This window comes from Haliotis rubra, unplaced genomic scaffold (assembly GCF_003918875.1).
Source record: "Haliotis rubra isolate DU_JTF1 unplaced genomic scaffold, ASM391887v1 Scf868, whole genome shotgun sequence".
Taxonomy (NCBI): domain Eukaryota; kingdom Metazoa; phylum Mollusca; class Gastropoda; order Lepetellida; family Haliotidae; genus Haliotis; species Haliotis rubra.
The window spans coordinates 135255-353258 of NW_025767599.1; the positions used below are offsets into that span (position 1 = coordinate 135255).

Sequence of the window (218004 nt, forward strand, 5' to 3'; positions counted from 1 at the left end):
AAAGGTATCATGTAATTTATAAAATTTATACGCTTCTGGAAGTTCTATCAGTCAGAAACGCTGTCATTTTTAGATGTTTATTATGTCAGTCACTTGATTGTCTGGTCCAAACTCGATTATATACAGATCGATGTCAAATAGCTGGAATATTGCTGAGTGAGACGAAAAACAAAAGACCACAATGATTGAGGAGTGAGGAGATCCTCCGAGACGTCATGCTCCACAAAATACAGAAGTTGACATCCATGAAGTTAAAGAGTTTGCCATGTGCAAGGATACATTTCTCTGTGTACAGTGCTACGATGGGATGAGTTGGCAAAAAATATATCCCACTTTCAACAGAACAAAGTATATATTCTAAGTTATAATGAACCTTTGTTGCCCTTGATCCACATTATTTTCCCGACTGCCTAGCCCTCCTTGCAATGCTGAAGCCCCAAATGAAGCAAGTCTAGATTTCCTCAGGTTCTGAATCTCCCGTCTCACTGGGGCTCCTTTTCAATTTGAATTATTATATGTTTATTTGTTACTATCACAATTATGTAATATATTCAGAGTCTAGCGTTAGTCTAATTTCCGGGTTAATGAATGGTTCACTTTAAGTAGTTCGGGTCCATGACCTATGACCATGATGGTCTGGTCGCTTCAGTGACGTCTTGAGGGGAGACATTAGAAGGAAAACATTATGTCATTCAAAGTTTGAAAAAATCATAGCGTGTTTGTTGCATAACAAGGATCGGCAAGCCGATATTTGTCGTGTATTAGGGATGAAATATTGTTTGTCTGTAAACAAAATCGAGATTCCTTTCTGGAGAAATAACACTATAGCCGGATACTTTAATTCTTCTTGACTGGCAATATGTCTTTCGAATCAAAATGTTTACGTTTGTGATAAAAAAATAAAATAAACAGACTATTTGACTTTTCCTTTTTAAAAAAAATAATGTTGATCCCATCTCCACTCCTGAAAAAGGCTAACATTATATTTCGTGCCCGCGTCGCCAATGAAATTTTTTTTTTTTTCAGATCTCGATGCGAATAAAATGTTATTAGAGACGAAAAGTCCATATTATCACAATCTAATGTAAACAATCTTTATTAAACAACTGTCTCTCAACGTAGAAACAAATCCCAAATGACCTCCCTTAAACATCTCAGGTAATTGCTTCTGTTACCTTTAAGAAGTATTAGTCATCATATGACAAATCTTTGATTGACATTTTTTCGCGGGAGACGCCACGAAATCCACATCCGAAGTCAACAGCGCTGGGTGCCTGAGTCGACACGGGGGTTTGTGTTGAATCTTGTGGAATGTTAACCCCAATGTTGTCTCACCCCTTCCTCAAGCCCGGGAAAGGTCGTACCGAGCTCAGGAGGGGTGAGGGGGGACGCCGTGGCCTGGGAACGTTGTAAATTTCACGTATTTCGGGGTTGGAGATTTACCGTTAGTAAAGACCACAGTGGTTTGTTAAGATGGTTACAAGTAACAAATCGCTTTGCAATAACCACTAATACCTCGGTAGTGTGCTTGTAAACTTGTAGTTAAAGTGGATTTGTTTGGAGTATTAGACGGCTTATAAAGGGATCGGACGTCACAGGTTGATGGTAGAAGTCGTTCTTAGGTTGGTTTAAAGAAGAAGAAATAAATTTTATTTACGTGTCACATGCTCAATAAAATATAGATATAAAACAGCATCCGGCCCTCAGGCCTACGAGACATAGATATACATACAATATAAATAGCACACACCTTTACACAGTTTTAAGTGGATTCGATCTCGTATTTTTGACGCTTGGCAAAGCTTTGACCGCTGGGCTAATATACATCCAGAGGAGATAAGTGATGTTATTTTATTACAATATATATATATGCTAAATCAATATCAGTGAGTGAGTGAGTAAGTGAGAGAGTGAGTGAGTGAATATGGTTTAACGCCGCTTTTAGCAATATTCCAGCAATATCACGGCGGGGGACACCAGAAATGGGCTTCACACATTGTACCAATGTGGGGAATCGAACCTGGGCCTTCGGCGTGACGAGCCAAGAGTGAGTCGGTGAGTGAGCTTTTAACAATACAAATGCTAAACATCTACCAGTAAATAAGTGAGTCGGTGAGTGGGTGGGTGTGTGAGTGAGTAAGTGAGTGAGTGAGTGAGTGAGATGAGTTTTATACAGCTTTTAGACATTTCCAGGGGAATGACATGAACACTGGCCCTTGACATTGCCACGAGACTACCCCTTAAATATGTATGTACATCCCTACACAAATGATTCAGTTGACAGTCGTACAAGCTGACAAGCATGTGATAACGACGTGTGTTTCATTTGAGCCATGTTCGGATACTTCCCAGGGAGCTGAGATTGAATTTTAGAGGCAAACTGACCCATTCACGGGGGTTATATAAACAGCCAAGCAAAACAAAGTATATACCAAAGATGGATGGTGCTAGAACTGAAGCAAGCAGAAAACGGTTATTGGATAGTCATTACGGGTGTCATAGATGGGGGTTTCTTTAACCTTACGTTTGCATAAATGCTAACTATAAAACCGTCTTTAATCAAACAAACATTTCTTGAGGTAAAAACCATAAAAACTGCTTGCTCTTAATCCCTTTGATCCCTTCGACAGTTTGGGCTAGTCCATTATTGCTGTAGGTATAGCAGTAATTAACCCCCAACATGACTGTGTAACAGCTGGCAATATCAGACTGACTGACTGAGTTTTAGCAATATTCCAGCAATATCACGGCGGGGGACACCAGAAATGGGCTTCACTCATTGTACTCATGTGGGGATTCGAACCCGGGTCTTCGGCGTGACGAGCGAACGCTTTAACCACTAGACTACCCAACCGCCCCGGCAATATCAGAGTGTGTAACAACTGGCATGTGTAAAAAATGGGAGACAACCTTTAATACTGTTTCCTTGGAACGTTTGATCGTGTTTGTAATTTCTGAACAAATCCAGTTTCAAACGCATGTTTTCTCTTTACCGACAGGTTATTATGACAGACGCCTATGTAGTTATTTGTATGTAGTGCCACCACAGTAATTCATCTCGAGATTGAAGTATGGTGCGCTATATGTTGGCCTAACAGCCCAAGCCGCTACTATTGAAAACCCATAATGAACCTTTCGTTTATGACAAACTTTTGTATTTTCCCATTAAATCCCTCACTCCATCCCTCCCCTCACACACCCAGCCTCCCAAATACCACCTACTTACTCACTCACTCACTCACTCACAGATCCTTTAGCAACGCAAAATGAGATCTACACGAGCACAAATATATTCCACAAACGAATAAATATCATGTTCCCAAAACCATGCAAAAATCACGCCTTATCCACCGGGCCCGGAGCAATGTATCTCTTAACATGAACAAATGCTGAAAACGGACATCGAATGTACCGTTAGTCACGTAAACTAGAACGAAACAGTAGAAGAAATAACCGTAAAAACTGACAAATACCAGTGCGGCTGTAAACAATTTGTCAGATATCTACAAAACAATTAATCTATTCGCTAATCTTTTCAGAATATACTGAGATACACATGTATAAAAATCTGACACATTTATTACAACAGTGGAACATGCAGAACCGTTACATCGCAGTCGTTGTTACAGAGACGTTCCTGGCGCTGCACTTAACCTGGCACCGGTGCCAAATTCGCGCTCACTCCAAAGAAACGTTTCCATTCTTGAGTGGATAATTTTGTATAAACAATCATTTCTCGATACAGGGGTTTCTTCATTGCTGTAAAACAGGGAGAGGTTCCTGTGCCAAATTGGCAAAGACATTGCCACATTTCTTGTTTATATGATATTTCCTGCGATTATTCATTTTCAAATCTTGTTTACATCTCATAATTCGTTTATAAACAGGAATATTAATACGGCACCGCGGTGTGAGGCTCAGTTGACAAAGGAGTGTGAAGTACTCGATACCAACTTGGGACCTTCCGTGCTTGGGGTTTCATTACGTTCATTAGAAGCATCTTTTTTTATCTGTTGGCATCTGGCCAATCAGCTGTTTATATATAGAGACACACGCTAAGGTTTTTGACTGCAACATTTAACTTTGTAATAAACATTCTCCAACACAACCACATTAAATGTTGAGCCGGCGTGTTGGTAATTCGCTTACATCGATTTATTTTTCCGTCGGTTTTTTGGGGTAGCCTAGAGGTTGAAGTGCTCGTTCGTCACGCCAAATGGTCCGGTTCGATTCTTTGATCGGGCGATGTGTGATGTCAATTTCATGTGTTCCCCATCGTGATATTGCTGCAATATTGCAGAAAACGGTCATACTCAGTCAATCCCTCTTGACTACGTCGGTGCGTTGGGGTAGCCTAGTGGTTGAAGCGTTCGCCCGTCACGCCAAAGACCTGAGTTCGATTCCCAACATGATACAATATGTGAAACCATTTCCCTTCTCACTGGGGCTCCTTTTCAGTTGAAAGGGGTATGTTTGTTCGTTTCAAAATTACATTAACAGAGTCTTGTTAACCTCATGGTTTAAGCATTCGCTCGATCGTCACACCAAAGACCCGAGTTCGATTCCCCATATGGGTACAATTTGTGAAGCCCATTTCTGGTGTCCCCTGCCGTGATATTGTAGGACTATTGCCAAGAGCAGCGTAAACCCAAACTCAGTTAATTACGTCAGTTGTGTTACCACCCCTCAAACGCCATAAATTTTAAGTTATTTGCTATTGTACATTGTTTGACGGATCAAGCTTTGCATGATCTTGTAGAGCCGACGCTTTTATTGCTTTCACTGAATTTAAAAAGGATGAATGAACGGGATTTGAAGAGCACGCGGCGTGAGTCACAGCGATGCGACATCTCCGTCATTGTTCCCCATGATGAAGATGCCGTCACTTCCTGTCACTGCTTCCCACCGGAAGTCGACTGCTATTGTGACACTCAAGTTTAAAACGTGTGTATCGACGCCCTTTGTTGAGTATGTTAGTTTATTTTGAATAATGTAGACACACTTCCTGGTTTATTATTTTTCAGAAAAACAAGAGATGCCGTTTCGACTGCAAATTGTGTGCATTCTCAAAATTATCATGGAAATAAATATTATTCTCTGCATCTGTTTAGACAAATTATACTTTTCGATAATATTACAACTACGTTTTTATTTCACCTACCTTTCAACAAATTCCCCCAAAGGGCACTGATATATATCACTACAGGCTTGCCTGTCGAAGTTATCAATGGGAATAAGGGGAGATAACTCCGGGCGTTGACGAGAAAGGCCCACAAACCATACGCCGACCTCGTCAAAAGGTCATCACGTGACCTTGGCATCAATGGAACCGCAGGTGGAACTCTGTTGTGGAAGCTGGGCGTTGGCATTCCCAGACTTCAAGAACACAAGAGTGTAGGAAGATAGGCCACACTTGTGTCTGTCGCTGCCATCAGGAAGGTTCAAGAACCTGACTCAGTTGCCCATCTTCCATAGATGTTGATGAACACATTGTTTGTTTTCGCGTTTGCCCGAGTTGTATCGTATGAAGAACATCTCAAGGGCTGTTATGTACCGCTGGATGCTATTCAGTGAAAAACATCTTTCTTCAACGGGTGTCTTGAATGCTTCGTTTATTTTCACAGCCATTCTGTAAAGCAGAAGAACTGTAAACCGACATTTTGCCTCTTTCAAACCGGTATTTTGGGAGCGAGGGGGATGTTTATGGATATAGACAATATACAATATTTTTCTGACCTGATTAAAAAACTGTTTTCAAGCTCACTCGTATGTTCGCGACGGAAGTGACTCGGTCGCCTCAGGCGCAAGGTTTCGCTGTGTAGAGTTACCTCCCTTATTTGCACCAGAATCCCAGATTATGTTTTTAGGTTTCCTGCACCATACCCGTGCTCGTGTATCTTGTATCTCCAATATTAGTGGTGGTGGGATAGCCTAGTGGTTAAAGCTTACGCTTGTGTTACGCCGAAGACTCGGTTTCGATTCCCCACATGGGTACAGTGTTTGAAGCCCTTTTTGGGTATCCCTTAACGTGATAATAGAATATTGCTAAAAGCGGCTTAAAACTATACTCACTCACTCACTCTGTCAAGCCGATACGGCGTGATATTACTGAAATTTTAAAGCGGCACAAAATCCCATTCACTCACTCACTCGTGATCCCTATCTAACCACCTCATACTCAAACAAGTATACATGGGCACTAATATTGCTTAGTTACATAAACTCTTCAAGGTAAAACCTACTAAACACAAGCCAGCAACTCTAAGGTTTAGAGTTTAGAATGTTTTGGGTTTTTTCAAAATATTATCATGGTTCGTTCACCGAATTCAATTGTAAAATTAAAATATTGTGTTTAGTTATATTCATATTAATTTTTCGCATCACTAAGGACATATTATTCACTAACAACACCTCACAATTTAATACTGGAAAGCCGTTTGTCCAGAAACTCCAGAAACTGGCAAATGATTTTACAAAATTCAACATGTCATTGCCATGGATGCTGATATAGAGGATGTAAAAACGTGAAGATGTTTCGAAAACTCAAAATGTTAAATATTTTCATTTACTCAAAACTTAATATGTTTTGTCTTGAATACACTATGTCTAAATAATAAACTGAGGAGATAATGAAATAACATTACCTCTCAGCAGATTTTATCCATTTGATTATTAGTTGAAAATATTTTAAATATTTTAAAATATATTTATAATTTGATTTTAAACTTTTAAATTTAAAAATAAAACAGAATTTCAAGCAATGCCCAACAGTTGATGGGTATCGTAGCCATCTGATCTGTGAAAATCAATATATTTTTTATTTGTAAATATTTATTTAAAACATGGTAGGGCTCATGTGGTCCCAAATACATGTCTTATCCATGTCGTTTTTTGTACAGAGGAATAAAGCGTTTCAAGAATGTGCAGGTTGAGAATTCACAGAATAACTCACACATCCATAAGATTTCAGGAAGACACATTTTTTTTAAAGATAATGATGAATTTATTTTCTTATATTGCGCTTCAGTTAAACAATAATTAGCATAGCAAAACGTCCTTACATCTACACGCCCATACATGCACATCCTTCAGTAGAGGATTGTCAGATGATTGAGCAAGATCTGTAAACACTCCTGGCCATGTAACGAAAATGATTCTGGACTGAATCCAAAACGGGTGCATTTCCAGGCAAATACAAGACACCTGCAGAATGTGTGTCCAAGAAAGAAGGATCCTGTGATCTGTGTTGGAGTGATGATTGGTGTCCGGTGCCATCATGTCATGGGCATCCACTTCCATAAGATCTTCTGTATATATTTTGTGTGTCCTATCTCCTAGCCTAAACTGACCCCGCTCTAAATCATTTTTGTTATATAATCACTCCAATTGTCTGCTTAAATATTTATCAACCCGCATGCTTTTGTTTTAAAAGAATTTCCGGTTTCATTAAAAAATGAACAAAAGTGTGTCTTGCTGCTCTTGTTTGTTTTGGCTTGGAAGGTTTAACTGTCTTCATCTCTCAATACTGATGTAAAAACTGTTATACCTCCAGTCGGGCATTATATCACAACGTGCATCTTGTTTTTTAAACAAAGTTTTAAAGCTTTGTCCAGTTTTGAAATCGTTTTGTCAAGACATCAGAGTAGGTCAGCGAGTGACTTCAGTTTTACGCCGCTTTTAGCGCTGTTCCAGCAATATCACGACGGGGGACACCAGAAATGGGCTTCACACATTGTACCCATGTGTGGAATCGAACCCGGGTCTTTGGCGTGACGAGCGAACCACTAGGCGACCCCACCGCTCCACATCAGATAAGGAAACATGTTCCCCAGTGTTTACCAGATTGAAAAATATTACTTGTAATCATTCTATTTACATCTATCTATGTTTCCTCCAACCGGCTGACACAATTACAATAATGGACGGGGTTTTAAGATTGGTTTGGAAACGGCGATTTAAGAAGTTTTTAATGTTCCGCGGTGTACTATTTAATTATTTAAGAACGACGTGTGACGCCAAATTGTGGTCCCCCTGTGATATTGCTTGAATCTTGCTGAAAGCGGAGTAAAATTAACTCACTCTCTCACTCACTTAAGAACGCTAAGAGATGTTCATTTATGTACAATGAAATAATTTAGAATGTCCAATATTGTTATTAAAATAACTATTAGTGTTTTCCAGTCTGCTTTTGAAAACATCCCCCTCATCTGTTTGTTCATTCTGCCAATAAAAAACCAGTCGACTAACAATATACTATAATAGTCAATACTCCTCAAACGCTCAACCTTATTTTTTTACTAATAACCATCTCCGACGTCAGTTTGTGAATTATGTTATGGCCGTAATATGTTAAAGATACATCAGCTGTGTATGTTTGAACCCAAGTGTGTTTAATGAGAGACATGGGTCTCATAATCTTCAGGGTTTAGTACAGTATTGGACTTCATAAGCGATCCAGGTGCACAATATGTTTCTGGTTTAATGGAGCTACTGCTAACATAACTCCCTGATCTGGTGTGAGCTCGGTTTCTCAATTATCTATGTTACAGGCTGTAAATATTCTCAGATCAGTTTCGTAGATTGATTAGTTTCATATCTGTTTCATTGTTTTTGTCTGAACATCGAGACTTGTGAATGCCATTGTTCAGTTGGGTTTTGTGGTAACTTCAGTGATTTTCTACACAGAAAATGCATGAGAAATTAAATGTATTTAGAAATGTTAGTTCATTAAAATAAGGACTCCAAGACCCCACACCCACACCCACACCCACACCCACACCCACACCCACACCCCCAGGGCCGGGTTCAAATCATTGCAGGGATACACTGTTCGGATCCCATTTCTGGTGTCCTGATATTGCTGAAATATTGCCCAAAGCGGCGTAAAACCATATTCCTTCACGGTCATCATTTATATCGGATATGTCCTTGGACGAATTTAAAGTCAGTTGAGAATTGTTTGTTTGTTTACAAAAACACCCAAAGAAGCTATAAATGTCTTGTTTAATTGCGGTAAGAGGGCCAAACCTTGCATCCGGTCTGTGTGATTGATGACGGGAAACATTTGGTTTAAGTAACTCGACGCATCAACGTGAGTAACGACACCCTGATACACACACCCATTATTATCGGAAAGGTCACACCCTCACAATGCCAGTGCATTGATACCTTCCGCCTGCAGCAACCGATATCACCGACAACACATCATCGCCCATAGGTGTAACACGCGTGTTGTCGAGGTGTACTTCATCCTCCCAGAGCTACTTGGACACATGGCTGTACCTGGTGCGGACTCTCCCTGTACGTGAGTGAGAGAGTGGCTGGGTGGGTGAGTGAGTGGATGGTTGAGTGAGTGAGTGAGTGAGTGAGTGGATGGTTGAGTGAGTGAGTGAGTGAGTGGTTGGGTGCGCAGGTGAGTGAGTGGGTGAGTGAGTTGGTGGGCGGGTGAGTGAGTGAGTGAGTGGATGGTTTAGTGAGTGAGTGAGTGAGTGAGCGAGCGAGCGAGCGGGTGGGCGGACGGGCGAGCGAATGAGTGAGTGAGTGGGTTAATGATTGGGTGGGTAGAGTGAGTGAGGTGTAACACGCGTGCTGTCATGGTGTAGCTTACCTTCCCGAGAACCACCTGGACACTCTGTATCTCTGGTGTTCCAGTTTAAGGTCACCATAGGTCAAGTGATAACAAACAACATTCATGTAGTGCCTTTAAAGATTATGTTTACTGTCAATTATACGTGGTACCTATTATCATAGCATGGATATATATAGTATGTATCCTTATATATAGTATCTCTCTCTCTCTCTCTCTCTCTCTCTCTCTCTCTCTCTCTCTCTCTCTCTCTCTCTCTTCCATGCTCCCCTTCTCTCTTTCCGATCCTTCTCACTATCTCTCTCTGTCTCTGGTGACTCCCTACCACTGACTCTCTCTGAGTGTCTGTGAACCTGTGTGTTGAGGGGCGGCGGGTAGCCTAGTGGTTAAAGCGTTCGCTCGCCACGCCGAAGACTCGAGTTCCATTCCCCTCATGGGTACAATGTGTGAAGCCCATTTCTAGTGTCCCCCGCCTGGAATATTGCTAAATGCGGCGTAAAACCATACTCACTCACCTGTGTGTTGATGTTAAGTGTCGTTCACCTTTACGTCAGGTCAATGTATCTCCCCAAAGTTGTTTTCTAACCTATCTTGACGTTTCAAAAGTGTTCTGGCGTGACCACGAGAACCTCAACAATCGCTTCTCTAGACAAGACTTTGGAAATGGCAACCAACGCCGCCTCATACTCCCCACGGTACTGTTATCAAATATGCATTAATTAATTAAGATAGTCATCCTCGCCCATGTCCCTATAAAATGTTCAACCTAATGTTATGTGTGGTTTGATTGTATCCTCCCCAGGGAGTTGAGAATGACATTTGAGTGCACACTGATCCGAATACCTAGGTATTAATAATTAAACACCATGGACATTCACTTGGTGTGTGGAATAATTCTGATTCATTATGAACTGAAATGCAATTTCGGCCAATAATTATTTTTTGTATTCATATAATGTTAAAATGGCATATGTCACATTCAACACTTTGCAGAAAAAAAGTTTTCTAAAAAAATATATTAATCCAATTTTATCAAGCCTGATATTTTTTTTAAATTCCTTGTGTACAAGCTATATATTTATCCAGACATGGATCTATTAACTATAGTGGCCTACTGGTTAAAGTGTTCGCCCGAAAGTTAGAAAACACGTGTTCGATTCCCCGCTCGTGTGCAATGTATTTGTGTCCCCCGTGGTGTCACTGCTCAGATGTTGCTTAAATCGGACTAAGGAATGGTGGTGTTGCCTAGTGGTTAAAGCGTTCGCTTGTCACGCCGTGGACCCGAGTTCGATTCCCCACATGGGTGCAATGTGTGAAGCCCATTTCTGGTGTCCCCCGCCGTGATATTGCTGGAATATTGCTAAAAGCGGCGTAAAACTAACATCACTCACTCACTTAAGCGTACTAAAACGATACTCCCTCACTGTTAAATACAGCAGAATGCGATTTCATTCATTGTTAAACTAAAACTGGACAGTGTGCTTTCTATTTACCCGGGAACGCGTGCACTGAAATGATTACCTTATGATAATATGCGAGAGAATACCGGAATATATCAATCATATCGCCATGCCTCTATCAAAATGTCAGCAAAACGCATCATGAATAACAGCCCGAAGCGAAGGTCAAGGCATATCCAGTTCGGATGCGCTGCACGTGCATGACATGTTTTCTTCATCCAACAGTGATCTATTCAATATGAACTAATTCAGCTCAGCAGAGATTACACAATCCCAATACACCATATCTTCACATCTCACCACAAATCCACATCGGAAACACTAGGCCGACCAGATGGTGAGCACCTTTCTTTATTTGTTGCTATAGTAACGGAGCGCCGATCTCAGGTAACAATCAAGTCGCTCTCGAAAAGGGCGACGACTTTCATAAATTCTGACACAAATGAAAACGTAATGTCCACTTAGCTGGACGAGGAAACTTTAATTGACCATATGCCGCACTCGGACGTTCACAATCCTGTGGACATGTATTCCGATAACGAACGATCTCTCGATGGGACTTCAAAGTGCGGCTCCAAGATTAATTAGCTCGGTGGAGAGAATTGAAAAGCGCCAGCCATAGGAGCGTAGAGATTAATATTTGATGATAGAAAGTTGAGGGTCTGTTATTTATCACAAGTTGCTCTTTCGGTTAAATCCCATTCTACTGCAAAGGTATTTTAATCAGAAGATGTATAACCCATTTAATTTGATTTTCACAAGCGTTTTAATAAACCGAAAGTTTGATCGGTACACACAACGCTGTATTGTTCTACATCCCAGTTGAGCTGTTTCTGTAGTCTGTATGCATGCAGGCTTCGTTTCTATAGAAATTGTGGTTAGTCCAAACAAAAAGTTGATTTAATTTCCGTCGTGGAAGCAATATCGAAATATAATTATATGTTGTACATAACATAACATAATAGCCCGCGGCGCTAACACAAACCAGCTGTTTTATGGTGGACCAAGCGGCACTAATCAGAACTAGAACTAAGAACTAATACATCATAGCTAAATCTGTTCTGATAAAAATACTTTTAAAGTCAAGAATATTCTGGGAGATTGCGAGTCGAAATTAGCTGTTACTAAAACGTGACTCGATTATGTGTTTTTAAAAAATGTCATATAAATTTGCGTGACAATACGGAATTCCTTTAGGGGCGTCGAACTTTGTCTCATTTCATTTGTGTTGTCGTGCTAAATTTAGAAGATTTAGTTAATCTTGTTTGGATGTGTGCATCATGGAATGGTAGCTACCTGGACTCGAAACGGAGTGCTATTTTGGTACGTTATTACGAAGGTAACAACATAATAGCAACCAAAAATCACTAATCATCACGGGAACGCCATTATACAATTTATGCTATATCATAACGACGTGTTTATGAATTGCAATCAAAAGTGATGACACCAGGTTTTCGCGAAAGCCACCCGTGCCAAACACATGAAAAGGCTAGTCAATCGTTCATCTGAAAATAGCACGAAACAAAGAGTTCAAAGAGGGGAATAGCATACGATTGTAATATTTGTCGCTGATGGGTCAAATGTGGTAATATTCTCCACATACATGCCACAAAACATTTTGTAAACTTTGCTGTGGTTTTGAATGTTGTAACTTTGACCAAACAGCTTTTCAAGAAGAGTCGTATGACTCTCTTGTAAATCGTAAATAGATAACGCCGTATTAAATATTTCCACTTTCAACACTGTACACATTACGTTTAATGGCACCCGTATTTACATTCAAATATTTGAACATAGCAAACATCATGTACAGGTTCAATTTTACACCTTTCCACGATAGAACAGTCAATTTGATTTCAAGAAAAGTAAACGGTTATAACAAACAAAGGGACCCCTAATTCTAGTTCGTAACAACCGTAGTTCGTTATATCGTCAGTTCGCATTAAGCGTGTCCGTTATAAGGGTAGTTTACTGCTGTGTTCCCAGACACATAGTTGATGAAAGCAGCTCTTGAATTAAGTGCACCGAAAGAAACGATGAGGTAGACGCCTAATTGATGAAAGCAGCTCTTGAATTAAGTGCACCGAAAGAAACGATGAGATAGACGCCTAATTGATGAAAGCAGCTCTTGAATTAAGTGCACCGAAAGAAACGATGAGGTAGACACATAATTTATGAAAGCAGATCTTAAATTAAGTGCACCCTGCACCCCCCTCTGGATCCGCCTATGGTTCCTGATATCTCACATTTGAAGGCTGTGCAGCTGATCCAACACCACGCGGAAGAAGACAACGATGAGCAGACTAACCCGCCGGCTGGGCTGGAGTATGTCTCACAGTCCCTGAACCACATTATTTCCCCTTCCGCCCAGCCCTTTCTCTAGTGCTAATGTCCTAAAAGAACCATGTCCGATTTCCTCAGGTTCTGAACCTGCCTTCTCACTGGGGCTTCTTTTCAATTTAAAAGGAAATGGTTTGTTTCTATCAAAATATCATATAGTCAGAGGCTAAGCGTTAGTTAAGTTGGGCGGCGGTGTAGTCTTGTGGTTAAATCGTTCGCTCCCCACGCCGAAGATCCGGGTTCGATTCATCATTTTTGTCAGTGACACGATAATTTGTTAATATCCTCCATATACCTACAATCAAACATTTGTAAGCTTTGTGGAGTTTTGACCTGGGTTCGATTCCCCAGATGGGTACGATGTGTGAAGCCCATTCCTGGTGTCCCCCGCTCTGATATTGCTGGGACCGCCTCCGTGGTGTAGTGGTTAGAGCGTCCGCCCGGAGAGCGGAAGGTCACGGGTTCGATCCCCGACCGCGTCATACCAAAAGACGTTAAAATATGGTACTTGTTGGTCCCTGCCTGGCGCTCGGCATTAATGGGTACAACAAGGACTGGTCGACTCGGAGTCAGTATAATGTATCTGAGTGGGGTATCCATGCTTCACTGCGGCATGGCATCTCAGTGGGCTAGCACTATAAAACCAGCTTAAGTCTGGGCTAGTACAAGCAGCCGCACATACACATACACACGCATGCACGTCGTTATATGAGCGAAATATTCTCAAGCACGACGTTAAACCCAATTTCACCTCACCTCACCTCTGATATTGCTGGAACATTGCGAAAAGAGGCGTAAAACTAAAACTCACTCACTCACGTTAGTCTAGCTGCATGGGTGGGTGGGTTGTGTTTCCCATCAACGTGACTTACAACCAACACAAGTACATGTATGGATGTCTGTACCGATACGTTGTAGGAATTTGGTATTGTCAGTTTTTCCTTATCAAAAATCATATTCGTCTTACCCGTGAAGGTCCGGGTTAGAATGAGCCTTCAGTAACCCATGCTTATCGTAAGAGGCGACTAACCGGATCGGGTGGTCAGGCTCGCTGACTTGGTTGACACATGTCATCGGTTCCCAATTGTGCAGATCGATGCTCATGCTGTTGATCACTGGATTGTCTGGTCCAGACTCGATTATTTACAGACCGCCACAATATAGCTTGAATATTGCTGAGTGCGGCGTAAAACTAAACTCACTCACTCACTCATATTGGTCTTCCATCAAAAGCTGCATTTGGCAGATTCATTCTGTTCGCAACACTGTCGTGGCGGTTAGGTACAAGTGCGCGTTCGTGTTAAGTCATTTCACGATTAGTTGTAACTCTTTTAGAGTATCCTGCTGCACTGAGGTCATTTAAAAAGAACCTGCAACATCTGAATGTAATTTGTCTAGAATCTTCCACATTGAGGTTATTATTTATGTGTAGGAATTTACTGCAATGTGTGTTTCACTTGGACTGTACATTCCCCGTGTTTTTTCGGATGAATAATTGACTTGTATTTGCATGTGTTTATGACGGGTTACACGGTGGTACAGGACACGCGCACCTTTTCACGAACACCTAGTAAAAAACAATATTTGATAGTGATTCATAAACACATGCTCATGATATAGTCAGTATTGTACAATAGCCTCTGCTTTCATGAGAGCTTTTTTATACAAAAGGGAAAGTTGTTTTTGTCGTTTATAATTTACAGTACAGCTTTATATTTAAAATCCTACTGCTCTGCGTTAAAGTTCAACTTTGTCTACAGATCCCGACTGCATTGATGATAAAGTACAGTAAGTATATGTAACCCCCGAACTGAAATTACATTGAAGTACAACTATATTTTAACACACGCACGCACACACACACACACAAACACACACACCGTTGACGTTAAAGTACAATTCTATAATACAGACTCCAACTGCATTATCTTGGAAGGTCTAGTGTACCGGCGTTTAAGTACAACACAATTATAAAAACCTAACACACTGACGGTAGAGGATGTTAAAAAGGTTTTGTCGTATTTATTCATTAGAGTACATCTGTATATCTAGACCAACACTACGCTGCATTAAAGTACAACTTTGCCCATAGAAGCCTTCTGCATTGACGTACACTGGATATTAAAGTACAATTTTATATATAAACCCCTCCCTAATTGTTTTTAAAGGAAAATGTGGAACCTCCTGCATAAACTTTAAAGGACATCGTTATCTATAGAAGTCTACTGTTTTAAAGATTATGTGGTACCCTGGTAGTTAAAGCCTTTGCTCGTCACATCGAAGGTCCGGGTTCGATTCCCCACATGGGTACAATGTGTGAAGTCCATTTCTGGTGTCCCTCGCCGTGGTGTTGCTGGAATATTGCTAAAAGCGGCGTAAACCGACACTTGGAATTAGTCTTCAGCAATCCATGTTTGTCGTAAGAGGCGACTAACAGGATCGGGTGGTCAGGCTCGCTGACATCGTTGATACATGTCATCGTTTCCCAATTGCGTAGATCGATGTTTTTGATGTCAATCACTGTATTGTCTGGTCCACACTCGATTATGCCCAGGTCGGCGTCATATAGCTGTAACTTTGCCATACAGCAAGAGTGCGGCCGTTAACAGCAAACAAACTGAACACAGGAATAGTGCAAAATCACTTATACTTATATACTTTATATGTGAAAGAACATCCGATTCTTCCATGACAGATTAAGTTACAAGAATATACAAGAATTCGTTAACTTCTTTTCACCAGCGTATCACACCAGTGGTTCACAGTGAGATCAAATTTGACCTGACCAGAAACCAATCACACGAACTCAGTTTAGTCTTAATATATCGATTTGTCTTCTGACATGATAAAGTAGTTATGGATCTGCCCAAATTGTCCTGGGTTAAACCTTTGAGACACAAGCACAGATAGCTTATAAGCTCACACCCCTTCTTTCCCATGAGGGCTGCTTTGACGGAATGCGAGCAAACAAGCTTTCGCAATCGAAGGGTCCGGAGCGAGGCTGGTCGAGTCGTTAGTGTTATCAAAGCTGAGATCGAGAGAAGGCCAGGGGTTTGGATGTTAAATAACAACCAAACAAGGCAACACATGAAAGTCGTTTTCGGTTTGCTGTGCTTAAACCGAGTGCTACAGCTTGAGACTCTGATCCAGGAGGCTTGTTTTCATAGTCCCGTGACTTTCACAAAAACTGGACTACAGACTAACGGCGTCATCTCCTTCGAGTTAACTTCATCCTAAACCGTAAGTTATCGTTTAGACATAACACCTTTCTGACATGTTTAGATGCATGTATTTATGACCCATTCACATTATTGCCACCAATATTTTATATTTTTAAAAATGTTTAAAATATGTATTTAAATTAAATGCTATTTTGGCAGTTATTCGAATAGGTATTGATTTGAGATATCATGTCTAGTTTTAGACTTTTTAGAACGATCGGGCAGGACATGCTTAACCATTTGACGAACACCTGGTGTCACAACTGATTTTCAGTGATCCAGTCATCTATTTCCATCACTCATCTTTGTTCAATGAAATCTGTTTGAGCAGAAAATGAAGCCTTTGTTATTCTCTGACGTTGTTGTAGGACGTTCGCTCGTCAAGCGGAAGACCGGGTTCGATTCCCGCATGGGTACTTGGGTATATATGTTAAGTCCATGTCTGGTGTCCCCTGCCGTAATATTGGTGGAATATTGCTAAAAGCGGCGTAAAACTAAACTCACTCACTCTAACGTTGCCGTTTTTAAATTTACCCCATAGGTAAAACCGCTTTGGGTTTTCTGGTGGGTTGTGTCTGTGGAGTACATTATATCACACATATATGCGTGAGTGAGTGAGGGGGGGTCAGTGAGTGAGTGAATGACAGGATTAGAGGTATATTTACCTCGACAGTATTGTTGAAATTGTGTTTGAGTACTTATTGTGAGAGAAAGATCTTATGCGTGTTTTGTGACAACAAGAGAGCGGAACTAGGATTCCCACCTACTGTCAGCGAATCCCCGCACAACTAAGGGACGTAACTTTGCCCAACGTTGACGTAATGGTACATCCATGTTATCACACGTTTGGTGGGGCGGTGGGGTAGCCTAGTGGTTAAAGCGTTTGCTCGTTTTCACGCTAAAGACCCGGGTTCGATTCGCCGCATGGGTACAATGTGTGAAGCCCATTTTTTGTGTCTCACGCTTTGATATTGCTAGAATACTGCAAAAGGCGGCGTAACGCCATACTCACTCACTACCAAACGGTTGACCTTAGTACTGTAATCACTTATCTCACTGAAGATCCAAGTTTAGTCTCTCTCTGCAGTGTTGCCAAATAAGGTCTTAGACTCTATTCACCCATTTATACTAGTCTGTTTGCCAGATCCTTGAAAAATTATAACACAGGCGTTCTACTCAAGCAGAGAGTGATTTGGCTTCTATTGTGTCTCGGCCTCATGCTGTTCTCAGATATATAATAATAACTACGATATTTCTTTCTGGGACTATATGGCAGTCTATCATTTATACTTGTAGTTCCTTAAGGCATGCCGAGGGACGGTGAGGTAGTGTAGTGGTTCAAGAATCCTCTCGTCACGCGGAAGACCAGGGTGCCGTTATACAAAACAACCTAAACACTGAGACTACCTTAAGTCTATGTTAAGGTATGGGAGTTACGGCCACCTTAGCGCTAAGATCTCTTTGTACAACGGTACCCAGGGTTCGATTCCCCACTTGGGTATAATGTGTGAAGCCCATTTCTGGTGTCCCGTGCCGTGATATTGCTGGAATATTGCAAACAGCGGCATAAAACCATACTCACCCTCACTCACTTAGGCGTGCAAGAGACCTATGGTCGTGGGTTCGTGGTTAATGACCAGATGGTGGCCACATGTATACGTGCAAACACCTAGTTGCGGGTACAGCAACGTGCAGTGAATTTGGACAAAGTACTGTGACTATGTGTTCCAGCCCACCCAGCTGTGAATGGGTACCTCGTTAGGATGACAAAGCCACAATAACTCGGTGCGCCTAGTGGCTGCAAGAGTTGTATTCTCCCCAGGGAGTTCAGATTGATAATACGATGTGCCGTTGAGACTGACATCCAATGATCGAGGGAAAGAATACCAGCGCCTTGAGCATGCACTAGTTGCCTGGATATGTGCGCTATATAAATATCATACAATAACAACAATAACATGCGTTACCGACACTTTGTCCTACTTCGCCTAACGAGGTACAGTGTTTGCTCGCTACGCCAATTACCCGAGTTCCATTCCCAATACAGGTACTCTATGTAAATACATATTAAGTATACACTTGAATTAATTTGATTAAAAGATACAACCATAATCTAAGCGTAATTAGGCTGACAAATGTCTCCCAATAGCCCTAAACGTGTACACATGTCACATTCATGATCAAAGAGCCATTTCTTGTTGAAACATCTTTGTTTATATTACAAACCAATAAGGCGATCGGAATGTTTGGAAGGTAACGGCTGTTTGGTAAATATTTGATTGTCTAACATTGTCAGAGTGAATAAAGGCAGTGACTCAATTAATACGTGGAATAACCGATGAAGGTGTTTGAACAAAACGTCTGTTATGACAAAAAAAGGAAAATTCGTTTGTCTTAAACGCACAGCTCCCGATTATATATCAATATTTCTTATCCTAATTATTTGTTGTCGATCTCGGTTCTCGCTTTAAATTTTAAAACCTGGTACAGCTCGTTGACCAAGGATTGACTGATGTTTATTGAACATGTTTGTACATTCTTAATGATTAACGTCTAGCTTAGGATGACGTGAGCTGCTCATGACAATTACAATTGTACTGATGTTGTACTCGGGGAGTTTTGGTTTGTTTTGTTGTTTAACGCCGCACACAGCAATATTCCAGCAACATGGCGGCTTTCTGTAAGTAATCGAGTAAGGACCAGATAATCTAGTGATCAACGGCATGAGCATCGATCAACGCAATTGGAGTGAGTTTAGTTTTACGCCGCACTCCGCACGTCGCAATATTCTAGCTATAAGGCGGCCAACGCAATTGAGATACGATGACATGTGTCAACCAAGTCAGCGAGCCTGACACACCGATCCCATTAGTCGCCTCTTACGACTAGCACGGATTGCTGAAGACCAATTCTAACCAGAACCTTCACGGCTCAAAGTAAAAGCGAATTAGTTTTATTGCGTCAGATTGATTCAACCATGAACAAATTTAAAGCATTTGGATAAATATCATTAACTATCGCCATTACGTATCGTAATTATGTAACAGAATCCGGAAAATATGCATACACTTGGAAAGTGGATTTGATAAAATTTGTTATCGAAAGGTTACAGGACTACACATTGTATTAAAATGGCAATAAACTACGGTTTTAACGAACTCAAGGGGACCACTATATAATACTTCGTTATAACCGTAGTTCATAATATGCATTGGGCTAAAACATACAGCTCGAGGTAAAAGGGACCAAAATAGTTTCGTTATAACCGTAGTTCATTATATGCATTGGGCTAAAACATGCAGCTCGAGGTAAAAGGGACCAAAATAGTTCGTTATAACCGTAGTTCATTATATTGCATTGGGCTAAAACATACAGCTCGAGGTAAAAGGGACCAAAATAGTTCGTTATAACCGTAGTTCATTATAAACGTAGTTTTCCGTACTGCCAAGTTAAAGTCAAAACCAAACTACGATTCTCATATCAAATACATAAATACAGCCCGGTAGTTGTTTTTAGTCAGCCCTCCGTGTTTTCTTCGCCAAAACATTACAATTTAAATATTTATTTATTTATTCACGTTAGATGCCAACTTGTATTAGCGCCACTTAAAAGATCCCAAAATGCCTTTGACTAAATCCGTGTTTTCTCAGTCAGTTATATTTCCCAGCCGTGATATTGCTGGAATATTGCTAAAAGCGGCATAAAACCATATTCATTCACTCTTACTTATAATGAAATATAACTGTACTCATGCATATGCAGCTCTCCTACTGCGCATGCTCCATGCTTCATTACACAACGGCATTAGTCAAGTTCCATTGAAGCTAAATCAGGTTTTTACTGAAGCCGACGTTTACATGTACTTCAACACGACTGGTTCTGACAGTTATTTTTGTAGAAGTGTATTTGGCGAAACAACAGTGATGGAAGCTGATTTCATCCTAAGTTAATGCTGATTTCATTCGTAATCAATACGCGATAAAATATCAAGCCCGTTACAAACCCTAAACAAGCAGTCTTTCACGTTCGGGATATGCGTGGCTTGGACGACAAATATGCCCGCTCTTGGTCTCTCAGTCTCCCCTCCCTACAAACACATGTGCGCGCACACATACAAACAAATAAACACATACACGCAGTGTGTCTCAATCTCTGTGACTCTATCCCTTTCTGTCTCTTCTCTTTTGCTCTCTTTTCTCTTTTCTCTCTCTCTCCTTTGCTCTGAAGTAACTGGTCTGCATTAACACCCGTTCCTCAAGACCTCGTTAATCGGCACACCCCATGAAACCGGTCATCGTTGGCAACACTTCCCTTACTAATAACATGACCATAATTCGTTTATCAGAAAGTGTGTCTGTCCACCGTGAGTTGTTTATCAGAAAGTGTGTCTATCCACCGTGACTTGTTTATCAGAAAGTGTGTCTGTCCATCGTGACTTGTTTATCAGAAAGTGTGTCTATCCATCGTGACTTGTTTATCAGAAGTGTGTCTATCCATCGTGACTTGTTTATCAGAAAGTGTGTCTATCCATCGTGACTTGTTTATCAGATAGTGTGTCTGTCCACCGTGACTTCTTTATCAGAAAGTGTGTCTGTCCATCGTGACTTGTTTATCAGAAAGTGTGTCTATCCATCGTGACTTGTTTATCAGAAAGTGTGTCTATCCATCGTGACTTGTTTATCAAAAAGTGTGTCTATCCACCGTGACTTAAACTTGTTTATCAAAAAGTGTGTCTATCTACCGTGACTTGTTAATCAGAAAGCGTGTTAATCCGGACCCTTTCTTTCGGAACGCTGTCGTCCAGAATAAAGAGGTTTTGCTCTCTTATTCAAAGTAACGTTACATCAAACTCACTGTATGTGAGATCAGCCTCTGTGTACCGACAATCCCCACTCTGATACATCTATAACAGCCGGTCCCATAGACTCTTATTTCTACTTACTCTCATCCCCCACTGTGCAACTGACGATGAATGAGAGTTTTATTAGTTTCATACGCTTACAAGAATGGTGTATCACTTACATCATTATGTTCAATTATACCAGAGGCCCGAGGAGCGTTGTTTGTCTATGGGATTAACTAGTGAGTCTTGCAGCACCAAGGTCTAAAGTTGTTGGTGCGCTTTTACATATTACCTATTACCAGGGAGACTCTATAAGTATCCCTGCTATTACATACGTACAGCTTGTTCAGCTTGACCTGATCAAGTGAATACTAATGCATTGCGTGACCATGTCACTACTGGTTGGGTCTATTATTGTGAAGGGGTGCACCTTTGTCAGTTGATTGTCAACATGTCCAAACAGCCGAGACAAGGTTGCGTTTAACATCTCAGTGTCGAGAAATCGTCAGCAATGTCCTAAATTTCTTTAAAAAAGAAGCTACAGATGGTTTAAAGTTTCCGATGTATGCATGCTCCGCACAAACACAACATCAAAACATTCTCTGCTCCCCTATTTGATGAAGTTAACTCGACCTGCCGTTTGTGCCGTTTGACCTCCCGGGCCATGCAGATGTAGAGTAGCTCAGGTCAAGCTGAACAAGCTGTTGTCTCTTCCACTAGGGGTGGGTATTGCAGAGAATTTTCATATTGCGATATATTGCGATGCGGAAGCATATATTGCGATATGTATTGCAATATATTGCACGGATTATTTTTTTAACAAAAACTACTTATAATCGAGTTAATGCTTGATTATAAAGCAAAAACACAACAATCACTATGAAGATTAACCGTTTTTAAAAACTTTTAATCATGACAAAATAAAAATGTAAGTAACATTTGGCACTAGTGAAACAGGGAAAAGAACAATTCTAAAAACGGAAATATCCGAAGATTTCCGAGTGTTACGAAGTTTTCCGAATGCATGTCAAAATACCGGTTTTCGATCAGCGTATCGCAATACGTATCGTTTTCATGTCCGAACCGGTAAATACCGGTAAACCGGTTATATTGCGCAGCCCTATCTTCCACAGAGGTATTGCCCCAATATCCGCACCCCAGCAGCATTTTATCCAAATAAGAGTCGGAGTCGGAGACCTACATTACCATGGACGCCTTCGAAAATCAGGCTGGCATGCCATGACGTCACAGAAGTACTGTTCAGATTCCCTTAACTATTGTGTGCCGGCGATTAGGTGCATTACGATGAGAACGTAAGTTCGAACCCCGTATGGAACTCAAACAAAAAAAAGTACTAGAATATGTACTTTAACAAGGAAGTGTAATTCCCAAACACAACACGTCACGTATGAGCACTTTCTAAAATACATTGTGTGTTCATCCCTTCAAACTTCCTTCTTCAAGAAGATCGTATTCAAATTTCGCCATCGTTGACATTCTTTTGTTTATAAAATCTCGCAGGCATTCTGTGATAGAACCAAGCCCAGAAATTAACGCTTGTGGCAAATGCCTACACATGCACATGCAAATTTGCTTTGATATGTAAAATATGCACACTTGTGTCTTGTACACGTGTTCAAATTTGCACTTTGAGCAAATTTACATCAAGCCAAGGGGTTGTGAAGGTAAATTTACTCACGTGCAGTTTGCACAGTGAAATATTCTCAGCACATTTGGATACTTCAGAGCTCTGGCATGAAACAAGCCTACCGATGTCTCCAAGTGGCACAGAAAGAGGAGAATGGGGACTCCTCTGGCCTCAGGTCACCCACCACTCAGGAATCTCACCCCATTCATATCAAGAGAAGATTTTTTTTGTTTTAGTAATTATTGTTTATCGCACCAATCAACAAATCAGCAATATTTCAGCTATAAGGAGGCGGTCTGTAAATAGGTCTGGACCAGACAATCCAGTGATCAACAGCATGAGCATCGATCTACGCAATTGGGATACGATGACATGTGTCAACCTGACCGCCCGATCCGATCCGGTCACCTATTACGACAAGCATTGGTTGCTGAAGATCAATTCTAACCCGGATCTTCACAGGGGTCTGTGTTTGTACCTCATATTTCGAGGTCCTCGGCTCGCAAAGATCCTCTATTATATATGAATACAAACCCTAGCGATTTAGATAATCTCTTCATGCCTCTCTTTGTCCAATTATAGGCAAATGAGGTCCGTCCGATCGATCTGGAAGTCCATTTGCCTCGCAGCCTTTAATGACCTCTGCCAGACGGGCTTCACATGTCAAGGGGACATGTTCGTCCATGAGATGTTTACTAAAATATCTACATTCATGGACACTATTGAACACTGTATTTAACCACCGCGCGCAGAACTGGTTAACCACAATTCCGGATTCCGCTGTTGCTGCCAACCTAGTCCTTTCTGGCTTTGCTTCTCTTAACCAGTTGTCACAAGGTTCCAAGAGCTCCCTGACCTTCTCAGAGACTTGGAAAAACAACGTTTTTTGTATACGGCAATTACCATATCATCCATGGCCAATACAATTATGGTATATATTCTCTTACAAAGGCGTCTCTCACTTAATCCTCCATACAGATCTGTCTTTATATAAGTCAGCCATTAGTGTCAAGCTAATCTGGGAAGGAAATTGTCTCTTCAATTCTCTCTGATTTGAAATACGTCTTTCAAGGTTGAATCCGTGCCATGAGGAGAAGATAGTGTTTCCTTTGATTTTAGTGCCTCGCTATACAACATCTGACTAAAGCATTGCGAACAAACATACTGCATAAAAGTGCATGAGAATTTGACTAAGATGGAGTCGTACGTATGTCAAAAGCTCAGTGACTTGGTGTCGTCGCACCCCTACGACGTAAGAGGTCGTCACCGAGGCGGTGGGTTAGCCTAGTGGTCGCGATTCCTGGGTTGATTCCCCACATGGGTACAGTGTGTGAAGCGGCTTTCTGGTGTCCCCTGCCGTATATTGCTGGAATGTTGCTAAATGCGTCGTAAAACTACAGTCATTCACTCACTCATAACATCAACCACTAGTTTGTATTGCTCAGCCTGTTCACAACCCTCCATGATGTAGACTGACGGGAGCTAACTGCCGCGTTGAACACCATTAACTCGCTTGGTCATACGAGCATCTTTGCCACTATGCGCATTCCAACCTAAACGGTTATAACAAACAAAGGGACCCCTAATTCTAGTTCGTAACAACCGTAGTTCGTTATATCGTCAGTTCGTCTTAAGCGTGTCCGTTATAAGGGTAGTTTACTGCTGTGTTCCCAGACACATAGTTGATGAAAGCAGCTCTTGAATTAAGTGCACCGAAAGAAACGATGAGGTAGACGCCAAGTTGATGAAGGCAGCTCTTAAATTAAGTACACCGAAAGAAACGATGAGGTAAACGCCTAATTAATGAAAGCAGCTCTTAAATTAAGTACACCCTCTGGATCCGCCTATGGTTCCGGATATCTCACATTTGAAGGCTGTGCAGCTGATCCAACACCACGCGGAAGAAGACAACGACGAGCAGACTAACCCGCTGGTCGGGCTGGAGTATGTCTCACAGTCCCTCAACCACATTATTCCCCTACTGTCTCACCCTCCCTGCAATGCTAAAGCCATAAATGAAGCAAGTCTAGATTTCCCCAGGTTCTGACCGCTGAATTGCCTAACTCGGCTCCATTTCGATATAAATTAGTTTAATTGTTCCTATCAAAATTCATAGGTTCAGGGACTAAGTCCGTTTGGCTCAAAAGCGGACCGATAATTGCAATCTAACTCGAAAACTAATAAACAGAAAATACTCAATGAAACACTGATCATAATCAAAACATCATACCAACTCTGTGATTTGTTTACAGAATTTATGTCCTAAAAATAAAAAAGTTGTTTAACAAACTATCATTAAAATATTGACACAATTCACTATTTGTTACGAGGAAGGAGGGCAGAGAAAGGGACAGCCAGGTGTTCGAGAAAGGATGGAGACACCACAGCACAGGTTGATGAATCAATAACTTTGTCGCTACTTGTGCACGTGCTTCTCTAACACCAGGCTGTCCCTTTCTCTGCACTCCTCCCCTCGTAACAAATAGTGAACTGTGTCAATATTTTAAGGATGTTTGTTAAACAACTTTTTATTTTTTAGGACATAAATTCTGCAAAAAAATCACAGAGTTGGTCTGATGTTTTGATAATGATCAGCGTTTCATTGAGTATTATATGTTTATTAGTTTTCGAGTTAGATTGCAATTCATCGGTCCGCTTTTGAGCCAAACGGACTATAAGCGTTAGTCTAACCGCAATCCCAATGTGGGAGTATTGTACATCCTCATGGTCGGGTTCATAACACTGCCTGCCTGTGTTTTATCACAGTCCTCGACTGTGTATACAGGCAAACGTTAAGTATGCAATGATATACCGCCACTGTCAACCCGGCTTCTCAATACAGACAATACGAGGAAGAACCGCTATCTGAATAATTCCTAAACATTGCCCTTGAGTTTCGTGTACCACTTTCAACTGATGTATGACTCCAGATCACCAGCCTTGGCTCGGGGCAAGAGGAACGTTCACTACGGTGACGGGTGTTAGGTCGACATTGTTTGAGATTTAGATCCGTGTTCCTTGTCATCCTTGGACGACCTCTAGAGATACATTCAGGCTAATGACTCCAGGATATTGTGGTATCTGGGTAGGTGTCAAGACGTTCATGAGAAATACCAGCATCTTCAAGCAGTGTTGTCCAGAGAAATATAAAACTTGAGACACTTCTGTGTCCACGGATGTGATTTACGTGTGGTATTGTGATGAAGTGGGTGAGTGTACAATACAAGTTTGAAGGGAATTGGTCGGAGTGTGTGTGGAATGAATGATTGAATGAATGAATGAATGGGTGACAGGACGTATGAATGAATATATGACTGCTGCCAAGACAAGTGACACCAACATCTGGTTTTTGTAGCTTACGAGGCTTCCTCTATGGCCTGTCAGTTGTGTAATATCCAAGTTACGTGAACACAGTGGGTGGTTAGTTACGTTAAATTTGCGTTACGATAAAATAGTGAGTCGTTAGTTACGTTACGTTAAGTTAGCACAGTGGGCTGTTAGTCATGTTAACACAGTAGGCCGTTAGTTACGTCAAATCTTAATTACGTTAACGCAATGGGTCGTTAAGCTACATTACTCAAAAGGTACGTTTGGGTCGTTAGTTACGTTACGTTGCATGTGATTTACGTTAACGCAGAGAGTCGTTAGTTACGTTACATGAGTTACGTTAACACAATGGGTCGTTAGTTTCCTTAAATCTGGGCTACGTTAACATATTGGGTCGTTAGTTACGTTACATATGAGTTACGTTAACGCGGTGATTTGTTCGTTTCGTTACATATGAGATACGTTAACACAGTGAGTCGTTCGTTACGTTACATATGAGATACGTCAACACTATGGGTCGTTAGTTACGTTACATATGAGTTACGTTAACACAGTGGATCGTTTGTTACGTTACATATGAGGTACGTGAACACAGGGAGCCGTTAGATACGTTACACATGAGTTACGCTAACAAAGTGAGTCGTTAGTTGCGTTAAATCTGAATTACGTAAACACAGTGGGTCGTTACTTACGTTAAATTTGCGTTACGTTAACACAGTGTGTCGTAAATTGCATTACGTATGAGTTACGTTAACACAGTTGGTTGTTTATTACGTTGCATATGAGTTAAGTTAACAAAATGGGTCGTTAGTTACGTTACATATGAATTACGCTAACGCAGGGAGTCGTTAGTTACGTTACGTTACGTTAATACAACGAGGCGTTGGATACGCAAACACAGTGGGTCGTTAGTTACGTTAAATTTGAGTTACGTTAACACTGTGTGCCGTTAGTTACATTACGTATGAGTTACGTTAACACAGTGTGCCGTTAGTTACATTACGTATGAGTTACGTTAACACAGTGTGTCGTTGGTTACATTACATATGAGTTAGTTACGTTAGTTACGTTACGTTACAGTTAATGAGGCGTTAGATACGTTAACACAATGGGGCGTTAGTAACGGTAAACGTTTAGTTCAATATTTTGCTGTCAGAAATGCAAACCTACTCACATTCAGAACAAAGAACGCTGTCCTAACATGTTCCTTTAGAAACATTCATGATTGATCAGTATAGAGAAGACTAAAACGTGACCGAAGTAACCGTTAAGATAGATATATTCATGAAATGTAATTATTTATGTTGTTGACATTATATAACTCTATAGGACCTCCACCACTCGACCCAGGAACTGGAAATACGAGCGCCATTAATCAGTGAGTTTGACAGGCACTAAACTCGACCAACTGTCAAACATATTATAACCGAGGCTAAAGGAGAAACAACAGTTAGAGCCAGCGTCAGTAATTATAAGAGCCAACTATTCTAGCAGCTGGTTAACTATTGTGGTGAGTGAGTGAGTGGGTTTGGGTGACTGAGTGAGTGAGTGGTTGGGTGGTTGGGTGGGTGAGTGAGTGAGTGGGTGGGTTTGCGTGCGTGTGTGAGTGGGTTTGCGTGCGAGAGTGAGTGCGTTTGCGTGCGTGAGTGAGTGGGTTTGTGGGTGGGTGAGTGAGTCGGCGAAGAGGTTTGCGTGTGTGCGTGCGAGCGTGCGTGCGTGAGTGAGTGAGGGGGTGGATGAGTGGGTTTGCATGAGTGCGAGCGTGCATGCATGCGTGCGTCCTTGCGTGCGTTAGTGAGTGAGTATTCCCGATGGTTGGAAATACAGTGCCCATTTAATTCCTAGGAACGTACGTCTATGATGTCCGGTGTCCGTGCGTTTAACAATTCGGACATTTACTATTCCTTAGCTGGCGAGTGTGGTTTTCTCTACTTTTAGCAATAGTAGCGGCCAGGGAAATCAGAAATGGCTTCACACATTGGAATTCAACTCGGATCTCCAGCGTAAAAACCTATGGCTACCCAGCCGCCATTTAATTTGGGGTTTGCGCAGCGCAATGACATTCAAATTGGGAGTCTGATTCATCTGCATCATATAGTGTTAAACATGGGTTTACTATGGAATCTGAGAAGGGACATTGTCGCGTTGTTGTATTGTCGCACTTTGGTTTATTGTGACACATTTTGCTTGTGCTTAGAAGAGAGACAGTGTCCCTTCGAGGATTCCATAGCTTAGTGTTGGGACTCCTGCACCAGGAGGCAGCATGATGCATGTCACGTGACACGGTCGTGAAAATAGCTAACCTTTAGAAGTGAGTTAATAGAGTAATCATCATTATGCGACTAAATATATTAGCCTTGATGCAATTTTGTCACATTTACGAATTATGTTTTTGACCGCGAGACCTCCTGGCATATTCATCAGTCTGGCTCCGTCATTACTGTACCTGACATATAAACATACTTGTTATGATGGTATCTTGTCACACTGAGTCATGTTTCTATCAAATAATTAGCTATAGAGGGGTACCAGTAAGTTGTGCTGATGACGTTGGCCATCCACATTCTTAGATGACATTACCGAAGCGACACGTGTTCCATGGTCTTGTGGATTGAGTGTATACCGGAAGAGAACGGTGGTTAGATCCCCAGGATTCACCTCACAACCCGTTACTTTTTGTTTGTGTTTTGGTGGCATTTTCTTTTCAACGCGGCACTCAGCAACATTCAGTCTGTAAATAATGGAGTCTTGACCAGACAATCCAGTGATCAACAGCATGAGCATCGATCTACGCAACTCAGATACGGTGACATGTGTCGCCTCATACGACAAGCATGTTTTGCTCTGAACACAAACGTAATGCACACTATTGTCACCAGTAACATTAGTCATCTCAAATCTCCATTTTTCGTTGTGTATAAAGCAAATTATTCATGCATCTAAGAGGGCGGTGGGTAAGCCAGTGGTTTAAGCGTTCGCTCGTCACACCGAAGCGCCGGGTTCGATTCCCTACATGGGTAAACTCACTCACCCTTGCATCTGAGTTTGCTAGATAGGTATTTTAGGTATTAACACTACTACTTATGGGTACGTTAAGTTTAGTCATATAAACTGTCAGGTAAAGAAAATATACACTTGAAAAACTTAACAAAAACATAGCAAACCTTATCAAAACGTTACTCGACTGAAGGGAGTCGCCGAAACAATGCAAACCAAATGACCATAAGACAACAACGATCCCCGAGTCAAATACATCACCATTATACATTTCTAGTTGGTTTTACTTTTATCTACCATCAAACATAGGTATATGCATTGGCTGGCCCGGGGGTTTATGCGCTAAAATATTTAAAAACTGTTCTCATCTCCTTAGAGGTTGCACCATGCGTATCCTTGTTTCCATCCTCCATGATATATTTTTCATAGGAAGCCTATTTATCGAACTAACCCACTTATGTTAATTCCCAACGGGACATTTTTCAAGTGCAAATCGGTTTTCTGTAAATTTGATTGATTAGAACAGACCATGGGGTTGCCCGGTGACTTTTCTCTACCGCTAATATATTCCGGGCACGTCCTGGCGGTGGACTTGGCTGAAGTGTATGCGTGGTGTATTGATGTATTGATGTACGATCGTTGTGTACTCAACTCTAACATTATATACGACCTGTGACATAAGTGTTGTGTTTCCTGGAGGGTGGCAGATGTCCACCTCATGTTCAGTATATAAACAGTATTGGGTATAAAGCATAATAATAATGATAATAATTGTGAATTTATAATACACCTTTTCCATGTACAAGGCACATGCTCAAAGCGCTAATACACAATCTGATTATTATTACCCCGGATAACCCAAGCTGAATGTGAAGCGCAAGAAGGTAAACAGTCACGAGACTTATCCCACCGGGTACCCATTTTCTGCTGGGTGAACAGAGGCAAGTTTCAACAAACTCACTTGCCTAAGGTGAGACCTCATGTACCACATATGTGCTTCGTTGTTGGGCAGGACTTAAGTCCTAGAAACTCTCAGGAGTCAAGCTGCCAAACACGGTCACCCATCCAAGGACTCTCCGCGCCCAACGTTGCTCAGCTTCAACTGATTTGTGACCTGAGCTCTATGCACACAGGACCACACACCACTACATATCCTGTGTCAAATGCGTTTTATAGGTTGAAAATATGTATGATGTAGATGGTATGGTTTTAATTTATTTGTTTGTTGTTTAACGCCGTACTCAGCAATAGTCAAGCTATATGACGGCAGCTGGTAAATAATCGAGTCTGGACCAGACAATCAAGTGATTGGCATCATGAGCTTCGATCTACACAATTGGGATACGATGACATGTGTCAACCAGGTCAGCGAGTCTGACAACCGGATCCCGTTAGTTGCCTCTTTTGACAAGCATGGGCTGGTGAAGACTATCCCACCCGGATCTGTACGGGTACCAATAAATGCCGGTCTCAGTATTAAGTGAGGAGGGGAATCCAAGTCGGGTGTCATGACCACCCGCATCGTTGTAGTCACGGTCAATCCTGATTTTAAATGAACTGATGATTGATGGCTAGTAACATGATTGAACATAAACTTGAATGTGAGTGAATGCTGTGCTTTAATGTCTGTATTCGTATCTTATATGGCTGAGCAGCCAGGAGGCCTTAAAACAAACAGACACCAATCAAACTGAACATGTCAGTGTGCCCTGCTCTGCCAGTAGCCCACGCCACTAACTATTTGCATGCAAATTGCTCACGGAGACGTATTTACGAGAGAGAGAGAGAGAGAGAGAGAGAGAGAGAGAGAGAGAGAGAGAGACAGAGAGAAGTACACGAGATAGATAAAAAGAAAGGAGATAGAAACACACACAGAGACAGACAGGGGGAGGGAGATAGACAGAGTGATAGATAGAGTGAGAGAGACATAGACAAGGAGAGACAGAGAGCGAAGTACACACACAGAGAAGTACACAGAGAGAGATAGACAGAGGGTGGGAGATAGACAGCCACAGAGAGAAAGACAAAGAGAGAGAAAAAATTAGAAAGAGTACAGGTGTGAGATAAAAAGAGATAGGGAGAGTAAAGTAATTTATACAGCAAACTATATCCGGCAATTTGCTGTATATTTTAATCTAAGCGATTATACCGAACCACGTCTACAACGAACTAAAATTCGCGATCCCTTTAATTCGTTGTCAGGTAGTTGGCTGTATTGATATACTGAAAGAAAATAATAATGCTCACTTAACATTCAGTCCATGAAGATTATTTTTGTTAAAACAATATCAACTTATGTAAATACACACTCGATTTCCTGTACAGGGACGCTTCCAGCCTGACCCTCACAACAGGTTGTCCCTCAAAACGTGAACAGAATAATAGTTACGCCTTATATCCGCTCCCCTCCAGTTGTATGGGACACAGCTCCACACACTGTTTCCTCTATGTGCTCCACACAACGCTTCCTCCATCTCCATGTGTCATGCAAGCAACAACCACACCGCTCTCAACGTCTCGGATGATTGTGGCTCTGGTATATATACTGAGGGAAAGAAATAAGTGATCACATGAAAGTACAAGTGTTCCCTTATTTTTTCCAGGTTTGTTCACAAGCTTTGTATTCCATAGCTTGTGAAGAAACCAGGAAAAAAATAAGGGAACACTTGTACTTTCATGTGATCCCTTATTTTTTCCCCTCAGTATATTAGGCCTACCGTAGTTCGTGTGTGTTTCTCACATCTAACCAGTTAGAGAGCGGGCTGGCAAAAATTATGCACAAATATACAAAATGATTTTCATTTATGTGACTTATTTTTAAGATGTGAACAATTCAGATCACTTGCTAATGAGTATTAGAATATGTATATTAGGATGTAAATCAAGTCACTTTTCCTCGGAAACCATTTTTAAAACTTTAGATAAGGAAGAAACAAATTGCCCTGAATTTCTATGAGTGTTCTCGGAAAGAGCATTCCACTGAATTTCTATGAGTGTTCTCGGAAAGAGCATTCCACTGAATTTCCACAGTGGCGTGAAACTGGGAAAAGGAAGCTTATTATTTCACATCGGAAAATCGTCGGAGATGAGAAACAGAGAAAAAATTCAGACAGCCTTACAATAAAGCTGTAAATAGATTAATCAGAAAGTGTGCTCAACTATACTGATAGCGCGAGTATAACATTGCCTTTTTCACGGTACAAAATAGAAATAATTCAGCACTATGTTTAATAATGTTTCAACTTTGACATGTAATCTCAAACAGGAATTCAGGCAGCGATGTACCGTTATAGCTGAGACGAGGCAGTCAGATGAGATCTAATAAAGGCTAAAAATATTAGTCAACCATGTTCGTTTAATTGCATATAGAGCATTTAACATGATAACACGATAATCAGAAACCGGTGATAACAATGTCTTTATAATGGTTCGCGGTAATAACTAATATCCATTTATTCAGAATTAGGGCCCTAGTCCGCACTGAACCGCATTATATCTCATCCAAATCATACCAAAGCGATGTGTTCATTATATCTCATAAATCCATTTAAAATTGATTTACTCTGGTACGAAGTCTTGGACGCACTTTATTCGCAAAGTTCAAATATCGACTCAAACAAATATTAGTGGACATTTTGTTCTCTGGAACATCAAAAGGAGCATATTGATTCTAAAACTTGAAATGTTCTCGGTACAAACGAAAACACACTTTACATAATATGTGGAACGTGGTTATTCAAAGTTGTGTTAGTGTAAACATGTTTTATAGGGTTTTATGAGAAATATTGCCTTACCATTATTCAAGTTTTGCAAACAATGACACTTAAGCGAGGAAATCAATACATATCACTTATACACGGCTTTATACGCCCCTGTTGTACGCTATTTCCTATAACCGTTACTCCTTGGTGAATAATGCAAGAACAATATACCCTGTTTGTTGTCTAAATGGATATTTATTACCAAATTAGGACAAAAATGCCAGCCTCACTTGAAAATGTGATTATTTTGAAAGCCTTTCATTTCCGTATCTGCATAACCTCCTTGTCAATATATACTTTACTTATATCGACATACATATCCCGTCAGTTTGGCGAAAGTCAGGTCACTTTGTTTAATATCCCAAGAGTCGATAAAGAAACCACCGAAGCTGCATGCGTTTTCATTGGTTGATTGCTAAACGGCTTTGTTCGGTTGGTGTCTACTCTGACGTCCGCGCGCGTCGTAAAAAGAGGGTCTTTTTTTTTAAAAAACGCGGATATCGAGAGAAGACAAGCGTTGTAAGTTGGGAAAAACCAGTGTACTTCACTTTCATAGTAAACATGTACGTATAGCAACGTAAATATCTAAAAAGGATATGTCATACTGGAGGTGTTACATAGTTTCGTATAATTTTCGCATAACCTCTTTCAGATTTATTAGAAATATAACCATTGAAATAGCCCTGTTTTGATTATATGACTACATTCGTTGGAATGTGTTCAAAATCTTAGCGATCTGAATCAAATGAGGTACCGTATTTCTGGCAAACTTGTTGACAAGGTTCAAAAGAGTTTAACAGTTTTAATCAAGGATAACCTGAAACAGAGAGCATCAATGACACCTTGGACATATCAAATGGCCGATAGCAGCAGACACGCTACAACCTGATGAATTATTACCTAACGATAAAACAAAACTTTCAGAGTTTAAATTAAAAAAACGTCAGTACAAAACAATAAAGTTACGCAGTTCGGCTAACTGTACTCAGAAACATTCCTTTTGACGAAAAGGAAAAACAACTATAAATATCATACTAATGGATCACTGAAATCTGTGAAGACACTTCCAAAAAGGTAAGCCTGTCTGCCCGACTAGTAGCGCCCGTCATTCACAAATGTAAGTGACCCGTGAAGATCCGGGGTAGAATAGGTCTTCAGCAACCCATGCTTGCCACAAAAGGCGACTATGCTTGTCGTAAGAGGCGACTAACGGGATCGGGTGGTCAGGCTCGCTGACTTGGTTGACACATGTCATCGGTTTCCAATTGCGCAGATCGATGCTCATGCTGTTGATCACTGGATTTTCTGGTCAAGATTCGATTATTTACCGACCGCCGCCATTTCGCTGGAGTATTGTTGAGTGCGGCGTAAAACTAAACTCACTCACAAATGTAAGTCATTTTGGCCTGCTTGAATTGTATTCAAGTGAATGTGGGCATTGACCTTTTCGATGTATTTAATTTTTAATGCATGTACAACAACAAGAAAACTCCATATAACGATTAAAACACTCCGGTTCAGAATCAATATCCTTCATGACTGATTCTAACGAAGAAATACAAGAATCGAAAGTGAAATTTCCCTGATATCAGAATACACACACAGTCGGGCAAAAGAAAGTAATCACGTAAAAACTTTATTTAACCAAACATTACAGGTGTTCGCAAAGCGTTACTAGGCTACAGCACTCTTTGAAACACTAAACATTAGGCCCTAACTAAAACTAGGATAGCTGTATACAATGAATCACCGTCGGATAACCATTTCTTGTTTATGCCTTTCTCAGCCACCACAAACATGGGTGTATACGTTTTGGCTTACGGTTTGTATAGTATATATACCTACTAGTGAATATACTCAGTACAATATCCGTTTGTTCATGAGGGCATCAATCAGTAAAATTAAAGCTGTAAGCTTTCTCATTATACTCTGTGAGTGAGTGAGTGACTTTGGTTTTACGTCGCTTTTAGCAATATTCCAGCAATAACACGGCGGGGGACACCATAAATGGGCTTCACACATTGTACCCATTATACTCTGTATTGTACAATAAACCACGGTTATAACGAATCCAACGTGACTAATATTTTCAGTTCGACATAACCGTAGTTCGTTATACGTTTTTTTTTAATAAAGACAATTCAATTATGCCAATAAGCTTTAACGATGACGTCATTTGGAGACATCTGGCATGTGACCCACAATGCATTGGCTCTGCTCTGGACACTCGAATTATGACGTCAGCCAGTTAACATGTGGCAACAGTTAACATGTACTTTGGTCAACCTCCATAAACTTAAAATGAATCATTTTGATAATCAAATAGGAGCCACGCGTGTTGTGACTAACGGATTTTCTCTCACAGTCGTAATAGACTTAGAGACGTTGTCATGAGCGGCCTCATTGGTCGTCATCGTCTTGTTCATACAACCTCATCGGCGATTCCACTCAGTAATCGGGCCACTAGCGTTGTTCACTCTGACAATATTAGACAATCAAATATTTACGAAACAGCCGTTAACGTCCAAACATCGTCCACCTCACAGTCACCAGATTAGTTTGTAATCAAAACAAGGACGCCTCGGTCTGCGTGGAAGTCGTTCACGACGCTGCTGTTGTGTGCTGGTGTCCTGGTCCGCCGACAGGTAAGTTTAATCAGCGGCAGATCAAAGCTTCCCCGTCAAGGTTTACCGGCTTAGGACAGTTTGTCTACCTGGATAAAACTTGTTTACGTCTTAACGCGCTGTACGTGTAAGTGGATGTGCCTCGTGACGTAATTGTAGTTTAGCGAAGCTTTTGCATTTATTTCACTTTGTCGAGTGGATGCATGAGGTTTTCTACTTGTTTTATTATCACTAGTAGCATTGACAGTAGCTGAAGTAACATTAGTAGTCGCGGTGGTAGTAGAGGTAGTCGTAGTGTTGGTGGGTGTAGTTGCACTAGCAGTAGCATGAGCAGTAGTGATGGTGGTGGTGGTGCTAGTAGTCGTAGTCGTAGAAGTAGTTGTAGTAGTAGTAGTAGTAGTAATAGTAGCAGTAGTTGTGGTTGTGGCAGCAGTAGTAGTGGCAGCAGTAGTAGTAGTAGTAGTAGTAGTAGTAGTAGTAGTAGTAGTAGCAGTAAAAGCAGTAGCAGCAGCAATAGCAGTGGCAGCAGCAGTAGTAGTAGTAGTAGTAACATAGTAGTAGTAGTAGTAGTAGTAGCACTAGTAGTAGTAGTAGTAGTAGTAGTAGTAGCACTACTAGTAGTAGTAGCAGTCTGTAGCGGTACCAGTAAATTGACCTTACGTGATATAATCTGTTTAAAAATACAATATACGTAGAATAATCACCATTTGTGTTCATGACAGTTAGACAAACCACCCCACCACATTCATCATCATCATCATCATCATCATCATCATCATCATCACATTTACCTACACAGCGTCATGCCCCATCAGTCTAGTTACATACTTATAACGTCCACGTGTCCAGTTGATTCACTGACCCCTCACATTAATCACAGATAGGCCTGCAGGGACTGGTCAGCGTTGTCCACTTCAGTCTGGCGCGTGGGGTCATCTCGGGTCAGCCCTTTCATGTCCAAGTGTCTTGCAAGCACCTGTCCTAGCCGTAAGCATCAAAATGTAATATAACTAAGATGGATGGAGGGACATTGATTTGAGAGGTGATATCTGTGTTTACCTCCACCGACGTAAACAACGTAATAATGTAAACAGTAATTGTGGTAAACGTATGGTTTTAACAAACTCGTTCAAGGATGACTTTTTAAAGTTTTACAACATCCAACTGATGTAAAATTTGCAACATCTTCATCCCAAGTGGCAATGAAGGTAAGTACTTTACACAGCAGGGAAGAGTACTGATTAATAGATTATGTCTCCATGGATGTAAATCTTAAGCAGGAAATGTTTTTGAAAATGGAAACAGTGTGTGCCTTACCTTTACATATGATAATAAATTACAGCCTTGGCCCTCCCTTCTTGCAAGTTATAGCAGGGACCCTCGGTACGCATGACATACTGGCGTCAGCTGGACGTCATACGTCCCACGTGACACTCCCGTCATTGTTATTTTAATATCTGGATTGGCTGTCAACGTGAAGCTATTATCAGTATAAATCGGATTTTAATACTTGTGTATGGCTTATTTGAAACACATTGAAACAGTCACACCCAACACTTTATGCCTGACGCCTCCTTCAGTGTCATTTTGTAAAATATATTTTGTCATTCTGGTCCTCTCTCTATCCTTCTCTGCATGTGTGTGTGTGTGTGTGTGTGTGTGTCTACTGCTGTGCTCTCTCTTTCTGACCCCTCTCTCTGTGTCTCTTATTCTCATGAAGGCGGTGGGGTAGGCTAGTGGTTAAAGCTCTCTCTCTCTCTCTCTCTCTCTCTCTCTCTCTCTCTCTCTCTCTCTCTCTCTCTCTCTCTCTCTCTCTCTCTCTCTCTCTCTCTCTCTCTCTCTCTCTCTCTCTCTCTCTCTCTCTCTCTCTCTCTCTCTCTCTCTCTCTCTCTCTCTCTCATGTGTACATCATGTTGTGTCAGCATCTTGCTACACAATCAGCGCCATAGCTCACAAGCCGGTGTCAGTTGCAAAGCGGGATGCTTCTCCTTCTTACTCACAAATGATCTCATATTTTGTCAGAGATGTATGTGTTCATCGACCATTCTCACGTACCGTTGTTTGTTTTACAAGCTTTGGCACAGGGCAGCGTTTCCGTCTGTGGAGGCTACGGAACTGTATCAACTAGATCAGCGTGTTTTGTAACGATCTGTGATGGTTCAAGGAGAAACAATATGAATCATACATATTTTATTACCTAGTTATTCCTCCCACGAGGGAAAAAGATAAGATACTTTCAATTAAAACCGCGCCTTTTCACAGTTAAACTGCTGTCTAATTTCTTCGTTATCACCGTCTCTGTCACAATGGTTTACAGAAAAGCGTTTTGTAAACACGGAAAGTGCTTTTAACTTTTTCTTAAGATTAATGTCAGGCGCACCTGTAGAGACGACTAGAATGACTTCCTGTCTACGACGTGCGCATGTCAGGCAGGCGACCCTCCTGGAGAGCCTCGTTGTGGTGTATCAGACTGTGACGTAGTAAGGTAGGCCCGCGCTCGCTCTGCCGATGACAAACAGTCTAATGTAGAGCTGAGAGCGTAGCACGGATTATGCTTTACGCCTGGACTATTTCTTGTGAAACATTGCGCTAACAGGTCAGTTGATATTTCCGTGCATTTATCAAGTACCTAGGTTCATTCTTAACATGTGAATTATTACACTGAAGATGAATTTATGGTTTGTGTATGATAATAATGTCAACATTAAATATGATTTCAAAGTTCATTCATTGACTCGTAAAGCTTCATTCTCTGATTCACAGATAACTTAAAAATGACTTTTTATTAATGGAGATTGTAAGTACATCTTCCTTAAGATAAGGGTTATAGTAAATATGTTAATCAGTTTATGATTTGAATAAATATTGTGTTGAGATTATTATTTTATAGAACTGAATGAATCCATTCTAAAGACTGGGAAAAATAGATTCTCCTTTACAACTCACAAGAATTGTATCATGGCTATATAGATCATAAAAGGTTAATATTTATTTTTAAATTTGATTTACTTATCTAATGGCAAAGAAAGTGCCGTTTATAAAACATTGCATACAGTTTCAAACTGGACACAGACTTTACGATTCGTTATAATGTTAAACAGAGACATCCCGTCACGTAGAGTATCGGATTATTTCTGGTTTTGTCCTTGGCAATTGCTTAATTTATCTATTTAATTGAAATCTACAGTGTAAGACACTCAGCGTCCTTTTCCTGACACATTATCCAGCATCGTTGTGACGACACACACTCAAACAGGCGTCCTGTACAAGTATTTGCATTAGAAGGAAACTGTTTCCATAGTTTTCCAACTTGAAAGCTTTAAGAGACTTACATAAGCGAGCCAGTTACCTTGAACGAGGAGCGTCGCTGTGTTCGATGGATCTGCTTGCATCCGCTGTGGAGGATACCTGGTTGTGTTGCTGATGCTATTCACAGCATTACTGTGAAGTGTTTACATATGTAAGTCAGGAAATCTCCATGGGCTCAATTGGAATATATTTGCATATTTGTAGCGTCGATAGGCTAACGATCCTTTTGGGATAATAGTCGCGAGGTCTGTCATCGTATTTGTGAATTTATGCTTTCTTTTTCCCCAATTATGTTTTCAAAGTATTCTTCAACATGTCATCATATCCCTTGTGTATTTGGCAGTGTGTCCATGATGTGTGAAATATAACTCCTAAGGGTCGATGTTGTGAGCATATATGCACTCGTTACGGGTACAATGACACAACAGCGCAACCAGCCAACGTTACTGAATTATTAAAGGGATAATGTAATCTTTTCTCGAATGACGTCAAATTAAACATAGATAATGAACAGACCAGCCAACTGTTTCACATTGTCTCTGAAAAATTACTATAATGCAGACAATTATACATAGTATAGTGCCTTACAATATAATCTATTTTTCATAGGTTTAAATGAGGATAACACTTCCAATGTGGTAAATACAAAAACATTATTGTTATAACGAAACCAATGTGAAAACGGATTAATTTCATTTCCTCTTTTTGAAATTTCCATTTCCGCATTAACCAGAATAAATAAACACATCTTTCTCAAGCCTGGAAGACACCTGTTGAGTTAAGATAGATTTACTTGCTATCACAAGGCAACGTTCCCTTGTTATTGCAACAAAATGCTTTAAGATGTTACACAAATTAGTATACTATTCTAAAGAAGATTCCTTCCTATTATTACAGGTAATCTGTCTGGCTTTGAAGTATTAATGAAAGAACAGGGTGTTCTTAACTTTCTGCGAGTAGGGTAGAAAGATAATATGAAAGTTAGAGAGAGCAGTGTTTAAATATATATGTTTCTCTATTTCTTATTTTGTGGAATTTAACCGTACATATTTGTAAAATTTTCAGCGATCAAAGTTGATCTGTGCCAATAGACTTTCCAATAAATTAACCCTGTTTACACTAAGTCAGCCCGTTTGAGAGCTGATTTACAATTAATATCTCCAATAGAAGCATCATCTTTGCTAAAGCGTAACACCCACGTCACTACAGTCAACTTTAAGTAGGAATCCATTATTTCGAAATTGATAGAAGTTTTCAATGTTTTCATGACTCTAAATTAGTCCCACGCGATTTCAGATGTATGTGTTTTATGTGAAAAGTGAAATTAACTGTTGATGCGTGGGACTATCTCGTCGTATCAATACGACTACAGCAGCAGCATCTGATGCGATGGCTCTGTAGCATCGTCAGCACTCACATCATCCCAATAATTACTCCAAGATTCATCAAGTGCAGTACGTTACTGACAACACCACGCCGTGTCATTTATGTGAGTCCCACTGTTGCGTTGGGAATTTTAGCACACCTTAAACCACACAGCGAAGTGAATGACAATTGGAAATGATGTAACGAAAAAAAATCGATATTTTTATTCGAGGACCTGTTTGATGTTAACTGCTATCTTTGATAAGTACAGTCACAAAAAAGATATAAACTAGCAATACGAACATATCGATTAGTACTTGGTAATAATCGAACTGGGAAACGAGACACGGTTTGGTTAAAGAGTGACCTATATCCCAGGGTGTTTACGGATATTTGATTTTTTTTATTAATTTGGAGAAAATAACATTGCAATAATTACTTCCTTAAACGCACCTTCAGTTAATTGTATTCACAACTGTATTTACCTGTTTTCGCCTTATGCAGGAGTGTCTTTGAAACAGGTAACACTGGGAGAAAACACGCATTAATAGGTATTGTGAAATGCTGTCTCCCTGGCGAACACCGAGCGCTGAGACAGCACGGTTTATTGTATGCTTAAGTAGCAAAAACAGTCCCACCCGGCCACATAAGGGTAGGGCGTCCACGACTCATACGGAATGTGAACTTTCCACTGCTGAGATACCCGGGCGTTTCGTCCACGAAAACAGTTCAACCTCTTAAAGGAAAATATTTGTCGTATATGTCACAAAAGCACTCCAGCCTACAGCGCGTGGTTGATCTGTACGGAGCGTTATCTCCCGGTTTCCACGTTAATACAATGTTATCAATATTAACTGTATGTTTATTGCGTTCAGTCTTGTCATTTACTTAACCTCTGACGTGTAAATTGCCGAACCTATTTTAAACAAATCCAGCAAAAAAAGACGTCCCATGTTTTAGCGAGTCAGAAACAGAACCATCTGAACTGAATGAAATGTAACGACATGCGCGATGTAAACATCAACATGGCCTTTGAGAGAATGCGAGGCGGTCGTGTTTACCTGACGAGGAAAAACGTGTGTATATTCGCATGCCAAAGCATGTATGTTTCTAAAAAAAGAAATGAAAAAGAGACGAAAAAGACACATCAAGTGCTACATCTTCTTGGTGTTCTAAGCCAGCATCTGTGCATCAGATGCTCGAGTATTTTCCATGTAAATGGTCCATGCTTGTAGTAGATACAGCAATGTTGTTGCTTTTTCAAGATGAAGACAGACTTCATTGACACTGAGATGTTTTCGTGGGTGATGGTTTTGTGTATGGTCTCATTGTATGTATGGAGAGATTTTTAGTTCGTGAAGAATATAAATCAGATAATTATCTTCAGAAACGAAACGAAGCTGCCAGCGAAAATACTTCTTTGCAGAATTTGGCAGATAAATGTGTATTTCGAGATATAGTAATGTTAACTTTCAACCGTTTTTGACAATAAATCTGAACAATGTGGCATGTACCACCCAAAATAATATTTATGTTAAGGGCTGTTTAAAAACCAAAATGCTTTTAGGTGTCAAGTGACATAAGGTCATGTTTTGTTGGGAAGTGTGCCATACGCCGAATGGGGAATCTTCAATGGACCTCAACCATTGGTTCCGTGTTGGAATCGAACCCGGTGCAACAGCCAAACGCTTTAACCACTGAGCTAACCTGCCTGCGTTAAACGATTGACAAAGATATCACTGGCATTTCAGAAAAGGCGCAAGGACGTCTTGGCGTTCGTCGTTCTCTTTTAATGTCAATCACTGCATTGTATCTATTGTATATTTACAATGTTTGCAAGTAACTTTCATATTGCTGAGGGTTTCTTTTCACTAAATTATCCGAATGATAATGTATCAATTAATCCTACGGAAAGTAAAAATATTCAAACTCTCATAATCCTAGAACAACCAATATCTTATTCACATAAAGTCACTACTAACTGCGTATGTAAGGGCACATTTCACGAAGAAGGCATTTGCTGCAGAGCTTACGATTCCACCGTTTATATTCACTTGATTAACGAGAATCCCAAACACCAGTCTCCGTGTACTTAAGTGGGGCGTCCTTGCTCGCCCACAGCAGTCAGGAAGTACACACATGTCAGGAAAACCTTAGTTACCTCGTCCAGGAATTTTGGAACAGGTTCACTCTATCTGGATGTCAGTGTATCCAACAAAGTTCACTAACTATAGACTTTACGTCACTGTATGATGATAGTCACGGCATATTTATCACAGTGTCGGCATAACCGCCCACGAGGCCACCGTGGTTTGACGTTTAAGGAGCTAGCGAGACCATTAATATCTACCTTGTAAATAACTGAAGACAACGTTTATGTAAATATTTTCTAGTATACAAGGAGGTAATTGGGTTCTGCCTCATGACACATAGTACAATATGGTTCAGATAAACGAGGGCATCCTGAGGTCACGTGTCTTTTTGTGAAGATCCGGGTTAGAATTGGTCTTCAGTAACCCATGCTTGTGAAAGGCAACTAACGGGATCGGGAGGTCAGGCTCGCTGACATTGCTGACACATTGTTTGGTCAAATCCTGTTTCCAATTCAATTTTTCTTTCGTCCGACATTTTAGTGTGGTTCTGATCACTGGAACAAGAATACGAAACTTTATCATAATGTCACGAACTTATTCAGTTTGTTAGATATGTGAAACTGTTTTTGGGTTCCATGACGTCCAATAAAACGGCCTACTTTCGTTTTCTTCTCTATGTTGTCATGTACCTCATCAACATCAGACATAGAGGGCATGACGTCATATTGTAAATGAGCGGGAGTGCGTTCTGCAGTCTGATTGGTTAACAAACGTTGTTAAATGCGCATGACAACTTATCTACCTTTTCCGAATCACACATTTGAAATAAAAACGGCAAAACTATATTTATTAAGAAAAGCTGCTTAAAGCGGAGTCCTTTTTACTGTTCCCACTGCATCATAAACATATGTTTGTGAATCGTTTTTAAATAGTGTGATTCTGGGTGTCCGCGAAAAGTTTAACGTATCCTGCTCAACGATCACAAACACATGCAAAGGCAGTAATTATGTTTGACGAAATGGATTTTAGGTAAACTTACATCACTATGACCAGTCATTACAACCAACTGAAAGTTAAATTGTGAATTTATGCACAAAATTTTACACGTGAAATTTGTTGAACACATTGCCAGTCACAACACAACAACATTCCGACGGTGTCATAGTATATACTTAATGGATATATACAGAAGAGCTATGTATACTTTCTTACTAATGTATTGATCATGGCTGACACACTAGCGACACCTGTCGCTAGATGTCACATGACTGGTCATGTGATTACAGACCACATTCACTCAACAGTAAGTTCGACAAGAACATCCCATATCTCTAATACCGACCGTAAATATGTATAAATGTTTTACCCTTAAAGGTCACATGCAACCAAAAGAACAAACATAATTAAAACACAATTATCACTTATTCATGACATATAATATACATTGCTGATTATGAAAAAACAAATAAAATTATAAGCGTACAATCGCAAATCAAAAGTGCAATATTTTGTACTTAGGTTTACTTCCCTCGAAACGAAGCAGCCGGGATACCGAACCCAAACAGAGCGGGTGGGAGTGCACTTAAGTGTAACGAAGCCTTTCATTGGCTGGTTCATTTGCCGATAATCTCAGGGCTCTTTGTGTGTGTATAGAGATGTTGGGTTTTCTAAATACATGCTCATTTTGTGTATAACATTTTGCAGTCAACAGACATCATAACATGTCATGTGTACAAGAATCACACCTGCCTGTCTGTGTAATTACATAATGTGACAGAGACAGAACTCGGGCGCACGAGCCATAAATCAATGCGTTTTGTTTATGGTGTTTTGCTTGATAGGTGTTCAAATTGCATGTGGTCAGGGATCCAAGTTGCACAGTGATGGAACTATAAAAAAAACGCCAGAGAATAACCACTCTCGATTGCCTTGCAAAAGTAGTTTCAATATATTTGTGGTGAAAATTATTTTATTAAGTAACTGAACATATCCCAATGACACCAGGTGTTTGCGAAAAGAAAGCCATCCACTGTCACAGCGGTGTCTTACCGGTTGTGCGAGTCTGTTGACAAACATCACGCTGCAAACTGAGGCCTTGTCTCTGAATATATACGTGAGTGAGTTTAGTTTTACGACGCACTCAGCAATATTCCAGCTATATGGCGGCGGTCTGTAAATAATCGAGTCTGGACCGGACAACCCACTGATCAATAGCATGAGCATCGATCTGCGCAATTGGGAACCGATGTTGACATGTGTCAACAAGTCAGCGAGCCTGACCACCCGATGCCGTTAGTCGCCTCTTACGACAAGCATGGGTTACTGAAGATCAATATTCTAAGCCGGACCTTCACGGGTCCTGAATATATACAATTTTGATAAAAACAAATAACGCCATTGAGATTGGAACCTGAGGAAATCTAGACTTGCTTCATTTAATGCTTTAGCATTGCAAGAAGGCGTGGGCAGTAAGGGAATTAATGCGGTTCAGGGACTGTGAGACAGACTAGCTTCAACAATGAGTGTCAAAGACAAGTCAGGATGTTAGCCGATATATATACCATTCAAAAAAAGGTAGGGGATATTGGATTTACAAGATTGATAAAATGCAAATGGTGAAAACTGATGATGAAGAGAAATTAAGGGAAAATGTGACAATTTATTCCATTTCTTTTGAAATGTTTCATCTGTATGGATATATATTACTTTTTCTCATATGCATTGGCATTGGCTAGTGGTATGCTCGCAAAATGGAATATCGCCTACCATTTTTGAATGGTATACTTTGACCGCGCAGTAAGAAAGCTAAAAGCCATTTCCATTGTTATTGATTTGAAACGCTACAAAACATTCCCTTCAACATCTGTGAAAAAAGGTAAAAGTATGATGTAACTCGCGATTGAAAGTAGAAACTTATCTTTTTTGGTACCTTGAAGAGATAATGATAGATTTACATGTGTTTTAACTAAATGTCCCATAGAATGTTCGGAACTATGATGAACTACGACATGACCAACGTATGGAGTGTGAGGTAATGTGCTTGTTGCTGTTTATTGGAAGTGAAGGCATACATGCTCTGGCACAAAATGTCAAAACTCATTCCACTTAACCAGCTTGAAACGGTTATTCTGTTCTAAACTCCGCGTTTCAAGTATATCGCACTGAAGAGAGACGGCATATTGCGCTGTAGAGAGAAAGCATATTGCACTGAAGAGAGAAGGTATATTGCACTGAAGAGAGAAAGTATATTGCACTGAAGAGAGAAAGCATATTTTACTGAAGAGAGAAAGCATATTGCACTGAAGAGAGAAGGTATATTGCACTGAAGAGAATAAGCATATTGCACTGAAGAGAGAAAGCATATTGCACTGAAGAGAGAAGGTATATTGCACTGAAGAGAGAAAGCATATTGCACTGAAAAGAGAAGGTATGTTGCACTGAAGAGAGAAAGCATATTTCACTGAAGAGAGAAGGTATATTGCACTGAAGAGAGAAAGCATATTGCACTGAAGAGAGAAAGTATATTGCACTGAAGAGAGAAAGCATATTTTACTGAAGAGAGAAAGCATATTGCACTGAAGAGAGAAGGTATATTGCACTGAAGAGAGAAAGCATATTGCACTGAAGAGAGAAGGTATATTGCACTGAAGAGAGAAAGCATATTTTACTGAAGAGAGAAAGCATATTGCACTGAAGTGAGAAGGTATGTTGCACTGAAGAGAGAAAGTATATTGCACTGAAGAGAAGGCATATTTCACTGAAGTCTACAGGAGTGTGCTTATGTGTTTTGTGGCCATCGTTCCCCCGTTCCGTCGGTAAGTGAAGGCATCCTTTGGTCAGAGGGCTGTACAAACATTACATGCATAGCCCATTACTGGTGCCGTGTAAGTTGATGATCATCCGCTGCCACTTGTGTCTGGGACGGTTTAGTAGGAAACACAGCCCCAGACCTAGCTGTACTGATGGAGCATATGCCAAGCATACACCACGTGCATTCATGCGTCTGTTGAGGGCTATTTCCACGTGTCTGTTATGGCGTTCCCTTCACGTGTCTGTTAGGGAGATACCTTCATGTGTCTGCTGTGGTGTTACATCCTCGTGTCTGTTGTAGAATTCTTGCCCCACGTGTCTGTTATGGTGGTACCTTCACGTGTCTGATCAACAGTTACCTTCACGTGTCTGTCAGCGAGGTACCTTCCAGTGTCTGTTATTGTGTTATCTTCACGTGTCTGTTGTGATGTCACATTTACGGGTCTGTTGGGGAGTTGCCTCTACGTGTCGGGTAGTTAACTCCAGGAATCTATCCAAGCCTCATTTGAGGGTAACCTTCTCTTGTGTCTTGGGTGACGGTCTCCACGTGTTTGTTTCACAAAGTATTTTCTTTACTGCAGGCTTTAACAAACATGAACAACCTTATTTAAAAAAAGATCTGCCTAATAAAATTAATTAGCTAGTCATTACCCAGGTATCCATGGAAACCTGCCGCATCTTGAATTCAGACAGGGAGAATGTGTCTCTGCAGCAGCGCCAAGGACTGCACGTGCACCACTCCGTGTTTGCACTGTGCACAATGTTTAAACTTCGTTTTGTCATATTTATTTACAGACAAGGCTCTGGCCCTGATCTTACAGTGCAGGGATAGAAAGGCATGTTGACTAGGGAAACCAAACTTCAGCAATTACTTGCCAATGCATATTTTACTTCATGCTGTCTCCGCAAACGCTGATTTCTGATAGTTTATACATAGGGTGGCTCACTCGGCTAAGGCTCCGCAATTCACTGAGTTGTCTGCCTTGAGGTACCAGGATGCTGTGATCATGGGTCAGAATTCTACATTTGCTGCGATTATGCTTGTAGATTAGTCTTCAGTTTTGCAGTTTGTCTGCTGCTGTTGTAGATGTATAAAAACTGTATTATTGAAATACTGTTCAAAGGCGCGTTGAGCCACACTTCCTCACTTAAACACAATTAATCAATCAATTAATCAACCAACCAATCAATCAGTCAATCGACCTACTACCACTGTCATGTTCAAGTGGCGTTATTTAAGAACTGAATGTTCTAACGACACGTTGGGGCGATGGGGTAGCCTAGTGGTTAAAGCGTTCGCTCGTCACGCCGAAGACCCGGGTTCTATTTCCACATGAGTACAATGTGTGAAGTCGATTTCGGGTGTAAATACTGCAATATTGCTAAACGCGGCGTAAAACCATACTCACTCACTTAACTGACACGTAACCTCAGAATCATTCCAGTCGTACACCTCTAACGCTGAAAACATATTTTGAAAAAGCACCGTACGAAATTAAAACAATATATTAATTTTATACTGACACTGCATCTTATTACAGACCCATTTAGTAGCGTGATGACCCACCCACCAAACAGGAGGCTGCCATATGCCACACATACGTAAACACCACAAATATTATATCCCCCAGCGATCCAAACAAACGGAACATTACCAAACAATGGCACCAAAACCACTCTCAGAAAAGGCACCAATACTCCAGTTCATTCCAAACAAGACTGCGTTTATTCCATTTCTTTTATCGACATTTACCAAAATATCAAAGAACTCTCACCGTTCCATCTCCATGGATCTGTAACTCGTCTGAATGTAATGGTCAACTAGGGACGCCCGTAGACTTTATCTGCCGAGTTGAGCGTTATGAGTTGAGGTTGTCTCAACGAGTCTCTCCACCACGGACTTTTATTGCTGTTGGGAATACAACTCGACGATGCATCGCGAACTGGTTCAGTGTCTGGAGAAGCGATAACCACGACCAAACCCGCTTCAATGTCTACATTTTGTAATCGGTTTATCAGATAAGCTGTGTAGTAGTTAATCATTGTCTGGCGAATACTCCGTTTGAACGCTAAACTGGTTAACGTTTGAAAAATACGCTTTGGAATAGGCCTTAATTACGTCTTTTTGTTTATTAACTGCCGGGAAAAGACTATTCATGCATGTTAGATGGCTCCAAGAATCAAACAAGAAATGGTTATTCGATATTGATGTATTTAAAGCATTTGTATGATGTTACTGAATCCGTTTTCTCTGGAGGCGGTTGGGTAGCCCAATGGTAAAAGCGTCCGCTCGTCACGCTGAGGAACCGGGTTCGATTCCACACATGGGTACAATGTATAAAGCCAATTTCTGGTGTGCCACACCGTGATGATGCTGGAATATTGCGTAAACCCACACTCACTCGCTCCGTGTTCTCTGTTGGATTACAACACAGTATTGCCAGAACGTTGTAGCCTTGTATCGCCACTCGCGATTGTGCTGGAACTTTAAATAGTTTCACTGCATGTATTGTTACGTTATATTTTACTGCGTGGCCTTATCGTTGTACTACATAGTGTTATGACTATAATCGTAACAATGTAACAATATATCGTCACATTCCGTAACATACATTGTCACACACAAGTACTCTATCGTTGAATTATTACATAGTATTGTGTACTGTAATCCGTAACGGTATATTATTATCACACTCTGCAACAATGTATCGTCACACACAAGTACTCTATCGTTGAATTATTACATAGTTTTGTGTACTGTAATCCGTAATGATCTATGCTCACATTCCGTAACATACATTGTCACACACAAGTAGTCTATCGTTGAATTATTACATAGCATTGTGTACTGTAATCCGTAACGGTATATTATTATCACACTCTGTAACAATGTATCGTCACACACAAGTCCTCTATCGTTGAATTATTACATAGTATTGTGTACTGTAATCCGTAACGGTATATTATTATCACACTCTGCAACAATGTATCCTCACACACAAGTACTCTATCGTTGAATTATTACATAGTATTGTGTACTGTAATCCGTAACGGTATATTATTATCACACTCTGTAACAATGTATCGTCACACACAAGTACTCTATCGTTGAATTATTACATAGCATTCTGTTTACGGTTAATTATCACACTCTGTAACGGTACATTATTATCACACTCTGTAACAATGTATCGTCACATTCAAGTACTCTATCGTTGAATTATTACATAGTATTGTGTACTGTAATCCGTAACGGTATATTATTATCACACTCTGCAACAATGTATCGTCACACACAAGTACTCTATCGTTGAATTATTGCATGGTATTGTGTACTGTAATCTGTAACGGTATATTATTATCACACTCTCTAACACTATATCGTCACACACAAGTACTCTATCGTTGAATTATTACATAGTATTGTGTACTGTAATCCGTAACAACATGTCCTCACACTATGTAACAATATTACACAGGTTCTGTATCATTTCATTACATTGTATTGTGTACTGTAATCCGTAACAAGATACCGTAAACGTCATATTTTATTCTAACCATTCAGTTTCTCTGTACTGTTCTGTAACATTGCACACAATCGCTGCATTTTACACTATGTTAAACCTCAGTGTTACTGCAATATTGTATCATTGTACTGTGGCATTGTATCAGAGCACTGTTTTATTTCGAATGATATTTCTGCGCTGTACGTTTCTATTCAGATTTTCGTCAAAATGAACAACACTGTAAAATTGTATCACATCATTGCATTATACTTTAGATCGCTACACTGAACACATACGTTTTTGCCATACATGATATCGTTAATCCATGAACAAAACAAGATGGAAGCGGTCTGTCGTGATCCTGCCCCTGTTTAAAGTGACGGATCATCGATCTCATCGATCAAGAACCCCCTGTTCAATTATTTAAGTCAGGGATGTTATATTTAACAGGATGTACCAGTAAATTAGATCCCTGTGACGGATGATTGTCTCACGCACACATGCCCTCGTCATCTATAACGGTACTTCTAACGGTATTCAAGTTTACGAATAACGTGTGCTGTACATAAATCACTCTGACAAGATGCATTGATGCCGATAGTTATCTGTTATTACATCTAGCATGCAGCTTTTATCTTTTCCTCAACCGTAAACTAACCATTTTACAAAATTAAAAGCCTCTGACGAACCAAATGCGAATGTTATGACCAATTGTTAGGTGTTGTACTTGATTAATAGGCTCTGAAATTACATTGTGTTTGAAATTAGGTGGTTACATCTTGTCCATCTGATGGTGCTGGTTTTGCGAAAGATGAAGATAGGGATGAAGATAGGGATGAAAAAGCCCTGAAGCATTGTAGAGTTCAAGTGCCGGTCTTGTTCTATGATCTAACGCGAAGCATTAATCAGAAACTGCCTGTCATTGTTTCCGAACCAACATCGCCTCATTAACTATTTAAGACTTCCGTGGGCAGATGATGAGATAAGATGAAGATGCTGATTTCAGATGTTGATGAGGGTGGAGTCGGGAAGGGTGAGACGTAGCTGTTGACTGGGAGGGGCGTCGACGTCAACGGTAAACAACAACGTCATTCCACGCTTATCTTCCGCTGTGCAAATTAAGATGGAATACTTTCTCCCTGTGTCAGACAATCGACAGAGTTGGGATATGTACAGGGTCCTGATAGTACGCTACGACTGTATATTGTAATTGTGTGGTGAAGAATATGTTGAGACGATCGTTCCGCTTAGATCAGTCTGTGGAACGATAGTACTTAACATCCCTCTGTACATCAATAGATTATCGGAATATTTGATTAAGTAAGCGAGTGAATGGTGGTTTGTGCCGGTTTAGTAACATAACCGCTAATATCGGACCATTTTATTAAGTAAGAAAGTGAATATTGTTTTATGTCATTTTACTAAAATACCCGCCGATATCGGACCATTTGATTAAGTAAGATAGTGAATAGTACTAGTGTTTTATGCCGTTTAGTAAAATACCCCCCTATCTCAAAATTGGACCCCAGGGATCACAGTCTGTGCTAGAAATGTCTTCAAACCCGTCCAATTTGTGGTGCAGAGTCTCCGTAGCTAGTTTTGTCACGAAAATTGTTTGTTCAATGTAAAGTTCCCATTTTCCATTGCCTTGCTCAAAGTCGACGGTTAACCTGACACAAGAATTGCTTTTAATCAAAGACGTATAAATAATGTAATCACCTCGCAAATCTCTAAGACAGTTCTGATAGCGCCAACAAAACAACAACAGGCAAGCAGTTTGTGATTAGAAAAAAGTCATTCTTACTACACTGCCGAGCGAAAATAAATACACACCAATATTTCATGGTGGCTGATAATGAAACGAACGAGGAATGGTCATTCGATGGTGATAGATATTCGATATTTGATACGAGTTGCGTGTTGACTTAGTGTATCGGAGACATTTTTAAGTTAGTTGCGTTTGAATAAATTTGAAATTTGTTGATCAAAACCAGTTTTCAGGGGTATAATTTCTTTTGTCAAGCATTTTAATTGGATGTTTGGTTTCTCCCATTGTGCCCGTACTATTGTAGTCGTTCTATAGAAAGCCACAGGGTGATTTACTGCAGAGAGGAATCTCTGATAACGTTGGGACTAACGACCCCATCTTCAGTATATTTAAACAGTCTATATCTACACGAGCAGATAATCCAGAGACGCTTGTATCAACAATTTCTTCTGTGCGGCGATCATTAGGCATCTTCAAAACCTTCCAGGAATACGTAGACCCGTTTTGATGGCGTCACGTCAATTTGTGGACGTTTTTGATGTCACTGGAACGTCCATAATGCGTTTTCCGTTGTTCAGAGGAACAAAGAACATCTGTTGAAGATTCAGCAGCAGCGAGGGGGTAAGCGCAGTAGATGGAACAGTGAAACAAATGCACGTGCGGTACGTGATGAGCGTTAACTTAAACCAACACTACTTGTTCTCGGTGTTTCATTTAAAGTGCATACCCCCTTGTAATACAAAATAATAAGAGCGATTTGAAACTATGATCGTTTGTTAAACAACGTTTATCCTAAGCTGAATAAAATTCTGAGATTTGAATGTTCAATTGGCAAGGTAAAATTATGAGGATTCGCAATCTTAATTTCACTTTATTTGATTTACCTTGTCGTTAAGAGTGAAATTCATCGGTACGTTTTCACTGCGAACAGACTATATAGCTCAGAATGAACTAAGCTATTTTGTTATAGTTTGTTTTTTTGTTCAACGCACTTAGCAATATTCCACTATATGGCGACGGTAAATAAACGAGTTTATAGCAGACGATCCAATGATCAACATCATGAGCATAAATCTACTCAATTGGATCACGATGACATGTGTCAACCAAGTCAGCAACCTGACCACCCGATCCCGTTAATCGCCTCTTACGACAAGCATGGGTTGCTGAAGACCAACTCTGACCCGGGTCTTCAGGGGTCGTTATGTTACAAGTACATTTTCCCACAGGATAAGCGATAACACGAAAATGCTAAGTGAATATTTATTTTTATATTTTTGTTTTATTTCAGAAAATAATTCTGAAAATATATATTATGACCACTGAAAATCATTAAGACCATGATACCATGGCATCCACCTAACTTATAATATCTCTGTATAGTTCGTAATCTAAAAAATATATTTTTACCTTTTTCAGTTTTTACGAATGTATGTGGCACTATAAAGAATATTAATACCTTATGATCATATATAATCTCTCATTATATATATATAATCTTTATTAATTCAGTTAGTCATTATCTTATATGACGACAGCTTGTACGTCATAGGTATGGAAGAAAATGCTAAAATCCGACCTACTGAACGCTTTATCCGGTGACTCATTAAGCCCAAACAAATTCCTTTCAAATGTGACCCTTTTGAAATAGTTGCGCTTGTAAAATTAATGTTTCATAAACAGCTCCGTGCTGTTGTACCACACTTAAGGTACGTATTGACATTGTGATAGGCAACCGCCCATACCATGAGCTTCTATAAATATCTCGTTACTTTTCAATATCAGCTGATAGTCGGGTACATTTATAACCCACGTTCAGATGAAGGATATTTAAAAACTGTCCTAGGTGAGGTACTAGAAATGGACAACACGGTCAATATTGACGATAGGTACATTAACACCTTCTTGACGTACGGACTTGATTGAAAAATATGGACACGCGGAATATATCAACGGAATATCTTCTATACGCAACATAAATTGTGTCAACATATACACAGCGGAATTCGTTAATATATACGCACCGATGTGTGTCAATGTGTACGCACCCATGAAGATTCGGGTTAGAATTGATCTTTAGTAAACCATGCTTGTCGTAAGAGGCGATTAACGGGATCGGGTGGTCAGGCTCGCTGACTTGGTTGACGCATGTCATCGTATCCCAATTGCGTAGATCGATGCTCATGCTGCTGATCACCGGATTGTCTGGTCCAGACTCGATTAGTGACAGACCGCCGCCATATAGCTGGAATACTGCTGAGTGCGGCGTAAACCTAAACTCACTCACTCAAGGAGTTTGTTAATATATATGCTGCGATATTTGTCAATATATACGAAGGCGGAATTTGTCTATGTCTAAGAGGAATGTGTCTACATGTATGTATACGCACGACATTTGTTAACATAAACCCAGTTGGATTTGTTAATATATACCCAGCGAAATCTGTTAATATTTCAGGGGCGTTGGGGTAGCCTAGTGGTTAAGGCGTTCGCTCGTCACGTCGAGAACCCGGGTACGATTCCCCACATGGGTACATGTATATGTGCAGGGATGTATGTTGATATATACAGAGGGAATTTGTGAAAATGAATACATAATAAGCTTCTGTGTAAAAACAACATATACTGGACAAAAATAGTTCGGGATATATGTAAATTATGAAATTATGAATAATGATCTATTTATTCATTGACACACTAATAAAATATCAATCATAAAAATACCAATATCCCTAACTTATTCTGTCCAGTATATTTAACTCAAGTAAAACGCGTTTCAATGTCTAACACAACTAAAATCGGTTTAATATTTATGTTGTCACAATGCATCACGTATTAGGGTAAATGAACTGTCAGAAAAAAATCTTGGTGAATATGCAAATATATAAGTGAAATAAACATTTCTTTGTCTCTTTGGCTTTAGTGTTGAGGTAACGGCAAACCGCCTCTCGCTCAGCTGCACGATGACCTTTCATACTGTTATTTGATCTTCAATGTAAACCGTTTCGTTTGAAAGTCAGTTTATCTTATCATTCGTTGTTGTGTAATGTGTCATCTCGGCCTAAGTGTCATTTCCAATTATTTGAAAGCAAAACATTTATAGACATGAAAGATAACCACTCATTGTTTTTATTTGCAGTGTTTTTGTCTCTTCCGTTGCTAATAGACATTTAATACATGATAGAAATATGTTTACTCTGTGTCTTCCTTTGACATTTGCATTCACGTGGAATAAAGTATTATCATCAGATAACAGATATTTCAACGCCAAAATGGCTATAAAGCACGAATTTAAAAATCAACATTGCATATATTTTGCATTTGAAAAGTGAAAACTTGAAATGTGTTAACTCAGTGTTTACTTTTGACATTTGAATCTACGAGGAAAACCGTATTATTACCAGTCATAGACATTTCAACACGAACACGGATGAATAAAAAACCACATTGGATGTATTTTACATTTTTAACACATCTCTTTGTTTGGCTGAATGGCAAACATACCAGGCCATGTCGTGTATAAATCCAGCGTGTCAAGCTAGATATACAATGGGCGTTTGTCCACATTCCTCATATTGTTCGCAGTATCTAAACCCCGAATATACGCCGATAGTACAGCACCACTGGGGCACGCTGTCTCCTCGGTACCGACAACGTCTGAAAACAGCTGGACTAAGAGCATCTCCTTGGCTAATTACCCTAACAGCTTATTTAAAACGACACGCCTTATTTGTGCCTTCGTTTAAGGGAAGGTTTGGTCACGTTCAACCTATTCCTATGATCACCTGGTCATGAACCGTAAGGTCCCAGGACTGGAGTGTTTGTTTTGAATATGAAACCTTCTTAAGGACATAAAAATGTATGTGTAAATTGATCTCCGAAGTCTGCCTAAGTGGTACATGTTTTGGCTCTAACATCTAGTGAGCACCAGCATTTATCTTCACATTCTAAAGTATGGGTCTTAATTTACGTAGTAAGATAAATTACGATATTCGTGATCTGAACTGAGTAATTTCGTTATTCAGGTTCTAAAAATACCGTCCGGATAAACTATTATCCCGAGTAAAGATACACAGCTTATCAAAGTATTTCTGAAGCATTCAGAGTGGTGATTTGATATAGTGGAATCTCATTATTCTGACAGGTTCAGTTTCCGTCAATACCGCTCGGATTAACATGGTTCCAGTCTAAAGAAGCCAAGTTTATCAATGAATTTGTGAGTTGTTTTGTTTCCGTCCTACCGGTGATATTTGCTGTCTAGTGTAGTGAAACTGTAGCAGTGTGAGTAGATGTACCAAGCGATAACGCACCCATCTCGTTCTGGCAGACACTGGGGATTAGTTTTGACTGTCAGAGACACACGTCAAACCAGTTGCCTCCTTTCAACGGGAACACAGAAATAATTACGAGTTTATTAGTAGGTGTTTGTATGCCAGAGTCCATAGGCAAGTAGATCGCTGAACGCGGGCTATGTTGTTTCTCCAGTCTGTGCGTGAAGTATGCCTTCACGTGTGAGTGAGAGATGAGGTAACGTTATGCAGGATTGATACAGTGTGAGACGTGTGCCCTAAGTGCAGGACCTGGTGCTGTGCACTCAGTACAGTTGTAACTAACATCTTGGTCTGATGTAGACTTCACATGTCTTCTCTTGATTGCACATGGCGAGTCATCACCTGATTATATACATGGCTTCTGATATAAACGTTACAGCATCACTTGATAATGCATGACATGTGTAGAAACGTCAAAACATTATGTTGTTACAGATGGCGTGTGGTAACCATACATGTGTAACATCAAGTGTTCAGACTGCAGCACAAGCAGGGAGTGTAGCGTGCAGTGTTGTGACTGGAGTACAAACAGGACATTGTTGTAACTGTAGCACAACCACGAAATGTGTAGCATGCAGTGGGGTGACTGTAGCACAACCAGTGTTGTATACCATGCAGTGTAGTGAATGTAGCATTACCCGGACAGCTAGTCTGTCTCACAGTCCCTGAACCACATTATTTTCCCTACATCCTAGCCCTCCCTGCAATGCTAAAGCCCTAAATAAAGCAAGTCTAGATTTCCCCAGGTTCAGGATCTCTGGTCTCCCCGGGGCTCCTTTTCAATTTAAATGGGTTTATTTCTAACAATCAAAATTGTATGCATTCAGAGACTAAGCGTTAGTCTACCCGGACAGTGGAAACTGGAGCAATAGTATACAGACTAAGTTTCGACTCAAGCTGATAGTAAAGTGATGTCTTTAAATAGTACCTTGCAGTAAAAACACGTTAGTCATTACCAGAAGCGCTCACATGTGCACACGAAGCTTCTGGCAGACACGTTGGCACTTGTGTATAGTATTAGAATATGGCTTAAGTGTATAACTTTGGTGAAGGACTAAAGGATGTAACACCTCAGTGCATGTATATTAGTGTACGACTTCAGGTAATGGCTTCACTTTGACTTTGGGTTAGGGTCCCAGTACCTGGTTATTTTGGCTCCGATGGTGACTTCAGTGTATGGCTTGTATTTGTTTTAACTTTTAACTTCAATGTTTGGCTTCTGTGTATGACTTCAGGTTATGGCGTCAGTGAAACTTTCGAATTATGGCTTCATTGTATGGGTATGGCTTCGGTGAGACTTCCAAAGTATGGCTTCCTTGTATGGCTTGAAGGTATGGCTTCCGTGAGGCTTCAAAAGTATGGCTTCATTGTATGGCTTGAAGGTATGGCTTCCGTGAGGCTTCAAAAGTATGGCTTCATTGTATGACTTTACGGTATGACTTCTATGAGACTTCAAAAGTATGGCTTCATTGTATGAATTCGAATGTATGGCTTCATTTTGTGACTTCAAGGTATGGCTACAGTGAGACTTCAAAAGTATGACTTCATTGTATGACTTCAGGCTATGGCTTCAGTAAGCGTTTCAAATTATGGCTTCATTATATGAAATTGTGTATACCACAACTAATTGTGTAATTGATCTTCTGAGTTTAGTGTTTTTGTTGTTGTTTTGTTGTTGTTGTTGTTGTTGTTGTTTCATGTGTATCATTTCTACATGCCGTTCAAAGACTCGATCTTCTGAGTTGAACATAACTTAAAACTTGTAAATAGGACATTATGCTGTTCTTATGGATCCATGTAATACCATTCCCAATGCAAGTTCCAAGAAAGGCTTCCCAATGCAAGTTCCAACCGCAGCACAGGCATTCCTCCATCATTATGACCTTTCTCTATCATAGCGACTTGTGTTGCCATTTAACATCGCTAGCGAAGCAGTCAACGCATTTACGTGCATCGTAGATCCCGTTACTCCACAGCCTTTCAAACCAACGCTGCCCCTCTTTCCCCCACACCCCCCTTCTTCTCACATGCTATCTTCATCCCAGTCTCAATCAAGGTTCGTGATGGGTTTACTGGCTGTGATGTGGAAGGTAACAGGTCTTTGGTCTGACTGCATCTTACCCGACCTATACGAGTGTGTGATCGCCGACGGTTGCAACGTGTAACGAGCCATTAGAGACGAGGAGTGTGTTTAGACGTGTAGTGCTGAGTAGATCTACCAACGATTTATGTAACACATAACATATGAAAACAAAATAAACTGCTCGTAATATGCTCACAAAAAATCAATGCATGCGTATAATCGGATACGGGAAACGCTAGTAATTTCATGATTTAACGTTACTAGAGTAACTGTTTAAAAAATGTTTTTGGTTTTCAATTTTTGGTTGGGTTCTTTTTGTTCATTTGTTTTGTTCCATTGGGATAGTCTGGTAGTTTTGTCTTGTGTTTTTGTTCTTTGCGTTTTGTGTGTGTTTTGATTTTTTCATTTACTTTTTTTTCGTTTTGCTTGTTTTCAAAGGTGTTTGGGAAGGGGTTGAAGTAATTCGATTATGGTTATGACTAAGGTTAGCGTTGAGAAAATATATCTTTGGTTTCTATATTTTGTTGTTTTGCTGTTTTTGTTTTGTACTCTTTGATTTGTTTGTTGGGTTTGTTTCGGGGTGGTTTTTTGTGTGTTTGTTTTGTTGTTGTTTGTGTGTGTGTGTTTCTTTGTTGTTGTTGTTGTTTGTTTGTTTGTTTGTTTGTTTTTTTTTTGTTGTTTTTTGGAGGGGGTTGTAGTGGGCTGTGTGTGTGTTTTCATTTGCTTTGGTTTTGCTTTGCTTTTTTGCAAGAGGATGGCAAGGTGTTGGTTTCAGGGGGTTGAGAAATACCATTATGCTTTACTCTGCAAGTCTCACAGAAAGGATAAGAAATCAACGGTTGCCTTTATATACGTTTTACAAAACATCTAGATGAATTGTTTAAGGTCTGTGCTCCCAACTACATGGAATCTAACAATTGATTTAAAATCATGTCATAAAATACCCAAATGTTTTAGATGTAGACATGGGCACCTGATATATAGCCATGGTTCTGGGTGTATGTAGATATCACGGCCTTCAGTATTGATGCTCTGTCGCGTGATGATACACTGCCCCCGTGTACATTGATCTGTTGTTTACGACCAACTTTTCGGCATCGCCGGGATACCAGATGGTGTGGGTGGTTTGATAGGGGAATGTGTTAGGTATATCATTTATTCAGATAGATATACCTTACCTTATTAACGCGGTTGCCATTAGAACGCGTTGAGGATTATCAAGAAGCTTCGAGGAATTATCTGTCCTGTAATGCCAAGCTCTTGGGCCAAGGACTTTCAGCATTCATTGGCGAGTCAGTGTGTGTTCTGTGCTGGGGTGTTACTGAAAAAGAAGAAATTCATAAATACGTCAATTCTACAACTCAAGTCTCTAAACATTGTTCAGATGACGTCATTTAATCACTTTATGACGTCGTAGACATTACTAGACAATCAATGAAGCCAAATCGTATGTGACGTAACAGAGGTCTGACGGTTTCGGTTGATCTATCAGCATTGAGAATCACTAAACTGCACGTATAACCCGTGAACATCCGGGGTAGCAATGGTGTTCAGTAACCCATGCTTGTCGTAAGAGGCGACTAACGGGATCGGGTGGTCAGGCTGGCTGACTTGGTTGACAGATGTCATCGTATCCCAACTGCGTAGATCGAAGCTCATGATGTTGATCACTGGATTGTCTGGTCCAGACTCGATTATTTACAGACCGCCGCTATATAGCTGGAATATTGCTGAGTGCGGCGTAAAACTAAACTCACTCACTCACTCTAACGATAGTTTGATTGGAGAATGGTGTGTTCAAGTTATATCACGGTATAACAGCTTAATGTTAGAGTGATGGTTTTACGCAGGAGAGTGCGGCGTAAAACAACAAACAAACAAAATAAAACACATGTGCAATATCGGAAAGTTCTAATCTTCACTGAGAGAGAGATACATATGTGCATGTATGTCGATTTGTCAGTTCCGCTTCTTTAGAGCCCTTATGATCTCAGTTTGACCGCCTCCGTGGTGTAATGGTTAGAGCGTCCGCCCGGAGAGCGGAAGGTCGCGGGTTCGATCCCCGACCTCGTCAAACCAAAAGACGTTAAAATATGGCACTTGTTGGTCCCTGCCTGGCGCTCGGCATTAATGGGTACAACAAGGACTGGTCGGCTCGGAGTCAGTATAATGTGTCTGAGTGGGGTATTCATGCTTCACTGCGGCATGGTATCTCAGTGGGTTAGCACTATAAAACCAGCTTATATCTGGGGTAGTACAAGCAGCCGCACATACACATACACACGCATGCATATGAGCGAAATATTCTCAAGCACGACGTTAAACCCAATTTCACCTCACCCCACCTCACCTCACCTCAGTTTGCCTCCAAAAATAGCAAGGGACATAACTCTGATGGAATTGTATATGCTATATACGACATACCACAAGACTAACAATTGACAACACACACACCAAACAAGTGCGTTGCAAATAGTTTCAGAAAATTATGCAACTCAGATCATGGGTCTGCGATCACTGATTATCAAGCCATGCGCGTCCTGTTTCAAGTCGTCACTCGGGATAAATGCGAATCCCCAAACATCGATGTTTGTTAATAAACGCTCACTTGATTCCATATTCAGGGAAACAAACATGTTTCCGTTATACCAACAAGACGATGTAATTCTTAGCTGATTAAACATCATTAAAAGTTCCAGCGCATATCCGATTGCTTTTGGTAAGCGCATTCAGCAATTCACCAAAGGCTGTACTAATTCGATCAAGTTTTGAAACTCTCGGAAACTCAAATCGTTACAGAAAATCGATATACATACACTTGTGTCAATTTCATTATTTTTTATTTTGCTCGACTGAAGCTAGGAGATCGGATGTGATGAAGTTATGTAATATCAAGCACCACAGTGGTCCAAACTTAACGACATTCATTGAACGATGGAACAGAACGCATCGATTTTCACATAACCCAACTTCTAAAAGACCGATTCTTTAGCCAAAGTAAGCAAAATTCATCGCATGGGTAGAAATGAATCAGAAATCTTTGAAGCAACTTCGTCAAGAACCATCGATTTTAGGTTTCGGACGGCAAATGGATGATTGGCCTCGGGTCAGCGCTTGTGCTTGGTAAACGAATTTTGTTGTCGAGCTGATGTAAGCGAGCTATTTCTGGGTCTACTTTAAGGTTAAATTAAACCGAGTGTGCAGGTTTATGTTAAAGTATCCCACCATCAAAGAACGAAGTAGACTTTCCCACGACTGACCAGTGGCGATCTATGTGTTAATACCATTGGTCAGTTTGTTCCGGAGTTGTTTCAGCAGTTAAGCCTATTGATAAAAAACAGACAAGTTAATTTTCTCACGAATTGCACTTTTAGCTCACCTCGGAAAATGATGATATAAAATGGTTTATCTGTTAATGAGATACAGGGATGTGTGGGACGAGCATGGGAAGGTTAAATGTTATCTGTATCAAATCTTGATGCCTCTGCAGCCTGTCTGTCTGTATCTTTCTTCATCCTTGTTGTACCCGTCGGGAAACTAATCATCTGAATCTTCGACTTCTCCAAACAAAAGCAGGTCTTGATCTAAACAAGATGTACTCACTCACACTAAACTTTCAACGCACCCATCACACGTTCAATGCAGTTCATCACATATTCAACGCACTTCATATATCAGCGCTCCCGATCACACATTCAGCGCACCCGATCACACATTCAGCGCACCCGATCACACATTCAACGCACACATCACACATTCGACGTACCTATCACACATTCAACAGATCCGATCACACATTCAACGCACCCATCACACATTCAACGCACACATTCGACGTACCTACACATTCAACAAATCCGATCACACATTCAACGCACCCATCACACATTCAACAGACCCTTCACACATTCAACGCATCCGGTCACACATTCGACGTGCCCATCACACATTCAGCGCAAAACAGGCTCAATGCATCTGCACCCGATCACGCATTCAATGTACCCCATCACAGATTCAAAGTCCATATCACACATTCAACGCATCCCATCACACATACAGGGCACCCATCACACATTCACACATCTAACTCAAAGCATGCTCAATGCATCTGCACCCAATCACACATTCAACGCACCAAATCGCACATTCAGCACAAAACATGCTCAATACATCTGCACCGACTACCCTGTTATTCACTGCCTTTGAAGGCCAAACAAATTCCGATTTTTCTTTCACCGCAACTTTCAGCCTTAACCCAAACACCACTCTTTAAGTACAACCCCCAATGCATGCACTTGATCGACCAATAGCAACACGTCAGCGAGTTGTCGGAGGGTTTAGGGACAGTATGCCCAGCGCAGGAGGTCCACAAACGGCGCACAGGCTCGTAAGCCTCTGCTGTTGTTTGTCGTCCCAACCTCGCCACAAACACAACATACCTGTTGAAAGACTAACTCCTGTTGCTCGGAATCTTGACTGGGGTTGAGTCACTGACTGATGGTCGCATCAGCAGGAGCAGACACGGCGAACTTGCAGGGAATCTTCAGGAAAATGTTAACGCAGTGTAACGACTGAAAAACACCTTCTTTTTGTACAACAGCCGTCTTAAAGGATGGCACGTGTTTGATTCAAGCTGCATCTACTCTTGTCTCGCGCGACTACCAGTTCCAACCTGTAATTAAATATCTTTAAAAGTTTTATTACTTAACGATTTGGGTTGATATTTATCAATGAATGTTTTGCTTCAGTACAGTTGGTAAATAACACGACTTTTCAAATTGAAATTAACTCGTTCCTCTTGCCTTGCAGTCAGTGAAAGATGAGGATGAAAGATACGCTGTCTTCGTTGGGGGTCCTCGTGATGCTGCAGATCTCCCAGACAATGGGTATGTGCTTTCAAAATGCTAATATGTTTTTATTCACGTTATATTATTTTCAAAAGCTACATCTTCCAACGCAAGATCACAATGTAAACATAGGGATGCCCTGTACAGTGTTATTATTAAAGAAAGTGATGACTCGGCAAACATCATTGCTGATTCATGCATGTGCAGTTTCCTCGTTATTGTAACTCTTATTGAGGATGTTTGAGCACCTTACTACAATACTGTACAGTGTTTATTTCTAAAGGAAAATGTGTTGATAGACCGGTTAGGCTTCACCATAAACATCTTATGGCTGATGTTTTGTTTTATGTACGCTTTCAAAAGAGAGGAAATAATTCCTGATCACCTTGCAAAATTATTCAAATGAGGAAGGTGACAAGAATATGGTTGAAAGAATGTTTGATTACAAATCCGTTTCTGACTATTGTTAGGGGGACATAATCAGTTGTTTTCGGGCTTTTTTCTTTTATGGTAACTAATAAAGTTGTTTTGTTGTTTTATGATACCTGGTAAAGTTGTTTTGTTGTTTTATGGTAACTGGTAAAGTTGTTTTTTTGTTTTATGGTAACTAGTAAAGTTGTTTTGTTGTTTTATGGTAACTGGTAAAGTTGTTTTGTTGTTTTATGGTAACTGGTAAAGTTGTTTTGTTGTTTTATGGTAACTGGTAAAGTTGTTTTGTTGTTTTATGGTAACTAGTAAAGTTGTTTTGTTGTTTTATGGTAACTAGTAAAGTTGTTTTGTTGTTTTATGGTAACTGGTAAAGTTGTTTTGTTGTTTTATGATAAGTGGTAAAGTTGTTTTGTTGTTTTATTATACCTGGTAAAGTTGTTTTGTTGTTTTATGATAACTGGTAAAGTTGTTTTGTTGTTTTATTATACCTGGTAAAGTTGTTTTGTTGTTTTATGATAACTGGTAAAGTTGTTTTGTTGTTTTATGATAACTGGTAAAGCTGTTTTTTTGTTTTATGATAAGTGGTAAAGTTGTTTTTCCAACACCTGGTGTCATCACTACTTAATAGTGATTCACAACCACATGCATATGATATAATGGAAATCGCTCAGTTGATGTCGTATGAAGATAAAGAGGGTGGTGTCGATTTTATGTGCCTAATACAATGTCATGTCAAATGTTTAATGAAAGTGACGGCACCATCGAACCTCCACAGGTTATATTTTAATACTTCGCAATTTCGGTGACGCGGGCAGCGATATTCACACCCTTGTTAATATAGTTCATATTTTACAGCCTCGTTAATAAAGACAGCGCCATTGTGGATTTCCGATTATATTCGTCGAATGTTTCTTACAGATAAACTGAAATGACCGACCGAGTTTGGTTTTACGCCGCTTTTAGCAATATTCCAGCAATATCACGGCGGGGGACACCAGAAATGGGCTTAACACATTGTGCCCATGTGGGGAATCGAACCCGGGTCTTCGGCGTGGCGAGCCAACGCTTTAACCACTAGGCTACCCCATCGCCCTAAACTGAAATGAAGTTTACTGAGTGTGAACCGCCAATTGTTTGTGTCAGGAGGGGTATTCTGTTAGGTCTTGCTAATATGGATAGGTATGTTCGTTTTAGAGAGCATTTTTTTACAGAAGTCCACAGATTTGGACAAGTTTGTGAAACGGTGATTATACCACCGCCACTGATCCTTATTAACGCCGACATATGCTCTTAAGAAAAAGTAAGGGAACTTATTTTTAATTTATGATTGAAAAATTTTGGAGATATATCTGAGTCAATCAATGTTGATATGATAATAATGAATGTTTTGATAGTGCATCAGCACCCGCACTTCCTTATGACCATAGTTGCTTGTAGAGTAATCGCTCTTGAAAGATGATTGGTGTATGACGTGGAATTTTGCATGTGTACGATTTTCACTTTCAAACAAAAAGCCCGGATAGAAACAAACACTATCAACTGTGTGATGCAAGATGATTGTCCAAATTAATGGTCTACGGTGATTAATCGACCTTCTTGAAAACCGTCAAAATCAAGAATGACACCCCATGCACGTGTATGGGGCTGCTGCGTCGTGCACGGGCATCCCATACGTTGTGTTTAGGGGTGGTGATAAAGAGAAATAGTGGTACGTTTATAAAATGTATGACTTTGAAAAGGTTGTTAACGCTTATACTTCCTATCCAAATTGAAAGGTCAGGTTCTCCTACCCTTTTTAAGAGTATACTGTGAATGTATCTGTGAAATATGTTTATGATATTCGTTCAAAGGTCTTGACAGGCATCTAGAAGTTGGACGAACATGAATAAATGACACGTTTCATGGACAACAACTTCTATTTATACTTTATACGACGTTTCAGAGCTAATTATTGCTTCTTCATCAAGTGAATGCTGAGTCAGTGCACAGAGTTAATGTATATATAGATAGAACATGTTTACACAAAGCAAGGTGGGAGAATGTACAAAAATAGCAATATAATGACAAAACAAGAGGGGGAAGGGGCTTAATATACAAGGATAACAATATTTACGAAGCCAATTAGATGCGTTTAATGTACAAAGGCGAAAACAATGAGATTAAAGGTATAACAGTGTAAGAGGAAGCCATGAATTAGCTCTAGAACGTCGTTTAGAGAAAAAAAGGAAGTTCTTATTCATAGTATTGATATCCCTTCGATTACCATATATCAATAGTTAAGGAACTTCTTTCTCTGTGAATCCGCAGTAAATGTATCTCTACACATGACGTCAATGACGGATGCATATCATCTTAACTGGAAAGATGATTATCATTGAAGAGATAACTGAAAATGATAATTAAAATCATCATATTTTATACCACTGGTGTCTCTCGTGGTATATAAAAGGCCTGCAAATACCAATTAACTGAAACTCCTTTCCCATAAGCACAACACTTATCTTGAATCCACTGTTTAATATTTTTGTTACAGGTTATATCAGAAAACAATCCACGCAATCAATATTGTTGAAGGGTTATTTTCGTGCTTAGACTATATTTTAAAGTAAATATTATTCAAACGGATTTTTCTGTAACGCGAATGGAACTTGTTTAATTTTGTTATGAAAACATTTTGTATTATTTTTCAAAACGATTTTCGATTGTTACAGGTGCTATAGTACTAACGGTATCTCCCTACCCCGCCCGGGTCTACCAGAACGCTCCCCCTGGCACCCCCGTCCTTAACGTCACCGCCTACGACGACGTCACAGGGGCAGCGATGGAGAGGATGTACCTTTCTCCCGGTGTCAATTCAAGTTGCTTCAAAGTGGACGTCTCGACTGGGATACTATCCGTTAACAAGACTGTCCAATGGACAGTGGGAACAGTTTTGACCTTCTTTGTCTACGCAGGTCAAAGAAGCGAGCTGAACTTCAAACACGTGATGATAATCGTGTCGGTCAAGAACCGATATGCTCCAACGTTCACGGCGAGTAAGAATGACTTCAGAATCTACAGGTATGCTGCCGGTAAACGGGTTGGGTCTGTGATGGCCAACGATCGAGATCCAGAACAGTATAACCACATCTTCAAGTATTCTATCCCTGATGAGCGGGCGGACACGTATTTGAAGATTTCAAGCAATGGGGACATAACTCTGAAGTCGCCACCCCCTGCCAGTATACGAGAGTTATCCTTCCCTGTTATTGCTGCCGACGAAGGGTCGCCCCGTCTGACCGGGACATCAATGATTCAGGTGTCTCTCATTGACGTCGAACGTGAGTACTTCCGTCAACCGTCGGAGTGTGATGTGTATGTACTGTACAGTTAACATAAGCCAGATGTATATGTACCGTACAGCTGACATGATCATGATGTATATGACGGTGCAGTTAACATTGGTCTGGTCTATATATACCGTACAATTAACATGATCATTGGTCTGGTCTATATACCGTACAATTAACATGATAATGGGTCTGGTCTATATATAACGTACAATTAACATGATCATTGGTCTGGTCTATATACCGTACAATTAACATGATCATGGGTCTGGTCTATATATAACGTACAATTAACATGATCATTGGTCTGGTCTATATATACCGTACAATTAACATGATCAGCATCTGGTCTATATATAACGTACAATTAACATTGCACCATCCATATCATTGGTAATTAACATCATATATATACCGTACAATTAACATGATCATGGGTCTGATCTATATATACCGTACAATTAACATGATCATGGGTCTGGTCTATATATACCGTACAATTAACATGATCATGATGCATATGTACCGTACAGTTAACATTAGCATCATCCATATGTACCGTACAGTTAACATTAGCATCATCCATATGTACCGTACAGTTAACATTAGCATCATCCATATGTACCGTACAGTTAACATTAACATCATCCATAAGTAACGTACAGTTAACATGATCATGATGTATATGTACCGTACAGTTAACATTAGCATCATCCATATGTACCGTACAGTTAACATTAGCATCATCCATATGTACCGTACAGTTAACATTAGCATCATCCATATGTACCGTACAGTTAACATTAGCATCATCCATATGTACCGTACAGTTAACATTAGCACCATCCATATGTACCGTACAGTTAACATTAGCATCATCCATATGTACCGTACAGTTAACATTAGCATCATCCATATGTACCGTACAGTTAACATTAGCATCATCCATAAGTAACGTACAGTTAACATTAGCATCATCCATATGTACCATACAGTTAACATTAACATCATCCATATGTACCGTACTATTAAAATGAACCTGATGTATATGTATCGTACCGTTATATGACAGTGAGTGAGTATAGTTTTACGCCGCGTTTAGCACTATTCCAGCAATATCATGGCGGGGGACACCAGATATGGGCATCACATGCGGGGAATCGAATACCGTCCTTCGGCGTGACGAGCGAACGCTTTAACCACTAGGCTACCCCGTCGCCCCGAGTTATATAACTTATGTCACTTTGACCTTTGATAAAGGCATCGTGTATGCATGTACTCAGTATTTTACGAAAACGTAATGCTGCCACTTTTGTAGCACAAATATATTTTTCTACTACAATTCTTGTTGCTTCCATTATTTACTTGTTACTTTGAGTATTTTCTCGTTATTTCAATAATTTCCTCGTTACTTCGAGTATCTTTCGAAACTTGAAATTTCGAGCATTTACTCGTTGCTTCGAGTATTTTCTCGTAACCTCAATTATTTTTTCGTTGCTTCGATTAATTTCTCGTTGCTTCAAGTTTCTTTCAAAAACTTGAAATTTAAATATTTTCTCGTTACTTCAAGTCTCTGTCAAAATCTTGAAATTTCGAGTATTTACTCGTTGCTTCCAGTATTTTCTCGTTACTTCATTTATTTTTCGTTGCTTCGAGTATTTTCTCGTTACTTCAATTATTTTCTCGTTGCTTGGTAACATTCAATGGGTATCAGCTTGATATTTGCCATGGAACGCTAAAGACCAAACAAATATGAGAACAGGGATTCATATGACTGTGGTCCGAGGACTTGTGACATGTTGAGAATGAGGCAAAGGGCCCCGCTTCGAGCAACGTGATCGTTCAAATTACTTCAATCTGAGTCTTCATAAAGAGGTTTTAGGTAGATATAACTAGATATATGTACAATTCAGGATACATGTATGATGTTTAAGTTGTTTTTGATGGCCCAGGACAAGTCAGAGACTTAACACTTTTAATAGAGGCTGGATATGTTGGGAAGAAGGAAACGAGCTTCACTTTAAAGGACCAGTTATCCGTACATGTGGCATTTTGTAACATTGAAAATGATATTTAGGTACATATAATACTAGTCTATGGATTTAAACAAAATTCAAGATACATATGTGAGATCTATGCTGCTTTTGACGGCCCGGGACAAACAGAACCGAACAATTGTCACAGTGTGGGGAAAAGATCGTATCATTTATCTGTGGGCATGCTTTAAACACGATGAACAGTGAACTTCTGAGGTAGTGTTTTTAAAAACCTTTCCAGGACGACAGAAATGTATATCGGGATTGACTGAAGTATTTACACGTTTTGAATCCTGTTTCGTTTAACGACTTCTCTTTTAGACGTAACCTTGCTTAGTCACTTTCACAGGCCACTCGTCTTCCTGAGTTTTAAGCGATTTACTCGTAATAGGTTATTATGACACACGTGTGTGGCTTCCTGCTGCCCATATTGTCGTGGGTGTAAGCTGGATTAATTAATTGTAGACATGGTTTTCGATAATCAGTGTAGTAGCCAATTATATACTTGGCCCTCTTTGACCCGGCTCTGGTTTTAGGACGTCCCCTTCTCGTTGTTTCGAGTTTTTTTCAGAAACTTGAAGTAACGAGAAAATACTCGAAGCAACGGGTAAATACTTGAAATTTCAAGTTTTTGAAATATACTTGAAGCAAGGAGAAATTAATCGAAGCAACGAAAAAATAATTGAAATAATGAGAAGATATTCGAAGCAACGAGTCAATTATCGAAATTTCATGTTTTTGAGAGAAACTTGAAGCAACGAGAAATTAATCGAAGCAACGAAAAAATCATTGAAGTAACGAGAAAATACTCGAAACAACAAGTAAATACTCGAAGTTTCAAGTTTTTGACAGAAACTTGAAGTAACGAGAAAAGAACTCGAAGTAACGAGAAAATTATTGAAGTAACGAGAAAATACTCGAAGTAACGAGAGTTGTAGCAGAAAAAAATATTTGTGTTACAAAAGTGGCAGCAATAGGCTTCCGTAGTATTTCGACCATTTCAAAGTAATGAATGAAAACGACATTCTCTCTTCTAAGTCGTGTATTTCTTCTACAGCATTACGTGTATACCGGTATATGATCATTTGAAAAGTTGCAAAAGCGACGTAAATCTACACTCACTAACTCACTCTTCATACTCAGTTCATTGTAGTTTGTGTCAAGTAGACTGAATCAACAGTACATATCCGACTTTTAATCACTATTCCAGATCCTTCGGTGTTCTGCTTCGCGACGGAAGTATCCGACATCACATTGTGCTGGAAGAACCCCATGGTAGGACGACCGGAAGTGACGGGCTTTGAGGTGGAAGTGACGGGTTCGACGAATCAGATGTACCAGGTCCCGGCAAAGGTCACTGATGCGGAAATATGTGACGTGATCACAGATACGCAGATCGGAAAACTCTACTACTTCCGGGTGTCTATTAAAACTACTTCCGGTTCCGGCGGCACCAATTATATGAAGGTCATGATCAACAACACTGGAATAGGTAATATATTCACTTTAATTTAATATTACTGTTATATTGTAATACCAGTATTGACAGATACTTCACAATAGTGGAACATGATATATATAATACAGAAAAAATAAACTGTTTAAAGCAATGTTTTACACAATACTGATATTGGTAAACAACTTGATAAATACTTCACTACTGCAAGGTAAATATACGCATGCCAATAATGGTTGTCACCCCCAATTTTTTTAATTGGAGAGGGGGGGGGGGGTTGGGTGGAGGGGGTGAAAACCATTATTGGCATGAGTATACGATTGAAATCGGTAAATATGTCACTAAAACAAAATAAATATTATGTGTTTGAGTAACTTATAAATACGCTAACCGTTACGTGGTTTTAACAATACAATACTTTTTAACGTTTTACTAATGTTAGAAATTGTTCACTACTGTTCACGTTAAATACTTCACAACGATATAAGGTGATAATACTACTTACAACCTATGAAATAACTATAAAAGGTTAATGCCTTACTACCTCTGTAATGCTTTACTATCTCTGTAAAATGTAATTACTTCACTACGATTTGAAATTATGTATTACTTTAAAGACACATACGTCACTAGGATATGAAATTATCCATTAGGGAAAGGTAATTACTCCACATTTTAATGAAATAAATAATTATACAGTATTGATAAAGGTGAATACTCTATGACCACAGGACAATATGTCATAAAGTTAAAGGAAATTAATCCATACCCATGTGAAATTTTAAAATACCGACAAATGTACATATTCTACTACAAAGTGAAAAACAACAAGTTATATGTACTTCAACACAAGACGCAGGTCATTACAACAAGCTGGACACAATTATCCCGGAAGTTATGAGAATACACGGAAATAAGAACAGTATGGCATTAGCATGTTAATGGATTCAGTTTAACACAGTCTGACGTGATATTATCCAAGTCCTTGGTTAAAGTGTTGAATCCAATAAAATATTGATGAATAAATTATCTATCGTTATATTAATAATAAAAGTATAATAGAAATGAAGAATGCATCCCGTACTACTGTTGTGTATTATTTGAACCGTTATCATTACAAGATTGTTGATTAGGTTTCGCATACTTTATCACTGATTGGATGTTTGTTGAGGGTGGATTATTATCAACTACAAAGTACAACACTAACGCATGAAATTGTTTCTTTTAGTCTATTCAAACGTTTCGCGAAAATCGATTTGATAAAGGCACTCTGTCCACACAATCCTGTCGCACTTGAAGATCCGGGTCGAATTGTTCTCCAGCAACCCATGCTTGACGTAAGGGACTACTAACAGGATCGGGGTGGGGGTTGGGGTGTCAGGCTCGCTAACTTGGTTGACACATGTTATCGTATCTTATTGTGTCAGGCACTGTATTGCCTGGTCCAATCTTGATAATTAGCATGCATGCAGTCGGGATGCTGCTCGGCGCTGATGGTACATCTAACGAATATTTCATGGCGAGAATCTATCTCACGTTTGTTTTTTTCAGGGTTTACTCATCAGTGTCTCCATAACGACTTCGATGCCTGCAAGTATCTGAAGCCATGCCGAAATAGCGCGGTCTGTAGACGTCACGAAGACGGCGCTTTGAACTACCAATGTGATTGTACGAAAGGCTGGCGGGGCAAGAACTGCACCTCCAAGACATGTGCGCTCAAGACCCTTGTCAAAACACAGGAACCTGCAACTTTCTCAGTCACCAACGGTATTCTTGTTCTTGCGTCGACGACTTCTACGGCCCCCGTTGTCAATATTTCAACGCATGCAGTATCCTTCCTTGTCAAAACAACGGCGTTTGCTCCATGGATACAACCGGAAGATACACCTGCGCATGCCCCGACCACTTCACGGGTAAAAACTGTGAACTTAAAGACCCCTGCAATCCATCACCCTGTACAAACGGGGGAACATGTTCTAGGGTCACTGACGACGAGTTTCACTGCGCATGCACCTCTGGTTACTACGGCCACACATGCAGCGAGTTAAATCTTTGTATTTCGCAACAACCTTGCAAAAATAACGGGACTTGTGAACACGTCGGGGACAGCAACTTCCGGTGTCACTGCACGGAGCGATTCATGGGAAAGCAATGTTTGGAGTTCGACCCCTGCTCCCAGTCGCCTTGCCAGAACACAGGTACATGTGTACTGACAGAAACCGGTGCCTACAACTGCGAATGTATTCCTGGTTTCTACGGTGGTGAGTGCCAACACTTCGACACCTGCCATCTCATGGACTGCGGTTCCGGAACCTGCACAGAAAATGCAGACGGTGCGAAATGCATGTGTGACCCTGGTCACTATGGTGACCATTGTGAGTTTTATAACCCATGTGACGGAGAAAATCCCTGCGGATTAAGAGGTACTTGCAGGAACGTATCAAACAGCACGTACGAGTGTGATTGTATAGATGAGTGGTACGGCCTTCAATGCCAATACCTCAACAGCTGCAGACTTGTGAATTGTGAAAACGGAGGATATTGTGAAAATTTTGCTTTTCTAAAGAAAGGAAACTTCACCTGTAAATGCCTCAACGGTTTCTATGGAGACACGTGTTCATTTTACAACCCATGCGTGTCTTCCCCTTGTCGTCATGGTGATTGCACGAATACAACGTCTAATGAATACATCTGCAACTGCGACGACGGATACTACGGTAATGACTGCGAAATTGAAAATCCCTGTAAGGAAGAGACGTGTAAAAATGGAGGAACTTGTCTCAATACAACAGACACGGAGTTCATGTGTTTGTGTACTTCCGGTTTCGTGGGGACCAACTGTGAACTGCCAGACCCGTGTGAAACCCCGTGTGCCAATTCTGGAACGTGTACGGTAGACCCTGGTTCCTTTGGGAAGGTGTGTCACTGTCCGGAGAAGTACACCGGTGCCAACTGCGACGCCGCCATTCCTGAGTGTAGCATGACCGGATGTCAACATGATGGTACATGTGTTGCCAGTGCAGGCGTGTGTGCATGTACAACGGAATACACAGGTAAGGCAGATCGCACCTGGGTAACACGACTGTCAATGCTTTATCAGTGAGTGAGTGAGTGAACGAGAGAGTGAGTGCAGTGAGTGAACGAACTAGCAATAAACGTTTACAAATGAATGGCAATATACATGCTGCTATTTCGGTACAAGTACATCAGAACTGTAGGACGCTATGGCTCTGTGCCACAAAGCGATCTTAGCTGTAAGGGGGCGGTGGGGTAGCCTAGTGGTTAAAGCGTTTGCTCGTCACGCCGAAGACCCAGGTTCGAGTCCCCACATGGGTACAATGTGTGAAGCCCATTTCTGGTGTCCCCGCCGTGATATTGCTGGAATATTGCTAAAAGCGGCGTAAAACCAAACTCACTCACTCACTCTTAGCTGTAAGACGATCGTAACACCTATGCTTAACATAGGCTTACGATAGTGGCGCTAAGAGACTGACAGTTGAACATATTATTAAAACGACGGAGGCTTGTAAAACATGAACAAGTGTTATTTGTGTAGTGTGCATAATTCTTGAAGCCGGAGGCCTATGGTGAGTACATATACTGGGGTGAGTTTCGGCCACAATGTGAAAACGAGCTAGACTTGTTTTGACCTGCTCAAATGATAGAGGAAGGTTTCGTGATGGAATGCTAGAGCGACAAAACGCGAATCGGTGAAACTAAAGGCACAACGCAGAGATGTTTCAAATAGTGATGCTCTAATTTGCTCAAGAACCTGTTCAATGTGACATACGGAAATAATCACACTATAACGTATTGCTGAAGCAGAAGCCTCATTTCACATTGACTGGGATCCGTCTTAGCAATCTTAGCACAACGGGTGATATGACTGGTCACCGTTCCACTGAGCAATATTATCGCTACGACCAACATAACTGGTTATCTTTCCGCAAAGCGGTCTTAATGCTAAGCCTGTCTTAATTACTCACCGTCCCAAAGGGCAACCTTAGCGCTAAGTCTGTCGTAGCTGGTTAGTGTTTCATAAAGCAATCTAATATTTAGTGCTACGAGTGTTTTATCTGGTACCATTCCACAAGGCGTCTTAGTACTACGATTATCCCACGTCAACGCGTATGTTGAAGTAAGGGGAGAACGATCGTATGAACGCTAAGATCGCTTTGTGAAACCAGCTCAAGGACAACATTTCTGGTTTCCAGCCATAATATTGCCTGGATATTGCTAAAAGCGGCGTAAAACTAAACTCACTCACTCCATGACCCCTTCTACAAGACATCTCAGAGCTATCATACGTCTTTGTTAAAGTATGGGTGTTGGATAGTCTTAACGCTAAGATACATTCGCGAAACCGGTCCCTTGTAAATGTGTTGATCCTGAAACTGACACGCTTTTAGTGCCTGCTGTCTGCACCCTGTTAATACAAAAGACGAGATGACAAATACTACTATCAAGCCAACAAATCTGCTTCATCAACATCAGAGCATCCTTGGGTGACCCCAGTGTCTTTACGCGTAACTCATGCCGCCATGCATTCCAGACTCCATATACTCCAGAAGATAAGGTATATGTTATCATACAGTATATGCGTGTATATTGTTTCTGCGATATGAAATACATGGCAGGATATGACGTCACTGCACCTGCTGCTCTGGCACCAGGGACTATTTTTCTGGCGCACCTAACTCCCTTGTTTACATGTTACATAATATCTCTAACAACTAATCTCGAAAACACTTGCTGGCTCATGAAAAAGACATAAGTTTAAGTTGAGCATAAAATGAGTGTTTAACGAATGTAACACCCTTTTGCAAAAAAGCAACCGTTTGAATTAATTACTCAAGACATTATTCACATGATTGGAAGTGATAAACAATTAACCCTACGAACGTGTAACATTTTTTATATGACTAGTTGTTAAACATGTTGTATTACTTTACTGATATTCTGTGCTCTTCCTCAGAGGGGTTGGTGGGTTAGCCTGGTTCGCTCAGTCACGCCGATGACCCGGGTTCGATTCCCCACATGGGTATAATGTGTGAAGCCCATTTCTGGTATGAAATGTGATATTGCTGGAATATTGCTAAAAGCGGCGTAAAACTGAACTCACTCGCTCACTGGAGACTTTTTCAAAAGTCAACAGTTTCGTTTCGTTACAGTATGACATTAGGTTACTGGGTTATTGAGTTTCTTTGTGACTGGATGTTGTTTGACGCCGCAGGGCCAGCGTAGCAGTGATAACAGGAGCGAAGTTTGACGAAAACGATGACGCACAAGGAACCAAATCACAGCGTGTTCATTTCTTTTCTATTCTCTACCTCTTTACTGACAATCGTATCCCTTAAGGCCCAACGTGGGCTGCATTAGTCTGTCTGGATGCAGTCTGTTATTTGGTATATTTCGAAGCGGCTGAGGAGGAAATTATTCCCACAGGACATAATGACAAGTGACATTTCTCAAATAGTAACCAGCCTCGTCCTCGGAGCTAAGCCATGGAGAAAATTACTCCATGAATAATGAATTTAGGGATCCTATTCTACTGCACGTATTAGATTCGCTGCTTATAACAAATGTTCGCGGTGAGTGAGTTTAGTTTTACGCCGCATTTAGCAATATTCCAGCAATATCACGGCGGTGGACACCAGAAATGGGCTTCACATATTGTACCCATGTGAGGAATCGAACCTGGATTTCGGCGAACGCTTTCATAGAATTCAGTTCCACTAAAAACGTTTTTGCAGAATTAAAATTATACAAACATATATGCAGATAACTAGCTTCGGCTAAAACTTCGGCAGGATGCAGCTTTCTATCCCCCATGTTTGTCGGAAGAGCCGACTAACGGGATCGGATGGTCAGGTGTGCTTAAAAAGAAAAGAGACACTATCTCAACTTGTTTATCGACTTCCGACGATGTTTGTACATAAACACGTAATGCCATAAACAAGATGATATCTATTCCTTGAACATTGGCCAGGGATGCGGAATGGCGCAGAGTGTGAGAGACTCGCTTCATTACATTTCTGCTAAACCATGAAGATAAGGTTAGAATTGGTCCTCCGCAACCCATGCTTTGATATAACTGGCAGCAGAGCCCTGAGAGATTGTTCTTGACGTTACTTCAGTATAAGGGGCGGTGGCGTAGCCTAGTGGTTAAAGCGATCGTTCGTCACGCCGAACACCCGGGTTTGATTCCCAAGATGGGTACAATGTATGAAACCCATTATGGTGACAAACACCCCCACCCCACCCCACCGACTCCCCACTGTTGCTGAAATATTGCTAAAACGGCGTAAAACCATACTGACTCACTCACTCACTACTTCAGTATAAAGCCCCTTAAGTGGACTATATGATGCGGAATGATTCAGAGTGTGAGAGACTCCCCTCTAATTATATTTCCGCGTTAGAATCTGTCTTCAGCAACGCTTGCTTGTCGTAAGGCGTTACAAACGAGATCCGGTGGTCAGGCTCGTTGACTTGGTTGACACATGTCATCGTATCCCAATTGCGTGAACTATAAACTTGACCTTAATCACTGGATTGTCTGGTCCAGACTAGATTAATCTCAGATCGCCGTTAACTGAACATTGCTGATTTCGGCGTTGAACAACATACAAAGTGGAAACACAAGTATATTGCTTTCGGGCTTGTTAGTCTGAACTTCGTTAATCCGGATGAGCTTCTCTGCATGATCGAGTTTCTCTATGTACTAATGCGTGTCCTTCTTTGACAGGTTCCCTTTGTGAGATGCGCGTGACGCCCTGCACAAGCAATCCGTGCTCTGATGACAGACGGTGCGTGGAGGTGGGTGACAGTTACACTTGCGTCTGCAAGAACGGCGCCGACAACGACGACTGCATAGAAGGTAACTCCACCGTGCCTGTACGTCATTCACACGAAATTATGGCCTCAGAAATAACTATTTTATGCACACTGCGGCTGGCTGTAATCGTAACTCCAATTACCAAGATTTTATGTCCAGTTCCAAATATAACGCAGGGACGCAAGACAAACCTAGTCTTCTATGTCTGCAAAGTTTCTCCGACTTCACACATTGTACCCATGTGGGGAATCGAGTCCGGGCCTTCCGCGTGACGAGCGAACGCTTTAACCACTAGGCTACCCCACAGCCCCTCCTTCAAACTGCCCACAGTGGATTATAGTAAGGACCTGTGTGAAGTCCATTTCTGTTGTCCCCCGCCGTGATATTGCTTAAATATTGCTAAAAGCGGCGTAAAACTAAAATCACTCACTCCTAAGTATAACGAGTGAGCGAGTGCGTTTAGTTTTACGCCGCTTTTAGCAATATTACAGCAATATCACGGCGGGGGACACCAGAAATGGGCTTCACGCATTGTAACCATGTGGGAATCGAACCCAGATCTTCGGTGTGACGAGCGAACGCGGTAACCACAAGGCTACCCCACCGCCCCTATAGTTCGGACCACATGTATTCATGTCGGATCCAAAGTATGTTCGGTTACCACATAGAGTGGTTTTTTTTAAAACATTTCATTTTTTCTTATATTCTTAATGAAAGAGTTTACCGTTACTATATGATCAATAACTATGTAAAATGATAGGAAGCCGCCACCACACGTGACGAGCGAACGCTTCAACCGCTGGGCTACCTCAATAACACCTTAGGTATTCGTTACTGTGTCCTGGTCTGATTCACCGTAGGTAGCACATCATCTTCACCGGCTGTGGTTATCTAGACTTGCCACATATTCTAGATTTATTATTATTATTATTATATGATATTTATATAGCGCACATATCCAGGCAACTAGTGCTTGCTCAAGGCGCTGGTATTTTTTCCCTCGATCATTGGATGTCAGTCTCAACGGCACATCGTGTTATCAATCTCAACTCCCTGGGGATCATACAACTCTTGCAGCGCACCGAGTTATTGTGGCCTTCTCATCCTAACGAGGCATGGGCCTTCTTCGATATAATTCGTCTGAAAACCAGAGTGTTCTAAGTCCACTTTTGACAAAATTACAGTTAGTATGATCGGGGTAGGTTTTAGAGCATAATCTATTACTCTAGCAACTTTTTACAGTGCTATCTAGCTTTGAAAGTGTTTTTTTCAAACACAAACTCTGTTCTATTTCCATGAAAAATCACATGTTGTTAGTTTTCGAGGGTTTTAAGTTGTCAATTGACCAATTACCAAGCACAATTTGATCACGTGACATTGAGAGTTACCAATTTTGAAGTGATTTTCATCATGGAAATTGAACATTTTAACTCCGTTCTTATTTTGGCTTTAATTCATTAGATATAGTCCATATGAAAGAGGTTTAAACGACAAAATACAACTTGGTAAAAAAGAAATAACACTTTGGTTTTGAGAAAAATTACGATGTCTTTGGTCAAGTTTTCTATCTCCAATCATTTTTCGTGAATTTTTTATATACTTCAATAGATTGAGCATATCATTTGCTATTTTCTTATACTGTTTAATATGTCACATGTATGTGCAAAAATTGAAAGAATTCGATTGAATAGTTTCGAAGATATTGTTGTCCTAAACTTCAAGATCGAATTTCTCGAAAATAGTTTTTTGTGACTTGGTACACTCAGGTCGATATTTGTTTCTGGGTCTGTATGACAGACCGGTCTCTATTTGGAGTGTTATGTTTAAATAAGGTTCTGCAGTTACTGGACTAAATATTAGTCAAGCGTATCACTATGTTGCGTGAGGTAATGGTACAACGGGTTGTATGTTACTAACAAATCTGCTTATAAACACACTCACCAACAGAAGACCGTTGTACCATTATCACGTAAAGTGTAGTCACCATTCTGTTAATATCACCGAACGATATCAAAGGATATCAGTGAACAGGCAGACCAGTTTTATGGTCTCGCGACAAGAACAATAAACACTAGTTGTAACGACATACGTTTCTGTTTGGCGTTATAAAGAGGAGATACGATATAGCCTGGTCTTGATATCTCATAACAGAAAAGCGGCTTCCAGCTCTACCTTCGAGTTTATATTGTGAATCAAGCTTCACTACTACAATCCGACTGCACATGCGCTTTACTGCGATCATGTGGCGTTATAGCGAGGATTTGTAGTTCATGGTACCTCATGAGGTGATGAAGCGCACCCTGTTCAACAGAAGCCATCCGGGTAAGATGAGGTCAACATGATAGAGGAGTAGCAAAATACCTGTGTTCGGCATGTGTGTGAAATGCCACCACAGTTCGGCATATGTCGGGGAAATACCACCAGAGTTCAGCATATGTCAGCAGCTGGGAATACTAGTCCTGTCAAATAATGTGAAATGTACACCTTTGATATGATTGACAGCAGAGCCTCAACAGATTGCTCTTGGTGTTACTTCAGTATAAAGCCCCACCTGGCCTTGTTCCTCGCATCTTAAGTGAACAATAGGGTGGCCCAGTGGTTAAAGCGTTCGCTCATTATCAGAAGACCAGGGTTCGGTTCTATATAGGCGGTAGCTAGTACTTAATGCTGCTGTACTATTGGGAACATCTACATTGCAGTAAATATTTTCACAGAGTTCTATTAAAACGAAACCCGTGAAAATCCGGATTAGAATCGGTCTCCAGCAATCTCTGCTTCTCGTAAGAGGCGACTAACTGGATCGGGTGATCAAACTTACCGACTTGGTTGACACATGTAATCATATCCAATTGCGTAGATCGATGCTCATGATGTCAATCACTGGATTGTCTGGTCCAGACTCGATTACAGGACGCCGTCATATAGCCGGAATATTGCTTAGTGTGGTGTTATACAAGCAAATAAATACACACTACAACCATTTTGTCCTCAATCACGTATAAAACCATACAGCGAAAACCTTTTCACCTACCTTCAAGGAAGGAGCGGTGGGGTAGCCTTGTGGTTAAAGCGTTCGCTCGTCACACCGAAGACCCGGGTTCGATTCCCCACATGGGTATGTGTGAAGCCCCCAGTGTCCCCCGCCGTGATATTGCTGGAATATTGCTGAAAGCGGCGTGAAACCAAACTCACTCACTCAAATGAGTAAATTTTACCTTTAACGTCTTTGCATCCATTATTAATTATTTTTTAAATGAACGCAATTTGCAGCATTGATCCAGTGGGTTTGTCCCACGATCAAAAAATGAAATAGATTTTATATCTCGATGTTAAAATACGTAACGAGTGGAAAGTCATTGTGCTGTTTCATCATCGTTCTGAAGCTCAGATGCTTTGTCATGGTAATGTCAACAAAGTGAATCAATACAGTTGCACAAACAGAAGAATTTTAAACACATACGTTCAAGGTTTACTCGAACGTATACACGTGCTCGGTATTTCATGCAAGGCTTTGACAATCAATCAAAGGTTGGAAACAATTGCTAAGAAATGTGCCGAATCAATTTGCTTTGAACTTGGGTGAAAACACTGCAACGTTTTGAATAAATACCTTCTTATGAAAAATACTTAACGGAACGAAGTAGAGAAACATTTTATTCATTGCGTTACGCACCTCAGACTGACGACGAACATTGATTAAGATTTAAAGATATAACGTTACATTTTCCTATAGGGTGATGATTATGACGATGATGATAGTGTTGATAATGATGGCGATAATGATGATGATGGTGGTGGTGACAATGATGATGATGATGATGATGATGATGATGATGATGGTTGTGGTGATGTGACGATGATGGTGGTGATGGCGACGACGGTAACGGTAACGACGGTGGTTGTGGCGATGATGATGATGATCGTTGTGGTGATGGTGACGACGACGATTGTGCTGGCGATGATGATGATGATGATGATGATGATGATGCCGAATCCACCCACTGTTGCATGTTCACGTCGCCACACGAAAGGGATATTGGTCAGGAAAATATTTGTAGTGGAGCTTGAAGAGATGGGTTTTAAGATGAAGGATGTTTTAGTCTCAGTTTAGGGCGAGACGTGACGAGACTGCGTGTATAATGCTTCTTCAAAGTGAGACGTTTTTGTTTCAAAGACGTCCTGGTCGTCGGAGCGTCTCTGGTGGGTGTAACAGGGGAAGGGTCGGGTGATCTCTGATCATCCTCCCTTGCAAACCTCGATATTAAATCACGATGAGGGTTATTTTGAACTTCTACTAGTCACAGTAAAGCCTCCAGAGCTGATTTGTGCGGAACGTAAAAGTAGTTCTCCGTATATTGAGTCTGTCATCTTATATCTACATGTCTGGCTCGACAATCAGAAAGTGCTATACTCTTCTTTTAAGTAGTGACAGCTTGCTTTGAACATATGAACTGTCTTCTGTTATTGGTTTACATTTACCCCAAACCTTGAATAATTGGGCGGTTCTTTCAGTGACTCATGCAAATTCGGGGCGTTGGGGTAGCCTAATGGTTAAAGCCTCTTCTCGTCACAACGAAGACCCGGGTTCGATTCCCCACATGGGTACAATGTGTGAAGCCTATTTCTGGTGTCCCCCGCCGTGATATTGCTGGAATATTGCTGAAACCGGCGTAAACCCATAATCACTCGTGTAAATTCACTCACTCACTCCGGACAGTGATGCAGAGTTTCGTCCTTCAGACGCACCAGGATCCGCTGGGTTTGTTTTGTACGAGACCAATATGTTCTTTAATGGTGACCCTTGATTTACCAGCACCATACTCTTGCTGGTGGATTTTACAGAATTAGCAGACACTTGCCCCCTTCACACACTCACTCACTCACTCTCCACAGATTGTCCGGAGCAGCTGACTTACGACCGGACTGGACGCTACACCTGGCCGCAGACCAAACGGGGTCAGAAGATACTCGTCTTGTGTGACCATCAGGACGACATTAACAAGCCCAACATGGCCACCAGAGAGTGCCTCGCTCTGGCCAGCAACAGAGCCAGATGGTCAGACGTGGACTCGTCCAAGTGCCCAGAGGTCAGTGATCCTTATAATACCGACAGTGATTCTTGTCAACAATGATTCTTGTTGACCATTACGATCAGAGTGCCATCATGTATAAGTCATGTGAACGTAAACGATGATTGCTATATCAATAAAACCATAAAACCCTTTCTATAAAATATAATCGTAAGAAATCTTTTCCAAAGCACAATAGGTTATAAAGAAGAGAGTTTTTAGGGATGTCATCTCTTTATTATGAGGAACACAACGTTTCGGGGTATATCCTTACTCCTTCATCAGGTTCAAGACCTGACAATCAGTTATGTATCGTAAGCATTATGTTTTCAAACACTTGCAAAGGCAAGGCAATTTTTCATTTTTCAACAAACGAGAAGTCAAGGGATAGCATCAGACATCATTTTTGTCACAAATGCGTCACATTTTGAAATGTGATCCACGTGTGTGCCACAAAACATTTTGAAAGATTCACTGAGGCCTTGGATGTTGTATCCTTGATCAAACAAGTATTTTTAGACTCTTTGTATCGAGAGTTGCATGACGCTGTTTGAAATCTTCGTAAAGAGATTTTTAACGATAACCAGTCTCAGTGTTGTAACGTCCTTCAGTCTTTATAGCCGGAACTATGCGTCACAACTCCTCGTTGCCGACCAGGTATTTCGAGTGTAATTTATTGTTATAGTGACATATTGTTGAGACCGGTTTATCAAATATGCGATTCTTTGCTTGATGTTTTAAGTGTACGTACAATTGTGAATGGAGTATAATACTCATGTCACAAAGAATGTATGTCACCGGTGTTAAATCTTTGTGGGGCGGTGGGGTAGCCTAGTGGTTAAAGCGTTGGCTTGTCACGCCGAAGACCCGGGTTCGAATCCCCACATGGCCATGGGTACAATGTGTGAAGCCTATTTCTGGTGTCCCCCGCCGTGATTTTGCTGGAATATTGCTAAAAGCGGCGTAAAACCAAACTCAGTCAGTCAGTCAGTCAGTTAAATCTTTGTGACATACGGAGGTGAAGTCGAAGTAGTGGAGTCGTTGTACTGTTAGAAGTAGTTGCTGTTGTTGTTGGTTTGTTGTTTAACGCGCACTCAGAAATATTCCAGCTGTATGGCGGTTTTAGAAGTAGTGGTAGGTGTAATAGTTGTAGTAGTCGTATAGGTGGTAATAGTAGTTGTAATGATAGGTTTTTTTATAGTAGGAGCAGCGGTAGTGTTTGTGGTCGTAGTGGTAGTAGTGGTAGTGGTGGTAGTAGTAGTAGTAGCAGTAGTACTGGTAGTAGTAGTAGTAGTAGTAGTAGTAGTAGTAGTAGTAGTAGTAAGTAGAAGTAGTAGTAGTAGTAGTAGTGGTAGTAGTGGTAGTAATAGTAGTAGTAGTGGTGGTAGTGGTAGTAGTAGTAGTGGTAGTAGTAGTGGAAGTAGTGGTGGTAGTAGTAGTAGTGGTAGTATTAGTAGTACTGGTTGTAGTAGTAGTAGTGGTTGTAGTAGTAGTAGTAGTGGTAGTAGTAGTAGTAGTAGTAGTGGTTGTAGTAGTAGTAGTGGTTGTAGTAGTAGTAGTAGTAGTAGTAGTAGTAGTAGTAGTAGTAGTGGTTGTAGTAGTAGTAGTGGTTGTAGTAGTAGTAGTGGTGGTAGTAGTGGTAGTAGTAGTAGCCCTGATTATAGTAGCAGTAGCTGTAATAGTTGCAGCAGTCGTACTTGTAGTAGCAGTAAGACGGTCAATAGCTGTGATACTAGAAGCTGTAATGGTATTACTAGTAGTATAGTTAGGTTGTAGTTGTACTGTTGTTGTTGTTGTTGTTGTTGACTGTTGGATTTATTGCTTTTTTCGTTCTGCAGTATGGACTGATGCAGGCTGGGCAGACCCTGAACGAGTTAAAGTCGCTGACTTCGGACCCCTCACAAATTAACGCCGACCAACTAGCTAATTTCACAAATATGCTGGAAAGGGTGTTCAGCTATTCACTGTTCAACACAGAGGTATGTAATTGTTGTCGCACACACGCACATACACACACACGCACACACACACATGAAAACAAACAGGTGATAAATGTGGTATAATCCACGCGTCATGATAGCCTGTCAGGACATCCTGACCACGTGGATCTTAGCCCATGATATCAACCCCTCGTTTCGTGCACTGACCAGATTAAATGCAGGTCCTCGCCATATAGCTAGATATGGAGTGCACCCTTAACACACTTCACATGGCGGAAAGTGCCCAGCTTATTAGTGTAAGCCTGGCCTCTTCTCGAACTACATGTATGGTAGAAACGAGATAAGTATGACAACTGCGATAAGCAGGGGAGTCTGTCAACGAAACATTAGTTTGTCATGGGCTCGGATATATGAAAAATATAAAAATATGGCAGTTATTTTGATAATAGCCATGTGTTAACTGTCGCCAAGTGCAGTATGTTTTCCACTTAATACCAGGAGTATCTCACAACGCAGTCGACACAAGCCGGGATGTTTGTGTGTTTGTTTGTTTGTTTGTGCTTTGTTTAATGCTGCACTCTGCAAATCACGACGATCTGTAAATAATCTAGTCGGGACCAGACAGTCAGGTGGTCAACAACATGAGCATCGATCTATGCAGTTGGGATACGATGGCATGTGTCAACCAAGTCAGCGAGCGTGACCACCCGAAAATTAGTCGAAACTAGACAAGCACGGGTTGCTGAAGATCAATGCTAACTCGGATCTTTACGGGTCTGGTTTTAACAGAACTGCTTTAAAATATTTACTGCAATTATAAATGTTCCCAATAGTGCAGCAGTACTAGTGTTACAGAAGTAACTTCAACAGCAATAGGGGCGGTGGGGTAGCCTAATGGTTAAAGCGTTGGCTCGTCACGCCGAAGACCCGGGTTCGAATCCCCACATGGGTACAATGTGTGAAGCCCATTTCTGGTGTCCCCCGCCGTGATGTTGCTGGAATATTGCTAAAAGCGGCGTAAAACCAAAATCCGTCAGTCAACAGCATTCTTTCAAGGCTCCGCTACCAATCATATTAAAGCATGATTGCTGTAAACGAATTCCAACCCGAATCTTCACGGGCTAGCAGGAATGTAATGAAGCGAGTCTTGCACACTCTGCGCCTTTCCGCATCCCTGGCTAATATTCAAGGAATAGATACTATCTTGCCTATGATATTACGTGTTTATGTGCAAACATCGGAAGTCGATAAACAAGATGAGATACTGCATCTTTTCTCCCATCCCTGTATAATGTCACTACCGCATCGTCCTGGCTCACCCCGCGCCGTCGTGAGACGTTCACGTCGTCCCCATCCCCTTACCCCGCTGTAGATGGTTGTTGTTTAGACACAAGGAGTGTCGTGACTGTGGGGGTGTACGTGTTGACTTGCACATCGCTTCCAACAACAATCAGCTTCCCGATCCTACTTTGCGGTCTCGTCCAAACAACCCGGATGTTGGATTTCACACCGAGATGTGTCGACAGTCTTTTGTTGTTCTCACCTGCTGTGACGATCTTGCACTAAGACCTGTTTGAAGCCGTAGTTTAGATAACAAAGAAGACAGGCATTCCGCTACGAGGAAACTGTCCTTTCATTATAGAGTGAAAAGTTGTTTTATCCCCTACAACTTCAAATAGCATATACACCTGTGAAAACATTCTATTTTCATATTAAAAATGCATAGGTTTCTAATGTCATAAGAAAACATATTAATTTTGTTTGACAAAAGTTACGTAACAGCAAGATTCCAGCTATATGGCGGCGGTCTGTAAATAATCGGGTCCGGACCAGACAATCCTCTGATCAACAGCATGAACATCGATCTACGCAATTGGGAACCGATGACATGTGTCAACCAAGTCAGCGAACCTGACCACCCGATCCCGTTAGTCGCCTCTTACGACAAGCATGGGTTACTGAAGATCAATATTCTAACCCGGACCTTCATGGGTCTGGAACCAGGCCGCGTCATACCATAAGACGTTAACATGTGGTACTTGTTTGCCCCTGCCTTGCGCTCGGCATTAATGGGTACAACAAGGACTGGTCGCCTCGGAGTTCTTCACTGCGGCATAGTATCTCAGTGAGCTAGCACTATAAAACCAGCTTAAGTCTTGGCTAGTACAAGCAGCCACACATACACATGCATGTACGTCGTCATATGAGAGAAGCATTCTCAAGTACGACGTTAAACGCCATTTTACCTCACCTCATTTCGTCTTTGACATTATTGGATTGTTCCGGCGTAAAACTAAACTCACTCACTATTGGGTTGTCCAGTCTCGTCTCTGACGACGGTCACGTATACTGACGAACAACAGAAGTACACAGTGGGAAAATATTCCAAAAACTCAACATGAAATTTTACGAAAACTGATTTGATTATGACTTAAAACTCACAAACATTGTGTACGTGTTGCCAAAACACTTTTGATGGTCAGTTTAGTTGGAATAGTGCTGAAGGTGGCTGAAGTCAACAACAAAACAAAGCACATATAGTTTGAGGAGACACAAAAACCTCTTCCCCCAAACATCCGAGTAGTGCCGTCGTCAGTGAGGCAGGTAGTACGTGGATATAGCTCGCACTACGGGCACGAGGGTCGCACACATGGACGGAATTAGCCTTAGCTAGAGCGTTGTCATAATTCTCTCATTAACCTCGGAAATTGGCTCGAATGTACCTGGCAGTACCGAGCTATAAAACAATAACCTCGACACTTCTGATAGCGTAATTCAAACACCAGTAGTAGATCAATATGCCGGTCTTTTTATATTTGCGTGTCCCAGTTTAAATGTTGGCAGATTTTCAAGTTGTTTAGTCTTCTAATAGAACATCGATGTGTTTCCCTCCTAGCGCGTGGTACATTTGGGATAATTACAAAAACACATCTCCTAGCTTCTTCCAAAACTGACATAACATGACTGTGTAGCATATAGTTGTGTAACAAGCTCAAATGGGGCGTGGGGTAGCCCAGTGGTTAAAGCATTCGCTCGTCACGCCGAAGGCCCGGGTTCGATTGCCCACATGGGCACAAAGTGTAAAGCTCATTTCTGGTGTCCCCCGCCGTGATATTGCTGGGATATTGCTAAGAGCGGCAAGCACATACGCAGACACATTCGCACATACGCACTGATAGGTATACAAGTTTAAAATACGGTGGTCCGAACCTGTAAAGTAACATTTCACGAGACTGCTTGTGAGTGAGTGAGTGAGTCCGGTTTAACGCTGGTTTGAAACATATTTAGTTGTTCCGTCGTGGCACCTTCAGTGAGTGAAAATGGTTAAACACCGCTTTTAGCAACAGTCTAGCAATAGCACGAAAGTTGACACCAAAAACTAGCTTTACACATTGCACTCATGTGGGGAATCGAACCCTGCGTTTCGGCGTGACGACCAAACGCTTCACCCACTGGGCTAAACCCCCCACCCCCCACCCTTGTCAGTTTCAAGTGGAAGGTCACATCTAACAGAAAATAAGTTTTTCAGCAAATCGTAACTGGTTCTACAAAAATAACAGTGGTAATAATCGAAGCGTTTCTAGAACTCTATCCCAGACTCTTGTATCCTGCCATAGCTAAGGGACGTAACTCAGTACGGCGAACCGTAATGGTATAAGCCCCTGAGCCACATGCTCACCTTGTCCCTTGAAACTGAAATGCACTGTGCATTAGATCAGAGCTTGTTTCACCGGGAAATAGAGATTGGTAGTACTCTAGGGATGACATTAAATATTTGTTTGAAGTGAGGTCAGCACGTGACGAGATAGGTGAAGGTCAGTTGTGTTTGTGCATAGACAAATACGACTGCTCTGAATGCTGATGGTAATGGTTTTACTTAACCTGATTACGTAATCCATAAACATAATCAAGGCAAGTCTGATTTTCGAATCTACTTTCACGAGCTCCTGGTACGACAAAGGGACGCAATTCTGCCGAGAATGGCGCCTCCATGTGTAGTAGAACTAATCCTTAGATTCACAAAAGAGGAAAGCTGCGTGAAAAACGATGTTTACAATGAAGTGTTCTTTTTGCAGATTGCCGACAGCTTGACGTCAGTGGTGAGCAACCTCGCCGATGTGAACGTCAGCGTCAGCCTTGAGTGCGACAACAACAACAAGACAAGTCGAAGGTCAGTATGGGAATCCTCGTGATATACTACACGCGAAAGAAGTTCAAGAACAACCGATTCTATAGTTATGTGAAATATTAGGACTTCTTTTAAGACTTGGTAGTATATCAGGAGCATGCTACTTTATGGACAGGGGCGGTGGGGTAGCCTAATGGTTAAAGCGTCCGCTCGTCACGCCGAAGACCTGGGTTCGATTCCCCACATGGGCACAATGTGTGAAGCCCATTTCTGGTGTCCCTCGCCGTGATATTTCTGGAATATTGCTAAAAGCAGCGTAAAACTTAACTCACCCACTCACTTTATGGACAAGCATCTTTTAGAGGTACATCATTTCTGTGCACCTTTTACTCATTGTCCGTATTTATTACTCGTAACATCAGCATGTCTGGAAACGATATATGATATATAAATCATAGAAGGAATTCATATTTAACAAATTTTGAAAATAATTACACTCTTAAAGGCTGTTCCCAAATACCGACATAAGATCGTTTTATTGTTAGGCTTGTGTTAAACGGGCCAAGTATTAGACTGGCTGACTGCAGAACTGTGGTGAGAAACTGAAGATACGCATCCATGTGATGAACTCAGTTTGACGTTGTAACCGATGTCGTGCAGGTTGGTGCAGCTGTTGGAGACTTACAGCGCCGAGACCAACAACACAGAACCTATAATGTCCGCCAACGTCAACATCAGAGCTATGGACATCGTGGCTGGCGACAACAAGACGATGCCCCCCTTCAGTCCTCTACTCCTTGACGGCAACCACACTGTGGAGGTAGGTCGGAGACATGGTTCACGATATCAACCACTGGTTTGTCTGGTCAAGACCCGACACAGACCACCACCATGCATCGGGACAGTTGTTGCATGTAGGTGCGACCCGTGAAGATCCGGGTCAGAAGTGGTCTTCAGCAACCCATGCTTGTCGTAAGAGGCGACAAACGGGATCGGGTGGTCAGGCTCGCTGACTTGGTTAACGTCATCGTATCCCAATTGTGTAGATAAAAGCTCATAATGTTGATCACTGGATTGTCTGGTCCAGACTCGATTATTTACAGGCCGCCGCCATATTGCTGGAATATTGCTTAGTGCATCAATTAGTGCATCAATCAATCAATCAATCATGTCTGTCTCACAGTCCCTGAACCACATTATTTTCCCTACTGCCCAGCCCTCCCTGCAATGCTAAAGCCCTAAATAAAGCAAGTCTAGATTTCCTCAGTCTGAATTTCCCATCTCAATGGGGCCCCTCTCCAATTTAAATGGGATTATTTGATACTATAAGAATTATATATATTCAGAGACTAAGGGTTTGTCTACTACTACCAGGGCGATTATTACGACTACAACGAAAACGACTACTACTATAACCACGACGACTACTACCACCACCACTAATACAACTACTACCACTATGCTCCTATTGTATAGAAATTTGGAGGATGGTATGAATGTTCCCCTCTCATTGTGTCAATCACTGGCTTGTCTAGTCCAGCCTCGATTATTTACAGACCGACCCCATATAGCTGGAATATTGCAAAGCGGCGTTAAACAGTAAACAAACAAACACGTATGCGCGGGATAACCGATAAACAAATAACCAAACACCAACAAAGAAAGAGAATCATGTTGTTAAGGCTCGTGTCGTCCCAGACCTAACTGCCAGCACCTAGCTGTAGATTAATGTCGGTCTCCCCACCCCAGGGGACGCAGAGATAACATAAAGACTGGGCCTCCAGGTAATCAACAGTAAGACGTGCCCACACACCCAGTGCATGCAGGGTCAGGCCAGCTGACGTAATTAGACAAAGAAATATCTCTCTCGTGTGAAGTTATCGTTTATTTATGACGCGCTTAATTAGCCTTTGTACTGGGTGGCCAGGTCGTTGTTGTGTGGAGAGGTAGCCTGTGCTGTCGTATTGTTTATAATAAGGTATTCTTCAAAGAATGTTTTTCCTTGCATCGTTTTTTCTCAACATAATTGTTGAAATACCGTGTTGCTACAGTTTCCTGGTAGGAGGCAGGTTCAGCATCCCTGTGCTTTCATCCTCATCTCTTATTAACGACCTCTTGTGTAATTACATTTTATCGCCGTCGTGAATAAGATACACCCTTGATTTGTGACCTAACTTTCTTGTAGATGCATAATGTATTACAATAACAGTTTGATATATGGCTTTCTGTAATATATGGAAAGTGAGTACAAAAGGTTTAATAAAATACGAAAGTGCGTGTTCGGTGTTCCCTGTTCACGTTCACGTTCAAAGGGAGGCAACTCTATTGTGATTATGATCTCTGCATTGTTCACTGTGTTCCCGGGTGTCGTACAAAGCGATCTTAGAGCTATGGTGATGGTAACCCCAAAACCTTAACATAGACTTACGACAGTCGTAACCCTAAGGTTGGTTTGTGTAACGTCACCAAGGTTCTCCTTAAATATTACAGTTACTACTGTTGCTGCTATTCTCTGTACTCGCTACAAATCATACTGCCACTATTCACACCACAGTGACTACAGTTACTACAAATATCCCTGTGACTACCACTACTGCTACTACACTGTGTATAACAGCTTTTACCTGAAGATCCGGGTAAGATTGATAATCGTAGAGCGATGCTCATGATGTCAATCACTGGATTAAGAAAATGAGTGGACAAACTCTGACAAAATATAATTTATTTTAGAAACAAATAATTTTACTTTTAAATTGAAAAAGTGCCCCAGTGAGAAGGGAGATTTAGACCTGAACCTGAGGAAATCTAGACTTGCGTCATTGAGGGCTTTAGCTGACAGAGAGTGCAGGGCGGAAGGGAAGATAATGTGGTTCATGGACTGTGAGACAGACTGGAAAGTGAGCTATGTTGAGACACATCTGTGAATCGTTCTCCTCCTCTATCCATCAATATTATCCCAACTTCTGGTCACATCATGTCAGCGCCCCCTGTATGTGACATAATTCTTTGTTTCTTCCAGAGTGGTCTTTCCATCACCCTGCCTCCCGAGGCGATGAAAACCGCCAACAGCAGGGAACGCCGGCCTCTGCGAGTCCAGTTTATAGGCTACCGGAAGTCCATGTTTTTCATCCCCACTGACCGATACCCTGAAGGAATAGATGGCCAGCGTGTTGTCACAGCTATCGTGAAGGGTGCAGTGGTCAAGAACCTGTCCACCCCTATCATCTATAAAATGCGCAATATCGAGGTGAGGCACTCTTCCGTGGAATTAAGTGCAATGCAATGTTTTGGCTAGAATTTCTCTACTACATTTAAACGGCTTTGGGAGAATATGTTTTTCCAACTTTTTTCATTGCAAAAGACAAGTATTTAAGTAAAAGTTTTAAGCTTATCTGTCCTAACGTAAATATAAAATTTGTTAGAATGTGACTTAAATTTTAAAGTCACATCGACAATATTCGACAAAGAATAATGTTTGTTTATTCATTGAAAAGTTGTTTCCTTGGAAACGTTGCAGACATCATGGTCTATTATTTACTCTGCTTATGGATAAGTCGAAGCAAGTTGGATGGTCCTGAGGACCTCGAGTTATACCGTATATTCAATGACCACAATGTTTTTTATAGTTGTTAAAGATATTTTTTCTGCATTGCAGGCTGGTAGAAATCACTCCTGCGTTTACTGGGACCCGGAAAGTAAGTAATCTTTTTTATTAGACTCACTACTTGACGAGCGCCACTGATAAAGACGTCATTGTACTGTGTGTCTCCAGATTCTTCCATATGAAATGAAATAACAGTACTGCTCATTAAGAGAGTATTTTGTTTTAATGTTTTGTATTATATGATAAATATGCCTTTAAAATTAGTATAAAAGTGGTTTTCACACATAAATATTTAATATGTTTTTATTCTACATAGTATATATTGTTTGTTAAAGGAAACCATATGTAAGGGAGACTACTCCGCCTGCATGGTTACGACGCGACGTAAATACTTCGTATTCGACTGTGAATTGATTTTTACTCGACATATTTATATTTGCATATTCGTTACAGTGTTAAACATATTAATAACACGTTTAGAGTAAAAGTAGAGATATTTTGTCTGCTGAAAATAGTTCCGTTACGGTTATATTCGATCATGGTGATCTGTTTGAATTTAATTAAACCACTGCAAAGTTGTAATTTTCTAATTCATGTAATTGCAGATAGGACGTGGTCGTACGACGGCGTGACGACGTTAATGCACGACGACAACACCACCGAGTGCCACACCAACCACCTCACCAGCTTTGCTATTCTAATGGTTGGTAGAGTGAATTTGGAATTTGTGTCAAAAACCCTTACACATTTGTCATTTTGCCAGTTCCAAAGATAAGATGTCCAAACACCATGCGTGCAGTTTATAAGTAGCTCTGGCAACCAGAGTTCCTGGTCGTAGGTTCGAATCCAAGGTGATTCCTGATTATGTTTCCTGGTTTGTCATGCCCATGTTCATGGAATTTGCCAAAATGATAAACGTCCAAGAACTACATCACGTAAATAATAGACTGCCCATAACAACAAGTTGTTATAACTGAAAATAAAATAGAACTTATCTCTAAGGGACCGTTCATAATTCATGGCTAGGGGTTGATTATGATTTTTTTTTTTTTTTTTTTTTTTTTTTTTTATTTATTTTAAAAACAAATAAAATATGGAATTTTATTTATTTGGGGGTCCATCCATTTTGTTCTGGGGAGGTAGGGGGTCATCAATTTTGTACACGTTTCTAGGGGGGCATTTTTGTAGATAAAAATAATTTAAAATTATGCTTTAAAAATATGGGGAAGGGGTGGGGGGTCATTGACTTTGTACATGACATGCAGGGGGGTCACTTACTTTGTACATAAACTTTAGAGGGGGTGTCATTCACATTGTACATGCTTCTCCATAAAAATCATCATCACCCCCCTCTAGCCATAAATTATGAACGGTCCCTAAACCCAAATCACTATCTGGTGATAAGCAGGTTTTTAATTATGTAGTCTAACTACTCTGCTGATTTCCAGGATCCGAACCCCGCCCACCCGTCGCCCATTATTCACGAGCAGATCCTCACCTACATCTCCTACGTGGGCTGCGCCATCTCCCTCATCGGCCTCATCCTCACCATCATCACATACGGGCTCTTCAGGTAAAGGGAGACAACTAGCTAAAAGTTACCGTGTTGGTTGGCAACAACCCTTGCTTATCGTTGTTCTTGGTGGAGGCATATCACCTTATCCAGTCTGCGTAGATACTGATCATAATGTCAATCATTGGATTGTCTGGTCGAGACTCGATTATTAACGGCCCCGACTTGTACCTGTAATATTGTTGAGTGCAGCCTTAAAGATCCGGGTTAGAATTCATCTTCAGTAACTCAGCTTGTCGTAAGAGGCGACTAACGGGATCGGGTGGTCAGACTCGCTGACTTGGTTGACACATGTCATCGGTTCCCAATTGCGCAGATCGATGTTCATGCTGTTGATCACTGGAATGTCTGGTCCAGACTCGGATCATTTACAGACCGCCACCATATAGCCGACATATTGCTGAGTGCGGCATAAAAATAAACTCAATCACTCACTCAAGTAAACAACAAATAAACAGACATGCAGTAGTAAACCCTTTAACCAGGATAAATGATTGCCAATATCCACAGCGTCCATTCTCCACCGGGACTGTACTGTACAGCATTGTATTTTACTGTTCGGTGTATTGTAAATGGATTGGAGTCGAACTAGTATCGGTGTCGAGGACAATTAAAAGGAATAGGATAATGTACACTTGAGGAAGTGACATGAATGAAGTTTTGGAAAGGGTTTTTCCGATAGTCTGTTAAAACAAATTGAAAACAAACATTTTATTCGTGTACAGTACACGTTCACCTCACGGTTACCAATGTACATACTCATAAAAAACGTAAGGTGTCCATTTGTCATTGGTTACTTATTCCATTAAAAACATGTAAAAACACTATGCATCAAGCTCTATACATCGAAGCTCTGGCAAACTCTTACGAACAGTTTATAGGGCTACGATTGTCCTATTCATGTGTTACTGCTACGATCGGTTTCTGGAACCTGGAGTGAGTGAGCGAGCGACTTTAGTTTTACGCCGCACTCAGCAATATTCCAGCTATATGGCGGCGGTCTGTAAATAATCGAGTCTGGACCAGACAATCCAGTGATCAACAGCATGAGCATCGATCTGCGCAACTGGGAACCGATGACATGTGTCAACCAAGTCAGCGAGCCTGACCACCCGATCCCGTCAGTCGCCTCTTACGACAAGCATGGGTTACTGAAGGTCAATATTCTAACCTGGACCTTTACGGGTCTGGAACCAGGACATGTGTCGAATGTCCGGTTGTCTCGAAATCAGAAAGAAAACCTGCCCAATAATGTAAAACTGTACGAAACGTGACCGAAATATACTTGAAAAATGTTATTCTGCTCTGCTCTGCTCTGCACAACTGATAGTTTCAGTTTCTAAGTTTCTATTTGTGTTTCTAGGTGTATGAACAAAGACAAGTCTGGTAAGATCCTGCTGAATCTGTGTGTATCAATGCTGCTGATGAACGTCGCCTTCCTCATGGGCGCCCAGAGCTCCTCCACCTACGGCGAGCAGCTGTGCATGGCTGTCGCGATGTTGCTGCACTACTTCCTCCTCACGACGTTGATGTGGATGTTGGTTGAGGCGGTGGAGATGTACCAAGCCCTCGTCACCGTGTTTGCCAAATATGCCAGGTTCTACATGATCAAGCGATGTATTGTTGCATGGGGTAAGTCTGTTGCATATCAGGTTTTCTAGGGGTATTTTGTTTGAACTTGTTTGTCAAGGGGGCTGGGGCGGCGGCGGAGTGGGGAGGTGTGTTCCTGGATTGGAGGCGACTAACGGGACCGGGTGGTCAGGCTCGATGGCTTGGTTGACACATGTCATAGGTTCCCAATTGCGCAGATCGATGCTCATGCTGTTGATCACTGGCTTGTCTGGTCCAGACTCGATTATTTACAGACTGCAGCCATATAGCTGGAATATTGCTGAGTGCGGCGTTAACTCACTCACTCCAGCCTCCAGTCCAAGACAATGGGCACAAGACTTCAAAGCATATCTCGTGTTGGATTATTGCTGAGTGCGGCGTAAAAGTAAACTCACTCACTAACTCCTCGGATTGGATGGGTGTTGGTGGTTTAATGAATCAGCATCCTTCCCGAATCATTACGTCGGCGGGGCGGTGGGGTAGCCTAATGGTTAAAGCGTTCGCTCGTCACGCTGAAGACCCGGGTTCGATTTCCCACATGGGTACAATGTGTAAAGCCCATTTCTGGTGTCCCGCGCCGTGATATTGCTGGAATATTGCTAAAAGTGGCGGAAAACTAAACTTACTCACTCACTCACTCAATTGGAGATAATCCTGACGTTTTGACATGCCTTTGACACGCCATGGCGTGATATGTACATGTTGTTTTGACATGACGCTGACAGGTTTTCATGTGACATTGACAAATTTTGAGGGCGACATTGACACGTTTTGGTATGGTATGTTTTGACATTATATTGACATGTTTTGACATGATACTGACATGTTTGTGTCTTTTCCAGGCGTCCCCATGGTGATCGTTGTGATCACAATGGCGGTGGACCTCAACAACTACCGACCTCCATACGACTTGTAAGTACATCAGCGAATCGGCGCTGTACTATTGTCTTATGTTCGTTAAGATTATCTGCTCAATGTTAAACAGCGCAGTGCCTGGATTGCCTGGTCCAGACTCGATTATTTACAGACCGCCGCCATATAGCTGGAATATTGCTGAGTGCGGCGTTAAACAGACAAACAAAGACTTGTATGTCACTGTGTAAGTGCGAAAGTCCTGGGCCCCGTTCCTCAAAGCGATCGTAGCGCTACGACAGTCGTAAGTCTATGTTAAAGTATGGGAGTTACGATCACCTTAGCGCTACGATCGCTTTGAGGAACGGGGCCCTGAACGCAATCTTCAATTTAGCTCACCTCGCGTAAAACATCACACAACTGCGTCATTTCTCATTTAAGGCTGACGTGTATTTTACTTAAAGTGGCGTTAAACCCAACTGACTCACTACCTCTTCATCCTTACAGCTGCTTCATCTCTCAGGCCAGCAAGGTCGCCTACTACGTCTCCCTCGTCGGCCCCGGCTGCCTCATCGTCCTCATCAACACCATCGTCTTCATCATGGTGGCCAGGGTCATCCTCAAGCCTCGTTTTCAACAACAGCAGCGCGAGGAAAAGGAACACGTGACCCCCGCCCAGGTGCGTGGAGCCTTCACGGTCATGATTCTCCTTGGTGTCACGTGGGTGTTTGGACCAATCGCAGTCAACGAAGCCAGGGTCGTCTTCAACTACCTGTTCTGCATCCTGAACTCTCTCCAAGGTTTCTTCATCTTCGTATTCCGATGTCTCTACAACCCAGAGGCGCGTCTCGCCTGGATCCAACTGATTAAGACGGGTACCCTGAAAACCAGGAGAGGTCCAATCAAGTCTGTCTACTCCGAGACCTCCTCGAAAGGAGATCACTCAAAATCCAGAACAAACGTCCATTTCGGGGGCACTCTCAAATCCAACATTATGCAATCCAATGGCTGGCACCATCCTAAACTGAATGGAATGCACTCCGAAAATGGTTCAGTCCGAAATGAAAACCAGTACTTCGCAGAGAATCAAAATTCTGAGGACCAAGTTTTTCACACAAAAGACTACGTATATTTAGACAATAACACCCCTCCAACTAGAACCAGTGATATGGGCGAAGACGGCTTTACTCACTTGTAGAACCAATTTAAGGGTCTTATATGAACCTTATTAACTCTCAGCATCGTTCCGAAGGAAAGGAGGACTAATCGCTCTTTGAACCGATTCCTTGACGTTGCGAGGAGTCAAGTATTGTGTATATAAAGCCACGGCAATGAATGGTGCAATGTATCTGAGATGTGAACTTTGGACTTTAAGTCACATACAAGGGGAGGTAACTCTCTCAGATACCATTCAATGGGAAGCACACGTTCCACGTCACTGTTATGGTGTGATGTGCTTGTCTGTATATATCTCGACGATGTAAATTTATTTCATTTTGTCACTTTGTTAAGTGTGTGTAAATTGAATCATTTTAGACAATCACGCCATGGAATACTTAAAATGAATGGTTCATTGAATTAACTTCCCAATGAATTCGTGTAAATTGAGTTATTTAGACGATCACGTCATGGAATACTTAAAATGGGCATTGAATTCACTTCCCAATGAATTCGTGTAAATTGAATCATTTAGACAATCACGTCATGGAAGACTTAAAATGGGCATTGAATTGCCTTCCCAATGAATTTCTACCCTTCATCAACGACCTAAAGAACATTTGAATAATTACACCAATCTAGTTATAATTATACATTATGTAAATTATGTACATACAAAAATATGTCGGCGATCCTAAATATGCTTGTCGAATGTCTATTCACACTAAAAAAATATAGGTTTTCAGGGACTGACTATCTTTAATGTATTTCCTCATCCCAAATATTGTAATTTCGTTAAAATATGGAAAAAAACATTTTCGCTTACTTCTTTTTCTGTGTTAAACTTAACGAAATTAAGAAATCGGACGATTATGTGATCGTTAAAATTGACATATCCATAAATATCCTTGGAAACGTAAGTCATATCCTTTTCTAAGTCACGTTATCATTGAAACCTCTCTAGTCTGGCCCCCTTTTAGTACGGATCACTGATAGTTAGGGAGTGCAATGTCGATATATGACCAAAGGGCTTATGATCCATCACTCCGGACATTGTTTTCATCAGATATAGTGCAATGTGGAGTAACTATTTGTAGCTGTATACATACTGCTGAATACGCCATTTACAAACGAAAACATGATATTAACTTCAGCTTGCCACTTTTTTCATATTAATATCATCATAAGTTGTTGAACCACACTGCCAAATATATACTGTTGACCTACGACTGTCTAACATTTCTGGGACCTGGTGCCGTTGAACAAACATCCTGACGTCATCCGTATCTTGTATGTGTTTCTCATCCCCAGCCTCATCCCGCTAGAGGGCGGACGGGTAAAAAATATATTTAAATTGTGTTTTTACTAATTGTGTGACATTTTGTTTTAAATTATACTATTTACATAGTTACGATCTTTCTTGTTGATGCAAATAGAATCGTTTTGTTGAATATAGACAGGAAAAGATCAAGCTAACCTGATTTGTTATGAGCGTTTAATGGAAGAATATTTATTTAACATGGGGTGTAAAGTTTCATATCGGCAAGAGAGAAAAATGAAAATGAAACATTTTATTGTTTCACGACGGAATGAAAATTCAAGGCGGGCGGTACATGGGAAACATAAAAAATACGTATATCTTAAGCCCTACGACTGTACTTATTGATGTTAAGGTATGGACGTTACGATCACGTTAGCGCGAAGACTGCTTTGTACAACAGCACCCGCATCCACAGGGTTCGTATCGCTACGACATTCGTAACCTATGATAAACTATAGTGTTACGATAGGTCGTAAAGTTGCGAACGCCGAATGTTTCGGGACCAGTCCTAAATTCCTATTATACTTTCTGGATATATTTCGTAAAATTCATTAAAACGACTGTCATTGTTTCGACTTTACTGTTAAACACTACAATACTGTTATACACACTCTTGTCATTCCCTGCTCTTTGTTTCTGGGAATTTGAGTGATGCTGAAGTCTAAACGAAATTAAATTCTATTTCTGTTGGTTTACACAAACTTGAGATTTGGGACTCTCCGAGCGTCCATCTAGCTGGACATCGTTCCATTCCTTCATCCCCATCAACATCTAGTATTACTGCTGGAGAAATTCATGCCAAACATTGATGAAATCCTTGTCGAGTCATACCATAAGATTTGTACAGAGATGCCATTTTATAAAAATGCATAATTTATTTATCCTTTGTTGGAATAAATGTTTACCTCTCAAGCTTTTGTTCTTTTATCTTTGTGATGTATTTTGGGAGGCGTTGGGGTAGCCTAGTGGTTAAAGCATTCGCTCGTCATACCGGAGACCCGGGTTCGACTCACCAAGTGGGTGTAATGTGTGAAGCCAGTTTTTTGGTTCTCCCCGCTGAAATATTGCTAAAACCGGCGTAAAACTATATTCACTCACTATTTGCGATGTACAGATGTACACCCCCGTTATCCCCGTTATTGTAGCTCGTGTCGAGGTGATACACTTCGTTTTTCGCCCAGTCGTGTGCATGTATATCGTCCAGAATCTGTGTCGACCAATGGTAGGGAACATTTGTCTGAAAATTATTTTCATTCACGGGCTAGATTATGTGTCTATTGACTTTCTATATAGATTATGCGTCTGTTGACGATCTAGATTATGTCTATTGAAGGACTAGATTGTGTCTATAGACTTTATAGATTGTGTCAATTGACCGTCAAGATTGTTTCCATTGACGGTCTAGATTGTGTCTATTGACGGTCTAGATTGTGTCTGTCGACTTTTCAGATTATGTCCGTCCACGGTCTGTATTATGTCTGGTGACTTTCTAGATTAAGTGTCTATTTTCATGGCCTATACTATGTGTTTATTGACGGTCTAGACTGTGTCTATTGACGGTCTAGATTGTGTCTATTGACGGTCTAGATTGTGTCTATTGACGGTCTAGATTGTGTCTATTGACGGTCTAGATTGTGTCTATTGACGGTCTAGATTGTGTCTATTGACGGTCTAGATTGTGTCTATTGACGGTCTAGATTGTGTCTATTGACGGTCTAGATTGTAGTCTAGATTGGTCTAGATTGTGTCTATTGACGGTCTAGATTGTGTCTATTGACGGACTATTGATCTGTGTCTATTGACGGTCTAGATTGTGTCTAGATTGTGTCTATTGACGGTCTAGATTGTGTCTATTGACGGTCTAGATTGTGTCTATTGACGGTCTAGATTGTGTCTATTGACGGTCTAGATTGTGTCTATTGACGGACTAGATTGTGTCTATTGACGGTCTAGATTGTGTCTATTGACGGACTAGATTGTGTCTATTGACGGTCTAGATTGTGTCTATTGACGGTCTAGATTGTGTCTATTGACGGACTAGATTGTGTCTATTGACGGTCTAGATTGTGTCTATTGACGGTCTAGATTGTGTCTATTGACGGTCTAGATTGTGTCTACTGACGGACTAGATTGTGTCTATTGACGGTCTAGATTGTGTCTGTCGACTTTTCAGATTATGTCCGTCCACGGTCTGTATTATGTCTGGTGACTTTCTAGATTAAGTGTCTATTTTCATGGCCTATACTATGTGTTTATTGACGGTCTAGACTGTGTCTATTGACGGTCTAGATTGTGTCTATTGACCGTCAAGATTGTTTCCATTGACGGTCTAGATTGTGTCTATTGACGGTCTAGATTGTGTCTATTGGCGGTTTAGGTAATATGTGTAAGATTAGGTTATATGGACGGTCTCATGTGTTCATTTAAATTTCGATCCGCAATCTTCTCTATGTTCATGCAAAGGCTCATCCATGGTCTGGAATCTGTGTCAAAGCATAGTTTAAACATCCATGATCTAGAGTCTGTACGAAACCTTGGACTAGAAACTCGACCCATCCGTGGTCTGGACTATGTATCAGCCCAGCCTCAACAATCTGCCAATCAATAATGTTAAATCTTTTATCTATGTACGGAGAGTCTCTCTGTTGTATGTCCACGTTGAAGATCGGGCATTGAGGGCAACTAGACCCAGCATGTTGTAGTACTGGGAGTATGGTTGGGTCTTGCGAGAGTATTGCGTACAATATATATAGTTGGAGGGTTTCGTTTGAACAGGTGTACATTCAGATTAGGATCTTTATGTATGTCATGCATAAAGAAGATTGTACGCCTTCTCTTGCAACATTGCCCTGACAAGAGGCCTGTGATGGGATTAAACAAAATGAAGAAAATTACAACCAAACAGAAACGAGTCATGAATTCGTTGTACTCAAATTTAATTGGGGAATTTATCTTGCATGATACAATGAGTGAGAGTAATCCATTTAGTCCTAAGGTTTTACGCCACTTTTAGCAATAGTCCAGCAATATCGGGGCGGTGGGGTAGTCTAGTGGTTAAAGCGTTTGCTCGTCACGCCGAAGGCCCGGGCTCGATTCCCCACATGGGTACAATGTGTGAAGCCCATTTCTGGTGTCCCCGGCTGGGATATTGCTGGGATATTGCTAAAAGCAGCGTAAAACTAAACTCACTCACTCACTCTAGCAATATCACGGCGGGGACACATTGTACACATGTGAGTAATCGAACCCGGATCTTCAGTGTGACGAGCGGACGCTTTGACCACTAGACCACCTCACCTCCCCTATGACACATTGAACATGAGATGAGACGATCCACCATGTCTAACTAGTCTTATCGTGACATTTGGGTCTCGGGGGCGGTGGGATAACCCATTGGTTAACGCGTTCGCTCGTCACGCCGAAGATCCGGGTTCGATTCCCCACAAGGGTACAATGTGTCCAGCCCATTTCTGGTCTCCAACCAACTTACTCTTTCACTCACCACTCACTCACTTGGTCGTTCTAGTTTATTGAACAAACGAGATAATTCATGTATAATAGACAATGAGTGCGATATTCTGTTCCGACACAAACACCATTATCAGTAAAGACTGACTGACTGACTGAGTTTGGTGTTACGCCGCTTTTAGCAATATTCCAGCAACATCACGGCGGGGGACACCAGAAACGGGCTTCACACATTGTACCCATGTGGGGATTCGAACGCGGGTCTTCGGCGTGACGAGCCAACGCTTTAACCACTAGGCTACCCCACCGCCCCTATCATTAAAGAGCGTTTCATAGAATCGTTCACTTTCAAATACGCCATGGTCATTTTATGTGCGTTTCAAATGATTTGCGTGCAGTGGTTATAAAATTCTAGATATGAAATCCTTAGAAGACATTAACCATACCTAGTTAATTTACTACTAGTCAATCATCATGCATTATAAACTGTATTGATAAAATATAGATGCATGCTTTGTGGCAGTATTACCTTTAAACAATATTCCACACGAAACGTGTACCAAACGGATGTTATTCAATAAACCTGAATAAGTGAAATGACATTAACCATTGAGCCTTTGTTAGTAATATCACGGCGGAGGACGCTGTAAACAGTTTCGCGCACTATATCCATGTGGGGAATCGAACCCGGGCCTTCGGGGACCGCTTTAACCACTGGACTACCTTCAACTTCGACACAACGGTGTTTGGCTGTATATTCAATGCAAGGCGTAAAGGTGCGTTCTCTCGGTGCGACTTGTGGCATCCGACCTGTAGTGACAGCAAAACTCGTAACGACTTTGTTATTTCTGAACTTTTTAAGTCGCATACAACTCGCGAGATTCTCACGTATGCCTCGGCAACATGGATTCGTCGGGTGAAGAAGACACTTTAACGTTAACGTCAGTCTACATATCGCATTCACTGAAAAAGAAGAAGAGAAAGCCCAACTGGATTCTTAGGCGAAGCATTCCATAAACATTCCAGTGACAAATAAAAAACTATTTTCCGCTCGGTTTCTTCTCTGGCAAAGTTGATTTTTTTTTCAGTCGTGACATGCATGATGTCAACATAAACAAAAGGGACGTCACTCTGAGGTGGAGGCAGATCTAAGCGATTTGATTGGTCGAGAGCTTGCGACTCGCAGTAGGATAGACAAACCCTATGTCATACAACACAGCTGCGATTAGTTGTGTGCGATTTCACATCGTTATGATCTGGGTGTTCCCACGGTGCAACTGTGTCGCATGTCGCACCGTGAGAAGGTACCTTAAGCTGAAGGCAGATGTTGATGCATGTTGTCTCCAGAAATTCTAATCTTCGTGACAACCAGACTTCCTTCATGTGTATGATATGCGACTCAATGCAAAAGATCATTCTATGATTCGTGAATTTTGTTTATGCTTTTCACACATTTCATACGCTTCACGATTGACATATTTAGGCCGAAATTACAATCATGCTGCATTTGTTCTTGTAAGCACGCAAATTCTTGCAGTATTATCCGTATCACATCCATCACAGAATTAATGGACAAGATGGGTTTTTCAAAAAACCACAAGAAGTCGACCGAAGTCTTAAAAAATATCTATTGAATATTCGAGTTTTCCATTTGCTATTTCTGTTCAACGTGAAATGCATTTCCTTGAGGTACTTCACGTGACGAGATTGCTATCGACAATTTCATTAAAATCAAATCGTACTGCTCGCTTCCGCTAGACAAAGATCTGAGGAGATCTGATAGCTGGCGAGTCACGCTGCTACGGAACCAATTTTCTATGACAGGATGTATTTGTTACAGATTTCACAAGAGCCTATTCATCATTCTTGAACTGATCATTATTTTTAAGGAAGATAATTACATGTAAAGGGTTTATATTACAAAAATGTACATGATCAGATTTTGGAAAATCTGAACATGGCAGAAGTTAACGTAGATGTATTGTGTGAAGATCGGAACTGGAAGATGAAGTTTATGTAATTATAGTTTAAACATGAAAAAGGTAATGTATTGTGTACTGTTTGAGTTATACCGTAAAGTACGTTCATAACGGACACGTTAATACCGAACTGATGGATAAAACGAACTGTTAACATTTGAGAGGAGCCTACGGTGCAGCACTACGGTTATAAGGAACTAACATTAGTGTGTACAATGTAAATATTAGAGTGTGAACGGGAAGTTGAGGAAAATGTTCAAATACTTTGTTATTATGCCAGTGGTGTTCTACCTGTGGGAGGGGCGGTGGGGTAGCCTAGTGGTTAAAGCGTTCGCTCGTCACGCTGAAGACCCAGATTCGATTCCCCACGTGGGCACAATATGTGAAGCCTGTTACTGGTGTCCCCCGCAGTGATATTGCTGGAATATTACTCACTCACTCACTCGCTCACTCTATCTGTGGTATTCTACCTGTGGTATTCCATTCGTGATGGTCTACCCATTCGTGGTGATCTGCCTGTGGAGTTCTACCCTTGGTGTTCTGCCTGTGGTGTTCTGCCCTTGGTGTTCTGCCTGTGGTGTTCTACCCTTGGTGTTCTGTCTGTAGTGTTCTACCCTTGGTGTTCTGCCTGTGGTGTTCTACCCTTGATGTTCCTGGCCCTGTGGAGTCTCCCACCTTGGTGTCTCCGCCGTGGTGTCCCACTGTGGTGTTCTGCCTGTGGTGTTCCTACCCTGGTGTGTCCCTGCTTGTGGTGTTCTGCCTGTGGTGTCTTCTACCCCTGGTGTTCTGCCTGTGGTGTCTCCCACCCTTGGTGTTCTGCCTGTGGTGTTCTGCCCGTGGTGTTCTACCCTTGGTGTTCTGCCCTTTGTGTTCTACCCTTGGTGTTCTGCCTGTGGTGATCTGCCTGTGGAGTTCTACCCGTGGTGTTCTGCCTGTGGTGTTCTACCCTTGGTGTTCTGCCCGTGGTGTTCTACCCTTGGTGTTCTGCCCGTGGTGTTCTACCCTTGGAGTTCTGCCTGTGGTGTCCTACCTTGGTGTTCTGCCTGTGGTGTTCTGCCTGTGGTGTTTTACCCTTGGTGTTCTGCCTGTTGTGTTCTACCCTTGGTGTTCTGCCTTTGGAGTTTTAAACTTGGTGTTCTGCCCGTGGTGTTCTACCCTTGGTGTTCTCTCTGTAGTGTTCTACCCTTGGTGTTCTGCCAGTGGTGTTCTACCCTTGGTGTTCTGCCCGTGGAGTTCTACCCTTGGTGTTCTGTCTGTAGTGATCTGCCTGAGGTGTTCTGTCTATGGTGTACTACAGATGGTCTTCAGCAACCCATACTTGTCGTAAGAGGCAACTAACGGGATCCACTTGTATCCCAATTGTAGAGATCGATTTTTTATCACTGGATTGCCTGGTCCAGACTCGATTATTTACAGGCCGCCGCCATATTGCTGGAATATTGCTGAGTGCATCAATCAATCAATCAATCATTAGTCTGTCTTACAGTCCCTGAACCACATTATTTTCCCTACCGACCAGCCCTCCCTGCAATGCTAAAGCCCTAAATAAAGCAAGTCTAGATTTCCTCAGTCTGAATTTCCCATCTCAATGGGGCCCCTCTCCAATTTAAATGGGATTATTTGATACTATAAGAATTATATATATTCACAGACTAAGGGTTCATCTAGTGCTTGATGAACGCCACTCCATCTTCAAGACAGCACAGTGAACTGATGCAGTTATTGTCGATATAAGACAACCTCGAAACTTGATCCTAAACCTCCCCCTCCCCGATCCGAGTCTGTCGTGAGATAATTCCTCCCCAGGCATCGCTAGAGCTGACAAAAACATTGATAAACGTCATCTGCCGCCTATCAAGACAGCCAGTGACACCACGGAACCTAAACTTGGGAGAAAGCGGTAGGCAATTTGATAATAGTATTTCTTTAGTCCGCAAAGATTGATTTATAAGACTTGGCCTGATCATGAACGTGAGTATTTTTAGCCGAATTTCCCTTATAGCCTGCGAGCACGTTGCTCGCTATCTACAGCACTGAGCACAGTGGGAGTCAGCTGATCAATACAAACCCTCACAGTGGAGGGATACGATGTGACGTCTCTCTTCAAACGCCCGATTTTCCAGCTGACGAAGTGGTCATTCCAAGACAGACTGTCCGGTCACTAAGCATCAGCGTTCTTCTCCATCACTTCCGGGTTCCTGGAAGTCTGCGAGGAAGGATCGTCTAACTACGTTCATATTGGAAGGTAATTTTATCATTGGAATCTTGAAGGTATGTGTAGTGCTTGTCAGTTCTACCTATGTTTATGTATTTGATCGTGGATTTTGATACGCTAACGATGGATTCCCAGTGAGGCTATTGTAAACATGACAATTACCGTTATGTTTTGTATTTGCAGCTATGGTCTTTCGGACTTGTGATGTGATACGTGTGTGTTTCGAGGGTGTCGATGCATAATGAGTGATTTCACACAAGCTGTTGTCAGTCGATACGTTGCTGAAACTGAAACTCAGAATGATGAATGTTGGACGTAATTTGAAATCTGCATTAGATATAGGTTGTCATCATTAATAATAATAATAATGTGTCCATTTATATAACGCCAAACTCCACACTAGGTATGCTCATAGCGCTAACAATCAAGGCACAGCACATTATTACCCCGGATAACCCAAGCAGCCTGTTAGGCGCTAGAAGGTTATAGTCGTATGACTTTTTTCCACCGGGTACCCATTTTCCTACTGGGTGAACAGAGACAATTTTGAACAAACTCACTTGCCTAAGGTGAGACCACATGTGTCACATGTGCTTCGTTGTGGGGCAGGACTCAAGTCCTAGAAACTCTAAGGTGTCAAGCTGCCAAACACGGTCACCCATCCAAGGACTCTCCGAGCTCGACGCTGCTTAACTTCACCGATTTGTGACCTGAGCTTTGAGCACAGGACCACGCGCCACCAATCATTCACATGTACATGGGGTGTGTATACGGTTCGTATTGTTCGATTCGTTAAGGCAGTACCTAGTACAATGTGTGTGTGGTTTTAACAATATTTATTCTTTATTCAGGCATGTACAGTGGGACAGACAAACAGGGTTTCCCCTGTGTTATTGTCTCTCCCCAAACAAATTCATATTACAACAGGATGTTTACATCAACAATTATTATGCATTCAGGTAGAAAAAGCATTGTGACATACTGGTCTTTTCACGTAAAACGTTTGCTTAGTGATATAAACTTATGAACGGATTGGATTATTTTTGTATTGACATGATTTGATAGGCTCCTATTGCCTAGTACAATGTGTGTATGTGTGTGTGTGTGATGCGTGTGTGTGTGTGAGAGAGAGAGAGGTGCCACACATAGCCTCCAACAACATATATGGCCAACTGGTCTTCCTATAAACAGTATGTCTGTTAATACAGCTGAAAGAAAGGAGAGAGAGAAAGATGACTAGAGAGACTAATCTCAACGGCTAGGTTCTGGAAGATATAAGAGAGAGAAGACAGAGAGGGAGTTTCCCTTTCACAGATTAGCTCCTAGAATATTGATTGACAGAGCTTCTAGAATATTGATTGGCACATATTTTAGACCACAGATCAATACAGATTTTAGATTATGTATTGACACAGTTTCTAGACCATGAATGAACACAATATCTCGATCATGAATAGACACAGAAATCAGACCGTGAATAGACACACAATTTAGACCGTCAATGGACAATGCGCGGACACATATTCTGGACAATATCCACATAACGCAAGACTGGCATTTTCTGAAACATTGTGAAGAGAATATATGAATGTCTATATCTAATTACCAGCCTCCGACCGTTGCAACTATCTCATTACTAGCATCCGACTGTATCTGCCATCTAATTATCATCACCCATCTCAAGCAATTATCCAATTATCATCATCACACTTAAGCTGCCATCAAATTGCTGAAAGGATGGCCGACTTGACGATGTCATTGTGCTGTCTCATTGTCTGCCCCTTTACTTTATAGAAGGTAGTGAGTATTGATTGTCGAATCTGATCAAACGAACAAGACTGAAATGTATTAAATCTTTATCCAATACGTCACTAGGATAAGCCCAACTGGCACCAATTCAGCCTACGGGGTTAGTGATCTGTACGTTCTACCATCTACATATCACGTGACAGTTTCGCGGAACTCAAGCAGTATTTAATAGGCCATAGCTTCGTCACGGGTTTAAATACTTCGTGACAAACAACCCTCTTCATACGGGTTCTCTACAGAACACCCTCCCTTGATGGATTAGTAGGATAAGGACACCCTCCCTTGATAGATCAGTGGGATAAGGACACACTTCCTTGAGATAACCTGTTGGCTACAGACACCCTGCCTTGAGACACAATTAGACTCCAGAGCCCGTTTCTTAAGACACATGTAGGCTACAGACACGTGCACCCTTGCTTGATTCACTGGTAGGCCACACACACCCTTCCGTGAGAAACCAGTAGGCCACACACACCCTTCCTTGAGACACCAGTAGGCCACACACAGTGATGCACCAGTAGGCCACACACACCCTTCCTTGAGACACCAGTAGGCCACACACACCCTTCCTTGAGACACCAGTAGGCCACACACACCCTTCCTTGAGACACCAGTAGGCCACAGACACCCTTCCTTGAGAAACCAGTAGGCCACACACACCCTTCCTTGAGACACCAGTAGGCCACACACACCCTTCCTTGAGAAACCAGTAGGCCACAGACACCCTTCCTTGAGAAACCAGTAGGCCACACACACCCTTCCTTGAGACACCAGTAGGCCACACACCCTTCCTTGAGACACCAGTAGGCCACACACACCCTTCCTTGAGACACCAGTAGGCCACACACACCCTTCCTTGAGACACCAGTAGGCCACAGACACCCTTCCTTGAGACACCAGTAGGCCACACACACCCTTCCTTGAGACACCAGTAGGCCACACACACCCTTCCTTGAGACACCCAGGCCACACACACCCTTCCTTGAGAAACCAGTAGGCCACATACACCCTTCCTTGAGACACCAGTAGGCCACACACACCCTTCCTTGAGAAACCAGTAGGCCACAGACACCCTTCCTTGAGAAACCAGTAGGCCACATACACCCTTCCTTGAGACACCAGTAGGCCACACACACCCTTCCTTGAGAAACCAGTAGGCCACACACACCCTTCCTTGAGAAACCAGTAGGCCACATACACCCTTCCTTGAGACACCAGTAGGCCACACACACCCTTCCTTGAGAAACCAGTAGGCCACAGACACCCTTCCTTGAGACACCAGTAGGCCACATACACCCTTCCCTGAGACACCAGTAGGCCACACACACCCTTCCTTGAGAAACCAGTAGGCCACAGACACCCTTCCTTGAGAAACCAGTAGGCTACAAACACCCTTCCTTGAGAAACCAGTAGGCTACAGACACCCTTCCTTGAGACTTCATTAGGCAACAGACACCTCCTTTTCATACCAGTTGGCTAAACACGCCCTAGATAGCTTGAGACACAGATAGCTTAAATCGCTCAGCATCCCCCTTTGGGCCTATTTACGAGTCTCTACGTTTCTGAATTTAAAAGCATCCAGGTTATTAAATCGTTCAGCGTCACCCCATCGGCATATCAAGTATGGGATTGGTCTTCTGTTTAGCGGATTGTAACGGGATCGAAGTGTTCACTTCATTCAGCAGGACTGCCTTGACTTGAAACTAAGCAAGTCAATCCAGTTCATCAATGAGCTTGTAATATAGCTCAGACTAACGAATCTGAATACTGAAATGTTAGATGATTTTTTCCTGCCATTAAGCTGACAACACGTGATATATCTGAAATGCTATTCAAAGCAGCGTGCAACCAAACTCACTCACTCACTCACCCGCATATATCTCATTCCATTTATCTCTAATAAATCTTTAGAAGTACTTTTTAACATAAAGTCTTCTACACGCAGTTCAAAAAGCCCTGAGGTTCAATCTCCTCAAGGTGAAAGAATCTAAACAGATTTAAGAGGATTTTGCGTGCAAAAGCTCGATGAAACGTGAAGGGTCACAGGTCTGAAAACTGAGGAAACGCAGTCTCAGATGATAATGGGTATTCATGATGACGGTAGAGGGGATGGAGAAAGGAGAGGCAGATAGAGAAACAGTGATAAGGAAACACGAGATATGCTTTGAAGTCTTGTGTCATTGTCTTGGACTGGAGGCTGGAGTGAGTGAGTTTAGTTTAACGCCGCACTCAGCAATATTCCAGCTATATGGCTGCAGTCTGTAAATAATCGAGTCTGGACCAGTGATCAACAGCATGAGCATCGATATGCGCAATTGGGAACCGATCACATGTGTCAACCAAGCCAGCGAGCCTGACCACCCGATCCCGTTAGTCGCCTCTTACGACAAGCATGTGTTACTGAAAGTTCATTCTAACCCGGACCTTCACTGGTCGACTGAACATATGAACAGAGGCACGATCTTGATATTTTGACACCAATTGATTGACTGAGATACATCATATATTGAGAAGCAAAAAAACTATAACTCTCGTTTCATTTATTCGTGTGTGGAGGACGGTAGGGTTAGCCTATTGGGTAAAGCGTTCGCTTGTCACCCGGGTTCGATTCCCCACATGGGTACAATGTGTGAATACCGCCGTGGTATTGATGGAATATTGCTAAAAGCGGCGTAAAACCCAACTCACTCACTCACTATATGTGAATTTCAATTGAAAATATCTTACGTGAAATTATATCGATACAATGAACAGAACTGGCGTTTTGTCAGCACTCAAAGAATACTTCCCCAGCAAAAGCTGTTACAACATGGTACGTATTCCCGTATGTGGTACTCGACATTAAAGGGATAAACCAAGAACTGGAGTCGGTAAACTGTGGAAAATCCATAGTATAGTGATGTTTGGTATGTCATTGGGACAGTTGCTTTTAATCCGAAATATGGTCTGTCATACAGACCCTAAAACAAATATATCCAAGAAAGCCCATGCAAGTCTAGAATATGTGGCAAGTCTACATTTCCACAGTTTTAGGAAATGAAGAAAGTCTCAGGGCTCCTTTCATATGATTATATGTTATGATTATTATTTATGAACCGTTTTTTTCTGTTAAATGTATTCATTTCAGAGACTAGATGTTAGTCTATCCGAAATAATACAAGTAGCCACACACTCGAACGAATCCACACACACACACATGCGCGCACGTACACGCACGTGCTCTGGTACTTGCATGCGGCTATATGGGTGCAATCATCCCCTTCGCCTCGACTCGCCTCGGCTCGCCTCGCCACTCCTCGTGTGGTTGAACCTACCCAGCGTGTGTCCCTTGCAGAATCACAAATGAAACGTATATCTGGCCGACTGGGATGCAATATTATCGATACCCATAATGGAGAATGGATGTTATAACATAGTTTTCTCGGCCCCATTACCAGACTGACCACCATGCCTTCAGACATCAATCGCCTCTGTAACGTCCTACAAACAACGGAACCGAACGAGTTAACATATTTATAGTGGTAATATGATTTAATGGGTCGGCGTGTTCCAAAACAATCACCTTTGGGGAACATTTTCAAACGGTTTCTGGAGGCAGATAAATGGATTTTGAATTATTTATTTCTCATTTACAGGCATTTTGATCATGACTTACTGAAAACCTTTCGGCGATATCCTGCCATAAATTGAGACACGTGGTATTACGTAAACTTAATAAATGTGCAAGAAGGGTTTTTATCAATATCATAACTTAATAATGAATGCTTAAATGAGGCTTGTTAACATTTCATACGGTGACGTTCTTAATTGCCAACGTCTAAGAGTAACGGATTCCATACCAAAATCATCCATTTATAACGCACTGAAATGACGCATCCCTCGCCACGTGATCACGTGGTATGGAAATTTGCAAATTGTAGATATTTCAGAGGAAAGAAGAAATTCATTCTCAGCAAAGACCTCACATCATAAATGATGGGGGCGTAGCTAAAGCGTTCGCTCGTCACTCCAAAGATCCGGGTTCGATTCCCCACATGGGTACAATGCGTATATTCCTGGTGTCCCCCGCCGTGATATTGTTGCAATATTGCTATAGGCGGCGTAAAACCATACTCACTCTCTCTCTCTCTCACTCTTAGCCATGAATATATTTTTCATTTGTCAGTAAGGCTTTTATCGGTTTTAGAGCACAACTTTATTCGTGTATTTGTAACGACACAACAGTATTGTATAACAGCTTTTCCAGTGGCTGGTCCATCTATGCACTTCATCAGCACGATTTTATCACAAAGATGGGTAATGAATATCTCCCGCTGTTAGCATAAGCTGATTACTGAAACAGTGTAAATATACTCAGTCGCGTCTACGATCGATCTACGATAGCCATCTGTGGATGTTAGGTCCTCGTTGTCGATGAGGTTTTCGGAACATCAGTTTCCGCTAACGCTGCTCAAACCGCCGCCAGTGACGCAATTGCATAAATTGGTGCTTCTCCTTATGGTTGGAAATGAGAACACTTAGACTGTATTTGTTTATGAGTTACATTCTGTTGATACGACAACATGAATACGTATTCGTCATAACAGAGGCCGTCAACACCCTTTTTATAACGCTAGATTTGGGGATCCATTTAGACTGACTGACTGAGTTTGGTTTTACGCCGCTTTTAGCAATATTCCAGCAATATCACGACACCTGGGGACACCAGAAATGGGCTTCACTCATTGTACCCATGTGGGGATTCGAACCCAGGTCTTCGGCGTGACGAGCCAACGCTTTAACCACTAGACTACCCCACCGCCCCGGGTCCATTTAGAGTGAGTGAGTGAGTGAATATGGCTTTTAGCCATATTCCAGCAATATCAAGGCGGGGAACACGAGAAATGGGCTTCACACATTGAACCCATGTTGGGAATAGAACCCGGGTCTTCGGCGTGACGAGCAAACGCTTTATCTACCAGGCTACCCTACTGCTCAAGGATCCATTTAGAGGGTAGTTGGACTCCTAAGATGCAAATATAATAGTATTAGCTACGCAGATTCAGTGTTTAAACATCATGCCAAACATTTATCTTCAAGTCACAACCTTAAATGACCTAGGAACGTGTTCAATAGGTTTACCTCTGCAATTAACACTCTGCCCTTGTAGAGCGAATTCTGGCATGTGCTTTTGAGGTTTGCGTACTTTCGGGATTCAGGGGTTATCAAATGAGTCTCGAGTAAAAAGTATGATGTTTAGGGGGAATTTTGGAATGGGGGACGTTTCCACGATTGTTCGACGAGCTAAAGACCACTCTGTGATTGCTGCGTTTAGAGATAAACACTATCTTCCAGGAAGATTGGAAAACACCACTTTTTAGTTGAATCTGTAATCACTGTGGAGGAATGTCATTAAGACAAATCCCGTTATTTTTACACGTTGTCGGTATTGGATCAGAAAAAACGTGAATATCTCTCACCCTACTATTACAAACCCCAAAGTAGTCGGAATGTTAAGAATACTCTAACACAATAAATATAACTCTCCCCGACCAATAAATACCAAGTATTTTCAGCAGCTAATATTTGTCCCCCGAAAATATTCGGGTATTAACAAGGTCGGATTGTCAGGCTCGCTGATGTTTTTGACACTTCTCATCGTATCTCATTTGCGTATATGGATGCTCGTGATGTTGACCACTGGATTGTCTGATCCAGACTCGATTATTTATAGACCGGTGTCATTCAGCTGGAATATTGTAGTTAATTAACAGGCAAACATTTATCTCCGTCATTCTGTAAACTATATTTTAATATGCATTTTACACATTGAAAACAACGTCGTGTCGAACTTTTGATATGTCGAATTTCGGTTGTCTCGAAATAAATGCTTGGTCACTTTGTATACTTTCTATATTAATATATTTAGCTTGTGTCGAACTTCTGATAACTCGAAGTATTTGCCTCGGTCCCTTCAACTTCGACAAAACTGTATTTCACTGTGTGTTCGACAGAACACTGTGCTTGTGTTTCCAAAACAGAAGTCACTCAAAACGTGTAGATCCGAGTTAGAATTGATCTTCAGTAGCCTATTCTTGTTATAAAAGGCGACTAACGGGATCGGGTTGACACATGTCATCGTATCCCAGTTGCGTAGATCGATGCTAATGCTATTGACCGATGGATTGTCTGGTCCAGACCTGTTTATTTACAGACCGCCACCATGGAATAGTACTTGGTGCCGTGTTAACAACCAAAGGCCAACCCAAGTCACTCTCGTATCGCTGACGAGTGTAATCAATTTCAATCCTGAGATAGCATGTATTCCACGTGCAACGGAAGAATCCATTTGCTCCTAACAATGGCGTGCGATGGTGCGTCACGCGGTGCACGCGGAATCCGTGATCTACGTGCATTTGTCAATGCCACGTGCCATCTCATGCCCTGTGCCTGTAAGCAGCTTCTACCACTGCTTTTGTTCTTGACTGCACGGATTATGCAGATCCGCGTGTTCAATTGTACAGTGACGGTATCTTTTAAAAATGTTTGGCAGTATTAATGTTTTACATGGTAATTTCAGAAAGCATCGGTAGATACGTGTATTGAGTCTTATGGTTTCAAATACATTCAAAAAGTGTAAAACGTACGAACGACACGACCAAATTTGACGAATAAGTGGTAGCCGGTAGCCATCTTTACGGGAACTCCTGGTCCGTATTCAAGAACACATGAGATCCTTAACAGATGGTAATGATCTTGGCGAAATTGTAAAATAGAATCTGCTTTCTGCAGAATTTTTGGTGTTCGTTTTGTTTGTTTGTCGAAGTCAGCAGTTATCTATATGTATGACGGCGATCTGTAAATAATCGATTCTGGACCAGACAATCCAGTGACTGACATCATGAGCATCGATCTACGCAATGGAGATACGCTGACAAAAGATTCCTTATGAATATGGATCGTGTTTTGTCGCTTTAATATTTTGTATGCATGAACACATGTATGTAACAGTATTATTCAATGACAACTCGTTAACACGAACTACCTGTAACCTTCGTGCCCATATTGTGCTATCCGTTGTTCGAGACAAGGGGAGATCAGACCATTGTGTGCATTCTCGTTATAACCATACACGTCACTTTGTCTTTACATCGAGTTATGGAGTTCATTCGAGATAGCTGAAGCATTTTGTGCCATTACCAACAGTGTCTTGCTCCAGCTACATGCTCCATAAAACAATATTCACTGGCGATTCCGTTAACAGCGTTTTAATGAAACTAAGTGTCACTGTATCGTTGTCGGTGTTTAGACATACCCGTGGTTAAGAAATGTTTTACTCTGACTGTGGTGTCCCGGAATATAGATTTTTCAAGGATGTATTTTATTACCTCCTAAGTATCCCAATAAAGCCACGAATGTGAGCTGAAAGTGTGTTATATGGCCCTTAATAGTTGTGCTTCGAATGCATCTTGAGTTACATGTGAATTTTATAGCCCTGATAGTGGGGTTTCATTATCGGAGTTCCCGTGCTGTCATTTACAGTCGTCAAGTGTGCGGCAATTACTTATTTGCGTTCCTTAGGTATGCAAGGATCCTACAATATTTTTTACATATATATTTATTTAGATTAATTATTTATCAGTACGGGACTCATGCTCTGTGAATGTACTTATCGAACGGTATGTGTTGTACCAAAATGTACGTGCTACTGTGTTTGCTGTACTATAGGCGGATCCGGGGTGGAGGGTGGGTGTGCGCACCCACCCCTACCCCACTCTTGTCCTGGAACCCATCCACCCCCCTTTCTCAAAAAGCTGTATCCGCCCCTGTGTACCGTACAACAGTGTGTAAATTATGCCTCTTCTCTGTAAACATATGTGTACTTGTAATATACTGAACATCATTGAAAACGCACCAGTCTAAATTTGTCCATATTTTCATCAAGATGGATTTCAGCATGACAATGATCAATGAATATAACTAACATGAAGTCGAAGGGCATGTCCAGTTGAAAAAATGCTTTAGAAACAAATTCCTGTCCACAGTATGACTCTTAATTCCAAAATGCATCAACATGCAGCCACGCCATGAAAAAGCGCGAATTTCATGTTGACATCATACTGACTGTGACATTAAAAGCAGGTGTATGAGAACCGATTCTCATTGCTTCACTAACGATTGTGAAACGAGGACAGAGATGCCGAGGTTAACACCACACGAAAGAGAACGTGCACTAGGCATGATTCAGGTTGGCACCAGCAGCAGGGATATTGCTCGACAGCTTGGACTTGGCCACTCCACCATCGTTAGGTGACGACATCAGTAGACAGGCAGCGCCCGTGACCTTCAATGACCTTGGCAACAACGTGTTACGACGTTCCATCAAGATCGCCATATTGACCTTGTCCATGTCAGTGATTGAACACTGCCGACTGCCAGGACTGCTGCACTAGTTCAAGGTTGACGTGGGGGTCATCAGAGCTGACTCCATGCGACGCCGTCTACACGCTACAGGGCTCCATGCTCGACGTCCTTACGTTGGACCAATTCTGACTGACAGACACCGTAATGAGCGTATACAATGGGCTAGCATGCATTTTCAGTAAAGGTTACAACAATGGCATGGTGTGGTAGTCACTGACGAGTCACGTCTTTATCTACGTCATGCTGACGGTCGATTATGCGTTTTGCGTAGACATGGTGAACGTTATGCTGATGAGTGTGTGGTTCAGACAGACCTTTGGGTGGTGGGAGCGTCATGGTCTGGGGTGGAATAAATTACAATCACAGGACTGCCTTCATGTCTATCAAGGGAGAGTTAATGCCCTTTATTACCGTGAGCAGATTCTTCAGAATCACATCGTATCTGTTTTCAATCACCACCAAGATGTCCATACTTTTCAACAGGACAACGCACGGGCACACACAACAAGACTTTCCATGCAGTATCTCGCCCAGCAACACGTCCAGGTTATTCACTGGCCAGCACAGTCGCCAGATGTATCCCCCATGGAGCACTTGTGGGACGAAATTGGTCAAAGTCTTTCGCGGCGACAACAGATGCGAAACACCCGGGAACTTTAGGCTGCACTTCTGCAGAAGTAGGATTGCCATCCTCAAGAACTCTATTCGGACGCTTATTGACTCAATGAGGAAACGTTGAACTGCATGTGTCAGTGCAAATGGCGGCCTCACGCGATATTGACTTTTCGATTTGACCCCACGTGTGTTTGATCCTTTCTGACTGTGGAACATTTCAATGAATGAGCGTCTTTTCTGTGTTGTTGTTTTTGTCAGTCGTCCATCTGTTATTATCCTCTCAAAAAATATCAATTCCTTACACGTGCTTTTAATATTCTGAACTTTTATAAGTGGTGCGTTTTCATTGATGTTCAGTATATATTAGGGAATGTACGTCTCCCAGGTAAACCAGGATGTGTTGCACCTCTGTATTTGTCGTACACCTGAACCACTTGTACACCTCATGGGCGGATCCAGGAATTTTGAAAGGGGTGGGGTGGGGGTTGTCGAACCCCCTGAACCACCACACACCCCACCCCACACCCTTGGCTCCGCCAACGCAAAAAACAAATATCTTCTTAAGTCATTTTCAAAAAGGGGCCGAAAAAAAAAAAAAAAAAAGGGGTCGAAAAAAAACAACCTGACACACACACACACACACACACACACACACCTTTGGTCCGCCAATGCACCTAGCTCTGTTGTACACCTGTATGCCCGGTTCACTTGTTTGTGGCTATACATGATATACTCGCTGTGAATGATATTTAAAGCAGTCAGCGCTGAGACAAGACAACATGAGGTAGACATGTAGCATCCCTTGGCACCCCGATAACCCTGCATCCCAGAACTAACACGTATCCTCAGCTTAAGACCCCACGAAAAACCAACATGAACATTCATTCTCTCCTACAGTTGGAAAAAAGAAACAACAATAACATTTGTGAGGGGAAAAGAAGCATTAAATCTATTTCTGAAAAATACCTGTCTCAACCGAAGGTGCGGCTAATAAAATATTAATGTTTTATTACGGTGTTCAAACAGAATATATATTTGTGCAAATATTTAAACTAACAACATGTTGCGTTCCCTCTGGCAGACAAAAGAAATTTTTCACAAATATCCATGCAAGTGTTGACTCAATGCATTGAGAGAGTGTCAGTTATTTTTATTCAGCGTGTGGCACTACAAGCAGCTGATGTATAAGGTTGTTGAATTTCTGTGACATATTTCTTGGAATCTTCTTGTAAGGCATTGTCTTAACGTTAGTACATTTCCCTGTACATAGTGTATGTACAAAATAAATGCATGTACGAAATGTCTGAAAGTGACTGAACTGTCTCCCTTGTCTAGTGCTAGGTTTGGGGGTTTGGTTTTAACGCCACACTCACAATATTCCAGCTATATGGCGGCGGTCTGTAAATAATCGAGTCTGGACCAGACAATCCAGTGATCAAAAGTGTGAGCACCGGTCTACGCAACTAGGATACGATGACACGTGTCAACCAAGTTAGTGGGCCTGACCACCCGACCCCGTTAGTCGCCTCTTACAACAAGCATGGGTTGATAAAAGACAAATTATACCCCGGATCTTCACGGGTGTCCGGTCAAGTGGATAAAAGGGCTGTTCGGTTAAAAAGTCCTTGGTTCGATCATCGGTTGCGACGGCGTCATTCAAAAATAACGTTAAACGATGGTACTTGTTGTTCCTCTGCCTTGTGTTCGGGATGAAACAAGAACATGTCGGCTCGGAGTGTATGTGTGAACTGGGTTAAACTCAAACTTCCTGGGGCGGTGGGGTAGCCTAATGGTTAAAGCGTTGGCTCGTCAAGCCGAAGACCCGGGTTCGAATCCCCACATGGGTACAATGTGTGAAGCCCATTTCTGGTGTCCCCCGCCGTGATGTTGCTGGAATATTGCTAAAAGCGGCGTAAAACCAAACTCAGTCAGTCATAAACCTCCTTCACAAGCGTGTGGTCGTTATAAAATGTTAAAACATTCCTGAAAGGTTTGAGCGTAGCTGACCTTGACATCCTCTACATACATTGATGACCTTGACATCTTCTACATACATTGTTGGCCTTCACATCCTCAGTATAGAGGGGTGACCTTGACATCCTGTGTATACATAGGTGACCTTGACATTCTCTACGTACATAGATGACCCTGCCGCCTCTACATGCATAGCTGAATATATAATGTTGTACCCTCTGACGCTCGGTACCAGATATAAACCTGGGTCGATTGATGGAGTTGTGGAAGGTGTCAGTCTCGCTACCGTAAAGCGTAAAGCTTCCCCCAGTGTTACTCTGTAAAATATAGGGCTGTAACGATGCATCGAACTATCGATGGATTATTGTTTTAGTCTCCGATAACAATTAATCGATGGTTGAAACGAAAAACTATCGATGCATCGATAGTATGTGTGACCATCGATTGGTTAGTAATTGACTTCCTTTGATAAATGCGCAGCGCAAAATAGAAGAAGTACCAGATTCGTTGACTTTGACTTAGAGTTATCCGCCCCTGTTACCTCTTAAACAATCTTCATCTGGGTTTCAAGTTTCTTGTCGGTTATTAAAAGAGACTGAATCTACTTCAGCTTGCTTTTACCTCATATAAACTATACATTCATTTGGGAAATGAATTCACTTGAGACAATTCAACAAGAAAAAAACTATTGCAATAGTATTGCAATAGTTGGTCGCAATAGACTATCGCTATTGCAAGTATGTTGCAATAGACTATCCCTATCGCAATAGTTGTTTCCCCCTCAATAGTCACCCCTAGTAAAATAGGTTCTGCCTTTCTGGTCCTTCTCTCTATCCTTCTCTGCATGTGTGTGTGTCTACTCCTGTTCTCTCTCTTTCTGACACCCTCTCTCTGTCATTCACTCTCATACTTAGCGTTTAAGTAATCATTCTTAAGGACATCTCTTTTTCTCACTCTCTTTCTCGTGCTCAGTGTTATTCTATCGTGGTATCTATATCTTAACTCTTTCTTCCTCTCTCAAGCTCCATGCGTCAGGGTATCTCTCTCACATCCAAACACACGTCTCGCACTATCACGATACACCATCACAAATACACCCAAACAAATGCAAAACACATCGTGTTCACATATGCGCATTCAAACATGCAAAACTGCATCTGTGTGTGTGTGTGTGTCTCTCTCTCTCTCTCTCTCTCTCTCTCTCTCTACACACACACACACATACACACGCACACACACGCGCACACACAGATAGACATAGAAAGATTTGGTGATGTTATTTTAGAACAATATTAATAACTGAAATTGTTTTTATGCGTTTATACTACATGCAACTTATAAACTACATTAAATATTCCCAACTGCATACATTAGGTGAACGTGTCTAATGGTGTACTTTGAGTCCATCGTAGCAGGTGTTTGTCTGACTCACTCCGTCTTGTTGACAGGCTGCCTCAGATGCGCCGAGACGTCCACGCGGAGGGATACAAGGTATAAGCTGCAGTGGCACGGTGACCTCGTCACAACTGGATGAACTCTAACCACTCCGCTGTTGCGATACCTGCTGTTGTTGGGGCCTGTTCCCGAGTGTGCTGTACAGGTGAAACAGAAGCAAGGTGAACGACACATACAAGCTCAACTGAAGATGAATTGCTGTAAAGTTGTGTTTGCTGCGGATCTCAGCGAACACTCTGACTACGCATTCCACTGTAAGTAGCTCTTAATTTTGTCCAAAATATTAGAGCAAAAATTTAGAATTTGTGGTTGTTTTCACAGATATTTTCCCTTAACATCCGAAGAACTTTTCTCTTTTACCCAAAGGAATATCAAAACTGATTATTCCGTATTTGTTCACATTCACAACAAATTGATTTGCCTATGCATGTGTTTGTAACGGCCCCACTGACGGAGAAGGATATGCTTACTCTATTGCAAACTTGTGGTGTCATCATTATTTCAGTAATTCTTAAATGCGTCCTTTGAACCGACTCTGCTTCTAACGGACAGTGTCATTTGCATAATAATTATGGAAATGGTCTTGTTTTTTATTTCATTGTAAGTATTACATTTTATGTATCATATAACGTATACTGACAAACTGATACGAAATGTTGTACGAATGAAACATTGTCCATGTGATGTAAAATGGTTATCCAGTCAATATATGGGTCAGTTAGCAATTTGCAACTGTCAATTTTCTAGGGCTGTTACGATGCATCGAACTATCGATATATTGCAATTGTTGAGTCTCCGCTACCAACTAGTCGATTGTAGAAACGAAAAACTATCGATGCATCGATAGTATATATGTGACTATCGTTAGTTTAGTATTTGACTTCCGTTGATAAGTGCGCAGCGCACAATACAGGAAGTGCCAGATTCGTTCACTTTGATTTAGAGTTATCCGCCCCTGTTACCTCTTAAACAAACTTGAAGCTTGTCGGTTATTAAAAGAGACTGAAACTACTTCAGCTTGTTTTTATTTCATATAAACTATACATTCAATTGGGATATGACTTCAAATGAGACAATACATGGAGAGAAAAAAACTATAATTGCAAAAGTATTGCAATAGTTACGCTGCTCGCAATAGTATGTTGCAAAAGTCTATCGCTATCGCAATAGTTGTTTCCCCCTCAATAGTCACCCCTACAGTTTCCCAATACATGTCCTGATTATTAATCTTTGTTTTTGGTGTGTTTTGTTTTGTTGTTATTGTTGTTTTGGTGTGGGTTGTTTGCTTGTTTTTAACGCTTCGTTCTCTGTAAATAATCGAATCTGTAGACAATCCAGTGATTGACATCATGATTATCATTCCACGCAATCGGGATACACTAACATGCTTAGACCAGCCCAACTGAACCGTTCAGTCGCCTTTGATGACAAGCACAAGTTGTTGGGGACATGTAGTTTTCCGGAATCCGAAAGGGTCAGTTACTATTGCTCTGTGATCAAAGCGTAAGATCTTAAATAACACGTACCTCATGTTATGATCTTAGCATGCACTCACGGCGACGATATATATATATATATATCTTAAATAACACGTACGTCATGTTATGATCTTAGCATGCACTCATGGCGACGATATATATACACGATGCCATGGTATGTATACAATCTACGACATACTGATAAGCCAGTGTCGGTCAAAGCATCTTCCGAAAATGCCACTCACAGAAGTTATCTTCCGAAACGTTAGCCCTAGTCGCTCATTAGAACCATATGTCTGTACCAGAAGCATTTTTATACATCTACACGCAAATGAGAATGAACGCAAGGTAGGTGGATACGATAAAATTTATAAGGTATCTTTTGAACTGTTTTATTTTGAAACTTCTATCCGTAGTCCATCCACCATAGAAGAGTTATTCCCCTTGTTTATACACCTACGGCAACCGCCCTAGCGCCTACAGAATATATTAAAAGGTAGTCTTACTCAAGTCTAGAATGATTTGGCAACTCTCGATTGCTGCAGTTCTGGGAAATTAAAGACTGTTCTGGGCTCCATTTGTTTTGTAGATGAATATATCTTTTCATGTTCTAAATGAGATTACTCTGTTTCTGAGACAAAATGTCAGTCTACTCGTGGCCTTTTACTTTGCATTCAGAAGTGATATAGAGGGAAGCACCAGACATCATTTCTCGTTACGGTTATAGGTTAAGCTGTTGTGAGACTGAAACAAATTACATGAATACATGTGTATATGTCATAGTAGTTATTTATGCCATTCGGATCCGCTCGGATTATTCCGCTACCGATACAATGCATTCGGCAGCAACGGAATAGTGACATCGTATGAGCTGAATGTTGACCGCATTGCAACCGATTCTTGCGCATGTAGTTCCACTACATGTCGGTCAAATAGTTCCCAAAATGAGATATACAGTTTTAAATCGAACAATATTTATATGTGTATATAAATCTGTTATTAAGATAATTACTACTACAAGTACCATTGTCTCTATTAGGTTAGTGTCAAACTCAAATCTCATATCAGAGTAAGAATCAGGGTACAGAACATTTACAGAGCATCAGCAGAGCATACATAGAGCTTCTACAATCTAAGAATTCTTGGAAGTCATGTATGTGTCATGTGAAGTGTGGTACGGGTCGCCAACCTGGACGTCTAACTAAACTGACGTACTAAAGAAAGTATACAGCTGGGTCTGGGGTCTATTTTCCCATAAAAAAACCGTTATTATTTTTCAAGTCTTTACAGGCAAAACTCTTGTGTACAAATCGATATACCCAGCTAAATCCATTAATGTCTTAAGTGAAGTGAGGTGAGGTGAAATTGGGTTTAACGTCGTGCTTGAGAATATTTCGCTCATATGACGACGTGCATGCGCGCGTGTGTGTATGTGCGGCTGCTTGTACTAGCCCAGACTGAAGCTGGTTTTATAGTGCTAGCCCACTGAGATACCATGCCGCAGTGAAGCATGAATACCCCACTCAGACACATTATACTGACTCCGAGCCGACCAGTCCTTGTTATACCCATTAATGCCGAGCGCCAGACAGGGACCAACAAGTACCATATTTTAACGTCTTTTGGTACGACGCGGTTGGGGATCGAACCCGCGACCTTCCCCTCTCCGGGCGGACACTCTAACCACTACACCACGGAAGCGGTCTAATGTCTTAAGTAGACGCACATGGTGATTACAATATGTCCTTGCGCCAAATAGTGTGTGTTGTTTTGCACAGCCTGGTTTATTGTTTACACGATATTTGTTCAGTTTGGTTATTCTGAGACCGATATTGCACAGCGCGATACATATGAATGTTTTTAGTTTAACATTAATATTACCAGCAATGGCTTTACAATAGTCCCAATATGTAAAGTCTTAGTCCAAATGATTTCAATTCTCAATCGAAAATTCATCTCAACATGCGATACCCCGGATTTCTCACAAGCCTGTACATATGTCTGAAATATCCCGTTATCCCTTTCAAACGTGTGTAAAACGTAAGTGCTCTAACGGTAATTATTTACATGACCGCCATCGTGTAACAGTTAAAGACTTACAGAGTGGTTTGGTTGGATTGATGGGAAGATAAGCATTGTTATGGCAGTGACGTATATTTATTAGCTTGACCTTGACCCTGTAAAAGCTTTCAGACGAAGTGACTCATTTTACCAAAATGGTATTCTCAACAATTATTTTTTGTATTCTGAAAGGGACTTTGTCACATTGTCGCGATGTCGTCCTTTGGTTATTTATGATATTTTTTGCTGCTTTTAAGGGTTCCAATGCAACAATGTACCTTCTGTAATTTCATATCATTTAGATGTTATTTAATGAAAAACGTATAATTTGAAAGCGGCAATTTTATAAAATTAGATATTTAAATAATTGAATATTTTGTCTCATGGTTACAAGCTTGAATGTCCAAGAACAGTGCCCTGTCTCTTCACACAAAGGGCGGAGGGGTAGCCCAGTGGTTAAAGCGTTCGCTCGTCACGACGAAGACCCGGGTTGGATTCCCCACATGGGTACAATATGTGAAGCCTATTTCTGGTGTCCCCCGCTGTGATATTGCTGGAATATTGCTAATAGCGGTAAATAACTATACTCACACTCGTCACGCATAGATTAATAATGCTAGTGTTGAATTACTACTAACTGTGTCTGACTTGACAATAGTCAAGGTGACTTTAACAATGAACTTTCTATTCTCGGCTATAGTTTCTGTGTTCAAATTTCCCATTCGTGAAACCGGATACCCACATAAGTGTTTTGTGAGGTCCTTTTTAATGCTTTTGGGAAACACTATCGTTTCAGGCCCCCGTTTTCATCCATGCATCAATGCATGTACGTTTCTTTATAATTAATGTGTCTACGTCGTACGCAACGACACCCTTGCTAAATCTGCACAAATCTACCAGGTCACAGCGTAAAGGATCGTCTACCTTATACGTCCCCAGCGGTATCTCATGGACAGCGGTCACCATGCCCTACAATATATCGACAAATGAAACTTTAAAGTGTCCATGTTATCGGATAAGTCAAAAGCTGATGCTGTTGAATAACCGTACTCAAGACATACAGGTCCTACTCAGATTTAAAACGCAAAAAATCACTTATCGTTCTTTAAGCCGTCTCCAAGAAATGTTTATATACAGGAGTAATATACAAGGTTAACTCAGAAACTGTTTCAAGGTCGGTTTAATCTACTGGCGGTTCAGCAGTTTAGTTCAAATGCTCCTTAATCACGTCGAAGGTCCGAGTTCGAACCTTAAAGATAGCACTATTGGAAAAGATAGTCGTAAAACCGCTGTTTATGGTCTGCGCGCACCATAAAATTTTATTACGCCCGGCATTAAGGGAATAAAACAAGGGCTGCTTGACTGGGCGTCGGGATTATGTGTCTGAGTGGGCAATTCCTGTTAAATGGCGGTTTGCACTAAAACGTCACCACTAGTGCTGGCTGATACAAGCAAAGCACATGCGCACTCACTAATATACGCGCGCGCTGTTGTTGGGTCTCAGCTGCGCATACGTCTATGCACATGCACGTGCACGTCGCCGTCGTAAGTACGCTGTATCTTGAACCTATGTCCACCTTTCCTGTTATTAACTTGACAAGAAAGTATTAAGCCGTCCTTGGTAAATCTAACACAGCAATACATCAAGGGTAATAACTAACATGGGTGATTTAGCCTTTAATTATACTTCAGTCTAATCTCACCCCTCGCTCACATTGCTGACAGGAGACGTGTTACAATCATCGTGACCCTCGGGACTTTGTCAACCTGAACATTCCATGTAACTTTCACTCTCTGGGCCGCGTGGCTTACAATCCCATGGGGACCGGTTGGGTAGCATAGTGGTTAAAGCGTTGGCTCGTCACGCCGAAGACCCGGGTTCGATTCCCCACATGGGCACAATGTGTGAAGCCCATTTCTGGTGTCCCCCGCCGTGATATTGCTGGAATATTGCTAAAGACGGCGTAAAACTAAACTCAGTCAGTCAGACAGACAATCCCATGGAGTGAGTCTTTACGCCGCTTTTTGCAATATTCCAGCAATATCACGGCGGAGGACACCAGAAATGGGCTTCACACATTGTACCCATGTGGGGAATCGAACCCGCCTACCCCACAGGCCCCCTCCCTTCGATCCATCGTGAGATTAACGCAGTGTGAGGGTGGACATCGCCGCCTATACACAACGTACGGGCGATAACGCTTGCTGCTGAAGTGCCTTTGTTAACGTGGGCGGATTCAACTCTTGTTCTTATCTTCTTCTGCTTGGCATTCTGATAAACAATGCGAGTCAGATTTCAAAATCGAAATTAATTTCCCTAATGCTCAATGTTTTTGCATTCATTTGGTCGTTCAACTGGTTACATTATACGCCATATTTTTTACAAATTAGATTATGTGTGTTGTCGCAAAATGTCATTTAGATAAATGAAACTTTCATGATTGTATTTTTCAGTTAAAGATTTAACATTTAAAATGTCGCGTACATAGAAGACTGTTGGTATTTATGGGCAAAATAAACACCCATGTAGACTAGCGCTTTGTCTCTGTATATAATTTTGGTAGAAACAAATATTTGCGTTTAAATTCAAAAGGAGCCCCAAATAAGGAGCGTGGAGATTCAGAATCTGAGGAAATCTAGACTTGCTTCATTTAAGGCTTTAGCTTTGCAGAAAGGGGTAGGGGGGGAGGGAAAATTATGTGGTTCAGGGACTGTGAGACAGACTAATACCAACGCGTAGCCAAATATCTGAGGGGGCTTGTTCATGATTTGATGTGGGGTCAGTTCAGTTTGAAGAAGCGGTTTTTATATCCTACAGTGGGCCACGATGACAGGTGTGTGCCACACAGATGATATTGTGGATATGTACTTCAGGCCGTATACAGGTGCAATTGGACCGATATGTATAACGCACAATCAGGGAGTGAGTTCAGTTTTACGCCGCTTTTAGCAATATTCCGGCAATATCACGCGGGGTGCACCAGAAATGGTCTTCACACATTGTACCCATGTTGTGATTCGAACCCAGGTCTTCGGCATGACGAGCTAATGCTTTAACCACTAGGCTACCCCACCGCCCTTCGAACTACATCATCGTGCCAGGGTTGTTGTTGTTGCCTTCTGGGAGCAGCAGACCATTGTCCACATGGATCGGACAGTCTAGTCACCAGACCTCAACCCTTCCGAAGTTCGAACACATGTAGAACGAGTTTCAGATCGCTCTCTCACAACGCCCTGTCTTTCCGGCAACAATGCAGGAACTCGGCAATGCTCTAACTAAAGAGTGTTACACTATTCAGCTGGCAATATCTGGGCGCTTTATACTGAGAGCACCTGACAACGGTGTCGGGATCCAATCACACGGATCACATACGCCTTTGTTTTAGTGGACACAAAATGTTTTCGTGATTTTTGACGTATTGGTTGGCGAGATACTCTTATTTTGATAGATGATCACAGGTTGAAAATTAATCACAGGTTGTTTGTTGTCATTGTGTAACACATGACAACGGACCGTTGTTCAATATCAAACATGTCTTCACGCAATAATGTTTGGGGTTATTTCAGTTATACAAAAATAATTGCCATATTACCTAGAAGTGGTGCTCCTTAACAAACTCTGAACAGTATAGACTAGTAATTCTTCTACTTCTGACAATAGGCTTGCTTTAGTCCTGACTGGCCTGTAATCAACCAAATGGCTTTTACTAAATTCATATATTTTTACAAGACAGCGTATTGTTTTAGAGCTTGAATCTCGTTGTACAATAGGTTGCAGCTAGACTAACAACTAGTCTCTGAAATTAACGTATTTGACAGAAAAAAAGCTCATAGCGAAAAAATATAATATAATGGAAAGGAGACCTGAAGCTGTGGAAATCTAGACTTGCCACATTTTCTAGACTTGCATGGGATTTCTTGGATATATTTGCTTCAGGGTCTGTATGACAGACTAGGTAGCAGCCCTTTTTGCTCTGAAAGCAATCTAGTGGTTTTCTTTATGAACCCTATTTCTTCTGTATTGTCCGTGTTTGAAAGATCGAATTACACGTGTGGAAATTATATCCATGAGATACGTGTTGTGGGTAAAAAAACCTCTTATAACTGAGTCTTTGTTTTAATCTTAAAGGTTAGAAACCCTCATTAAATAGCTGCTGCAATGAATCCCAGCCTTGTCTGTGGGAACACATGTGCTTTCAGGAACGTTAATTACCTTGTCTACTTTGTTTATGGCGATACCTGGGCTGTCTAGAGTTGAGGTTTACAAGGTACATGTGGCTATGTTGTAAACTTGCACAATAGACCTGACAGGCGGATGAAGAGCAATGCAACGCGTGAAGATCCGGGTTAGAATTGATCTTCAGTAACCCATGCTTGTCGTAAGAGGTGACTAACGGGATAGGGTGGTCAGACTCGCTGACTTGGTTGACACATGTCATCGTATCCCAACTGCTTAGATCGATGCTAGTTACTTTAATAATGCAATAATTATTGTTAATTTTACACAGCATTTCATTTCATTTTTTTTATTATTTCACACTAAATTTCCATTCCTTTTGATTTCTGGGTTAACGTTTTGATTAGTTTGGAAATTGACACGTAACAATATCCTTCACATTGAGTCTTATTGACAGAGTCACCTTGTCTTTGAGAATTTGAGTTTCTGTTGAAAGGTGCATGAGGCATCGGTTGAAATATACTTTCCTAACGTCATTGAGGCATTCAACTTAGCGCCATCTCGAAGCTGTTCCATGGTTCTATCTCCTTCTATACCTCTGCTCATCAGTGAGTGAGTGAGTGTGAGTGAGTTTAGTTTTACGCCACACTCCGCAATATTCCAGCTATATGGCTTCGGTCTGTAAATAATAGAGTCTGGACCAGACAATCCAGTGATCAACAGCATCCCCATCACTACCTATGTGTCGAATTTCGGAAATGACGAGTTTCAATCAACTAAAAATATCGTGAGTGACGAAGGACGATTGAACATTGCTTTGAACACTATTCCAGGTATCGTTGCGTGTCAGGGTGATAAGCAACTCAGTATAACCATAAGGCAGTTCTATCATCATCAGTATGCGCTTCCAGTTAAAACATTACTTTTAGTTCAAAACTGTATTCATGTAAAGGCAACCGTAAAATAGCAGGTCTGGCACGTTTACCACAGATTAGTCAGGCAGCCATATATGTGAATACATACATGCATGCATACATACATACATGCATACATACATACATACATACATACATACATACATACATACATACATACATACATACATACATACATACATACAAACACATACATACACACACACATACACACACACACACACATACATACATACATACATACATACATACATACATACATACATACACATACATACATATTCTACATGACATACAGCTAAGTCTAAAATAGTGAATACATACATACACGCACGCACGCGCACACACACACACACACATATATACATACATACATACATACATACATACATACATACATACATACATACATACATACATACATACATACATACATACATACATACATACATACATACATACATATATTCTACATGACTTAAAAGCTAAGTCTTGCAAAAGCTATCGCTAAGTCTTGCAAAAGCTAAGTCTTGCAAATGCAAATTAGTCAGGCGCCATATCTGTGAATACATACATGCATGACATACATACATATACGCACGCACACGCACGCACGCACGCACACATACATACATACATGCATACATACATACATATATTCTACATGACTTAAAGCTAAGTCTTGCAAAAGCTAAGTCTTGCAAATGCAAATGCATTCGAAGATTGCTAATGCAATGGACATTGAAAGACAATGGGGTAAACTTCTCTGTTTACGATGCCAACTTGTTCATAATCGAGTCTGGGCCTGACAAACCAGAGGCTGAACGTCTGAACACCATCCATCGGGTCATGATGACGCGCCATCAGCTAATTCTCACAATATATTGACCACCTATTTAGTTCACTCAAAATAGGTTGATGGGGACCATTTTACCCGTGGATCCATTCGGATCTTTTCTGTGCTTGTCTGTGTTTAATGTATGTGGATGTGAATTACGACACAGCAACGTATAGGGAGCTTAATCAGTTGAAGTGATGAAGGGCGACACTGACCGCCTACAGCAGTTGACCAGCATCCCAAGGTGGCATGTGGAATGTATTTGTGTGTCCACGTACGACTCGTCATCCATCACGCCCCGTATACAGATGTAACCTTATTTAGATGTTGACACCTTGCCACTTAATGTCACAACAGTCCTTACTAAAGTGATGGATACGAATACGATAGATTCAGTTCCTTTCGAGATCGGCTGATTTATATGGGCAAGTGGAAATAAATTGGATCTGACTGATTTATCCATCGGCCACGACTCGGGGCTTTCAGCATTAATTTATTCCGGACGGTGTTCGGAAATACCCCGTTGGTTATCACTAAATCATATATAATCCAATCAGTCAGCTACGAAAGAGTTTCGTTTCGTTCCAAATGAACGTAGATTTTGTGCTTTTCCTAATCTCAAGGGGACTGGTCAGTTTGCTTTTAGAACGACATCATGTGACATCACTCGGATCTACTCGGCTTTTTCCGATTCTCTTCATGCTGCCGCGCACAGTATTGGCGTAGTGATATTGTATGAATGTTCACTGTTAAATGTGTAACTTCAAATAATCCTTCCGCATGTATTTCATTTGACGTGATGGCTATGATAAAGACATTTCATTATGTGCCTGTCAGAAAACGTTGTACAGATTAAAAATAAAATAATGTGAATTATAGGAAGGGCTAGGCATTAGACAATTTCAACTTTTGCATTAGGTTCACAACTGACATCCGATTGCGTTCAGTCATGTGACACTCACGAGCATGAAAATAGTTGCAATATGGATTCCTCCTTGTGCGGGCCGAGATACGTTTAGTTTGGCTCATGAAGTACGGATAACGTTATACTCAATTATTTACGCCAGTTAATTTATAGCATCTAAATTAGCTATGGGAAGTTTAAATAGTAATTATGTGTCCTAAAAAAATATTCGCTCTCTCGATTTTCAATTTGAACTTTGTTCGGAAAACCAACTGTTTTTATCAAATAGAAATAGGTACATATCAGTACCTCGAGATATCCACTTCCGACTGACATGAGATGACTCGTGCTCTTGTGTACGTCTGTAAAGTTAAACCTACTTCGTATAGCCATGACTTCGGTGAACAATTGACTTGGCTTTGCATGTGTATGGGCCAGATGCAGCATGCAGGATACGGTCACCTTTTAGACCCGGTATAGACATTTTTATACAGTGAATTGTAAACCCATATGACATAAGCAGAATCGTTCAGTATACGACCTTAAGTCCTTTTGAGGTACCTGGTTATTATAGGAAAGTATTTTATCCTAACGACAAGGATTAGGAATAATGAGATGGACATTTGTACGATCTCGAAAAACAGATTTGTCCTATGACGTACAGAATCAGTTTAAACAGTCCTTGTACGAAATGTTTCATTTTGGTATGTGGGTCAGTAGCCTTGTTTAGCAGCCTTATGGTAAAAGTGGTATAAGAAGCCGATGAGAACCCTATACTTTTACAATAAGAAAGATACCGCACTGCCAGTTCTCTAGTCTGTCTCAGTCCCTGAACCACATCATTTTCCCTACTGCCCAGCCCTCCCTGCAATGCTAAAGCCCCAACTGAAGCAAGTTTGCAATTGGATTTCCTCTGGTTCAAGAATCTCCCATCTCACTGGGTCTCCTTTTCAATTTAAATGGGTTTATTTGTTACAATCAAAATTATATATATTCAGAGACTAAGGGTTAGTCTACCAGTTCACGCCCCCACACTGTAATTAACTTCTGTTTGAAGAAACCCCGTAAATCTTACACAGCAATTCATTAGGCGTAGTGGCTGACAGGCAGGGTGATGTGGGTCTAATATCGCTGTAACCCCTTCTCACCCTTCGCTCATATCGCTGACAGGGGCACGTGTTAAAATCAGCGTGACCTGCAAGTCAACTTGTAAAATTGTAATGAAACCTTCACTCCCCGGGACGCGTGGCTGACCCTCCATCCATCATGATTTATGTAACCCGGTGGGGGTAGGGACGGATGCTTATACAAAACGTCGGGGTGACATTTTACTGTTTGTTCTGAAGTTCCACGGCAAACGGGACGGTGGTGTAGCCTAGTGGTTTAAGGAGATTACAAATCAACTGCAATAATTTGCTGGATGAAAGATATCAGATGTCATCAGAAACATGTGCCTCAATCTTTAATTAATAAGTATGGCTAGTTATGTCTTAATCGCGAAAACAGTTTCTGTTATCTGAGCTTCGGCCATTATGCATATTCCGCTGGAACTCACGTGACCTTTCCGCCCGTGACGTCATATGTGACGAGAGTCCGCCATATTGCCAAACACCAAGCGCTACAGTAATACAAATCTTGTTGTTTCTGTCGTTTTTGTAAATGGTACGATGGTGTATGGTTGCCTGGGTATGCACGGCATCATCGAACAATGGAAAGAGCCATCATTACTTCTGTTTTCCAAGTAAAAAGACAGATTTAGGGAGGAACAATACTACATCATTCCATGTTACAACTTACTGTCAGTGGCATTTGTAACATAGATTAACGTCACGCCTAGACCCGGGTTCGATTCCCCACATGGGAACAATGTGTGAAGCCCATTTCTGGTGTCCCCCGCCATGATATTGCTGGGATGTTGCTAACAGCGGCGTAAAACTAAACTCACTCACGCGTTATCGTAATACATACTGATCCAATTACACCAGTATACGATCTGAAGTACACATCCACAATGTCATCCCTGAAAGCGGCGTAAGTTTAAAACACAACAACAAAATCTCAACTCCTCGGCCAACGTAGGCGGGTTCAACTCACTGAAGTAAGACATTCCTTCCGCTAAAACGTTTTAGAATCCAGCATTCCGTTTCGCTGGCTTGTATTGAATCTACGTTTGAAAATCCCCGGAAAAGAATAATTTCTTTAATGTAGGCCTACTCTCAAGTCCAGTAGGCAATATCAAATACTCAGTCTGATAGCACTTTGAGGCATATATGGTGTTGACGCCCAAAAGTTGTTTAAAGTAAGCGTGGCAATGTATTTTGGAAATACGAATCTGAAAAACGTGGAGAGCGTATTTAGAAATTTAAAAAAAACTTAAATTTGAAATTTGATATGCAAATAGCAAATGTTCACTTAAAACCTGGAAACAGAAAACTGAATATGCATAAATTCTTAATTTATATATTCTTATATTTTACTTGCAAGACGTGTCCATGTGTATCGTAACTATCCATTCGTTCGTCCAAGCTGCGTATGGAATGAATCCTATGAGAGACAAGCTGTCTTTACGGAGGAGGTTTAGTTTATTTAGTTTATATTGAGTTTATGTGATACCACTGATGATAGCACGTCTTATGTATATTTCCGTTGCTGGGTAACGCCTTCGTACCGACCCACACGTCAGGTATTTTCAACAACTACTTCAACGTTACAAGTCTATACGTGTGTAAAGACACGCCTAGGTCCCCTAGCACTTGTGTTATGCGCAGGATGAGTGAGTGAATATGGTTTTACGCCGCTTTCAGCAATACACCAGTCAGTGGCTGCACGCAGTGTACCCATTTTGGGAATCGAACCCGGGCCTTCGTCGTGACGTCGCTTACATTGTGACGTAATGTAAAATGGTTCGATTACGAGGGGCACACTAGAATGGCTGACAACTAAAGTATTGCAGCACAAAGTCAAAGGCGACATCTAAGGTCTAACGTCTACATACATGTCAAGAGTCTATCCGTTATTGAATTACCAGGTGTTCGCGCCTTATGACTGATCGCGTACCCTCTATACTAAGGGCTACAGAATGGGATTTACCACACCCTTAAACCTATGGAATCCTTGAAGGGATATTGTCGCGTTGTCGCATTCTCGCCCTTTGGAGGAATAGAAAATATTATTCAAAACGCGACAATGCGACAAATGGGCGAAATGTCGCGTTATCGCGATGTCGCGTGTCGCATGTTGGTTTATTTTGCCTCACTTTACTTGTTTTGAGAGGGCGACAATGCGACATAGCGACAGTGTCCCTTCTCGGATTCCATATAAACCAGAAATGTTAACTGAGAGACGATTTGTTTCATACAGCATCCTCTAACTGGGGCAATCAGAGCTGATGTAGCAGTTCTTTACCATCGCCGAAACATTTGTTCTATAGTCGTGAACTCGGAGAAGTGTCGCTGGCCCTTGACAAGACGAATTGTCATTGACCAGATCAACTGAAGGTTAGCAGGGAATCGCTGAAAGTTTTACATTCTAAAAACATTTTCTTGTAACTGCTCTCGGTTACATATTACAACAAGGAGTGAGGAAGTGAGTTTAGTTTTACGACGCACTCGGCAATATTCCAGCTATATGGCGGCGGTCTGTAAATAATCGAGTCTGGACCAGACAATCCAGTGATCAACATCATGAGCATCGATCTGCGCAATTGGGAACCGATGACGTGTGTCAACCAAGTCAGCGAGCCTGACCACCCGATCCCGTTAGTCGCCTCTTAAAACAAAGCATGGTTTACTGAAGATCAATATTCTAACCTGGGCCTTCACGGGTCTTAAAACAAGGAACTATAACAAGACAAACTGAAGGCCAGGTTGTAGCGTTGCTCCATGACTGCACAGAATGCCCATAACGCGAATGGATGTTAAGTAACTCTATTCTATAAAGAGCCAAGTCTAGATAAGCGGACAGTATCAGTCTCTTAGGGACACAATATGTTCCTTTTATTTATATTTTATAGAAATTATCATTGAAACTAAATTTATTAATCATAATCTTATAGATCTAGACTTGTAGCTTGTCTAGCCAAGTTGTCCCTTTCTTCAATATATTTTTCCTATATAAAAGCTAGGGTTATTTAAGAATGGTGATAAAAAACGGTGAGAAACACCCAATATAAACCTGAACTCCGAAGGCCAGTTGAGGAATCACCAAATTATATAGCACAGCTAAATATTTTGGTCTGCATGAATGTACAAAGAATGTGCTGACATCGCCTTTTTACCGCAGTCCGCGAGATCCGGCGATATCTCATTGGACACGAGACCCCAGCTGGGTTATAAGAGGGCTATATACTGTGGTATAGCAAGAGTCTGTTCTTGATAGCTTCTAGTAAATAGCATTGCTGACTTGTCGCTGATGTACCCACGCCTGAAAGGTTTACAAACCAGGCTGTGTATCTCAGACTAACAGATGATGATGTACACGACCACTTACGTGCAGGTAATCACAGATGCTTTCAACGTCCTCCTTGTGTTAAGGGTTGATGCAGTCGATATAACACCACATTAAAACACAACGTCTTTCTTTGCCTTGAGGGCCAGTTAGAAATCGTTTTGGCAATGATAAATATGAATTAATTACTAGATAAACTGGTTGGTTTGAAGGTAAACACACACGAAATTAGGTTACAAGTGTGATCCCTCCACCTCACGTCAGTTATACCAGTTTGCAAAATCGTCATCGTCGTCATCGTCATCATCACCATCAACGCCATCATCATCAATGTTATCATCATCATTAATATCATCATCAACGTCACCATCGTCATCATCATCAACGTCATCAACATCATCATCAACGTCACCATGATCAACAACATCTTCAACATCAACGTCGTCATCAGCATCAACAACAACCTAGTCACCATCATCATCGTCATTATTATCGTCGTCGTAGCGTTGTCGTTTTCATCACCATCATCATCAATTGATGTGGTACAAATACGCCAAGTACGTACAGCATACCTTTACCGCCTTAACTCATAAAAATACCTCCAGTCAAACTACATTAAGAATGCCAAAGCACTTCTTGCGACATTTATCATTAAACGACTGCAGTCAAGGAGTTCTTTATACTTTAGTCAGGGATTGTTCTGACATTAATAGTGTACCAAGTAGGGTTCCCCATCTTGATTGTATCTCATGTCGTTCCTAACACGCGTAATGTCCGTCAGGTGAGGTGAGGTGAAATTGGGTTTAACGTCGTGCTTGAGAATATTTCGCTCATATGACGACGTGCATGCGTGTGTATGTGTATGTGCGGCTGCTTGTACTAGCCCAGACTGAAGCTGGTTTTATAGTGCTAGCCCACTGAGATACCATGCCGCAGTGAAGCATGAATACCCCACTCAGACACATTATACTGACTCCGAGCCGACCAGTCCTTGTTGTGCCAATTAATGCCGAGCGCCAGGCAGGGACCAACAAGTACCATATTTTAATGTCTTTTGGTATGACGCAGTCGGGGATCGAACCCGCGACTTTCCGGTCTCCGGGCTGACGCTCTAACCACTACACCGCGGAGGCGGTCTAATGTCCGTCAAACCACAGCGTCTTGCTGTACTACATGATGGGTGGACTGTGTGAAGCCAATTGTTGGTCTTCCCCGTCGTGATATTGCTGGAGAAATGCTGAAGTACTCAATCAATATTCCAATTAATTTCACTATGATTGCTGCAATATGTAGAACCCATTCCTACACTCCCCTCACCCTCATCTCCGCAGGGGACGGTGGGGTAGCCTAGTGGTTAAAGCGTTCGCTCGTCACGCCGAAGACCCGGGTTCTATTCCCCACATGGGTACAATGTGAAGCCCAGCCCGGTGTCCCCGCCGTGATATTGCTGGAATATTGCTAAAAGCGGCGTAAAACTAAACTCACTCACTCATATCTGCGGGGAAAATGCAAAACTCGGCATTAAACTAACTTGCTCATTCATTCATTCGTCCATTCATTCATTCGTTTCCATTCATTCATTCGTTCATTCATTCATTCGTTCAGTCATTCATTCATTCATTCATTCATTCATTCATTCATTCGTTCATTCATTCATTCGTCCATCCATTCATTCGTTCATTCATTCAGCCAAACAACAACCAATCAATCAATCAACCAGCCAACCAAACAGTCAATCGATCGATGGAATAATCACAAAATGGAGTATCCTCTACTGGGTTCAGTCTATGAAATCTATTTTGGCAGCGAATGCGCTTGATATTTTCCCAATCAAACTAGCTTCAGGCTACAACACTCATCCTGCCTTTTCAACACGACTGCAAAACACGACGAGCACAGACAAATGTTACCGTAACCTGCAAAACTGACCTCTTCCTCCTCATCCAGACTGGCTCGCCTCAGCAGCAAGGCCAAACAAGAGAACACTCGCCACTAATCACAGAACCACCTCAACAGAATGCGCGAATACTGCATCCATATGCCATTAGAATATACAAGACCGGATGATGTAACCGCTTATGCATCATTGGAGCGAAAATGGACGGTTATTAGGTTATGTAGTTTTGCACAAATGATCTATTACCTATCGAAGGGTGATCTGAAGGCAAGCTAACAATTTCAGAATTCTGACGGTTGTTTCATAAAATTAAACATTTCATGTTTTGTTTCAGGGTACATTGAAAACTTCCACCGACCAGAAAACAAGGTGATAGTTGCAACATGCCCGGAATACTCCGTGGGATCTGGAGACTCGTGTAAGTACAGACTGAGCCTATTTGATGGATTAGTTTGTTTTGCTTCAATTTTATAGTCTGTTTGCAGTGAAAACTTACCGATGAATGTCAGATTAAACCAAAAGGTAAAGCAAATAAAGTTAAATTAAGACTGCGAATCCTCATGATTTAGGATAATTGAACATTTAAAGGTCAAATTTTATTCGACTTAAATAAAAGTTGTTTAACAAACGATTGGGCTAACATTATTTGTAGATCATAACAAGGGTTAACGATTTCGAGCGAATCGGGTTAAATAATCAGCCCATTTGTTAGATTAGGTTTCAAGTTAGGTTTTGGAGTAATGTTAGGGTTTGATTTGTTAAACAACTTTTAAACATATTCATTCAAGAGAATGGATTGGCAATCTTATTTCAAGTTATTCCAACTTATTGAAACCCTCTCTATTTACAGTGCTTACATGCAAACGTGAAACAAACTATATGTACAGGGATGATTTAAAAGATATATACAAAAATTGGGTATAAGACATTTAAAATAAAGTAATACATTGAATACATGAATTATTTAGATCATAAACATTATATCCAATTACTGAACCTTTTGGAATTTAATAAATTTTTGAACTTCTTTAAAAATGTGAATGTTGTCACTGTACGGAAGATCTGCACTGCCATATAATAGTGCCTCTAGGTTTGTTGGTGCTCTAATGTTACAAATTCTGCTTTGATATTGAAACATTTCCTGTCTGATATTAGAATACAAAGAACATTCCATAAAATAATGATGAGAATTTTCACAGGTAAATTAACAATTACATTCAGGGTTCTCTATGAGACCAATCATCATTTAATCTCCTATATATACTGTATATTTAAATATCTTAGCTGGGTATGAATTACATTGAGTTTGCTATTACCAAGTGAGAAATACCCTGGTGCTTTTGACTTACGCGAGCTTATATGCTATTTAACACTTTTAAGGGAAACTGATTCTCTGACATATAAGGGGAGATTTTCCAAAGTTGTGAAGATGGTGGGGAAAATGATTGACTGAAGAGACTTGTACGGGAATAGGACAGGGAAAGATTAGGGTTGATGTGTAAGGGTAGTAACATGGTTATGGTTTAGGTTAGGGCAAAGATTAGGATTAATTATTTGGGTAATTTAGGAGAAAGGACTGGTTAGTGCTAGGGTGGGGCGGTGGGGTAGCCGAGTGGTTAAAGCGCTCACTCGTCATGCCGAAGACCCGGCTTCGATTCCCATGGGTACAATGTGTGAAGCCATATCTGGTGTCCCCGTTGTGATATTGCTGGAATATTGCTAAAAGCGGCGTTAAAACCCAACTCACTCACTCACTAGAGCTAGGGTAGGGTGCAGGTTAGGGTTTGTGGCCACACGTGGGATAAGTGTAACACAAGGGTTAGTGTTTGGGTTAAGATCAAGAGACAAGGGTTAAGATGTTAGATTATATGTGGTGGTGGTGGTGGTGGAATTGGATTTAACGTCGTGCTTGAGAATATTTCGCTCATATGACGACGTGCATGCGTGTGTATGTGTATGTGCGGCTGCTTGTACTAGCCCAGACTTAAGCTTGTTTTATAGTGCTAGCCCACTGAGATACCATGCCGCAGTGAAGCATGAATACCCCACTCAGACACATTATACTGACTCCGAGCCGACCAGTCCTTTATGTACCGATTAATGCCGAGCGTCAGGCAGGGACCAACAAGTACCATATTTTAACGTCTTTTGGTATGACGCAGTCGGAGATCGAACCCGCGACCTTCCGCTCTCCGGGCGGACGCTCTATCCACTACATCATGGAGGCGGTAGATTATATATGTAGGATTAAGGGAAAGGTTGATGTCAGATGTTGGGTTAAGGGAAGGGGTTAGGGTGAAGTGTGATGTTAAAGCTATGGTTAAGGGAAACTGCTGCTTAATCATAGCAACATTGATCTGCGTTGTTCGTGAAGACCACCAAAGATGTATTACATTGGATGTCGTCCGAGAGAAACTGTTTCCAAGACATGTCCCTACATCAGGCAGGTGGTTGCCTCGATAGGGCGGATCAATCAACTATACTGAGGGAAAGAAATAAGGGATCTCACGAAAGGACAAGTGTTCCTGTATTTTTTCCAAGGTTTCTTCACAAGCTTTGTATCGCATAGCTTGTGAAGAAACCTGGAAACAAACAAGGGAACACTTGTGCTTTCATGTGATCCCCTTATTTTTCCCTCAGCAATTATCAGCTGTAGATTGTATGCTTCAGACCAGATCTTGGTTTGTGAATGCCTTAGAGGTTTAGAAATCAGACTGCTGGGAAAGGCAGAGGACAGCTTTGTAGTGTAAACGAGTTCCGAGGAGACACCACAACCCCACCCACACACACACACCCCTTCCCCTTGGGTATATATGTTTCAGGGTCTGAATTACAGACTACCTAACTTGTTGATGTCTATAAAAGTGTATTTTATAGTATCAAGCCACCTCTTCATGAACGGAAATCTTCAACATGATATCACTGGGTCTCACATTACTATCTGAATATCTTTGTTAGCTCTCGATACCACACTGAAAACGTCTGTGTCTCTAGTGAAATGTACAGGCATCTGTTTCAAAAGAGTATTCCTATCGTTTCACAGATGTTTAAATAGACGCATGGTAGTATACTGATGTCTAGATAATGAACGTGTTTTCAAACATATCCTCTTTCGGTTGGAATAAAGAAGAGTACATTTCAGTTCAAATGCCTATTTACAATGCCAATTCAACTGATATAAATAATTACTGACGTATAGAAGAATTGCACGCAACATCTTAGTTCCAAGAAAAAGACTCACTGGAAACGAGACGCCAACTTCCAATACACAAGAGAGCTGAATTATGCAAGATTTAGTTTTCTATTCCTCATCCTGAAACTTTGAGGCACATTCTGAAGTAAACCACGTAATTTAAGTCAGTGTAAATAATGTAATCACAGGGAATGTGAATATCATCCGTAGGTTTGTACCTTATATAATGTAGGGAGAATATATTTTCTTAAATTTTTCACGTATGTAAATATTTATGTTAAAGCAAAACGAAATATCGGTAATAAATTGTTTTTGTGTTCTCGATATGCTAAAATGTAGTCTGTTTCTGGCGCCACCTATCTTGAAATAATTGAGTTAGTGAAAAAGTTGTGTGATTCAACGTCCCCGTTTAAATTTCAATTCATTCGTAACTACTCGTCCCTTTCCGTAACCTGACAGTAGACTCGTACCCCTCTAGTAGCCTTTTTATTGAACGTGGCTCTGTCTGAGCGCAAAATCGCAGAGAGAGAGAAATAGTCTAGTCGCCGAACTCATTTCAAGGGTATGTAACTCTAGTTTACTTGCATCCACGCCAAGGGAATTACCTCAAAGGGTATTGTTAACATGCTTAAATACTTTCCTACGCCATAATGTTAAAATATCCTCGTTATAAAAATTCAGGAAACCCAGGAGGACTATGCAATAATTAGAATATACTTGAAGTGTCTGGGGAAAATTATGCAAGTCGAAATGAAAAATATTTTAAAGACCTATATTGACCCAATTTCTTCTCTACATACGCGCATTCTGATTGGCTGGGGGAATATTTCTCTCGGACATGGCTTCGAGAGGGGTACGAGTCTACTTTCAGGTCATGGAAAGGGACGAGTAGTTACGAATGATTTCATTTGTGAAAAATGCTAACAAAACCTAATGGATGATGATCGAGTGCATGTATCGAGTGCATGTTGGGTAACGCCGCAGTCAGATTGAAGTCAGATGCGCATGCCCGCACACGCATACATAGATATACACACACACTCATAGATACACATGCAATCACACAAATACACACACACACATGCTCGCACACACTCTCGCACACGCACGCACACACACACACACACACACATTTCCTTTGCATGAATTTCGAGCAGTGGGTAGCTGTCCTACCTTAATTGCATACTCAATTCACCGATTTCGTAGAACGCCAAGACGTAATAATATAATAATTACTAACGGTGAATCTAGCTAATGAGGGAGTATGACGCGCAAAACAGCCTGCCATGACGGTACATATCTCACCTTAGGGGCTCATTAGCCCGCGTGACATTTACCCCTCGCTGTAATCTGGGGATGAGCTGATACCATGATGCTTGTTGTGCAGCACCCACGTCTGGATGCATGCACTACTATATCTACATAACCGCGGACATTCCGGATATGACGTCATCCCGAGACAAGAGAGTTAATTGGCTTCAAAAGTCCGCCACCACCCTTTCGGTAACCTGCAAGAGGTTATGCAGAGCCAAATATTTCCATTGATTTCTATAGTAAGGCAACATTTATATATATTTATATATATCAACATTTATAACATGTACATGTGTGCATAGTCTGGCCTTAAAACATCAATAAACATGGATGACTACCTCAGCCAGCTCCTTGTCCGAGCACAGGAAGCTACACACACCAATTACAGTTCCGCACAAAATGTCAACCGCTTCAACGTACCTGTAGTCACATTCAACATAAGTCACCTTGTTAAAAAGACATCACTAAATATTTTAAAATATGGTCAGTTTTAATTACTGGATTTATATAAGCTTAAAAAAAAATAAAAAATATCCAACACAAAATCATCCAATCACTGCTTGTTCAACTACGGAATTCTGATTTGATGTCTAACCAAGAAGACCTGTCCCTATCGGTGAAAGTTATGCGCGAAATGACGACAAACCAACCTAATGTAAGATTGGTAGATACTCCACAAGGAGTTGAGAATGAAATTTGAGTGCCAAATCAAAGGCGCATTCACCGAGCGTATACAGGCTAGCAAAATTTAAGTACTCTAAAATATTATTTATATGAAAACAATTTCACACACCCGTCTACATTTTCGGTATCGAAATTCCTTACGCTATGAACACAGATACAGTGTGTCGGTTTTTCACACAAGCGCCTTTAACCAATCATTAGACATTCGCTTTAAATCGGCACCAGACTCGTGAACATATTCTCTACTGAAAGTACCCAGGAGGATATTACATTCGGAGCTGACTGGTCCGAAACATGACAATCTCGACAGCTAACAAGATGGTGAAGTGAGTTGATTACTTCCCCATCACCCTAGAACCAGATTTCAAATATGTCTGTCATGGAATTCGAGAAATATGGGGATTCGGAAATGAATCTGAGTTGCCATTTCCCCCGGGGCTCCCGACAGTAATTGTTTAACAACACATTTCAGAAAGCAATTATTCCATCGACGATTTCTGAAGTTGTCCCGAGGGGTTTGAAACAAACACAGACTGTTTGGAACTGTTTGATTCTGATCAGACCGCAAGTGAGGTGAAAATAGTCAACTTATTGATGTGTTCTCGCATCCTGTTCAGGCAGAAGTGTTCGTTCGTGCATGCTGTTAGGCAGAAGTGTTCGTTCGTTCGAATCATGCTTAACAAAGCGTTCAGCAATAGTCCAGCTATATAATGTCGATCAATAAATAATAGGTCCACACCAGACAAAACCCGTGATTGATATTATGATCACTCTTTCGTAGGACAAACATAGTTTGCTGAAGCCCCTTTCTTACCGGAATCCCCACGGATTCTAAAAAATTAATTATACTTTGAGAAATTCAATCTATATCATTGGTTGTTTGGTTGGTATGTTTTTTAACGCCGCACTGAACAATATTTACACTATAATCGAGTCTGGACCAGACAATCCAGTGATCAACAGCGTTAGCATCGCTCTACGCAACTGGGATACGATGACATGTGTCAACCAAGTCAGCAAGCCTGACCATCAGGGCCTAGATTTTCGAAGCTCTCCTAGCGCTTAGATAGTCGTAAGTTAATGTTAATGTATAGCACTTACGACTATCTTAGCGCTAAGAGAGCTTCGAAAATCTAGGCCCTGATCCCGTTAGTCGCCTCTTACGACAAGCATGGGTTACTGAAGATGAATTCTAACCCGGATCTTCACGGGTCCTGTGAGTTTGATAGAACATACAAGAAATGGTTATTCGATGGTTCACGTGATGAATATGATACGAACACCACAATCGTTTTGAACTTTTGTTTGTTTGTATTGTTTCCTAAAAGAAATGTTTACACATCAAGATATCAAATTTCAAAACCTCTTACAATTACTGTCCAGCTTCCTTCAGAAGTAGGCCGTATGGATAGTATACCTATTGCTGAATGATTTCGAATCTATGAATCTGGAGCTATGATGATGAAGTATTACCATACATTGCATTTGCAAGTGCAGCGGATATCTTTGAAAGAATATATTACCACCTACGTTGTGTCATTATCGTCTCAGCTGTCATGAGATTCATATTCTGTTAACAACCAATAGTCGTCTGGAAAATTTCATAAACTGCTTAACAATTATTCAGTTACAAACAATGCATCATGTATATCATGACAAAAAATATGGTGCTCTTTAATTGCAGAGGCCCGTCAAGAACTGGGTTAGAATTTGTCTTCAGGAAGCCATGCTTGTCGTAAGAGGCAATTAACGGGATCGGCTGGTCAGGCTCGCTGACTTGGTTGACAATGTAGCTTGAATATGGCGTAGAACAAAAAAAACAACCGCTCATTTGCGGAAACTGAACTAATCTAGACTTGCCAACTATTATAGAATAACATGAGCAATATTGGGTGTGTTTGTTTTAGTATTTCTATAGATAACAGAGAGCTTAAAAAGGTAAATTGTCAAAGCCATGTCATCAATAGAAAATACCATATGTCTTCCTCTGGACAGAAATTAAGGAATTGGCCTTTCTGGTTTTAGGGTATTCTAGCTTCTACTCAACTGGGACTTTCCAATTTGACACTGAAAGCTTGGCAGTTAATTTGTGTTGACAGAAGTGAAGGAAAAGTGCATCAAAATACAATTCTTTGTATCTTGAATGAATTAAACCGAAACATTATTTGCCAGAAATTAGAACAATCTTTGCCTCCTAAATTTGATTACGTTCCAACATTCGGAGTTGACAGAAAAATAGATAAAATTGGAGTGTCGGTTACAGTCTAAATTATATGAATTATGGAACAATGTTCTTTACGCAATAGAATTTAACACCTGAGGCAACACATTTTACACGTGTTTGTTTGGTGCTTAACGCCGCACTCCGCAATATTCCAGCGTATGGCGTCGGTCTGTAAATAATCAAATCTAGACCAGAGAATCCAGTGATCAACAGCATGAGAATCGATCTACGCAATTGGGATACGATGACATGTGTTATATTATGATAACAGCAAGTATTTATCAAGTATGCAAAACGTTTCTAGTCACGATATGGTTGAAATACTGTCCATGTGACTCTAAATTTTAACTCACTCACACTCACTCAGCCAAGTCAGCGAGCCAGACCACCCGATCCCGTTAGTCGCCTCCTACGACAAGCATGGGTTGATGAAGACCAATTGTAACCCGGATCTTCGTGGAGGGAAAATCAACCTTTTACATTATTTTAGATTACGGTTTATTTATTTTTTCAGAAAATTCCTAGGTTCCTCCCCCTCCGACCCTCAACATATTTCCCCACTCCTTACATCTTGAAATCGTTCCCAACTTGATCTTGTGAGAGTCCTCAAGTCAACGGATTCGGTTATGACGAAGGATGAAAAAGCCAAATTGAACCAAATTATGTTCATAGTTAGGTTTCTGGACAGTTACAAAGGGAAACCACTCTCCAGCTATATTCAGTATTGTTGTACCATATGTAAGTGGCCCTGATACTGATCTTTAGGCTAATGCTATCTCCAGGAGAGCTGGTCTAGACATGCCGAGGAAATACGATAACGAAGAACTGTAAGGGACGATGGTGTATTGATTGTTTCCCAATTTGCCATAAAGCGGTCTTGAATAACGGTTTTGTCTCAACATGAAACAATTCCATGATGGATGGTAAGGCCTTGGAGCAAGCGTTACAAGAGTTAATTCATTTAGCCAAATCTCTGTTTTTCCTGGTCGTGGAATGTCACTGAGGTTGTCGTTGTGGACGTTCTTCATCTCGGTGACTGTCATGAGAATCATAAATGGGATGATATTTGGATTTGAAACATCGACAATTGAAGTGAGTGACTTTAGTTTTACGCCGTTTTTAGCAATATTCCGGCAATGACACGGCGGCGACACCAGAAATGGGCTTCACACGTTGTACCCATGTGGAGAATGGAACCCGGGTCTTCGGCGAGACCAGCGAACGCTTTAACCACTAGGCTACCCCACCGCCCTCGGCAATTGGATAATTTCTTGGGTGTGACCTGTTAAAGTAGGGTGGGTGTAATACGCACATTTTCTGCTGTAATAATGCTGTGTGTGAGGCTTTAAACAACAGATGAAACATTCGCGGGTGTTTTTTTGTGTATCTTATCGTGTATAGAAAAATAAATTGAACTCGGCATCTCATGAAACAGATATTTAGAGAGATGAACTCCGCTTAATGTGAGTAACGACAAAGGATACCCACAACTGGCTTCACATACTGTACCGAAATTGGATTTGAACCCGGGTCTTTGGCGGTACAAGCCAACACTTGGACCACTGGGCTAACTTACCCATGAACACGAACAATCATACCAGGTGTGCACTAGATAAAAGGTTTATATATAACAATAATTGTGGATGACGTCTTTCATCAAATCGTTCCCAAGACGAGCCATTCCTTACTCTTTCCAGCTGTTTCAGTAAAACTGTTAAATGTCTGGGGGTGGATGTCTTTAGCAACATGATATGCCAGCTGTATATAACATAACAGCAGTCTGTTAATAATCAAGTCAAGACGAGATATACTTCAGCCACGATCTTGGCTGGGAGGGTATGATAAATGATTTTTCTTGTTTCTTGTCACAAGATCAGAGGAGTGAGCGAGTACTTGTGACATTAAACAATAAGCCCTCGTTCACTCCACAAACTGGTTACAAGTTTCCATCTGACGCCAGCGACAATGTTTCTCACTAACAGTACATTTTAAGGACTGAGTTCTTTGAATAATTGGGCCCGTAAGTAGGTCACGGCACTTCGTGAGACTTTTGTACTTCCGTTGACAAACAACGTTTCATACCTTTTCGAATGGTTGTCAGTTGACAGTAAGGAACGGATAATCCTTGCAGGAATAACACATTTCCGATCTCACCACCAAATTAGCTGTCGCCAATTGTGACAGCCAAGCACCGTTGTACACTTGGTCCGGTCTAGTAAAGTCATACTTGGCGGTTGTGCAATTTGGAACCAGAACAGGGCCCCGTTCCTGAAAGCGATCGTAGTGCTACGACATTCGTAAGTCTATGTTAAAGTATGGGAGTTACGATCACCTTAGCGCTACGATCGCTTTGAGGAACGGGGCCCTGGTTCTTGAATATACGCTTGGCACCGGAAATCTGATACCGGAAGTATGCTGGGCCCCGCCGCGCATATCGCAATTTTGCGCTCGCAAAGGGAGCCGGGAACCAGCTTAGTACCAGAAGTAGCGTCTCGCGAGACTTACAGGAACTGTAGATACTGAAACCATCATGTGTTGGCTTGGATGGTAGAGGAGCATTGTAACTCATCTCACTTTTAAGACCAAATCTACCAAATTTGTTTCGTCCCTGTTACCAGTATTCCAAAATTATTCGAGCAATATGGCAGCAGTCATTAAATAAACGGGCTTCGATTCACCTCAGGTCAGGTGACATGCAGTTATCCAAATCGCAGGTCGCGACCACTGGAATCTATCCCGTTGCCCCTGTCGAAAAGCCTTTTGGTGCTGTGTGCAAATTCTAATCCGGGTACCTACAGGCTGACAAGTATCGAATACTGGGGACTTGGTTTGTATCTGGCACCCATGGGCTTATTACCAATATAAGTTGAAAGATGGAAGGTTACAAATTTCCAACATTTGTTCAGTATAGCTGATTGGTCAGTTGAAATAAAATGATGCAATATTGCTTCAATGTTGATAACATTACCATATGACGTCATCCATTCTTCATGACGTAAATGAATGGCATCATCAATGAGGTTTCATAAGCTGGTTCCCGGCTCCCTTTGCGCGCGCCAGCTTGCGATATGCGAGACGGGGCCCAGCTTATGAGGTTTCAATGTTTCTTAACTCTTTCATTTTTGACGAGGCTACACATCTGATTAAACATCTTTGATTGAGAAAATTACTTTAACTGAGAAAATATCCTAAAACGTGATACAGTGTTTCGATTTGTGTAGCTATATTTTGTTTACATTTGTTGGACGCCTCCAGGTGCTGCCCTACGGAGAGCGGCCGATACAGTCATTTTGTTACATAAAGATGTATTGTCATAAACCTTTCCGTCGCAGTTGTAGACGAATATCTATGTAACAGTGAGAGAATGAGTGAGTATAACTTTACGTCGCATTTAGCAATAATCGAGCAGATAAAGATTATACAGTTGTTAAGAGAGGGCATTTCCTCCTTGGCATCGATTCCATGCCATGGAATCCAATTAGGGGATGTGACATAAGCAATTCTTCCAAACTGAATGAATGAGTATGTTTTTACGCCGCTTTTACCAATATTTCAGTAATATCACGGCGGGGGCCTGAAATGGGCTTCACACATTGTACCCATAAGGAGAATCGAACCCGGATCCTCGGCGTGTCAGTATAACAATGTAAAACAATGTGAAATGCTTGAGTCTCTCATGATTTACGAATGTGCACGTGTGTTAACAACAACAGCAAAAACTTCCGGTCACGTGATATGTAAATAAGCCTGTGGTAGTGATGTTATGCTAAGTCATCACTGCGGTGGAATGTGAATGTAGGGAAAGAGTTGTTTCACTGTTTTTTCTTCATTTTCCCCGTCGCTAAAAACATGGGCTCACCTCACTTTTTCATCCGAGACATTTAATCCGTACTTTCTCGTAGCTCGTCAGTTATTTTCATAGTAGTCACAAAATAATAATGGAAGTAAATCGCACGCGGCGCCTGGAGCCGGTGGTTACAATTCCCTGCTATTTATCAAAATGACCAAAACAGCTGTCGTCATGGGCAACAGGGTAGTTAATAAGTACCTGGGTCTTGCCACAGGGAAAGCGCCGACCTCTCAGATTGGGGTTTAATTAGAGGGCTGTACACCTTCAATGATCTACCGCTGTCAGTATGGATTATTGTAATTATTATTTCATTTACCGGAAAAGGTTAACGTAGCTCCGTGCAGGTGCCCTTGACATTTGTAGAAATTGTCACAAGTTGTCGGTGAAGGATTGACGTGTCTTAAATCGTTTTAATGCACAACACTTGCTGCTGACATATTCTTGAGTGGGATTAATAATCTCTTGTATTCGAAGTAATGATTTAATGATGTTTCTAATGTGCAAATTCGTTAGGATTGTTTCCCAATAGCGAAACTTTTTTGCTAAAAAATCGAAACGCCTTAACTCAAGAATTGCTTCAATGCTGGGATGACACTAAGGTTAAGTTGTTCACGAAGGATTGAGTTTTGTTTAGGTTGTTGTTTTTTTAGATTTACTATTTTGGTGTTTTTTTGGTTTTTAGGGGGGTGGGTGTTTAATGAATGACAACGGATATTATACAGTGTATAACTTCCTACGAGACTCGCCAAATATGATTTCGTCATGTATATGTATTTTAAGCCCTTATATGGTGTCACCCGCTGTGATATAGCTTGTGTACTGCTAAACAATAATCACTCGCTCACTGGTTTGGAGACGGCCGTATTTTTATACGAAACAGAGACTTTCAGTGCAGAGCGCTCTGAACTTTCTGATAGAAAATCGTTAAACATCTACTTTTTTTCTAGCCATACTTAAAGTGTATAGTTATGTCAGTTTTACTTGTTTTGAAGCTTGTCATTCTATCTGGAAGTACAAAATGTCGTAAAATGTGTTTTATATTGAGGACATTGAGACAAATTGTTCATTGCTTAATGTCATTAACGATGAAACCAGTATGTCCATGTTATGAAGAATTACATTTATTACTTGAGGTAAATCGATATTACCCCGTTTGAAGTCAATATATGTAACTGAAAACACTGTTAATCATTTACTTTAGGAAAATATAAATATATATTACGGATGCGTGCGTACGTACGTGCGTGTGTGTGCATGCGTGTGTGTGTGTGTGTGTGTGTCTAGATGGAGCGATGGATAGGCAACATAATTCAAGTGTGGATACTTCCAGTTGCGTTTTGAAATTGCAATTATTTCCCGTGCATAGATTTGTTTAATAAGGCTAGCTACAACAAACAGAATTCCCAAACGATTCCTTTAATCGCGTCGACGCATTAGACAAGTGATTAAATGTGATGCGTTTTCTCGTTGTGCGGAGCTTAATCAAAATGGTCTTCTCCTCTTTAGCAGAAAAATAGATCTTGTTCTGTTGTGTTCACCGAAGATTACAAGGGAATCACAATTACCTTCTCATGTAAAGCCATTAATCTACTACATGGCTGTAAATGGCTTTCTGTCTCTGTAAGATAAAACCAGAACATGTAATGTATAACGGCAAACCCAGATAATAATCAGTTTTGAGTGGCTCCCGAAACACACTCCATCGACGTAAAAAGCTAAATAGTGGTGAAAATCATTCAAAAGGATCTCTGTATACACCAGGTATTCGTGAAAAGGATAAACATGTTCCATTTCACCTGCAACAGCTGCCGCTCACACAATTTGTATGTAAAAGCAAATGGGTGTTTATAGAGTAACACCGTAAAGCTGTACGACAGTAGTAAATTGAGTCTTGTTTTGTTAGTTGTTTTACGCTGCACTCAGCAATATTCACGGTCTGTAAATAATCGAGTGATCAACAGCATGAGCATCAATCTAGATACACAATTGAGATACGATGACATGTGTCAACCAACTCGGCGTTAGTCTCCTCTTACGACAAGCATGGGTTGCTGAAGACCAATTCTAACCCAGATTTTCACGGATTAAATTGGGTCTTGACCAGTAAATACGACAATGATAGTATACCCTTTCGAACTACCACCACGCTGTATGTAGTTATTGTATGTACGACAATGATAATATACCCTCTCGAACTACCACCACGCTGTATGTAGTTATTGTATGTACGACAATGATAATATACCCTCTCGAACTACCACCACGCTGCATGTAGTTATTGTATGTACGACAATGGTAATATACCTTCTCAAACTACCACCACGCTGTATGTAGTTATTGTATGTACGACATGATAAATATACCCTCTCGAACTACCACCATAGTTATTGTATGTCGACAATGATCATCTCTCATCATCATGTAGTCATGTATGTACGACAATGATAATATACCCTTCGAACTACCACCACGCTGTATGTAGTTATTGTATGTACGACAATAATAATATACCCTCTCGAACTACCACCACGCTGTATGTAGTTATTGTATGTACGACAATCATAATATACCCTCTCGAACTCTGTATGTAGTTATTGTATTCATCATCTGAATCCGTCATCTGGACGGATTGGGTAGCCTAGTGGTTAAAGCGTTGGCTCGTCACACCGAAGACCCGGGTTCGATTCCCTTACATGGGTACAATGTGTGAAGCCCATTTCTGGTGTCCCCGCCGTGATATTGCTGGAATATTGTTAAAAGCGGTGTTAAACCATACTCACTCATTCACTAACTCATTCACCCACTCTTCATTATCTTCTTCTTTCTTCATCATCTTCATCATCTTCTTCATCATCTTCATCATCTTCATCATCATCTTCTTCTTCATCATCATCTTCATTATCATGTTCTTCTTCTTTTACTTCTTCTACAGTGAATGACTTTACTTCCGTAGACAAATTACAACCTTAACTTTAACCAAGAAAACTGAAGGCAGCTTGATTGCAACCTTCTAAACCAAAAAGCGAGAACGGAGAACGTACAGGTTACATTAACTCCAAACCAACTCCTATTTTCTTACACTGGTGTATTTTTCAAGGGATATGTATATGTATCTCAAGAACACAAGTCATGTATCATGGCCGACTAATGCGTTCTTATTAGGGGGATAGCTTACATTAAATGAGCGCTAGACGGCTTCCAGCTAACTGCTCATGCGTTATTTCTCGCTGAAGTCAGTAGGTTAGATGGCGGGCAGACAGGGTGACATAATGCAAGGTTTTCCTAAGGCACAAATCCTGCTTAAAACTAATGAGCATTCTCAGAGACGAATAAACATTTCTGAATCTGGAACCGTTCCACTGGTTTTGCGAATTAATAACGCATGTAAACAGGTTTAATAACTGCATCGGAGGAAGGGTAACCCGTTTTACCGCTCACAGTGTAGGCCGTGGATACAGTTTTTACCAAGATCGTTCATGCTGTTATAATACGAAGAACGTATATCATCTAGTTAGAGATGGCCTTGACCTAGGCCCAAACCATGTATATTGGGGGTGTGCGGTGTTTGGCAATAGCATACTAATATTGCGACAGAGAACAGCAAAACTACTCACAGTGATGTTGAATAACGCCGCACTATTCCAGCTGTATGGCGGCGGTCTGTAAATAATCGAGTATGGACCACACAATCCAGTGATCAACAGCATGAGCATAGATCAACGCAACTGGGATACGACGACATGTGTCAACCAAGTCAGCGAGCCTGACTCCCCGACCCCGTTAGTCCTATCCTACGACAAGCATGGGTTGCTGAAGACCAATTTTAACCCGGATCTAAACGGGTCAATATCAACCAAGTCCACGATTTTGACCACCCAATACATTTGATCGGCTCTTAAGACCAGGAAACATTCTTGGAGATCAGGGGCAGTGGGGTAGCCCAGTGGTTAAAGCGTTCGCTCGTGACGCCGTCCCGGGTTTGATTCCCCGCATGGGTTCCTTGTGTGATATTGCTGGAATAATGCTAAAAGCGGCGTAAAACCCAACTCACACACTCACTCATTCTTGGAGATCAAATCTAAACCGGAAGTACGAGGGCGCAAATGCGTGTACACAGCTTAGGTCACCTTGAAACAAAATTATTAGTTTTGTTATACTGGAACTAAATCAATATCCGTTTTACTTAACACAAATAACCCTCTAACATAACATACCATTTTGTTCATAATATAATCGGATAATCGGGGCGGTGAGGTAACCTAGTGGTTAAAGCGTTCGCTTGTTACGCCGAAGACTCGGGTTCGATTCCCCATATGGTTACAATGTGTGAAGCCTATTTCTGCTGTCCCCCGCCGTGATGTTGCTGGAATAATGTTAAAAGCGGCGTGAAACCTTATTCACTCACTCATAATATAATCAATACTGGAGGAGCAATATAACCAGGTCCGTTCCAGTGAAAGTTATCGATATTGATGAGATTCTGTCTAAAATGATTAAAGCAACCGTGAACTAAAAAATCAGGTTCGCGAAGAATACGAAGTTTTAACTTGGAACGTTAGCCTTTTTAATATGTTTCTTTCTGCAAGGAAATCAATTTTGATTTCAATGTACGGCGCCAAGCCAAGCCCTGCGGAATCTAACATCATCATAAACACAAAATATAAATAAGTGCTTTTGACAAATACTGAACTTACGAACGTAAACTGCTGGGTTAAGGAGAGTTTAAACGTTAAAACTGAGACGAAAACATTACAAACCTTATCAAAATGACACTCAGATGGAAATGTTTCCGAAAACAGCAGTCCAAAACACAACCATGCTAATTGAAGCAAATACATGAAGATCCAGGAAGTTTGTAAGTCCTCTCATCCAACTTGGGTGAGCAATTTCTTACTTACGGCACTTTACAGAAATAAAAATACAAAAAAAGTTGTCGTGTTCTTGCTTTTGTGTCAAACGTATAGAATAGACCCTGAGTTGCCAGGTGTCCTATTATACGTTTCATACACCTTTCATTGATAGACTACACGTTAATCATCACATTTCACTTAAAACCAACCGATTATGAAAAGTTATGAATAATTTGACAATACACCTGGTCCAATCCATCCCTATCCCCCAACCCAATCCCAAATCCAAATCTCCCAACCCCCATCCCTCTCCACCCCAAGTTCCCGATTGCGTAGATCGACGCTCATGCTGTTGATCACTGGATTGTCTGGTCCCGACTCGATTATTTACAGACATATAACTGGATTATTCCTGAGTGCAGCGATAAGCAACAAACAATTAAAACCACCCCAAGGATGTTCCACTGCTGATGTTCCACTGCTGATGTTCCACTGCTGATGACCCGTGAAGGTCCGGGTTAGAATGAGCCTTCAGTAACCCATGCCTGTCGTCAGAGGCGACTAACTGGATCGGGTGGTCAGGCTCGCTGACTTGATTGACACATGTCATCGGTTCCCAATTGTGCAGATCGATGCTCATGCTGTTGATCACTGGATTATTTACAGACCGCCGCTATATAGCTGGAATATTGCTGAGTGTGGAGTAAAACTAAACTCACTCACTCACTCCACTGCTAATGTTCCACCATCGGTGCTTTTTGTTGCTGCACGACTAATCACTCACAAAACGAGAAGTAATTTCAACAGAGCATGTGCCATGTGACGAATGATTTCCTATGGGAAATATAATTTGAAAAAAACTAACAAACTACGAGAAATTACTCGTTTGTCTTTCCGATTGGAATTAATGCCGTCGATCTGTGAGATAAGTTACCTTGTGAAACATCCGAGTTTCGACTTCTCTTCTTTCCTATCCATAATGAAATTTACTGCAGTGGTCTCTAAATCTAATTCCTAACCGCCTTCGACATGTCTAGCGGCTGTCACCCCAAAGAAATAAAGCTTCCACAAATACTAAGCATGACTGGGCTCCTGTCTACCTAGACTAGTGTTACAAGTGCTGAGGGAGCATCCATTGCATTTCTTTTGGGGAGGGTAGATTTTTTAAATGAATGCTAACTTGAGAAGTATGCCGTAAATGAAATATGTTTAGGTAGTTGTGATATGACTAATAGTTTGTCTTGGAAATGCCAAACTGTCAACTTATTTCCATCGCCTTTGTGGCGTAGTGGAGAGTGGAAGGTCTGTGTTTGGATCCCCGGCAACGTCACACGTAAAAGGTGGTACTTGTTGTCGCCCTGCCTGCTCGACATAAAGGGGACAAAACTAGGACGAGAAGGCTGTGTCTGAGAGAGGTATCCTTGCGCCATGTATCTCAGTGGGCAAGCTGTATAAAACCTTAATTGATCCAGTCTAGTACGCGCAGGCACACACGCACACACAGACACAGAGAAGCAGGCACATGCGAAATTTAAGTACAATAAACTTTAAACAGAATATAAGGAGACATGAGACCATTTCACCTCACCTCAACATGAAAACCTGGGACACCGTGACCATATGGTACTGTTACATGAGCAAATCACATAATTCTATATCCATATCCCTATCGCTTCTATTTCAGCCCCGGCCCGGATCGAGGAGATGATCCTGGAAGTGAACGGTAAAACCGAGCAACTGAAGGCCAAATATCTGGAAGAAATGAACAAGTATGGGGTAAGTCAGTTCGAAACCTGTCTGTCGAGTGAGTGAGTGACTGAAGTTTGACTACGACGTTGTTGTTTTATCATAGTTTTATTTATCTGATTAATAACTATTTGAAGTATTCATCCTGTATAGGACCCGTGAAGATCCTGGTTAAACTTAGGCTTTAGCAATCCATGCTTGTCAAGAGGCGACTGACGGGATCGGGTGGTCAGGTTCGCTGACTTGGTTGACACATGTCATCGTGTCCCAATTACGTTGGTCGATGCTCATGATGCTGATAAGTGGGTTGTCTGGTCCAGACTCGATTATTTACAAACCGCTGCCATATAGCTGGAATATTGCTGAGTGCGGCGTTAAACAACAAACAAACAACACTCAATTTACTACTGTCGTACAGCTTACGGTGTTCCTATAAACACCCATTTGCTTTTACATGTAAATTGTGTGGTCGATGCAGGTGAAAAAACATGTTTATCCTTTTCACGAATACCTTGTGTATACAAAGATACTTTTGAATGGGCTTTTACGTCGATGGAGGAGTGTGTTTCGGGAGCCACCAAAACTGATTATTCTCTGGGTTTTCCATTATACTTTACATGTTGTGGTTTAATCTTACAGAGACAGAAAGCCATTTTACAGACATGTAGTAGATTAATGGCTATACATGAGAAGGTAATTGTGATTCCCCTGTATTTACAGTCAACCGCCATATGATGTGAATATTGCTGAGTGCGGCGTTAAACAACAAACGAATCTTGTTACAGAGCTGTCGAAGTTTATGTTTACAATATGGCGGCGTTAAACAACAATAAACAAAATTCTTACTTAACCGCGCATATGGTTTTCACTTGTATGAAATCTCTGCAGGTGACGGGCGAGGTGATGGTCCTGGATGACCACAAGCCAGGCCAAGCCATCTGCGAGCTGGTCAAGAAAATGGATGCTACGTTTGTGGTAACCGGCACCAGAGGTCATGGGAAAATCCGACGCACCATTCTCGGCAGCGTCAGCGACTACATCCTCCATCATTCTCAAGCGCCGGTGTTGGTGTGTCGACACAAGAGTGGGGACAAACACAAGCCTAGCCACTAGGCGATATATTCCGCCGTCAGTCGTGAACGATGACTGCACGAACGTGCTGATGGCTGTGAATTCTGTATTCGTAACGTGACGGCACGGCGTTGTCTGCGCTGATGCGGTTGATGATGTTACTGTAAACTACACACGCACCTTTGTGTGAACTCGCCTCATCCACTCCAGATCTTTAACCTACTGTAACCATGAAGCAGAAAGTACATGCACACCACCTTAAACCCGTTCACTCACTCACTCACTCACAAGGGCACCTAGAAGAGTTCACTTTGAACAGTTCAGTGCGGATTAACGGGCATTAACGCTACCGCTTAACATACGTGTATCGATATTCGAGGCCCCATGCCTCTGCCCGTCGTATATAATACAGCAAATCAACCCGTGAAGATCCCGGTTAGAACTGGTCTTCAGCAACGCATGCTTGTCGTAAGAGGCGACTAACGGGATCGGGTGGTCAGACTGGCTGACTTGGTTGACACATGTCATCGGGTCGCAATTGCGTAGATCGATGCTCATGCTGTTGATCACTGGATTTTCTGGTCCAGGCTCGATTACTTACAGACCGCTGTCATATAGCTGGGATACTGCTAAGTGCGGCGTAAAACAACAACCAAACTAAACCAACTACAGCTATACAGATAAGTGTCAATCAAAAGTTTAGACTCACTTAAAGTTGAGTTGAGTTGAGTTAGGCTTTACGTCACATCGGCATTATTCCAGCCATATAGTGACGACTCACTTAAAGCATTCACTATATGTTATGTATATATACATGTATATATAGTTACATCAAAGATGAATTTCTCCACTAACTTGGCGGAACCAACCACAGGCCCCCGTGTCTTTGAGAGGATTAAAGGTTTTTTTTAAAAATATGTAAAAATTTGTGATGACCCCCGACTCGAAATGCTTCACAGTATAGTACGCCATGATGTATTGTACTGTGGAGCATTTCAAGTCGGGGGGTCATCTCAAAAACAATATATTTTTTAATCTTTAATCCTCGCAGACACGTGGGCCTGTGGAACCAACTGCAAACCTTATGCAGATGAATTGCGAGAGAATCATGCATCAGATTTGCCGAAAAGCATGTGCTAATATCATGCATGTGAACAACTGCCTTTTGGTGAACAGTTTTGTTGAGAATTAGCCAATTTTCACTGAGTTTCATCAGTTATTTAACTCATGACAATCGTCTTTTCAACGTTACGAATTTGTTTTACAATACATCAGTCCATGTGTAAACAGTACCTTTAAACAGTACGGAATGTTTTGCAAAATCCAATTAAGCACAGTTGACTGAAGTAAATGCATGGCTACATTTACACTAGCGAGTCTAACTTTTGATGGGTCGTATACCGTTGCACTGTGACAGTGTCCATTATGAGCTTGCTATAATGGTAGCCTGGTTAATTTTACGAGCGCTTCATCTGATATTGTTCCGTACTCCCATATTATGACCTATTTGAACGTTACAGATGACAGAGTGAGTGAGTGAGGTGGGTTTACGTCGCTTAGAACAGTTTCCAACTTCAGGGTCTGCCTATTAAATGTGAGAGAAAAGTCCGAAATTATGCAGGTATTGCGAGCTCTGGTATGGTGTTAACAGAGTAGAACCAAACCCTCGGCGACCAAGGATGGTGATGTGCTCACCTTATACAATTGGGCCAATCGTGCGCCAGTAGAAGCTGGGAGTCCACTAAACTGACGTTTTTGCTGTACATAGTATTAATATAAGATCATCACATTTCAAACCACTCCATGTACAACGTTGCACATCCTGTATGTTTCACGTGAAACATGACATTTGTATCCACTTGTAGTTATATTGGGTCTATACAGCACAAGAATATATTAGTGACAACTCACAATTCCATTGTAACCCGGATGTAGTGTATATGTTTATTGTGTATATGTATTAACGTGCTTCGAGAAGCACGCGCCATCACTGAGGTAAGGCTGAAAACGTTTCTCAGGCATCAGTGCGTGAATTTATAACATCAGCATTCAATTTGACGGCACACCGATGCACGAGAAACATTACCCTTTTCAACCAAAGCAAAATAAAGATGGGTAGAATAGATTTGGTGTTTGTTGTACCACTGATGATGGATGAGTGAGTGAGTTTGGTTTTACGCCGCTTTTAGCAATATTCCAGCAATATCACGGCGGGGGACACCAGGAATGGGATTCACACATTGTACCCATGTGGGGAATCGAAGTCGGGGAATCGGCGTGACGAGCGGACGCTTTAACCACGAAGCTACCCGACCGCCCTGATGATGGATGAGAGTTAAAAGTTAATCGGAAATGTGGGTAGCACTGTTTGGAACTGGAAAATGATGCTTAGAGAAATTTGCAAAAAAGAAAGTTTCCGTAGCAGTTGCTATTGTGGCGCCGAAGGAATAGATCCAGCGTGAGAAGGCAGTTCTGCAGTCCTTATATCCGCGACAGGGAGGTTATCGGAACTGCACTTGTGTTGCCGTTCGTTCCTTCTTCCTTTCTTCCTGACCCGTGAAGATCCAGGTTAGAATTCATCTTCAGCAAACCATGCACACCACCTTAAACCCGTTCACTCACTCACTCGCTCACTCACTCACTAGGACAGCTAGAAGAGTTCACTTTGAACAGTTCAGTGCGGATTAACGGGCATTAACGCTACCGCTTAACATACGTGTATCGATATTCGAGGCCCCATGCCTCTGCCCGTCGTATATAATACAGTAAAACAACCCGTGAAGGTCCGGGTTAGAATTGGTCTTCAGCAACCCATGCTTGTCGTAAGAGGCGACTAACAGGATCAGTTGGTCAGACTCGCTGACTTGGTTCACACATGTCATCGTATCCCAATTGCACAGATCTGTGCTCATGATGATGACCACTGGATTGTCTGGTCCAGACTCGATGTTTACAGACTGCAGCCATATAGCTGTAATATTGCTGAGTGCGGCGTAAAACTAAACTCACTCACGCTTCCTTTCTTCTGTAAATATACATACGATTGTGTTGAGTTATGTCTATTGTAGATCTAATGGCACAATATATACTTTCAAATTAGGGTTTAATCACTACCCAGTGGACAAACAGTGTTGCATGAAGAAACCGATTCAATTCTGTGGAGGGTGACGCTTTGGCAACAGGTCAGAGTTTTCTGCAAAGTATAAAGTATAATTCAATTGAAGCCCCAAAATACGCTGGGGGAAATCAGTCGGGCTACAATTCGTCTTCAAGGACATTAATGTCGTGTATTTGCCAATACCAATCGCCATAATTTCAGACACTGACATGAAGGGGAGAAGACACTCTTTCACAAACTATTACGTTATCGTTTATGTATTGATGCCAGTAGTTACCTAGGGGTATGTACTATAAACACAAGAGCTGAGGGCATTGCGGAACATAGGGATAGTCTCAAAACTATTCTGAGCTATATTCTATTTCACGCTTACTGTCAACCGACTTTCACAATGCCCCAGACAAGTTCTAAAAGGTTCAGGTGACAATGGGAGCGTGGTAGTAGTCTCAATTACCCATGTTCGTGTGATTTTAGGACAATGTCGACTTTACACAGAGGTTTGGTTTTGTTACCTTCACGATGTCAAACAATACAGTCTGTGTAGTCTTTGAGGGAAGGGCGACTCAAGCCAACATATACTCATGCCAATAATGGTTGTCACCCCCTTCAATTCTTTTATTGGAGAGGGGTGATGGGTTGTATGGGGTTGGGGTGGGGAGGGTGACAACCATTATTGGCAAGAGTATATATCTCTCTTTCTGGAATTTGATACTGGCAATTTCTGAGTCTCGTGCACATTATCCATAACGATCAGCGATTTCAGAGGTAGAACCGCTGTTTCTCTACGCATTCCAGAAAGAATTGACGATTCATTTCTGTGCAAGATCCGGGTAAGAATTGGACTTCAGGAGCCCATTCTTGTCTTTAGAGGTGACTAACGGGATCGGGTGTTCAGGCTTGCTGACTTGACTGACACATGTCACCGTATCCCATTTGCGTAGATTGATGCTCATATTGTTGATCACTGGATTGTCTGGTCAAGACTCTAATATACAGCTGGAGTATTCCTGAGTGTTAAACAACAAACAAACAAAATCGATGTGATAATATCGATTATCATTAAATCTGTCACTTAATAACTGAGCTGTTACATTCCGCATTCAGTGGGATGAGTTTCTCAACTTTACCTCAAGGCTGTTTTCAAGAGGTTTTCAGTTTGATAAAACATATTGATGTTGCGCCTGATGAGATGCATTGACCCACGTTTCATCTTGGTACAATGATTCACCGTTCCCTTCTCTTGTGTATAATTGGCCTTTAAATTTCCATCCTCGATTATTTCCAGACCACCGCCATATGATTGGAATTTTGAGGAGTGCGACGTTAAACAACGAACAATCAAACACTTGACTGACATAACACATGCCTACTGTGGTCGGTATCCTTTTTCAATTCACAAACGGTGAAAAGTTTCCAGACGAATTGATTGAACACACAAATAAATAATGCTCAGTATGTACGTTAATCAGTATGTACGTATCTCAATATGTACGTATCTCAATATGTACTATACGTATCTCAGTATGTACGTATCTCAGTATGTACGTATCTCAATATGTTCTATACGTATCTCAGTATGTACGTATCTCAGTATGTACGTATCTCAATATGTACTATACGTATCTCAGTATGGACGTATCTCAGTATGTACGTATCTCTTAGTATGTATGTATCTCAATATGTACTATACGTATCTCAGTATGTACGTATCTAAGTATGTACGTATCTCAATATGTACTATACGTATCTCAGTATGTACGTATCTCAGTATGTACGAATCTCAGTATGCAAGATATAAATTTGTTCTTCTGAATAAAGTTTGTTACAAGGTCTTGAAAATTGTCCATCGTTTCAACTTCACCAGAAATCAAGGTGGTCCTTTGCCGATTGTCTTCGTTCAAATGCAGGTACATCTTCTGTAATAAGTACCTCAATTTACAAATTCTATTCAAAAAGGCCATGAAGCGTTCCAGCTTACTGTATTTTCCCCTCCTGCTTGCAATAATCATATACGTAAACTGAGTGAGTGAGTGACATTCACGCACGCACACACACAAACGCACACTCGCACAGAAAGTGAATGAGTGAATATGGGACAGCTTGTGGTTAAAGTGTTCGCTCGTCACACCGAAGACCAAGGGTTCGATTCCCCACATGGGTACAATGTGAGACACCCATTTCTGCTGTCCCCCGCCATGATATTTTTGGACTATTACTAAAAGCGGCGTAAAACTCACTCATTCACTCACGAGAAAACCAAAGCACACTTGTAAAATTTGTGTAGCGTCCTGACACTGACCCCTCGAGACCCTCTGAACTTTATACTGCGCGTCATCAGGTTCTGACATGTGGACAATTTCCTCGTCGATTACTCGTTTTGTAAATTGTGTTGAAGGAAAAGAAATCAGTTGAGAAGTGAAGCTGAAGGTAAGGAAGGTAAGTGTTCATGTGCAGCCATTGTGGTTCATGATGCTGATCTGCCCTTGTGCAAATATGTTGAATTGTGGAGACGGAATCTTAGAAACAAGCCATGCTGGGCACGGGCCTATTGTTTTAGGTCAGTCAATAGCAATACCTTATATGGCTGATCTTGGCTTTGGGGTTACAGATGTAGTGGGTACAGAAAACCTTATCAGTTGGCTGTTCAAGAAATACAATTTTACCTCGTAAAGAACAGGCATACCCTCTTTATTATTGTAAACACACACTATTTTTACACATTCGGATTGTCGAGTGAATGATATCTTGTGTGAGTTATCAAATTCACGTCTCCTCAAGTTTTCGTTTTTCGTTTGTTTGTTGTTTAACGCCGCACTCAGCAATGTTTGCAGTCGCGGCGGTCAGTAAATAATTGAGTCTCGACCAGTGGTCAACAGCATGAGCATGGGAGATGGTGGCATGTGTCAACCATGTCAGCGAGCCTGACGCCTCTTACGACAAACATTGCGAGTCGCTAGAGACCAATTCTTACCCGTCTCCCCTGAATTTGAATGTTTATCTCGTTAATTATAATTAGATTGTTGTGATTGCGTTAAGTAGAATATACATAAAATTATTAATGATCACATAGAATAAGTAAGGTGCAAATGGTTTGCTATGTCGACGACCTCAATTACGTATATGTAAGGAAGGTTTTATGACTGCGTTAAGTAGTGCTATGACAGCATTAATGAAGTAGTGTTTATGACTGCTTTAAGTAGTGTATATGACTGCGTTAAGTAGTGTTATGACTGCGTTTAGTAGTGCTATGACAGCATTAATTAAGTAGTGTTTATGACTGCTTTAAGTATTGTATATGACTGCGTTAAGTAGTGTTATGACTGCGTTAAGTAGTGTTATGACTATGTTAAGTAGTGCTATGTCAGCATTAAGAAGTGATATGACTGCGTTAAGTAGTGATATGACAGCATAAAGTAGTGTTTATGACTGCGTTAAGTAGTGTTATGACTGCGTTAAGTAGTGTTATGACTGTATTAAGTTGTGTTTTGACTGCGTTACGTAGTGCTATGACAACATTAAGAAGTGTTTATGACTGCGTTAAGTAGTGTTATGACAGCATTAAGTAGTGTTTATGACTGCGTTAAGTAGTGCTATGACTGCATTAAGTAGTATTATGACTGCGTTATGTAGTTATGACCGCGTTAAGTAGTGTTATGACTGCGTTATACGTAGTGCTATGACAGCATTAAGTAGTGTTATGGCTGCGTGACATAGTGCTATGATTGCGTTACGTAGTGCTATGACTGCGTTAGAAATGTTTATGACTCCGTTAAGAAGTGTTTATGACTTCGTTACGTAGTGCTATGACTGCGTTAAGAAGTGTTTATGACTTCGTTACGTTGTGCTATGACTGCGTTAAGAAGTGTTTATGACTTCGTTACGTTGTGCTATGACTGCGTTAAGTCCTGTCTATTACTGCGTTACGTAGTGCTATGACTGCGTTAGAAATGCTTATGACTCCGTTAAGAAGTGTTTATGACTTCGTTACGTAGTGCTATGACTGCGTTAAGAAGTGTTTATGACTGCGTTTAACAATACAGTTCGATGTAATCGTCAGTTCGGTATAAGCGTGTTCGTTACAAACATAGTTTACTGTATGTGAGTTCCACTGTAAGTTACAAAGATAGTTTACTGTATGTGAGTTCTAATGTGAGGCGGATGGGCATGCAACTCCGATGCATGTCATAAGCAGCATCAGCCATGCCTTCAACTGGAATGAAATACGTTCCAGCCCCTGTCAACAGTATGTGGATGACCTGCTGTGGGATATCTGGAGTCCGTGTCGTGGTGAACTATTTAACCTAGTTGCCGGTGAGGCTCCCGATGGGAGGTACAGACAAACGTTCATATCTGATCGCCATTAAGACGTCATCGGTCAATCCTTAAACATATATGTGTCTTTCCATTTGAGATTCTCGGCTAGAACTGACCCCCAAGCAGCTTATGCTTGCAGTGAGTGAGTTTAGTTTTACGCCGCTTTTAGCAATATTCCAGCAATATCAGGGCGGGGACACCAGAAATGGGCTTTACACATTGTACCCATGTGGGGAATTAAACTCGGGTCTTCGGCGTGACGAGCGATCGCTTTAACCACAAGGCTACCCCACCACCCCTTGCAGTGAGAGTTGACCAATATTGATCCGATGGTTAGGCTCCGATGGCGTGTATTATGCTCATGCTTTCACCCCATGTTTGTCTAGTTGCACCGATTATGTACAGGTCCCACTGTTGTGTTTCATGCCTTTCTCAGCAATACAGCTTTATCACGACAGCCTGTAAACAATCACTGACAAACCGGTGGTCGATATAATGAGCAACATCCCAAGTCGTCGGGGATAGAGGAGACGCATTCCGCCAGGTGGCCTGATCAGTTAGTCTAATCTGAGGTCAAGCATTTATGACGCCATGAAGAATCAAGTTGGTATTACACTTGGGTCTCATCCGTGGGTCCAAAACAAGGGTTTAAGATCGTCCAAGGGGCGGTTGGGTAGCCTAGTGGTTAAAGCTTTCGCTCGTTCGCTCTTTAAGACCCGGGTTCGATTCCCAACATGGGTACAATATGTGAAGCCCATTTCTGGTGTCTCCCGCCTTGATATTGCTGGAATATTGTTAAAATCATACTCACTTAAGATCGTCAGGAAATTATTGTTGACATCGACTGTGGCGTAAAATAACAACACTCGCTTCATTCAGTCAAATGCTGTGTATATATTAGATTGTGTTTCTCTGTAGAACCATGGGTACACGGGCAGAGGAAGGGATGCAGGCTGGGTTCAGTCTCCAGCTGGTGATGACGCAGGGCCTAGTGATGCCCGCCGGCATCCTCCATCACATCGCCTCCATGAAGGAGCGGACAGTCCGGGATGATGATATATTTGTGTGCACGTACCCCAAGTCAGGTGAGCTTTCTGATCAATGGAAACTGCGCCTCCGTTTGATTCAGTGACATAATAATTCATTAAAATAGTTTGAAACTACTCAAATAATAATTATTTGCAACTTGCCTACACATGCACATGCGTGTCGCTGTATAGGTGCAATCTTCCTGAACGCGACGTTAAACCTCACCTCGCCTCACCCCCTCATCTCACCACGCCTCACCTCAGCTTACCTCATCCCATCACCCTCACCTCACCCCACTAGACTTTCACCTCAGCTTACCTCACCCCACCCCCCTCATCTACTCTCACCCACCTCAGCTCACGTCATCTCACCATGCATCACTCACTCCCACCTCACGACACCTCGTTGTTCTTGCGAGGACTAGTTTCTCTGTTGAGCTGGACACAGTGGTTCAAGCGTTCGCCCCTAACGCCGAACTCCCAGGTTCGATTTTCCACATGCGTGCAATTTGTGCTGTCAATTTCAACTGTTCTCCGTGATATTGCTGTGTCCGCCTAAAACTTCACCCACTCATAACAGACAGCTTGTGGCTTGTTGACTGAAACCTTCAAACCGAAACATAAGTCTCATTAACCTATTCAGACAATGACCTACTTTTCAGCTGATCACAATTTTCTCGTGTGAACGTAAAAAGAGACACCACAAACAACTATGGTTACACTGAATTCCAATTCCTTGTTTCATAAGAAAATAATATTTACAAGTTAATTTTAATTTTAAACTTTAATAACATTGTATTTCTATATTTTATGGCGAGGTGTAGGCAGCATGACCTTAACTAAGCCGTCACAGACTGCCCCTGTTTGTTGAGGTCGTAAAATGATTCACAATTCATCTGGCTCACTGGTTACACCTGTTATGTGTTTTTTTGCGCTTATTCAGCGTAGTTATGTAACGCACAATGTGATTGATATAATATCAATTCCGTACCAGACCGCCACACTTTTCTAGCGGCATAGCCTCGTTTTGAGTTGTCAGAGCACACTGTACGGCATAGCACACTGCACGTCGTGTTTGCAAGGATTAGAAGGAGCGTAGTGTTGCAATATACAAGTGCTTAGATGTATCAAATAATCCTGATTAATATTTATGTATCCAGTTGAATGATTTGGTCTAAAAATTCTGGACTGGTTATTGTACTAAGTTGCGCAATAGCACGGAACCCAGTCAGCAGGAAACGAGACTGTTGTGTAATCAGTGTTTTGACTTGATTATTTTAATGAAATATTATAATCAATTTATTATCTATTCAATAATATTAATGGAGTCACATTTAACTGTATTCATACAGGCACACATTGGGTGTGGGAAATACTGAACATGGTCGTGGCAGGGAAAGCAGAGTATGCCAAACACTGGCAGAATTCTTCATTCTACGAGTCTAGGACGGAGGAGGACCTTGACACTCTTCCTTCTCCCAGAATCATATTTACCCATCTTACACCAGAGTGAGTTCTCGACCAGTTTGTCATGAGAGCTATAAAAATAGATTGTTATCATTAATGGGATAAATGTATGAAACTTCAAGTTAAAAAGCGATGCTCATGCTGTTGATCACTGGATTGTCTGGTCCAGACTCGATTATTTACAAACAGCCGCCATATAGCTGGAATATTGCTCACTCACTCAATATGAGAACTGTTAATACTTTAGGAATATGTTTTAAGTGAAATTGTCGGGATTAGATAAACTGAAGACTGGCCCTGTGTATACAGACCGAAATGTAATCGTCCGAAAAGCTGATTGTCCGGTTTAAAGGGGTTATACGCCTTAATGGATTACATACGTATACTATTCACTTATTAAATGAATAAATGTTTGCTTATTTGTGACCCGTGAAGGTCCGGGTTAGAATGAACCTTAAGCAACCCATGCTTGTCGTAAGAGGCGACTAACGGGATCGGGTGGTCAGGCTCGCTGGCTTGGTTGACACATGTCATCGGTTCCCAGTTGCGCAGATTGATGCTCATGCTCACTGGATTGTCTGGTCCAGATTCGATTATTTTCAGACCGCCGCCATATTGCTGGTATATTGCTGAGTGCGGCGTAAAACTAAACTCACTCACTCACTCACTACTAATTAGTGCCAAACCAGCTATCAATTAATCAGTCAGTGAACTTGGCCCACTCACTCATTTACCCGTCCGACCCGTGATAATCCGGGTTAGAATGGTCTTCAGCAACCCATGCTTCCCACAGGAGGCGACTAACGGGATCGGCTGTCTTGGTTGATGGATGTCATCGTATCCCAAAATGCGAAGATCGATGTTCATGATGTCAATCACTGGATTGTGTTGTGCAGACTGGAACATTTACAGACCACCGTCACATAGCTGGAATATTGCTTAGTGCGGCGTTAAACCAAACCAAAACCAAAACTCACGAACTCACTCATTGTCCATGGTGTTTCTTGCGTTGAAAGCCTACTACCACAAGACATATGGAACCGGAAGTGTCGTGTTGTCAACGTTCAGAGAAATCCCAAAGACGCCGTGGTGTCCTTCTTTGTCCAACACACCAATCAGAACTGGGTGGACAAGTCACGTGATCCGGCCTTCGTGGGTTCCTGGGATAACTACGCTGACGCCCACATCAAGGGAAACGGTAATGTCAGTCACGTGATATGAGCACGGATATAACAACTATTTTTCCATTTGGGTTGTATGACGTTTTGCATAAAAGTCCATTATATTTGCATTGTAGTCACGTGATGCTTATTATCGTCCATCTGTGGTATTTCCGCCTCAAATATACTAGTATTTAGAACAAAAATTGTCAATTTGTGAAAGCTGTGAATATAGAAATGAGTTTTAATAAAAGCAATTTTGCCGAGCAAGCTCGCTGGCATCCATGTATACTCTGCAAAAATAGAAACGCAAAAGTGGTTATTTAATGTACACTTCATGCATTATATAAATAATTAACTGATTATAATAAATTGTTCAAATTTGACACAAATCATTGTAACTGACATAGGTTCGCACAATCGAATGTCAAAGTGAAGATCATTAATTTTGTTCTCAATATCTTGTATGCCCCCCATGGGAGTGAAAAACTGACTGGCATTGTCGCCCCATGGAACCAATCACATTACGACTTGTGACTTACGGATGGTTCACCCACTCTTCCTGCAGCGCTTGTGCAAACGGTTGGAGGTTCTGTGGCTTTTGCTGATGTAATCGCAGACGTTGATCAAAAGCATCCAATAAATGTTGGTTTAGGTTATGGTTTAGATCTGGAAGCCTTGAGGGCCATGGCAGCGCTTGGATGTTGTGGTTCCTCGAAACGGCCGTTGTCAGTACTAGTCTTGCCGTGAGATGTCGGGCGTTGCCGACGCGACGTTTGGTTGTTGCATAATAGGAAGCAGGTGTGGCCGAATAATTTCATCCGTAGAACGTTGTGCCGGTAAATTGCCCTGGCTGGTATGGGAGGTGGCGGCCCACATCAATTCCACTACCGCCACCACACCTGTCCACTTCCTGTATGCAGTTTCGGTAATCACCCCAGTAAACACGAACTCTTCCGCCTGTACGGAAACACAAAAACCTGACTCGTCACAAAACGTAACATGTCTCCAGCGCTGTTGTGGCCATACTCTGTGTCCTTGATACCATTGACGTCGCAGCCGACGGTGCTGACCAGTCACAATGACGCCTTGACGGTCGTCTCGTAAACGGTTCCTCACTGTCTGGACTGTCAATCCTGGTATCACATAAGTGACGAGGCCCGTGAAGATCCGGGGTACATTAGGTCTGACACATGGTCGGTCGGATCTGGTAACGGTTCCATATATTTGTGATGGTGCTTGGCGACATGTGGAAAAAATTGGCTACGGCCGGAGCCGCCTGTCTGTAGTTAGCCGATGACGTTGTTGCATTGAGGTGGTTTGGAATTGCGTTTAATCGATGCTCATGCTGTTGATCACTGGATGCATGTCTGGTCCAGAGGCTCTATTATTTACAGACAGCCGCCATATGGCTGGAATATTGCTGCCCACTGAGATACCATGCGGCGTGAAGTATAAACTCACTCCTCACACAGACACATTATGACTGAACCGATATGAACCTGTCCTTGTTGTACCCATTAATGCACATGGTCAGGCAGGGATCTGTTAACGGTTCCATATTTTTGTATGGTGCTTGGCGACATGACGTGGTCGGGGATCGGAGCCAGCGACCTTCCGGACTCTTGTTGCATTGAGCTTATGTCAATCGTGACATGTTTTCACTTTTCACTTGCTGTATAATTGTGATGACAGACAAATGAAAACCCATCGTTTCTAAAGCCCCGAAATTCATGTTGCATGTTCATTCCATGTTGGTGTGCCACGCGGTTGCGTTATATATATACTTCCTATCAAAAGTTTAGACTCACTAGTGTAAATATAGCCACTTATTTCAGTCAACTGTTCTAAACTACATTTTGCAAAACATTCCATACTGTTTAAAGGTGCTGTTTACACGTGGTTATTGTCATGAGGTCAATAAATGATAAAAATCAATGAAAATTGGCGAATTCTTAACAAAACTTTACACCAAAACCAGCTGTTCACATGCACGATATTTGCACATGCTTTTCAGCAATTTGATGCATGATCTTTGCGCAATTTCTCTGCATAAGGTTTGCAGTTGGTTCCCACAAATTAGTGGAGAAATCAATCTTCGATGTCACCATATATATATATATATACATAACATATAGTGTTTTAAGTGAGTCTAAACTTTTGAAGGGAATATATATGACAATTTCAGTGCCATTTGATTCTGTGATGGAACACAGTCTCCGTTGGAACCGATTTCCACAGGAACACCCAGACGTTCCATTCCTACAAGTACAGTTTGAAGATCTCAAGAAAGTGAGTACTTTGCATAATAAATTTACACGACAACACTTCATATGAATAGCTTTGTTCATGTTCCGTCATGAACAATACCACGTAGTTTTGTTTTGCTTTGTTTGGTTGTGTGTGCTTTTTCTTTGTGTGTCTTTTGTTTTTTGTTGTTTTGTTGTCTGTTTTGTTGTTGATGGTGTTATATTATTTTGTTTTGATTTGGTTGTTTGGCCGAGGTGTTTTTGGTGGGGTGGGAATTTATTGAGATTGTTTAGTGTTAGATATTATTTTTTAGAATATTCGTTGTGTTAGTCAACAATAATTTGAAGTATTCCATGTCCTGATTATATTTATAATATTTTAAGGATGCTGTGCGGGAGGTTCGGCGCCTGGCTGAGTTCATCAACCGCCCTCTCTCTGATGACGTGTATGAACAAATAGCTGAAGCGTGCAGCTTTTCTAAGTTGAAATACGCTTCCGAAAACATCAAAGACCAAACGTTCCACAACCGATGGAGGGAAGGGTCAAGCGGCTACTTCAGGAAAGGTAAAGGGTGACGGGGCAGGGTACATTCATAATGCATTACAGTGTCCCCTTTCCGTTATTTGAGTTGCTGTTTTGATTTGGGTTTTTTGTTATATTTTGTTATTGTTTTTGTTTGTTTGTTGTTGCTGTTTGTGTGGGTCTTTTTGTTGTTGTTTTTTCGGTTATTTTTTTTTGTTTTGTGTTTGTTGTTAGGGTTTTTTGTTACTATTTGTTTTTGTTTGTTTTTTATTGTTTTTGTTGTTATTTGTTTGTTTTGGGATTTTTTGTTGGTTAATTGGGGTTTTGTTTTGTTTGTTTGTTGTCTTTGTTGTTGTTGTTGTTGTGTGTGTGTTTTTTGGGGGTTTTGTTGTATTTTTGTTTTGTTGCTTTTTGCGCCCAAATTCCATATTTGCAACACTGCTTGTAAAACTTCCTAAGATGCATTAAGGACGTTTTTGTGTTATTTTATATTTTGTTTCTTAATTGTTCTACCCAATTGTAAAATTAAGTACTCAAAACTGATCTACAAGAAATTTACTACTTGACTCTAGGTTTCGCCAAATATGTTTTCAAACACACTCAGTCATTTCAGGGGAGATAATTTATCACTCTTTAGTCAGTCGCCTGGGAGTATTGCCTGTGTCCACGTCTACCTATATATCTAGTTTCTAATAAAGTAGGGGCGTTCAGATCGTGATGTAAATTGCAGACCGACTTCTGTCTTCAGGTGAATCGGGAGACTGGAAGAACTGGTTTACTGTTGCGCAGAGTGAAAGGTTCGACGAAGTGTACCAGAAATTGTACAATCATCCATTTCCTTACTGAACGTTCCACTAATCCACGTGCATCACGTGTCGTAGTTCATGTTACCATGGTTACAGTACGGATTTGTCTCATATACAGACTACCAACATTTTGTCTTATTGACTCGCTAAGTCCCCCAAACGAGTGCGTGTTCCAGGTTTTCTGAGCCTCCGAGCCAAGATCTATTTCTTCTCGATTTTTGTCGATATACACCAAGGTCTTTGGAGATTTTTGCAACAACGTTTATATTTATGTGTCTCACTAACGATAAAACAGTCATTATCATCAAAACTGTTTATTGTCATTTGAATACAGTTTTCCACTGACACACTGCTTATAATTAAGTACCGCCTCCGTGGTGTATGAACGGTGTCAATACATATGGTCGGCTCGGAATATGCACAATGAAGTGGCGCGGCTTTATATTTTTGCATTCCGAACTAACCGATTACATTTTTTTTCGACGCACAGAAAAGAGATGCCTGTGAATGATTGGGGCAGTCATGACGAAAGTCATACTAGAAACCTCAATGCTGATTGGTTGATTTAAATGTTCTGGGTATCTAGGAGGTGACGTCAGATCTTAATCCAAACAGGTATAGTGTTGGAGCAAAAGATATTAGTTTGGATTGATGAAGCCTGATATTATGTACACTATAGCAGTCCTGGCATGAAAGCGGCATTGTCACCAGTAATCGTATCATGCGTCTGACTGGCAGGGTGTATGTTGTGCACAGACAAACTACCTGTTTATAATACCACATTGGAGTCATCTGTGGACAAATGCGTAAGCCCACCCATTCGTCACCACTCGCCCTTTCTGTAACCTCCCATTCGTGACCAATTTGCGTTATTCCGGGACAAGCCGAATAGCTTCTTGGAGGTTACGGAAAGGGGCGAGTGGTGACGAATGACCTCCAGGAAGACGGTGTTCGGCTTGTACCGGAAAAACACGAGTTGCTCACGAATGATGCGTGTCTCAGTCAGCTGATTCTTAGATGCGGCAGTAAAATCTTTTTTTTGTGGCATTTTTAGAAGATGGGAAGTACAATAAAAGACACTCTTTGTGGATAACAACTTCTTTTACACTCACGAAATAAATGAAGTTTTATCCATAAAGTTTGTTTATTAGTAGTAAAATCTTTACGAATGTCATCCCAGCTTCACCTCCATATGGGTTCTTTGAAGGCAAACCGTCACTGCATCAGATGAAGGGTGCAATGATCGTTTACGTAATCCCAAGGCCATTTGGGTTCTTTCAAATACGAAGCGAGAATGACAAAACGAAATATTTACGTTTGACTCTTTTATAATTAAAATGGTTACTAGCATTCGAACATACTCGTCAACAAACTGTACAAATTGAAAAATTAAACAGTAAAGCCCTAAGTGATAGGCATTCAGGGTGTTGGGGAAACCCAGGAGCTCCATGTGCAGTCTACATACATTATCATGGTGAACACCATTATCAGGGTGGACACATTATCAGGGTGAACACATTATCGGGGTGGACACATCAGGGTGGACACATTATCGGGGTGAACACCATGATCAGGGTGAACACCATTATCGGGGTGAACACCATTATCAGGGTGAACACCATTATCAGGGTGAACACATTATCAGGGTGGACACATTATCAGGGTGAACACATTATCAGGGTGAACACATTATCGGGGTGAACACATTATCGGGGTGAACACATCATGAACACATCATCGGGGTGAACACATTATCAGGGTGAACACCATTATCAGGGTGAACACATTATCGGGGTAAACACATTATCGGGGTGAACACATCGGGGTGGACACATTATCGGGGTGAACACATCAGGGCGAACACCATTATCAGGGTGGACACATTATCAGGGTGAACACATTATCGGGGTGAACACATTATCGGGGTGGACACATTAACGGGGTGAACACATTATCAGGGTGGACACATTATCGGGGTGAACACATTATCAGGGTGAACACCATTATCAGGGGGGACACATTATCGGGGTGAACACATTATCGGGGTGAACACATTATCGGGGTGAACACATTATCGGAGTGAACACCATTATCAGGGTGAACACATTATCAGGATGAACACATTATGGGGTGAACACCATTATCGGGGTGAACACATTATCAGGGTGAACACATTATGGGGTGAACACCATTATCAGGGTGAACACATTATCAGGGTGAACACATTATGGGGTGAACACCATTATCAGGGTGAACACATTATCAGGGTGGATATATTATCGGGATGAACACCATTATCAGGGTGAACACCATTATCGGGGTGAACACATCAGGGTGAACACCATCATCAGGGTGAACACCATTATCGGGGTGAACAGCATAATCAGGGTGAACACATCAGGGTGGACACATTATCAGGGTGAACACATTATCAGGGTGAACGGGGAATTCGAACGCACAATCACACAGCGTACAGCTCTGTTCATCGAAATCCGGCGTATCTGACGACTGCGCATTCCGACTTATGACACTAAATATATATACCTACAAGCTTCGTTGCCTGTCCGTGTACCTCTCGCTTAATGTACGTTTATAGTTGCAGGGAGGGGAGCCAGTTGTACACTATGAGTGAGTTTAGTTTTACACCGCCTTTAGCAATATTCCAGCAATATCACGGCGGTGGACACCAGAAATGGGCTTCACACATTGTACCCATGTGGGAAATCGAACCCGGGCCTTTGGCGTGATGAGCAAATGCTTTAACCACAAGGCTACCCCACCGCCTGCTACTGTATGTTAGTGTATGGAACAATCAGCTGATAGCGGTGTAACGTTAATTTGTGATTTACACAATAGATGCCTCATAATTAGTGGCATATGACCCTGTGTCCATGCAGACAGGTTACAAGCAAGGTGAAATTAAAATCTGTCTGCAGAAAATAGTTGGAAGGGTGACCGTAGCTGTCTGGAGCTTCGGTCCTCACCTCATACTAAAGCACATGTAGTACACACGGGGTCTCGTCTTTATAAGTAACTATATTCCAACTGTGCCTTTATTCGCCCAGCAGTAAATGGGTACCCGGGAGGATGGTATTGAACTGTGGCGGTTACCCTCTTGAGGCACACAGGCATCCTGGGTTCCATACTTCCTAGGAAGTTTACATCGATTGACACATACCTATGGGGAGAATCGAACCCGGTATTCGGTGTGGCGAGCGAACGCTTTAACCACTTGGCCTTCGCCACGGACCCCCTTTTGTATGAACTCAAGCAGTGAAATAGTTCAAATTAATGTATGTGTTTACAAAAATCTGTAATGGAAGAAACTGATTCGAAATCGACAGCACATTTTAAGTTATAATTATATCATTATCATTATATCAGATAATTTCAAATGTATCGAAAGAAAATTATTATTCTAGAGCTACTTGAAAATGGTTTGGTTTGGTTGTTGTTGTTGTTGTTGTTGTGTGTTGTTGTTGAACGCCGCACTCAGCAATATTCCAGCCATATGGCGACGGTCTGTAATCGAGTTTGGACCAGACAATCCAGTGATCTACAGCATGGACATGGATCAAGGCAATTGGAATACCATTACACACTTGAAAATGATATTCGTACGACCGACGCAATCCTGTAGGTGTATGGTTGTTTCTGGTTCCACCTAGTGTAGAATCTTTATTAAAAACAGACAAAGATCGGAGAGTTAAAATATACAGTGGGGAAAAAGAAACTACCTGTATACGACAATGTTTGTACATGTAACTCATTAGTCAATTTTCAGGTTTCAATTTTCACCATTGTTAAAAGATATCTTTAAAAATTTTGAACTTCGAATGAACACAAACAATACCTAAGTTATATTAAAATATCATTTCGATCAACGAAATATAAATGTTTACTGCCAATGAAGTCAAATGAGACAGCACAACGTTTACAACTGAATCTTGACCAAGATCTGACACAATAACTGAGAGATGAACAAGAGAGTCTGGACCAGATAATCCAGTGATTGACATCACTGTATCGATCTACGCAATGAGACTCGATGAAATACAATCAACCAGAACCTTGCCTGACCACCCGGTTCCATTCAGTCGCGTCTTACGACCAGCAACGGTTGCTGTGGATCAGGGTGCCGTTGTATAAAGCGATCTTAAGTAGCGCTACGCCAGTCGTAAGTCTATGTTATGGTATTGGAGTTACTATATAAGCGCTAAGATCGCTTTGTAGAAAAGAACCCAGTAATGCTAACTTGAGAAAGTGAGTGAGTTGGGTTTTACGCCGCTTTTAGCAATATTCCAGCAGTATCACTGCGGGGACATCAAAAATGGGCTTCACGCATAGTACCCATGTGGGAATCGAGCCCGGGCCCTCGGCGTGACGAGCCAACGCTTTAACCACTAGACTACCCCACCGCCCTCTTAACATGAACCATCATGGGTTAAACTACCCCATATTTCTAACTTTGAACCGCCATACAGCTGGAATATTGCTGAGTGCGGCGTTAAACAACCAACAACAACTGACTATGATGCTCCCTTATATAGTGGGCAAGCCAAGAGCCTCTTTTCGGAGCAAGCAACCGTACTGGGTTCGATTCCCTGCCCCATAACCGTGCTTATTGTTTGTACTTTATCACACAGTCATACTCCGCCGGCGCGGGTCGTTGTTCATGATATATATCAATTATTATAACTGAAAATATTGGTGTGGTTTTTGTGTGTGTGACTGCGAAGATACACAGCGTCCACTCACGCTATTGTTCACAGTACCGTTATACGCAGCTCAAGCCTTAGCGGATTAATACTCGCTACTGGCAAGATGATCTATAGGTCCTTATCATACAGTGCATCATGGCGTCTCCATCTGTTGGTTGCCTTGGAAACGGTCATTACAGGTTAACGCAACCGAAAATCAATACAAATAACGTGAAAAGCATAAGTTGGATGTTGATACTCGTATGTTCTGAAGAAATATATATCAGTTCATTCGTCTTTTCACAATTAATTTTACTTGATGACCAGTACTATTTATTTATTTATGATTCAGGTGATCGGGGACAATATACAAGTAACGATTTAAGTTATTAGGAGAGAGCATTTTTTCTGAGGTATCGATGGCGTGCCATGAAATCAGACGAAGGAATGTGACATAAACCTATTCTACAGTGAGTGAGTGAGTGATTATGGTTTTACGTCGCTTTTAGCAATATTCCAGCAAAATTACAGCGGGGAACACCAGAAATGGGCTTCACACTTTGTACCCATGTAGGGAATCGAAGCCCGGGTCTTGAGCGAACGCTTTAACCACTAAGCTATCCCACTGCCGTTGTACAAAAAGATTTTACCGCTGAGGTGATGTTAACTCCCTTTTAACAAACACAACGCGGTAACGTTGTTTTGTTAAACGCTAACCGACTGTGTTTGTAACGAGAGTTCATGTGTTAACAACACGCTTAAGTTTGCAGTTGGACAGCACTGCGCATGGCTCATGTTCAGTCAAGCTTGAAACCAGTTTAAGAACTAAAGCAGACAAACGACTTGATTATATATAACAACTTGCCATTGTCCGACTCCACATTCAACCGTGCTGAATGTGCACATATAAATGTACATACTAAACTAGATAAAGGACGTTAGCCCATAGACAGTTTCGTTTTAACATGCGTTGTCACGTACATACACGTACAAGACGGCGTATATTTAAATTTGAAATCTAAATTGGTGTTATAATTAATAAAAAAAATCTGAAATAAAAATCAAATTAGAATTGCAACGATTTCTCTCATGCTAACCTCCATAATCGAGACTGTCATATTGAGAAACATCTGCTCACGTCTGTGCTCTTGCGCAGTTGGCTACAATAACCGCTCCCTTGACCTTTTGACCGCATCAACTCAATATCCCAGTTTGGCGTCAGTCAGGTGTTGAGCAGCAACGAAAGGACAATCTTGACAGTTCGATCAACCATCCACAATGGCAGGAGGAGAAACAACAGTCCTTGTTTCCGTTGACAACAGTGACATTAGCGAAAAAGCCTACAGGTGTAAGTATGCAGGAATCAGTTGCACCTATATTGCAGGGAGTAATTAGTGAGATGCACAGTTTCAAATCACCCATTGTTTAAAATGTATGCTTTTCATTCATCATTTCGGTTGTTGTTAAGTTTCTAAATCATATTTAACTGGTTGATGATTAGAGCTATATCTGTGAATTGTTGTGTTCGTGGAGTTCAGGTATATGTTCATACTCAGGAATGCTGTTTGGTTTAACATACATATGGTCGGTTTATAATCCTGTCACCGATATAAGGCTTCGTTGGGGTATATACTAATAGGCAAGGCTCGGTGTTGAACTGTATGAGTGCGTGCATGCGTGTACATGTGTGAATGCGTGCTCCAGTGTTGTCTCGTATGGATCTATACCTGCTGTAGATACCGTACTTCCTCAATATAACGCTCGTGCTTCTAATAATTTGACGCTGACCAGGCGTTTAGAGGCTGGCATGCACCGATACCTGGAAACTGTTTTGTTTATTGCCGCTCAGAGTGGCTACTGACATAATCATATCCCAAATCTGCAGACATGCAAAAGATACCTACATTTGCAGGAAACGGTCAGTATCAATCGCCAACACATCACAGAGACCCTGCCTTTATATTTTTGACAGAACGTAATACCCGTGTGTGACGTCATTTTACGCCGCACTCAGCAATATTCCAGCTATATGGCGGCGGTCTGTAAATAATCGAGTCTGGACCAACAGCATGAGCATCGATCAATTGGGATATGATGACATGTGTCAACCAAGTCAGCGAGTCTGACCACCCGATCCATTCAGTCGCCTGAAGCATTGGTTCCTGAAGATCAATTCTACCCCGGATCTTCATTACTCAGTTGAAGTAAAGCAATGTTGGTCACGGAGAGTCCTTGGAGGGTGACCGTGGTTGGCAGCCTGACTCTTGAGAGTTGCCATGGCCCTCAAAGAGATCGTATCACAAACGTGATCGAAACTCCATACTTTAACATAGACTTACGACAGTCATAGCGCTACGATCGCTTTGAGGAACGGGGCCCAGGACTTCAATCTATCCTGCCCCACAACGAGGCACTTAGGCAAGTGAGCTTGTTCAAAATTGCTGCTGTTCACGCAACAGAAAATGGGTACCCGGTGGGATAAGACATGTGACTATAAACCTTCTAGAGCCTCACATGAAGCTCGGATTATCCGGAGTAATACTGTCCGTAGTCTCTCGTACAGACCCTGAAGCAAATATATCCAAGAAAGCCCCCGCAAGTCTAGAAAATGTGGCAAGTCTAGATTTCCTCAGCTTCAGGTGAAAATGAAGAAAGTCTCTGGGCTCCTTTTCATTATGTATATATCTTTTTACTATGAACGGGTTTTTTTCAGTAAAAATGTTCATTTCAGAGTCTAGTTGTTTGTCTATAATGCCCATTATGCTGTATGCGCTTAAAGCATGCCCGCAAGGCGGGTAGTCAGCGGCATTATTATTTATTAATATTAATAGAGGACATACGGTATATTGTAAGGACACTGGGCTTGCGTCGCCATCATCGATCGGTTAACTCAGCGTTGGTGTATCGAGTCATTAAAGTAGTTAGTTGTTAGTACACGATTCGTTATCGACCCGGCACAATCGTTGATAGAAGTAAATAAAAGATGGATGTATACGGGCCCTGATTGTATCCTTTATAACGTTTACTTTCATTTATTTTATTATATGGGTGGGGCATGTCTGATGAATGAAAGGGTTGTGGGGTAGCCTAGTGGTTAAAGCGTTCCTTCGTCTCGCTGAAGACCCGGGTTCGATTCCCGAAATGGGTACAATGTGTAAAGTCCATTTCTGGTGTCCCCCGCTGTGATATTTCTGGGATACTGCTAAAAGTGGAGTAAAACCATACTCACTCACTCATCAAAGAGTACACATACACACTATTCAATTGATTGTTCAGTGGAAACTAAAGTGTACTAGTTTAACAAAAGTGGGAATCTGCTTTTTACAGTGAGTATGGCGTTTCACCCTTTACGCAGTATCCCGGCAATACCACGGCGGGTGACACCAGAAAGGGCTTCACACGTCGTTGTCACAGCATATACAGTCTGTTTGCAGTGAAAACGTACATATGAATTTCACTTTAAGCGAAAAAGTGAATCAAATAAAGTGAAATTAAGATTGCGAATCCTCATAATTTTACCTTGCCAATTGAACATTTAAATCTCAGAATTTTATTCAACTTAGGATAAAAGTTGTTTAACAAACGATCATAGATTCAAATCGATATTACTGGTTTGTATTACAACAGGGTAAGCGCTGTAGTTGGAACAGTGAAACAAATGCACGTGCGGTACGTGAAGAGCGTTAACTTATAACAACCCTTGTCGTTTTCGGTATTTCATTTGATATGCATACCCCCTTGTAATACAACCCAATAATAGCGATGTGAAACAATGATCGTTTGTTAAACAACTTTTATCCTAAGTGGATTAAAATTCTGAGATTTAAATGTTCAATTGGCAAATTAAAATCATGAGGATTCGCAGTCTTAATTTCACTTTATTTGTTTTACTTTTTGGTTTAAAGTGAAATTCATTGGTACGTTTTCACTGCAAACAGACTATACGTAGTAGTACACGGAATGACGTTGCATGGACGTAAGGGTATAACACAAAACACAATTCAACATTGTGACGTGACGTGAACATGACATACCACAGCGTTAACCACAACGTTGAATTAACGTGATATGATAGCATTGTGACGTCACATTGTTAACTGGGTTGCCTGTCCGTAACTCGACTATTTCAAGGCCGCCTTGACCTTGTAGGAATTTTGCTGATCGTGCAGTTAAACAGCAAAAAAGTCTTAGCAGGTCAGTGGTCGGTCAGCTACCGCGGGCCTCACATGAATCATGACAATGGATTGTTCAGTGGAGCGACTCGGGTGTTGTTTGAATGGTGATATAAACTGGGTAAAAGAGTGCGAATGAATATAGAGGCTGGTGGCACAAGATGTCCACATCTTATAGTATCACACTAAACGAAAAATCATGAACGTTTCTCATAAATGCTCCAATACTTCATCAAGCATGAATATTTCCATCCAAGTATATTGCCATGAACTTGGGTCCTCCTCCATTGTCTAGTGGACAATCGTATCCCGGTAAGTAGGACAGTGGCACGACCCAAGTCTTCGTTGCACCAAAAACCTTGCGAGAGAGTCGGGCTCACAGTCCGTGTTTTGAATTGTAAGTAATTTTATAGTCCGTAACGTAATTAATAATATAAATGACGTTATAATGCTAAATTGTTTACATGAAAAAGCTTTCGAATGTGATTCTAAATTTGTGATAATGAAGTACTTTTGGAAATATTTGAACATCGTTTCGCTCAATGGCTGACATGTAGCAGATGCGCTGTTAGATCTGAATGCACACACACGCACTCACTCACTCACTCACGCGCTCACTCACGTCCATGGTCATCGCGTTATGAGTGAAACAATTTTAAAATGCTACGTTAGACCCACTTTTTATCCCACCTTATTTACAAACACCACAACGTGTTTCAGTGTACAATGTTCTCCGACACCTGACACCCCGTCAACTGAGTACTGTTTTATGCAGTGTTAAAGGTCAGTTGTCTCAAGTACATGAATACACACGCGCACCTCTCGTCAGTAACTGGGGTGGTAGGATAGCCGAGTGGTTAAAGCGTTCGCTCGTCACCCCAAAGACCTGGATCGATTCCCCACAATGTGCGAAACCCATTTCTGGTGTCCCCCACCGTGATATTAAGTGCATATTCAGGGCTCGATTTAGTGCTTTGTTGCTTGCACTTGTGCAACCTCATATTACAAAGTGCAACCTAGTAATTAGTCTAACTTGCACTAGGGTGCAAGTCAAATTTTGATTGGGTAAACTTCTGAATAAAACATCTAAATAATTCAATAGCATATTTCTAATATTACATATTGCAATAAAAACAGTGCAACTGGAATTTGACTGGTGCAACTAGGTTTTTATCTTAGGTTGCACCTGGCGCAAGTGGGTTAACATCTCTTAAATCGAACCCTGATATTGCTTAAAGCGGAGTGAAATACAAGCCGCTTACTCGTCAGAAACTGTTCGTTTCACCGAAACGCCAGTTTCAACTCTTACCAAATATGACCTATACTGTAAAGGAATTTCTCTGTTCAACACAAGCATCCATTCAATTATTTCGCGGCCACTTCAACCTGCTGCCAACATGTTTCAATTTGATATCAATGCATGCAGAGACCATATAATATAATCTATTATATTTCATATAACATAATCTGTTATATGGTCTCTGATGCGTGCTTGTTATTGAATGTACACCTCGACACTAGGTTTGCGCTGTCGGCGATATAGCAAGCCCGCTTTATTTGGTTCAGTAGGGATTAACGGTTTTGTATGTAGGTACACCATGTGTTGTATGGGAAATGTGTACATATGCAACTGTATCCTTTGTCATTACACAATCACGCCTGGACCGGTTCGCTATGCTCGTAACAGTTGCGCTAACTCCTGTCACATTGAAGACGGTGTTGGTGTCACGGGTGTATATGTCGCATTGGTAATTTGTGTTGAACGTGTCACGTATACAAGTCAATGTATGTCGTCTAGACTAGGCATGACGAAAGAGTCATGCTTGGAAACGACCTTGGACTTTTTCTTTATGTTAAAATTGCTTTGTTTGTTTGTTTGTTTGTTTGTAATGTCCCAGTTATCAGTACATGGTCGATTCTGATGAAAACACAACGACATCGTGAACATCGAATTACGCTGTGCTGCGGCGTGTTTGAAACATGTGAGTCTGACCACCCAATCCCGTTCGTAGTCTCTTGCGACAACCTGTTATAACGGGGCAGTGGGGTAGCCTAGTGGTTAAAGCGTTCGCTCGTCACGCCGGAGACCCGGGTTCGATCCCCATATGGGCACAATGTGTGAAAACCATTTCTGGTGTCCCCGCCGTGATATTGCTGGACTATTGCTAAAAGAGGTGTAAAAGTAAACTCACTCACTGTTCTAACAGATATTTTCATCGGATAGTTTAGTTTGTAAATTACTGTGGGTGCAAGGACCCCGAGGTGCCTTGGTAGCAATACATGTCATCGACTCGACACAAGGGGGAAATATTCTCTCCTAAATAATAGACCCGTGAAGGTCCGGGTTAGAATTGGTCTTCATTAACCCATGTTTGTCGTATGAGGCGACTAACGGGATCGGGTGGTCAGGGCGCTGACTTGGTTGACGCATGTCATTGGATCCCAATTGCGCAGACCGATGCCCATGATGTTGATCACTGGATTGTCTTGTCCAGAGGCTATCATTTACAGACCGTCGCCATCTAGCTGCAACACTGCTAAGTGCGACGTTAAACAACAAAGAAATAAACAAACAAACATCATATGCCATTTTCATCTGATGCAGGGTATCTCAATACGTTCCATCGACCCAACCACAAGCTGTTCCTCTGCCACGTGCCTGAATACTGGGGGGACGTTGGACATATGATGAGTGAGTATGGCCTACCGTACCCTGATCTGTAAAATACCTTCATGTAAAATACTTTAATTTCATTGGTGAATGACGCTTTAACAAGTTTCCGTGTCACCCCTCCCAGGAGGGTGACAACTGGAACAAATATTACCCGCTGCCACGGTAGCCGCCAAACTCTCCGCCGAGAAGCTGTATCGCTGACAATCATATGACGTCATAATATGACGCATGCAGTGCACGGAGTTCGAAAACCGTTCGCTTAGCTGTTTTTGAGTTCACTATATGTACACATTTATTTAACCGACTTTCACTGCTTTATTTAAACTATTTCATACATTGAATCGTTTGCACTCTCAACTTAAACATAATCAACATTTTTATAGCATGTGGTAGCTTGTCAGAAGATGTTTCACCGAGACCATATAATATACTATTGTATGGTCTCTGGTTTCACTGATTTTATTAATTCAGTCGAGAGGCATTTAACATGGCGGTAATATAAACTTCTCATACTTACATACATACTTATATGACCCGTGAAGATCCGGGGTAGAATAGGTCTTCAGCAACCCATGCTTGCCACAAAAGGCGATTATTCTTGTCGTAAGAGGCGACTAACGGGATCGGGTGGTCAGGCTCGCTGACTTGGTTGACACATGTCATCGGTTCACAATTGCGCAGATCGATGCTCATGCTGTTGATCACTGGATTGTCTGGTCCAGACTCGATTATTTACAGACCGCCGCCATATAGCTGGAATATTGCTGAGTGCGGCGTAAAACTAAACTCACTCACTCCCCTACATACTTATAGTGCTACCAGCTAGGGCTGTGCAATATTACCGGTAAACCGGTATATTCCGGTACAGGATCTCGCAATACGAATAATATCGTACTACCAGCCCAACCCTGACCTTCCGCCTATTAAACGAGGGCATGATGAGACATGGTAAGTTCCCCCAAAGTTACTATACGCCTTGATTTGTAGTTCAACTTAATGCTGGTTTTGGGGTGTGTGTTTCTGTTACAGGCCCTGGTCGGATAAAGGAAGTCATAGAAGAGACCAATGCAAATACGAAAGTGATTGAAAAAAAATTCAGTGACATTTCTGAACAATTTGGGGTAGGTAGAAAAACAGTTTCATCGATATATCTTGCATAATGATTTAGTGATTTTAATGATTTAGGTGGTGTAGATAGTTGGACAGAGCATTCGCTTACAATTGACTTGCCCTTGCATGTGTTTTTAACAGGAACCAGCGGTAAGTCAGGACACACATACCTTTCCCCGAACACCTAGCAATATTCCAGCAATATCAAGTCGGAGAACACCAGAAATGGGTTGCACACATTGAACCCGGAAGCAAACGCCTACTCCATGTAACAGAACTGAAGTTGTGCAGATTTCAGACACTTGACCTTTTGAAGGCTCTACGAGCACTGATATGGTACTGAAAGTCTTAGAAATAGTTGAACCAAGATTCGAACCCATGATTTCCGGCAGGCTCTTCCGTCGACTGGCCACCCAAGCCCATCTTACGATAATAAGTTATTCACTTGAAAACACGTTTGAAATCGACTTGTGGTTAAAGTGTTCGATCGTCACGCCGACGACCTGAGTTCGATTCCCCACAAGGGAACACTGAATTAAGCCCATTTTTTGTGTGTATCCTCTCAGTGATATTGCTGAAATGTTTCGAAAGCGTCGTAAAACCATATTCACTTCATTGCAAAGTTTCAGTAAGACACGTTGTCTGCTTTCTGTTTATTGTTTTACGCCCTACCCGGCAATATTCAAGCTATATGGCTGCAGTCTGTAAATAATCGAGTATGGACCAGACAATCCAGTGATCAACATCATGGGCATGAATAAATTAATGAATCTGAGACATGTATTTACTGTAGAACTCCGCGCATCGATAGGTTTCGCTCTTTTAGTGATAATATATTTCAACGCAGTGCTTTGAGCTTGCGATACGATACTTGTAGTTCAATGTTCAAACAGTGAGTGAGTGAGTGAGTTTAGTTTTACACCGCACTCAGCAATTTCAAGCTATATGGCGGCGGTCTGTAAATAATCGAGTCTGGACCAGACAATCCAGTCATCAACAGCATGAGCATCGATTTGCGCAATGGGGAACTGATGACATATGTCAACCAAATCAGCGAGCCTGACCACCCGATCCCGTTAGTCGCCTCTTACGACAAGCATGGGTTACTGAAGGCACATTCTAACCCGGACCTTCACGGGTGTTCAAACAGTAGTATTGTCAAGTCCAAATGTAACGCTCAATTTGAAAAATATATTTTAAGATATGGTTAATTTATTCAGATGTATGGAACATGTTATCTAAATGTTTTACCAGACCATCGGGCTGACTAGCTGTAAATTTAGACCGTCAGAAATCTAGCCCGTCTCGGGCGGCCGAACGGGCCTTGTTTCATTCACTGGTCACACCATTCGTGACCAACTCGTGTTATTCCGGGACAAGCCGAATAGGTTACGGAAAGGGGCGAGGGGTGACGAATGTGGTCACACCTATCATGAGCATCGATCTACGCAATAATAATTTTTACTTTGACAATTTTCAGGTCAGTGCCGAGTTTGAAGCACTGAGGGGTCAGGAAGTGTGGAACGAGATATGCAACCAAGCCAAGAAGATTAATGCTAACGTCATCGTAATCGGTACCCGGGGGATGGGCAAGATCAAGCGCACCCTGCTCGGCAGCGTGAGTGAAGGCGTCCTTCACCACTGCCACGTCCCCGTCCTCATCTACAAGGAGTAACGTCACTCATTTCCAGCTCAAGCTTCGTGTCGTAGCAGAGAGGTTTAGATAATAAGCAGAAACGTTGACTCATTATGTAGATTGACGGAATCTTCTGTCTTATAAACACACATTTCTAGATATGTTCAATTGTATAATAAACTCAATTACACATACTGAAAGACAGATTTAGGGATCATGAAAAATATTTTTGGGAGTGAGGGAGCCTACAATTTTATGAAAAATATCCCCAAAATATTATTGATCCTTTAAGGGACGGTTGGGTAACCTAGTGCCTAATACGTTCGCTCGTCACCCCGAATACCCGGGTTCTATTCCCCACATGGGTACAGTGTGTGAACCCATTTCTGATGTCCCCCGACATGATATTGCTGGAATATTCTTAAGAGCGTCGTAAAACTAAACTGACTCACTTTTGATACCTAATAAATAAACACTGACCCAATTTCTCACTGAAAAAGGATGCCTTAAAAACCATCTGGGTACCTAACTTTGTTGATTCAGTATATGTTTGAGATAAGCGATTTAAAATTAATTTTAATAAGGTTTGAATTTATTTGACCATGTTCACTTGTTGAACGGTGAGGTAACTAATTTATAATATCTGCTAGGTCGGTGTAGTGAATGCTGGGTACACTGTAATATCAATACATCATTCTGTACTGCATCCATGTGCTAGCTGTTGATCAGATACTATTACTGTAATTCCAGTTTTTAGACTATTTACGGTAGATTTGTACAAGTATATGTTTGCAAACCTGTTATTATACAAACACGGTGATAGTATTTTGTGCATTATACCAACATGTGACACAGCATCCAAATGTTTTACTCAAAGTCATAACGCCAGACCGCGCCGCCATCTTTGGCCACATTTGACGTCACACTGAGGTTACCATGGCGACAGCACTCAGCAAAGATGACGCTGGCAGTCAAGTCCATTCATTGACATATTTCTGTATAGTGTTCTGAAACATTCTAGCGGGTCCCCTGTATTAAACACACTGTGGACCAATGCGACATACTGCACTACATCACATGCCTCAGAGGTGTATCAACTTGTCCGAGAATGTGCATTGATTATTAATGATAAACGTTAAGATCATTTTCATTCCTGTTTCTTCTAAATCGTTGACAAGATATGAATACTGATAAGGGACCAGTTCGATATTAATCTATGTCGGATGCAAAACTTTTTTTTAGTAATTTCCCCAATCCCGAAAAACTCTGAAAATAATAAAAATTAGTGGCTATTCTTGTTTTCGCAGCCTTTTCTGAACGTTTATAAACCGAAGTTAAATTTCTAGGTGTTCAAATTCATTTGCCAGGTTTCTGTAGATTAAATCTACCACTCAGTATTACGCACTGAAAATGAAGGATTTACTACCAATACCGCCAAAGACAAAGCCCATGAAATGGCGGGATACATTTAAATCCTACTAGCATAATAACAACAGAATATTGGACAATATGATTGGAATATATGATTTGGTTTAGTTACTCTCCAAAACATATAGAAATCAAGTCAGTATATTTTTGTCTGGTGGAAGGCTACAGAGCAAGTAGCATCCCGACTTCCCCTCTTATGAAATTAACATATCTGAAAATCAAACCTTTGTACCGGCCCCAAAGAGTGTACTACATTTCTTTTCAAATACAAAAATATTATGCACACTGTTTATAGAGTGCGTGTATGAAAGATGTTTCTACCTTTTAAGTTGATTTTCATTGATTGATTGTCATTGAAAAATGTGATATGTCTGTGATGAATGCCAGTCGAAAAATGTTAACAATGGAAATGGACATCCAGTTCATGTCCAAGATGGCGACCAATTTAATCCTTCACAAAAGAAATCCGAACAATAAATATATTTAGCAAAGATACTTGTTTATCTGTTTTGCCAACCTGGTTATCCACAGTGAGAACGGGTTCAAACATCCCCAGCTGTTCGTAGTGAGTGAGTGGGTTTAGTTTTTCGCCGCACTCAGTAATATTCCATCTATACGGCAGCCATTTGTATTTTATCGAGCCTGGACCAAACACTGCAGTGATATACACTATGAGAATATATCTACGCGTGGGAACGGATGACATGTGTCAACCAAGTCAGCGAGACTGACCACCCGATCCCGTCAGTCGCCTCTTACGACAAGCATGGGTCACTGAAGATCAATTCTAACCCGGATCTTCACGGGCCTGCTGGTCGTACGAGTCGACTTGATTGATTGGGTTGTCACGATCGGAGATTTGGTTCATTGGATGTCGTCGTGCCCCAGCAGGGTCGGTTGTTGCTCACAATTTCGATCACAGGACCGTCTGGTTCATAATTGTAGTTATAGCTAAAATACATGGAATTATCATGAAACGACCATTATCAGAAATTTGCGGGCCGCTGCAAATGATATTGGACCTCTCAACCTTAACGACGTGCCACTATCAGTTCTGTTGTGTTCTGTTGTCAAGTGACGTCATAGTGGTTGCGTGGGCTTACGGTTCATTATAGCTAAAATACATGGAATTATCATGAAACGACCCTCCCATTATCAGAAACTTGCGGGCCGCTGCAAATGATATTGGACCGCTCAACCTTAACGACGGGCCACTATCAGTTCTGTTGTCAAGTGACGTCATAGTGGATGCGTGGGCTTACGGTTCATTCGACATTAATTGGCTTTCGACTGGCAGATATTCTGGGTCAAACAAGTCAAAGCAACCCGAATTCCCGCTTTAAATAGCGGCAATATTGGCTTTCTTGTTGGTGCTAACCTTAACCATTGCACTAGTAAGGCTGTTGATGGACCAAAACCGAACACTGACATAGTTTGACATGTTGCAGGCTATGGTCTTGTCAAAGGCCAAGGTCGAATATCGTCACTTTCTCTTGTGCCGTCACTTGAATTGTTCGATGACGTAATTACATTCGGGCAGTCAACCCCGTCAGAAGTTAATTTGGGTAAACTTAAGCAATAATAAGGGTAATGCTATTTTTGAGGACATTATCATTTGCAGAAGCCCGAGGTCTTCCATTAACAGTTGAAAAAGACCGAGTGAGTGAGTGAGTAAATATTCACCGTCACATCGGCAGTATTTCAGCCATATCGTGACGAGAACAAATTAAAAACCTGTCGTTGATGGACAGTGAGTGAGTACGGTGTTACGCCGCTTTGAGAACAAATTTTTAGCAATATTCCAGCAATATCGCGGCGGGGGACCATACTAGGGTCCAATGGGGACTTACAGTACCTCTGCTACCTTCATGGACCCTATCTAGATTTACATCATTCCTACAGGTGAAAGCGATTGTCAAGCAAATTAGCCGTGCATTAAAAGATCAAATATTCTACAATTAAATTTTGGAGATGAAATGAATACTATGGGACTTACGTACCCTCTGAGGAGCCAACTATTTTACGCTACTTCAACATCCTTTCAAGGTACATCCACTAACAGTTATACGTGTATACTCATTGGATCAACTTCAGCCATTGACGATTATTCTATTTATCTATTGACAAAACATATTCGGTGATTTATGTGCATGTACTTGCACCTCTCTTACTCAGTGAAGCTTCACCTTATCAATCATGTTTGACTCCTCGATACTTAAATTGGTCTTTCTTCCTCACTCGTTTTGGCATACTTGGCGCAGACATTTTACAACCTCTTCTCTCGTTTTACAACCTCTTCTTCTCCGCGAAGATGGGAGGGCAAATTTCAAGGGAGACTACTCTATTTAGGAAACTGGGGCTGTACGCATCTCCATTGCAAAAGAGTCCAAACAAATTTGGTTCTTTGAGCGGTTGTGGAAGATGACCTTATGTAAATATTGTTGAGAAACCAATGTAAATATTTTTTGAGGTAACAGTGTGCGTCTGAATCAGTATGCCCTATGTCTGTGACAGCACATTTGTGAGTGAGAGTGAGTTTAGTTTTACGCCGCACTCAGCAATATTCCAGCTATATGGCGGCGGTCTGTAAATAACCGAATTTGGACCAGACAATCCAGTAAATTAACAGCATGAGCATCGATCTGCGCAATTGGGACAATCATAGGTTGCTGAAGACAAGTTCTAACTCGATCAGATCTTCACGGGTGCACATTTGCGGATAAGTCGAGTAAAGTTCCTGGGTAAGTTAAATTGTGTAAAATTCGGTTTCCATTCTAAACGTCAGTGAAGTACATGTATGTTTAAAAGTATAAAGGTATTTCAAAGATACACTCTCGACCTGAACACTGGCAAGTCTTCATTAACTCATGCTTGTCGTAAGAGGCGTCAGGTGGTCAGGCTCGCTGACTTGGTTGATGCATGACATCACATACCATGGATGCTTATGAAGATAATCATTGAATTGTCTGGTCCAGTCTTGATTATTTACAGACCGACGTCATATTTAACATTTTGTGTGTTTTTGGTTGTTGTTTTTTTTAATTTGGGACTTTTGCTCACATACTTTATAATCTTTATGAATCTGACTTGGCCGACTCGTATGAATGATAGGGGGCGCCCTTATCTTGTGTCATTTGTGACGTGTTCTTGTTAACAGCGAAATAAAATATTTAAACGTGATGACGTTGTATATTGTATTTTATGACGTTGTTATTGTATTTTGTTACAATGATCCGAGTGTTATTTTGTATGGTTGAGAAAGGGACAGTATGGTCGTGAGGCTACCGCGAACGTTTGCTGCCAACATCTATAAAATGGTATCCTTCTTCTGCTGGAAACACTACTCTACACTACTCGCCAAACAAACAAATACAAGGACAACCTGACTAATTACAGAGTTGTTTTTTCCTAGCGAAGGTACGAGCAAGGTGTGACTGCCATTTTTTCATTTCGAAGGACAAGGCCGATATCGTAATTCTAATCAAACTGTCATGAAACATCAGCTTGTTAATCAACGATCCTTTGCCGTATTAATCGGAAATCATAGATCTACGGTATGTAGTTACATTTAACTGCTACTAATGTTAACTGTGAACCTTTACCATGTTGCCTTGTATTACTTTATACCTAATTAAAGACACCCTGATCGTGGCAATCGCCGCTCTCTTAAATCCTGTATCAACTGGAAGTATGACAAAACCTCAGTACAAATCTTTTTTTCGTTCGCCGAACGAGGTTTTTCGTTCCTTATCTTTTCTTGTTTGATTTGGCTAAGTGACGCAGTACGTGACAAAATTCCACTTCTAGACAAGGGAGGTAACTCTAGTATACCTACTGTTTGAAATGGCCGACAAAGAGATTAATCTGACTCAAGTCATGGGCATACACGATGTGAAATAAAGACACATTTTGTTCAGAAATATACACGTAGGCAATCAAACTCGCAGTAAAATGCAGACTGTAGTTTAAAGATTGTCAGGTGGCTTACATGTTAGATTTGAATAATGTTTTAAGATTTTTGTACATTACCGTTAACTCCCCTGCCACAAGAAGAGAAATTAACAACCGAAATGTATACTTTTCACATATATGTAAGACATGTAATAAATATATTATTACATATATTCATTACCTACTCCTCCAGACATACATCTTGTACAAAGAGAGTTCAAATTAAACGTCTCTGAAACTGCGACATAAATTTACATTAAATGTATGAAAAGAATTTTACAAATTAAATAGGTTAAATATCCTTCAGTTTGTAGCAATGGTTTCACTTGCTGTGTCTGCTCTGTTATATAGATGCCACAAACCACATCCGTGAGTCTACTTAAGTGAATTTATACAGAAACATTCCATATATATCCATTGTTTTATTGATGATTTCTGTGAAAATTTCGAATGGTTAAGATTATATAATCATTCATCTGACATCCCTTCTGTCAACTATACCCGTGAAGATCCGAGTTAAAATCGGTCTTCTGTAAGACATGCTAATCGAAAGAGGCGACTAACGGGATCGGGTGGTCAGGCTCGCTGACTTGTTTGGTACATGCCATCGGTTCCCAACTGCGGAGATCGATGCTCATGACCTTAACTCTATTATTTACAGACCGCAGCCACATAGCTGGGGTATTGCTGAGTGTGGCGTCAATCAAACAAACGAGCAAACCTTCTGTCAGAAAAAGAAACCCCTCTCATATTAAACAGTTTTCTACTTTTCACGAAATTTAGAATTGAATGACCAATGACAATGACCAAACCATTAAACGACTCGTCGAGGATTTAGATATGCTAAAATAAATTCGTTTTTAAAAAATAAAGCGTTACCAAGACAAGATTTTATTAGGTCAAAGACTAATACAATAAAGGCTGTTATCAATACACAGTTAGAGGCGACTAACGGGATCGGATGGACAGGTTGCTCTCTGCGTTGACACGTGTCATCGTATCCCAAGTGCGTAGATCGATGATCACTAGATTGTCTGGTCCCGATTATTTACAGAACGCCGCCATATAGCTGGAATATTGATCATCAACGAACAAAAACAAACATGTATTAACATGTTGTTCACGTAGGTATTTAACACTTTCTAATTGCCTTCATTGCGTAATCTGACCTGAGTCATCTGCCTCCATAAACTTGATGTTAGGACGTTGTGTTGATGACAATGAGAAGAAAAGCAGGAACTCAGCCAGGAACGGTCGAACCTTTATTCACACTAGCTTATTAATCAGAAATTTGACTTTATGTATATATCTGCCTATATGAACACCATCTAATATCTAGTCTCAAAAAGCAAATCATTATGTTCACCTTGACCTGTGGCGGTGGGGTATCCTAGTGGTTAAAGCGTCTGCTCGTCACGCCGAAAACCCGGGTTCGATTCCCCACATGGGTACAATGTGTGAAGCCTATTTGTGGTGTCCCCCGCCGTGATATTGCTGGAATAAAACCATACTCACTCACCTTGACCTACTTGTTCATTTGAGACAATCACGTTTCTGTTCATGCTTAATCAGTGAACAGGAACGTTTTAACAGTTTAATTAGGAGTAAATAAATTGCAAATTGTCGAACAAAAAGATATGTTGTAAACGTCAGTGCTGTGACTTGAGCCAACAAAAACAACGTACATTCCTGACAATTAACGAAATTAAGCAACGACAGTAACATAAAGTCAAGTGAAACAAAGAAAATATACTAACGTGTTTTGTATCAGACATCTGCAGTATACAACTGAGGAAAAGCTAATACAAACTTCAGAATGCCATGTTCCAGAACCACCAGTGAACCGTGACGTGTTTGTTGTTTTCACCACACCCGGCAACACTCCATCTAGATACTAGCCATATGTAAATTGTCAAAGCAAATCTGGAGCAGTTAAGTCTGTTTTACGAGCAGCTTGTCGCCATTGTACAGCCAAAGGGTTGATCACTGAGCGGGCTGATCAATACAGTCCAATATTTTAGACTCTTGTTTTTTCAAGCACAGGGGATCAATATTTCAGTGTCAAAACAGTAAAGGATCTTTTTATCATGTTAATTATCATTTTATTATAGATTTTTTAAAGGAAAAGAATTGTTTGGTAAAGTTTGAATAATATCTTTTGTAAATAGATCAATGGTATTTTATAACTGGTAGTATATGAACTAGCAACTGCGATTGTTAGTAGGTATATCCTCAAAGGAGTTTGAAGTACCGTAAAACTATTGTCCTCCTTGGAGGATACATAAGACCACGTCTTAAAAAGTGCATGTATTTCTGCCACATTTTTGTTCATGAGAATATGTGTTCGTTTGATCTTTGGCTAAATTTGTCATATTCGCCAACATCTGAATAGACGATGTAAATCCGGCTTGGGTCCATGCAGGTAGCAAAAGCACTGTAAGTTCCCATCGTCCCTTGTATTGTGATCTACCTTCAGTTGTTGGTGATCTATAGCAGTGTAGGAAATAAGTCCCGTCCGACCGCCGTAGAGGGTCTAGATTTCTGACGGACGGTCTAAATTTACAGCTAGCCAGCCCGATGGTCTGGTAATGTTTTTAGATATTCCATCACAGGGTGGAAGCGCTGTTCTCACGAAATGTGGAGTTGCCCCAATAGCAACTCCATTTCCTCGCTGGACAGTGAAAGAAGGACATGTGGCGCAAGAGTAAAGGTAGGTTTTTCCTCGCATTTTCAATATTTTGCAAGTATATCAGGTTTTGCCATTTGGCAGAAGGATCTAGAAAGTTACAGATCTTTCTGTAATTGCTTAACACCCTCTATATTTACTGCAATTGTGCGATAGGCGCGGGCACCCTCCTGAGTATCGAAACAAGATCGCGGAAAATGATCGTTTCAACACGAAATATGACATCCTCAGCAGACACACCTTTTTTTGCTGTCAATTCTTAGATATAGTGATTTTAGGTCTTCATTCGCAGTTTAGGCTTTAATGCGTCAGTATTTTTTCAATGATTGTCGAAAAATCAATCTGTACATTTTATATTGAGCTGTTCACGTTTAGCAAACAAACTGTCCATTGTGTTGTGATTTTACTGTCCAGGAGTTGACAGTTTATAGTTTTAACCGTCAGGTCATCAAACGTTATTCTAGAGATATTTGTTGTGGAGAGGAATGTTTTGTTACTGCCTACCTGGCGTATATATTACGATTTTGTATCTTCAAGTACGATTGTACACCCTCATTGCAGTTTGTACCCTGTCTGGGATTTATTGGATGCAAACCTATAAAAACACATATTAATTTGTTTTAAAAAAACATGCATTCGTTTCACTTCAGCTGTACTTGCCAGCGTAAACACGACATGAAATCGAAGCTAAACAAGAGTGACCTCCCTTTCAAGTCACTTTCGCGCGTACAACCGAAAGTAATTTATTCCAAATCGTGACCGTAATATGTATGTTCATTGATGATAGATATAGATCAAGTACTTCGGCAGATGTCGTGAAAATACAACGTAACCTGATTGGCTAATTTTTCCGGTCTTTATCGTCGGGTTCCCTCATATTTTCCCGGTTTCTACCCATCTTATCCGATTGCTTCCCAACCAGTGGCATCATGGCGGAGCGTTCGTCGGGCTCACATGGGCCAGGATTCAAACATTTTACAAAATTATGTACGATCAGAAGTGTATGTAGTCGTTACGCTATCAAAAAACGAGAGGTTTGTCCAGATAGACGATGGGCGAGCCGGTGTTGATTGACAGCTGAATATGTCGAGGGCGAGACACAATATTCAGCTGTCAATCAACACTGGCTCGCCCATCGTCTGTCTGGACGAACCTCGAGTGATTGGATAGCGTAACTGGTTTGTACCATGCCCACATTGCGTGCTTTCAAAATCTGCGCGGGATGTTTTGAATTTGAAATCATTCCGTGTCACACGGCCGCGATGTCAAGTCACGAGTGTTATAGACCTTACATGGTCACAAATAATGGACGAAGTTGACAATAATAGACTGGAATGGGATGATACAATCGAAGACACATTTTTTCCGCAAGCTGCTGAGGTTATGGAAACTCAATCAGCCGTGTTAGATGGGTTGACTCAATTGTCAGTATCGAACACAGACGATGGTGCCACGTTTCCTGAACTTTAAAACTATACACTTTACTCAGATCATTAAAAATTATGATGTAGACACGAGCTCTCGTTTTAGAATGAAGTAACTACTGCAAGGTTTACATTCGATTGAGACTGTTTTATGTGCGTGGGAACAGTAGGCGTGGCTTGCTAACCTGTAGTGAGCCAATCAGATAGCCGCGGTCAAGGGTTACTTCAAGCAGTGGTGTTACTATTAGATATCATGGCGGAGCGTTCATCGGCCATAGGATTCAAACATTTTACAAAATGATGTACGATCAGAAGTGTATTAACAAATATACATCTACCCGAGGAATAAACAAGACCAGGTTATTCCAAAGTATGTACATTGTTCATACTATCATTCAGATATTAGTATTGCACATTTGGGTAAAGCACATTACTAAGCATCTGAAAATCAAGGGACATCTAACCAATGTTGAATGTGCGAAATCAAATACAATAATGACTTCCTTTGTTCCCACCGGTGGCACCAACAGCGATATGGACAAGTCAAAGGAAAAATCCAAATGGCACAATTTAATGAGAAAATGAACTTGCCAATCTTATCTGCAGACCTTATGAAGACAGTCAAAACTGTGTTGAAGTCGATTGATTATAAACACCATTCTGGCATTCAGGAATGTGTCAAATTTTCTTTCTTATAAAATAAGATTGTACACTTTTGACACATCAAAATACACTTCAAACCACCATGAATACACTTTGCAGACAAAGGGGGTAGGCAGGTCTGTTTTTGTACATAGTCTGTGGTTAATATATGCATTAGTTTGATATGTTTAAGGTTTCAGGAAATGAATTTGAACCACTGGACGAGTCGCATATATCCTTCAATACCAGTTGTTTGTTGTCAAGCACACCAAAAAAAAGAAGAAACCCGATGGAAACCGAGTGAAAACATTGATTTCACAATGGTCTCGTTTCCTGCTGACTGGGGTCCGTCCTATTGCGCAACTTAGTACAATAACCAGTTCAGAATTTTGAGACCAACTCATTCAACTGGATATACTGAAAGGCAAAAGAAACGTCGTAATATTAGAAATGACATTTGAGTATCAATGGAGTATTTGAACCTATTTTTTTAAATATACACTAGAAGTCAAGTTTGAGGAAACATGAATCGTGGTCGTATAGCCTGCATTGCCCAATAAAGTATTGTTTGAGATTGAAGTTAGAAATGTTTTTGGTTTTTGGAGAGGGAAAAGTTCCCACAAACACAACATTGAAATCGAGATGCACGTGCATCATATATGCATTCAGGCATAAATTGCCGGCTTGAATGGCAATCGTTCACTTGTTTTCTGAACACAGCATCTATGACTAGGTTAACGAGAGATCAACCACAACAAGCTATTGGACGTCTGCACGCTTATCAACATGCTCGAGTCATTGCTAATGACTTCAGTTGCAGCGTACGAACGATAGAACGTCTTAGAGTGCGATACAACGCCACCAGCAGAACTGATGACCGTCCACGTAGTGGTCAACCCCGTGTAACAACACGTCGCCAGGACCGTCATATCGTCCATCAACACGTGCAAGACCTATTCGCAAGGGCCAGAGAAACAGCTTGGGTGACCATAGGAAACCACCAGCGACCAGTCAGTGACTTACCATTCGGCGACGTCTCCAAGCCAGGAACCTGTTTTGTCGATGTCCTGCCAGGAGACCCATATTCACCCAACGTCACCGCCGGGAACGTATCCTAGTGGACACAACAGCGGCAAAACTGTCGTGGGGGACAATGGAGAGGGGTTATCTTCTCTGATGAAAGTCGGTACTGCATTTCAGTGGCGTATTATTTTTTAAAAATTAGGTTCAACTGTTCCATTGATACTGAAATGTCATTTCCAATATTACGAGGTTTCTTTTGCCTTTCAGTATATAAATATTAATCAGTATTATCTGATACATCTAATTACTTGTATATTGGACACTACTCTCCTTCAAATCCGTACTATGTCCTACAACGTGCTCTGACAAACGGAAACCTGGAAATCGTGGAAATCTTAAAACAAGGTTCGGCTGCGAGAAAAGTTTGGCGGTCCTGTACGGACATGATATTATATCAATCACATTGTGCGTTACAAAAATACACTTAAAAGCGCAAAGAACACATAACAGGTGTAACCAGTGAGCCAGATGACTATAAAGCATTTTGTACGACCTCATGAAACAGGGACAGTCTGTGACGTCTTAGTTAAAGTCATGCTGCCTAAACCTAGCCATAAAATATAGAAATACGATGTTATTAAAGTTCATTTGTAAAAAACCAATTTCTTATGAAATCCTAGCTAAGATACATAGCGTTCACTCACATGTGAATCCAAGTAACTTCAAAGTAAACATTCAAAGCAATGGACAGTCTCAAAACAACTCCATGTAAAATGTACAGATTGATTTTTCGACGATAACTGCAAAATTTACAAATGCATTAAAGCCTAATCTGTGAATGAAGACCTAAAATCACTATATCTAAGAACTGACAGCAAGAATAGATGTGTCTGCTGATGAGGATGTCATATTTCGTGTTGAAACGATCATTTTCTTTCGACACTCAAGGGGGGGGTCCGCCTAACGCGCAATTGCAATAAATATAGCGCGTGTCAAGCAATTACAGAAAGATCTGTAACTTTCTTGATCCTTCTGCCAAATGGCAAAACCTGATATACTTGCAAATTAACGCAAATCAGAGGAAAAACTTACCATAACTGTTGCACCACGTGTTCTTTTTCACTGTCCAGCGAGGAAATGGAGTTGCTATTGGGGCATCTCCACTTTTCGTGTGGACAGCGCTTCCACTCTGTGTTCCATACATCTGAGTAAACTCACCATATCTTGGTGTCTGGTCTGGTTAAATCCATTTTGGGATGGTAACATTTTGAAGTTACCAGCCCTGGTCTCAGGTTGGGTTTTTGGCTTATTTCATACACTGCCTAGAGCATGTTTTGATATTGCATTCTCTTCAAAATTAAAATGGTTTTAGATTTACATGTTAGTTTTAAACACCATCTTTGATACTCTAGCTATTTTACAGTTCTTTGATGGCTGGATTTTTTAACAACTTTATTTATTATGTTTGCTTCCCTCAGTATATTTATTTCCAATGAAGGAACCGGATTGGTAAACAAGCATAAGCTTATATGAATACCTCTCCGGGATACAATGGAAGGAAGAGTAATCATGTCATGATGAACGTACAATGTGAATGATATATAAATGTTGCAAAAACGGGAAATAACGCCAATCATTGTTAAACAGTATATGGCATATGAACAAGTTATTTTGGATCAAATCTTGCCTGTTAAATTTATCAACGAGTGCACCGAAATTAAAAGTTCTTTGTTTACTATTGAGGGATATTTTTGGTTTCCAAACACAATTTATTTTAGGTCAAACCCTTTAGTATAAAAATACATAATTTGATTTGTATCGTTGTAAAGAGTACATGAAAAGAAATAATGAGCAGAGTCTTCATAGTTATGGCCACAAGAGCAAGATGATGATCGAGATGTAAATCTTTCATATTTGTGCGCATTAAGGTCACGACATTCAAGTCGGAGACGAGAATGTATGATTTGACTAAATCTGCCAAATTTTCAGTCAAAATGACTGTAGATGTAAGAATTGTTTAAACTTACATTTTTGAATCTCGATAGGCACAGTGATTCTCTATGTTTGGCTGGCAATGAATTCCATAATGTAACAGTATCTGGAAGAAAGGACCTCGCATAATTTACAGATTTACAGTTATATTCTGAAGATTTGAATCTTCGCGCAGATTAAAACCAACGACATCTGATACTCTAGGCGGAACAAGGTTACGAGGATAACTTGGCGTAGTGTTATTGACCATTTTGTAAAACATAGTCATTTTATGAAAGTATCTTCTACGACACAACGGGTGACAATTAGTTTCTTTGTATATTTCACGATGGCTGGTACCACGAACAGCATCACACACAGTTCTTAGAGCATCAAGATTGAGCTTTTCAAGTATATCTGCTTGCTGTTTAGTACAATTATCCCATATATGACTGCAATAATCAAAAACTGGTAATATGAACTGTATGTACAAGGTTTCTAATGTTTTACGGTTTAAACGATATGTGAGACCCCATTGGTGCAACTGTTTGAGCACAGTCGTTAATATGTTCATTCCATGAGCAATCATGCTGAAGTATAAGACCTAAATGTTTAAGGCTTTGAACGGAATTAATGACATTACCATTGATGAGTAGAATCGGCATTGGAGTTGGTTGCAATTTACGAGTAAGGCATATTGACTCTCTTATTGGGATGGAAAGATACTTGCCATTTTTCTGCCCATTCGGCAATTGGCTGTAAATCATCGTTCATTACAATAGCATTTTCCTCGGTATCATCAATGATCGCATATAAAGAAGTATCATCCTCAAAAAGGCGTATATTGCTATTCATACCTTCAACTATATCTATTATATAAGCAATAAACAAGAGCGGTCCCAATACTGAACCCTGGGGTACAACAGAAAAAATAGCTTTATTATCAGATCTAAATCCATTAATTACGACACGTTGTTCGCTATTTTAAAGATAACTCTCAAACCATTTTAACAAATAACCCTTTGTAGCATATCTTTTTAATTTATAAATGGTATCCTTGTGCCAAACCCTGTCGAATGCTTTGCTTACATCACAAAATGCTGCTCTGAATTCTGTTCCTTTATCTACTGCACCGGGAATGAAATCATATAGATACGTTAATTAATTAACAGTAGAATCTCCTGGTTTGAATCCGAATTGAAGATTAGAAACTATGTCGTTTTCTCTAAAATAACTGAAGTCATGTTTGAAAACGCACTTTTCTAAAAAATTTGCCAGACAACTTGTGAGTGCAACGGGCCTATAATTGGAACAGTCATTAATACTACCTTTTTGTGAATAGGGACGACAGAGGCTTCCTTCCAAACTTGAGGAAAGGTATGAAATACACAATGTTATTTTTAGAAAGTCGTCAAATGTAAGATATCTCTGAGGAAAGGTATTTTCAGAAAGGGATTGGTTAAAGACATCTGATAGAAGGGCAGCCAAAGATCGAGCGTTCATTTTCAGAAAGTTATTGCTAATTCCGTCTGGGCCTATTGCTTTTGTAGTATCTACCGACGAAAGAATATCATAAACTTCGTTTTGTTCAGATAAACGTCACATAAAGAATTATCAGTATACGAAACAACTTCTATGTTCTTATCTGGATAACTAACTTTTGTTTGATTTGTGGAATATTCATTCATTATATTTGCAATTTCGGTGCTATCGTCATAAAGTTGATTATTATTAAATACTGGAGGAAAGGAGCTTAGTGAATTTTTGCCTTTTGTATAATTTTTAATCAGACGCCACAAGACTTTGGTTTCTTGCTTGTCATTAATTGATTTTTTCAATTTTGTCTGTATATAATTGTTTTGCTGTTCTTTATTTCTTTATAGTCTGAATTTTGTCCAATCGGAAGGTAAGTTGCGCCGTATAGCAATCTTGTGTAAGCGATTACGTTTTCGGATCAAACTCCGGGTTTCATTCAAACCGAAACATGAGCCTCAATAACCTATTCAGAAATGACCTACTTTTCAGCCGATCCGAATTTTCTCGTGTGAAAGTGAAAATAGACATCACAAACAACTATGGTTAAAAAGAATTTTAATTCCTTGTTTCATAAGAAAATTGTCTTTACAAATGAATTTTAATTTTTAATTTTAATAACATCGTATTTCTATATTTTTTTGGCGAGGTGTAGGCAGCATGACCCTAGCTTAGACGTCACAGACTGCCCATGTTTCATGAGGTCGTAAAATGATTCACAATGCACTGGTTATTCAGTGTAGTGTGGTAACGCACAATGTGATTGATATAATATCAAGTCCGTACCAGACCGCCAGATTTTCTAGCGGCAGAGCCTCGTTTTGAGATTTCCACGATTTCCAGGTTTCCGTTTGTCAGAGCTCGCTGTACGACAGAGCACGCTGCACGACGTGTTTGCAAGGATTAGAAGGAGCGTAGTGTTGCAATATACAAGTGCTTAGATGTATCAAATAATACTGATTAATATTTATGTATCCAGTCAAATGAATTGGTCTCAAAATTCTGGACTAGTTATTGTACTGAGTTGCGCAATAGGACGGAACCCAGTCAGCAGGAAATGCGTCTAATGTGTAATCAATGTTTTGACTTGTTCACTCATGGCACATCTTTTGGGGCCTGATAGTGACAATTTTGTTAGGCACGTGGTTGTTACATTGATTAATTATGGTAATGGTTTAATTGATCTGCTACTTGATTTACATCACGAGAAGAAAGTATTTTATTCCAATCAAAAGAGCTAAGTTCGTCAGTACGAGCTTCGATGTCGGTTGAAGTATAATCATAGATTTTTCTTTTATAAGTAACTGTTTTAGTTTATTTTTTCCTTCAAAGTAACCTACGCAGAACAATGATCACTACTTATAGGATCAAGTACACCGGATTCTAGTACAGTAGCAACATGTGAAACAAAGATAAGATCAATCAAAGTACTAGAGGTAGGGATAATCCCTGTAGGATCGGATATGATTTGAGATAATCCATCTATCAATTTGATTTGATCAACTCTGCTCGATTCTGTGGTAAGAATATCTTCATTAAAATCACCAGTCACAATTGTAATCAAGTCAAGATCAACAGCGTTACCAACCGATTCTTCTGTTAATTCCAATAAGCGTCGCTTTTATCTGCCCTATAAAATGCCCCAATGAGATCATTTCGTTTCTTGCATCTTATTTTAACCCATATTGCTTCAAGCGCAGGCAAGTCTTAATCGTTCATACATTCGAAAGACAAGTAGTTTTAATATATACTGCTACACCTCCACCCCTACTCTGTCTGTCTTTTCTTAATGGTAATTGGAAACCTGGAATGTTTACATCAATGCTGTCTACACTATGGTGCAACCATGATTCTGTAGTACAAATGACATATGATTCCAATTCGACCTGGAGTATATCTAACTTATCTCTAAGACTCCGTACGTTTAAATGTATTATCTTAAGATCAGCAATCGCAGTGGTCCGGGATTTGTGTGAACATCACCACAGATCAAAAGAAGAATGATAATCAGAGAAATTTGTTTGCTATAAAGACATAATATCGAGAATTGATAACACTGTTTTCTAAGGTAGACATCAAAACATTACAGCTTTAGAAAGGTCGTGTGCCGTATGTATTGTATCAAGATTGGAAAATGAATATCATTTTATGTTTGAGTGTCCATTTTAAGAAAATTGAAGATGTGCAATATTACCTAATTATTTCTGTAAAAATCATATGTCAAAATGTCAATATTATTCATGTCACAAAATTCAGCTGCTTTGAACTGCCTTGCCAATTACATATTTTTGGCATGAAGAAGCGTGCTAACTTTTATAATGTATAAAATTATGATATGTTAACACCTCCAACAGAACTAGTGGAGCTCACGGTTTCAAGTATTTGTAACATGGGCTGGTGGCTTAAAATGGAAATAAACTGAACAGAACTGAGTGAATAGATAATTATGCATTGCTAGAAAATATGATAATCATTGGCTTCTAAATAATGGGAGTATAAGGACATCTCGAGATAGTCAACTTTATGTATGGTGCCTATGACCTTTTTGTCTTTAATTCCTGCATATGTTCCTGGGTCTCAGATCTAATCTGGGTGCCGTTCCACTAACCGATCTTTATTATTTAGATTTTAGCTATCCTAAGTTGGTCATGAGCAACTTAGACTTTGGATCTTAACTTTACGATTGACTTGGGTAAGATTGGTTTGTGGAACGGTAAACCGATCGTAACGTCACGCTAAGATTGTGATTTTAGGGGTTTACGGCCCATAACATAAAGGGACCTTCAATCTAAGAATCAGTCCCACGATTACTGAAGCTGCTTTTCTCACACGAGACTTTGTTTTCTCTCGCAGCATTTCAAGAAGGCTCAAAACGTTGCCAAAAGACTTCACAATTCATGTGATGAGCTGCAACAACCAGAGGACAAGAGGGCGTAGATATTTTAAGCTACTTTCAATAACGCCACCCCTTTCTGAAGCCATAAGAGACCAACTCTCAACTGGTTTGATGTTTGGTGAAGTGTCGTCCATTTGGGAAAATACCACTTTCCTGCTGTATCCAGTTCCACTAGGTTGGAGAAGGGAGTTCAGGTTGTGGAAGAAGTGACTGACCCCATATGTGACCTGCCTTGTAAACTGGGGTTTTGCTGTAGAAGAGCTGCATGCGTTGGTGTTATGGGATTTATTGAGCGTTATTGCAAGCATTATAACATCTGTAGCTACTGTTCGTCACATAATCTTTTCATGGTCATGTTTTGCAGCATGGGCAACATGATTATATCGGCTTCTTAATGACTGCAGACCGCCTCCGTGGGGTAGTGGTTAGAGCGGAAGGCCGCGGGTTCGATCCCCGGCTGCGTCATACCAAAAGACATGAAAATATGGTACTTGTTTGTGCTTGCCTGGCGCTCGGCATCAATGGGTGCAACAAGGACTGGTCGGCTCGGAGTCAGTATAATGTGTCTGAGTTGGGTATTCATGCTTCACTGCGGCATGGTATCTCAGTGGGCTAGCACTATAAAACCAGCTTAAGTCTGGGCTAGTACAAGCAGCCGCACATACACATACACACGCATGCACGTCGTCATATGAGCGAAATACTCTCAAGCACAACGTTAAACCCAATTTCACCTCACCTCACCGTGTGATCATACATCTTATGCACGATGACGTAAAAGTAAACTGGTGTACAAAAGCGTTTATTTGCGTGATATAAGTGACATTTTCTTATACATGTATATGAAATCGTTACAGCCAGTAAATAAGGTTAAAAAGATGTTAAATCAGTACTGTCACGCCAAACAACATGAGAAAATTAATAACATTCCTTCCTCGTTAGGTCCCTTATATTTCTATTTATTTGTACGGTTACGTAAAGTTTGGTTAGAGCGCCATCAAATTCTGCATATAACTCATTTGTACATAATCTACACACGCACACGCACACGCACACGCACATGCACATACACACACACACAAATATAGCTACAAGTATCATCACACTGGAGACCGCCGAGGTGGTCTAGCTGACCTACTAGTATACTATGTTGGGCGTGGTCTTGTGAATCACCTTCTGAATCTTGTGATACGATCTGAATCTGCCTTTGCCCTTTCTGACAATATAAGAATGTGTCATTGCATCACAAACAAATAGTATTGATACCAAGTTGAGCGCATCCTGCTCCGCTGATGGAAAGGAGTCTATTTCCGCCATTTTCAGCTGAAACGAAACCATATTTATTGTATTGTATTATCGGCATTCAATAAGTTGGTGAGTCAGTACTAAAGCATGGAGCCTAATATTACTTTATAGATAACAACTTCTTGTTTATTGCATAGAGCAACCATGCAATAAACAAGAAGTTGTTATCCATAAAGTCCCATGCTTCAGTGTATTTACTGTAAACATTTCACAAACAAACAGCTTAGGGTAACATAAAACTTGGTCATTTATCATAATAAGTCAAGCGAAACAAATGGAGTTATTTATTTAAGCATCATCAGGTGACTGTTAGACTAAGGGAGGAATTATGCTAATATTCATCAATAATTAAAAATGCTAAATACAATATAATATGTTAATATATAATGATTGAAATCATGCCTGTATTTAATAACGCGTACTAGGATGTGCACCGTGTGATCTTTATGGTTGTTCCATTGACAACTCATCACGTTGTGCAGCCATGATGAACATACCATACAAAGAGACCCGTGTAGATTCCCCGTGTGGAGATAAACGAAAAAGACGTCAAGGTTACACAACCAATTGTTTTCCCATAGTAACGTCATGTTGTCTTAAAACATTACCAGGGTGCTGTTGTACAAAACAACCTTAGCGCTGGGACTACCTTAAGTCTATGTTAAGGTACAGGAGTGACCTTAAGTCTATGTTAAGGTACAGGAGTTACCTTAAGTCTATGTTAAGGTACAGGAGTTACCTTAAGTCTATGTTAAGGTACAGGAGTTACCTTAAGTCTATGTTAAGGTACAGGAGTTACCTTAAGTCTATGTTAAGGTAGTTACCTTAAGTCTATGTTTACAAGTTACCTTAAGTCTAAGGTACAGAAGTTACCTTAAGTCTATGTTAAGGTACAGGAGTTACCTTAAGTCTACGTTAAGGTACAGGAGTTACCTTAAGTCTATGTTAAGGTACAGGAGTTACCTTAAGTCTATGTTAAGGTACAGGAGTTACCTTAAGTCTATGTTAAGGTAGGGTGACCTTAAGTCTACGTTAAGGAGTTTAGTCTATGTTAAGGTACAGGAGTTACCTTAAGTCTTGACCTACGTTAAGTCTAGTCTATGTTAAGGTACAGGAGGAGTTGCCTTAAGTCTATGTTAAGGTACAGAAGTGACCTTAAGTCTATGTTAAGGTACAGGAGTTGCCTTAAGTCTACGTTAAGGTACAGGAGTGACCTTAAGTCTATGTTAAGGTACAGGAGTTACCTTAAGTCTATGTTAAGGTACAGGAGGTTACCTTAAGTCTACGTTAAGGTACAGTTAAGGTACAGGAGTTACCTTAAGTTAACCTTAGGAGTACCTAAGTCTATGTTACAAGGTACAGGAGTTACCTTAAGTCTATGTTAAGGTACAGGAGTTACCTTAAGTCTATGTTAAGGTACAGAGGAGTTACCTTAAGTCTATGTTAAGGTACAGAAGTTACCCTTAAGTCTATACCTTAAGTCTATGTTAAGGTACAGGAGTTGCCTTAAGTCTACGTTAAGGTACAGAAGTTACCTTAAGTCTGTGTTAAGGTACAGGAGTTGCCTTAAGTCTATGTTAAGGTACAGAAGTTACCTTAAGTCTATGTTAAGGTACAGAAGTTACCTTAAGTCTATGTTAAGGTACAGGAGTTACCTTAAGTCTACGTTAAGGTACAGGAGTTACCTTAAGTCTATGTTAAGGTACAGGAGTGACCTTAAGTCTTTGTTAAGGTACAGGAGTTGCCTTAAGTCTACGTTAAGGTACAGGAGTTACCTTAAGTCTATGTTAAGGTACAGAAGTTACCTTAAGTCTATGTTAAGGTACAGGAGTTACCTTAAGTCTACGTTAAGGTACAGGAGTTACCTTAAGTCTATGTTAAGGTACAGGAGTGACCTTAAGTCTATGTTAAGGTACAGGAGTTGCCTTAAGTCTATGTTAAGGTACAGGAGTTACCTTAAGTCTATGTTAAGGTACAGGAGTTACCTTAAGTCTATGTTATGTTAAGGTACAGGAGTTACCTTAAGTCTATGTTAAGGTACAGGAGTTACTATGTTTACAAGTCTATGTTAAGGTACAGGAGTTACCTTAAGTCTATGTTAAGGTACAGGAGTGACCTTAAGTCTATGTTAAGGTACAGGAGTTACCTTAAGTCTATGTAAGGTACAGGAGTTACCTTAAGTCTACAAGGTACAGGAGTTACCTTAAGTCTATGTTAAGGTACAGAAGTTACCTTAAGTCTATACAAGTTAATGTTAAGGTACAGGAGTTACCTTAAGTCTATGTTAAGGTACATGAGTTACCTTAAGTCTACAGGAGTTACCTTAAGTCTATGTTAAGGTACAGGAGTGACCTTAAGTCTATGTTAAGGTACATGAGTTACCTTAAGTCTATGTTAAGGTACAGGAGTTACCTTAAGTCTATGTTAAGGTACAGGAGTGACCTTAAGTCTACGTTAAGGTACAGGAGTTACCTTAAGTCTACGTTAAGGTACAGGAGTTACCTTAAGTCTATGTTAAGGTACAGGAGTGACCTTAAGTCTATGTTAAGGTACAGGAGTTACCTTAAGTCTACGTTAAGGTACAGGAGTTACCTTAAGTCTATGTTAAGGTACAGGAGTTACCTTAAGTCTATGTTAAGGTACAGGAGTTACCTTAAGTCTATGTTAAGGTACAGGAGTGACCTTAAGTCTATGTTAAGGTACAGGAGTTGCCTTAAGTCTACGTTAAGGTACAGGAGTTACCTTAAGTCTATGTTAAGGTACAGAAGTTACCTTAAGTCTACGTTAAGGTACAGAAGTTACCTTAAGTCTACGTTAAGGTACAGGAGTTACCTTAAGTCTACGTTAAGGTACAGGAGTTATCTTAAGTCTATGTTAAGGTACAGGAGTAACCTTAAGTCTATGTTAAGGTACAGGAGTTGCCTTAAGTCTACGTTAAGGTGCAGGGTGCCGTTCCACTAACCGATCTTATCTAAGATCAATCTTAGCAAGTTACGCCAATTTTACAATCGTCTTAGCTAAAAGTTACACCCGTTCCACTAGCCGATCTTAGGCCGATCGTAGCCGGTCCCGATCTTACGATCCGATCCAAGCTTAGATCGAGACTCTTTCGTGCGAGAGATAGAGGAATGCGAGGCACGAGTTATCTCCCTTTGCATAGTCTAGCAAATGATAGAAAGTAGTTTACGAACCAACTGAGTGAGTGAGTGAGTTTAGATATACGCCGCACTCAGCAATAGTGCAATAGTATATGGCGGCGGTCTGTAAATAATCTAGCCAAGATACATAGCGTTCACTAACATGAGCGTTCATGTTAGTGAACGCTATGTATCTTAGTTATAAATAATCGAGTCTGGACCAGACAATCCAGTGATCAACAGCATGCGCATCGATCTGCGCAGTTGGGAACCGATGACATGTGTCAACCAAGTCAGCGAGCCTGACCACCCGATCCCGTTAGTGGCCTCTTACGACAGGCATGGGTTATTGAAGTTCAATATTCTAACCCGGGCCTTCATGGGTATTTTTCCAACCAAGTGTAAACGTGGAGAAAAAACCTAGAGCAAAATATTAGGGTAGTGAGCACCTTGGTTTCAGGTGCAAGTGCGCGAGAACGCTGGGTATCAAGCATAATATAATAATAATAAATGCATATTTATAGTGCGCCTATTCCACATCCTTGGGCATGCTCAAAGCGCTGTGTACAGATAATTTACACGAGAATATTTACAGCTGAGATTATAAGTAATATACTGAGAACAGGTTTTAAGTCTGGACTTTAAAAATGTCAATTGTGTCAGAGCTTTTAATATGTGCCTGAACCTTGTCAATCAGAATAAACAAGGCGTGACGAGGCTATAACGTATGTTGAATCTGTCAGTGGTCTTGAATAACACGCGGCCTGCCTTTAGAATCCCCGACCAAATATGCGCAGTGAAATCAAGCATATTTGTATCTTTTTGCTTCAGAACATTGTTCACTTCACGGTTGTCCCTATTCTTAACCATGACGTTGCAATATTGTTGTACAAATGTGTTACACCGACTCGCTCGGTTGTGTTCCCATGACGACAGTGGTCAGACTGGCCTGACATTTGTAAGGCTTCAGTGCAGTGTTTGTTTACATCACAGAAATATACAAATTCATTTCATGGGGGACTTTATGGGACGCTCACGGTGAAATGCTCGCTCTTATTTTTCACATAGAATAGGAAAGCCACAATTTTGGTTTCTCTGCGATTGATTTTAGCTATCCTAAGTTGGTCATGAGCAACTTAGACTTTGAATCTTAACTTTACGATTGACTTAGGTAAGATTGGTTAGTGGAACGGTATGCCGATCGTAACGTCACGCTAAGATTGGGATTTTAGGGGTTTACGATTGGCATAGGGCTAAGATCGGTTAGTGGAACGGCACCCAGGAGTTACCTTAAGTATATGTTAACGTACAGGAGTTATCTTAAGTCTACGTTAAGGTACAGGAGTTACCTTAAGTCTATGTTAAGATACAGGAGTTACCTTAAGCCTACGTTAAGTTACAGAAGTTACCTTAAGTCTATGTTAAGGTACAGGAGTTGCCTTAAGTCTATGTTAAGGTACAGGAGTTACCTTAAGTCTATGTTAAGGTACAGGCGTTACCTTAAGTCTATGTTAAGGTACATGAGTTACCTTAAGTCTATGTTAAGGTTCAGGAGTTACCTTAAGCCTTTGTTAAGGTACAGGAGTTACATTAAGTCTATGTTAAGGTTCAGGAGTTACCTTAAGTCTATGTTAAGGTACAGGAGTTACCTTAAGCCTATGTTAAGGTACGGGAGTTACCATAAGTCTATGCTAAGGTACAGGAGTTACCTTAAGTCTATGTTAAGGTACAGGAGTTACCTTAAGTCTATGTTAAGGTACAGGAGTTACCTTAAGTCTATGTTAAGGTACGTGAGTTAACTTAAGTCTATGTTAAGGTATGGGAGTTACCTTAAGTCTATGTTAAGGTACAGGAGTTACCTTAAGTCTATGTTAAGGTACAGGAGTTACCTTAAGTCTATGTTAAGGTACGTGAGTTAACTTAAGTCTATGTTAAGGTACGGGAGTTACCTTAAGTCTATGTTAAGGTACAGGAGTTACCTTAAGTCTATGTTAAGGTACAGGAGTTACCTTAAGTCTATGTTAAGGTACAGGAGTTACCTTAAGTCTATGTTAAGGTACAGGAGTTACCTTAAGTCTATGTCAAGGTACAGGAGTTACATTAAGTCTATGTTAAGGTTCAGGAGTTACCTTAAGTCTATGTTAAGGTACAGGAGTTACCTTAAGCCTATGTTAAGGTACAGGAGTTACCTTAAGTCTATGTTAAGGTACATGAGTTACCTTAAGTCTAGGTTAAGTTAAGGTACAGGAGTTACCTTCAGTCTAGGTTAAGGTACAGGAGTTACCTTAAGTCTATGTTAAGGTATATGCGTTACTTTAAGTCTATGTTAAGGTACAGGAGTTACCTTAAGTCTATGTTAAGGTAAGGGAGATACGCTAGGATCACTTTGTACAACGGCACCCAGGTCGTTAATAGTAACGTATATAAATTTATATGCACACTGCCGCCTTAAGGCTACAATAATAACACAACTTTTGAACACACCAACCCAGTTCTGCACAAAATGTCACCTACTTGGAAATACCTCTGCACATATTTAGCATAAGTCGTTGTGTTTTAAAAAAGACAGCTCTAATTTTGTAAGGAAATGGTCAGTTTTAATTACTGGATCGATGTACATTATAAAAACACAACATCTTGTACGAAATCATCTAATCACAGCTGATGATTCTGCCTGCACCCTAGGAAAAGTGTTTGTTAAACTACGGAAGCTGAAGGCTCACTGGTAGATCTTTGCACCCTGTATTAATTTTTGTATCAGCTGTGCCTTAACTAGAGACTGCAGATGTCTGTGTAAAAAATGTTAGTTTATATTTATTATTTATTATTCCTTATCTGACAGGTCTGTATGTTGCTGTCAGAAATGTACATCATAGTCGTTGTTGGCAATACATGGCTCAAGGATACCCGTGAAGATTCAGATTAGAATTGGTCTTCAGCAACCCATGAGTGTCATAAGAGGCGACTAACGGTATCGGGTGGTCAGGCTTTGTTGACACATGTCATCGTATCCTAATTGCATAGATCGATGCTCATGATGCTGATCACTGGATTATCTTGCCCTGACTCTGTTTACAGCCCGCCGCCATATAGCTGGAATATTGCTGAGTGCGGCGTTAAACAACAAACAAACAAATAGACTGCCTCGGGGAAAATGCAACCACAGAGGATTGACTAGGCCCCTGTAAAACGCGAGTGAAATCTTTATTTATTCACATTCCAAAATGACAAGCACGCGTTGACAACCCTCACAGCATATTCCCGGTAAACGTGATACTACAATAAGTGGTGTTGAACACAAAGGAAATATTCAGACAAAAATTAATCTGAGTGCAAGAGGAAAAAACATAGAAAAGCAATTTCAAACAAACTCTCTGACTGTCCATGGGACAAGATGGGAATTATCCCCTTAAAATACAGACATAAAAGCAGTGTAACTGACAAACAGCACCCATTCCCCCTTACCTCAACATCGACCCTCATAAAGATAAGATAATAACAGGGTGTATGTAAACCAGTCCTCTTGTACATGTATATAATTACATACCCTGCACAATTACCCACAGCTTCAGACATACGAGGGTCGATCAAAAAGTACGTAACCTAACTATATTCTCTAGGTCCAATGTTTGAAAAGCTACCATTTTATTTTGAAGGAATCGTTAGCAAAGCCATATAAAAAAAATCACATGTGTGGGTAATGTGGTTAACCAGATATTTGTCATCACAACACATTGGGGTATAATATTTCTAACAAAATTGCAGAAAATGAAAAACGATTTGTCATTTGGTACCTCTTGGATAATGGCATGCCCTCGGATAATGTCATATAAAATATGTTCAGTATTGTGTGACCATTCAGTATTTAGTTTGAACCCATGGCATCATGTTTGAATAAGTGAAGACATTAGAATAAGTTATGCCCTTATGATTACGTCCCGAAAGGGGGATGGGTAGTGTCTCCAAAACAAGCTCTTTCAGTCAACATGAAAGGGGAGACACTTTAACAAGCGATTATAATTTCAAATTGCTTTTTTATGAACTTTAATATCTAAGTGTGATTCTAGAGGACTTCTATCAATCTCAAACACACAAAATATTTTTGCATATTTTGTTTTCTGAAGTTTTTTATGAATTTATTGTAGATTTTGCGTTTTTTTAGGGTACCAAGATAAAAGGTAAAAAAAGATGGGGATCGTGAGACTGGAACATGGCAAAACCAAATTGCTTCAGCTCAACCTGTACCCGTGAAGATCCGGGTTAGATTTGGTACTCAGGATCCCATGCTTGTCGAAAGAGGCGACAAATCATAAAAATTATATTAAAAATATGTGCATCAGTATATAAGCAAATCTAAACGATTCAAATAGTCTTCTTTCTATACACTTTTTGTATTATAACATTTCCCCTGAACTGTCAATCTTCCTCTGTCTCTGTTTCATGTAAAAACTTGTGCAGAAATTTGTTATTGTATATCTTTGGAGAGGGGTTTTATAAGTTGTAAGAACTTGTCCCCGATCCTTTTCACTTTGTGAATAAAATATGTTTAAACTAAATCGGATCATGTGGTCAGACTGGTATCTGTTACGTCTTCCTCTCACATTTCTGTTTCCCTAAATACATTTCCTCATTTACACAGTAATCAGATGACTGACTGACTGACTGACTGAGTTTGGTTTTACACCGCTTTTAGCAATATTCCAGCAACATCACGGCGGGGGACACCAGAAATGGGCTTCACACATTGTACCCATGTGGGGATTCGAACCCGGGTCTTCGGCTTGACGAGCCAACGCTTTGACCACTAGGCTACCCCACCGCCCCAGTAATGAGATGAAATGTCATAACTTAGTAATTACATTAACAAAACATGATCTGTCAGCAATTTTTCCAGCAATATGGCAATGGTCTGGACACAATCGAGTCTGGACTAGACGATCCAGAGATCAACAGCATGAGCATCGATCCACGCAATTGGGATACAATAACATGTTTCAACCAAGTCAGCGAGCCTAATATTAGGAGAAATATCTTTAAATATCGTTATTATTTATTCAGATTGGCACCTCTTGCCGAGGTTTTAAACTGGATATGACATGGAATTTGGGACAAGTTTGCAGTTGGACGATTCAGGTCCCAGATACACGGGTTAGCAGGAGGAAATGAGTGAGTGAGTTTAGTTTAACAATAGCAATATTCCAGCACGGCAGGGGACACCAAAAATGGGCTTCATTCATTGTAGCCATGTGGGGTATCGAACACGGATCTTTGGCGTGATGAGCGAACGCTTCAACCACTAGGCTACCCCACCGAACCTCCATCAATATGAGAAGAAGAGCCCGTTTATGAGTTTAATCGAGAGATTCTCCTGTGTTGCGTTTTGCTGACTAAAGTAATAAGATCATGTCATGTTTCAGAGGCCAAGGATCAGAAGAAGAAGGATCTGTTCATGTGTATAATCGATAGACTCTCTTGTGTCACGTTTTGCTAGTTATTGGAACTGGATCATTCTAGGATTCAGAAGCCAAGCATCGGAATAACAATAAGAAGAAGAATCTGCAGGGTTAAAACTTTGCAACTCTGTGCTGTGACGCAAAATTCTAAACACTCAGTGTAGCATTGCCATGAGCACTGTCATAATCTATAGATGAATAATTATTTACTTTTAACATTTTGAGACAGAAGCATTCAGTCTAGCATTGCCATGAGCACAGTCACAAATGAAATATTCAACATGCAAAATCCATAGATGAATTATTATTTACTTTTAGCATTTTGAACACAAATGATTATAGATGTGAGTTCACGACCAAGGTGCATATGCATGTCTGAGCACTCAACTTCGAGAGCTGTACCGAGGTCGTACAAAATTCTTTTGTACATATTCGCAAAGCCGCAACCGGAATGTGATCAAATTTCGAAAGGTGACATTTCGAGGCAGACAAAAAATCTGGCAACCGTTGTCAAGTCTGTAAACAGAAAATAAATAAGTAATTAAAGCACCCCCGAAATGCCCTGTTATAAACAAGCCTGGCCCTCTCATAGAAATGAGAAAATTCGTCTGAACTGTTTGCCTGTGACCTTTGACTCCGAGATAATGCAGTAAGATTAAAGTCATGGCTCCAGGATATATACAACACAAAGTTTGATAAGGATCACCTATTGAAACCGCTGAGGCTGTGATCAGTAACCATCATCTTAAAAAAACACAAATACGTCAAGATCCGGGTTAGAACTGATTTTCAGAAACCCATGCTTGTCGTAAGAGGTGACTAACGGGATCGGGTGATCAGGTCAGACTGGCTGACTTGGTTGACACGTGTCATCGTATCCGAATTGCGTAGATCGATGCTCCTGCTGTTGATCTCTGGATTGTCTGGTCCAGACTCGATTATTTACAGATCACAGCCATCCAGTCTTCATATTGATGATTGTGGATTTAAACAAACAAACAACAAACAAACAAATAAAATACTCACATGATACATGTGCACATTAATGATATTTTCAAAACTTATTTTTTATTTACTCAGGATCCGGTTATTAAACGACCAAACAAAGATGTCGGGAATACTTTAAAACATCAATTTGAAAAAACATTAATTATATTTTTTATCTCGATCACCGACCCTTTAAAATATAAAAAACACATATTCTAAAATCATGTGATGCAAAATAGAATGAATTTTCACGCTGTTGAAGTAAGAGAAGGGAAATTAATGTGATTGTGGCATTCACGTTTTCTTCGTCATGGGGTCATGGTGGGGTAGCCTAGTGGTTAAAAGGTTCGCTCGTCACGTTCGATTCCCTACATGGGCACAATGCGTGAAGCTCATTTCTGGTGTTCCCCTGTCGTGAGATTGCTGAAGTATTGCTAAAAGCGGCGTAAAACTAAACTCACTCACTTATCATTGTTACCGATTGTTCTCAAACTTAAATAACGTTGGCTTAACGACATGCTCTCATCATTGAGGAACAACGGACGCTGCAACGAATATAAAGCTGCGTTAAACTCACTCACTCACTCCTGCTGTCCCGTGCATCTGGGACCTGGATAGTCTAACCGCAAACTTCTCCCAACAGTTCCATGTCCTATCCAGTTTAAACCTTGCCAAGAGATGCCAATCTGAATAGATAGTAAGATATTTCTCTTAACGACAATATTTCTTTGTACATTTCAGAAATCGTCAGATGATCTCAGCAGGGTACTCTTCTCGGCAGTAAAAACTCTCGGGGGGTAATTTCAAAATGTCGTTTAATTATTTCTCACATGCCTGTATAGTAGAGCATGTCTGGAAAACGCCACACATCGCCTATAGTGAATCAGGGCGTGTAGGTTTAATACCGTAGAGGCCTGAAACGGAGGTCACCAGTATGAAACCTACGGGGTACGTTCATGAATTCGTCCACATATTTTTTCTGTGTTACCCATCTCTGCCGCCCGCCCTGAATTTTTATTTCATTTCAAACAAAATGAAAAAGTCGAAAGTTAATTTTCTTGTGCCTAGAAGTGATATAAAGAGTGAGTGAGTGAGTATGGTTTTACAACGCTCACTGGCGGATCCAGAGGGGGGATACACACACACACCCTTTTGAAACTCACTGACTCACTGAGGTTGTTAGCTTGCATGGTTGAGGTTGTTTGCCCACATGTTTCGACATAAGCATTGGCCTACGTAATTGAGTTTCCTACACTACATGTTTTTGTGTGCATGCCAACATGATTACGTTTTCAAGCCTACATTGTTTAGTGTTCAAGCCTACATTGTTTAGTGTGAAGGCCTATATGATTCAGTTTGCAGGCCTACTTGATTTAGTCTACCTAACACGATAGAGTGCGCTCGCCTACACCACTGAGTGTGCTAGTTTACATGATAACATGAGTCTGCATATCTTTATTAATACCTTAGAAAGAATTAATTGAGTTCGTTAGCTTACATGATTGAGTGTGCTCGCTTACATGATTGAGTGTGCTCGCTTACATGATTGAGTGTGCTCGCTTACATGATTGAGAGTGCTCGCTTACATGACTCAGTGTGCTCGCTTACATGATTGAGTGTGCCTGCTTACATGATTGAGAGTGCTCGCTTACATGACTCAGTGTGCTCGCTTACATGATTGAGTGTGCTCGCTCACATGATTGAGTGTGCTCGCCTACATGATTGAGTGTGCTCGCTTACATGATTGAGTGTGCTCGCTTACATGATTGAGTGTGCTCGCTTACATGATTGAGTGTGCTCGCTTACATGACTCAGTGTGCTCGCTTACATGATTGAGTGTGCCTGCTTACATGATTGAGTGTGCTCGCTTACATGACTGAGTGTGCTAGGTTAAATGACTCAGTGTGCTCGCTTACATGACTGAGTGTGCTCACTTACATGACTGAGTGTGCTAGCTTACATGACTCAGTGTGCTCGCTTACGTGATTGAGTGTGCTAGCTTACATGATTGAGAGTGCTCGCTTACACGACTGAGTGTGCTCGCTTCCATGATTGAGTGTGCTCGCTTACATGATTGAGTGTGACTGCTTACATGATTGAGTGTGCTCGCTGACATGATTGAGTGTACTAGCTTACATGACTCAGTGTGCTCGCTTACATGATTGAGTGTGCTCGTTTACATGATTGAGTGTGCTCGCTTACATGATTGAGTGTGCCTGCTTACATGATTGAGTGTGCTCGCTTACATGACTGAGTGTACTAGCTTACATGATTCAGTGTGCTCGCTTACGTGATTGAGTGTGCTAGCTTACATGATTGAGAGTGCTCGCTTACACGACTGAGTGTGCTCGCTTACATGATTGAGTGTGCTAGCTTACATGATTGAGTGTGCTAGCTTACATGACTGAGTGTGCTCGCTTACATGATTGAGTGTGCTAGCTTACATGATTGAGTGTGCTAGCTTACATGACTCAGTGTGCTCGCTTACATGGTTGAGTGTGCTAGCTCACATGACTGAGTGTGCTCGCTTACATGATTAAGTGTACCCGCTTACATGACTGAGTGTGCGAGCTTACATGACTGCGTGTGCTCGCCTACATGATTGATTGTGCTCGCTTACATGATTGAGTGTGCTCGCTTTCATGATTAAGTGTGCTAGCTTACATGACTGAGTGTGCTCGCTGACATGATTGAGTGCGCTCGCTTACATGATTAAGTGTGCTCGCTTACATGATTAAGTGTGCCTGCTTATATGATTGAGTGTGCTCGCTTACATGACTCAGTGTGCTAGGTTAAATGACTCAATGTGTTCGCTTACATGATTGAGTGTGCTCGCTTACATGATTAAGTGTGCCCGCTTACATGACTGATTGTGCTCGCTTACATGACTGAGTGTGCTCGCTTACATGATTGATTGTGCTCGCTTACACGATTGAGTGTGCTCGCTTACATGATTAAGTGTGCCCGCTTACATGACTGAGTGTGCTCGCTTACATGATTGATTGTGCTCGCTTACATGACTGAGTGTGCTCGCTTACATGACTGAGTGTGCTCGCCTACATGATTGAGTCTGCATATCTTTTTGATTAATTGTCTTAGATTTGCTACATTTAGTGCTTCAGCCTACATGATTTAGAGTTCTTGCCGACGCGATTTAGCGTACAAGACTACAGTATTGAGTGTTCTATCCTACATAGCGCGTCAGCAGGAATCTCATTGTAAATTACTTTAGAGAGATTGATCTGTAGCATAAATTGTAACTATAATATGTGAATGGCGGATTGCTTGTTTTTAAATTTGGTGCTATGACATTTTTTGTTTGTAAATATTAATGTAGTGAATAAATATTTTTTTAAAAAGATTCATTCAACTTTGTACTTAAAATGTGTATCAATGCAGACTTGGTCTCGTCGATGTATGACTGAAATAATGCGGATGCGACGTAAAACTCTACATTAATTGAATTCGCAGACTTACAGTGGGGCGGTGGTTAAAGAGTTGGCTCGTCACGCCGAAGACCCGGGTTCGATTACCCACATGGGTGCAATGTGTGAAGCCCTTTTCTGGTGTCCCCGCTGTGTTATTGCTGGAATATTGCTAAAAGCGGCGTAAAACTAAAATCACTCACTCACTCACTCAGACTTACAGTATTTGATGTGCCAGCCTACATAATTGTGAGTAAATACCTTCATTATCTCAGCCTACGTTAGACTTAAGGACTGAACTTCCATAACGCTTGGTGTTCTAGCCTGCATAGCTGTACATGATGGTGCATGCTTGCATGACTGAAAGTAACTTTGATAAGAAGTCCTACCTACAAACTCTCCCGTTTATGCTAGATTACTCAGCATTCAAGCGTATCAGATTGCACTTGCGAACGTAATTGATCCACCCTTACCTCAGGCAACCACCCGCTAAGCAAATCTGATTTCAATATGGATTTAATGCGTCGCTGACATCAAGTAGTTGTTCTGAATACGTTCTTTCCATAACAATTGAAGATTTATCACATACTTAATCTGTTTTCATATACGCAAGGTAACATGAAACTACATTGCCTCGGGGTTTTATGATGCATTGTTGATCCTTTGAAATCGAAGGACTCCAACAACTGTTCTTTGAAGCAAGCTCTGCTTAACGTCCGAACTTTCCAAGTTGCTATTTCAAATATATGCTGAGAGGCAAAAGAAAGTGTACCGTGTGTGTATTTATCCCATTTTACACTTAATGATAATTGTCCTTTGAAACAGACTCTGCTAAAAGTCCCACTATTCCCAGTGGTACAAGTATTTCAAATATATACTGAGAGGAAAAGGAAAAGAGTGCCGTGTGTTTTATCCAATGTTACACTTTATAGTAACTGTTCTTTGAAGCAAACTCTACCAAACGTCCTACGTTTCCGTATGGGTATTTCAAATATATACTGAGGGGCAAAGGAAGTGTGCAGTGTGTGTTTTATTCAATTTTACCCTTTGAATAAACCGTTCTTTGAAGCAAACTCTGCTTAACGTCCCTCTTTCCCGTGTTAGTATTTCAAATATATACTGAGGTGCAAAATAATATGTACCGTGGGGTTTTTTTGTCCAATTTTACCCTTTGAATTAACCTCTGCTAAAGGTCCCACTTTTACATGTGGGTATTTCAAATATATACTGAGAGGAAAAAGAAAGTGAACTATTCCCGACTTTCCTTTTCACTCATACCTGGAACAGTTTGTAATAGGTATTGTGTGGCTGCCTGAATTTGTGGGAAACTGAA

At 41.0% G+C, this 218004-nt stretch overlaps 4 protein-coding genes across 5 annotated transcripts; all 4 read left to right on the plus strand.

Annotated features, from left to right (window-relative positions):
* The first annotated feature begins 16467 nt into the window (after nucleotides 1-16467).
* LOC124263118 (cadherin EGF LAG seven-pass G-type receptor 1-like) lies at nucleotides 16468-99179 on the plus strand. The gene is given in 18 exon segments (XM_046697681.1): nucleotides 16468-16629; nucleotides 62885-62961; nucleotides 66063-66671; nucleotides 69927-70208; nucleotides 71724-71873; nucleotides 71876-73225; nucleotides 76921-77052; nucleotides 81904-82097; nucleotides 83918-84058; nucleotides 88096-88190; nucleotides 88809-88968; nucleotides 91168-91395; nucleotides 91804-91843; nucleotides 92358-92455; nucleotides 93201-93325; nucleotides 94689-94957; nucleotides 95779-95848; nucleotides 96296-99179. Coding segments are annotated over 17 exon segments (4701 nt in total). The 5' UTR covers nucleotides 16468-16629; nucleotides 62885-62894; the 3' UTR covers nucleotides 96987-99179.
* A 6349-nt stretch (nucleotides 99180-105528) lies between these two features.
* On the plus strand, nucleotides 105529-156364 carry LOC124263116 (universal stress protein PHOS32-like). The gene is made up of 6 exons (XM_046697679.1): nucleotides 105529-105614; nucleotides 105717-105959; nucleotides 120179-120439; nucleotides 137256-137339; nucleotides 154721-154812; nucleotides 155671-156364. Exons 3-6 carry the CDS (start codon nucleotides 120376-120378, stop codon nucleotides 155893-155895), a joined length of 465 nt encoding a protein of 154 aa, XP_046553635.1. The 5' UTR covers nucleotides 105529-105614; nucleotides 105717-105959; nucleotides 120179-120375; the 3' UTR covers nucleotides 155896-156364.
* A 4918-nt stretch (nucleotides 156365-161282) lies between these two features.
* Nucleotides 161283-170828, plus strand: LOC124263128 (sulfotransferase 1C2-like). Of its 2 annotated transcripts, none has more exons than XM_046697689.1 (7): nucleotides 161283-161407; nucleotides 164204-164370; nucleotides 165666-165822; nucleotides 166797-166978; nucleotides 169129-169232; nucleotides 169574-169754; nucleotides 170461-170828. In XM_046697689.1, the coding sequence occupies exons 2-7, from the start codon at nucleotides 164208-164210 to the stop codon at nucleotides 170556-170558; spliced, it is 885 nt and encodes a 294-aa protein (XP_046553645.1). In that variant the 5' UTR covers nucleotides 161283-161407; nucleotides 164204-164207; the 3' UTR covers nucleotides 170559-170828. The 2 variants fall into 2 exon arrangements, with proteins under 2 accessions (XP_046553645.1, XP_046553644.1); XM_046697688.1 differs by having other exon boundaries at nucleotides 161296-161398.
* Nucleotides 170829-176392: 5564 nt separating this feature from the next.
* LOC124263127 (universal stress protein PHOS32-like) lies at nucleotides 176393-186729 on the plus strand. Its single transcript, XM_046697687.1, has 4 exons — nucleotides 176393-176566; nucleotides 181996-182082; nucleotides 183094-183185; nucleotides 184655-186729. Exons 1-4 carry the CDS (start codon nucleotides 176497-176499, stop codon nucleotides 184847-184849), a joined length of 444 nt encoding a protein of 147 aa, XP_046553643.1. The 5' UTR covers nucleotides 176393-176496; the 3' UTR covers nucleotides 184850-186729.
* The last annotated feature ends 31275 nt before the right edge of the window (nucleotides 186730-218004 follow it).

Coding starts and splice junctions, on each gene's coding strand:
- LOC124263116 (XM_046697679.1), top strand. CDS start 120,376: ATGAATTGCTGTAAAGTTGTGTTTGCTGCGGATCTCAGCGAACACTCT. Junction 120,440..137,255: donor CTCTGACTACGCATTCCACT/GTAAGTAGCTCT, acceptor GTTTTGTTTCAG/GGTACATTGAAAACTTCCAC. Junction 137,340..154,720: donor CGTGGGATCTGGAGACTCGT/GTAAGTACAGAC, acceptor CTTCTATTTCAG/CCCCGGCCCGGATCGAGGAG.
- LOC124263128 (XM_046697689.1), top strand. CDS start 164,208: ATGGGTACACGGGCAGAGGAAGGGATGCAGGCTGGGTTCAGTCTCCAG. Junction 166,979..169,128: donor CGCCCACATCAAGGGAAACG/GTAATGTCAGTC, acceptor TGACAATTTCAG/TGCCATTTGATTCTGTGATG. Junction 169,755..170,460: donor AAGCGGCTACTTCAGGAAAG/GTAAAGGGTGAC, acceptor TTCTGTCTTCAG/GTGAATCGGGAGACTGGAAG.
- LOC124263127 (XM_046697687.1), top strand. CDS start 176,497: ATGGCAGGAGGAGAAACAACAGTCCTTGTTTCCGTTGACAACAGTGAC. Junction 176,567..181,995: donor TAGCGAAAAAGCCTACAGGT/GTAAGTATGCAG, acceptor CATCTGATGCAG/GGTATCTCAATACGTTCCAT. Junction 183,186..184,654: donor ACATTTCTGAACAATTTGGG/GTAGGTAGAAAA, acceptor GACAATTTTCAG/GTCAGTGCCGAGTTTGAAGC.